We start from the raw sequence: 288,358 nt of genomic DNA on the forward strand, positions 1-288,358 counted from the left end.
TCTGGTTCCTCTACCTTTTCTAAAACCAGCTTGAACATCTGAATGTTTACAGTTCGCATTTTGCTGAAGCCTGGCTTGGAGAATTTTGAGCATTACTTTGCTAGCATGTGAGATGAGTGCAATTGTGCGGTAGTTTAAGCATTCTTTGGCATTGCCTTTCTTTGGGATTGGAATGAAAACTGATGTTTTCCAGTCCTGTGGCCACTGCTGAGTTTTCCAAATTTGCTGGCATATTGAGTGCGGCACTTTCACAGCATCATCTTTCATGATTTGAAATAGCTCCACTGGAATTCCATCACCTCTACTAGCTTTGTTCATAGTGATGCTTCCTAAGACCCACTTGACTTCACATTCCAGGATGTCTGGCTCTAGGTGAGTGATCACACCATCGTGATTATCTTGGTTGTGAAGACCTTTTTTGTACAGTTCTTCTGTGTATTCTTGGCACCTCTTCTTAATATCTTCTGCTTCTGTTAGGTCCATACCATTTCTATCCTATATTGAGCCCATTTTTGCATGAAATATTCCCTTGGTATCTCTAATTTTCTTGAAGAGATCTCTAATCTTTCCCATTCTGTTGTTTTCCTCTATTTCTTTGCATTGATCACTGAGGTAGGGTTTCTTATCTCTCCTTGCTAGTCTTTGGAACTCTGCATTCAGATGCTTATATCTTTCCTTTTCTCCTTTGCTCTTTGCCTCTCTTCTTTTCACAGCTATTTGTAAGGCCTCTTCAGGCAGCCTTTTTGCTTTTTTGCATTTGTTTTCCATGGGGATGGTCTTCATCCGTGTCTCCTGTAAAGTGTCATGAACCTCTGTCCATAGTTGATCAGGTACTCTATCAGATCTAGTCCCTTAAATATATTTCTCACTTCCACTCCATAATCGTTAGGGATTTGATTTAGGTCATACCTGAATGGTCTAGTGGTTTCCCCTACTTTCTTCAAGTTTGAATTTGGCAATAAGGAGTTCATCATCTGAGACATAGTCAGCTCCTGGTCTTGTTTTTACTGATTGTATAGAGCTTCTCCATTTTTGGCTGCAAAGGATATAATCAATCTGATTTCTGTATTGACCATCTGGTGTTGTGCACGTGTAGAGTCCTCTCTTGTGTTGTTGGAAGAGGGTGTTTGCTATGACCAGTGTTTTCTTTTGGCAGAACTCTATTAGCCTTTTCCCTGTACTCTAAGGCCAAATTTGCCTGTTACTCCAGGTGTTTCTTGACTTCCTACTTTTGCAATCCAGTCCCCCATAATGAAAAGGACATCTTTTTTGGACATCTGACAAAATGTGGTCCACTGGAGAAGAAAATGGCAAACCACTTCAGTATTCCTGCCTTTAGAACCCCATGAGCAGTATGAAAAGGCAAAAAGATAGGACACTGAAAGATGAACTCCCCAGGTTGGTAGGTGCCCTATATGCTACTGGAGATCAGTGGAGAAATAACTCCAGAAAGATAGAAGAGATGGAGCCAAAGCAAAAACAATACCCAGTTGTAGATGTGACTGGTGGTGAAAGCAAGGTCTTTGCTGTAAAAAGCAATATTGCATAGGTACCTGGAATGTTAGGTCCATGAATCAAGGCCAATTGGAAATGATCAAACAGGAGATGGCAAAAGTGAACATCGCATTTTAGGAATCAGTGAACTAAAATGGACTGAATGGGTGAATTTAACTGAGATGACCATTATATCTAGTACTGTGGGCAAGAATCCCTTAGAAGAAATGTAGTAGCCATCATAGTCAACAAAAGAGTCCGAAATGCAGTACTTGGATACAGTCTCAAAAAGGACACAATGATCTCCATTTGTTACCAAGGCAAACCGTTCAATATCATGGTAATCCAAGTCTATGCCCTGACCAGTAACACTGAAGAAGCTGTAGTTGAACGATTCTATGAATACCTACAAGACCTTCCAGAATTAACACCCCAAATAGATGTTCTTTTCATTATAGGGTACTGGACTGCAGAGGCATGGAAATCCCAGCTAAGGGCAAATTCCAAGTATGGAGTGTTGGTATGTCACTATGGAGGAGCATTTGCTGGGGTGGGTCTGTTTTGAACCTTGGGTGGGGAAAGCAGTGCTAGTAAGGTAGATGGGGAGAGTCAGAATAGCACCTTCCAGCACCAGGCCAACTCAGTAGAAGGTAAGAAAAACCTGGGACCTGACAGCCTCCATATACCCAGTGTTCCAACAGATTCCTGTCCTTTGGGTACATGCACTAAAGTCAGTTAATGAATCTCCTTCATGTATGACCCAGGCACTTTTCAAACTGTTGCCTCTGTGGTGGGACTTCGAGTATGTGAGTTAGTGCATGCTCTTTAACAGCCTCAGTGTCCTGTAGCCCTCCAGCTTTCTGATATTTAAGCTCTATTCTTCTTCAAGGCCAGACATTATAGGGGATTGTCTTCCTGGTGCAGGTCCCCTGGGTTGGGAGCCCAAGTCATGGTTTGGAGCCCTCATTTTTCAGGGAGGATCTCTGTAACTGTGATGTTCTTCCTGCCTGTGGGTTGCCATGCTGGGAGTATGGGTGCTGTCCAGATCATGTCTCCAGTTTTCTAACCCACCTCCACGTGGCTTTTTCTTTTTATCCTTAGTTGAGCAAAATCTTTTCTGCTCGTTTTCTCGTACTTCTCAGAGATGTTGCTTTATATGTGGTTTTGATGTGTCTGTGGGAAGAAGCAAGTCCGGCATCTTCCTACTCACCATCTAGTGCCCCTCCATGATTCTTAAATCATGTCACACACACAAAATTAATTCTTGATTTTTTAATTAAATATGAAAGGTAAACCAATAAAGCTTTTAGGAAAAAATAATATCTTCTTGACTTGAGGTAGGCAAATAGGACATACAGAATACTAACATACACACACATACACACACAAAACATAAAATCAGGTCAGTTCAGTTTAGTCGCTCAGTCATGTCTGACTTTTTGCGACCCCATGAATTGCAGCATGCTAGGCTTCCCTGTCCATCATCAACTCCCGGAGTTCACCCAAACTCATGTCCATCAAGTCGAGTCGGTGATGCCATCCAGCCATCTCATCCTCTGTCATCCCCTTCTCCTCCTGCCCCTAATCCCTCCCAGCATCAGAGTCTTTTCCAATGAGTCAACTCTTCACATGAGATGGCCAAAGTACTGGAGTTTCAACTTCAACATCAGTCCCACCAATGAACACCTAGGACTGATCTCCCTTAGGATGGACTGGTTGGATCTCCTTGTAGTCCAAGGGACTCTCAAGAGTCTTCTTCAACACTACAGTTCAAAAGCATCAATTCTTCAGCGCTCAGCCTTCTTCACAGTCCAACTCTCACATCCATACATGACCACAGGAAAAACTATAGCCTTGACTAGACGAACCTTTGTTGGCAAAGTAATGTCTCTGCTTTTGAATGTGCTATCTAGGTTGGTCATAACTTTCCTTCCAAGGAGTAAGCGTCTTTTAATTTCATGGCTGCAGTCACCATCTGCAGTAATTTTGGAGCCCAGAAAAATAAAGTCTGACACTGTTTCCACTGTCTCCCCATCTATAGGTTTGGTAAATCAGACTATTAATACATTAAAATTAAGCACCTCAGTTTATCAAAATATCCAAATTAGAGATTAAAAAGGCAAGCTTTGGGAAACAAAATGAGAGAAAAAATTTTCTTATATTTGTGTGTGTGTAGAAAAATGTGCTTCAGAAAAGAGACAATCCAAATGGCCAGTAAACATAATAAAAGATATTTTAATGCAGGGATTGATCTATTTCTGCTGTAAAGGATCAACCAAGTAGTACATATTGTGGGCTATGATAAGCTGAAAAATGCCCCCCTAGAAGATATCCATGTAAAATTTATGGAACCTGTGAATATTAGCTTATATGGAAAATGGTCTTAAAGATGTAACTAAGTTAAGGATCTTAAGATGAGATCACTCTGGATTATTCAGGTGGGCCAAAACATAATAAATATCCTTATAAGAGACACACTGAAGAAAACACATGCACACATAGACGAGAAGTTCATGTGAAGTTGAGACAGAGATTGAAGTGTTGTAGACACAAGCCAAGGAAGGTAAGGAATGCTAACAAGGGAGAAGGAAAGATCCCCACCTTCGCCTTAGAGCCTCCAGAGGAATTGCTGTTCTGTCAGCACTTTGATTTTAGGCCCTGGCTTCCAGAACTACGGGAGAATACATTTTCTTGTTCTAAGCCAACCAGTTTGTGATGGTTTGTCATGGCAGCTCAAGGAAACGAATACATGGGCCATGTGATTTCTGTCATAACTATTCATCTCTGTGATGGTAGCATTAAATAAGCCACGGATAATATTAAACTAAAGTGTATGCTTGTGTTCCAGTAAAATTTTAATTATAAAAATTTGGAGAGACTGTGGAGCAAGGGAATTCTCATACACTACTGGTGGGAATATGAATTGGAAGAAGAATTTTGAAAAATTGTTTGCCACTCTCTGTAAAACAAAAGTTCTGCTCCTAGATGTAAATAGAAATGTACACACGTGTGAACCAAAACATACAAAAATGCTCATAGTAGCACTTATTTTACAGTTCTAAACTGAAACAAAAGTGTACTACTTTTTACTATTTTGGGACTGTTGTCTCTCAGTATTTTTTACAAAAATCATCCATGGCGTCAGAGGCAGCAGTCAAGTAAGTAAGCTGACATGTGTATCAACATACAGTCACACATACATACACATTATTAACTGATGCATTATTAATGTACATAATTAATACTAACATTATTAAGGTAATGCTAAAAAGTTGGCTTAAAGCTCAACATTCAGAAAACGATGATCATGGCATCTGGTCCCATCACTTCATGGGAAATAGATGGGGAAACAAGGGAAACAGTGTCAGACTTTATTATTTTGGGCTCCAAAATCACTGCAGATGGTGACTGCAGCCATGAAATTAAAAGGTGCTTACTCCTTGGAAGGAAAGTTATGACCAACCTAGATAGCATATTCAAAAGCACAGACATTACTTTGCCAACAAAGGTCCGTCTAGTCAAGGCTATGGTTTTTCCTGTGGTCATGTATGGATGTGAGAGTTGGACTGTGAAGAAGGCTGAGTTCCGAAGAATTGATGCTTTTGAAGTGTGGTGTTGGAGAAGACTCTTGAGAGTCCCTTGGACTGCAAGGAGCTCCAACCAGTCCATTCTGAAGGAGATCAGCGCTGGGATTTCTTTGGAAGGAATGATGCTAAAGCTGAAACTCCAGTACTTTGGCCACCTCATGTGAAGAGTTGACTCATTGGAAAAGACAGTGATGCTGGGAGGGGTTGGGGACAGGAGGAGAAGGGGACGACAGAGGATGAGATGGCTGGATGGCATCACTGACTCGAAGGACGTGAGTCTGAGTGAACTCCGGGAGTTGGTGATGGACAGGGAGGCCTGGCGTGCTGCGATTCATGGGGTCGCAAAAAGTTGGACACGACTGAGTGACTGAACTGAACTATACAGCAATGAAAATGAGTAAATACTGCTGTCTCTGATGCCATGGATGATTTTTGTAAAAAAATACTGAGAGACAACAGTCCCAAAATAGTAAAAAGTAGTACATAGTACATAATTACCTTTTTGTAAATTTCAAAGACAGGCAAAGTGTTAGTGGAGATTACCTCGGAGAGATTACCTTTAGAAAGCAGCGACCAGAACAAGGAGCATGAAGGTTGTCTGAGTTCTATTCCTTGATCTCTCGGTGGTTACCCAGTCGTGCTTTGTAAAACATGTTAACCTGTATGATTTGCTGTCCTTTCTGTATCTATATTATACTTCCACCAAATATTTGTATACTTTTGGAGTCTATGGAGTACGAATTTCAGGGTCAGGTCAATGGTACTGTATCATAGGTCAAATAAAGGTCTTCCGTAAAATTTAAACAGTGACACTTCCTGAATAGCATTTCTTTAACAATCTGAAGAGCTGTTATAGATAGTATTTTGGGGAATTAATATTTGAAAAACAATTATTCTGACTGGAAATAAACTTCTTAGTTAATATCCTTCCTTTAACATAATTTTTTGAGCATTTCCAGTAGTTGATGTTTTTTCTCAAACATGATTAATGATATAAAATGGAAAATTCCTGAACAATTTTCTTTTTAAATTCACAGGGAGTTTTTAATTATTAAAAAATTAGACTTTAAAAATGGAAAATACTAGGCAAAATCAATTATATAATAGCTCTTTGGGAATAGCAAAGGTTAGAAAGGAAGCATGGGTTGTTGGCAGTGGCCATTTATTCTTCTAAGTGCCATCGTTGAAAAGTGGCTGGGATTGTAATATGATATTAACTTGCAGTGCTTTCTTTATTTCATAAACACAATCAATTCTCTGCTCTAGTCACTGCGTTGAAACTTTCCTGAGGTATTAATATTTAGACTGTCTAAAGTCTTTCACTTCCATAAGCCACTTTATTTAATTCCTTCATCTCAGAAATGGGAATTCTACCACCTTTCTGACATCACAGTGACATGATGATTAATTAGTTAATGTTTGTAAAGTGCTTTGAGGATGTAAAGTGCTAAATAAGTGTTAAGCACTGTTAAGTATCACAATCAATCAATATAATGTTTTATTGCATAGAATCTCATGTGTTACTTCAAATGCAGTACACTAATTTAGTTAATGTGAGAGTTCTTATGAAATTAGGACTGTATCACAAAATCAACAGAAATTTTATAAATTATAAAGATGCAGCAGAGATCAGAGAATTATGCTGACTTATTTATTTAGTGTTTTAATTTATACCTATTATTAATTTTCATTTTTAATCAAAAAGAAGTAAAATTTCTCATCTCAACTTTCCATCTTAAATTTTTGTATTAAAATACTTACGAAGTAATCTATGCTGGAGTCTTCTTAGCCATCTTCAATTCTGAATATGTATCTTTTTTTCTTCATAAAAATCTAATAAATGGCTTTCTGTTATTAAAAATGGCAAGAATTTTGTAATATGGCTTTTAGGTAATACAAGCCAAATTTTCTACCTAATGGGGGTAGTCTAATGGTGACTGAAAAAGCTTGACATAGACCAGATATATTGACTCTAAGACCAGATGTACAGAATAATAAAAGTAGGAAACATAAATTCTTTTTCATTTCTTTCAATTCCAGAGGACATTCATATTCTTCATGTAAGAATGAAGAGTTAAATTAAGTTTATCTGTCCTTATTTAAATAGAAATGAGCAAATAGCATGAAAATAATTTCTTACTATTAAAAATAGTAAATAAAATATTCTTAATACCTAAAAAAGACTGTGTAAGTACATGAAAATATATTGCACTCTCATTGTAGCATATAATCTCATTCTTTTGAGGGGAAGGTTTAACACATATAACAAAATGAAAGAGCAAACACAAAGATTATGTAGTCTAGGCAGCTTTCCCTTGCTTTTGTGGACCTAAGGAAATTCCTTTCCTTTGTTGACGTCAGTACTTACGTGAGACTAATCTGAGCACAGTAAAGGGTTTAAGTAGATAACCAACTTTGCAAAAACAAACCACACTTTGAAAAACACGCACATCCCAGAATCTTCACTCATGCTGGGAAATTATTCTGAGTTCCTAATTATTCTGAGTTCCTAAAGAGCATCTGGGCTTCCCTGGTGGCTCAGAGGGTAAAGCGTCTGCCTGCAACGCAGGAGACCTGGGTTCGATCCCTGGGTCAGGAAGATCCTCTGGAGAAGGAAATGGCACCCCACTCCAGTACTCTTGCCTGGAAAATCTCATGGACAGAGAAGCCTGGTAGGCTAAGTCCGTGGGATCCCAAAGAGTCAGACACGACTGAGTGACTTCACTTTCACAAAGAGCATCTAGTGTAATCTGTAATCTTATGGGTGAAAACACTCAGCTTAAACATATTCTCTGGACTTGCCTGGGGCACAGGACTGCTCAGTCAAGGGCTTTCACCCTGACCACCTGGACACTGTCTTTGTGGGTGAGGGACTGGGCACACAGATTTTAGAATCAGGCAGACTTGGCCTGAAGTCAACATCTGGCTTTGCCACTTTCTGTGTGCGATTTTGAGAACGTCACTTCTCAGTATCAGTTTCAGTACCTTATAAAATAGAGAAGTGATGCTGCTTTAGGGTTGCTGTGAAGATTATGAATAATGTACCATAAGTACCCAATGAGGAGCCTGACCATGTAGTCAGGAGCTCAATAATTGAGGACCAGATAATACAACTAGCTTACTTTACAGGCTTCCCAGGTGATGCAATAGTAAAGAATCTTCTTTACTATTATAGGAGTACATAGCGTTGCTAATATAGGAGACATAGGTTTGATCCCTGAGTTGAGAACATCCCCTGGAGGAGGAAATGGCAACCAACTCCAGTATTCTTGCCTGAAGAATCCCATGGACAGAGGAGCCTGGCATGCTACAAAGGGTTGCAAAGAGTCAAACACAGCTGAGTGAGCACAAACAAACAGTCCCTTTACACATACGATCTCCTTTAGACACTCTTGATTATTATAATAAATATATTAAAATAAATTAACAAAGAGTCTCTTGATAAAAGTGAAAGAGGAGAGTGGAAAAGTTGGCTTAAAACTCAACATTCAGAAAACTAAGATCATGGCATCCAGTCCCATCACTTCATGGCAAATAGATGGGGAAATAGTGGAAATAGTGACAGACTTTATTTTGGGGGGCTCCAAAATCACTGCAGATAGTGACTGCATGAAATTAAAAGACACTTACTCCTTGGAAAAAAAGTTATGACCAATCTAGACAGCTTATTAAAAAGCAGAGACATTACTTTGCCAACAAAGGTCTATCTAGTCAAAGCTGTGGTTTCTCCACTAGTCACGTACGGACGTGAGAGTTGGACTGTGAAGAAAGCTGAGTGCCAAAGAATTGATGCTTTTGAACTGTAGTGTTGTAGAAGACTCTTGAGAGTCTCTTGGACTGCAAGGAGATCCAACCAGTCCATCCTAAAGGAAATCAGTCCTGAATATTCATTGGAAGGACTGATGCTGAAGCTAAACTCCAATACTCTGGCCACCTGATGCGAAGAGCTGACTCATTTGAAAAGACCCTGATGCTGGGAAAGATTGAGGGCAGGGGAAGAAGGGGATGACAGAGGATGAGATGATTGGGTGGCATCACCAACTCAGTGGACATGAGTTTGAGTAAACTCTGGGAGTTGTTGATGGATAGGGAGGCCTGGTGTGCTGCAGTCCACGGGGTTGCAAAGAGTCAGACACGACTGAGCGACTGAATTGAACTGAACTAATATTAAAATAATATCTTACATAATGTAGTATCTTATACTTGACAACTCTCTACATTTACTCACTTAATTTCAAAACAGCTTTTAGGTTGTGTTTTATTTTATGCCTCATATTTTACAAATGAGAAAGTTGAGACATAGAGTAATGAATATGTGTAACATAAAACTCATGGAAATCAAGTAACCAGCCCAAGGAAGGCCACACAGCTTGTGCCCAGAGAGCTGGACCTTTGTCAAGTCAGCCCATCTTCCCTTCCAAACCTTATGCTATAGGTGCCTACCTAGATAAGTTATTACTTTTACCCTGTAGCCCTGATTCTAAATATAAGCAGGAGGAATCCCCCTAAGAGAGGGTATGAGAAAATGAAGGCATAAAAAAGAAAGAAATGGGTAAGAGTAGAAAAAAACTCAAAATGTAATGTTCTGGAGTAAGTGATGCCATTGATACATTATTTTACTTTAATTACAGGATTTAGAAAACCCCACTATTTTGTTACTCTGGTGTAAATTTCATGAGAAACTCTTTTCTTGATACTATTGTATTGTCAGTTAGATGATATCAGTCTACATAATATCTGCTCTTTGCCACCAATTTTACTGACTAAAATAAACTCTGTGTAGGATCTGTTATGACACAGCACTCATTTGTCACTGATGAATGCACATTATGTCTTCCTCCATGGCAGTGACTTTATCCACGGTTCCTTGGGGAACTAGAGTATATCACTTTCAGTGTTTGGTGAGCTCATAGAGCTATTTATAATGTGTAACTCAGCCATTTATAGTTTAAATATTTATAACCATCTTTAATAGCTATATATCACTGATGCAACAACAAAAAACATGTATGGAAATAAAATGGTTTCTTTCTCAAAGGTAAAATTGATATTTTTGCCTTTAATGTTCCTGGGAGAAAGACTAGATTAGCCTGTGCACAGAACTGGAGACAAACCCTCAGGATAACCGTGTTCCTGGATTTCTGTAGCATTTCCTTTTAGCATAGTTACTTACCTCAACACTGCATTTGCTTGTTTGTTTGCTCGCTTTTCTTACCTTCCTGGGTCCAGTGAGTTCTGACTGACTCAACCTATCTAACAGGCATTTCAAAGTTAATCCACACAAAACTAAACACTTGATCTACACCTCCCAGCTCCACTTGAAAGTCTCAGAATCACCTGAAATCCTACTTTCCCAGTCAATGGAATATTCCACTCTGTCTGTTGCTTGGACCACAAACTCTCAAGTCATTGTTCCATCTTGTCTTTTCTGTCTGAATCCTCTAGTTAGGAACATGTTCATCAACATAAAGTATCTTACAATTTCAGAAGCCTTCAATGCCCCGAAGCCCAGAACTTTGTAGACTTTAAGAACCTCTGTCCAATCAATGTCCCTTTCCAGTTTGTAATCATATTATGCTTTCAAATGCAAGTTTTTATTAGAAAATGTTACAAAATGAAATATGATTCATTTTCCAAATAAATGCATGATACTTTAATAATCCGTTGTTTTAATCAATAGAAAATAATATCCTAATTGGTACTTCCCATTTCTCTTCAAGTATTGGAAGTAAGAAAGTCTTATGCAGGAAATACATCATGAAGGGGCTTAAGGATCAAATAAAAGACTTCAAATTTGCCTGAATAGATTCTGGAGAACTTAGATATTCACAGTATGACCAAAGAATAGGGTTCTTCTGGCTCAGATGGCTTTAAACATTAATTAGAAATTGCAATAGGAAAAGACTGCCACCTACCATGTGTGCAAGCAAGAGAGTTGAATTTCTTCTGAAAATTCACTGGGAACCTTATTGTTTTGTACATCAATCAGTAGCAATCAAGGAATTTTTCATTCTATAATTAGAAATTGCAGGGGTATCATACAGACTTTGTTTAGAGTGAAATACTCCTCCCTGAAATTCTAAGACTCTCTTGACCTTAAAATTATGACAAAGTCTCTCTCTTGTCCTAGAATTTTGCTTATCATTTTAAGTTCTAAACAATAATAAAGGGCATGGTTTTTAATTGATTATATCCTTTTTCTGTTCTTTTCATAATATTCTTATTTTTAACAAAATTGATTTTATTTTAAGCCTTTAATCATTAATCATTTATAAGTGAGAAATTCAACATTTAAATGAATGCTCCTAAACTTATAGCAATAATTGAAATATTTCATTTGAAATATTGGCTATTAACCCTCCAAGATGGTAGGAGTAAAATTTCCTTCTATGAACAGAAATTTAGACTCTGTAGGTGTACTCATGTGTTCTTATAGCAAAGTTGCAAAGTTCCAAAGAAATTTTAGTAATAATTAGCACTTTGGACTATGACTAACATTCTTGGGATTCTAATTTTTAGAAGAGTTTATGACTAAGAAACTAATAGATTCTTTAAGAGTTCTAGTGAGTTAGGGATTTTTAAGAAGCTAAAAATCATGTTTGTAAAACCATTTTGAAATATGAACAGCAGAGTCAGAATTTGAGAACATATAAAATTTTACACAAAATGCAATATAATATTATTGTTAAAAATGAAAGAAATATTTTTACTTACTCAAAATAACATTAGTATAAATTGCTATCATAGAATCATAAGCTTTTGGTGATAGAGGGCCTTTAGAATTTATTTCATTTTAATTATAATAATAAACTTTTAGGAGTACTCAGTATTGAGATAAAAAAATTCAAAAATGCTTTTCATCATTAAATGTGCTAGCTGCTCTGAAGTGTGAAAGAAACACATGACAGATACCATTTTATTGTTATCCTTATCTCACAACAAGCAGCACAATGAGTATTTTTACATTATTCTCATCTACCCCACCACTAGCAGCCAGTACTAGCTGAAAACTGTGTATCCTTGCTAAGATCTGGGAGTGGCCTCAAAACGCTTTACAACACATTCCTTGAAATAGTTGCTTCCTGTTTATCTGAGCTGGCTAATAGATAAACTTGTTTACTATTCTCTCCTCAAAGTATGGGGCTTCCCAGTTGACTAAATATTAAAGAATCCACCTGCCAAACAGGAGGTGCAGGTTTGAACCCTAGGTTGGGAAGATCCTCTGGAAAAGAAAATGACAACCCACTCCAGTATTCTTGCCTGGGAAATCCTGTGGACAGAGGAGTCTGGCAGGCCACAGTCCATGAGGTCACAAAATAGTTGGACATGACTTAGCGACTAAACAACCACCACCACCTCATAGTACAACAGCCTTCAAGTATCTTATGATCTTGTCTGGGTAAGAATTATGTCTCTGTTGTTGTTGTTGTTGGAAAGGCTTGATAGGATATCACATAGCATTTTCTCCAGGATTGTTCAAGTCTGCCGTTGAATATTCCAACCTTTTCCTTACACTGGCCTATGTCTTCTTTTGAACAATTCCAAGAATACACCTTTCACATTTGTAAGGAATAGATGGTATAACACATCTAATAATTTTCAAGAATCCTAATAAATTATCATCAGTCCTAAAATTCTTGGTCAATTTGTTTAGGAATCTACACTGAATAACAGTATTTAAAAATATTAAAAGAATAGGACACATACAGGTATATCTTTGATACCTGATGTAGTAGCCCATCCATGCTTAATAAAGACATATTTTTTCCTTATTTTAACTGATATAGTTTAAAAGTCTCTGAAAGATCAATATGTAGCTAAAAAAAAAACCCAGGATAAACAGCATGCATATCTTCATTGTAATATTCTTTGCTTTTCTTCTTTTGAATCATAAAAGCCTTTCAGTAAACCGATGTTAAATTCTTAAAATAGACTACATTATCTTCAACCATATTATCTATTCCCATATGTCATAAAATGATGAAGTTTCCACCAGAATACCAGGAAATATACAAAAGTTGTCAGTAAGTGGTATTATTTCCCTAATGTCTTCTGGGAGAGATGCTAAATTTGATTCTGCTGCTTTAATGTAACCTAGTAAAATAGGAGAGGAAAAAAATATATTTTTGTTGTTCAGATGATCATGTTAGAATACAGTGTGTTAAATTTGCTCTGATTTCAAACACCATATTAACATGTGAAAAGACAGAGTTTGCATTTGTCCTAATATTCATTCATTCATTGAACAAATAATCTGAGTGCCTTCTAGACGCTAGTTGTTCTAGGGTACATCAATGACAGCCCAACTCGGTAGTCAGTCTTTAAAACGGCTCACAGTGATCTCAGTCTCCTGATACGTAGTCTTTAACCCCCTTCCCTCAGTGTTTGCTGGACATAATGATTGAATTCCAATGGATAGATTATGAAAAGACAATGACTTCTGTCTTGCTTGGACTCTCTTCTGCTCTCCTTCTGTCTCTCCCTCCAAGAGCTCCCACTCTGGGAAAAACATTCTGCCATGTTGTAAGCCACTCTGTGGAGAGGCCCACAAGGCAAGGAACTGGTATCTCTGGCCAACAGCTAGCGAGGACCTGAGGCATGCCAACCTGTGTACACTTGGAAGTACGCTTGGATGTGTACAACCTGTGTACACTTCTGAGACTTCCCAGTTAGGCTGAACTTGAAAGTGGATCCTTTCCCACTTGAGCCTTCAATTGACTATATAGCTCTTGCCAATACTTTGATTGCAGCTTGTAAGACACCTTGATTCAAGGGCTAATCTGTGCCCAGATTCCTAACTCACAGAAACTGTGAGATAAAAATGTTGCTTTGAACTGCTCAGTTTTGGGGGCAATCATAATATTAATAGAAACAGCAGTAGATAACTAATATACCTGATCTCACTGTTTATACTCAAATGCATTAATATATAGCTGACCTAAGGGGAAAACATTTTAAGGCATGGTAGGTATAGCAACTAATGTGAACAGTATGGTGGTTCCTCAAAAAGCTAAACAGAATTACCATATGACCCAACAATTTCCTTTTGAATATAGGCCCCAAAGAAGAAAACAGGGACTCAGATATTTGTATGCTGATCTTTGTGGAAGCATTATTGACAATAGCCAAAGGTAGAAACAACCCAAACACCCATTGACAGAGGAATGAATAAATAAAATGTGGCATATACATACAATGGACTATTTAATTCAGCCTTAAAAAGGAAGAAAATCCTGACATATACTGCAATATAGATGAAGCTTGAAGACACTGCGCTAAAGGAAATAACCATACATGTATGCTGCTAAGTCGCTTCAGTCATGTCCGACTCTGTGAGACCCCAGAGACGGCAGCCCACCAGGCTCCCCCATCCCTGGGATTCTCCAGGCAAGAACACTGGAGTGGATTGCCAGTGCCTTCGCCACAAATACTGTATAAGTTTACTTAAATGAGATTTCTAAAGTAGTCAAGTTCATAGAGGCAGAAAGTAGAATGATGAATGATGACTGTCAGGAACTAGGGATAAAGAGGAATGGGAGTAATTGTTTAATAGATACAGCATTTCAGTTTGAGAAGATGAAGAGAATTCTGAAAATAGATAACAGGGGTGATTGCACAGCAATGTTAATGTACTTAATGCCACTTAACTGTACATTTAAAAATGATTAAAATGGTAATTTTATGTTATATATAGATAGATAGATAACTAATATATCTTTACACTTTATTCAGATGTTGAAGAAACAAAAAAACTTGGAATCAAAGAAAGTGACAGTGGGAGTTGGAGACTGATCCCTAGACTCAGAGAGGTACATCCCGTCCCTGAGCTTGCCTAGTGTGCCATCTGACCAGGCAGACTCATCCTCTGGTTCTCCAGGCAGGAAAAGGATGGGGCGAAGGGTCTCCATCTGACAGCCTAATACTCTGCTGTTTTCCTTTGTAACAGGCGCTGTTACCTGTTATATATATATATAAAACAGTACAAAGAAAGCACTAATAAAGGAAATAAACAAAAAGAAATGGGAAAAGAAAAGGCTAATGTAACGCCCACACTTTCACTAAGCTCAGACAATTGTGGATAACTGTTTGAGTCGATTTCAACGAGGGTATGTTACAAGGGTTGTCCACCTGTGATGTGAATACTCTTGGTGGTTTGCGGAGAGACATTGGCCATACTTTTCAACCATCAAGAAGGGTGAGTGTTGCTTGAATGCACAAGAAAATGATGAAATCACATTCACTAGAACAAGACAGTAAATAGATAGAAAGCACAGGTAACAGAGCTTCTAAGCCAGTGCAGAAATTGTGGAGATCAGATGGGACGTGTTAATAGAGAGCTACTGTCTATTAATAGGAGTATGTTGTTTGGGAAATGTGGCCAAGCCTTGGTGGTCACTGATGTGTTGGGGGTGTGGAAGCTCAGAGGTTATTCACACTTTTCAAATTCCTCTGGACCACATTCTCAGAGTAGCTTACATGGGTGGAACCTGCCATGGCACTTCACATAAAGCTGAATCTGTACAGAGTGGGTGGTGAGGATTTGGGGCCAAAGCAAAAGAATATATGCAGTCAGAACACATGTGGATACCTATATGTCTGAGTACAGTAGGGGCTTTGCCTTTACCTGTGAGTAAGATTTGGAGGACAAAGGTAACAGCAGAGTATCAGGCTGTCAGATGGAGACCCTTCGCCCCATCCTTTTCCTGCCTGGAGAACTAGAGGATGAATCTGCCTGGTCAGATGGCACACTAGGTAAGCTCAGGGATGGGATGTACCTCTCTGAGTCTAGGGATCAAAGTCTCCAACTCCTGGTGTCACTTTCTTCAGTTCTAAAGTTTTTTTTGTTGTTGTTTCTTCAACATCTGAATAAAGGGTAACGAGGCCTTAATACAATTGAAAGGTTTTATCATGACTAACTTTTCTGGGTCTTCTGGGCTGAGCCTTGTCTCAGTGGTGCATTCAGAGCTGTGTGGTGACAGAATGTAGAATGAACCTTCTAACAGAGGGCTCACTGACAGAGCAGGGCAAAGTAGTACACTGTTCTGAAGGGTAGCAGAGAAGAAAAAAGCTAAATAGGGGATCACAGTGGATATTGGGACTAAAGGGTGAGGGAAGCATTTTGCTTTCCCTGCCAATGACCTGACTGTTTTATCATTTGTACTTCACACTTGGGTGTTATTTATATCATCAAATACTGACATTTCAATTATTAATAGATGTTTGATTTAGACCATATCAGTATAATTGTGAAGTGAGATGGTTCATAAATTTGCTGTCTTCATTCATTTATTTTATTAGGTGTGTATAGGACACTTCAGGTGATCACAAGGACATGCAGATGAATAAAATAAACTATGTTTCCTTCCACAGCCTGAAAAAAATGGAAGGAAATAAACACTTGCCTTGTAGCGTGATCAGAAGGGTAGAGAGTAGCAGAGAAGGAGTGCTTGTGACATGAGAGAAACCTTGTTGGGAAAGATAAATGTATGTTAAGAAAATTCAACTAAGTTTTAAAGACATTATTAGTTTTTTTCATCAATTTATGAATTGAACAGCATCCCATCTAGCAAATAGAATGGAGATCTGAAGAACTATACATGGCAGAAGGTTTTTACAGAACAAAGTGAGCAGGAACAAGGAAGTTACACTGGACATTTGCTGATTGATTAAAGCAGGATTACTTTTCTTATTTGAAGCAAAGGGTAGTGTTGGAGCCTAGTTATATAAGCAGGCAAATGTTGATTGGTTGACTTAGGGATTCCTTTTCTGGGATTTCTCAGTTCAGAAACTTAGTTAAATTTTTTCTTACTGATGGAGACTATAGTGGGATTTAGCAGGAGTAACTCCATCTTGGTCCTGATCTGGTTATTTTAACAAATTAAACAATCTTGAATAGGTTCCAGCTCATGGAGAAGCAAGGGACTGTGAGAGAGCATGAAGCAAACAGGCATATATTTTGGTACTCCTTGAGTCCTGGATATGGATGGAAGAAGAGCTTGAGATATGTCACAAGAGGCAAGTAGAAGGCAAGACCCACCTGGGCCCAGTGTGCCTAACTGTATCCTTGTAGACAGTGGAGGCACTAGTGATAGAAGTGAGATGATCAAATTTCTGTTTTTTTGTAGTTGTCTACCATAAAAAATATTGTTCAACCATGTGTTAGTTGCTCAGTCGTGCTGGATTCTTTGTGACCCCATGGACTGTAACCAACTAGTCTCCTCTGTCCATGGGATTCTCCAGGCAAGAGTACTGGAGTTGGTAGCCATTCCCTTCTCCAGGGGATCTTCCTGACCCAGGGATTGAACCTGGGTCTCCTGCATTGCAGACAGATTATTTACTGTCTGTTTAACTATAAATGGTAATAATTCCATGACTTATCTTCTCCCTCTACTCTTTTCTGTCTCTCTTTCCTCATTTTTTTAAGGTCAGCTGTGATTACTCAGATGGAGGTAATTCCTACTCCACCTCACTCCCTGTCCACCCTTCCACCCACCTGGAGAGATAGAGAGAATTATGGTCGAATTGGAGGTAAAAAATAAACTAGTTGATTTATATGTAAAAAGTTAGGACTACTGTGATTTTAAAAAAAAAATCACTTTTGGAGAGCATTTTATCTGGGAGACAAAACTGATCTTTAGGGTGTCTATATTTTCAAACCAGAGTAAGTAAAAAATGCATTAAAATTTTTTTTTCTTCAATTTGCAATTCTCCCTCTTTTTATTCTCTTATCTATCTTCCCTCCTCCTTCTGCATGATTTTTATTTTCAGTTGTTTTTGAAATGCTATCAAATTAACAGCAATATAATGAAAGTTTTATTTATGGAAAGGATAACCATAAAAGGAATATAAGAATAGTATTTCATAGATACAGGAAAAAATTTATCTCCTTTGATTACTTAAATGTATCTTTAGACAAGCTAGTTTGGTTCCATTAACTGCTGCTACTGCTGCTGCTAAGTCACTTCAGTTGTGTCCGACTCTGTGTGACCCCATAGACGTCAGCCCACGAGGCTCCCCCATCCCTGGGATTCTCCAGGCAAGAACACTGGAGTGGGTTGCCATTTCCTTCTCCAATGCAGGAAAGTGAAAAGTGAGAGTGAAGTTGCTCAGTCGTGTCCGACTCTTCGCGACCCCATGGACTGCAGCCCACCAGGCTCCTTCGTCCATGGGATTTTCCAGGCAAGAGTACTGGAGTGGGTTGCCATTGCCTTCTCCAGTTCCATTAACTGCATGCTATTTATTGAATTATTGCAAAATAAGATATTTATATTATAAGATGGAACATAAGAGATAACAGTTCCCCTACCATGACAATTCTCTACTATAAAAGTAATATAATCACCAAGGTAAAAATAGCTTGAAATTTTATAATATGAGGATTTGTTTCAGGACAAGTCTGAGAAAGATTAGTTTCAGCTAAATATTTTGAATTATTTAGTAGGGTTTCTGTTTTCCCTAGTTTGGAATTGATTCCCAAGAATAGTGTGGGTAGAAAATCAGTTTGAAGAGAATATTCAAAAATCCTCTGTAAGATCCAGTGAAGAAATACACTGCAAAATCAAGTGGCAATAGCAAAGCAACAAAGAAAACAAAAATAAAACTAAAATCCCAGGCATATCTGAATTAGTTTCAGGTTGAAGACTGACTCTTTATGCTTTGAAATAATGTATTTTTCTTGCTGAAAATTGTGAGTTAGGTAGAACTATTGCTTTCTGTGCTTTTCTACTTTTCATTCATTAGACAGTGGGTTTTGGATGACTTCTATGGTCACTATACATAGGTGGCCTTATAGAGTTAACAGTTGAATGAAGGACACAGGCTAGAAACAGTAAACTAGAAATGAGTTAAGAACTGAGAAGTTCCACTGGATAGCAGTGAGCAGGTAGCCTTGATCAGAGCTGCTTTAATCATGGTGTGGTTTGAAGAAAGATGCATGGAGAAGTTGGAGACTGACTGTAGACACTTTCATCAAGTTTGGTTCTAAAGGTTGAAGAAGGAGGGGTGATAGTTAAATGAGGCTTTACAAGCAGAGGAAAAACTTTTGTGTTTCAATATTGAAGAGAATTAAGTGTATTCAGATGCTATACTAGAGGGAATCAGAGGAGAGGGAGAGTTGAAGATACTGGAAAGGCAGTCAATATACAATTACTTACTTATGTGTGTGAATACAATGTAAGTCATGGGCTATTAAGTCTGTATTATTTCTGAAGTAGAGACTAGTTTGAGCATCCTTTGGGATTCTACTTTTAAGTAAGACTAGTTTGAGTCAGAAGGTAGGCCTTTGCCACTGCTCTCCTTAGTTCTCTACCCAGATTTCCATAATGTGAAATGGGGAGAGGTAAAAATCACTGGAAAAAGAACCATTTTTCCTTTTTTTTGGTCATAGACTCTACCATCTTTTGTGTCCCCTGTAAAATCTATCATAACTGGACTAAAAGTAGTTTTTTTTTTTTTTTTTAAAGAAAAGCAATGTATCTGAATTAGATAAAAGGGGTTTTCTGAAGAGCCTTCATGTATTTCAAATGACTTCAGTGAAAAAAAGTAAAGTGATACCCTTGTGGACTGATAACATTTAAGAATGTGAGTCTATAGTTTTCCTCCTGTATTCTATTTTCCTGTTCCTTTTGTCTGTTTAAGGAGGTATTTATCAATCATGGACATCAAACCAGGCATGAGTAGATTGGAAAGGAGACCACAAATCTGTCTGGATTTTGTTTTTTGAAAGCCTAATTCTTTAGAGGAATTTGGAAGGGTGATGGAGGAGTCAAAAGGAAGAGGATTCACGGATACAGACAAAATGATAAGCGTGTCTTATTAGAGTCTGGTTTCCGCTCCAGACTGGGAAGATTTCTCTGTGCTTTACAAGTTCAGGACAAATGCTGAGCTCTGTATCCCACAGTCCTGGTGAGGCTGCAGGTCTGAGGGGAAGACAGCTTGTTGGTGCCTCGGCAGGGATCTTTGGCAGCTCCAACATTGTGCCCTGTGGCCCCTAAGTCTGACTTAGAAGCAGCAGAGCCTTGAGGGAGCAGAGGGTAGCTGAGCAGAAATCTGTGATGGCTGAAGCCGGAAGAGGCCCAAACTGCTTCAGGGGCCTTGGTATTGATCTATTTCAAAATCACTAGACGAATTCAGCATGGCATGATCTTCACGTTCCAGAAAGGACATATTTAGTGAATTTTTGAAGGACAAGAAGGGCAAGCCCCACAGAGAGACACAAAGAAGTAAAGAATCAAATCCTTATAGGTGCTGCTCTCCCCCACATTTTAACCAACGTATTCATACTGAAGTTTTCACTTAGGACTCACCTTAATATAGATTTATATTTCACTAGCAGAGAAATTAACCTCACATTCTAGGTTTATGCCCAAGTTTCTAGGTTCCTGCTGTTGGACAAACAAGTCATGTAGCTTCTTTATAAACTGTTTATAATAGCCAGGACATGGAAGCAACCTAGATGTCCATCAGCAGATGAATGGATAAGAAAGCTGTGGTACATATACACAATGGAGTATTACTCAGCCATTAAAAAGAATACATTTGAATCAGTTCTAATGAGATGGATGAAACTGGAACCTATTATACAGAGTGAAGTAAGCCAGAAAGAAAAACACCAATACAGTATACTAACACATATATACGGAATTTAGAAAGATGGTAACAATAACCTTGTGTACGAGACTGCAAAAGAGACACCGATGTATAGATCAGTCTTATGGACTCTGTGGGAGAGGGAGAGGGTGGGAAGATTTGGGAGAATAGCATTGAAACATGTATAATATCATGTATGAAATGAGTCGCCAGTCCAGGTTCGATGCACGGTACTGGATGCTTGGGGCTGGTGCACTGGGACGACCCAGAGGGAGGGTAAGGGAGGGAGGAGGGAGGAGGGTTCAGGATGGGGAATGCGGGTATGCCTGTGGCGGATTCATTTCGATATTTGGCAAAACTAATACAATATTGTAAAGTTTAAAAATAAAATAAAATAAATAATAATAATAATAAAAAAAAGAATTTTAAAACTAGAAATCCATGTATATGTGCTCAGTCTCTCAGTCGTGGCCCAACTCTTTGTGACTCTATGGACTGTAGCCTGCCAGGTTTCTCTGTCCGTGGAATTTTCCAAGCAAGAATACTGGAGGCCAGTTGCCATTTCCTATCCCAGGGGATCTTCCCAACCTGGGGATTGAACCCATGTCTCTTGGCGTGTCCTGCATTGGCAGGCAGATTCTTTACTACTGAGCTACCTGGGAAGCCCCCATGTATATATTAACTGTCAATTTAAAAAAAAAAGGTGTCAGTATTAAGTTACTTCTTATTTCAGTTGTAAGGTGAAAGCACCCTGTGTACAACAAATGTTTTATGTATACTTTTGTGTCATCTCACAGCAATCATGTGAGAAAAATGATGCTCAAAAGTTAAGTAATTTTCTGAGGTTAAGTAAGTAGTAGACTTCAGAGTGGTTTTGATTACACTTTCTCTCCCCTTCTCTCTCCTCTTTTCTTCTGTCCTTCTTTCCACTAGTGTTTCTATTTTCTTTCCACAGTTGTGATATTTATTTTTGTAAATGTACATAGTTTATAGAGTCAGGTTAGTATCTTTTGTCTCGAAACTAGGAACTTTGTATAAATATTCCAATAGTATTGCTTTTTATAAAACAAATTTAGAAAGCCTTTCTGAATTTGCCTTCAAAGTCAATTTATGAGCCATGTGAGAAAAACAGTTGTATTTTACGTCTCGTCACATCATGTATGTTTAAAATTGACACTGGATTGGTCACTGACAATTTTTGTGAGGCTTGGTACTGGACAACTAGTGGATAACTTTAAAAAATCTTATTGGATGAAAGATATGACATCTACATTGACTTTAGAAAAAAATGTGTCATGAGGTCTTGAGGCAATTAAAAAAAGGCTTATTGTGTGAGATCATAGCATTTTAGAACTGAAATAGACCTTTGCTCAACTTTCTTACTCAGCTCTAAGTTACTTTTAAGTGATTTAATTTTGGTTTAAAGATAACATTCAGATTATCATGTTAGAAACACTAGTTATACAAGAAAATATTCATCAGAAAGATTCATTTTTCATCTTTACACATTCTTAAGACATTCAATTTCAAGAAGGAGATTTAATATCTACCACTAGAGTTGATGGTACAGTGAGGACAAATTTCTACTTAATCTTCCTGAACCAAAGAAAGCTAATTTTTAAGGCTTCATTATAACAATGAAGATGAAGAATTTCATGAAATCCAGGTGTCTTTTAAAATATATACGTTTTCTTAAATGTGTTTTAATTTCATTATGTAATAGTCTGAATTTTAATCATTATTCATTATTATTATGATGATGATACAGAAATATTGCATGTGTTTCCCTATACTTGAGTTAAGCATGTGCTTATACTGTTTAATAGCTTTACAATGTACAGTCACTTCTAAATTCTGAGAGTTCGTAGTGAAATTTCAAGTTTCTTACAACTGAGGATTTTGTGCTTAATTTACATTAGGAAAAAAAAGTCTTAATACTTACATTTGTTGTATTTTATTAATGTAAAAACAAGCTCTATGTACTTTTATTTAGAGAATCCAACTAAGTAATAACTTTTAAACATTGCTACAATATTTTTGTATCTGTAAGTTTCCATGTAACATTAATATCTGCTCAAGAGATTAGATATGGTCTAAGATTAGAATTTTTGAAAAGATGCTTAAGAAGGGCTTTTAAACATGTTCAATTTCCTTTCGTGGAGTATGTGATCATTAAAACTCAAGAGTTTTTTTTTTTTTTATTTGCCACATGTGTGTGTGTTGTTGTGGCAATAGCACTATTGATTTGCTGGATAGAACATATTATAACCCAAAACTGTTCGTGTTGTCTGAAACAGCCAAAAATTTTAAAAATGTAAATATACTTCTCTCATAAAAATACAGATTAAGTCAAATGTCTAGACCATAAGAATTCCTATTAAAATTTGAAATCAGATAAAATATTTTAAAATATTTTTATAATATTGCCTGGAATTCAATATATATTTTTAAAGTTAATTTAAAAAATATTCTGTTAAATGGTTTATCTAATTTATCTAATGAAGGGAATATTCTTCAGTAAGCCCTTTATATGCTCCAGACACAACATGTGTATTTTTAGCTTTTAATGCTTTTTTCACCAAAATGTGCCAAGTTTCTGAGGCAATGTTATTTTAAAATATGTTGATTATAATGTTATTCTAGTAGACTGCAGATTTCTGAAGTCAGAAATGTGTCTTATTCACCCTAGTGTTCTTATTTAGCATGTAGCAGAATTCTTAGGATTTGGCTTATTTATTCAATCTATTGAATGAGTGGATAAATAAGTTTTTCATTTTGCATTTTTAGGATGTCTACATCTTCTTTAGTATATTGTATTTTTATTCAATGAAAGCATATCTTTTGAGTTTCTTGATGTAACTCCAATTATTTAAAATATATTAACAAATAAGAGATAAATCAATAAATGATTCCCTGAGCACCCATGTGAAAATGAAATACAAGTTATAGTATCTAAAATTTTTGTTTAGTAGAAGAGATAATCAATTAGTGAAGATATATTACATAGTAAAGATACACTGGCCTGAATTACAGACTAAAACTGAGGTGTGAAACCTAGGCTTAGTAAGGTAGGCAATAAAATCCATTTTAGGTCTTAATCAAGGGTTTAAGTATGATAAACTCAAGATTTAGAATAAATAAGCTCATTACAAGAAACCTTAAAAGAATGATAAAAGTTGAAGACAAGCAGATCAGCTGAGAGACTATGGCTGTGATTCAAGTGTGTGTTGTGTGGTGAAAATGTGACTAGAGAGGGGTGTGATGGAAGATATTTGGCAGGAAATATTGATAAGAAGGGATATAGGCCAAAGAGAAGTTGAAATAAAAATGTTAAATACTTTGAATAACTAAGGCATGAGGGAGATGGGACTGTAAAATTTGATGACTGATTTTAGACTCATTAAATTTGAAATGACAATAGGGAGTTGAAACCATCCAAATGGATATATATTAATATACATATATATACATTTTTTTTTTTTTTTTGAGCACAATCAGCAATGAAGGAGAAGCTGAAGTTAAGCTAAGAGTGTGTGCTATGGGCTTAAGTAGAGACAGAAGAACAAAGTCACATTGAATGCTATAAAGTTAAAATGAGAATAGGAGGAGCTACCTGAGAACAAAGAATGGAAAGTCAAAGAAAGAGGAGAATCCAATTAAAATAGGAGATGCAGAGGGTAGAGAGAGTTTCAAGGAAGCAGGTATAGCTGTGGTGTGCAAATGTTCAGGAATTTTATGAGTCAGTTTTTGAACACAGCCTTTAAAAATTAAATTATGTAAGCTCTAAATAAAGTATGTTAAAACAAAGTTAATAAACCAACTCATCACTTTCTAATAATTTGAATTGCTTTTGCTATTATCCATATTCTTTATATATATATATATATATACACTAGAAATACTATATATTGATTTCTGTTCTATTGTTCATCTTTTCCTAACTCAGCCTGTGGTGATGTCACATTGATAGCTTGAAATCAGCAATGTGAAAGTATTTACACCACAAAAATGTCATGTGCTAAAATTCAGGTTTGGTTCATAGTTCTGTTAGGATTGGCAGACTGCATCTTTTGGGCCAAATTCAGCCCATTGCTTGCTTTTGTGCACAGTTGTACTATTTGTACATAGTTGTACTGTTGTACACAGTACAACTGTTGAAACACCAACACATCCTTCTTTAAATAAAATGTCTATGGCTCCTTTTGCATTATGATGTCAAGGAAGAATAATTATAATATAGGCTATATGGCCCTCATAGTCTGAAATATTTACCAATCAACCCTTTACAGAGAAAGTTTTTCTACTCCTGGTCTACTCATAAGAAAGGGATGGGGAACATATGAGTGATGCAAATTAAACTTAAAACGTGTTGTGCATACAGGTGTGACATGGTGAGGACCACAGAAATTCAAAAAAATTTTTTTTCTAATGTTTGAAAACTATTGTCTGACTCAGAAAGAAAGTTGCTCACACTGTTGACAAATGTGTGAAGTTCTGACACATGTCTCTTTTTTGTCATTTTTATTGTATTCAAACAGACAAAAATGTCAACCAATATCCATACTGGAATTGCACTCATTTGTGCATTTCAAGTATAGATTGGCTATGGACACAAGAGTTTGGCCAAATGCGTTCTATGAGAATTAATTTGCTATATGGGGTTTTCAATAAAAATGTGGTATATTTTATTCCTATTTGTAAATTATATATCAGTAAAATTCAGAATAAACTTTTGGACATGTATACATGCATTGCTTTTTATTAAGAGAGCAGGTTGTCCATCATTTGTCGGCCAAGCACTCCACAGCAGTTTTAGAAGCAATGGAGTCTTGAAAGAAGATTAAAAAAAGAAAAGATTATTACTTTTAATATGTATTAATATATTTGTGACTCAGAAAATTTGAATCAGTTAAGAAAATTCTCAGAGCAATTAACTATGTATTTTATTTCTCTTGTCTTTTACTCATTTAGCAGAGGTTAAATTGATTGCCTGCTCTGTACCGAGCATTATGCTAAATGACAGATATATTTGAAAGAATTAAGACATAGCTTGTTTTGCGGAGTTTGTAATCTGATGTAGACTGCAGGTGACAAAGGAGTAAATACATAAACAAGCATATAATTTACAAAATTATATACACTACTTTAGAGTTAGTGAGTAATAGAAATGAGTTTGAATTGACCTTCTCAGCAGGTCATCCTGGAAGGTCTCTCTGCTATTTCAGCTGAGGCAGAACCAGGGCTGGGGAGATTGTGCATGGTAAAAGGAAAAGCCTATATAAATATCCTGAGGATTTAACTTTTTAAAAAACTTACTCACTTGCAATAAAAAGGTAATCACTTTCAATTGCTTCATTAATTATACAAGAAACTAAATTTTAAATAATATTACTCAGGATATAGGCAGTTACTTTCCTCTAAAAACCTCAAAGTTAATCATGTGTGGAAATTAATTTCCCAAGTTTCCTTTTAAAGCTAGTGTGGAATTCTCTGTATGTTTACATATGACCTTCATTAAGGCAAAGAATTTCTTCATTTAGATTCTGGCTTTATTTGATGCTAATATGTTAAGTCAGGTTGTTTCTCAATACTTTGTGTCAAAGGAGGATAATTCCTCTTCTTCACTTTGTGTGCCTGAATCTCTAAATCATACTTAGGCTCAGACAGGAAGACATTCACGCTTTTATCCAATCTGATTTTTTCTTAATTCATCAGACCTCAGAGCTAGTGAATGTTCTTTAGTTTCATGAAAATACTGGGTAAGTTCAACAGTACTATGGAAATCTGTCTTGTGAGAAAAGATTAATTGCATTTTCTCATCTTTATTCTTTTTACTACATTCTTTTTTTAAGCAAAAGGCTAACTCAGGTATAATAAGTTCTTCAAGTGATAAAGATTAGAGCTAATATTTGTGATTATTTTGAAGTGTTGACTGAAATACCCTCCTTGCCATCACTTCCTCCCTGTTCTGCCTGACCTTACTCCCCATACTTAAACTTCTTTGATTTGCTTTTCTTGGACTTTGAGACCTTTTATTCCTGTGTAGGCATCCAGAAATTAGTCATTGGATGTTTTCATTGGAGGACTGGGAGGATAAAAAAGATAGCAAACCCTTGGCTTTTAAACTCAAAAGCTTTATTTCCTATGCAAGAAGGAAGTATTTAGGAAGACTATTTGTTATCCAATTCAAAATTCCCCAGACTCTTGCCTCAGAACTGTAGTTGGGAGTAGCAAGGGGGAGGAAGCAAGATAATTAAACCTGCTTAGGGTTGGGCCACGCTGTGTTCCTATTTCCTACCTGCAGTCATTTCAAAACAGGATGAGGGATACTGATAGACCCGTAAGATAAGTTTAGAAATCCAAAAGATAGAGGGCACTGATTCTGGCATGTTAGCAGTCTCTCCTCTTAAAAATATTTCTCATGTTGATAAGATGTGAGTTCTTCTGGCTTTTTGTGGTATCTAAGACAATTAAGTCTTGATAAAGATTTAGGGTTCTGGTGACTCCAAAGAAGCGTGTGAAAATAGTTAAGTTTTTCCAGCTGCCTTCAAAGAAGGTGAAAAAATAACTGAAAGAACTAACCGTCAAAAGTCACTTCTCAGTGTTGGTTGTCTGATGTTAGTGTAGACCATGGAGTAACAATTGATTCTCAGAAAACAGCAGTGGAGATGGATGCAGGAGCAAAGGACAGGAGAGGCAGAAGCTATTATGACAGATCATGGTGTAGTACGGAGGGCAGCCACAGGCCAGACATGATCTCCTGGCCTCTCTCTCCTCCGTATAAGTGCCCTGAAAATTAGGTACCAGGTTGAAGAGAAAGAAGAGGAAAGGAAGTTTTGAATGACTTACACTTAAACCTGAAATGACCAAGGATAGCAGGAAATGACTAAGATTTTGTTTTCTGCCATTAGTCAAGATTGGGCTTAACATTTATATACATTCAACATATGTTTACTGAACAATGACTATGTACCAGCCAGTGTTATAGATACTTGAGATATCACTGGCGCAGAGATCTGTGCCCTCAATAAGCATCATCCTTGGAGGCCAACACAGAGGAAAATGATTGGAAGAGTGGGGTGGGTGAGATACTTGCAGTATTAAATAGAATGGTCAAAGATAGCCTCATTTTGAAGGTCAGATTTACACAGACACTTGATAGAGGCCAGGAGGTTAGGTAACCTGATATTTTGGGATAGAGTCTTCCAGGGAAAGGCAACAACATGAGCAAAAGTCCTAGAAAAAGCAAAAGCATAGGACAGTAGTAGGAGAAGAAGGTAGAGATGTAGTGGAGGGCAGATTTTGGGGACTTACAGCTCATTTGACAGAATTTGGCTTTTGCTTTGAGTAAAATTACATTTATGTTACCATTATAGTGTTCAAGTGAAGAGTAACATGACCTGATTTGCCTTTTTAAAGGTTCATTCTGCCAACTGTGGTTAATATAGACCAAAGGGACCAGGAGAGTTAAAACAAGAGCAGTTAGGAGGTTATTGCTACAATCCAGGCAAGGGATGACAGTGGCCACTGTGAAGGTGAACACAAGTGATTCAATTATGAACATATTTTAAAAGTGGCACTAAATATGATTGGGGCTTCCTAGGTGGCTCAGTGGATAAGAAACTTCCTGCCAATGCAGGAGACACAGGATATGTGAGTTTGATCCCTGGGTTAGGAAGATCCCCTGGAGAAGGAAATAGCAATCCACCTCAGTATTCTTGCCTGGAAAATTCCGTGGACAGAGGAGGCTGGAGGGTTACAGTCCATGGGGTCACAAAAGAGTCAGACATGACTTAGCGACAGAGCACAGCACTAATAGGATTTCCTACTGTATCAGATGCAGGATATGAAAGAAAGGAAGCAGTCAAGAGAACTACAAAGTTTTCTGTCCTGAGTTACTGGAAGGATGCAGTTGAGATGGGGAAGGCTGCCTGAGAAACAAGTTTGGGGTTGGAGGAAATATAAAGAGATTGATCTTGAGTATATTAAGTTTAGGATATCTATCTCACAGCCACTTGGAATGTTGAGTTTGCTGTTAGATTTATAAGCCTGGAAGATCTTAATTAGAGATATTTACTAAGAAATTTTAGGCATACAGATAATATTTAAAATTAAGAGGCTTAATTGAGGGCTAGTTCTGTTAGGGGAAACACACTGACTGAAACCACCCACCCTGGCCAGGCACCATAGTAACTATTTGCATGAGTCCTGGTAAGGAACACAGAACTAACAAGCCACCACCAACTGGAAGAGTTCGGAAAAGGTCAAAAGGAGACACCACATGTCCAACCACCTCCCAGAATCCTTCTCTGGCATCCATCTTGGCCGAATAAGGCGTGCACCACCTGAGTCAGAATGATTGGCTAAAGACAACCCAGAAATAATCCCATCACTATAAAACCTGAGACTGCCAGAGACTGGCAGAGCTGTTCTCCTGGGTTCCCTTACCCTACTGCTCTCCACCTGGGTGCCCTTTCCCAATAAAATCTCTTGCTTTGTCAGCACATGTGTCTTCTCAGACAATTCACTTCTGAGTGTTAGACATGAGCCCAGTTTTGGGCCCTGGGAGGGGTCCCCCTTCCTGCAACAGTTCTCCATTTGAATGCTTTAGTAATCTAGCAGGCCTTCATCTTGCAAATAAGGACAATATAGTCTAAGCAAAATATTGAAAACAACTACTCAAAGGCACTGGGAAGTTACCAAAACAGGCAGATTATGGAAGAAAATGGAAACTTGTAAGAAATAATCGGCATTGAGTGAGATCCTCATTTTCTACAACTTTTAGCTTGAGTTCCATCTTCAGTAGTTCCTGCAAGGAATATTTTAAACTACAATAGAAAGCTTAAGTTTCTCTGGCCTGAAGAATCAGTAGATAAAGAGTTTGGGGCAACCACAGAGAGTACAAAGTAATGGGGAAACAGAGCCAGAGCGGGGAGCCCTACTCTCTATGTATAAACTCTATCAAAGCTCTTGCTTGATACGTGAACATGCAAGACTGAGAAAGATTTCTTTTAAGAACAAAGTAAGGAACTGATATTTAAGCTATCTCTGGTAAGATAGTTTGAGTTCAATTAAATTAAGTATCCAATTAAACAAATATTCCATTCTTTGGAAGAGTAAGATAGAATATTTTGTATATAAAGTAGAGATTCTTCTCTGCAACATGTCACTTACAATGTTCTTATTATAATCTGAAATTGCTTAACATATGAAGAATCAGGAAAATGTGATCACTCTAAAGAAGAATAATGAGGCCAATCTGAAATAATGCAGATGTTGAAATTAGCAGACAAGGATTTTAAACTTGCTATTTTAACTATGCTTCATAAGGTAAAGATGGTTATAATAAATGAAAATATATTTCTCATCAGAAAAATAGAAAACATAAAAAAAGAATCCAGTGAAAATTCTAGAACTAAAAAAACACAGTATCTGTATTAAAGAATTCCCTGGGTGGGTTAACAGCAGAATGGAGATGGCAAAGGAAAGAGTCAGTGAATTTGAAGAAAGATCTGTAGAAATTATTCAATCTGAAAAAGCAAAAAATAAAAATTCAGAAATTTGAATAGATATTTAGAATCTGTGGGCAATACAAAAATGTCTAACACAACTGTTTTTGGAGTCCAGGTGCGAAGAAAGAGAATAACCCAGAAAAAGTATTTGAAGAAAAAGAAATGATTGAAAATTTCTCCAATCTAATGAAAGATATACTACTGCTTCAGGAAGCTAAGCAAACTCAGACGAAGGTAAATATAATTGATACTGTGTCTGGTCACATCATTGTCAAACTTTTGAAAATCAAAGGTAAAGAGAATATCTTGAAAGTAGCAAGAAAGAAAAGAGTTCTTATCTACAGGGAACTGAGATTCATAAAACCATGAACTTCTAATTAGAAATCATAGACACCACGAGACGGTGGTGGAACAAAGTCTTCAAAGTATTAACATTAAGTCCTGGAACTATAGCATATAAGGTCTCTAAGGAAGTAGATTGGGAAGAGTAGCCAAGAAACTAGATGAAGTTAGAGAGAGAAAACAAAAACTGGAAAATGAATCAGTAAGGAGGGAATGATCACCTGTGTCAAATGTTGCTATCCTATCAAGCACGGGCAGGAAACTAACCATTGGATTGAACAAGGACATCAGTAGTAGTCTTGACAGGAAAAGGTTTGGTAGGAAGGTGAGCTTTAGGTTTGATTGGAGTGAGTTTAAGAGAGAATGAAAAGAAAGGAATTAGAAATTATAAGTAAAGGCAACCCTTTCACATAGTTTTGCTGTATAGGGAAGAAAGAAATGAATAGGGGTTAATGTGAAGAGCGGGGTCAAGAGAAAGTTTGTTTTGTTGTGGAAATATGCTAATTAGCATAATCTAGTAAAACCCAAAATAAACATGATAATTTTGGATAAAAAGGAAGATATTTGTCCAGTATTACCAGGTCTGTAGAAAATAAAAACAAGGAAAACAAAATCCAGCCACTTGAATTAGAATAAAAAAAAATGACCACATGAATATATGACTTGAATTCTCAAGTCTCCTTTACCCTGGGCAAAGTTCTCTACTCCCTAAGCTTAACTATTCTTAATTTGTTCATTTGTTAACACAAAGTATTGGAAAAGTATGTCCTCCAAAAATTATGTAAAAATCTATGATTTTACAGAGTGCTAACCTTGATTTACTCCTTTGTGCTCTTAATTTATTGACATTATCCTTATTATGGACAGTATATATTTCAAAAAATTGATTTTTCAGTTATTCTAAAGCTCCAAATGTCTTTTTCTAATAATATTGATGTTATATGAGGTAGTTTATCCTGGCCAGACCACAAAATCATATTAAGTAGCTGAATTATAATACTAGTTATCTGGGAAGATTTAGATATTCAGACTTTTATTTCTATGGGAAAACTTAATTCTAATTTCCAACCCAAGATTCTGGAACACATCTCCCATTATGAAGTGGGCCTGAAGGTGGGAGTGGAAACACAGCCCCCTAGTCACACTCCCCACCCTCACCTTCCAGCAGTGAGGGCAGGACGTTTTCATGACACCAAGGATTCAAGCAATGGGGTAATGGAGATCTTGGACATTTATTTCCTCACTGGTGAAAATTAAATGAAGACTCAGGAGTCACCCCAACTATAGTGATGAGAAGCAAGTTTCAGCAGGCAGAGTGTGTTGGTGAGTTCTTGCTACATAGCCGCTTATATCTTTGAAGACATGTTAAAGTCTTTCTGTGCTGCTCAAGATTTTATGTGTGTGTCCGTGTGCACACACAGGTTATTATTTCTGTCTATACTGAAGGTTTGTTGATCTGCGAACCCAACATCTAAAAAAGTGTCAATGGACACATTTCGTTTCAGATTTCTTATTTCATGATTGAGAGATAAATGTCCATTAAGTAAACTAAAAGCAAATTTATTCCTACGTAGGAAAACTCTGTTTCCTATGTACTATGCACCTACACCCTGCAGTAGGAAATGACCACCCACTCCAGTATTCTTGCCTGGAGAATCCCATGGACAGAGGAGCCTGGAGGGCTACAGTCCATGAGGTCACAAAGGGTTGGACACTACCGAGAAACTAAGCACACACACGCTCTGCACCTATAAGACTGCATAGTAATAATGATGTATGTATTTAATGGTGATGCTTGGGACAGGGAAAAACTGCTGAAGGAAGTTCTGAACATCCATAGTTAAATTATTTTCAGCCTAAATTCAGTACTCTTTATAAATCTTTGAACATTGGTGAACCATATAATTTGGGGGAAAAAGGAATGTTAACCAGAACAGCTCCCAATTATGGGGGTGAGAACTTATGCTTGTTTCCTTAAGTGGAGAGACACTTTATTTAGATCTACTGCAGTAAATTTTTTTTTGAACTTTTCTTCTTGATCTTCTGGGTCATCATTATAACTGTCTCCATTCTGCCTATTGTGAGATGTATAGCTTGTATATTTAGATATACGCTGGACTTTGAGAATTAGAGGTTGCATTCACCTGTTTGTGAGGACATTGAATGATTTAAAATTCACAAGATGGAATTTTCTTTTTTATCTCAAATGCACTAGAGAAGCACTTGAGTTCAAAAGGTTTAGAGTCTTTGTAATTACAATTCATCGAGAGTAAGAATTACAGCTAAGTAATTTTCTTTTCTTGTCTCAAAAGAAATGGGTCCACAGATGTATATTCTGAATACTTAGAGTCTTAATTGCCTGCCATGCAGTAGTATTTAGGAGCTTGATTAAATGGGTTAAGACATCTATAGAAAGGAAACCTCTAAGTAAGAAGGGAATGTACTTGTTAACATTGCTTTTGAGACTGAATTTAAGATTTATAACATCCACCAATTTTTTTGGAAAGTTTAATGTACATGTTTCTGGAAACTAACTAGTTCCCATATATTTTATGCTGATTAATGGGCATTGTTTCTCAATTAATAGTTGCCATTTCAAATCTTTTTACTTTTTAAAAATTGCAGCATCTTAAATACCAAGATCTCTTCTCTATATTCTTCTAAGATATCACTGGTTCTGGTGATCAGGAGCTATTTGTTCAGTCATGACCTGTGGGGCTTTCAAAGTGTCAAGCACCAAGCTGGGTATAATTACATTTTGGTAATTTCTTTCAGCTTTCTGAATCAGGCTAATGAATAGACTCAAGTATTTAAATAACTAGTTGAACTTTCTTAATTGATACAAACTCTCTAATGATTCCACTTTGTCTAGTATGCTACCTGACAGCTTTATCTTAGTATTATGTACTTGATTCATAGTATTCAAAGGTACATGATATTTATATGAACCTTTGTCTTATTGAACTGTATATAGAACATATTCTAAGTTATATTTGAAAGATAAAATATGCTATTTCATAAACTGCAAAAACTAAAACATTGGAATCAATGTTTGTAAATTTAATATTTTATATCAAATTTTTTAGTCTTTTGTAAACTAAAATTTATAAACAAATGATTTTCTCTATGTTTTCACATTGTAAATTTATATGGACACATATTTACTTTTCAATTAAATTAAAATATTCATGTTAATTTATGAAAATTATACCAAATGATTTAATATTTAATTATAAATAATTAAAACAAATATTTGCAGGGTTTTACTGAAGAGTTTTATTGATTTTCTACATTAAAAATAATACGTATTTGGAGGAATAATTGGGTTCATAGTTCATTTTCCTTTAAAAAATCACATCATAAAATGTATATTAGATATTGATCTGGATCATGTTACAAGTGGTTATTAACAAGTTGTGGAAGTTATAATAATTATAAATAAAACCCCAATTTTTAGAATTTCTCATTGAGAATTAACCTTAGCATCACAGATTTGCTCTAGTTAGATTAGAGTCTGAATCCTTGTTCTGGAACAAGGAACATATCTGCCATGTTACATTAAGCAAGTTATGAACTTCTACGAACAGTTGTTTCCTCATCTGTGAGATGGGGCAATAATTACAAAGACTAGAATAATTATGTTAAATACTCAACACCTCTTGATATTTCATGGATATCCAGTAAATGCTACTTCTTTATTATTATTACTCCCACAGTACTATTTTATAGTTCCACCTTGATTATAATCAGAAATTACAACCCAAATTTGGCTTTAGATGACATTAAATTATTTTAAAAAGCAAAACAGTTATTCAGTATATTATGATAGACACCACTAATGTTATCAATAAGAATATTTCAGAGACTGTAAAGGTCAATTCATTTTTCTGAAAAGTAACTCCTTGAGTAACATTTATCTGAATGTGTACATTTTAGTATGTTTGAAAACAATGCTGACACTCTATAATTACTCACATGTTATCATTTGGATTTATTTTATTCTCTTTCTTAATAGAGTATTATATAAAGTCATGTCATTAAGTGTTGTTAAATCTAAGTCACTAGACTTTTAGATCATTCTAAGATTGCTTGCCTATATACTAGTATGAATATACTAATTTTAGAGTTAGTTTTTATTTGATTGTCTTTATTTGAAAAGAGATTTGTGGTGTATTTGTGTTTGACTGTTTCTTTTTGTAGTATCAGAACTAATACACCATAGTAAACAATCTTTGAAGTAAATCTTTGGTACAATATTATACAGGTATATGTTTTGTGAGGTTTGCATGACCACTAAGATACGCTTTAGTATTGTTTAGTTCAGTTCAATCGCTCAATAGTGTCTGACTCTTTACAACCCCATGGACTGCAGCACGCCAGGCCTTCCTGTCCATCACCAACTCCCAGAGATTACTCAAACTCATGTCCATTGAGTTGGTGATGCCATCCAACCATCTCATCCTCTGTCGTCCCCTTCTCCTCCCACCTTCAATCTTTCCCAACATCAGGGGCTTTTCAAATGAGTCAATTCTTCACATCAGGTGGCCCAAGTATTGAAGTTTAGCTTCAGCAGCAGTCTTTCCAATGAGTATTCAGGACTGATTTCCTTTAGGATGGACTGGTTGGATCTTCTTGCAGTCCAAAGGACTCTCAAGAGTCTTCTCCAACACCACAGTTCAAAAGCATCAATTCTTCGGCGCTCAGCTTTCTTTATAGTCCAACTCTCACATCCATACATGACAGCTGGAAAAACCATAGCCTTGACAAGATGGAGCTTTGTTGGCAAAGTAATGTCTCTGCTTTTAAATATGCTGTCTAGGTTGGTCCATGGCACCCCACTCCAGTACTCTTGCCTGGAAAATCCTATGGACGGAAGACCCTGGTGGGCCGCAGTCCATGGGGTCGCTAAGAGTCGGACACGACTGAGCGACTTCACTTTCACTTTTCACTTTTATGCAGTGGAGAAGGAAATGGCAACCCACTCCAGTATTCTTGCCTGGAGAATCCCAGGGAAGGGGGAGCCTGGTGGGCTGCCGTCTATGGGGTCGCACAGAGTCGGACATGACTGAAGCGACTTAGCAGCAGCAGCAGGTTGGTCATAAATTTCCTTCCAAGGAGTAAGCATCTTTAATTTCATGGCTGAAGTCACCATCTACAGTGATTTTTGAGCCCCCCAAAATAAAGTCTGTCACTGTTTCCATTGTTTTCCCATCTATTTGCTGTGAAGTGATGGGACCGGATGCCATGATCTTAATTTTCTGAATATTGAGCTTTAAGCCAACTTTTTCCCTCTCCTCTTTCACTTTCATCAAGAGGCTTTTTAGTTCTTCTTCACTTTCTGCCATAAGGGTGGTGTCATCTGCATATTTGAGGTTACTGATATTTCTCCTGGCAATCTTGATTCCAGTTTGTACTTCATCCAGCCCAGCGTTTCTCATAATGTACTCTGAATATAGTTAAATAAGCAGGGTGACAATATACAGCCTTGACGTACTCCTTTTCCTATTTGCAACCAGTCTGTTGTTCCATGTCCAATTCTAACTGTTGCTTCCTGACCTGCATACAGGTTTCTCAAGAGGCAGGTCAGGTGGTCTGGTATGCCCATCTTTTTCAGAATTTTCCACAGTTTGTTGTGATCCACACAGTCAAAGGCTTTGGCATAGTAAATAAAGCAGAAATAGATGTTTTTCTGGAACTCTCTTGCTTTTTTGATGATCCAGTGGATGTTGTCAATTTGATCTCTGGTTCCACTGCCTTTTCTAAAGCCAGCTTGAACATCTGGAAGTTCACAGTTCACATATATACTCAGGACTTCTTATTAAAAAGGAAACAAAGTCCTTTGCATGTCTTACTCCATTGTCAGGGAAAACAAAAGTGTTAGAACCACAGAAAGAACCACAATTTTGTAAATGACTCTGCTACTCCATTGCTTGTTGAAAACAGGGTGATAATTTTGTACACTGATCATTTTGATGTGTATTTTCCCAAGTTACAAAAACTAATCATTTATGAAACATAATCATTTATGAAGAAATTTCTTTCTTATGAGAAGCCACTAGGTATGTGGGGCTATGAACACTTGAAATTTGGCTTTAATGAATGAGAAATGAAAATTTAAATTTTATTTCCTGTTGATTTCCTTATATTTTAATAGCTATATTTGGTTCAGATTAGATCAGATCAGTTGCTCAGTCATGTCCGACACTTTGCGACCCCATGAATCGCAGCATGCCAGGCCTCCCTGTCCATCACCAACTCCCAGAGTTCACTCAGACTCACGTCCATCGAGTCAATGATGCCATCCAGCCATCTCATCCTCTGTCATCCCCTTCTCCTCTTGCCCCCAGTCCCTCCCAGCATCAGAGTCTTTTCCAATGAGTCAGCTCTTCGCATGAGGTGGCCAAAGTACTGGAATTTCAGCGTTAGCATCATTCCTTCCAAAGAAATCCCAGGGCTGATCTCCTTCAGAATGGACTGCTTGGATCTCCTTGCAGTCCAAGGGACTCTCAAGAGTCTTCTTCAACACCACACTTCAAAAGCATCAATTCTTCGGTGCTCAGGGGATGTCTTATCAGACATTACAGTTACAGATTTATGCATGACTTTCACACATAGTTGGTTATATTAATATCTTGACTTGCTGCAGACAATGCCCAGGGTACAAGTGCCTTGGGGTGACATGTCCTTATACCAGTCTCCTCATTTTGCAGATGATTACAATGCAACATAATGGCAGAGATGAGACTTGGGTTTCCAGATATTGGGTCCCAGCCTCAGCATCCCCAACAGAAATTAATTTCTGATTTCCTTATGCCAAGTGATAAACTTGGATGATGGTGATAATGATATTCAACAACCACAATAATTAAACTCTGTGTCCGTCTCTGTGGTGTACAGATAAGAATGGAGAAAAAGGAGACAGAATAAAGGGAACATTCTTGTGACTACTCTCTGCTTATCTCTCCAGTGAATGTGTTGACAGAAATGACCATATTCTTAATAAACATTATTATTGGGCTTGGTTACAAATCTTTAGTTGAGTTTGCTATGTGAAATCATTAATTTGAGTAACACAACCTTATTTGATAAAGATTAGCATTGATGTGTAAATCCGACAGGGTAACTTTTCAGAATTGTTTTCTGAAAGTAAAATATGGACTATTTTAATAAGAGTAAACTCACCGCACAGGGTCAGTGATTTGACAATTAAAGGGCCATTGCACATAAATTATGAAACAAATGCCAAAAGCCATCTAGAGACTGAGTCAAGAATCTTTATATCTTCTTTTCAGTTATATGCTAGCTGTTTGATATTTTGTTCTTTTGTTAGAACAGAATATCAAGCAAGTAGTATATAAGAGGAAAATAAGTACAATGGATATGCCCTTCAAAGTTACCATAACAGTGACAGAACAGAGAACAAACTGCCACATCGCTGCTTTCGCTTTCCCAGTCTAGATTTCACAATAGATCTCTCAGATATAAGAGTCTTTTTATCATTAACATTTATTTTTAGGAGGGCATATATAAGAAATTCTGATCCAGGGCACTTTAGTAACAGTTTCAGCAGTGTTTTTGCAAGATCAAATATTTTAAGATTTCATAACTTCTAATTCAGAGTGCTAGAGAATGTGTAGTAAAATTTTAGTAGAAACTTATAAAATTTCTACCAGAAATTATAATCAGGCTCAAGTTCTGTTTCAAATGTGTTCTTGCAATTAACAGTGCTAAGCTGTTAACTGTCTATAGGAGCTAATCTTATGTTTAAAAACTGCTTATAATATTCTGGTGTTGTATATGAATATGTGAAGTGACTCCTGTCATCAATAAAATTTTGTTTGTGGAAAGAGCAAGTGCTCTGAGCTTTAAATATTAGTATATTTTGAATTTGCCATGAATGCATGTGCTTTTTATTTCCTTGCGACATTGTTTTGAAATCCTCTGTTTAAATTGTTCTTCTCTGAGCTTTAGTAATAATTATAGGTTCATATTGTGTAGTTCATCAAATCTTGGGCAGAAAACAACAGAAATAATACAAAAGAGACCCTGAATTTAGAAAAACAGAGCCAAAAGCTGAGTTTAAAGTTAATAACACTTCTTTTGGGTCTATATGATTCATGTTGGATATCTGCATAGATTGATATACTTCTTTCTTGATGTGCAACTCCTTTTTCATCTTTGTAGGTAACCTGTGAATATAAAATTGACACTCATGTAAACTGCTTTCTCCTGTTCCATTGGAAAGGTGTCTGTGTCGAACTACAGGAAATAAGGGCATGCATACACATTTCTCATGATAAATTAATAATGAAGAGAGAAAAGTATCATTGCTACATTGTAAATTATACAGTTAGGCGATTTATTTAGTATCTTAAACACCTAGGAAATTTCATAGTTGGCAACAGTCGGAAACACGTATTAATTGCATGTAGCAATCCCACATCTGAAATAAAAGAACATCAGGAATAGACCAATTCTTGTTTCCTTTTGAATATCATATTTTAATTTCTTTTATGTTTCTTTAATCTTTTCAGCAGAGCTTAAGGATTTGGAAGATGTTGATTAAAGCATTTCCTTCGATTAATTATATTTTGGCTTTCAACTGTTTTATTTTATTTTAAAATGAAGTGCACACACATTGTCTGGATTATAGGAGCATCTGCTCTTCCCAGTCTCTGCAAATATTTATATAAATCTTACTGCCACCCTGTTCCCTCCAACTTCTCACTGCTTAGCTAATCCTGATTGCATCTCCTCATTAAGCCATCTTCAGGATATGGAAACATAAATAAAACAGACTAACAGCCTACATTTCAGGGATATTTGTGTGCATGGTTTGCCATTTAACTCATGTTATTAAATACTCAGAATTTATTCTGAAATCATAGGTTTCCCTTACTTCTGCTTTCTTTATTTATACATCTGATTACTGTTAACCTAAAAACTATTTTGGATAAAATACCTTGGTCCTTATCAAGAGGATACACTATTTTGAAGCAAGGTCTATGAAATTATTATGATTGAAAATTTAGAATGTAGTAGGAAGTTTAAAGGTAACACATAAATATTGAATATCTTCTGTTTGTTTTCCTTTCAACTATTTTAGTATTTGTTCCCTCCTTTTTTGTGTGTCTATGGGCTAAGAGAACATATAAAGATAGTACCTCTCCACGGGGATGGAATGCTAATACTTTCCATAATAATTGGCCTTCACCTGGGTTTCCTTAACTAATTATGGTTTTCATATGGGGACAGTACTTTAATCTGGGATCTTAGCTGTATTTCATGCTTTGATACAGAAGGAGAGACATTGATTTGACTTCGTTTTGCAATTTGTCCTTTGCCCATGCAGTTTCTATAGAGAGAATGATTTTTTTTTTTGATAGTAAATTTCTAAGACAGAATTTCTGTTCTTGCAGCTTTATGTAATTATGTTCAAAGGGTTTGAATTAAAATGGAACAGATGTGTCCATCTTTAATTATGGTGTAACAAATTGTGTTACTCTAAGTCTTTATTAAGTGAAACGCTCATCTTTATGTAATAACGGGTCAGACAGTTTCAAAATGATATCGGTGAACACAGTGCATTGCCTATTCCAATTAGACTTCAAAAGGACTGTTAAAACTCAGAGGCTATGTACGTAGAGCCAGAAGAAACTATGGAAAATACATACACATACACATATTTGGTTTTTTTATTCGAATTTAAGTGAAAACAATCGTTAGAAATATATGATGAATTTTAATGTCATCTAAATAAGACTAAAATGTAATATTTGTTTTTACAGATCTGTCTGCTGAGTAGTGGAAATATACAACTCGGTACTGGAAAATACCATTTTAGGATTTCCTGAAAACCCTTTTGTATTTCTTTATGTAAACATTGCCTTTTAAATGAGTAGCCAGGAAAGGTTTTTTATTTTCATTACTTCTAAGTTAGTACAACAAAATCCTTTTATCTACTTGGTGGTTGAGTTGTTCAGTTGTGTCTGACTCTTCCAACCCCATGGACTGTAGCCCACAAGGCTCCTCTGTCCTTGGGATTTTCCAGGCAAGAATTTTGGGGTAGGTTGCTTTTTCCTTCTCTAGGGGATCTTCCTGACCCAGGGATCAAACCTGTGTCTCCTTCATTGATGGCAGTCTTGCAGGTGTATTATTTTCCAGCTAAGCCAGCACGGAAGCTACTTAAAGAACCAAAAATGATATTAGCAAGAATGATATGAATTGGCACAGATCCTGTGATGTGAGTCCCACCCCACTGTTTTCATTTCTGTAGTTTGTACCAAAATTCCTTTATGCTTTGAAATGTCTTCAACTCCTCATATTTTTGCCTTCCCATAACCCTATCTGTTACCCCATTATTATTTTTATTTCCTGAGTTTTTCTTCTTGACATACTCCCTGCTCCATTTTTCAGCACTACCCTGATTCAGGATCCATTACCCTATAGCCAGGTTCTTGCAACATCTTTCTAATGAGCTTTCTTGAACCTTATTTCCCCTTTTCATTCTTTAATTCATTACCAATTCAGTGTAAAAATAATAATTCTGTATGACGCATTATTTCTTAAACTATTGTGATGGATGCAGACAAACCTCAAAAATATTGTGGGTTCCGTTTCAGATCATCACAAGAAAGTGAATATTGCAATAAAGGGAGTCATACAAATTTTTTGTTCTCTCAGTGTGTATAAAAGTTATATTTGAAATATACTGTAGACTACTAAATGTGTAATGACATTATGTCTAAAAAAACCTATATAACTTTAATTAAAAAAATACTTTGTTAAAAAGTCCTAACCATCAGCAAGCCTTCAGTAAGTCAAAATCTTTTTGCATTAGTAGCATTAAATATCCCTGGTCACCATAACAAATATAATATTGAAAAAGTTTGCAATTATTATGAGAATTATCAAAATATGACACAGGCATGAGGTGAACAAATGCTGTTGGAAAAAATGGTGCTGATAGACTAGCTCAACTCAGGATTGCCACAAACCTTCAATTTGCAAAAAATTCAGTATCTGTGAAACAGATAAAGCGAAGCACAAGAAAACAAGGTATGCTTATATAAGTTGTCTATTATGTGAAGCCATGCTTTTAAGTCTGATCTTCACGATCATCTGTAATCCATAACACTCTCTTCTCTCTGCTCCTCAATAAAATTCCCTGGTGGCTGAGTCAGTAAAGAATGCACCTGCAATGCAGGAGACCTCCTGCAGCACAGGAGACCTAGGTTTGATCCCTGGGTCTGGAAGATCCCCTGGAGAAGGGAAAGGCTGCCCACTTCAGTGTTCTGGCCTGGAAAATCCCATGGACAGAGGAACCTGGTGGGCTATAGTCCATGGGATCCCAAGAGTCACTAGTGATGCAATCTTCTTCCATAAAGTGCCTTCACTTTCAGTAATAAAACCAATTTCCTCCAAGCAGGGTTATTCATTGTATCCCAACATGTATACCTTTATCCTCACCTCCATGTACTTTCTCCAACATAGGATGCCCTGGAAAGTTTCTCATTAAACTCATCCCTTTTCTTGAAAGGCCAGATTCTTCATTCTGTTTTTGTTCCCTTTTCCCTGTTTCTGAGATATCAATTCAGTTTTGATTCATACATGGTTTTTTGAACTCATTTTGAGTCCTCATAAAGATTTTCATCTCCTAGGGTCTTATTCAGAGTGAATAAATAGAGTCTTAATCAGAATGACTAAAGCAGAAGTATAAATTGGTTGATCAATTGACATTCCTTCTTTGAAGGATTAATTGCTGAGACTGTCTTCATGTTTATTGGGATGGGCAAGGGGAAGAAACATGAGATGGGTAAAAGAGAAAATTTTGGAAGCAAATATTTTATTTTATTGCAATATGCAAAAAATTGTTGGTTTCAAGGAAGCAAGTACACTAAATTCAAAGTTGAGGAAAAAAAAGAGTAAACGTCACAGAGCTATAGGAAACACCAGATGTTGAAAGAGAATCTTACCAGAATAGTCTTCTTCAGCTTCATCTCTTGGGAATGAATTACAACAGTGAACCAAAATAAGCATTAAGAAACTATAGAGGACATTAAGTGACAGTGCAGAGCTAATAGATTTTGAAACAGAAGACACACCCAGGAAGCCATTATGAGTGAGTGTGTCCCTTTAATATTCAGAGAGGCTGCTCTGGGTCCTTCTGCTTTCACAGAAATCTCTCTTTTGCTTCCCACTCTCTTCCCTCAGTAGACAAACACAGCCACAGTTTCAGGATCCAAGGAAGGGAACAAGGATTGATTTTCTCATTCCATCAGGGCAACAGGGTAGCTGATGTATTGGGTTGGCCCAAAAGTTCATATGGATTTTTTCATAAAATATTATGGAAAAACTCAAATGAAGTTTGGTGCCAACTCAATAGTTTGATACTATCTCCTGCTAATCCTCAACACAGAACTCTGAATTCTTATCTATGGACTAAGAACACCTTTGGTGGTAGTTTAGTCGCTAAGGTGTGTCTGACTCTTTGCAACGCTATAAACTGTAGCCCACCAGGTTCTTCTGTCCATGAGATTTCCCAGGCAAGAATACTGGAGTGGGTTGCCATTTCCCGCTCAAGGGGTTCTTCCTTAATCAGGGGTCTAACTGCGTCTACTACATTGCATGTGGGTTCTTTACTGACTGAGCCACCAGGGAAGCCCCTAGAATACCTTTAGCTCTGATGAATTAGGAATAAGATAAGATAAGTTCAGTTCAGTTCAGTCACTCAGTCGTGTCCGACTCTTTGCAACCCCATGGACTGCAGCATTCCAGGCCTCCCTGTCCATCACCAACTCCCAGAGTTTACTCAAACTAATGTCCATTGAGTCAGTGATGCCATCCAACCATCTCATTCTCTGTTGTCCTCTTCTCCCCCTACCTTCAATCTTTGCCAGCTTCAGGGTCTTTTCAAATGAGTCAGTTTTTCGCATCAGGTGGCCAAAGTAGTGGAGTTTTAGCTTCAGCATCAGCCTTTCAATGAATATTCAGGACTGATTTCCTTTAGGATTGACTGGTTGGATCTCCTTGCAGTCCGAGGGACTCTCAAGAGTCTTCTCCAACACCACAGTTCAAAAGCATCAATTCTGTGGCACTAAGCTTTCTTTACACTCCAACTCTCACATCCATACATGACTACTGGAAAAAACATAGCCTTGATGGGATGGACCTTTGAGGGCAAAGTAATATCTCTGCTTTTTAATAAGCTGTCTAGGTTGGTCATAACTTGTCTTCCAAGGAGCAAGCGTCTTTTCTTCCAAGAAGCAAGTGTCTTTTAATTTCATGGCTGCAGTCATCATCTGCAGTGATTTTGGAGACCCCCAAAATAAGTCTGTCACTGTTTTCCCTTCCATTTGCCATGAAGTGATGGGACTGGATGCCATGATCTTAGTTTTCTGAATGTTGAGTTTTAAGCCAACTTTTTCATTCTCCTCTTTCATCTAGAGGATTTTTAGTTCTTCACTTTCTGCTACAAGGGTGGTATCATCTCCATATCTGAGGTTATTGATATTTCTCCCAGCAATCTTGATTCCAGCTTGTGCTTCATCCAGCCCAGCGTTTCTCATGATGTCCTCTGCATATAAGTTAAATAAGCAGGGTGACAATATACAGCCTTGACCTACTCCTTTCCTGATTTGAAACAAGTCTGTTGTTCCATGTGCAGTTTTAACTGTTGCTTCCTGACCTGCATACAGATTTCTCAAGAGGCAGGTCAGGTGGTCTGGTATTCCCATCTCTTTAAGAATATTCCACAGTTCGTGGTGATGCACACAGTCAAAGGCTTTGGCATAGTCAGTAAAGCAGAAGTCGATGTTTTTCTGGGACACTCTTGCTTTATCAATGATCCAACAAATGTTGGAAGTTTGATCTCTGGTTCCTCTGCATTTTCTAAATCCAGCTTGAATATCTGGAAGTTCACGATTCACATACTGTTAAAGCCTGGCTTGGAGAATCTTTAGCATTACTTGGCTAGCGTGTGAGATGAGTGCAATTGTGCAGTAGTTTGAGCATTCTTTGGCATTGCCTTTCTTTGGGATTGGAATGAAAACTGACCTTTTCCAGTCCTGTGGCCACTGCTGAGTTTTCCAAATTTGCTGACATATTGAGTGCAACATTTTCACAGCGTCATCTTTTACAATTTGAAATAGCTCAACTGGAACTCCATCGTCTACACTAGCTTTGTTTGTAGTTATGCTTTCTAAGGCCCGTTTGACTTTGCATTCCAGGATGTCTGGCTCTAGGTGAGTGATAATACCATCGTGATTATCTGGGTCATGAAGATCTTCTTGTACAGTTCTGTGCATTCTTTCCACTTATTTTTAATATCTTCTGCTTTTGTTAAGTTCATATCCTTTCTGTCCTTTATTGTGCCATCTTTGAATGAAATGTTCCCTTGGTATCTCTAATTTTCTTGATCTCTAATCTTTCCCATTCTATTGTTTTCCTCTATTTCTTTGCACTGATCACTGAGGAAGGCTTTCTTATTTCTTTTGCTATTCTTTAGAACTCTGCATTCAAATGTGTGTATCTTTCCTTTTCTCCTTTGCCTTTTGCTTCTCTTCTTTCACAGCTATTTGTAAGGCCTCTTCAGACAACCATTTTGCCTTTTTGCATTTCTTTTACTTGGGGATGGTTTGATCCCTGCCTCTGTACAATGTCACGAACCTCATTCTGTAGTCCTTCAGGAACTCTATCAGATCTAGTCCCTTAAATCTATTTCTTACTTCCACTGTATAATCATAAGGGATTTGATATTGGTCATATCTGAATGGTCTAGTGGTTTTCCCTACTTTCTTCACTTTAAGTCTGAGTTTGGTATTAAGGTGTTCATGATCTGAGCCACAGTCAGCTCCTGGTCTTGTTTTTGTGACTGTATAGAGCTTCTCCATCTTTGGCTGCAAAGAACATAATCAATCTGATTTCGGTGTTGATCATCTGGTGATGTCCATGTGTAGAGTCTTCTCTTGTGTTGTTTGAAGAGTCTGTTTGCTATGACCAGTGCGCTATTTTGGGAAAACTCTATTAGCCTTTGCCCTGCTTCATTCTGTACTCCAAGCCCAAATTTGCTGTTACTCCAGATATCTCTTGACTTCTACTTTTGTATTCCAGTCTCCTGTAATGAAAAGGACATCTTATTTGGGTGTTAGTTCTAGAAGGTCTTGTAGGTCTTCATAGAACCGTTCAACTTCAGCTTCTTCAGTGTTACTGGTTGGGGCATAGACTTGGATTACTGTGATATTGAATGGTTTGCCTTGGAAACGAACAGAGATCATTCTGTCATTTTTGAGATTGCATCCAAGTACTGCATTTCAGACTCTCTTGTTGACTCTGATGGCTATTCCATTTCTTCTACGGGATTCTTGCCTGCACTAGTTGATATAATAGTCATCTGAGTTAAATTCACCCATTCTAGTCCATTTTTGCTTTCTGATTCCTAAAATGTTGATGTTCACTCTTGCCATCTCCTGTTTGATCATTTCCAATTTGCCTTGATTCATGGACCTAACATTCCAGGTTCCTATGCAATATTGCTCTTTACAGCATTGGACTTTACTTCCATCACCAGTCATATCTACAATTGGCTGTTGTTTTTGCTTTGGCTCCATCCCTTCATTCTTTCTGGAGTTATTTCTCCACTGATCTCCCGTAGCATATTGGGCACCTGCTGACATGGGGCATTCATCTTTCAGTGTCCTATCTTTTTGCCTTTTTATACTGCTCATGGGGTTCTCAAGGCAAGAATACTGAAGTGGTCTGGCATTCCCTTCTCCAGTGGACCACGTTTTGTCAGAAGTATAAATTAAGAACTCTAATTAAATTACTTATCTACTTTAAAAAAAAATGAAGAAAAGATTGATTGTTGGGTTCTCTTGATATACTAAGTGTATTTTTATGACCTGAACATATACAACAAATAGGATTTTTCTTATTCTTTAGTAACCAATCTAAAGTAACAAAAATCTCATTGAAATTAAAAAGTGTAGAGATGGAAATTAAAAGTAGTATAACTAGAGTGAAATGCTACAAATTAGTGACATCTTATTAGATAAACAGATCTGTTATTGTAAATCAAATAACTAGGTGTAAAGTGGACATGGCTTCAGTGAAGATGTTCATTTCTTGTCTTTCATTTTTATAATACCAAAATTATGTTTATTGTAGAAAATTTGGACAGAGGGAATAATTGAAACAAAAATGTTACCTTTAATCTCATTCTACCATTTAGTAATAATCTCAGTCAATATATTGGTCACCATCTTTCCAAGAGGTAGTTTTGCAGAAATAGACATTCTCCTTTTACAAAAATATCACATTATATGCTACTTGATAAAAACTTTTTACTTAACATCATGTAGTCATTTCCCACATCAATAACGTATTATGCTAAAAGTTTTATGCCCAATATTAAGAAACACTAAATGCAGAATTGCTCCCATTTTACTTATTAGTAGACCAATTTAGTTACAAAAACTTATTTAAAATCACATATTTAGCAAATACTAAATTTGCTTTTAAATGCTAATTTAAAAAGTCACATTTCATAAGATATCATTAGTTTTTCATCACTCGAAACATTATTTTGAGTCACCACTTTTTTAGAGTCTATCATCTATTCTTGTGTATCTCTTTATGGTGCTGTTACTGGAAATCTTATCCCAAGATATACGTATTCATTTACATCTCATTAAGAATTAAGACTTTTAGTATTATTTTAATTGCCACAATATAACAATATATCATCAAGATTTTAAAAGTGATTTTATTTACAACAAACTCATCAGTAGAAATTGTGTGGTCAGACTTTAGGAATAGCTATTATACATGTGTTAATTTTCTCTAATACCATTTTTTTTTAGCAGTCTCAGTCATATTTATATCTGTCTATAAGAGACTGGGATTGAGAATTAAATTCTACTTACTAAAATTTGGTTTATAATTTTTACATTTATGTTCATGTTTTGCTTTGGGGGAGGTTTATTTGCTTTTCTTTTTCTAATTGCTTCTCTTAAGGTGAAAACTGAGGTTGACCTCCTTTAATATAGATACTTAGCACTATAATTTCCCCCTTAATATTGCTTTCTGATATTTAGTGTTTACTCAGTTTAAAATATTTTCTAATTTTCCTTATTTCTCCTTTGATTCATCAGTTATTTGGAAATGTGTTATTATTTTTTAAATATTTGATGATTTCCAGAGATTGTTCTGTTGTTGATTTCTATTTTAATTCTGTTGTAGTCAGAGAACATTTTTATGACCTGAATAATTTTGAACTTATTGAGACTTATTTTATGGCCTAAATTGTGGTCTATCTTGGCAAATTGTTTGTTCTTGAAAAGAATGTGTATTTTGATGTTGGGTGTAGTGTTTCATGAATATTCTTTAAGCTTGTATAGTTTTTAAATTGGACTGTGGTTGATTCACAATGTTGTGTTTATTTCTACTATATAGCAAATTGAACCAGTTATACATTTATATATATCCAGTCTTTTTTAAGTTCTTTTCCCATATTGTCGATTACAGAGTATTGAATAGAGTTTCCCATGCTACACAGTAGATTTTTATTCATTATCTATTTTATATATAACAGGGTGCATGTGAATCCCAATATCCCAATTTATTCCTCCTCTCCCCTTCAGTAAACATAAGTTTGTTTTCTATCTCTGTGACTCTATTTCGGTTTTGTAACTAAGTTCATTTGTACCGTTTTTTAGATTCCACACATATGCAATATCATATTTTTTTTAGTTTACATATAAGCAATATTTGTCTTTTTCTGTTTGACTTACTTCACTTAGTATGACAACCTCTAGGTCTGTCCATGTTGCTACAAGTGACATTATTTTGTTCCTTTTCATGGTTAAGCAATATTCCATTGTATATATGTACCACTCTTTTTTATCTGTTCTTCTGTTGATGGATTTAGGTTGCTTCCAGATCCTGGATATTGTAAATAGTGCTTCAGGGAACACTGGATTGCATGTATATTTTTGAATTATGCTTTTCTCTGGATATGTGACCAAGAGTGAGATTGCTGGATTGTACAGTAGCTCTGTTTTTAGTTTTTAAAGAAACCTTCTTACTGTTCTCCATAGTGACTATATAAGTGTATGTTCCACCAACAATGTAGGTGGATTTCCTTTTCTCTACACCCTCTACAGTATTTATTATTTGTAGACTTATTGATGATGGCCATTCTGACTGGTGCAAGCTTATATCGCATTGTAGTTTTGATTTATTTAATAAATAGAGGTGTTGAACATCTTTTCATGTGCTTTTTTGTTTGCATATTAAGTTGCTTGAAGTTATTCCACAGCTAATTGATGGCCCTTAAAGGTACATGGGTTTCAGTAGTTGCGGAGTGTGGGCTCAGTAGTTGTGGTGCACAAGCTCAGTTGCTCTACCGCATGTGGAATCCTCCCTGACCAGGGATCAAATCTGTGTCCCCTGATTTGGCTGGCAGATTCTTAACCATTGGACCACCAGGGAAGTCCTTTAATTTTTCAAATATTTCTTTCTCTATGTATTTCATTTTTATTAATTTCTGTTACATTTTCAATTTTACCAATCTTTTGCGAGGCCTAATCTACCTCTAGGACTTCTCCGGTGGCTCAGTGTTAAAGACTCCACTGCCAGTTCAGGAGATGTGGGCTGGATCTTGGGGTTGGGAAGATCCCCTGGAGAAAGAAACAGCAACCCACTCTGGTATTCCTGCCTGGGCAATCCCATGTACAGAGGAGTCTGGAAGGCTTTAGTCCATGGGATCGCAAAAGACTCAGACATGACTTAGTGACTAAACAATAACAATGGTCTACGTGGGTCATGGTGGAGAGGTCTGACAGAACGTGGTCCACTGGAGAAGGGAATGGCAAACCACTTCAGTATTCTTGCCTTGAGAACACCATTAACAGTATGAAAAGGCAGAACGATAGGATACTGAAAGAGAAACTCCTCAGGTCAGTAGGTGCCCAATATGCTACTGGAGATCAGTGGAGAAATAACTCCAGAAAAAATGAAGGGATGGAGCCAAAGCAAAAACAATACCCAGCTCTGGATGTGACTGGTGATAGAAGCAAGGTCCAATGCTGTAAAGAGCAATATTGCATAGGAACCTGGAATGTCAGGTCCATGAATCAAGGCAAATTGGAAGTGGTCAAACAGGAGATGGTAAGACAGAACGTTGACATTCTAGGAATCAGTGAACTAAAATGGACTGGAATGAGTGAATTTAACTCAGACGACCATTATATCTACTACTGTGGGCAGGAATCCTTTAGAAGAAATGGAGTAGCCATCATGGTCAACAAAGAGTCTTAAATGCAGTACTTGGATGCAGCCTCAAACACGACAAAATGATCTCTGTTTCCAAGGCAAACCATTCAGTATCACAGTAACCCAAGTCTATTCCCCAAACAGTAACGCTGAAGAAGCCGAAGTTGAACGGTTCTATGAAGACCTACAAGACCTTTTAGAACTAACACCCAAAAAAGATGTCCTTTTATTTATAGGGGACTGGAATGCAAAAGTAGGAAGTCAAGAAACACCTGGAGTAACAGGCAAATTTGGCCTTGGAGTACAGAATGAAGCAGGGCAAAGGCTAATAGAGTTTTGCCAAGAGAACACACTGGTCATAGCAAACACACTCTTCCAACAACACAAGAGAAGACTCTACACATGGACATCACCAGATGGCCAACACCGAAATCAGATTGATTATATTCTTTGCAGCCAAAGATGGAGAAGCTCTATACAGTCAGCAAAAACAAGACCGGGAGCTGACTGTGGCTCAGATCGTGAACTCCTTATTGCCAAATTCAGACTTAAATTGAAGAAAGTAGGGAAAACCACTAGTCCATTCCGGTATGACCTAAATCAAATCCCTTATGATAATACAGTAGAAGTGAGAAATAAATTTAAGGGACTAGATCTGAAAGATAGAGTGCCTGATGAACTATGGATGGAGGTTCATGACATTGTACAGGAGACAGGGATCAAGACCATCCCCATGGAAAAGAAATGTGGAAGAGCAAAATGGCTGTCTGGGGAGGACTTACAAATAGCTGAAAAGCAAAGGAGAAAAGGAAAGATATAAACATCTGAATGCAGAATTCCAAAGAATAGCAAGGAGAGAAGAGAAAGCCTTCCTCAGCGATCAATGCAAAGAAATAGAGGAAAACAACAGAATGGAAAAGACTAGAGATCTCTTCAACAAAATTAGAGATACCAAGGGAACATTTCATTCAAAGATGGGCTCAATAAAGGACAAAAATGATATGGACCTAACAGAAGCAGAAGATATTAAGAAGAACTGGCAAGAATACACAGAAGAACGGTACAAAAAAGATCTTCACGACCCAAATAATCATGATGGTGTGATCACTCACCTAGAGCCAGACATCCTGGAATGTGAAGTCAAGTGGGCCTTAGGAAGCATCACTATGAACAAAGCTAGTGGAGGTGATGGAATTCCAGTTGAGCTATTTCAAATCCTATAAAGATGATACTGTGAAAGTGCTGTACTCAATATGCCAGCAAATTTGGAAAACTCAGCAGTGGCCACAGGACTGGAAAAGGTCAGTTTTCATTCCAATCCCAAAGAAAGGCATTGCCAATGAATGCTCAAACTTCTGCACAATTGCACTCATCTCACACGCTAGTAAATTAATGCTCAAAATTCTCCAAGCCAGGCTTCAGCAGTATGTGAACTGTGAACTTCCTGATGTTCAAGCTGGTTTTAGAAAAGGCAGAGGAACCAGAGATCAAATTGCCAACATCTGCTGGATAATGGAAAAAGCAAGAGAGTTCCAGAAAAACATCTATTTCTGCTTTATTTACTATGCCAAAGCCTTTGACTGTGTGGATCACAATAAACTGGAAAATTCTGAAAGAGATGGGAATACCAGACCACCTGACCTGCCTCTTGAGAAACCTGTATGCAAGTCAGGAAGCAACAGTTAGAACTGGACATGGAACAACAGACTGCTTCCAAATAGGAAAAGGAGTACGTCAAGGCTGTGTATTGTCACCCTGCTTAATTTACTTACATGCAGAGTACATCATGAGAACCACTTTTCTGGAAGAAGCACAAGCTGGAATCAAGATTGTTGGGAGAAATATCAATAACCTCAGGTATTCAGATGACACCACCCTTATGGCAGAAAGTAAAGAGGAACTAAAAAGCCTCTTGATGAAAGTGAAAGAAGAGACTGAAAAAGTTGGCTTAAAGCTCAACATTCAGAAAATGAAGATCATGGCATCTGGTTGCATCACTTCATGGGAAATAGATGGGGAAACAGTGGAAACAGTGTCAGACTTTCTTTTTTGGGCTCCAAAATCACTTCAGATGGTGATTGCAGCCATGAAATTAAAAGATGCTTACTCCTTGGAAGGAAAGTTATGAACAACCTAGATAGCATATTCAAAAGCAGAGACATTACTTTGCCAACAAAGGTCCGTCTAGTCAAGGTTATGGTTTTTCCAGTGATCATGTATGGATGTGAGCGTTGGACTGTGAAGAAAGCTGAGCATGAAGAATTGATGCTTTTGAACTGTGGTGTTGGAGAAGACTCTTGAGAGTCCCTTGGACTGCAAGGAGATCCAACCAGTCCATTCTAAAGATCAGTCCTGGGTGTTCTTTGGAAGGAATTATGCTAAAGATGAAACTACAATACTTTGGCCACTGCATGCAAAGAGTTGACTCATTGGAAAAGACTCTGATGCTGGGAGAGATTGGGGGCAGGAGGAGAAGGGGACGACAGAGAATGAGATGACTGAATGGCATCACTGACTCGATGGACGTGAATTTGAGTGAACTCCGGGAGTTGGTGATGGACAGGGAGGCCCCGGCGTGCTGCAATTCATGCGGTTGCAAAGAGTCAGACACAACTGAGGGACTGAACTGAACTGAACTGAACATCTAATTCTATTCAGCATATTTTTTATCTTAGTCACTGTAGTTTTTTATCTCTAGAAGTAATATCTGTGTCTTTTTTATATTTCATGTCTCTTTAATTTTGTAACACAATATTGTTATTATACGCATTTTGTTGGCCTTCTTCACTAATACCAGCATGTGTTACGGGAGAAGGCAATGGCACCCTCCTCCAGTACTCTTGCCTGGAAAATCCTATGTACAGAGGAGCCTGGTAGGCTGCAGCCCATGTGGTCACCAAGAGTCAGACACGACTGAACAACTTCACTTTCACTTTTTAGTTCATGCATTGGAGAAGGAAATGGCAACCCACTCTAGTGTTCTTGCCTGGAGAATCCCAGGGACGGGGAAGCCTGGAGGGCTGGCGTCTGTGGGGTCGCACAGAGTCGGACACGACTGAAGCGAATTAGCAGCAGCAGCATGTGTTAGTTCTGAATCAGTTTCGTTTTATTGATTATTCTCCTCATCATGGTTCATATTTTCCTGTTTACAAGTTTGTTCATCTTTGACTGTGTGCTGTACATTGTGAAAATTACCGTTTGAGTACTGCATCTTTTGTATTCCTATAAATATGCTTGAACTTTATTCCAAGATAGTTATTTGGAAACTGATTTCCAAAAGGAAAAGTTTTGATTTCCAAAAAAGGAAAGTTTGATCCTTTTTTGTTTTTCAATTATGACTTTTTCACCGGGTCTAGTTTTGTGCTCATCCTGGGGTTAATTTTTTCCTCCCCCTACAGCAAGACCTTTGTGAGTGGTCATTACCTGTGAATGAGTTTTCTCAGTCTCGATGATCGGAAGAGGCACTCTTCCTAACTCTGTGTTAATGTCAAGCATTGTTTCTGTCGATTTTCCCCTGGCTTAGGGTAGTGTCCACATGTGCATGCACTATAATTTTTCTGCCAAATATTTAAGCTGAGCCTCTGCAGACATCCCGAGCTGTGTTTCCGTGTGAATCTCTCCTGTCTGGTTCTCCCTGAAGTGACTGCTAGCAACCTTATTTTCCCTGGATGCTCAGCTCTGTCTTCTCAATTCAGAGTTTCTGGGGTCCTCCAAGATTCTTCCTCCCATGCTGTGGCCTGAAGACTCTCTCAAAGAGTAAATTAGAGAAGTTATTGGACTCATCTCATTTGTTCACCATTTCTCCGGGATCACTGTCATCTGTTAACTGTTGTCCAAAGTCTGAAAAAAAACAAAAACAAAAAAAACCCAACTTTTTTTACATATTTTCTCTGTGTTTTTGAAGGCATGAGTTTGTTTCAAGTGGGGCAGTAAATTGGTTGCTGTTACTCCATCTTGGATAGAATCGGAATGTTCTGTTAGTTTGATATATAACTTTTAAATATTTAAAACATTGTATGCATGCCTCCATTTATACTGTTGCTCTGGACTCAGCAAACAAACCTAGGAAAAAGTCAGAAGTATGAAAATACATGGGAAAAAAAAAGTCTCAACACAGTCTTAAAGGGAAAGAGTCATTATTCTGAAACTTTTTACAGAAAGGAGATAATAAAGAATATTTGAAGAATATGGCTTGTATTACATGCTGTCCAGTATTTAGAGATGTTGTTGTTTGTTGACATGTAGAAGGCTTACTGAACCATGGAAATAGCACAAATGCTTTGGAAGGCCTTACATTTTTGATAGTTACTGCCCAGTGATGTATTTTCCCATTGGTTTTCACCAGTGTTGATGAGAAAACAGAGCAGCTAATAGGATAGATTTGTTTCTGTCTCATGTAAGGAAATGAAAATTAAGGGAATCCAGGTTTTAGGCTGGATATGGAAGAAATTAGGAGAAAATGAACAAATTTAAGAATAAATAGGGCCTTCTCTGGTGGTCCAGTGGCTAAGGAAGCCTGGGCTTGATCCTGGTGAGGGAACCGATCCCACATACTGCTACTAAGAGTTCTCATGCCTCACTGAAGATTGAAGACCCTGCGTGCCACAACTAGGACCAGTTACAGCCAAATAAATAGATACTTCAGGAAGGAATAAATAGCTGTGCGTAAATAAATAGCTATTTAATAATAAATAAACAGCTAACATTTATTTAGGTGTAATATGTTCCATACCTTTTACTACGCTGAATATTCCACATTGCCCTGTTTTATCTTCATAACAACTATGTGAGATGGGCACGTGTATCTGCTAGATTATAATACTTCCATTTTCTTTAGATGAGGAAATGGAGGCCTGTCTAAGGGTACACAGCTAGGAGGCAACTGATCCAGGATGTGTATCCAAGCAGACTGATTTAAGAGCCCACACATTTAACCACGGACTCTATTGCCAATGAGGTTAAAATGGAAATGGATTAAAATACACAAGGAAGCTGGAAGAGTTGAGGGTTGTGGTCAGAAAGCAGGATATTGATGTTAAAGATGTCAGAGAGAGCTGCTTTGAATAACGTCCGATCTCAGGTGGGTGGCTGAAATAGAGCCGAAGTTAATATAATTAAGACAATTTAAGAATCCTTAGACTGGGCTTTATGTAATTCTTGTTCATGGATATTAAAATCCATGATTTAATATCGTGATTCTGGCTGAATTTGAGGGGGAGAGTAGGACTAATGAAGTTTAAGTTTTCTATTTTCTCCTATTGGCTGACTTTCTCTGAAGCCTTTAGAAAAGTTCAAGAAGTTAAGGAACCTTAACATTGTCTATCATATTTAATTAGTCAGGGAAAGCCCCCAGGTCCTCCACCTGCCAGCAGACAATCTAATAAATGGATATACTTGCTATTCCAGTGTCCACTACTTATCATCACTCCTGAAGTAATGAGGGTCTCAGTCATGTATCCCTTCCCCATGGAGAGCACTTGATGTCATTGTTTGAAACATACTATCTATGCAGAGTCCTTTGGGCCCCTTTGGTCAGGCATTTCATCAGTGTCAGAGAGGAACCCCAACACCCAGAAGAAGGGTCATCTGAAGTTTCCTACTGTAGTAAGGGAATTCACCAGAATAAGTGTATGTTACAAGGGTCGAATTTACGAAACCCTTGAGTTTCTTGGTTGTTGATTTAATGTTTGTCATGTAATCTCACAGATTATCAACTCTCCAATGTCATCTTAACTCATAGTATTATATTATATTAATATCACATAATATTGTTATCCTAACAACAGACTCCTTTAAAAGTCTTGTATTTTATATAAATACTACCATGGAGCTTCCCTGGTAGCTCAGACAGTAAAGCGTCTGCCTACAATGCGGGAGACCCGGGTTCGATCCCTGGTTCAGAAAGATCTCCTGGAGAGGCAATGGCAACCCACTCCAGTACTCTTGCCTGGAAAATCCCATGGACCAAGGAGCCTGGTAGGCTACAGTCCATGGGGTCGCAAAGAGTCGGACATGACTGAGCAACTTCACTTCACTTCACTTCACCATGGAGATTAAAGAAAAAGGTGGTGCCTATTTCAGCCTATGAAAGGAGATTATCATGGATTCTATACTGTGTCTGATGGGATTATAAAATGAAAATCAGTCCTAAGGTAACTGCATGTTGGCAATATTCTCTTTCCTCTGATTTTATTTAGTGTGGTTTTCCTGCCCTGTAGCATTTGGTTCTCAAGCAGAGGATTTTAAACTCTAGCACTTTGAAGTCCCACAGACCCACAGGCCTACGCCAGGTCCTGGGTTTCCATCTGTGGCCAGTTCTATGATTAAAAAGCTTCGGAGCATGTCCGTGACAAAGCCGAGTCGGCATTCCAAGGCAGTCAGTTTGTGTAATGGTTAAGCCACAGCTGTATGTGGGTATCATGTTGTCATCATGTTCTAGAGTGAGTTGACCAGAAACCATATGAGGCAGGGAAGGCATAAAATCAACCTATAAGGCAGATTGGGAAAGACAAATTTGTCTTTCTACTAGAGATTTGAAGTTTTTGTGTCAGCAAGTCTTAAAGTTTAGTTTGTAAATGAGTCTTAAAGTTGATAACAAAATACTTCATTTCCTCAAGCAGTAATTCTGTGGCCCCCACCACATTTATTTTTAATAGAGAATGGGTACATACAGGGTAATTTTAAGTGGTGTATTAGAGTGATCACTATTTTCTAGAGTTTTTTATTTTTTTTTAACAAGTGGTGGTTTTATTGAAGGAGGAGAATAAGGGGCAAAGTAAGCATAAAATATGTAATTGGAGCCAATGCAAGAAGCAAGGAAATGTTTTAGAAATAGGACCATAATTAATACTGTGAGTTAAAGTGCTTTTTTTTTTTTTAAAAAAAAAAATAAAGTTATCTTGTGCCTCAGCCTGTCTCTATTATTCTCAAGAGATGCTTTCTAATTCACAAGAGGGTGTAGAAAAGGAAATTAAGGTGAAAAAGTCATGTAGTTGCTGTATAGTTGCATATAGTTGAGGCTTTGTTTGTGCAAGTCATGCTCAGAGTGAGTATTAATTGTGGATGGGAAACTAGATGTTTAAGGCTGAGTTGGAGAAAGTGTCATATAGGGTCAGCAGCAGGGAATGGAGAAAGGCTGTACTGAAGGCACTCCTTGAACATAGTCGTTAAGCACGAGCTGAGTTTTATTTTTCTTGCATCATCACCACTCTGTATTATTTGTAACTAAGACTAAAAAAGAGTTCCAAAACTCTTAGTTGTTGTTCAGTCACTAAGTAGTGTCTGACTCTTTGCCACCCCATGGACTGCAACACACCAGGTTTCCCTGTCCTTCACAATCTCCTGGAGCTTGCTCAAACTCATGTCCATTCAGTCACTGATGCCACCCAACCATCTCATCCTCTGTTGCCCCTTCTCTTCCTGCCCTCAGTCTTTCCCAGCATCAGGGTCTTTTCCAGTGAGTCAGCTCTTCGCATCAAGTGGCCAAAGTATTGGAGCTTCAGTTTCAGCATCAGTCCTTCCAATGATTACTCAGGGTTGATTTCCTTTAGGATTGACTGGTTTGATAAAAACAAGAAGTTTTAAGAGAACTCCATATTTTATACTTACATTTCTTTAGGATTTAGAAATCTGTATTTTCAAAACTGGCTTTTCACTTCGTTTCTGGTAGTGCTCTGAGAAACAGATCCCTGAGTCTGTAAAGGTCAATGAAAGCCCTTCACACCAACAAAAAATGCGTATTATTTTTCATCACTCAGGAATAGTTTTTCTGATGCTTGTTGAATATTAAAATAATGAAGAGTTTCTGTGTTATCTAAATTATTTGTTTTGTTCTCTGGGCATATGAGCTAGTGCTAATTTGCAAAGTCTGGTTGAAAAAAAAAAAACCTCATTTGGATAGCATTTAATAAAAATGCAAGTCTTTTGACTAATGGTAAGATGATACTATTTGGTTTTTCTCCCAAGTAAACAGATTTGTTTCCAGGAATTTGAGTGATGGAAAAATGACCTTTAAACCTATTTTTCAAATTGAAGAGACTGTTCTGTTGTGAAAATTCATATACAAATATTTTGGAGAGTAAAAATCTCCAAGGAATTAGCAGGGAACAAACAGCTCTGAACTAAACAATATGGATTTCAATTGATATTCTTGACATTTTCCTCCTATAAGTAAGCTCATTTTGCAACATAAATTTGAAAGATTTTTATTCTAATGAAGACTAAGGTTTATCATTAAAGCTGTTTCTATCCACGTTGATACAGTTATGCAACTTCTAAAGTTAATAACCATTTATTAAGGATCTGTTAGCTGCCAGATCTCTTCTAGGCAGTGAGGATACAAGAGTGAATGACAGTGCTTACCTTCAAAGGGTTGAAATTCTCACTGAGAAAGATAGAGAAATAACAAAAAGAAAAATAAGACTTTTTATTGAATAAAACTTTAAATAGTAATAAGTAGAAAAAAGAAAATAAATTATTTCAACTAGGCTGTTTGGGAAAGACTCTGAAGAGATTGCACTTGGAACTGTGATTTGAATGTTGAAAAGAAGGCAAGCAAATTAAAATCTGGAGGAAGAAGCCTTAAAAATAGGTAATAATAATTGAAAAGGCCTGAAGGCAGGAATAAGCTTAGTATTTTTATGATATAATAGAAAGAAAGATGGGTATGCTTTCTTTCACAAGAAAGAGGAAAAAAAATCCCATTGTTTAAAGTGATTAGGACACATTTCTGCTTACATAACTAAAAGTACAAAGGTCTGATAGTTTTCAGGGTTGTTCGACCCTGTTGAGCCAGTGGCATCTGTTGCCTGTTTTATCAGGAGTAGAAGTTCAAAGACACTTTTTCCCACTGCATCTTAATTGGAGTCATCAAGGAGAGCACTGGATTGGATGTAGGGAAGGGATACAGCAAGATCAGTTCTGTAGTGGGCAGGGGTTCTCCAGGGCCAGCGAGTCCCTCTGACAGCCAATGCGGAGCAACTGACTTGCATGCACTCGTCTTGTGCTGTAGCAGAAGGAGCCTATTCTATCTCTGCAGGAGCAGCTATTGAAGTGGGATTGGCCAGGTACCATATACTGTACCCGCTTAAGCAGAACAGTGGAGAACACATGGAATCTGCAACAGGGAAAGATATTCCATCGAAGTGATAAAACCAACACAGGCCATGGGGACTCTTGATCTCTTGGTGAGGATGTGTTTCAGGCCCAAGGCCTGTTATTTTTTTTTTTTAATTTTATTTTATTTTTAACCAAGGGCTATTCTTAAGCAGTCAATATTGGCTGGAGAGACTGCCAGCATAAAACTGCCTTTCCCAACAGATTCCAACTCAAGAACTCAGATTTTTTTTCCTTCTTTCTATTTTCTTCCCCCGTATATTCACATTAACATTTGATTTGTACCCCTTGAAGTTCAGTTCACTTTGTGGCTATGGGGTGGTTGCTGGTATCTTATCAGAGTTTCCTTATCCAATTTCAGGGGGCAAGGAAATTAATCCCTAAATGTCTCTTAGAAGAATGAGAAGGAACTTTCTCAGAATCTCTGTCAACCTCTTCTCATAGGCTACCCAGATCTTTCAAATAACCAATCCTGAACTCATCACAGGCGAAGGGAATGTAATTATTCTTAGGTATGTCAGGTGAAAGTGAAAAAGTGAAAGTGACATCGTTCAATCATGTCTGACTCTTTGCGACTCCATGGACTGTAGCCTACCAGGCTCCTCTGTCCATAGGATTTTCCAGGCAAGAATACTGGAATGGGCTGCCATTTCCTTCTCCAGGGGATCTTCCCGACCCAGGGATTGAACCCAGGTCTCCTGCATTGCAGACAGACGCTTTACCATCTGAGCCACCAGGAAAACCCATATACCTGTAAATATATCTGGGGAGACAGGAAACCTATAATTCCTACATTATTGAGATACTTAGCTGTATAAAATAACAAGAACATGAAAAAAAGTATAATTGTTTTTAGAAGAATAGGATGGGGCAAACTGTTGATTAGGCAGCCTATTGATTACCTGATATAGCTGTTATAGCTATAGTACAGTCAATAAGGAGGAAAATCAAAAGAAATGAGGCTAGATATTTAGACAGTGGATGGATTATACAAAGTCTTATAGCATATTGAGGTTGTATTGTACCTTACACTAGTTGAAGAGAAAATAAAGTTTTGAATTTTTTAAGCCAGTATGTGTGTGTGTGTGTGTGTGTTTTATGCAATTTGATCTGATTTGTGTGTAAAATTGATCACTGATGATAGGTGGTGTGACAAGTTCAAGCAATTCCTCCTGCAGAAAAGAATTAGAGAAACTGGAAAAAAAGCAAAAGCAGAAATTTGAAGATACTGGAAAATGACCAAAGGCAGGCAGAGACTTGAGAAGAGTTTACTACTGAATGATTGCTACTGTGTTTACTAGGTACTTTTCTACTAGGTAGAAAGTACAGTTTTGTGGCTTAAAAAAAATAAAAAACCTCAGCCTAAATGCCTCAATTTTGAAGCAGGAAAAATTACTGGATATTTAGGAGAAACTTTTAGAAGCAGGACTACAACAAAAGGGGTGAAATCCAAAAATCTAATTTTTAAAATATACTTTGTCCAAATGCTTTGGATGACCAGTAGAGTAAGCATGTATTCTGATGACCCCAGGGATATTGATGCAAAAACAGGAAGAAAGTAGAGATGAGTCTCTTGAAAGATAGACTTAATTCCGTTGAAAGACTGGAATTTGTTATGCCTTTGATTGAGTGTATCTCTAGTCCACAGAGAGCTTGGGTGGCAGAAAACAGTAGTCCTATTAGATTGATTTGTTAGAAAAAAGAAAAGAAAAGCAACTGGAAATTTACTAGCTGGGCCCTGGAGGCAAGAAACCATCAAAAGGATGAGCCTAAAAATCTGAGCATCAACTCAGCAAAATTCCTTGGCAGACATCCAAACTAAACAGGTACAGAAGAGACCAACATGGGATCTAGGCTAAAAAAGCAGCAACTAGAGGCCAAGAAAACTTGGCATAGTTGTCATTTTTTCCACACTGTGCGGCAAACAAATTTTAGTTTGAGTCCAGGCAAGTCCATTTGTGGCTTATGAAAACCTAAAATCAATAATCCTAAGAAGAAGAAAGGAGATTTCAGAGTCACTATAACATATTGTCTTATTATGGCCTGAATTTCTCCCCCCAAACTCATATGTTGAAGCTCTGTCTCCCAATGTAGCTGTATTTGGCAATGGTGCCTTTGAGAAGTAATTAAGGTCAAATGAAGATGTAATGGTGGGGCCATTGTCCAACAGAATTAGTGTCCTTATAAAAAGAAATGCCAGAGAACCACTATTTCCCTCTACACATATTCTGAGGAAAACTCATGTGAGGACACAGTGACAAGACTGGTCTGCAAGCCAGAAAGAGAATTCTCATCAGAAACCAAAGTGTTGCTTAGTGATAAAAGAGAAAATAAACTTTATAATAAAAATTATTTAACAAAGAAGAAGTTGAGAAAGGAACAGAGGACTAGAAAGCAAGTGAGGCAAACAAAAGATGAATAGCAAAATGTCAGAGCTAGGTCCAACCATACTGATAATTATATTAAATTTAAACAGACTTAAATCAATAGATATTGTCACACTAGATTAAACAAAGCAAGACTCTCACATATTTTGACTATAAAATATGGAATTCAAATATAACTATCTTAAAAGTAGAATAATAGTAAAAGTATAATGTACAAACAGCATATGAAAACCAAATTGGCTATATTAAGATTAAATAAGACCTGACACAGGCATTACTACTGTGTCAGTCATTACTGGACACTAAGGTAGAGGCTTCATAATGATAAAAGTATCAGCATAATATAAAGATATAACAGTTATAAATGTGAATGCATCTGATAGCAGAACTTCAAAATACTTGAAGAAAAACTTCATAAAATTGAAAGAAATAATAGATAAATGGACAATTATAGTTATTACCACTCAGTAATTCGTAGAACAAGTTAGCAGAAATTCAGTAAAGAAATAGAAGAATTAATACTCTAGCTGATTTGACCTAATTGTTATTTATAAAATACTTTACCCAACCACAGGAGAATACATTTATTTTCAATAGTATATGAAACATTTAGCAATGTATACCATATTCTGGGAAATAAGGCACAGTATCATTCAAAAGATAGTCTCTTCAATAAGTGGGGCTTGCAAACTGGACAACCATGTGCAAAAGAATGAAATTACAGCACTTCCTAACATCATACACAAAGATAAACTCAAGATGGATTAAAGACCTAAATGTAAGACCAGAAACTATAAAACTCTTGGAATAAAACATGGGCAGAACACTGTATGACTTAAATCATGGCATGATCCTTTATGATCCACCTCCTAGAATAATGGTAATAAAAATAAAAATAAATGGGACCTAATTAAACCTAAAAGCTTTTGCACAGCAAAGGAAACTATAAATAAGGTGAAAAGACAACCTTCAGAATGGGAGATAATAATACAGTTGAAACAACTGACAAAGGATTAATTTCCAAAATATACAAGCAACTCATACAACTCAATAACAGAAAAACAAACAACTGTATCAAAAAGTGGGCAAAAAGCCTAAACAGATATTTCTCCAAAGGAGACATACGGAGGGCTAATAAAAACATAAAGAGATGCTTAGTATCACTCATTATTAGAGAAAATGCAAATCAAACTACAATGAGGTGTCATCTCACACTGGACATAAGAATGGCCATAATAAAAAAATCCACAAACAACAAGTGTTGGAGAGGGTGTGGAAAAAAGGGAACCCTCCTGCACTGTTGGGAATGTCAGTTGATACAGCCGCTATGGAAGACAGTATGGAGATTTCTGTAAAAAACTAGGAATCAGTTCAGTTGCTCAGTCGTGTCCGACTCTTTGCGACCCCATGAATTGCAGCACGCCAGGCTTCCCTGTCCATCACCAGCTCCCAGAGTTCACTCAAACTCACATCCATTGAGTCGGTGATGCCATCCAGCCATCTCATCCTCTGTTGTCCTCTTTTCCTCCTGCCCCCAATCCCTCCCAGCATCAGAGTCTTTTCCAATGAGTCAACTCTTCAAGTGAGGTGGCCAAAGTACTGGAGTTTCAGCTTTAGCATCAGTCCTTCCAAAGAACACCCAGGACTGATCTCCTTTAGAATGGACTGGTTGGATCTCCTTGCAGTCCAAGGGACTCTCAAGAATCTTCTCAAACACCACAGTTCAAAAGAATCAATTCTTCGGTGCTCAGCTTTCTTCACAGTCCAACTCTTACATCCATACATGACCACTGGAAAAACCATAGCCTTGACTAGATGGACCTTTGTTGGCAAAGTAATGTCTCTGCTTTTGAATATGCCATCTAGGTTGGTCATAACTTTCCTTCCAAGGAGTAAGCGTCCTTAGTAAAACCACCATATGACCCAGCAATCCCACTCCTGGGCATATACCCTGAAGAAACCAAAACTGAAAAAGACACATGTATCCAATGTTCATTGCAGCACTGTTTACAATAACTAACACATACATGCAACCTACATGTCCATGAACAGATGAATGGGTAAAGCAGCTGCAGTATATATATACAATGGAATACTATTCAGCCACAAAAAAGAACACATTTGAGTCAGTTCTAATGAGGTGGATGAACCTAGAGCCTGTTATATACAGAGTGGACTAAGTCTGAAAAACAAATACCTATATTAACACATATATATGGAATCTAGAAGGATGGTGCTGATGAACCTGTTTGCAGTGCAAAAAGACATTTAAAAGAACACTTAAAAGTCATTGAAAGTCTGTCCTCTGATAGTAATGCACTCAATTAGAAACCAGCATCAAAGATATCTGGGAAATCCCATATATTTGAAAATTAAATAATACTCTTTTAACTAATTCATGAGTTATATAAGAAATAAAAGGAAATGAAAAATTATTTTGAACTGAGTAAAATTTATAACACAAAGTATCAAAATTTGTGGGATGTACCTAAGTGGTATTCAGAGGAAAATGTTATAGTAAATTCCTACGATAAAGAAAGGATGAGAGTCAATTACCTTAAAGTCTTTCAATTTAAGAAGCTCAATAAAGAGCAAATTAAATTAATGTAAGTAAAGTAATGAATATGAGTGGGAATTACTGAAATTAAAATAGAAAAAAAAATTAGCAAAACAGAGAAACTCAATGAAACCAAAAGTTAATTATTTGAAAAGATAAAAAATTGATAAAGATCTAGCTCAACTAAAAAAGCAAAAATTAGAAAACACAGATTGCGATATCAAGAATGAAAAATTAAGACTTCAGTACACACACACACACACAGAGGCACTGTATTTAAAGAAGGAGACAATTATAAACAACTTTGTGTTAATAAACTTCAGAAATTTAATGAATACATTTCTTGAAGACAAAAATTACAATATGATTCAAGATAAAACAAAAAGCCTGAATAGCCCTCTGTCAATAAACATATATGATTGAAATTTGTAATTTAAAATATTTCCACAAAGGAAGTCTAGACCCATATGGCTTCTCTGGCAAATCTATCAAATATTTAAGAAGTGTTTTAGTCGCTCAGTTGTCTGACTCTTTGTGACCCTGTGGACTGCAGCCCACCAGGCTCCTCTGTGCATGGAAATTCTCCAGGCAATAATACTGGAGTGGATTGCCATTCCCTTGTCCGGGAGATCTCCCAACCCAGGGATAGAACCTGGGTCACCTGCATTGCAGGCAGATTTTTAACCATATGAGCCATGAGGGAAGTACTTAATACTAGTTTTATGTATATATTTTTAGGAAAGGATTATTTTGGCTGCTTTAAGAAGAATGGATTGTAGAACAACAAGAGTTGAAGCAGGCGGACTGGTTAGAAGTTTGTTGCTGCTGTGTCGCTTCAGTCGTGTCCAACTCTGTGTGACCCCATAGACGGCAGCCCATCAGGCTACCCCGTCCCTGGGATTCTCCAGGCAAGAACACTGGAGTGGGTTGCCATTTCCTTCTCCAGTGCATGAAAGTGAAAAGTGAAAGTGAAGTCGCTCAGTTGTGTCTGACTTCGAGACCCCATGGACTGCAGCCCACCAGGCTCCTCCATCCATGGGATTCTCCAGGCAAGATTACTGGAGTGGGGTGCCAGTGCCTTAGAACAGCGCAAATTAAATTGAAGAAATAAATGAGAGTTGTAACGATTTGGTGAAAGTGGTTTAATTGAGATGTATTTCGTACATAAAAAAGACATTTGACAGATGTGGGACATGAAAGTAGAATAGTCAGTATGCCTGCTTAGTCTTTGTCCTAAGCAGTTAAGTGGATGAGAGCTGTTAACTACAAAAGGGAGTTTGAGAGCAGTGTATTTGAGGGTGAGAGAGTAAAGAAGAATTCTGGTTTGTATGTGCTGACTTAGATAAGCTTCTGAGATATCCAAATGGAGCTGCCATCTGCCAAGTGGGTAACTGATGGAATGGTATTGTGTTCAGCAGAGAGGTCCTGGATGAAGACATGGATTTGGGAGTCATTGGCATATAGAACTGAGGTGTTGGAGAGGACTTCTGAAAGTCCCTTGGACAGCAAGGAGATCAAATCAATTTCAATTTTAAGGGAGATCAACCCTGAATATTCACTGGAAGGACTTATGGTGAAGCTGAAACTCCGGTATTTTGGTCATCTGATGTAAACAGATGACTCATTGGAAAAGTCCCTGATGCTGGGAAAGATTGAGGGCAGAAGGCAAAGAGGGCATCAGTGGATGAGATGGCTGGACAGGGAGATGGTGAGGGACAGGGAGGGCTGGCGTGTTGCAGTCTATGGGATCGCAATGAATTGGACACAACTGGGCTACTGAACAGCAACAACAACAAGCATATAGAAAACTGTTACTAAGGAACTAGATGAAATCATGCTAGGCTGTGAGTGTAGATGATGGAGTAAAGATGTTATGGACAGATTGCTGAGGTCCACTGGTTTTTGAGAAGTGTACATGAGCAAGAGAAAACAGAAAATGATGTGACTCTATAGCTATTGAATACTTTTCATTTCTCTATATCTCTTCCAAAGTTGTTCTATTTCACAAACAATTAAAACTCACTTCTGACACCCGTATTCACTCAAGACATCTACTTTATTCTTCATTTGACTATGTATACAATGGCCATTCTTTCCTTTCCCCAATCCCTCCAGGCTAAAATCAGTCCTGTTTTGGATTTTTACACTTGTTCTTAAAAATCTTCCCTATGGTCTCCTCATAGTAGACCTGACCAGATTCAGATCTAAGCTCATATTTTCCAAACTCTGAGAGGCCTCCTTGCCTTCCCTTGCTGACCAAAAGCTACCTATTCAGTTACTCTATTGCATCATCTGAGTTAATTTTCTCCAAAACCATGTCCATAATTTCTAATTATTTTGATTATTATTTGCCATTTCCTTGTTTCTCTTTTCCCTTGTTTCTGAATATTGGTGTTCTCCACCATGTACTGCAACCTTCCTTTATCTGCACATGTATTTCTCCCTTCTCAGGAATATATTGACTGGGTAAGTTCAGGTTCCTGCCTGTCTTGTTCATTTCTGTATCACCAGTTTCTCAAACAGAAAATCTCTTGCACATTGTGGGTACTCAGCAAATATTTTTTGAATAATGAATGTTGAGGACTTTTGATCTTAGTTATTTAAAATTATTAATTTCAGCCTACTTTTCTATACATCTTCACCTACTTCCTTCATCTTTTCTTCCCAAAGAAATTTCTCCTCCCTCTCCAAGACTGAGTTCTCAATGTTTTCTTAATTCATTCCTGTTTCACTAGCTTCAGGATCTAGCTCTTTGAGTTATATTCTCTGTTTCAGTTTTCAGATACCTTTCATGTTCACTAGTTTTTCAGTCTACAGATATACTCAAAAACAAGCAAGAACTTTCCCTTACTCCTGTCATTTCCTCAAGCAGACACTTTCCTCTTTCCATTTGTGGCTAAATTTATGGAAAGAGTACCAACATCTGACCTTCAAGTCAAGCTTTAACATTGGCTTTGACCTATCTCAAACTTTCTATTCTAAAGTTACCAGTAATCTCTAGTTATTAAACCAGTGATTTCTTTCAATTCCCATCATCCTCAACCACTCTGTAGCACTTAAGACCACTGTTTTTCTCTTCCTTTCCGTAACTCTTCTGTACTTTGGTTTTCATCCACATCTCTGAATTTTCCATCTCAGTCTCAGTTGTTGTCTCAGGTTACTTAAAGGAGAAGATGTTCTTTAGGAATTCTTTTCTTCACTCTCTTCCAATGGCAGCCACATTTGGTATCATGCTTTTAATAATTAACAGTAGTTAGCTCAACTTGTAAAGAATCTGCCTGCAATGCAGGAGACCCTCGTTCGATTACTAGGTCAGAATGATCCTCTGGAGAAGGGAATGGCTACCCATTCCAGTTTTCTTGAGCTTCCTTGGTGGCTCAGACAATAAAAAATCCACCTGCAATGTGGGGGACCTGGGTTTGATCCCCGGGTTGGGAAGATCCCCTGTAGGAGTGTATGGCAACCCTCTCCAGTATTCTTGCCTGGAGAATCCCCGTGGACAGAGGAACATGGCAGGCTATAGTCCATGGGGTCGCAAAGAGTCAGACACGACTGAGCAACTAAGCACACACACACATGCTGATGACAATCCTATAGTTCGACTTTTTTTTTTTTTTTTTGCAGAGCTCCAGATCCTTATTTCCACTATTGAGGGGAGGGGGGAAATACCTCAACCTAAAGTTCCTGTCAAAACCTCAAAATCAGTATTTCTAACTGAAATCCATCATCATTCTTCCTAAACATCTGCTTTACACTGTGTCTTGGTTCCTCTTTACCTAGAATTAGGAACTTTGGTATTTCTTTCGACTTCTCTCTTTCATCTTTCTATTAAAGTATTTATCAAGTCCTATTTATTCTAGCTGTATTATATCTATATATTTGTCCCCTTCTCAACTTTCCTATTGCTGCTACTCTGTTCAGACATGGGTACTATCTTTGACTTTTTAAAGTGCTTTACCATTAGCCTTTAAACAAATACAGTAAGATAGTTACTCTAGTCTTAATTGTTCTCCAGAAGAGGAACAAAAGTGCATAAAAAAGTAGTATTTCCATGGTCAAACAGTGGGAAAGTGTTAAAGCTGGTAGTTAATGATTTTAGACAACACATTATGTACTGCCTTAGCTGTAAAACCTGTGGGGTCCCCACTGTCTACACAGTGATCATCTGTGAATCTGATTCGATTGACTCTATTTTAATGGAAAAAGTAATCTGCTTTACTCAGTGATATAACAGATTTTGTGTGCTTATATTTTTTTACATACCCATAAAATACATAAGAAGCTGTTAAAATTAAAAAAAAAAATCCCATCAATGTACCACTTAAAATCATACTGCATACCATACTTCAGGACATGTCTCCAAAACAAACTTAAAATTATTATGGAATAATGGAGATTTTTGCCATTCATATTTATTAGTGATACAAGTCCAAATTAAATATATAACTGTATTCCCCACTTCTACTCTTAATTATCCTATCAGTAAAAATGAATAAATCAATGCTGCCTGACCTCCCTGTATATACCCCATGTGCTGGTTTCTTTTTGGTTTCTTGACTTTTGTTCATGATATTTCCTAATATTTACTATTCTGTTTAGTGAACTTTTGAATATGTCAAAATTTTATCTGTTTTTTTCCACTCGTGAAGACTCAACTAAGTGAGTTTATTAAATTCCTACAGACTGATGGGATGTTTCTATATTCAAAGCCAGTGCTTTTCAGTGAGCCTCTTCAGAGTGATGGAAATGCACAGGAAGCATTAATCACACGTGGATAGTGAGTACCTGAGATATGGGTAGTGAGACTGAGGAATTAGATTTTTAGTTTTATTTACTTTTTATTAATATAGATTTAATTAGCTGCATAGGCTAATGGTTTCTGTGGTGGACAGTACATCTCTAAACTGTTGATTCACTATGTTAATATTGCTGATTGACCAATATATTTAAAAAATTTATATTATAGTAGCATACAATGATGTTTTCTTATTGTTTATAGTCCCCTGAAAGGAAGGACTTGCATTTTGTAATCGTTGTATATATTCTGACGGATCTAGCACATTTCTTTGTGTGCCAAAGTACACAATAAATATTTGTTATGTGACTAAATGAATGGATGACCATCTGTTAACTTTGACTAACTGTGTCAGTATTAGTGATATAAAAAGCTACTCTATAATTTAATTTTTTCAAGATAACAAAGGTAGAAGAAACGTTTATAATGAACAACTTACTTCCATTTTTGCAATTGCCTATGTGATTCTTTAAGGTAGAGTGCTTTCATTTCATCAATCCATCTTTATTTTGCATGGCATTGCTAAAAGCGAAAGCATTTATTTTGTTAACAATTTCAGTTCCCAGGTCAACCAAACTGCAAAGTCGCAGATTTGTAGTAGCTAAGTCAACAAACTTGGAACATGCTCGCCCAAATTCACCGTGGTTCTAATCAGCATTTTGCACGTGGGAAGCTCCTCGTTGGCTCAGACCCCAGTGACACTCATCTCTTTCTAATGCAACTGCCTGCTTCTTCCCTTTGCTGGTTTCAGAATAAACGCCTTGTCAAAAAAAGAATTAGATTTTGACAGCTTTTTTCCTATGGTTAATTGAGGTGATAGATATACTTGACATTTATCTAAGTGCAGAATAGAAGATTAAGACATATTTTTTCCAAGCATTCTCTGTTTTAGAGGAGGTCACTTGCTGGGGTCCTTTTAATATGTCTGTGCAATTAATAGTAGTGATAACTCTGCTTCGTATCATTATGTCTTTAAAGTTCTTCCTTCTAATTGACAGATAAACTTTTATTTTTATAGCATTTGAGCTATTCCATCTTCTTCAAATTCTAGGTCTTCCCCCTTTCAGTCCTGTAATTTTTTTTGAATATAACTGCTTTACAATGTTGTATTAGTTTCTGCTATATAACAATGTGAATCAGCTATAGGTATACATATATCCCCTCCCTCTTGAGCCTCCCACCCCCCTCCTCAATCCTATACATTAATAATAGTTGAAAAATACAAAAGCTAGTGTGCAAACCCACTTACTTCAAAGAAAATATGGAAAGAGGCTTGTAGTTGAGAAAACCTTCATTATTGTCCCTCAGTTTGTGAGGGTAGTCCCTGGCGCTGGTCAGCTGACAGAAATACCATTTGAAAGTTTTTTTGGTGCATATTAAAATTCCCTTAGAATTTTGTTGTATTTGTTGTTGTTTGACAGAAGTACAAACTTTCATTTTTAAACATTTTATACACTTGTTTATTAAAAAAAATTTTTTTTATCATGCCATGGTTATCTCATGTAGATATTTAACAATGTCTTCAGTCTTGAGTTTCATCATCAATTTAATGTTAAGTATTTATTTATTATAGCTATTCTATTAAACATTATATTACATTTATAGTATTTCATTTCAACCTGTAAAACATTTTTTAAAAACTTCAAAATATATTAGTATATTTTTGTGTATCAAATTGTGAAAGGGATTATGAAATCATATATACTTTTTAAACAGCTAGTGACATACTTCACTGTTATAAACATGATCGGTTATGTTGATATTTATTGAGTTACTAATACAAATAAGTGGAAGATTAGAAAATGTATTTAGAAAGGAAACAAAAACAATTTTCAACTTAGAAAAATAAACTATTCTATTTGGGCTAAACTTTGAGCACAGAAAGTAGGCAAAGGAAACTAAAGTAGTAAAGTTAAAAAAAATGTTTGCAATGTATAAGACAAAAGAATTAGCCAAAAAGAATGTTAGATTTTGTCAAAAAATAGTAGAGGCTTACAAAAAGGATCTGGTAATAAGGACTTCAAACTGAAGTGATACTTTCTTAAGTGTTACATTTAACTCTTATATCACTTATTAGGTTCATTAAAGACAATATCACCACTTAGAAAATGATTTACTAAGACTATTAAAAACTATAAAACTATTTTAGAAAACTATTAATTATTTCTAAAAAGCACTACTTAAGAAATAAGGCTATCAAGTTATATTTTTGTTGACTGGCAATGCCCATATAAAAGAGAGTAGAGTGGATTAATACTTCTAAAATATTTTCAGAATTAAGGTATGAAAGCAACATAATAACTATAAGAAATAGAAAAAAAATAAGTAAGAGTTTTATGCCAGAAAATGAATGGTATAGGTTCACTATTTAAGCTTATGGGAGGCAAAGGATTCAGAGATTTATTTTTATTCCTTTCACATGTTGAGCTATTAAGAATTAATGACTTCTTGCCAGTGTTTAATTTATTCCTGCCAAGGAGCTTAGATAGTAGAAAGTTTGGGCTTAAGCTATCTTCTTTTTATAAATGTGAAAACAGACAATCAGTCAAAGTAGAGATTAAATGGGTTTCCCATGGAAGAAGTTACTTAAAATGCCAGTCTCTTGCTGGTTTTTGGAGATACCCCACCCCCCACCCCAACACACACACACACACACACACACACACACACACACACACACACACATCACTCAAAAGACAACTCAGTGGCCTTGCACATGTGCCAAGATAAGGTTAAGATCCAGCCACTATCCTGAGATGAGAGTGTGACAGAAGCTTTGTTCATTCAGGTTTGCACTCTCAAATGTCACTGGTCAGGTAATATGTTCCTTGAAAGAAAGTGTATCTGTAAATGAAAGTCTGGGGCTTTCTCAAAGGGAAGAGGTCAATAAATAGCCTAAATACGTCTCCTTAGAAGTCTTAGTACAGGAGACCAAGTAGAATAGCTAACCTGGATGGCCTATGCCAGGGTCTGGTGGCAGACAGAGGCAATGAGATCCCTGAAATAAAATTTCGTATATGAAAGTAATAGTATGGTGGTTCTTTAGATAGTATACAGAGGACCAACATGGCATGGGGCTGGGACGGGAAAGCCCGCACACACACAGCTTTGTAGATGTTATGTGGGGGACAGTCAACAGGTGAACAGTTTTTAGGAAAGTTGTGTCTTCAGACCCTATCATGGAGACCCTCTGGGGCTATCTTGGCAGATAAAATAAATACATACAAGACTGGGCAAACATAAACATCCCTCAGCAACACAATTTTTAAAAGTGAGAAAAAAGGCAGTAGTGTAAGGAATAAATATGAGGTCCTTGTAAACCTAAGTTCAGAAGAGGGTTAACTTTCATTCCTAGAGTTAAGCCCTTAGTGTCTTTCCCAAGAAATTGAGGAAAACATGGGTTGTAGTTGGAAAAAACAGACTTCCTTCTGATAAGTTATACAGGGCCTCAATTAATGAGTTAGAAAAGTAAAAAGAGAAATAATTATGCATGACACTTCATAGAAGTTCAGACATATTGATAGAAGCAACTGTTATTCAATTAATTATACTTAAAGATAGCCTGTACTGGTCAATGATCTGCTGTGAATGCTGGCTTCATCTGTTCTGAGGAAAGTGGGCACAGGCAGTTCTTCTACTTTGGTCCTCCTCTTTCTCTCCTCACCTGCTTCTTTACCCATTAAAAAAAAATTTTTTTTTAACCAAAAGAGAACTTTCTCTGGATACCTCTCATTCATGAGAGAGACTCTACCTTGGCAAGTCAGTCACTATGTAGTGTAGTATGTAGTATAGAACTTTTCTATAGAAAATGGTTCTTGGACTAAGCTATCTCAGAGCTAGCTTCTTACATGAAAGATGGCTGCCTTGGGGATAGGAACTGATCCTTGCTACAGTTCTCTGTAGTCAGGATATCAGTACTGAGAAATTAAAGGGTAACTTGGTCCTCATGAAATTGAGATTGAGAGATTCAGAAAGATGACTTTATAGCCTTACTAGCCAGGGCAGAAGCTGCTAATAGATGGGGCTTAACTTCTACAAACCCTGATTATTGAAAATATTATGGTACTTCTGACTGCATAATCAAAATATATTCATCTGTGAAATTATATATATATATATATATATATATATATATATATATATATATGTCCAATGGAGAAGGCAATGGCAACCCACTTTAGTAATCTTGCTTGGAAAATCCCATGGACGGGGGAGCCTGGTAGGCTGCAGTCCATGGGGTCGCTAAGAGTCCGATAGGACTGAGCGTTTTCACTTTCACTTTTCACTTTCATACATTGGAGAAGGAAATGGCAACCCACTCCAGTGATCTTGCCTGGAGAATCCCAGGGATAGGGGAGCCTCATGGGCTGCCGTCTATGGCGTAGCACAGAGTCAGGCACAACTGAAGCGACTTAGCAGCAGCAGCAGCAGCAGCATAGAGGTCCAAAACAGTTGCAATTTCGCCACCATGTTTTTTCCCTTAATTTTTTGCTCCTGTCGTTTCTGCTGCTGTGACTTCAACTTGCAGGAACCCTTAGCAGCTTCTTTGTTCACTGACAAAATACTTCTGAGCAAATCTGAGCCTGTAGTTGGGTAGGAGAGGGGCACTGGGTTCAGCTGTGGAGACCTGAAGATGGAGAATTCAGAAGTAAATCATGGACTCATCAATGCTGTAAGCAACTTTGTCCTTGTTATTAAAGTAGCTCTGGTCTTTGAAAGTTCGTATCCCAGAGTCATGATACAAGTCTTCAGTTTAGTCACTCAGTCATGTCTGACTCTTTGAGACCTCATGGACTGCAGCACGCCAGGCTTCTATGTCCATCACCAGCTCCTGGAGCTTGCTCAAACTCACGTCAATTGAGTCGGTGATGCCATCCAACCATCTCATCCTCTGTTGTCTCCTTCTCCTCCTGCTTTCAATTTTTCCCAGCATCAGGGTCTTTTCCAGTGAGTCAGTTCTTTGCATCAGGTGCCCAAAGTATTGGAGTTTCAATTTAGCATCAGTCCTTCCAATGAATATTCAGGACTGATTTCCTTTACGATTGACTGGTTTTATCTCCTTGTGGTCTTATTTTTTTTTTTTTTTTTAAATAATGGATTCTGTTAGTGAACGGTTCACTAATGGCTCACTAATAGTTTGCCCATGCAAACCTAACCTTTCATTTTTGCATTTTTATTTAGCTATATGATTCTGGTGTATTTTAGGGAGTCATTTGGATGAGAGAAGTAGTTTGCGTCTAGAAGCCAGTTTCTCCTCTCACACTTATTATATTAACCCAGTGATGTCCAATGATTACCTTTGCAGTGCACCCCAATTAGTCTTAAGTGTTTCTCCGTTCTCCCTCCTTCTCCTTCTTTTTGGGAGGTCCCTTAGGAGATGAAAATTAGAAATCTTATAGATCTCTCCTGGGCCTACACTTTAATTCTCAGATTCAAAGGGTACCAACTTAAATTTACTGAAATAGGAAGCAAAAGATGAGAGGATATGTAATATTGTAGAAAGAATATATACTTTGGAGTGGGGCAGATTAATCTTTAATGGAATATTCATTGTTCACTATTTATGAAATCTTAGGCAAGTTCTTATCTTCCTGAGGTCAGAATTTTTATGGGTGAAATGATGATGGCAAAGCATACTTCAGAGTGTTGTTTGATACTAGAGATAATTTAGATAAAATATCCAGCACAATGTTTGGTGCACAGTCAGTTCTTCATTATTTTCAGGTCTTTTTCCAGATGGACACTCAGGGAACCATTTTATCGTTTACTCATCAGCACGTGGCTTAAGTGGTATTTCTTGTGCCTGGTTAGTCATAAGCTAGATTCTGGGAGTTATTTATCATTTTAAACAGCCCATGGAAGCCTGTTTCTTTTCATACTATAGCTTTGCTTTTGACATTAAAGATATTTGTGCAGAAATAGAAAATAATAGCTTTCCCAAATTAGCTTTTATGCAGTAGTTCATATTTGATTATTATTTTATTCTGCTCAAAAATATTTACCAGAGTGATTACTTTGTGTCACACTACCAAAGTGACTAAAATAAAGTCCCTGCCCTAATGAAAATTGCATTCTAGTAGCCTGCGATGGACAATAAACCAGGAAGCAAATACATAAAACAAGTGATTACAGACTGTGAAAAATGATAAGGAAATAGCATATTCAGTTAAAGGAACTAGAAGCAGAAAGCATCCATTTTTGATTGGGTGGTGGGAAACTTTCTTCCCTTCTTTTTTTTCTCTTTCTTTCTGTTTCTTTCTTTCCTTCTTTTCTTCCTCTGAGACTTCCAGTTGTTTTCTTTGTTTGTTTGTTTTGTTTTTTAAACCTAGCCATGTTAAGGGGATGAGATCTGCTAGCCATGGGAATAGCAAGTGAAAAGCTCTAAGGACAGAAAGACCTTGGCAGGAATGAGGAGAGTAAAGGAAACCAGTGCGGCTGTGGCATGGCGAGATGTGATCAAGAGATAGAATGATATATTATGAGATAAAAATAATTTGACAGGAGCCATTTTTTTCCGCCAAAGAGCAGTAGGAAATCTTGGAACAATTTCATACAAAAATGACATGATTCAACGTATGTTTTAAAAGCGAATCATTTTTGTAGCTGTGGAAAATGGCCAGTAGTGAGATAAAAATGGAAGCAGGGAGATGAGAGTGAGACTTGCAGTTGTGTAGGTTGGAAATGCTGATGATGCTTTAACTAGGATGGAGGACAGTTGAAAAGAACAGGTTGAGATATAATTGGGAGGTAAATTTGAAATAATAGGGTGATAAATTGGATAAAAGGAGTGAGGACACTGGAAGAATAAATTAAAAGATGGTATGTCACCTACGGAGATGCTAAAGAATAGAGAAGAATATTGGGGGAAGAGGGAGCAAAATTTCCCTTTTTTTGGGAGAAAGTATAAGACAAAGAGAAAAGGTGATTCCAGATAGTTTCCTGAGGCCGTTCATAATTGCGCATGATCACAGGAGCAATGGCTAGCCCAAGACCAAAAAGGGACTGGTGAGGCAGGAGGAAACTTTAAAGTGTATAGTGATGTAGACGCCAAGAGAAGAGAGGTGTTCAAGAAGGAGGGGTGAAAAACTATCTTGAATGTCACTGAGCCATCAGGTAAGAATATAATGGAGAGATTCAGCTGGATTTGGGGAATGTATAGCTCCAGGGTGACCTTGAAGGCAAAAATCTCAGTCGTTTTGGTTAGCTAGAAAGCACAGTTTGGTTAGCTAGAAGGCACAGTTTGGTTAGCTAGAAAGCTTCCCAGGGGGCTCAATGGTAAAGAATCCGCCTGCAATGCAGGAGACGTGACAGTAGCCCGGGGTTTGATCCCTGGGTCAGGAAGATCCCCTGGGGAAGGAAATGACAACCCACTCCAGTGTTCTTGCCTGGGAAATCCCATGGACAGAGGACCCTGGCAGTCAAGAGAGAAAGGGAAAGATACACCAACTGAATTCAGAGTTCCAGAGAATAGCAATTGTAGATAACAATGCAAATAAATAGAGGAAAACCATAGAATGGGAAAAATTAGAGATCTTGTTGCCAGCTTATGGTGAAAAGGTGTTGGATTCATGATCTCTGAAGATTTAGCTTCAGGACCAGAGACGAGGCTTGACCACTCAGGGCTCTTGTGTGGCAGAAGTTTTATTACAGTGAAAAGGAACAGAGAACGCTTTTGACATAGACATCAGAAGGGGGCGGAGAGTGCCCCACCCACTAGTCTTTAGCAAGGGAATTATATGCTTTTTAATTTATTGTTACAATGAATCAAAAGAATGTCTCAAGCTTGTGGAAATTTTACCAGACCCACTCCCACAATTCACATTTTAGGATAACAGGATTAGAATTTAACAATAGAAAGATCCTACCAGACACACGCTCATAATTTATGTTTTAAGATATTAGAATTAGTCAGAAGGTTTTCAGGAAGGAGAAACTTTCCTCAAGCAGGATACATTGTTGTTATATAATGCCTAGTACAGAGTTTAAACTGAGTTGTTTGTTGTGTGGACTAAGGAATGTAGAGGAAAAGAAAAAAAAAAAGATTGTCCTTTCCTCCTCCTTGAGAATTCCAGACCCCATCTTCTCTTCAAGAACCTCCGACCCATCACTCCTCAGGGACCCCCGGACTTCTTATCAACCTGCCTGGGAATTGACTCTCCCATCATCAAGAAAATTGGAAATATCAAGGGGGAAAGTTCATGCACGAATGGGCATGATAAAGGACAAAAACATAACTGAAGCAGAAGATATTAAGAAGAGGTGGCAAGAATACACAGAACTATACAAAAAAGGTCTTAATGACCTGGATAATCATGATGCTATTAAAGTGCTTTACTCAATATGTCAGCAAATTTGGAAAACTCTGCAGTGGCCACAGGACTGGAAAATTTTCATTTTAATCCCAAAGAAGGGCAATGCCAAAGGATGTTCAAACTATCGTACAATTGTGCTCATTTCCCATACTCAAAATCCTTAAACCTAGGCTTCAGCAGCAAAACTGGTAGCGAAAAGGAAGAAAAGTGTAAGGTGGTCAGCAAATAGAATGCTAAAGTGGAGATTTTTAATGTAGAGTAGTTACTGACATTGAAAAGTCCAGGGTGTGACCATATGAGTAGGTGGCTGAGGTGGAGGAAAGAAAATGATAGTTAAAGATGAGGAAGTCAAGGAACTGAGACTTGAATTGTGAGGCAGATCATCTATGTAGATAATGATGTCACCCAGAATAAAGCCAGGCATCATGATGGAAATAAGATGTGGGATAAAAATGCAGTGAAACAAGTGAAAATCTTCAGCCAGTGAAGGTTAGCAGACATCTGGAAGTGAAAGTGAGCAAGAAAACTGTAAACTGTATTCTCTATCTAGTCTTTTGATAATTTTGTTTTTTATTTCATCATTACAATAGCCACCTTAAATATAACAGGCTGCAGACACAGGCTTTTACTAAACTGTCCCCATTACACTTATGTGCTTATATATTTCTATCCCACTGTAGCGACTAGATGTAGCCACCATAATTCCAATTATATTTTAAGTTAATTTTTTCCTGGGAGTGCATTGCAATTTGAGCAGGCCATCATTGCTACCCAAATCTATAGGATGATATTGGTATGTGAATTTTCTTTCTTTTTATTTTCTCTTACCAGTAGCACTGCCTTGAGATAAGCTTTATCATAATTTTCATTTCCCATAGTGTTTTTCCAAGTTTGTCTTAATTAACTCCTATTTATTTTAGCATCGTATTTGTTCTTTTTTTTTTTTTTCTGAAGGCCACTAAATTATTAGACTTCTTCTTTCATCAATCCTATTTTAGGCTCCAATAACTCCCATTACTTCTTTACTGATTACTTTTTCCCATATAAATTCTTGATTGAATCACATATACAGAAACACATATAAACTATTAGTGACTTAGATGAAGAGTGGTCTTTTTAATATCTGTGTGTTTTAAAATGTAACTCTTCCCTTCATTTTTGGTGCTAGGCCAATTATGTTAATTAGAGTATACTGAGCAAAGTACATATTTCCAGTCTCTGCACATATATTATTCAGTTTGATGAAGCTTCAATATATAAAAGCTTTTTGCAAAATGTGGTGTCAAAATGTTACAAGCTTTGGTCAGAATCTTGGCAGATTAAGTCAATTAAAAAGGTCAAGATAATGGTCTCTTATTTTACAGGAACTGTAAATGTACAGAATTTATTATCTAATTAAATGCAAGTCCGTAATTCAGTATTAGGACAGAGAATATAAATGCATCCAAATCAGGAAGTGGAAAACGTTGAGTTTTATACAATCAAATATAAGATTGGCTGTCTAGTTCATTGCCATTTTCTTTATTTTCCTTGGTTGTTCTTAAAAACCTTTTTGTTCTTATATAGACATAAACATTTCCTAGTTAGCCAAGTTATCTCCATCACTAATTTTTGGTTGGTTAAATATCTGCTGAATTAAGACTATCTTGTTTATTTCTTCCCTATGCCCAGTTAAAAAAAATCATAGTATTGGTTAATTCACCTGTTTAACAAATATGGATGAATTACCTAGTCTCCTTTACAGTTTTCTAGGAAATAGGCAAATACCAGTGAACCAAATAAACAAAGAGCAAACTAAAATATTTTGCTCTCATCAGCTTACATGCTAGTTGGGGGAGATAGATAATAAAATTGTTTAAGTTATATGAGTATATTAGTGTCAATCAGTGTTCCAAAGCGGGGAAAAAAGGAAAACATTAAATTGGAATTGGGAATACTCAGTTCAGTTCAGTCGCTCAGTCGTGTCCAACACTTTGCGACCCCATGGACTGCAGCACGCCAGGCCTCCCTGTCCATCACCAACTCCCGGAGTTCACTCAAACTCATGTCTGTTGAGTCGGTGATGCCATCCAGCCATCTCATCCTCTGTCGTCCCCTTCTCCTCCCACCTTCAATCTTTCCCAGAATTAGAGTCTTTTCAAATGAGTCAGTTCTTCACATCAGGTGGCCAAAGTACTGGCGTTTCAGCTTCAGTATCAGTCCTTCCAGGGACTATTCAGTACTGATTTCCTTTAGGATGGACTGGTTGGATCTCCTTGCTGTCCAAGGGACTCTCAAGAGTCTTCTCCAACACCACAGTTCAAAAGCATCAATTCTTCAGCGCTCAGCTTTCTTTATAGTCCAACTCTCACGTGCATGCATGACTACTGGAAAAACCATATCTTTGACTAGACAGACCTTTGTTGGCAAAATAATGTCTCTGCTTTTTAGTATGCTGTCTAGGTTGGTCATAACTTTTCTTCCAAGGAGTGTCTTTTAATTTCATGGCTGCAGTCACCATCTACAGTGATTCTGGAGCCCCCAAAAATAAAGTCTGTCACTGTTTCCACTGTTTCCTCATCTATTTGCCATGAAGTGATGGAAGCAGATGCCATGATCTTAGTTTTCTGAATGTTGAGCTTTAAGCCAACTTTTCCCTCTCCTTTTTCACTTTCATCAAGAGGCTTTTGCTATCTGCCATAAGGGTGGCGTCATCTGCATATCTGAGGTTATTGATTTTTCTCCTGGCAATCTTGATTCCAGCTTGTGCTTCATCCAACCCAGCGTTTCTCATGATGTCTTCTGCATATAAGTGAAATAAGCAGGGTGACAATATACAGCCTTGACGTACTCCTTTTCCTATTTGGAACCAGTCTGTTGTTCCATGTCCCATTCTAACTGTTGCTTCCTGACCTGCATACAGATTTCTCAAGAGGCAGTTCAGGTGGTCTGGTATTCCCATCTCTTTAAGAATGTTTCACAGTTTGTTGTGATCCACACCGTCAAAGGCTTTGGCATAGTCAATAAAGCAGAAATAGATGTTTTTCTGGAACTCTCTTGCTTTTTCAATGATCCAACAGATGTTGGCAATTTGATCTCTGGTTCCTCTGCCTTTTCTAAAACCAGCTTGAACATCTGGAAGTTCATGGTTCACATACTCTTGAAGCCCGGCTTGGAGAATTTTGAGCATTTCTTTACTAGCGTGTGAGATGAGTGCAATTGTGTGGTAGTTTGAGCATTCTTTGCCATTGCCTTTCTTAGAGATTGGAATGAAAAACTGACCTTTTCCAGTCCTGTGGCCACTGCTGAGTTTTCCAAATTTGCTGGCATATTGAGTGCAGCACTTGCACAGCATCATCTTTCATGATTTGAAATAGCTCAGCTGGAATTCCATCACCTCCACTATCCTCATTTGTAGTGATACTTCTTAAGAGCCACTTGACTTCACATTCCAGGATATCTGGCTCTAGGTGAGTGATCATACCATCATGATTATCTGGGTCATGAAGACCTTTTTTGTATAGTTTTCTGTGTAGTTTTGTCACCTCTTCTTGATATCTTCTGCTTTTGTTATGTCTGTACAATTTCTTTTCTTTATTGTGCCTGTCTTTGCATGAAATGTTTCCTTGGTATCTCTAATTTTCTTGAAGAGATCTCTAGTTTTCCCCATTCTATTGTTTTCCTCTATTTCTTTGCACTGATCACTAAGGAAGGCTTTTTTTGTCTCTCATTGCTATTCTTTGAAACTCTGTATTCAAATGGGTATATCTTTCCTTTTCTCCTTTGCTTTTCACTTCTCTTCTTTTCACAGCTATTTGTTGGGCCTCCTCAGTAAAATTTAAAATCAGGTACTCAGGAAGACCTCACTGAGAAGGAAAAACCTTTGATTAAAAACTACATGGACATGAGTCAATGAGGGCTATGTCTATCAGGAATAGGAAGTGTAAAGGCCTTGGGTTGGCACCTGTGTGGTTGTGGAACAGCATGAAAGCCAGCTGGCTGGAGGGTGTAGGAGAGGATGAGAGTGGAAGGAATTGCCAGATCATGGAGAACTTTGACTTTATCATGCCAGTGTGCAAACTTTGACTTTTCCTTCCATTGGTTCTGGAAATTAGTGAATAGAGAAATGAATCATCTGACATGAGTTTTAAGACAGTCAATCTGTGTTGGTCATAAACTGTACAAAGAACATGGGTAAAATCAGGGAGAAAAGCATATGTTGAAATCACAGTGGTTTATAACAGGTTGTTGGGAGCAAAGATGTTGAGGAGCAGCTGCATTCTGGGTGCATTTTAGAGACAAGACCAACTGTAGAAATCTATGACAAAAGTATGCATTGGAATGTATGACAAAAAAGGAGACTGAAAAACCTGTGTTCTTTTTTTTTCTTTTATTAAACTGAGAACATATTTTTCTAAGCTGTTCTATAGCAGTACTAACTTGTTTCTGTTCATTTGAAAGAAACCATGCTTGTGTAGTAATTCCTTTCTTTTGAGAAAATCACCAGTATAGCTTGTGTCAATACATAGATATTCAATATAAAACAAGTATCCATAAGTTTGTTTTCTTTATATGTAATCTATATATGGCTACCAAGAGGGATAAACTTGGAGACTGGGATCAACACAGGTAAACTGCTACATATAACATAAATAACTAATAAGGACCTACTGTATAGCACAGGAAACTCTACTCAATACTCTGTCAAGTCCTATATGGGAATAGAGTCTTAAAAAGAGTGGATATATGCATATACATAACTGATTCACTTTGCTACACAGCAGAAACTAACGCAACATTATAAATCAACTGTACTCCAATAGAAATTAATTAAAAAGTAAAGCAAGTAATCCCTCAATGTTCTGGGAAAGAGTGTAAAAAAATCTGTCTGAATCAGAGAACAGGCTCATCTTTGAGGGTGGATAGGATTTTAAAGTCTCTCCCTTCCCTCATAGACATAAGAAGCAGAAAGAGCTTAAACCTGGGGGAGGAAATCTGTGTGGATGTAAAGAATGGGCTACCTATTTGGGTCAGGAAACGTTCAGATCTTTACAAGAGATCCGATGTACTTGATGGTGCCAGATTAGGCTGGCAAACAGGAATGAAGGAAAAAACGTTCCTACACAGCACCCCTATGTTACATGTAGGATATTTGGACCACTCATGAGGAAGTAAGTATCAGGACATGAGATTCTGAAGGGAAAGATTTTATTCAAGCCTGAGAAGTGACCAGTGCTAGAACATTCCTTGGTTCAGTGGCATTAAAGTGGTAGCATGGCGTGTGCTGTCATGAACAAGGATTAAAAGAGTTAGACATACAGCACTGTAACACTTCACTAAGCTGTTGACCAGATGTCACATCCAATGAGTGATCTTCTCAGAGGGACATACCAGCTACAAATATTTTATGAAATAAAAATATAACAAAGAATTAATAACTAAAATAAGCAGACATTTTATAATGTCAGTTTACTCCTCTGGTTAAACTTTGCATATTTTAAAGCTATATTCTATTAGGATGTGGTGTTAGTCACGCAGTTCAGTTTAGTCACTCAGTCATGTCTGACTCTTTGTGACCCCACGGACTGCAGCATGCCAGGCTTCCCTGTCCACCACCAACTCCTGGAGCCTGCTCATACTCATGTCCATTGAGTTAGTCGCTCAGTCATGTCCAATTCTTTTGCAGTCCCATGGACTGTAGTCCACCAGGTTTCTCTGTCCATGGAATTTTCCAGGCAAGAATACTAGAGCGAGTTGCCATTCCCTTCTCCAAGGGCTCTTCCCAACCCAGGAATTAAACCTGGGTCACCTGCATTGCAGGCAGATTCTTTACCATCTGAGGCACTAGGGAAGCCCTATTAGGATGTGGAGGTGTTACTTATTTTATGAAGCTTTAACAAATTTTTATTGGAGTATAGTTGAATGTAACACTTGCACTTATAGATCTTACAGTTGACAGGGAGCAAAATAGGCCACCCCAAGATGTGTCCACAAGGTCTAAAAACCCCACTTTCACATGTGGATTCCTTTGTTCATAAGGTTCAAAAATCCCAGGTAGAACTTTTTACTTCTCAAGCTGCCTTAAAGAATTTAGATAGAAAGCCCAGTTCAGGAAGAGAACTATCACCAGGAATAACTACAGACAGTGTGGGCTAGGTGTGGAAGCTGTGGGGAGCACAGCACTGTCTGTTTATTTAAATTCCTCTCTGTGTCCCATTGTCTCTGCATGGCATGACAAACTTTAGCTTAGCAAACATTTGCTCTTCCATCTTGTGAAATGTCTTCCTTCCCTTTGAAGCCACCAACCCCTGACCCCTTCTTCTCAGCTTAGTGTGGCGTTAAAGCCTCAGTGTTGTGACTCGCTTGAAGTCTTTTATGATTAAGTAGGCTCCCATATGTACAAATTTAATTTTTCTACTGATTATCTGTCAATTAAATTATTATGCAAGCTGAAAGAACCTCGAAGGGTAGAGGAAAAAAAAATTCCTCCCTTACACAATATAGGCTTATAAAAGCCAGGCTTCAACAATACATGAACTGTGAACTTCCAGATGTTCAAGCTGGTTTTAGAAAAGGCAGAGGAACCAGAGATCAAATTGCCAACATGTGTTGGATAATCGAAAAAGCAAGAGAGTTCCAGAAAAAACATCTATTTCTGCTTTATTGACTATGCCAAAGCCTTTGATGATGGGATCACAACAAACTGTGCAACATTCTTAAAGAAATGGGATACCAGACCACCTGATCTGCCTCTTGAGAAATCTGTATGCAGGTCAGGAAGCAACAGTTAGAACTGGACATGGAACAACAGACTGGTTCCAAACAGGACAAGGAATATGTCAAGGCTGTATATTGTCACCCTGCTTATTTAACTTACATGCAGAGGACATCATGAGAAATGTTAGGTTGGATGAAGCACAAGCTGGAATCAAGATTGCCAGGAGAAATATCAATAACCTCAGATATGCAGATAACAGCACCCTTATGGCAGATAGCAAAGAAGAACTAAAGAGTCCCTTGATGAAAGTGAAAGAGGAGAGCAAAAAGTTAGCTTAAAGTTCAACATTCAGAAAACTAAAATTATGGCATCTGGTCCCATCACTTCATGGCAAATAGATGGGGAAACAATGGAAACAGTGGCAGACTTTTATTTTTGGGGGGGCTCCAAAATCACTGTAGATGGTGTCTGCAGCCATGAAATTAAAAGATGCTTACTTCTTGGAAGAAAAGTTATGACCAACCTAGACAGCATACTAAAAAGCAGAGACATTACTTTGCCAACAAAGGTCCATCTAGTCAAGGCTATGTTTTTTCCAGTGGTCATGTATGGATGTGAGAGTTGGACTATAAAGAAAGCTGAGCGCCAAAGAATTGATGCTTTTGAACTGTGGTGTTGGAGAAGACTCTTGAGAGTCCCTTGGACTGCAAGGAGATCCAACCAGTCCATCCTAAAGGAAATCAGTCCTGAATATTCCCTGCAAGGACTGATACTGAAGCAAAAACTCCAATACTTTGGCCACCTGATGTGAAGAACTGACTCATTTGAAAAGACTGTGATGCTGGGAAAGATTGAAGGCAGGAGGAGAAGGTGATGACAGAGGATGAGTTGATTGGATGACATCACCAACTCAGTGGACATGAGTTTGAGTAGACCCTGGAGTTGGTGATGGACAGGGAGGCCTGGCATGCTGTAGTTCATGGGGTCTCAAAGAGTCAGACACGACTGAGCAACTGAACTGAACTGAAGTGATAACAATATAGGACATGATATATTCAAAATATTGAAAACCAAATGCAAACCTGAAAAATGAAATTAACAGGTTTTAAAGGTTTATGTGTTCATGATCAGTCGCTTCAGTTGTGTCTTACTCCTGCAACCATATGGACTGTAGCCTGCCAGCCTCCTCTGCACATGGGATTCTCCAGGCAAGAATACTGGAGTGGGTTTCCAGGTCTAACCTAAGCTCTAATAATTTTTTGCTGTTGTTCTTAAAATTGTATTTAAGTTAAAAAAGATAAGGCAATATACAGATTCAGTGTAATTCTCATCAAAATACCAATGATTTTTTTTTCATAAGACTAGAATAAGTTATTCTAAAATTTACATGGAAACACAGTGGTAAATAATCTTCTTGCCAATGTAAGAGCCAGCTGCAAGAGACATGGGATTGATCCTTGGGTCAGGAGGATCGCCTGGAGAAGGAAATGGCAACCCCCTTCAGTATTCTTGCCTGTAAAATTCCATGGACAGAGGAGTCTGGCAGGCTACAGTCCATGGGGTTACAGAGAGTCAGACAGGACTTAGCGACTGAGCACACATATATGGAAACACAAAATACCCTAAATAGCCAAAACAACCTTGAGAAAGAAGGACAAAGCTGGAGATGTTATACTCCCTGATTTCAAACTATACTGCAAAGCTCCTCTAATAAAAAGTTTGATCCTGGCACAAAAACAGACATATAGATCAGTGGAACAGAATAGAGAGCCCAGAAATGAACCCACAATAATATAAGCAATTAATCTATAATAAACAAGGTAAGAATATACAATGGGGAAAAGAAAGCCTCTTCAGTAAGTGATGTTGGAAAAATTGGACCGCTACATGTAAAAGAGTAAAACTTATCTACTTTCTCACACCATACACAACAATAAATTCAAAACAAATTAAAGGTTTAAATGAAAGACCTGAAACTTCTGGAAGAAAATAAAAACAGTACAGTTTTTGATATTAGTCTTGGTAATATTTGGAGGGAAGAGATATGTCTCTTCAGGCAAGGGAAACAAAAGAAAAAATAAACAAATGGGACCACATCACACTGAAAAGCTTTTGCACAGTGAAGGAAATCATCAACAAAACAAAAAGGCTGTCTACTGAATGCTAGAAAATGTTTGCAAACAATCTATCTAATAAGAGGTTAATATACCAAATATAGGAAGAACTCTTACAACTCAGCACCAAAAAACCAAACAGCCTGATTAACAAATGGGCAGAGGACATGAATAGACATTTTCCAAAGAAGACATAAGATGATCAGTAGACACGTGACAAAATGCTCAACATCACTAATCATCAGGAAAATGAAATCAAAACCATAATGCGATATCACCTCACACCTGTCAGAATGGCTGATGGCTGTCATGGAAAAACAAAGAGAACAAAACCAACAAGTGTTGGCAAGGTTGTGGAGAAAAGGGAACACTTGTGCACTGTTTGTGGGAATGTAAATTGGTGTAGCCACTATGGAAAACAGAAGGGAAATTCCTCAAAACATTAAAACTATCATAAAATCCAGCAATTCTACTCCTAGATATTTATCTGAAGAAAACACTAATTCAAGGACTTCCCAGGTGGCCTCAGTGGGTAAAGAATCTGCTTGCACTGCAGGAGATGCACAAGATATGGGTTTGATCCCTGGGTTGGCAAGATCCCCTGGAGGAGAACATGGCAACCCACTCCAGTATTCTTGCCTGGAGAATCCCATGGACAGAGGAGCCTGGCGGGCTACAGTCTGTAGAGTCACAAAGAGTTAGACACAGCTGAAGCAACTGAGCACATACACACACACACACACACACAAAACATTAATTCAAAGAGATATATGCACCCTATATTTATTGCAGCATTATTTATGATAGTCAAGGTATGGAAGTAATCTAAGTGACCATCAATAGATGAATGGATATATTTATGTGCGTATGTATGTGTGTGTGTGTCTGTGTGTATGTGTGACACATATATATCACACAATGGAATATTTCTCAACCATAAAAAAGAATGACATTTTGTCATTTTATGACAACATGGATATCACTTCAGTTCAGTCGTTCAGTCGTGTCCTACTTTTTATGACCCGTGGACTGCAGCACACCAGGCTTCCCTGTCCATCACCAACTCGGGAGCTTACTCAAACTCATGTCCATCGAGTTGGTGACGCCATTCAACCATCTCATCCTCTGTCGTCCACTTCTCCTCCTGCCTTCAATCTTTCCCAGCATCAGGGTCTTTTCCAATGAGTCAGTTTTTCGCGTCAGGTGGCCAAAGTATTAGGGTTTCAGCTTCAGCTTCACCAGTCCTTTCAATGAATATTCAGGTTTGATTTCCTTTAAGATTGACTGGTTAGATTTCCTTGCAGTCCAAGGGACTCTCAAGAGTCTTCTCCAGCACCACAGTATGAAAACATCAATTCTTTGGCACTCAGCCTTCTTTATAGTCTAACTCTCACATCCATACATGACTACTGAAAAAACCATAGTTGTGACTCTACAGACCTTGGTCGGCAAAGTGATGTCTCTGCTTTTTAATGCACTGCTTAGGGGGTGCAATTTTTGTTATTTCCCAAAGGAAATAAGGACATAAAATGATTACAGAAAATTCTCCCAGTTCTTTGAGGAAGGTGTGACTATTACTGCCTCACTTTGAAATAAGAAGCGGTATCAGTTGTATTGGCTAAGGCTTTTTATTTTCTTGTAATTTTTTACTTATTTTTCAACCCATAGTATTTAAATATTGAATTGTTTTTTACATTTACTTAATTTTATTGAAATATAATTTACATGCAATAAAATTCACTCACTTTTATGTACAATTTGATGAGTTTGACAGTGTATCCACCATTGTAACCCACCACTACAATCAAGTTATTGAACATGTCCATCACCCAGAAAAACTCCCTGTGCCCATGCCATCAGTATACTGACTCCCTTCCGAGTCCTAATCAACAACTAATCAAGTTGTGTTTTTTTTTTTTTTTTTTACTATAGATAACGTTTGCCTTTTCTAGAATTCCATATGAATAGAATCCTAGAATGTGTACTCTGTTTTTATCTGGATTCTTTTGCCCAGTATAACATTTTTGAGATTTACCTATGTACTTTCATGTCTTATTCCTTTTTTATGGATGAGTAGGATGGACATACCTAAATTTGTTTACCTATTTACCCATTGATGCAAATTTGGATTGTGTTTCATTTAAAATCATTGTGAATAAAGGTGTTTTCTAATTGAGTTGTAATTCTTATTATCTTTATACATTTAAGATACAAATCCTTTGTTATATATACACATGTGTTCATACACACACTTACACATACACACACATAAAATATTCTCCTAGTTGTCTTTTAATTTTCTTAATGTTTTCTGAAGTATAGAAGTTTTACATTTTTTGAATTCCACTTTATCAGTCATTTATGGTTTATCCTCTTTGTTTCTTTTCTACCCTGTCTCAGAAATTTTTTCAAGTTTTTAGTATAGAAGTCCTATACTTATTATTTTGCTAAATATATCCTTAAATGTTTTATATTTTTATGTTATTTAAATAATATTATTTAAAAATTTTATTTTATAATTAAAAAAAAACTTTTACTGGAGTATAGTTGATTTATAATGTTGTGTTAATTTCAGGTGTATAGCACAGTGAAATAGTTATACATCAGTTCATTTCAGTGGCTCAGTCATGTCTGACTCTTTGCGACCACATGGACTGCAGGAAGCCAGGCTTCCCTGTCTATCACCAGGGCACCTACTGACCTGGGGAGTTCATCTTTTAGTGTCATATCTTTTTGTCTTTTCATACTGTTCACAGGGTTCTCAAGGCAAGAATACTAAATTGGTTTGTCATTCCCTTCTCCAGTGGACCATGTTTTGTCATAACTCTCCACCATGACCCGTCTGTCTTGGGTGGCCCTACATGAAATGGCTCATAGTTTTGTTGAGTTAGTCAAGGCTGTGATCCAAGTGATCAGTTTGGTTAGTTTTCTGTGACTGTGGTTGCCATTCTATCTGCCCCTGATGAATAAGGATAAGAGGCTAATGGAAGCTTCCTGATAGGAGGAACTGATTGTGAGGAGTTACATATATTATATCCACTCTTTTTTAGATTCTTTTCCCATATAGGCCATTACAAAGTATTTAGTAGAGTTCCCTGTGCTAAGCAGTAGGTCCTTATTATCTATTTTATGTAAAGTTGTGTATATATGTCAATACCAATCTCCCAATCTATCTCTCCTCCATTATTTATAATGGTTTATTGTAATCAACTACCTATAATTGGTGTTCATATTAAACTTTTTTTTTTTTCAGTCATCTAGTATCTGCATTCACTTGCTTAATCTTCAAGTTATCATGATAAGTAAAGTTGTAAGCCCTCTCTACTGTTTTATAGTTTACAGTCTAGAGGAGAGAACAGAGTTGATAAAAATGTTTACATAGTAAGTGCAATAAAAGAGGAGGGCCTTATTATTTAGGGTATAGAATCAGGTAATTTGACCTTGCCAAGAGAATCTTTCCCAGTGGAAGTGCAAAGGAGTTTAACTCTAAAGGATGAGTAAGAACTGACTAGGTGAAGAAGGGAGGAGAGAACATACTAAGCAAAAGAAGGAATGTGAACAAAAACCTGTAGTGGGAGGAAGCACAGTGCAGATGTGGTACTGAAAGATGGTGGCAGTTAGGAGAGAGCAAGGAGAAGTGTGATGTTAGATTTGGATCAAGAGATATCTTAAATGACTCGATCAAGGTCTTGAAGCCATGTTTGTCTTTGTCCCAAATGATTATAGGCATGACTATAACATTATGGCGGAGAACGCAATGGCACCCCACTCCAGTACTCTTGCCTGGAAAATTCCATGGACGAAGGAGCCTGGTGGGCTGTAGTCCAGGGGGTCGCTAAGAGTCAGACATGACTGAGCGACTTCACTTTCACTTTTCACTTTCATGCATTGGAGAAGGAAATGGCAACCCACTCCAGTGTTCTTGCCTGGAGAATCCCAAGGACGGAGGAGCCTGGTGGGCTTCCATCTATGGGGTCACACAGAGTCGGACATGACTGAAGTAACTTCGCAGCAGCAGCATAACATTATGGTTGTACTTTTGTTTTGTTTTGTTTTCCTTCTCAAGTTTTCTTTATTTTTTTTTTAATTTTATTTTCTTTTTAAACTTTACAATATTGTAGTAGTTTTGCCAAATATCGAAATGAATCCACCACAGGTATACATGTGTTCCCCATCCTGAACCCTCCTCCCTCCTCCCTCCTCATACCATCCCTCTGGGTCGTCCCAGTGCACCAGCCCCAAGCATCCAGTATCGTGCATCAAACCTGGACTGGCGACTTGTTTCATACATGATATTATACATGTTTCAATGCCATTCTCCCAAATCTTCCCATCCTTTCCCTCTCCCACAGAGTCCGTAAGACTGATCTATACATCAGTGTCTCTTTTGCTGTCTTGTACACAGGGTTATTGTTACCATCTTTCTAAATTCCATATATATGCGTTAGTATACTGTATTGGTGTTTTTCTTTCTGGCTTACTTCACTCTGTATAATAAAGGTCATTGTGGCTACCATGTGGATGACAGTTTGGAGGGAAGTGATAGAACAGTTAAGTGAATATTACAACAGTCCAGGATGGTGGCTTGGAATAGAGTGGTGAATTAGAAATTGAGAGAAACAAATATATGTTCAGGAGATAATTCAGAGGAAACAGCTATCGTAAATTAGTGATGGATTAGATTAGATAGGTACTCCAGTAACTTTGCCTGGAAAATCCCATGGATGGAGGAGCCTGGTAGACTACAGTCCATGGAGTCACAAAGAGTTGGACATGACTGAGTGACTTCACTTTCACTTTGGATTAGATATGACTGATAATGAGGGGGGGTGGTGAAGGATGGTATCAATGTACCAAAGATATGGCAATAGCAAGCACACACACCTGTACACCACACACACACACACACACACACACACAGCATATTTAAGACAAGCAAGAGAAGATATAAAACAGATTTTTGATAAGTGTATTCAGAGCTCTGGAAAGAGGTCTAGGTAGTAGAGAAACATATATTGCCCAAAGAATTATAGCTGTCAATTGTAGTTTTAAGAAAGAAAGAAAGTGAAGTTGCTCAGTCATGTCCGACTCTCTGCGACCCCACGGATTGTAGCCTACTAGCTCTTCCATCCATGGGATTTTCCAGGCAAGAATACTGGAGTGGGTTGCCTTTTCCTTCTCCAGGTGATCTTCCCAGCCCAGGGATTGAACCTGGGTCTCCCGCATTGCAGGCAGACACCTTACCATCTGAGCTACCAGGGAAGAACTATTGTAGTCTTAGGTTAAGATAATTTATCTAGGTAAAGATTATAGAATGAAAAAAAGAGAGAATCATGTTCAATCTCCCTCTTTCTAATTCAAATACATTTTAGCTTTAAGTATGTTAGGGTTATCCTGTTATCTTGTTCTTTTTTCCCTTGAAATTTCCAGGTTGTCAGTTTTTCTCCTTTTGTTTCTTATGTTTTGTCTTGTATTTGTAATGGTTTACTTATGATGTTATGCTTAAACTGTTTTTCATCTTTTGTTAGTTTTATCAAATTCTGTAGAATAATAAGAAGATTGATAAAGGGTGACTTGTCAAAATGTGAATTCTTCATGTGATACATAAAATTGACAAATAATGAGCATTTTCTGAACAAACCTTTGGGTGGACATATTTATTTTGCAGGTGCTCACTGAAAAGACAAAATGTGAATAGGCTAGGGAAGGAAAATTGAGAATGAAGTAGAAGAGATATGTCAAAGTGTCTAAATTCATAAAATATTAAAATTATCAATGAATGTGTATTGTGGAAAATCAGCTTTTATTATTTTTATTATATCTAGTTATTTTTTGCCTATTCCTTTTTTTGCAAAATACTAGCGCAATCTGAGACATCTCAATTCCAAATAGTAACTATTTCACTACTAAATGTGAAATATAAGAAGTAAGCTGAAAATATATAAATTATCTCTTCCGCTTTTAGATGCCATCTATTATTTTATTTATTCATAAAGCAATTCTTAATCTGGGAGCTGAGCCAGTAAATTGATTTCATTTTCATGACTTATAACAGCTTTTGGATAAGAACCATTGTTATAACTTAGTAAAATTGGATAACTGTTTCCTGACAACCTAGAGAAAAAAAATACGATTTCCTATAATAAAACACTGAACTACATCCAATTCAGAGAAATATGCTGAATTCATAAACAGAAAATTAAATCCTCTAATGTAAAATGAATATAGATATTATGGCCACTGGAATTGTTCTTAAATGTGAGCTGCTATTACTTATGCAAAGTGTCCGAGGAAGATAAATAGCCTATTGTTGAACCCATTGAACAAAAAGCTTTGATTTCCAGCAGTGATTTTAATCAGGACTCATTATATGACTTAGAATAAGATACTTAAAAATTTTATGCTCCTATTTCATCATCAGTGAACTAGGAAGAAAAATATACTTTCTCTTTGTCCTTGAACTCTTGAAGTTGTAAAGAGTAATAATGCTAGAGTATCCTACTAATATAAATGCAAAAACTTCATTATTTAAAAATTATTTAAATCCAAGCAGCTGTTGGATAAATTAATCCTAAAATAAATTAGGAGTAGATAGGACTTAAATATTTTTAAATGCTGTACCTGTACCAAAATATATGTTTCATCTTTCCCAATGCAACATTTTACACCCAGGTCATCTTTTAGAGGAGGACAGCATTTCAAATGTGAAGACAGACCATAGACATCAGATCCAGACATCAGGAGGCTTTATTTAATGCTTACAAGTTGAAAGCTAATCTGACTGTGAAGTTGAGACACTGGAGAGGACATCTTGATTTATCTATGAGAAGGGACCTTGTATATGGAGACAGATAATTTCTTTATTTGGAATTGCTTTCCATTCTTATTCCATGATGGCAAGGGAACAAGTGTAGCTCTCACAGCCCCTTGCACATCTTAATCCTCAATAAACACCTCAGGAAGGCATTATACCAAATGAGATACGCACTTATTTGTTTAGTAGTTTTAAAAAGAAATAGAAATTGTCCTAGGTTCTATGGTATATAAAGACGTACTAGCCACACCAAGGAGTTCAAGATCTGTTAAAGAAGAAGGAGATACAAAAAAGTATAATAATATACTAACTAGATGGGACATTAATGTTGATACATGTGGTATTTTTGAATAAAGTCATTTTAGAGGGATCTAAAAGTACTATAAGACTAAAAATTATTTTGAAATACTTTTAGAATAATTTTGTTACTATGTATTCTCTTACAGAAGATTTTACTACATCATTCTTGGGCCAAAATGGTTGTTGTGCTTTTTCATTAATGTTTTTAGAAGACAGTTTACTGACTTTTACACTTGAAAACAATCACATTTACATCTGAAAAAAAATATTATCACCAATGCAAAGGATTTTCAAAATGAGTATCCAAAGTGGGTTGAGAAAAGTGGAATAGACTTATCCACTCTGCTCCTGCATCCAAAATTCGGACACACTAACATAGACCAGGAGTCAAATTTTATCTATTTCACTCATCTTTTTGTTCATCTGATAAATGTTTATTTTTTAAAGTTTACTTATTTATTTATTTTGTCTGTTCTGGGTCTCTGTGCATGGGCTTTCTCTAGTTACCCAGAGTGGTCACCACTCTTCGTTGCCATATGTGGGCTTCTCATTGTGGTGGTTCTCTTGTTGCAGGGCACAGCCTCTAGGTGCGTGGGCTTCAGCAGTAGCAGTTTGCAACTACCCTGGAGCGTGCTGGCTCAGTAGCTGTGGTGAACGGGCTTAGTTACCCCATGGCATGTGGGATCTTCCTGGATCAGACACATCACCCCTGCATTGGCAAGTGGATTTTTAGCCACTAGACCACCAGGGATCCCCTGGTAAATGTTTGTTGTTGCTGAGTCACTCAATCATGTCTGATTCTTTGCATTTCCATGGACTGCAGCACACCAGGTTTCCCTGTTCTTCACCATCTCTGAGAGTTTGCTCAAGATCTCATCTTCATTGAGCTGGTGATGCCATCCAACCGTCTCGTCCTCTGTTGCCCCCTTCTCCTCCTGCCTTAAATCTTTCCCAGTATCAGGGTCTTTTCCAATGAGTCGGCCCTTATATCACGTGGCCAAAGTATTTGAGTTTCATCTTCAGCCCCAGCCCCAGTCCTTCCACTGAATATTCAGAGTTGATTTCCTTTAGGATTGACTGGTTTGATCTCCTTGCAGTCCAAGGGACTCTCAAGGGTTTATTGAACACCACAGTTCAAAAGCATCAGTTCTTTGGTGCTCAGTCTTTATGGTCCAACTCTCACATCCATACATGACTACTGGAAAAACCATAGTTTTGACTCTACAGAGTTTTGGTGGCAAAGTGATATCTCTGCTTTTTGATACTCTATCTAGATTTATCATAGCTTTTCTTCCAAGGAGCAAGCATTTTTAATGTCATGGCTGCAGTCACTGTCTGCAGTGATTTTGGAGCCCAAGAAAATCAAGTCTGTCACTGTTTCCACTGTTTCCCCATCTATTTGCCATGAATTGATAGGACTGGGTGCCATGATATATATATTTTTTTGAATGTTGAGTTTTAAACCAGCTTCTTCACTCTCCTCTTTAACCTTCATCAAGAGGCTTTCTAGTTCCTCTTCATTTTCTGCCATTAAGGTGGTGTCATCTGCATGTCTGAGGTTATTGATATTTCTCCTGGCAGTCTTGATTCCAGCTTGTGCTTCATCCAGCCCTACGTTTCACATGATGTACTCTGCATAGAAGTTAAATAAGCAGGGTGACAATATACAGCCTTGATGTACTCTTTCTCAATTTTGAACAAGTCCCTTGTTCCATGTCTGGTTCTAACTGTTGCTTCTTGACCTGCACACAGGTTTCTCAGGAGGCAGGAAAGGTGGCCTTGTATTCCCATGTCTTTAAGAATTTTCCAGTTTGTTGTGATCCACACAGTCAAAGGCTTTAGCATAGTCAATTAAGCAGAAGTATATGTATTTCTAGAATTCTCTTGCTTTTCCTATGATCCAACATTTTTTAAGTGCCTAAGATATGAAAGTAAGGGCTTTCCCAATAGCTCAGCAGCTAAAGAATCTACCTGCAATGCAGGAAACATAGATTCAATCCCTGGATCATGAGGATCCCCTCCCTGGTGGAGGGTTTGGCAATCGCCTCCAGTATTCTTGCTGGGGAAATCCCATGGACAGAGAGGCCTGGCAGTTCATGGGGTCCCAAAGTGTTGGACACAACTGAAAAGGTTGAGCACATACATATGAAGGTAATGCACTGAACATAAACTTGGCTGTGCTAAATAAAATTGATTCTTCTGTTACAAAAAATAATATGACAGGAACAGAGTCCTGAGACAGAAATGGGACTTCCTACTTCTTAAAGACAGCAGGGCCCAGGGTACTAATCCAATCTGAGTTGTCACCTCAATTGCAGAAATGTTGGAAAAGAAGGCAGGGAGTGGGAAAATCTTTTCTCTGCAAGGACCCCTGCTCCAGTATAGTTTCTGGTGAGGGGAATTAATAAAGGTGAGCTCAGAAAGGGAAATGAACTGGGGGCATCTGGTCTTGCCTTTAGGCTTAGAACTGACCCGGACTAGTAAAATATAGTACATAAAAATATGGAAAATGCACAGTGAAATGAATGATTGAAAAGGGAAATAAATGGAAAAAGTATAAACTATTACCATGTAATAAACACACCATAAAATAAAATGTATAATGAATATAATATCTGAGAGTAGAAAAGTAATATTTGTCCTCATATAAAATAATAGTTTATAATTTAGTGGTCAGATAAAAAATGTTAAAGAAATGTGGGTTGAGAAATCTACTTAAATTGGAAAAATTGAGGCATCAAAGCAATATTTTTATCTGAGCTGGGCCTAGAAAAGCTAGTTGTTTCATTCAGAATTTAACAAATATTTTCTAAAAATTTAGTATCTGGCAGCAGTAATACTCTTGGACTCACTTGTAAATGGGAAGTTGAATTGAATGACATTTCTTTTTTCATCTGAATCACTCACCACATGCTCTATTTCTGTGGGTAAAGAGGTAAGCTTTGTTAGGTAGCAGGAATAGAAGAAAGTTCTGGGAGGCAGAATAATAGATCCCCCAATATACCCATGAGCTAATCCATGGATTTTGCAGATGTGATTAAGATTTTGAGATGTGGAAATGAGCTGAATTATGCAGGTGAACTCAATCTGATGAACTCAATCTGATTATGAGTGTATGTGGTAAGTCACTTCACCCGTGTCTAATTCTTGATCCCATGGACTATAGCCTGCCAGGTTTCTCTGACCATGGGATTCTTCAGGCAAGAATCCTGGAGTGGTTTGCCATTTCCTTCTCCAATAGATCTTCCTGACCCAGGGATTGAACCTATGCCTCTTTATGTCTCCTGCATTGACAGGTGGGTTCTTGACCACTAGTGCTACCTGGGAAGCCCCAGTCTGATTACTGGGTCCTTCACATTGAAGAAGCCACCTTAGTGTTGCGAGAATGAGTTAAGACTACAGAAGGATAGTTAGAAAGTTGTAACATGTGGGATTTGGAGACAATAGAATGCCACAAGCCAAGGAACATGGGTGGCCTCCAGAAAACTCAAGGACACAACCCTGATTATACCTTGATTTTAAACCCTGTGAGACTTATATTGCATTTCTAACCTACATTTCTAACCTAAGATGAGAGATCTCTGTTTTCTAAGCCACTAAATTTGTGGTAATTTGTTGTATTAGCAATAAGAAAACAATGTAAAAGTGTTCATGTAAAGGTCACAATAGGTCTGTGATGCAGACAGAGAAAAATAGGGAATGTTGTTAATGAACAGAGGCAAGAAATTGTAATTTGGCTGAGGTGTAGAGTATCTATAGAGAAATAATAGAAGATGACTCAGTACTCATGGGTTAGTTTGGGTTATTGAGGGCCTTGAAATTTAGGCAAAAAAGTTTTGTTTTATTATTTTTTATATGATATAAAATAATAAGTTATCAAAAGTGGTTGAGCTATATATAAGTTGACTTAGGAGAAAAAGGCAAAGTAATTATTAATGTTGCTGCTCTTCACTTGTCAAGTAATCAATAACATATAAATCATAAAAATCAAATACAGTCATAAAACTTATAGTATGCTTATTTCAAGAGCTATATTCTGATTATCTCACAAGAGCTTAAATCCTCTTTATAATTTTTAAAATACAATCGACACTAGTAAAGTGTCATTATTTAAATAAAATTATGACTGTATGTATACATAACCTACATGACTCCTTGAATATCAACAATACAGTGAAACAGAAATCTGTTAATTAATAGTCCTTAGTTTGCTGGTGTCAGAGAAGGCAATGGCAACCCACTCCAGTACTCTTGCCTGGAAAATCCCATGGACAGAGGAGCCTGGTAGGTTACAGTCCATGGGGTCGCTAAGAGTTGGACACGACTGAGCGACTTCACTTTCACTTTTCACTTTCATGCATTGAAGGAAATGGCAACCCACTCCAGTGGTTCTTGCCTGGAGAATCCCAGGGACGGGGGAGCCTGGTGGGCTGCCGTCTATGGGGTTGCACAGGGTTGAACACTACTGAAGCGACTTAACAGCAGTAGCAGCAGCAGTTTGCTGGTGTATGGCAACTTATAGATATTTTCATTTAATTTTTAAAAATCTGCTTTTTAGGGACTAACTTTAGAAACAAAGATACATTTTGTGGAAAATTTTATCCAGAATAAGTAATGGGAATAAATGATTGGATACAGTCTTTTTGGGAGAAAGATAGGTTTATTAGGATTGTCAAAGTCCAAATGAAGAGTTAATGAAATGCTCAAATCCTGCTGCTGTATTAATGAAAATACTCAAATGCAAAGTCTGTGTGGAAAGTTGTAGCCTCTGTCACTTTTAAGAAGGAGCTAACCAGTCGAGCGTCACAATAGAACAGTATATTTAAATGGATTTTTGTTATGAAAAAAAGTCAACAGGGAGAAAAGGAAGAAGAGGAGCTGGGGGACAGGGAAGAGAGGGATGGGGGTGAAAACAGAGTTTCTAAGGATGCTATTTTTTTTTTTTAAGTATAAAATCAGCCTAAGAAGTTCTAATTTATAGGTAAGCAAGTGTTCTTGCCTGGAGAATCCCAGGGACGGGGGAGCCTGGTGGGCTGCCTGCTATGGGGTCACACAGAGTTGGACACGACTGAAGTGACTTAGCAGCAAGCTCTTGTTAAGGGTTGAGGTAATTTTGGGCTTGAGAAAAATGCTTGAGAGCAACTGTCTTCCTCTGCTTTGGAAAGAAAGGGAATCTGCTGTGTTTCACCAATCATTCTTTGGAAAGTTCCTAATATCATACACAATCCCATTACAAATTGATACAAAATGGGTTAAATGGAAATTTAGTAAGCTGCTTCAAACCCATAATCCAGTGATTTACTGCTTAAAAGACATGCATTTGAAAATTTGTTTTAATTTGACTTAAAAAAAAAACTAAACAGTGTTATTCAATCTCACATTCACCAGACCAATAAACATTGAAAACATTCTGATAAGATCATTTGCTGGTAAGGATAAGGAATAAAGGGAACCCTTTTATGTTGGTGGGCTTCCCTAGTAGCTCAGAGGTTAAAGCATCTGCCTGCAATGTGGGAGAGCTGGGTTTGATCCCTGGGTCGGGAAGATCCCCTGGAGAAGGAAATGGCAACCCACTCCAGTATTCTTGCCTGGAAAATCCCATGGACAGAGGAGCCTGGTGGGCTGCAGTCCTCGGGGTCGCAAAGAGTCGGACACGACTGAGCGACTTCACTTTTTATGTAGGTAGTGGTTGCATAAATTGATACACCAAGTTTTGAGAGCATTTTGGCAGTATCGTTAGGTTGATCAGGATCCAACATTCCACTGCTAAATGCTGTATTTACTTCAGAAAAACTCTTGCATATGTGCACAAGAAAATATGCACAAGGATATTCAATGCAACATTGTTGTTTATAGAAAAAAGCTAAAAACAACCTAAATAGCCATTATTATAAGTGGGTAAAATTATATACAGCAGTCACAATGAATAACAAAAATGAATAGAAAAATGTTGAAAGAAAAAGAAAACTCTTAAGAATTCTGTTGTAACTGTTATTTAAAAATTTGAAACATAAAAATAATATATGTTGTGTGTAGACATATTCATGTATGTTATGTATTTGTATGCAAAAGATACAGAAACATGGATAGAAAGGATATATCTCAATTTGAATGGTGATTACATCCAGGATGCAAGGGGGATGGATGGCATAGGGAATCAATCAGGCTGCCCCAGAAGGACTTTGATCAAGATTTTGCTGTTTTGTTTCTTTTCGCAATTGCAAAGAAAATGTGATAATATGTTTATTGAATCTGGGAGGTGGGTACAAAGTGTTTGTGAGATGACTCTTCTGTACTTTTCTGTATTTTCTAATATAAACCCATTTTTTAAAAGACCACATTTAATTATTTTACTATATATACTAATTATCTCATGTATAATCTGGTATGGTTCTAATTTGAGTTGTTTTCTGTGGTTCTGTTAATCCTACTTCAGCCTCAGACCATACAGTTTTCACTTCAGTCAGCTGGCCTGTATTCCTCCCTAGATTGTGTGTTTATAGCACAGAGGTTTTTCAGGCATTTGATGATCCACTTACAAAGTTATTTCTTGAAAATGTTCAAAATATCTACAGAGTTGTACTCTGCATTATTTCTATTAATTGTTTTAAGATTAAGTTGAATGCCCCAAATATGATTCATTAAGCACAAACTCTGAGAAAATAAGGTCACTGTTAAAAAATATAACTTTATTCTGAACTGGCTAATATAATTGATGGAGATAAATATGTGTCATTTCTGAGAAAAAGACTAGCTTATCATTAGCAACATTTTGCTTATTGATACCAAGAGATTATAATGGAGGTCATATTGTTCCCTCATCTTCACCCTTTGAACAGCCTTGACCCTTAGCTTATTTAATTACCGTCTTTCACAATAAATCATCAGTCCACCATGGACAGCCATTTAGAAAGCAATAATAATAATAGTTAACATTTAAAGAGCTTTTATTATTTGCAGCACTGTAATCAGCACTTTACATGGATTATCTCACATCATTTTAAATCTGTGAGGAAGAAGCTATTATTACTTACCTTTTATAGATGCAGGAACTGTCGCTTGGGCCAATGAAATTGCAAAGAAAATAAAAACTAGGCAAATGACACCATAGTCCTAAATTGTAAGCAAAATATATTTCTTTCTGAGTTTGGTAAATGTCTCAGCAGAGAAAGTCTATATTTTGATTGGCAAACAAAAATCTGGAAAGAAAGTGAGAATGATGCTTTGCTGGTAGAAGAAAAAGGATATGTGGGAGAAGCAGAGAAACACGTGCAGACATCCAGAGAAAAGAAAAAAGCAGGTTCTATTCTTCCCGTAATATTGGGAGACAAGCCCCACAAACTTGATTTATTTCTTTTCTTTGTTTTCTATATAGCTGTGAGTTCCTGTGGAAGAAATCAAATCCTAAACAGCCAGAAGCAAGACAGAGCAATTACAGAAGGAAAATGGTGAACCAGGGAGAGGTTTAGGATGTGCATGGCCTCTGTAAGAGGTCATCTTGAGAAAGATCTGAATGGATGCTGTTCAGGAAGCAGATAGGATTGGTAGTGGGTGGAGGCAGAACAGGCACACAGTGGAATCCTAGGAAAGTTAGATAACTAAACACCAAGAAAAATGCTGCAAGAGTCTTCTGTGCCAGGCAAGGCATGGGAAAGGATTTTGGATGAAGAGAGCGTATTTCAAAGACTGAGGTAACTTGGAAAGTCTCAATATTCACACGAAGCTTAAATGTTTAATTTGCATAAATATTAGAGCAGTATCAGATCAGATCAGATCAGTCGCTCAGTCATGTCCAACTCTTTGCGACCCCATGAATCGCAGCACACCAGGCCTCCCTGTCCATCACCAACTCCCGGAGTTCACTCAGACTCACGTCCATTGAGTCAGTGATGCCATCCAGCCATCTCATCCTCTGTCATCCCCTTCTCCTCTTGTCCCCAATCCCTCCCAGCATCAGAGGCTTTTCCAATGAGTCAACTCTTCGCATGAGGTGGCCAAAGTATTGGAGTTTCAGCTTTAGCATCATTCCTTCCAAAGAAATCCCAGGGCTGATCTCCTTCAGAATGGACTGGTTGGATCTCCTTGCAGTCCAAGGGACTCTCAAGAGTCTTCTCCAACACCACAGTTCAAAAGCATCAACTTCACCTCTTGCTTAGGCCCAGTTGGAACAGGTTTACATGAAACAGTAACTTTTTGTGTTAAGCTCTGATTCATTTATACCCATCTTCCTTCAACCTTCTCTTTCTTTGTCTCAGATTTCCCTCCTCTTTCAATTCACTCTTCTTTTTCTCTCTTTCCAGAAATTTGACTTTGTTTACAATCTGTTATCCAACACAACTTTGTCATTCTGTCTGGTCTGCTCCTTGTACTGAGTTAGTATTTTTTGCTCGTAACTTTAAAATCGATGTCTTTTCCACATTTAGCTCATTCCCTGTTTGCTTTCTTTGTTCACGCTTCACCTGCATGCTTTCATCTCCTCTTTTTGACTTGCATGTTGTCCTTCCCACTCAGCTTGCTGTCCCACAAGACAGATCTATTTGGGCAGAATATCAACAGGTGGTCTTACCCTCTAACCATCACCTCCTGTTGACTCTGCCTCTCAACCACAGGTCAGAGCTACTGTTGAAGCAGCTCATCCTGCAGGATCTTCTCTTTGGTTTTCAAGAGCCACACAGTCTTTCTCAGGTTAAGCTTAGAAATAGTAATAGCTCAAGTTTTTTCTAGCCCAGTCTCTGATGATATCTCTTATGATTTCTTTATTCCCTGCCCACACCTTGACAAGCAATTCATTTATTAGATAGAGCCTCTTCCAAGTATCCAAATTTAAGTGTGTCATCTACTTCTTGTTGAAGCTTTGTATTTTATACTATCTTGATTTAATTGGTCCTAGGCACTCATTTATCTATCTTATATATTTTAATCTATGTTCCATTAGGACAATGGTGGTGGTTTAGTCACTAAATTGTGTCCGATTCTTGTGACCTCCATAGACTGTAGTCTGCTCCTCTGTCCATGGGATTCTCCAAGCAAGAGTACTGAAGTGTGTTGCCATTTCCTTCTCCAGGAGATCTTCCTGACCCAGGAATCGAATATGGATCTGCCGCATTGCAGGCATATTCTTTACCGACTGAGCTATGAGGGAAGCCCTATATTCCATTAGGAAGCTTGTAAAATAAGAAGATCCCCTGCAGAAGGAAATTGCAACCCACTCCAGTATTCTTGCCTGGAGAATCCCATGGACAGAGGAGCCTGGCAGGCTACAGTCCATAGGGTTGCAAAGAGTTGGACATGATGTGACTTTGCATGCACGCACAGAGTAAGAAATATTTCAAGACTTAAAGTCTAAAGTCTGGTGTCAGCTTTGTCATCTACTAGCCATGTGATGGTAAGCAGATCACTTATTTTCCCCTGAACCTCATGTTTTTCTTTTTCATTTGTAAAATGAGGAGGGTTATATTAGTTGATTTCTAAGATTATCTTCTGGATTTAAGATTCTGCAATTTCATGAAAAAGCAATGTATAATATTTTAATCCCAGTAATTGCTCAACATTAGTCTATGCTTTATTCTGACTTTGTATGTATTCTGACTTTTTAAGAAAAAATCAGTACCTTTTATATGTAAAAACTTAAAATATAAGAAAAACCTGAATGACTTTAAGATACAAAAATGCTAATATACATATAAAAACACAAAATAAATGGCTATCATTATTATGTAGCTTTGAATTTGAAATGTAAACAGTAAAATTCTATTCAAAACTAGAAGCAGAAGAAGAAAGTTAAGTGCCGATAGTTATTTAACGCACATTGATTATATATACTTCGGAGGTTTAGATTCAGTGAATACAATTTACTTATATTTTCAGGCATGGGATATGGAAAGAGCAGTTGCTTTCAATGTTATCTATAAAAGGTTTCACTGTCAATTGAACTTTTCCATTTCATTTTCCTCTTATCTCTTTAGAAGTGAAGAGGTAATTTTTTGAAACATGTAACATTCTAAATGGGGGAAAGAGGCACTCTACATTGAATGTTCAAATCTTGGAATATTTTGTCTGTATTTTAGCTGAAGGATATAACATTGAGCAATTTTTTTTTTAATTTTAGGTTGTGTTTATTTTATTTATTTATTTATTTTTTTCCAAATTGACATGGCTTCTTTTTATTCAGCCCCCATTCTGTTTCCTCCCCCATTCTGGAGTAATATCTTTTTTTTTTTTTAATTTAATTTAATTTTATTTTTAAACTTTACATAATTGTATTAGTTTTGCCAAATATCAAAATGAATCTGCCACAGGTACACATGTGTTCCCCATCCTGAACCCTCCTCCCTCCTCCCTCCCCATACCATCCCTCTGGGTCGTCCCAGTGCACTAGCCCCAAGCATCCAGTATGGTGCATCGAACCTGGACTGGCATCTCGTTTCTTACATGATATTTTACATGTTTCAATGTCATTCTCCCAAATCTTCCCACCCTCTCCCTCTCCCACAGAGTCCATAAGACTGTTCTATACATCAGTGTCTCTTTTGCTGTCTTGTACACCGGGTTATTGTTACCATCTTTCTAAATTCCATATATATGCATTAGTATACTGTATTTATGTTTTTCCTTCTGGCTTACTTCACTGTGTATAATAGGCTCCAGTTTCATCCACCTCATTAGAACTGATTCAAATGTATTCTTTTTAATGGCTGAGTAATACTCCATTGTGTGTATGTACCATAGCTTTCTTATCCATTCATCTGCTGATGGACATCTAGGTTGCTTCCATGCCCTGGCTATTATAAACAGTGCTGCGATGAACACTGGGGTACACGTGTTCATGGATTGGAAGAATCAATATAGTGAAAATGTATACTACCCAAAGCAATTTATAGATTCAACGCAATCCCTATCAAGCTACCAACAGTATTCTTCACAGAGCTAGAACAAATAATTTCACAATCTGTATGGAAATACAAAAAACCTCAAATAGCCAAAGCGATCTTGAGAAAGAAGAATGGAACTGGAGGAATCAACCTACCTGACTTCAGGCTCTACTACAAAGCCACAGTTATCAAGACAGTATGGTACTGGCACAAAGACAGAAATATAGATCAATGGAATAAAATAGAAAGCCCGGAGATAAATCCACGCACATATGGACACCTAATCTTTGACAAAGGAGGCAAGAATATACAATGGATTAAAGACAATCTTTTTAACAAGTGGTGCTGGGAAATCTGGTCAGCCACTTGTAAAAGAATGAAACTAGACCACTTTCTAACACCATACACAAAAATAAACTCAAAATGGATTAAAGATCTCAACGTAAGACCAGAAACTATAAAACTCCTAGAGGAGAACATAGGCAAAACACTCTCTGACATACATCACAGCAGGATCCTCTATGACCCACCTCCCAGAATATTGGAAATAAAAGCAAAAATAAACAAATGGGACCTAATTAACCTTAAAAGCTTCTGCACATCAAAGGAAACTATTAGCAAGGTGAAAAGACAGCCTTCAGAATGGGAGAAAATAATAGCAAATGAGGCAACTGACAAACAACTAATCTCAAAAATATGCAAGCAACTCCTACAGCTCAACTCCAGAAAAATAAACGACCCAATCAAAAAATGGGCCAAAGAACTAAATAGACATTTCTCCAAAGAAGACATACAGATGGCTAACAAACACATGAAAAGATGCTCAACATCACTCATCATCAGAGAAATGCAAATCAAAACCACTATGAGGTACCATTTCACACCAGTCAGAATGGCTGCGATCCAAAAGTCTACAAATAATAAATGCTGGAGAGGGTGTGGAGAAAAGGGAACCCTCTTACACTGTTGGTGGGAATGCAAACTAGTACAGCCACTATGGAGCACAGTGTGGAGATTCCTTAAAAAACTGGAAATAGAACTGCCTTATGATCCAGCAATCCCACTGCTGGGCATACACACTGAGGAAACCAGAAGGGAAAGAGACACGTGTACCCCAACACTGAGTAATTTTAAGATGAGTTTTTTTGACCATTGTTTCATTGGACTTGAAATTAAAATACTAAACTATAATGTGATACTAATATTTCCAAATAACGCTGTGCATTTTTCTTTAGCTAGAAGGTGTTTTCTTTCAAAGAAGTCAAACAAATACACCTGTGCTATTAAAATTCTTTATTTTTAAGAGCCCCTGAAAAAAAATTTATGTAGTGTTTAATATTTAAATTCTATACTGGAGGCAGACCCATGCCACCATGCAATTGGCTATAGAATTCAGTTTCTGTCACGGAATTCGCCCTGTGGAGATCACTGAGCAGCTCCACTCTCATGTGGCTGACAGCGAGGCGAGGGGGAGTATTGCATTTGCTTTGCTTTGGCTCTGGCTTAGGAAAATTGCTCAGGCAATTGCTCTTTGTAGCATGTAATGCTGTTAGTTCCTATCCCACTGCTAACAGCCTTCCACCCCCAAGTAGACCACAGAGCAGATGGAAGAAAGGAAAACTACTACTTCTACTAACCACATTGGCCCAGGTATCAGTAGAGAGCAGTAGTCTTCCAATCTTGCCTCTTCAGACTCCGTATGGATTTGAGGCGCCAGCATGGAATCATTTACTCAGTGTTGAGCCAGGTATTCCCCAGCACTGTGCCAGCATTCTTTTCCTAGTTCAAATAGATTGTAAGTTTCAGAAAGAAATAAAGTGAAAACTTCAGAAAAGGTAGGAAAAGGAAGGGAGAGATTCTGAACACATATTTATGTATTTCTTGAAACATTTAGTATACTGAATGTGTGAACATGCATATTTTACATTTTAAGGATTAATACCAAACAAGATTGTGCTCCTAGATTCAAGCCAACAAAACAAGGAACTGATGTTGATATTTGATCAGCTGCTTGGTGGCATATATAGTGTTGATAATAGTGTCTTCCCATTTTTGGCCTCTCAGTCACTGCCTTTGATGGCAGTCAGTATGTCATGTCCATCCATAGTGCAGGTGGCCATGCAAGTGGCCATGCCGGCTGAGAACTTGTACTTTAGGTTTATGGCTTAGGGCTTCTTTCATAAGCAAAGCTTTATTTACTGTAAAGGTGATATCCTTTGGAAGAGATTCAGGGAAATACCATGGAATGGATTTATTTTTATATGTAATGGATTAATTTTCACATATACATTAAAACAGTACATTTAGTAGGACAGAACGAGAAAGCAATTCATTCCCAATACTAAGTTCACTTCTTAATGGGCAAATTGCTCACAGATAAGAAATAGAAAAAAGGGAACAGTCAGTCTTCACATGTCATGTGTACTTCTTTAGCTTTCCATAGACAATAGGGTGAGAGAGATGTGAATTTTTCCTTAATGAATTGTAGACAATAAATGGAGGTTTGCTTATTTTTATCTGACAATGCTCATTTAGCTTCTAATGGTTTGTTTCCTTGAACTCAGTAATGAAGTTCAGTTTCCTTGTCTATCAGGCCAGCTTGTTTTTTTCCCCTCAGACTTGACCTTGTGGAAATATAAATCTCTCAAGACTTTGTGAAGATAGAGAAAAAAAGAAAAGGTAAAGACTTCTCTACTAAATCAGTTGAATAATCTTAGGTGAATAGTATAATCAAATAAAATTTAAATTTGCCTTGGTAATTCAGAACTGAGCCAATGCCTGAACATGCCCTCAAAACTGTTATTCACATAAAGAAAAGCACCTATTACTTTATTTTAAATGAAATAATGTGAAAGTATTAGTTATACAGTCGTGTCCAATTCTTTGCAACCACATTGACTGTAGCCCACTAGGCTCCTCTGTCCATAGAATTCTCTAGGCAAGAATACTGGAGTGGGTAACCATTCCCTTCTCTAAGAGATCTTCCCAACCTGTGGACTGAAGCCAGGTCTTCTGCATTGCTGGCAGATTCTTTACCATCTGAGCCACAAAGCACTCTATTAAACTGTCACATTCAGGGGAGACAGTTAAAATTCTCATCTTCCAAAATATATATGTTCAAGTTTGACCATTGTAAGAGGGGCTACTGTGACCTGAGAACTGCTCCAATCCCATACTAGCCACCTCTATTCTGTTTTGAAATCAGGCCAAACTATTTATCTCAAAGATCAGAGCACATAACAAGTTAACTGGAGGGACTCCCTTTTGTTTTAATGTTTTGGTGGATTCATTATCAGAACCAGTTTTCTTTAGCAAACATATAAATTTATCATAACTTCAGACCCCGAAAAGTGATTCAGAGTAAATAAGCCATGACCATTACTGCCAACTGAGACCATTGGAAAGGGGCCCTGAAATAGTGTAATTAGTTGCCATTACGTGGCTGCAAGCCTGCAATTTTCCTACTGACTCTGACCCACTGCCTTGCTTAAGTAAGTATTTGCACGCAAACTCATGATAATTGATCCCCTTCTGTGTCAAGTGTCTTCATAACTTTAAAAATTAAAGATGCAGAGTGTCTCAAGTGGTTTGGGTAGGCAATTTTATTCCAATTTTATTATCACAATGGGTCCATAATATGCACGGAGTGTCCTTTCTGATTAACCATGCCTCAGCAGTTATCCACTTTATTTCCATATTTGCCTGTCTTTCCCTCCTCTATTCCTCCTTTGCTTCCACTCTAGGCTTCCCCTCATTTTCTGAGAAAATGGAAGAGGCTGCTTGCAGAAATTAACTAGCTCTTCCAGTTAACTGTCCAGACTCAAGATTGGCTAAGGCAAGGTGGTGTTCCCTGCCAAATAGCTGCCTCTAATATACATGAAAATGATTTATTTCTATCACTTCTGAGACTAGGGTGGCGGTGGGGTGGCCTCAGTGGCCAGGTACAAATGAAAACTTTTCTCTAATTATTGGAATGTATTTTAAAATTCTCTCTGAATCAAATTTACGGAAAGTGAGTGTTTTGTATTCATCTCAGCCTATCAGTGGTGGTGCTATCAGCTAGGAATGCCTGGGGTGCTCACCTGAGCTGGCACTATTTGTGGTGAGCCCCCCACAGACAGTTCTCTGTCTGAAGTCAGTGCTGTGGCTGGTCTGGGCCTTGTACTAGACACACCTCGGCAACAAACATCAAGAAACTTGGAAAGGTTTTCTTAATTCACACACGTGTCCTGGAGGGGACATGGCACGCCTAGGGTCCACACAGATACAGAGCTTGCGGGTCTGGAGCTCTGCCTTTTCTGGGACCAAGGGTAGGGATCCTCAGATTTCTTCACTTTACTCTTTGATAAATTTAAGACGTAAGAGCTGGAATTAAAGTGCTGAAAGAAAAAACAAGATCACTCAAATGGTCAATTTTCTGGGTCACCTGAGGGGAGCTTCCTGGGTGGGACAGCCTGACTACTTATCTCCTTGTGTAGCTGGCAGTATGTTTATTTAAGATGGATGTCTTTGAAGTAGATGCCCTGGCAATCAAAAGCTTACTGTCAGACACTTACATCACAATCAAAAAAGCTAATTTTCAGACACTTTCACTACAGTGAAGCAAGTAGAAAAAAAAATTAGCTTATTTAACAGACTATGAAGTGACAAAAATTATTTTAAAACAAATTGTAGCACACATAATCAATATTATACACAAGTTGAATACAAATAAGGAGTAGTTGATTAGAGGATCATTTTGTTTTATTTTTTCTTTCAGGTTCTTTTTTCATATTTCTATTTTTGTTTCATTTCCTAGTAAAGACTGCTATCATGTATTTAACTGTATATAAGGATGTATATTGTTCATTTTATTGGTCACTAATAAAATGAAACAGTAAAAACTCAAATCATCCTTTACTACAGGAAGAGTTTTAAAATCAATGATAATATCTAACTTCCCTAACAATGCATCAGGGTGAAGTAATTTTAGCTGCCCTCGGGTCATTATCTGAACTTGAATTGGGACCATTCTGTGTCAGAAGAGGCCTTTTTACTGAACAGTAGTTGAGAAACCCTATCTGGACTAAGTCAATAAATCAAACTCCAAAGTCTTCAATAGAAAAAATCCAAATTTTATCACAAAATGAATAAAAACATTTGGGCATTCATTTTATTTCACAGGCAAATGTGGCTCACTGATATAAAAAAGAAGGCTTTGTGAATAAAATCATGAAAACTGCACTGGGCAATAACTTTAATCAAATTCCAAAGTTTAGAATATCCTGAAGATGACTTACACAGCATATTAAGAATTAGAGACATTATTTTGCCAACAAAGGTCTGTCTAGTCAAGGCTATGGTTTTGCCAATAGTCATGTGTGGATATGAGAGCTTGACCATAAGGAAAGCTGAGCACCAAAGAATTGATGCTTTTGAACTCTGGTGTTGGAGAAGACTCTTAAGAGTCCCTTGGACTGAAAGGAGATCCAACCAGTCAATCCTAAAGGAAATCAATCCTGAATATTCATTGGAAGGACTGAAGCTGAAACTCCAATGCTTTGGCCACCTGATGTGAAGAACTGACTCAATGGAAAAGACCCTGATGCTGGGCAAGATTGAAGGCAGGAGGAAAAGGGGACGACAGAGGATGAGATGGTTGGATGGCATCACTGACTCAATGGACATGAGTTTGAGCAGGCTCCAGGAGTTGGTGATGGACAGGGAAGCCTGCCGTGCTGCAGTCCATGGGGTCGCAAAGAGTCAGACACAACTGAGTGACTGAACTGAACTGAACTGAAGATGACCCACTCCCATGTATTTGCAGAATTGGGAGGGTGTTCTTTTATGTAAAAATTTATTCATATAACTGTGAATGGAAAGGATCTGTCCCTTGATAGCACATGAGGAAATCAGTGGCAGCATGTGAAAATCAGATCCATACTTGAGATCACTGGGAGGCTGTCATTTACAAAAATCTTTACCTGTAAAATCTCATGCTTTCCTTGCGTGATTTGTTGCAGTGTGGACCGCCAGTCCATTCAGGAAGCTTTCTTACCATTAAAGTCCTTAAAAGGAACTTCCCTTTTGTGACTATCAGATAGACAACTGTTCAGTAAATTTTCAAAATGCTTTGTTCATGAGATTACAGACATTGGTTAGTACCTCTGAAACTTGTTCAAGTCAAATATAAATTGTTTAATACAAGTTTAGTTATTATCTTATTTCTAGTCTCCAATCCCCGTTATTGTAAGATGTTAAATCTAAATATGAATTTAATTAATGAAAAATGCTGCCATTTCATTACTTCCTGGCTCTAATGATGAGAAGTCAAGTTCACAGAGTATTCAGGACAGTGGTGGCTTATTGTATGAATTTTGGTGATAAACACTTGACTTCAGTGCCTATGATTACTCATCTGTAAAGTACTTTTGTTATGCTCACAGAAATGGCAATAGAATAAAATGCTTCTGCTGTTTTTAAAAATAAAGCTATTTTGCATCCCAACTTCTGATTCGGCAATACATGTTTAATGTTTAAAACTGCAGATATTTGTGGTATAGTATTACAAAATAGGTTTTATTGCCTTAAATTATTTGCTGTAAATTTTCTTATACAGACAATTGAATTTATTTATTATTAATTTTAAAATAAATAATAAGATAACTTTTTATCATAACTAGAATGAGTTTTCTTTTATTAAGACTAATGAGGAGAGCATCAAAGGCTGAGGTAAGATTAAAAATGCATTTTAAAGGTATAGATTTTTGTGGGGCTCAGAACAAATCTGTTCTCTCCTAGTTTTGAAGCAAATGTAAGCCATGTTGCTTTTTTTGATTTCAGATATCCTATAAGGTCTACATACAAGGGACATGAAATTTACCACACATTTTAGTTTATATCTATCTAAAATGATACACTTTGTACCTATGACAGATGATATCATCTATCATCATTATTTCTGCCTTGTCTCCTCTCCTAATAAGACTGGACTATGAGTTTCTATAACTACATACTAAAGTGCTAAAAAATAACAAGATTCCAAATTGAATCTCTGATTATCCACTAAGCAGATATGGACTCTCTAGACTGTCCTGTCTAATGTTATAGCAATGAATCTCATGTAATGTTGAGAACTTGAAATATGGATTGTGTGACTGAAAAACTGAATTTTAAATTTTATTTAATTTTTATTAATTTAATTTTAAAACTGATACTTTATTGGAAACTTTTTAAGTTTGGAAAATGACTATGTGAATCTTTTTTTTTTAATTATAGATTTATTAAATCTCAATACATAGAAATATTGCTGATAAATATTTAGTGTCTGAAATGAGAAGTTTTGTAAATGTAACATACACTCCAGATTTCAAAGATTTAGTATTATTGGAAGGAAGTTTCAGGCCTAGTTGGGTTTTGTTTAGTGATTTATGAATTAGAAATTATCCAGTCAAGAAAATAGACAGGTGCTTCAAAGAATTGTACAAAGTAAGAGGGTTTTATAGACTGAAGTGAACAGGAACCAGAAAGTTACACTAGGGGTATGATGATTGATTAAGGCAAAATTACTTTATTTGTGTGGCCCAAAAGGAAGTCTTGAAGCCAGTCCTGTATAACTTGAAGCTGTTCAAGCAGTGGTTGGTTGACCTAGATCTTCCATTTCTCGGAGAGCTGAGCACAGAAACAGTTAAGTTTTGGTTTGCTGATGTGGGGCTAAGCATGAAGACTCCATGTTGATCCTAGTCTGAACACTTTAACAGTATGAAGAAAGAATGTATAATATTTCATTAAGTGAAACTGAAATAGCTCAGTCGTGTCTGACTCTTTGCAACCCCATGGACTGAAGCCTACCAAGCTCCTCCATCCATGGGATTTTCCAGGCAAGAATACTAGAATAGGTTGCCATTTCCTTCTCCAGGAGATCTTCCCAACCCAGGGACTGAACCCGGATCTCCTGCATTGTAGGCAGACGCTTCACCATCTGAGCCACCAGGGAATCTTATTAATCTTATTAATATTTCATTAATAATTTATCAAATAATGGGTTAATGTTGTAATGACAATATTTGGAAAGGTTGGGTTAATTAAAATATAATATGTTATTAAAATCACTTTCACACTTGTTTAATTTTTTTAATATGGTGACTAGAGGGTTTGAACTTAGGTACTTGGTTTGCATATATTTCTGTTAGATAGCACTGCTAGGAGATTACCCCAAGAGAAAAGCTAATATTAAATGCCCTGTATATAAAAATGAATTTCAAATGAATTAAAAAGTGGTATGAAGAAATAAGTAATAAACAACTAGATGATAAATATTCATCTTATTTTTGGATGGGTGGTACAGTTTTATGGCTTCCCAGGTGGTACAGTGATAAAGAATCCACCTGCCAATGCAGAAGATGCGAGGGACACGGATTTGATCCCTGGGTTGGGGAGGTCCCCTGGAAAAGAAAATGGCAACCCACTCCAGTATTCTTGCCTGAAAAATTCCTTGGATAGAGGAGCCTGGTGGGCTACAGTCCAGGGTGTCACAAAGAGTCAGACATGACTGAGTGACTGAGTACACAGTGGTTTTATCACAATTAAGGAAAAAGAAGAAATTATACATAATATATTGATAGCTTTGACCATATGAAATTAATGACTTGTCTGTTTCTGTGTGTGGTATTTTAAGAATAGATCATGAATAAATTAAAAACTAGCAGTTTGCTATGTTAGGGAAAGGTCTCCTGCTCATTTGGCAGAAGTGAATAACACTGGATCATCCTTTGGAACCCTTCTCCTAGAGAAGGAATGACTCACTTCATTCTAATTGCATCAAAGATCATCTCTCCTCTTACGAATTGCTTCTTTTTCTTTGCTTGGAATAACATTGTCTTTCTTCACTTCTGTTTTGTGAAAAGTTACAGTTATTAGAAAATATTTAAGTATGCTTGAACAACTTGCATATACAGATCTACTTTTTCAATTGTAAATTTATGTAATCTGTATGAATATGAGTGAGGAGAGGGTTACATGGTTTGTCAAGTGTTCAGCCACTGATGGATGAAATTTGTACATTTCAATGGGCAGAAATAGATATCCTTGTTTTGGCTTTTGGGCCAAGTTATATTCTTTTTTAAAAATTTAATTAAGATATAATTAACATAACATTGTATAAGTTTAAGGTGAACAATGTGTTGATTTGATGTACTTATATATTGCAATATGATTACAACCATAGTGTTAGCTAACACTGCCATCACATCATATAATTTATAATTTTTTTAAATGAGAACTTAAGATCTAGTCTCTTAGTAACTTTTAAGTATATATTCTTTAATCTAGTTTTTGAGGTTGATAGTATTTTAACCCCAATTTGCCTTGTGTGGCTCTGCTTTAATTTAATAAACACTGTGTGTGTTAGTTGCTTAGTCGTGTCTGACTCTTTGCAACCCCATGGATTGTAGCCCACCAGGCCCTCCATCCACAGGATTCTCCAGGCAAGAACACTGGAGTGAGTTGCCATTTCCTTTTCCAAAAGGAACTACAGAAAGAAAGAAAGTGAAGTTGCTCAGTCATATCTGACTCTTGTGACCCCGTGGACTGTAGCCTACCAGGCTCCTCCGTCCATGGGATTTTCCAGGCAAGGGTACTGGAGTGGGTTGCCATTACCTTCTCCACTAACTCATGATATAATACATTGGGAAGTATGTCTAATCTTCTATGTAGACTCTTGTCAGATATGTTTGACTTAAATCTAATGAGGAGAAAACAGATATATCTGAAAGATACATCTAGAAAATGGGATGTGCTACAGGTTCACTGACCTGGACCTTTTGAATAGTCAACATTAGGAAGGACCAAAGAAGGGAAGTATAGCTTGTCTAGACTGAGGGAACTAAAGACATATAATGATCAAATGCTATGAACTACTGGATCCTGAAGAGAGATTTTGAGGATAGTTGAGAAAATTTGTTTATGGATGTTGGATAATACTGTTGTTGATTTTCTTAGTTGTGGTAATGATGTTGTGGTTTCATAGGAAATAATGTTCCACTTCTTGGGAGATGCATGCTGAAGTACTGAGGGGTGAAATGTAATGATATCTGCAACCTACTTTGGAAGGATTGAAAAAAGGTGTGTGTGTGTGTGTGTGTGTGTATAGCAGGTATAAAAGGATGTTAACAGTTGGTGAATCATGATGGTTTCTCTGTGATGCTTTTTAAGCTTTCTGCGGATTTAACAATTTCAAAATAAAAAATATACATAGATGACTTTTTGTTTGTGGTATAGAGAATAACAAATGTGATTAATAATTCTATGACTACAACATAAGTGACAAATATATGCATATATATAACAGATGGTTAATAAAACCAATATGGAAGAAAACTTTAAGATCAATAAGAAAAATAAAATCAGTCAAATAACATGAATAGGTCATCAACGGAGAAATAAAGACAAATGGCCAACAGACTTACCAAACTATTCATCATTAATAATCAAAGGAGGAACTTAGGTACAATACTGAGTTGGAAAAACTCAGTTTTCTACCTTCTTTTCTCTCTTACTCTCACATGGAACACTTCACTTCGGTCATTAAATGTGTGGAGACTTTTCCCCACAACCAAGCAGTTCTCTGCAACACTAGCTGGCTGGCCTATAAATTAACTCAGTTCTGACACTGAAGACAGTGTCAGAAACCACAAGTAAATGCTCTGTCCACAAGACTGCTCCCACCTGATTTCAGGTGCTAATCAGTTCAGTTCAGTCGCTCAGTCGTGTCCAACTCTTTGCAACCCCATGAATCTCAGCACGTCAGGCCTCCCTGTCCATCGCCAACTCCCAGAGTTCACCCAGATTCACGTCCATCGAGTCAGTGATACCATCCAGCCATCTCATCCTCTGTCGTCCCCTTCTCCTCCTGCCCCCAATCCCTGCCAGCATCAGAGTCTTTTCCAATGAGTCAACTCTTCGCATGAGGTGGCCAAAGTACTAGAGTTTCAGCTGTAGCATCATTCCTTCCAAAGAAATCCCAGGGCTGATCTCCTTCAGAATGGACTGGTTGGATCCCCTTGCAGTCCAAGGGACTCTCAAGAGTCTTCTCCAACACCACAGTTCAAAAGCATCAATTCTTCAGTGCTCAGCCTTCTTCACAGTCCAACTCTCACATCCATACATGACCACAGGAAAAACCATAGCCTTGACTAGATGAACCTTTGTTGGCAAAGTAATGTCTCTGCTTTTGAATATGCTATCTATGACCAACCTAGATAACCTAGATAGCAGGTGCTAATCACAAAGTGCTAATCCGGGAACTAGTAGGTTCCCAGATTTGCTAGAGTGGTTCACAGAACTCAGAGAAAATACTAACGTTTACCAGTTTATTAAAAGGTATGATAAAGGATACAGATGAACAACCAGATGAAGAGATCCATAGAGTGAAGTTTGAGAGGATCAGAGTGCACATGGATGTGTTCCCAACATGGAAATTCTCTGAATCCTCTACTCTTCAGATTTTCCTGAGGTTTCATCATGTAGGCATGATCAATTATTAACTCCATTTCTAACCACTCTTTCCTGTATGAAGGATGAAGGGTAGGGCTGAAAATTCTAAGCTTCTAATCATTGTTTGGTCTTTCTGGTCACCAGCCCCCATCCAGGGGCCATCAAGGAGTCCACCCAGGGTAAGAGTCACCTACCTCAGTCTGATGCTCCTAGTGTTCTCATCATTTATGAAATTACAAAGGTTTTAGGAGCTCTGTTTCAGGGACCAGGGGCAGAGATCTGTGAATATATGTTCTATTATCTCCCAAATACCAAGGTAGTAATTTTGCCTCTCCTTTAGTAAAACATTTTGAAATTTTATAGACTATGACAGTCAAAGGAAAAAGATCCTCTCAAACTGTTGGCCAAAGTGTAACATCTTGAGGAAACTATTTGTAAATTTATGTTGAGTAACATATCCTAAGAGAATTAGAAAGATCAGTAAAAATATACCTATGAAGATTTTTTTAAAGGAGATTTTTAAAAGGCCAAGTATTACAGATTTTATTTCCTCATATTTGGAATAGAAAACATTTAAAATGCCTGCCTCTGCTAGAGTTGCAAGATTCACCTGCTTTTGAGAGTCACATCAGTATACAGAGCCTGCTTTATAAGATTTAAAGCCTGACCCTGGAGGTATATTTCCTTTGTCCCTACAACATGAAGTGAACCACTTTAGGAGGTGTGACCAGCTGAGAGTGTAACATTTTCCCTTTAGACTTTAAGTTCCACTGAAGTGTCTTCCCATGTATGCTAGCATTCAGAAACATGGAAACCAAGGTGAACCTCATTGCCCTCTAGAAGGCTTGGATGAAATCGGGTGATAGAGGCTTCAGTGAGCCTCTATCAGAGGAATGGAAATCAGAGGGATAAAGACAATGGCATTTGTGTTTGCACCTTGTTTGTAACTTTTACATCTTCCTAGTGAACCAAATTGTTCCCTAAAGACACACAGGCCTGAGTTCAGCACATAGCTGAGATAAGAAGACCCTGGTAGCATTTTCAAACTTCGGATAAGCTGATCAAGATAGCATTAAAATTAAGAGACAGAGAAATCAGTAATAAATTGTTATAGCTTTGAGTTTGGGTGGAAATTATTATACTTCTGCAGCGTCTTTGCTCCTGAGACACTTGCTATTCCGTATCACTGAATCATAGACATTTATCACCCTTAATACATTTACTCCTTGTCAGCAGCTTCTGGGCATGGGGAAAATGATGCTCAGTTTAAGACAACATAACTGTAAATCCTAATCCATTAATTTACATTTTATCATCATCAGTTCTTGCAATTCAAATTGCTTGATTAAAAAGCTGTTGTCTTATCATTCAAAATAAAAGTAGCTTTTCTTGTTTGCTTAATTTCCAAATCGTATTTCTCATTTTTAATTGCCTGTGCTAACAATTTCAAGTGTATGGGCACATATGGAATAATATAGCATGAAAATAATTTAGATCACTATGAGTGTCATTCTGAATTCTCCCCAGTTTAATGCATTATTAAACATTACATAAATTATTCAGTGTCCTTTATACCAAACATATATTTTTCCTTGCAAAAAGGATCAAAACTAAGTGGCATTACTTAGGATTACTAGGCATCAATAATATAATATCTTTTTTTTCAAATAAAAAAGGCTTGCCTTTAATTTATATACTTCACTGATTGAAGCACAGGGGAAAATGAGATGACAGAAAAATAGGGAGGCAATTTAGTTTATTTACACAATAAATAGCCACATTTGTTGGTATTTAATGTTTGGTTTTTCAACTGCCTCTGTGCCCTGAGATAAAGATTTGAGCATGTACTTTCTTCTTAGTTATCTGGTCCCAACAGAAGGTTGCCTGGGAGCTGGAAGGGTAGGCATTTAAAAACCCAAATATTTAATTATGTCTCTGGCCTGGTTAAGAAGGCAGAGAATGTCCTTTAGAGAAACAATAGTGCTTCAGCTTGGGCTGGTGCTTGGTTGTGTCTGAGAATGAATGTTTGATACGCCTTCTGAAATGGAGCAGGACCCTATGGCCCTTGCTCCCTCATGTCTTCAGCCTGCCCTTTGTCTGAGAATACGTTTAATCACAGAAGTGAGAATATGCAGAAACAAAGGAAAACAGTCAGAGGAGACCAAATAATAATAATTTACCCATTAAGATTCCCTGGTGGGTCAGTGGTAAAGAATCTGCCTGCAATGCAGGAGTCCCAAGGTTTAATCCCTGGGTCGGGAACATCCCCTGGAAAAGGGAATGGCTATACATTCCAGTATTCCTGCCTAGAGAATCTCATGGACAGAGGAGCCTGGCGGGCTACAGTCCATGGGGTCACAAAGAGTCAGACACAACTCAGTGAGTAACACTTCCACTTTCACTTTTTACCCATTAAGCAAAGTCAAGGACATTTAGTTCCTTCTCAAGGGCTATAGATAATTTTCTGAGCCGTATCGTGTGAGCTCTGCCTGCCCACCCCACCAGTTGCCAGCATGTGAAATAAAGCAAACTTTCCTTTTCACCAACCTGGGCTGTTCATTGACTTTTGTTTGGCAAGCAGCTGGACCCCCACCTATTGGTAACAAATCCATGGGGTGAGGGAAGGCTGAGAGCATATCAGCTTTATTCTACTTCCTATTTGTAGCTCTGATATTTTCAGAGATGGTGAATTCTCAAATTGGACATACAATCAACTACAAGTAATAGGTATGCTAAACAAGGCACCCAATTTCTGTCAGATCTCGTTATTCATCCTATTCATATTGATCTCAAATTTGCTTCCATGTAACTGCCAGCCACCCTTATGGCAGAAAGTGAAGAAGAACTAAAGAGCCTCTTCTTGAAAGTGAAAGAGGAGAGGGGAAAAGTTGGCTTAAAGCTCAACGTTCAGAAGACTAAGATCATGGCATCTGGTCCCATCACTTCATGGCAGATAGATGAGGAAACAGTGGAAACAGTGGCAGAATTTATTTTTTGGGGCTCCAAAATCAAGGCAGATGTAATTGCAGCCATGAAATTAAAAGACGCTTACTCCTTGGAAGGGAAGTTATGACCAACCTAGACAGCATATTAAAAAGCAGAGATATTACTTTGTCAACAAAGGTCCATGTAGTCAAGGCTATGGTTTTTCCTGTGGTCATGTATGGATGTGAGAGTTGGACTATCAAGAAAGCTGAGCGCCGAACAGTTGATGCTTTTTTTAAAAAATATAAATTTATTTATTTTAATTGGAGGCTAATAACTTTACAATATTGTAGTGGTTTTGCCATACATTGACATGAATCCACCACGGGTGTACAGGTACTCCCCATCCTGAACCCCCCTCCCACTTCCCTCCCCTTCCCATCCCTCTGGGTCATCCCAGTGCACCATCCCTGAGCATCCTGCCTCATGCATCGAACCTGGACTGGTGATTCGTTTCACATATGATAATATAGATGTTTCAATGCCATTCTCCCAAATCATCCCACCCTCGTCCTCTCCCACAGAGTCCAAAAGACTGTTCTATACATCAGTGTCTCTTTTGCTGTCTCGTATACAGGGTTATTGTTACCATCTTTCTAAATTCCATATATATGCGTTAGTATACTGTATTGGTGTTTTTCTTTCTGGCTTACTTCACTCTGTATAATGGGCTCCAGTTCCATCCACCTCATTAGAACTGATTCAAATGTATTCTTTTTAATGGCTGAATAATACTCCATTGTGTATATGTACCACAGCTTTCTTATCCATTTGTCTGGTGGTGGACATCTAGGTTGCTTCCATGTCCTGGCTATTATAAACAGTGCTGCGATGAACATTGGGGTACACGTGTCTCTTTCATTTCTGGTTTCCTCAGTATGTATGCCCAGCAGTGGGATTGCTGGGTCATATGGCAGTTCTATTTCCAGTTTTTTAAGGAATCTCCACTGTTCTCCATAGTGGCTGTACTAGTTTGCATTCCCACCAACAGTGTAAGAGGGTTCCCTTTTCTCCACACCCTCTCCAGCATTTATTGTTTGTAGACTTTTGGATAGCAGCCATGCTGACTGGTGTGAAATGGTATCTCACTGGGGTCTGATTTGCATTTCTCTAATAATGAGTGATATTGAGCATCTTTTCATGTGTTTGTTGGCCATCTGTATGTCTTCTTTGGAGAAATGTCTGTTTAGTTCTTTGGCCCATTTTTTGATTCGGTCGTTTATTTTTCTGGAATTGAGCTGCAAGAGTTGCTTGTATATTTTTGAGATTAATTCTTTGTCAGTTGCTTGGTTTGCTATCATTTTCTCCCATTCTGAAGGCTGTCTTTTCACTTTGCTTATAGTTTCCTTTGTTGTGCAAAATCTTTTAAGTTTAATTAGGTCCCATTTGTTTATTTTTGCTTTTGTTTCCAATATTCTGAGACGTGGACCATAGAGGATCCTGCTGTGATTTATGTTGGAGAGTGTTTTGCCTATGTTTTCCTCTAGGAGGTTTATAGTTTCTGTTCTTACATTTAGATCTTTAATCCATTTTGAGTTTATTTTTGTGTATGGTGTTAGAAAGTGTTATAGTTTCATTCTTTTACAAGTGGTTGACCAGTTTTCCCAGCAGCACTTGTTAAAGAGATTGTCTTTTTTCCATTGTATATTCTTGCCTACTTTGTCAAAGATAAGGTGTCCATAGGTGCATGGATTTATCTCTTGGCTTTCTATTTTGTCCCATTGATCTATATTTCTGTCTTTGTGCCAGTACCCTACTGTCTTGACGACTGTGGCTTTGTAGTAAAGCCTGAAGTCAGGCAGGTTGATTCCTCCAGTTCCATTCTTTCTCAAGATTGCTTTGGCTATTCGAGGTTTTTTGTATTTCCACACAAATTGTGAAATTATTTGTTCTAGTTCTGTGAAAAATACTGTTGGTAGCTTGATAGGGATTGCATTGACTCTATGGTAGCTTGATAGGGATTGCATTGACTCTATAGATTGCTTTGGGTAGTATACTCATTTTCACTATATTGATTCTTCCAATCCATGAACGTGGTATATTTCTCCATCTATTTGTGTCCTCTTTGATTTCTTTCACCAGTGTTTTATAGTTTTCTATATATAGGTCTTCTGTTTCTTTAGGTAGACATATTCCTAAGTATTTTATTCTTTTTGTTGCAATGGTGAATGGAATTGTCTCCTTAATTTCTCTTTCTGTTTTTTCATTGTTAGTGTATAGGAATGCAAGGGATTTCTGTGTGTTAATTTTATATCCTGCAACTTTTCTATATTCATTGATTAGCTCTAGTAATTTTCTGGTGGAGTCTTTAGGGTTTTCTATGTAGAGGATCATGTCATCTGCAGTGAGAATTTTACTTCTTTTCTAATCTGGATTCCTTTTATTTGTTTTTCTTCTCTGATTTCTGTGACCAAAACTTGCAAAATTATGTTGAATAGTAGTGGTGAGAGTGGGCACCCTTGTCTTGTTTCTGACTTTAGGGGAAATGCTTTCAATTTTTCACCATTGAGGATAAAGTTTTCTGTGGGTTTGTCATATATAGCTTTTATTATGTTGAGGTATGTTCCTTCTATTCCTGCTTTCTGGAGGTTTTTTTTTTTTTTATCATAAATAGATGTTGAATTTTGTCAAAGGCTTTCTCTGAATCTATTGAGATAATCATATGGTTTTTATCTTTCAATTTGTTAATGTCATGTATTACATTGATTGATGTGGTCATGATGTATGATCTTTTTAATATGTTGTTGGAGTCTGTTAGAATTTTGTTAAGGATTTTTGCATCTATGTTCATCAGTGATATTGGCCTGAAGTTTTCTTTTTTTGTGGCATCTTTGTCTGGTTTTGGTATTAGGGTGATGGTGGCCTCATAGAATGAGTTTGGGTTTACCTTCCTCTGCAATTTTCTGGAAGAGTTTGAGTAGGATAGGTGTTAGCTCTTCTCTAAATTTTAGATAGAATTCAGCTTGAAGCTGTCTGGTCCTGGGCTTTTGTTTGCTGGAAGATTTCTGATTACAGTTTCAATTTCTGTGTTTGTGATGGGTCTGTTAAGATTTTCTATTTCTTCCTGGTTCAGTTTTGGAAAGTTATACTTTTCTAAGAATTTGTCCATTTCTTCCAAGTTGTCCATTTTATTGACATACAGTTACTAATAGTAGTCTCTTATGATCCTTTGTATTTCTGTGTTATCTGTTGTGATCTCCCTATTTTCATTTCTAATTTTGTTGATTTGATTCTTCTCCCTTTGTTTCTTGATGAGTCTGACTAGTGGTTTGTCAATTTTATTTATCTTCTCAAAGAACCAGCTTTTGGCTTTGTTGATTTTTGCTGTGGTCTCTTTTGTTTCTTTTGCATTTATTTCTGCCCTAATTTTTAAGATTTCTTTCCTTCTACTAACCCTGGGGTTCTTCATTTCTTCCTTTTCTAGTTGCTTTAGGTGTATAATTAGGTTATTTATTTGACTTTTTTTGTTTGTTTCTTGAGGTAAGCCTGTATTGCTATGAACCTTCCCCTTAGCACTGCTTTTACAGTTTCCCATAGATTTTGGGTTGTTGTGTTTTCATTTTCATTCATTTCTATGCATATTTTGATTTCTTCTGTGATTTGTTGGTTATTCAGCAGTGTGTTGTTCAACCTCCATATGTTGGAATTTTTAATAGTTTTTCTCCTGTAATTGACATCTAATCTTAACTGCATTGTGGTCAGAAAAGATGCTTGGAATGATTTCAATTTTTTTGAATTTACCAAAGCTAGATTTATGGCCCAGGATGTGATCTATCCTGGAGAAGGTTCCATGTGCAAAGGTGAAATTCACTGTTTTGGGGTGAAATGTCCTATAGATATCAATTAGGTCTAACTGGTTTATTGTATCATTTAAAGTTTGTGTTTCCTTGTTAATTTTCTGTTTAGTTGATCTATCCATAGGTGTGATTGGGGTATTAAAGTCTCCCTCTATTATTGTGTTGTTGTTAATTTCCCCTTTCATACTTGTTAGCATTTGTCTTACATATTTGGCTGCTCCTATGTTGGGTGCATAGATATTTATAATTTTTATATCTTCTTCTTGGATTGATCCATATTCTTCTTGGATTGATCCTTTGATCATTATGTAGTGTCCTTCTTTGTCTCTTTTCACAGCCTTTGTTTTAAAGTCTATTTTATCTGATATGAGTATTGCTACTCCTGCTTTCTTTTGGTCTCTATTTATGTGGAATTTCTTTTTCCAGCCCTTCACTTTCAGTCTGTATGTGTCCCTTGTTTCGAGGTGGGTCTTTTGTAGACAACATATATAGGGATCTTGTTTTTGTATCCATTCAGCCTTTCTTTGTCTTTTGGTTGGGGCATTCAACCCATTTACATTTAAGGTAATTACTGATAAGTATGAACCCGTTGCCATTTACTTTGTTGTTTTGAGTTTGAGTTTATACACCTTTTCTGTGTTTCCTGTCTAGAGAAGAGCCTTTAGCATTTGTTGGAGAGCTGGTTTGGTGGTGCTGATTTCTCTCAGCTTTTGCTTGTCTGTAAAGCTTTTGATTTCTCTTTCATATTTGAATGAGATCCTTGCTGGGTAAAGTAATCTGGGATGAAGGTTTTTTTCTTTCAGCACTTTAAGTATGTCCTGCCATTCCCTCCTGGCCTGAAGAGTTTCTATTGAAAGATCAGCTGTTATCCTTATGGGAATCCCCTTGTGTGTTATTTGTTGTTTTTCCCTTGCTGCTTTTAATATTTGTTCTTTGTATTTGATCTTTGTTAATTTGATTAATATGTGTCTTGGGGTGTTTCACCTTGAGTTTATCCTGTTTAGAACTGTCTGGGTTTCTTGAACTTGGGTTACAATTTCCTTCCCCATTTTAAGGAAGTTTTCAACTATTATCTCCTCAAGTATTTTCTTGTGCTCTTTCTTTTTGTCTTCTTCTTCTGGGACTCCTATGATTCAAATGTTGGGGCATTTAACATTGTCCCAGAGGTCTCTGAGGCTGTCCTTATTTATTTTAATTCTTTTTTCCTCTCTGTTTCATTTATTCTACCATTCTATCTTCTACCTCACTTAACCTATCTTCTGCCTCCATTATTCCAGAGTGTTTTTGATCTCATTTATTGCATTATTCATTATATATTTTTTATCTTTTTTATTTCTTCTAGGTCTTTGTTAAACATTTCTTGGATCTTCTCAATCCTTGTCTCCAGGCTATTTATCGGTAACTCCATTTTGTTTTCAAGATTTTGGATCATTTTCACTATCATTATTTGGAATTCTTTATCAGATAGATTCCCTATCTCTTCTTTTGTTTGGTTTGGTGGGCATTCATCCTCTTCCTTTGCCTGCTGAGTATTTCTCTGCCTATTCACCTTGTTCATATTGCTGTGTTTGGGGTGGCCTTTCCTTATTCTGGCAGTTTGTGGTTCCTCTTTATTGTGGAGGTTCTTCACTGTGGGTGGGGTTGGACGGGTGACTTGTCAAGGTTTCCTGGTTAGGGAAGCTTGTGTCATTGTTCTGGTGGGTGGAGCTGGATTTCTTCTCTCTGGAGTGCAATTAAGTGTCCAGTAGTGAGTGAGATATCAGTGGGTTTGATGTGACTTTGGGCAGCCTGTATATTGAAGCTCAGGACTATGTTCCTGTGTTGCTGGAGAATTTGTGTGGTATGTCTTGCTCTGGAACTTGTTGGCCCTTGGGTGGTGCTTGGTTTCAGTGTAGGTATGGAGGCGTTTGGTGAGCTTCTATTGATTAATGTTCTCTGGAGTCAGGAGTTCTCTGGTGTCCTCAGGATTTGGACTTAAGCCTCCTGCCTCTGGTTTTCAGTCTTATTCTTATAGTAGCCTCAAGACTTTTCCATCTATACAGCACTGATGATAAAACATCTAGGTTAATGATGAAAAGTTTCTCCACAGTGAGGGACACCTGGAGAGGCACACAGAGTTACATGGAGAAGAGAAGAGGGAAGGGGGAGATAGAGGTGACCAGGAGGAAAAGAGGGGGAATCAAAAGGGGCGAGAGCATGCTAGCCAGTAATCACTTCCTTATGTGCTCTCCACAGTCTGGATCCCTCAGAGATGTTCACAGACTTACACAGAGAAGAGAAGAGGGAGGAAGAAGACAGAGATGGCCAGGAGTTTAAAAGGGGGAATCACAAAGGAGAGAGACAGATCCAGTCAGTTATCAGTTCCCTAAGTGTTCTCCACAGCCCAGAACACACAAAGAGATTTACAGAGTTGGGTAGAGAACAGAAGGGGGAGGGAGGAGATAGAGGCGACTTGGTGGAGAAAAAGGAGAGTCAAAAGGGGGAGAGAGCAATCAAGCCAGTAATCTCGCTCCCAAGTAAAAATGGGTACTGAAAATTGGGTTCTTAAAGGTACAAAATTGATTACAAATACAAAAAAAACACACAAAGATTAAAAATCTAGAGTAGAGGTTAGATTCTCAAAAATACAATATTAAAAAAACAAAACAAAGTCACAAAAATTATAAAATACATATATATATGAAGTTTGCTTTAAAAATAGGCTCTTTTTTCTTTGCAAGGTAATAGTAGGTTATAAAAATGAAAGGAGTAATACAAGACTTAAAAATAAAAAAAATTTTAAATTTAAAAAATGATAATAGTAAAAATATATCTAGGACTTTCTCTGGAGCTGTTGCGGACAGTGTGGGGTCAGTTCATTTTCAGATAGTTCCTTGATCTGGCTTATACGTCTCAAGATCTACAGGCCCCTTCCTATGTAGTCAGTGCTAACTACAGGGTTTTAATCTATTGCACCTGTCACTTCCAAAGCGGTTCCTTCTTTATTTTAGCTTCTTCTGTTTGCTGGTCTATTCAGTGTCTAATTTCCACCCTGACACAAGGGGGCGGTGGTGGTCACTTTTTTTTTAGGCCACTTGTTCAGTCGTGCTGTGGGGAGGGAGGAACACTGCACACAAATAACACTAGTGTGTGTGGGGAGTGCTCACAGTGTCTTGGCCACACCGGGTTTGCCCCCGCTCACAGCGTGTGTGCTTTCCCATTCTATACTGCTCAGGCTCTAGGTTGCTCTGCCAGGAACTATTTGAGGCAGGCCCTGGGTTGCATGCACTTCCCAGGTCTAAGCCACTCAGATTCAGGTTCTTGGGTACTCCACAAAGGCACAGACATGGTTGGGCCTGCGTTTTGTGCCCTTCCCAGGTCCGAGCAGCTCAGGTGACCAGATGCTTGGTGAGTGCAATCACCCCCTCGTTGTGGGCTGAATCTTATTGCCTCCCCTGTCCCAGCTGCTCAGTTTTCTGGGTATACAATGGGTGTGCCTTCTCAAGTGTGCCGTGTATCTCTTCTGGGGAGCTGATCTCTGGCTGTGACCCTCCTGGCAGATGTCGACCATCCAAAATCCCAAGAAGTCTTGGTTAGCAACAGAGCCTGCTTTCAGTTTGGTAAAGGATGCCTCTCTGGGGCCATGATTGCCCCTTCCAGCTCTGGCTGCCCTCGCCTGCCTGTCTCTGGCGGGGGATGGGCTGGTCCAAAGCCGGCTGGCTCTGCTGAGTCCTTTGTACTGTGAGTGGGCCTGGATGTGTCTTAGATTAGGGCTTTTCTAGGGATGGCCATCCCACAGTCTGGGTTGCTATCTCAAGTTAGTTCCCTCAGAATGCCCTTGGGGCATTCAGGCCCAGTCCTTACCCTGAGCAACGCAGCAGCCTATACCTCCCTGTCCAGTCCCCACTTGCTAGTGGCAGATGTGAGCATCTGGGCTGCTTCTCTGCTGGGAGTTGCCGTTAAGCATGTAATCTCTGGGTTTTATTTATTTATTTATTTTTCCTCCCGGTTATGTAGCCTCTGAGATTCCAAGGCTCACCACAGACCTGCCAGAGAGAGCATTTCCTGGTGTTTGGTAACTTCTCTCTTTTTTAAGACTCCCTTCCCAGAATGGATCTCTGTCCCTACCTGTTTTGTCTCTCTTTTTATCTTTTATATTTTGTCCTACCTCCTTTCGAAGACAATGGGCTGCCTTTCTGGGTGCCTGATGTCCTCTACCAGCATTCAGAAGTTGTTTTGTGGAATTTGCTCAACATTCAAATGTTCTTTTGATGAATTTGTGGGGAGAAAGTGGTTTCCCCGTCCTATTCCTCCACCATCTTAGGACTGCCCTGAATTGATGCTTTTGAACTGTGGTGTTGGAGAAGACTCTTGAGAGTCCCTTGAACTGCAAGGAGATCCAGCCAGTCCATCCTAAAGGAGATCAGTCCTGGGTGTTCATTGGAAGGACTGATGTTGAAGCTGAAACTCCAATACTTTGGCCACCTCATGCAAAGACCTGACAGAGGATGAGATGGCTGGATGGCGACTGAACTGAACTGAACTGCTAGCCATTGGTTCTGATTTCTTCCTGAAGCAACATAAAATAACCATTTTTCTTTTCTATACCATTGCTGTTTGTTGTTCAGTCTCTCGGTCATGTTCGACTCTTTCCAAGCCCATGGACTGCAGCATGCCAGGCTTCCCTGTCCTTAACCATCTCCCAAAGTTTGCTTCAACTCATGTCCATTAAGTCAGTGATGCTATCTGACCATATCATCCTCTGTTGTCCCCTTCTCCTCCTGCCCCCAATCCCTCCCAGCATCAAGGTCTTTTCCACTGAGTCAGTTCTTCACATCAGGTGGTATTGGAGCTTCAGCCTCAGCATCAGTCCCTCCAATGAACACCCAGGACTGATTTCCTTTAGAATGGACTGGCTGGATCTCCTTGAAGTCCAAGGGACTCTCAAGAATCTTCTCCAACACCACATCTCTATTTTGACATTTCTATGATCCATGAAAGTTTATGGCAGGCTATGCAATATTTTGATGTGTTTTTTCTAAAATCATTGTGTGTTTACACATTTATATTATAGTGTTAGTATTAGTCGCTCAGTCATCTCTGATGTTTTGCAACCGCATGGACTAAGCCTGCTGGTCTCCTCTGGCCGTGGGATTTCCCAGTCAAGAATAGTGGAGTGGGTTGCCATTCATTTCTTCAGGGGATCTTCCCAACCCAGGGATCAAACTCCAGTCTCCTGCACTGCCTGCAGGTTCTTTACTGTCTGAGCCACGAAGGAAGCCCCTATATTATAGTAGAGGGCATAAAATTATTTTTTAAAGATCAAAGCTAATTCTTCTTGAGATCTAAAATCAAACATGTAAAATATTTTCAGATTAGCAATATTTAAATCACAGCATCTTTGTGTCATTGTAAAATATTTGGGAATTAGTGAATAGTGATTACATATTAAAGAAATATGAGAAATTGAGACTGTAATAGATTCTGTAGTTGTGGTTATAAAGAAATATCTTGACCTAACCGAATATAAAGTATATCTTTAGGGCATTAGAATTCTTATGGAATCAGAATTTATCAGTAATTCCTTTGGAATGTGTGAGAGAGAGGGAACATGTCACTGGGGTGATGAGAGATGTTTTGATGGAAGCCAGTGGAATATTTCCTAAAGAATTTCATTTTAAAAGAAAAGAAAAAGATCATAATACAGTTAACATATTGCATGCCTGTCGGCATTTTAATCTTAAAGCACTTTCCACACAAGAGTAATTTTAATAATTAGGACTGTCATTATGCTACTGCTGACAACTTCCAAATGTCTATAGGGAACCCAAGGTCAATGTGTGTGTGTATGTGTGTGTGTGTCTGTGTGTATGTCCACTTGGGTACCTTTATCCTCTGCTGTCCAGCAGCATTTGGTCTGGCATAAAATCAGAATTTACGAGTTATGATTAGCCTTAATCCATAAAGGCAAGTGATGGGAAAAGGAAGTAAAATTCTAAGATTTATGTTATTTGAAATTACTCTTTTAGTTCATTTTTATTGTTTCTTTATGCTTAAATTTTTTTTTCTCTTGAATATGGAGCAAACAATGGCAAAGATAATTTTATAAATCACTATAATAAAATAAATACCAACAAAAAATATTTTGCTTTAAGTGTCAGTTCAGACCCTTTACAGTATCCATCCCAAACCTTTTTGGCACCAGAGACTGGTTTTGTGGAAGAAGTTTTTCTATGGATGTGGGCGAGGAATGGGGGATGGTTTGGGGATGATTCAAGCCCATTTCATTTACTGTGCACTTTGTTTCTGTTATTACATCAGCTCCATCAGATCATCAGATACTAGATCCCAGAGGCTGGGGAGCCCTGCTTATGGTCTTGTTTAAGATTCCTTTTCAGTTCAGTTCAGTCACTCAGTCATGTCTGACTCTTTGCAACACCATGAATCGCAGCACGCCAGGCCTCCCTGTCCATCACCAACTCCCGGAGTTCACTCAAACTCATGTGCATCAAGTTGGTGATACCACTCAGCCATCTCATCCTCTGTCCTCCCTTCCTCCTCCTGCCCCCAATCCTTCCCAGCATCAGAGTCTTTTCCAATGAGTCAACTCTTCGCATGAGGTGGCCAAAATATTGGTTTCAGCTTCAGCATCAGTCCTTCCAATGAACACCCAGGACTGATCTCCTTTAGGATGGACTGGTTTGATCTCCTTGCAGTCTAAGGGACTCTCAAGAGTCTTTTCCAACACCACAGTTCAAAATCATCAATTCTTCGGCGCTAAGCTTTCTTCACAGTCCAACTCTCACATCCATACATGACCACTGGAAAAACCATAGCCTTGACTAGATGGACCTTTGTTGGCAAAGTAATGTCTCTGCTTTTTAATATGCTATCTAGGTTGGTCATAACTTTCCTTCCAAGGAGTAAGCGTCTTTTAATTTCATGGCTGCAATCACCATCTGCAGTGATTTTGGAGCCCCAAAAAAGAAAGTCTGACACTGTTTCCACTGTTTCCCCATCTACTTTCCATGAAGTGATGGGACCAGATGCCATGAGAGGTTGAAAGGACATTCTAAGATCCCAAAGGCTCTACAGTGGTTATGAAGGATCAAGGCAGAGGGAAAAACCAAGACCCTCTCACTCCCACCCCCACTACAGTAGAATCACCTGGAAGATATTTTAAAAATACTGATCATGCCCAGAGAAGTTCTGATATTATTAATCTTGAGATGGAGCACGGGCACTTGTATTTTTTAATACCTCCTTAGGCGATGCTAACCTTGTAGTCAGGGATTGGAACAACTAGTCTACTTTAGAACATCATAGATGTAAAACTGTTACTTGGCAGATTCCAAGCTCAAATTAGGCACTTTCATCATGGAGATTCATCTCCCTGTCTCTAACTGGATGTGATGCTTAATTCAGTAACAAAAATATGGTTGTTGGTTAATAAATGGTTTGCTTAATACTATGGCCATTTATCTTATGCTTGGCTACCACTTATCAGTAAGACAAAGTGTCTAGTCTGTCTTGCTGAAACTGCTACTCTACCCTTCCCACACTCAAGGCAGGCATTCTTAATAGTCTTCTATTGTCAATTAGCCTAAATAAAGCATTGTGATCTCTCTAAATAAAGCATTCAAAGTAGCCATGACTAAAGGGTTACAGTTGCCATGTGATATTAATTTTTATAATCTGCCCAGAAGTGAAAGCTCTAGGCATTTCCTCAGACATTTGAAATGAGATTTATGTATTCACCGATTACAGTATATATAATAATAAACTAGGGTTTTTCATTATTTTAATAAAATGAATGAGAATAAACATTCATAAAATTATACAGCAAAAAAGTTCAATGGAAAATAGATATTTTTTCATGTGGGTGACATCAGATAATTTAGAGTGAGAGTGAAATACAGAATTCTGGAAAAGCAGGAACAGTATTTTAGTTATATTCAGTTCAGACTAAGGACTATGTTCTTGGGAATGTATGTTATGTAAATTATGATACATAGATATGACAGATGGAAAAGGATGAATTAAGAATATTACATGACTTTGTAGGAATGAGTGAAACAATTGTTTGGTCCAATCTGAAGTGATCTCTTGTTGATTTATATAGTATCCAACTTAGGTAATAGGAGTTGGGCACAAAAGTTATATGCAAAACATCTGACATAAAGATTAAGATACTTTAAATAAAATTATTATTACAACTCCTATATTTAAATACTGGGAAATATATTTAAAGACAACACATGCAGAATAAATTTGTGCAGCATACATTTATAACTTATTTATCGTGCTCTTTTTTGTTCCTCTTGTCTCAGAAGAAAGGTGTCTTAGCTTTTATTTTTTTAATTTATTTTCTTTCTTCCTTAGTGTACATCAAATTCACTTTGTTTGCACTCTGTTCTTTATATCTCCAAAATTTATATCTTTAATCAATGAGAAAAAGCTCTTCTTACAATTATACCCGAGGTCATTGTGTCCATGTCCTGGTTCCTTCTTCCAATATAGAATCACTGTGAATATAGTGAAAGTGTTAGCGCTCAGTTGTGTCTGACTCTTTGCAACCCCATGGACTTGTAGCCCACCAGGCTCCTCTGTCCCTGGAATTCTCCAGGCAAGAATAATGGAGAGTGTAGCTGTTCCCTTCTCCAGGGGATCTTCCAGATCCAGGAACTGAATCCGCGTCTCCCACGGGCAGTTTCTTTGTGTATGTAGGGAACCTTTCTGTTATCAAAAAGCATGGTAATTTCACCAGGCAGCACTGGCTCCCAATACACCAATAGTTTTCTTGCTACAATCAGTTTATGTTTAGTTTGTCTGACTTTATTTCATATTTTCAGTACTTTAACATTATTTTTATTTTACAGAAAGATAGCACTTCCCTCCTTCTACCAAGAAATTGAACTCCACCAACATATCAGGACTCCCCAAAACCGTCTGGATTTGTCCGTGGTGGTGCTGTAAAACTAATAAGGACAACTTTAAACATACATCATCCTAGAAACAATTTCATTCAAAGGGTCTGTATATTTTTCTTGGAACATGTAATTGCTATTTCAACAATATTTAAAACATACATTTAATAGTGCAGCAGTGCTAAGAATCCATCTGCTATTTAATTTATCAGTAAAATGTTATCTGATGGCATATGTATCTCTGTATTAGGTTTTAGAGTTTTTCTTTCTATTTCTTTCTATACTTGAGCTTTGTATGTATGTTTCTTTTCTCTGCATGGCTCTCTATGGGTTAACTTTTGAAATATTTATAAGGATCTTTGTGTCCATCTATTTGTATCTGTATCTTTGACCTGCTGGGTCCTGCAGTGGACAGAGCGCTCGTTTCTCTCTAACTTGCTATATATTCATCTGTTGGACATTGCTTTGGTACCCCTTTTTCATGTCATTATCATTTTTCTTTCTTCCTGTGTATCTTTTTTTGTCTAATTGAAAAATGTTTTGATTTCTATTCTTAAATCAGAGCAAGGATATTTTGGTTAATTATTTTCTCTTAGACAAAGTAATAAACATCCAACCAATTCTTTATTCCTCTCCTGAAAGACAATGTAAATTTAGTGACCCTTTTCTTTTGTGGCTCTGTTTTTGCTGTTTTAGTTGCTAAGTTGTGTCTGACTCTTTTGTGACCCTTATGGACTGTAGCCCACCAGGCTTCCCAGGCAAGAATACTAGAGTGGGTTGCCATTTCCTTCCCCAGGGATCTTCCTGACTCAGGGATTGAACCCACTTCTCCTGCACTGGCAGGAGAATTCTTTATGGAATCTCACTGAACCATCAGTTCAGTTCAGTTCAGATGCTCAGTCGTGTCTGACTCTTTGCGACCCCATGAACCACAGCACGCCAGGCTTCCCTGTCCATCACCAACTCCCGGAGTTCACCCAAACCCATGTCCATTGAGTCGGTGATGCCATCCAACCATCTCATCCTCTGTTATCCCCTCCTCCTCCTGCCCTCAATCTTTCCCAGCGTCAGGGCCTTTTCAAATGAGTCAGCTCTTTGCATCAGGTGGCCAAAGTACTGGAGTTTCAGCTTCAACAACCATCAGTAGGATATTCTTTCACAGAGAGAGAAAATAAAGATTTTCTCACATCCATGACCTAAAAACTGTCTTATAAAAAGAGCAAGCCAAAACAAAAGCACAAATAAAGCCTTGGAATTAAACATTTAAAATATTAGCTTAACTGATATGTTAGAAAAAACAAAGTAAATATATTTCCAGAAAAAACAGTTGTTAATCTGATATAGGTGAATTTCAGATTGTTTTAATTTACATACCTAAGAAGCAACAAATATTTGGCCGATTGTTCCTCCCTTATTTTATTCTTCTGTTACTGAATGAATGGAGGCAAGAAAGTTATCCTACAGGCTAACAACAGCCCCTGGGGCATCTTTTAGGTTACAGGTCTGAAAAGTTAGCATTTCTGACCTATGTTCCTTTCAAAGTACAGGCTGCAACAAACAAAGTTTATTAGGCATTTATTTTTCACAAATAATATTTATAAGACTTGTATCCATTTGAAAGTAAATTTAAAACAAATAATAAAACAGTAGGAAAAAAAATACAACTAAAGTTTCATTTATCTTTGAACCTGTAGTACAGAAATATAAATTTTTGGATTTAGTTTTAAATAGAAGTGGATGATTAGTTTAGGCAGTAAACACCTTGAGAGCAGGGGATTCTGTCTGCCTGCTGCTGCCGCTAAGTCTCTTCAGTCGTGTCCGACTCTGTGCGACCCCATACACGTCAGCCCACCAGGCTCCCCCGTCCCTGGGATTCTCCAGGCAAGAACACTGGAGTGGGTTGCCATTTCCTTTTCCAGTGCATGAAAGTGAAAAGTGAAAGTGAAGTCACTCAGTCGTGTCCAACTGTTCGCGACCCCATGGACTATATAACCTACCAGGCTCCTCAGTCCATGGGATTTTCCAGGCAAGAGTACTGGAGTGGGGTGCCATTGCCTTCTCCGTGTGTCTGCCTGGTTACTGCTTATTTTTTGATATGTAACACTTATTATCTTCAACTCAGTTGAGTAGGTGCTCAATAATTATTTGTTGAAGAAATTCAAACGTTTGAAAAACAATTTTCTCATTAATCTTCAAGATATCACCCATAGAAGAATCTTGAAATGGAGTAACAGGTCTAATACTTGTGGTCCATAATAATTGTGGGCAGTATTTATTTTTTTATTTGGGGACTTTATATATTTTACTACAAAAATTAGAATGGATAAGAAGAGGCACATGTAAATATCCATAGCATCACCTTTTCTCACAGAATAGTCTCATCATTAATTTGAAAAATTCTGAAATATATTTATTTTCATTCTCCTAATAGGAAAACAAAGTGCTTTATAAAGTATAAGATATCCCGGTGAGCAGTCATTCTTTGGCTCACCTACTTAGATTTCTTCTACAAAAAGAAACTGATGCTTTTAAAAATATTTACCTTTTTCGTATAATATTTTCATCTTATGATCATATTTTCTTTCTTGATTTCTTTTGTGCTAGAAATAAGAATGAGATTTCACACTAATGATTATTGTTTTGCTTTTCTGAAGAAAATAAATATTAAACAAGACAATAGGTATTTTGAGACAGTCCACTTAACTCCTCATCCTTCCAGCTCGTGAAGAGCTTTGATGCATATCTGTGATATTCTCTAGTGTTTGATACATACAGGTGTACAACTCAATCCACTTTTTAGAGTTTTCTTGTTGTGTGCTATGCCTAGAGTTTTGAATCCCAGCCCCAAATTGAGCAATCCTTAGAAAACTTTTATAGTGATAGATAGATGAACACCTTTATTCATGTATCTTTTTCATTCTTTGTTCCTATGTAGTAGGTATTGTAATATTCACAGAAAATATAAACACAATTTATGTTTATCCAGAAGAATGTAGAAAGGATTTCTCTATGTTAAGGAGCAGGAGGAACAGAGACTGATGAGTAGGTACCCTTTTGTCTACTCCCTGTTGCTTTCGCCTCTTTCTTACAAGTTGCAATCATAAGTACAAGACATTAGAGGTTCCCTTTGCCTCACTGCACAGATTTGAGGGGCCATGTAGCAGATCAGGAGACTATGTTTGGCAGCACGGAATAGATGAAAAGAACCCCAGCAGCAGAACAGATTCTTTCAGCACAGGAGAACCCCATTTTATAGATAAGAATCTGAGGCACTTATGAGACAAAAAATCTGACAAGGTCTCCATGTACTTTTGTACCTTACACTCTTTGTTTTCTCTCCCCTAAATATGGTATGTTTTTCATGTCACTCTTTGAAAGAGGAAAATGTTTAAATTTTTTTTTTTCCCTCAACATCTAGAAGGATCATGTCACAATTAACTTCCCACTGGGATATTTCTTTCAAGTGAGTTTTAACTGTACCAGGATTTTGGTGAAGCTGCAATTGAAATTATTTTTAAATTTTTGCTCTATTTTTTCTCCCTCCTTAGTCCTGCCCTTTGCTCTTTCTCCTGGAAAACTTTAAACTGCTCTTACTATTATCTGACTGGTCAGGGTGTTGTACTTGTGGATTTTAATGGATAACTAGGGCTGGAAATCCTGTCTTGCCTTGGGAAATCATAGTGTGTAAGGGATGCATGAGCTGGTATAAATTGTATTATTATTCTCAAGTACTTATGTTGTTTTAGTTTTGTATTCTTGAAGCTAGGGCTAAAATAGTTTTACCTGTCCATCTGACCCCTTATACTCTGTACATGTCAAATGAGAAAAATTTTCCTTAGAATAATGCATCCTTGAGATGATGATTCAGTATATCACCTGTAGCTGCTAAAAGAGGAGCCAAGACTTCACCAGGCAGTGAGAGAGGCCCTCTCAGCAGAACTGAGAATAAAACACATGGGGGAGAAAACTCTTTAACAAATTTTGACTTCAGTGTTTCAATAGGAAATAAGGAAGAGGTAATAGGAATTGCATTGGACTTGTAGATCAATTGAAGTGGACGGCCATCTTGAAAATGAATATGGAGCCTTTCAATCCATGAACATGAAATATATCTCTATTCATTTTGATCTTTAACTTTCCTATTAATGTTTTGTACTTCTCAGTGTACAGTTCTTACCCATTTCCTGTCTAATTGATTCCTACATATTTTATTCCTTTTGATGCTATTGCTGATGAAATTGTTTCTTAATTTCATTTCCTGATTATTCATCACTGGAATACAAAAATAAAATTGATTTTTTATTGATTCTCCATCCTTTGTCCTTTTTAAACTTGTTTATTAGCTTCAAGTAGTCTATTGTGGATTGCTTGAGATTTTCTGTATAAAGAATTATGTGTTTGGCAAATAGAGACAGTTTTCCTTCTCTTGGATTTCTGAATTCTTTGTTTATTTACAGCACTGTCCTGAGCCTCCAGACAATGTTAAAGAAGATTTATTTTTGTTGATTCTTGTTACTCAGTCACAATAAAGAGTTTAATTAATTCTGGAAGGTATTTCATATTCTCAAAATTTGATGTTGGGTTTGGACTCAAAATTCAGTTGAGTAATCACATTATTTATGTTCCATATAAACTTACCATAAACTCTCATTTCCCTATGAAACATCCCAGGAACTTTTAAAGGGTTTTTTGTCATAGTCACTTCTGATTTTTATTTCCTTTCTCCTCCAAATTCTTGTGTTTTTTTCTAGCGTCTTGTAAATTTTACTTTGTGGCTTATTTTCTACCTGTCCACTCTTCCTTTGACCTAATCACTATAAAAATGAATCTTGTTAGTCACTCAGTCATATCCGACTGTTTGCAATCCCATGGATGGGGGCCCACCAGGCTCCTCTGTTCCTGGAATTCTCCAGGCAAGAATACTGGAGTGGGTAGCCATTCCCTTCTCCAGGGAATATTAATGTTGTAACTCATTTCACCTTGCAACAACTCTGAAACAATTGCTCTTATTATCACTAGTACATATGAGGAAACCAAGGCACAAAGAACCGAGGTAACTGGCTAGGCAGCAATAATGCTGGGAGAATTTTTGTCCCCGTGGACTGTAGCCTCCCAGGCTCCTCTGTTCTTGGGATTTTCCAGGCAAGAATACTGGAGTGCGTAAAAATGAATCTTCATGTCTATTATATAGAACTTGTATTTCTTCTCAGGGAAAATGATAATATACGTAATTCTACAGCAAGAAACAAGCAAAAAACTTAAAATCACATGCTAGAATCTTCATTGTTAACATCCTTTTGCTCCTTATTATAGGGGACTTCTCATTGACTTTATTAATATATACAGCCTGGCTACTGTTATCATCTTGACGGCCCTTTTCTCCCCATTTCAACTCTAGTATATTCATCTAACTCATCCTTTAAATTCATACTCATCCATTATACAGATAATTTCAGCCCTACCTGTCCCTTCTTCCAAACTTAGTTCCAGACCTAAATTTTCCTGTAAGTGAACTTCACATGGTTTAATTGAGTGAATGTCTGTTTGCTGAGTTTATAAGCCTTGAAAAAGACTGTGCTCTGAAATATTGGTTTCTGTTAAATTGGCATAGCATTAGTTGTACTACATGTTCACATGGTGGAATTCCATAGAAATAACTCTGATGAGCTTTGTGTACAGTGTTGATGAGTTTGAGTCAGATCAGTTGTAAAATGGAGGTGACTTCACTGTCGAGTTTAATAAGACCTTGTACTAACTTAATGTTTTACTTCTCCTCAAAATATCTGAGGGCAACTCAAAAGGAAGTTATATTTGATGGAGACAGTTTTTAAAATTTACTAAAACTTCAATATTAGTGGTACATGTTTTAGAGAATAAAAATATAATGTGTGACAACATCACTAGGAGAACTTCCATCACTTCCTTAATGTCATTTTCTGAAAATATGCAAAGTTCTATCATTGGCTTGTTTGTGGACAGATCACTACATATAAAATAAGTGTTGACTAAGTTTTTATATTTATATTTTAAGTCTTATCAATGAAAGAAGGTGAATTCAGGAACATATATTTATTAAAACATGGCTTCCCTGACTTAATGTATGAAAAAGTAATATTTAGTGTTTATTGGTTATGCCTTTATGAATTATTTACTTCCAACCACAACCTTTGACAAAACTTTTTGCTGCATGTGAAAATCTTGTCACATAAACTTAGGGAAGTAGAGTGATATAACATTTTAAAGAGAAGATTACATAAGAAACTGAAATGAGCTCAGAGAGGTAAACAATGAAGATTTGGGAAGGTCAATTGCATGTTATATTTTAAATTTTCTCATTAGAATTAATCTAAAGATAAAATCTTCTTGTGAAAATTTGTATACACAGAGGCTGATCACTATTCATTTCAGAGAGGCTACTCTAGTTAGTTCCAAAATGATTCTCCTAAATACTTTTACATATTGTATAATTAATTAAGAAAATTATATACCATACAATCATAAATTCACATTTTCTGGAGATTAAAACATACATGATAGAGTTGACTTATATTTAAGAATACTTATAAGTGCTATTTAAATCAGATGTAATTCGGTGTCCATGACATTTAATATTCTCAATAATCATCTTTTTTCTCTTTTTTGCATCAAGATGGATTAAAAGAAAAGTAAGCTGTGATCTTTTCTTTCTAAATGTTAAGTCTGCCAAACTGAAATAAGTAATAAAAATAGTTGTAGTTAATTAAAATGTTATACTTCGGTCCTTTAAAGTTTTTTAGATATTTATGTTGCCCATATTATATCCAGTTATATAAATTGAGATTAATTTTATTAAATAAACTATTTTTATGATCATTCTATAATAATATGCAAACGACAATAGAAAATATGTTTTCTCCACAATATTGTACCTATGTTAAATGGTCTAGGTGACCAAACATAACTAAACTTGTTTTTTGTGTGTATGTGTGTTAGTTGCTCAGTCATATCCAACCCTTTGTGACCCCATGGACTGTAGCCTGCCAGGCTCCTGTCTATGGAATTCTCCAGGCAAGAATACTGGAGTCAGTTGCCATTTTCTTCTCCAGGGGATCTTCCTGACCCAGGAATCAAACCTGGGTCTTCCACATTGCAGGCAGATTCTTTACCATCTGAGCCACCAGGGAAGCCCCTAAAGTTGTTTAATTGCTACAAAATGTCACTAAAACTAGTACCAGTAGTAACTGCTAGTGGGAGTAGTAGTAGTAATGTAACAAGCATTTGTATAACACTTTCAGTTTTTCAACATATTGACATATTGCTTATCTAATTGAATGTTAAGAACATTCTTATCTGTATTTCACAGATGTCTGGAGAGAGTTTGCTTTTCCACCAAGATTACTTGGTAGAACTCCAAGTTTCTGACCTCTAGACTTGGATTCTTTTTGTTATGCTACATGTTGGTATAAGGTGATAGGCAAGATTTAACTATCTTGATTTTACTCATTGCAGAAGCTGCAATCTTGAGAAGTTAAGTAATTATCATTCATTTATTCTACATACATGCTTGTGGGAAATTTGCTAGTTGTTGCAAAAGAACAAAGAATACATGTACTAAAGTTTTGTAATAAACACTCAAAATATTTTCACATAACAGACACCTTCTTTTAAATGAAAATAGTCTTTTTCTCAAAAAAAAAAAACTGCAAAAGAATTTCTGAGATGTTGTTTCTTAATATTTATGAAAAATTCTGAAAACCATGAATGTTTAAAATCTCACTTATGCTTTTTAAAATTAAGATCACTGTATATTTGTTAGGGGCTTCTCTGGTAGCTCAGATAGTAAAGAATCCACCTGCAATGGAGGATATGTGAATGATACCACTCTAATGGCAGAAATCGAAGAGGAACTAAAGAGCCTCTTAATGAGGATGAAGGACGAGAGTGAAAAAGCTGGCTTAAAATGAAATATTAAAAAAAACTAAGATCATGGCATCCAGCCCCATCACTTCATGGCAAATAGAAGGAGACAGGGTGGAAGCAGTGACAGATTTCCTCTTCTTGGGCTCTAAAATCACTGCGGATGGTGATTACAGCCATGAAATTAGAAGACAGTTGCTTCTTGACAGGAAGGCCATGACAAGTCTAGACAGTGTGTTAGAAGGCAAAGCCATCACTTTGCCAACAAAGGTCTGTGTAGTCAAGGTTGTGGTCTTTCTGGTATTCATGTTTGGATGTGAGAACTGGACAGTAAAGAAGGCAGAACACAGAACTGACAGTTTCTAACTGTGGTGCTGGGGAAGACTCTTGAGAGTCCCTTGGAAAGTAAGGAGATCCAACCAGTCAATCTTAAAGGAAATCAACTCTCAATACTCTTTGGAAGGACTCTTGCTGAAGCTGAAGCTCCAATGCTTTGGCCACCTGGTGTGAACAGTTGACTCATTGGGAAAGACCCTAATGCTGGGAAAGGTTGAGGGCAGAAGGAGAAGAGGGCATCTGAGGATGAGATGGCTGGATGGCATCACCGATGAAATGGACATGAACTTGGGCAAACTTTAGGAGATGCTGAGGGACAGGGAAGCCTGGCGTGCTGCAGTCCCTGGGGTTGCAGAGTTGGACATGACTGGGTAACTGAACAACAACCAGAAAATTAGTAAAAGTTAGCCTAGTAGCCAGAGTTAAAAAAAAAAAAAACTTTTTAAGTGTCTAAGTGTCTGTGTAAGTACTAGGAAGATTGACTACACTGTAGCTTTGCTACTTAACATGTGATCCGGGGACCAACAGCGTCAAGAACAGCTAAGAGCTAGATTAAAAGGCAGATGTTCTGGCCCTGCTTCAGACTTACTGAATCAGAATCAGTGTTGGAATGTGATCGTGAAGTCGTTCTTATGCTTCACTTTTCAAGGAAGGACAGAGGGACTCAGCTGCTCAGCACTGCATGTTCTAGCTAGTATTAACTATTCCCATGAGAAGTTTGAAAAGATATTGTATCTACAAAAAAAGAAGTGCCATATATGTGTGTGTATATATATATATGTGTGTGTGTGTGTATATGTGTGTGTGTGTGTATATATATATATATATGTATTTGTCCCTTTTGTCAAGACAATGCTCCTAAAAATTATAATGGCAGTTCCCAGAATTATTGGAAGACTAAAAACCTGCTAAAGTTTTCTGTGTTTCCAAAGAAATCTCAAATCTGACTGATAATAGCCTCAGAAGCTCAATGCTTAAGGCAAATTCTATGTCATCAACTCTACCTATAAGGAAAAGTGCTCTTAGGATTCTTGTGTTCCATCTCAGATGTGATCTTACAGATCAGATCCTGGAGGTTAATGAGTGAGAAGATTCACCTTAAAAAATCAGAATTTCAAGTGGGTCCTACTTTTTGCCTAAAATATTCATTCCATCCTATTTTGCCCTTCCTAAATGACTATTGTTGAATATTGTCAAATATTCCCAATATCATTGAAATATTCATCCCTTGTGTGTCCAACCAAGTAACACAACTGATTTTATCCTCCACATTAGGGGCTAGAAGTTGATTAGATAATCCTCTTTTGGTAATCCTAGCTTTCTGGACAAAAATTTATATGTAGGAGTGGGCAAGTAATCTGATTCTGGCCAGTAGGATGTGAGATGAAGTTCATTGATGAGCTTCTGGGAAGAATTTAATGATTTTTATGGAAAGAGACATCAAAGGAAAACAGTCTTTTAACTGTCTCTGAATGTTTCCAAGTGTATTTGGGTGAGATGCTAAAAATTATAGTATGAAATCATCTGACTACTAGCCTGAGGGTAAACCAATACTGGGAGGAAGGCAAAGTCATATCAGAGAATTTCAGAGAAGGTTCAGTGGTTACCTTCACTTGGAATCCAGTACCCTACCCACTACCCATATGAAATATTTTCTCATTGCTAACCAGGCAAGTTGGGTTTTCAGTTACTTACAATCCTGAAAATCATTGTAACTGAACATTCTCAAGGCACATATGGTACTGTATAGATAGCCTAAACTTTATTATCACATGTTAGGATTTGTAGTAACTTAATCTGAATATTCTTTTCACCAAATGGCTGAATTAGAAAATCTGGTTTATATAAATTGTAGGTCCAAATCCACAGGACATCTTGAAACTTATAATTAGTGAATGTCTTAGTCAAGTTTTAGTGTGCAATTATGTATATATCAGGGAAAGTGTGAAAGAGAAAAAAAAATGGAAAAAATAGAAGAGAAAGGAAGGAAATGCAAAATAAGGCAGTCATATTTACTGTAAAATATTCCCTAAAATCTGAATTACTTCATCCAAATTAGCAAGGTGGAATATATTATATTTAAACCTTGTAAACACTTTATGTAATATGCATTACCAGATGCCAGATATTTGTGAATTTTTAAGTGGTAACATTTGAAAAGATGAAAGGTTAATCAGTGCACTGAAACACTGGATTAAATAAAATTTAAAAAATCAAGACCATTAAGGGAGATTCCAAAATAGGTTTAGTGACATACTACCAAGATAACTAGGATTCAGAGAAGCTGATACAAATTTAAAAGAGATATGAATGAGCTTTTTTTTTTTCCCTTAAAAAACATCTTTGATCCTAAAAAGCACTTCAGGCCACAATTCATTGTCAAACTGATGGTTGAATTATATCATGCTAACAGGATGGCTTTCTCATTAAACACAGTCCTTTCACGAAATTTAAACAAACTCTAAATTTAATTATAAAATACAAAGTGTACAAACTTTTAAAAGTAAAGAAATACTGCCTAAGTTCATAATTAAAATAATTAAAACAACATTGGGTATTTGAAGCTGATGAGCTATCCTGCAAATGCTATCTGATTATTCAGGAGGAAGGAAAATCCTCACATGTACTGATGGCACATGGAATTTTGGTGGGTCAGTTAGTTTTCTGGATAGGTACCTGTTGCATTGCAACAACAACAAAAAAGAAAAATCACTAGACTTCATGGTATACTATTGTTATACTGGAAAGATTAACTTCATAAAATGGTCAGTACTTCAAATTTGGGAACAAATCTGTTTGTAACTGTGTGTGTGTGTGTGTTTACAGCATTTTTAACAGAAAAGTGTGAGTAACACTGTCTTCCAGTCAAAATTCTTAGTGTTCATGATCAGGAAAAATTTACTCTCTGTTGGAATGAAGTCCTGTATACTTGAAAGTAAAATTTGAACTAGTCTTTATTTACTTGAAATCTACTGCTTAATTCAGTAAATGTACTATTCATTAGAGCAAAGAGCAAAAAAATGATCAATGCCTTTTCATTTTCAGGCCCTAACTATCCCTTTTCAAAATTTCAAGTAAATGCCATGTTTAGTTATTTTCATACACATTTCATTTTCCATTTTTCCATTTGGTATCCAAGTAATTTAATGCTAATGGTACTGGCGTCTCCCCCTGCTATCTATCTATCTCTTCCAAGATCACGGCCTGCTTTGAGGAAACTTAGGAATTTGTCTTATTGGAGGGCCATTAACAGAGAACAAATTCAAATCCCATTAATGGCCTTGCTCAATTAGTGGCATATGTTTCAGAATTCATGGCATACTGCTCTCAGTTAAATGGAAGAAACTATATTTCAAGTTCGACTGGAGTTTAGCAGGAACTAGAAAATTGTGCATTGCCTTCATGATTATGGGCCAAAAAGAGACACTTTAATCATAAAATCATAATATTATTACAAAGCTATTTTTAAACACTTTCAATCCGATATCATAATATATACATGCTATATATTATATTAGATAAAATGTGTGAATTAGCAATTTTTATAACTCAAAATAATTTCCTAATATCAGAAATATGAAAATATTTCAAGACTTTTGGCATAAAAACACCATCAAGTCCAATCACTGTTATCAAGGACTGCTTTGTTATTCATCTATCTCAGATTAGTCTTAAAAATGGGCTATCACTATTACTTCTTTAATAATACCAATCTCAGTAATGTTTAACACTTATGAATCCTTTCTATTTTCTATGTCCTGAGATAAATATGTTGTTCCATTTCACTTCTCCTGCAAACAACATTGAGTTTCCTATTAATCCTTCCTAGATTACAAAGGTGGAATCTGGAAAAAAAAATTATAAAGGCCTAGAAAATTGTTCAAAACACACAGTAAATAGTAGGAACTCAAACCCAGATGTGACTAATTTCCTAATCCATGTTCTTATTAATTCTGACCTACTATTTTTCTCTACTTCACAGCTAGATGTGTGCAACAATGTTCTAAAATGAGTTCTACTGAAAAATCTACAAACTGCTATCAGATTATCCCAAAAGTGTGTTTGCTGTCAACTTCTTTGGAAATTTTACTAGCTTCCCACTGGCTAATGGGTAACATAAACTGATCATCTGTACATTCACATTCCTCTCTCTATTGTGTTGGGCTCCCTAGGTGGCTCAGGGGTAAAGAATCTGGCTGCCAGTGCAGGAAACATTGGAGACTTGGGTTAGATCCCTGGGTAAGGAAGATCCCCTGGAGTAGGAAATGGCAACCCACCCCAGTATTTTGCTGGGAAAATCCCACAGACAGAGGAGCCTGGTGGGCTATAGTTCTTGGGATCATCAAGAGTTGGACACAACTCAGCAGCTAAGCATGCGTGCGTGCACACACACACACACACACACACACACACACACACACTGTTGCTCCAGATTCCTGTCTCACCACTCCCACAGTATCATCTCTTCTTCAACCTGCTTCAGGTACTTCAAATTCCCTGACTATGGTCATAATTTTCTCTCTTTTCTGCTTCACTCTCCAGCATTCTGGCTTTTGAAATTGGGTCTTGTTAAAGATCTTTCAAAAGCAGAGACAGTACTTTGCTAACAAAGGTTCGCCTAGTCAAGGCTATGGTTTTTCCTGTGGTCATGTATGGATGTGAGAGTTGGACTGTGAAGAAGGCTGAGCGCTGAAGAATTGATGCTTCTAAAGTATGGTGTTGGAGAAGACTCTTGAGAGTCCCTTGGACTGCAAAGAGATCCAACCAGTCCATTCTGAAGGAGATCAGCCCTGGGATTTCTTTGGAAGAAATGATGCTAAAGCTGAAACTCCAGTACTTTGGCCACCTCACACGAAGAGTTGACTCATTGGAAAAGACTCTGATGCTGGGAGGGATTGGGGGCAGGAGGAAAAGGGGACGACAGAGGATGAGATGGCTGGATGGCATCACTGACTCGATGGACGTGAGTCTGGGTGAACTCCGGGAGTTGGCAATGGACAGGGAGGCCTGGCGTGCTGTGATTCATGGGGTCGCAAAGAGTCGGACACGACTGAGCGACTGAACTGAACTGCAAGATCTTTCCCCAAGTGGCATCTTTCTCATGAAATCTCTTCTAATGTCTTTCTACCTTCTATCTTTTGACCTCCTCCAACTTCTATAACTCATATTTCCCACACCTCTTTGCCATTTACTGCTTTGTTGATTCCCCAAGATGGCATCTTTCTCATGAAATCTCTTCTAATGTCTTTCTACCTTCTATCTTTTGACCTCCTCCAACTTCTATAACTCACATGTCCCACACCTCTTTGCCATTTACTGCCTTTTTGATACCAGCTTACTGCATATGAGTTGTTTGAATAATGTAATGTCTTATTGATATGTTGAATATACAATGTGCTGCATATTTTGTTGACTGAAAAAAAAATTGCACAGTGTGAGAGTTATGAGTTAAGTTTTATTTGGGGCGAAATGTGGAACATAGTTTGGGAAATAGCATTTCAGATAGGTCTGAGGAAATGCTCTGAAAAGCTGGGGGCGGGGGGCACGGTCAGGATACATGTGATTTTGGTGCGGGAGGATACGCACAGTCAAAGACGCAGTTTGGCAGAGACTTGCTTCTAGTCCTGAGAAGGTTGCTGCTAATCATGAGGAGCAGTTGTCTCCACTAATGATTTTAGAGTTTTTCTAGATACAAGAAGATGCAAGAATTTGGGCTCATAAAATCTTCTGAAAATATTTATGTGAAGGCATGTTCTTCCAGGTTTTCCCAGAACACACAGTGCCTCATTCTTGATCTCCACTGTGAACTCCTTTCAGGCTGTGCTGTAGGTCAGCATCAACAGGAGCACATGATTTAATCTTTGTAGAAGTAGATGGCAAGTGGCAAATTTTCTTTGGCAGTTTCTATGCTGCTTTCTTTCTTTTTTTTTTGCTTTCTTTTTTTATAGAATTTATGTTGAGGTCTGTATAAAGAAATGCTGAGTCTAATAGAAGGAAAAAAATAACTTGATAAGAGATAGTCTTATATAAGGTTGCTTTGATTTTAGTTTAGTTGCTTTTAAAAATCAGGGAAAGGTTTGCACTATCAATATACATAGAGACTAGGATTCAGTGCTTTAAAAATTTTGTTTTGAGAGGGATACCCAGCCTCCAGTTTAGACCTGAGTAGTTTATTAACTAGGGTGATCTTATGATTTATTTTTTGTTTTTGTTTTAAATGTATTCTTAATTGATTTTTTTTAAAGTATTCTTAATTGATTTACAATATTGTGTTGGTTTCTGCCATACATTGACATGAATCAGCCATTGGTATACATATGTGCTCTTCCTCTTGAACCTCCCTCCCACCTCCCACACCACCTCCCCCTCCACTGCCCCCCCAGGTTGTCACAGAGCCCTGGTTTGAGTTCCCTGAGTCATACAGCCAATTCCCCATTGGCTGTCTATTTTACATATGGTGGTATATATGTTTCCATGTTACTCTCTCCCTTCATCTCACTGTCTCCTCCTCCACTCCTCTTGTTCATAAGTCTGTTCTCTATGTCTGTATCTCGGCTGCTGCCCTGCATATAGGTTCATCTATACCCATCTGTCTAGATTCCATATATATGCGTTAATATATATTTGTTTTTCTCTTTCTGACTTGTTTCATTCTGTATAATAGGTTCTAGGTTCATCCTCCTCATTAGAACTGACTCAAATGCATTCCTTTTCGTGGCTAAATAATATTCTATTATATATATGTACATATACAACAGCTTCTTTAGACCTTATGATTTAGTTTTTAAACTGGGACAGTTTTGAGAGATAATAGGAAATAATTCCACCATGACAGTCTTGGGAAATGCTGATTTCATTAAGCAAATCAGATAGCTCTGAGGAACTGCTTTGAAGAGCCTAGGGTGAGGTGAGTCAGGATACATGTGATTTTGGTGAAGGGGCATATGTGCAGTCAAGCACACATTTTGGCAGAGGCTTGCTGCTAGTCATGAGATGGATGATCATAGACAAGTTTTTTAATCTCTGTGGGACTTAGTTTCCTCATCCATAGATGGTAAGATTAAGCTAAATATTTGAGATTTCTTGCAACTCTAAAGTTTATGAAATTACAAGGGTATTGCAAATTCATTTTAGTTCTTTGTGAATACTATTTCACATTTTGAATTTTGAATTCAAGAATATGTAAATGTAGGAAATGATAGTGGCAAAGAACTCTTTCAAAAAATGATGAAATTTAGAAAAGTCTTAGTTGGAGTTAAGGATTTTAATATCCTTTTTAGATTAACTGAGAAAGAGTTCAATAGTAGTAAAAATTGAGTAGTTAGTAACACACAATACCCTGTTAGAGATGAATACAGATAATGAAAGTAATACAGATACTGAATATAGTCTTCAGGTTTCAAAGAACAGTTGTGTGGGAGAGGCTTTGGAAATGTCTACATGAGCTTTGGTAGGTAAGAAATGAAAACTACTCCAGAGAATATACTTATGAAAGTGGGTATGAGAAAAGGGTATAATGACTGTTTGGGGAAGGGTCAGTTCAGTTCAGTTCAGTTCAGTCGCTCAGTCGTGTCCGACTCTGCGACCCCATGAATAGCAGCACACCAGGCCTCCCTGTCCATCGCCAACTCCCGGAGTTCACCCAGACTCACGTCCATCGAGTCAGTGATGCCATCCAGCCATCTCATCCTCTGGCGTCCCCTTCTCCTCCTGCCCCCAATCCCTCCCAGCATCAGAGTCTTTTCCAATGAGTCAACTCTTCGTGTGAGGTGGCCAAAGTACTGGAGTTTCAGCTTTAGCATCATTCCTTCCAAAGAAATCCCAGGGCTGATCTCCTTTAGAATGAACTGGTTGGATCTCTTTGCAGTCCAAGGGACTCTCAAGAGTCTTCTCCAACACCACAGTTCAAAAGCATCAATTCTTCGGCAATCAGCTTTTTTCATAGTCCATTGTGTTAAATATTTTAAGTCTTTTTGGATAATGATCTCTAAGATTGCTAGAAATCTATTTTCCTTAATATTTTTCATCCAAATTAAATATTAATGTTGATTTAGTTTGAAATTTTCTTGTTTCCATGTAGAAACAAAAAAGTATATCATTTTCTTTTCTCCCTCCCTCCATGTCCTGCCCCTTAAAGTGGCTTTAGAGATGTGTGGTCTGTTTTGATACTGTATACTCTTAATGTCCAGAAGTTGTCTGCATTTCTGAAGTCACCTAGAGATTATCTCAGCATTTTTATGCAGCATTTTTATGCAGTCATCCTGTTACCTCATCCCAAATGCCAGGAAATAGCCTGACCAGATGCAGATAAAAATATTACACTCTGTTTTAATGCCATTATTTGAATTTCAAAAGAGACGAAATGTTCCTTAATTGTAGAGTCAATTGTTATTTGCAGGTGCAAAAGGGAACTCTGGCTGCCTCATTTAATAATCTGTTCCAAGAGTTCAAAGGTGAATTAAAAGGATAGTGAAATTTAATAAATGCCCGATTTAACTAGGTGTTGCCTAGAGAAGTTTATGAGTCCTTCAGGGAAAGAACAGTGCATTATATAGCAAAAGGAACTTCTATTAGCTAATCACACGACATCAGAAAAGTGTAAACCTGTTTTGTTTTTTTTTAAAGATATATACACCAGCTTAGTTTTATGTCTCTTGCCAAGAAAATGATTAAAGTTTGTTGTTATTCATGATCTGGGTTTGGAAGATATAAGGATGTCTGAAACTTGCCTATTTCACATTTCTATTCAAATAATTTAGCTTCTGCAGAAAGGGATATTTTATTACTGTGGGAAGAAAAATAAAGAAACACAAGGATTAAATGGAATGTTTCTTGGTTTCCTATATTAACTGATTTTGAGGCTATTTCTTCCTTCAGCTGTTGTATGAAGAAAAAAAAAGCAATAGAAAAGTGCATTTTCATAATTGATTATATATGCCTGGATATAAAGGGTAGAGTTTTTTTTTTCAGTCAGATTCTTCAGTTTCAATATCCTGATATTTTGCTGAACATTCCTCTACATTTAAAAAATCTGAGTGTATTGGAATATAATCTTTTAGATGGAGAACACCATTTTTCTCTTTAGTTAAATAGAACTGCCTTAAACTTATGGTGAAATTATCTTGCTACATTTAGATAAATAGTTCTGATTTGAATGTAAGTTCTTCCTTTTTCATTCATTGTGAACCAATTCTCTACACCTGGACTTTATTTCTATCCAAATCCATGCTTCAAGTACAACAATTAGAATGAAATATCAGTGCGTGGCTCTGTTTTTTACAGGAGTTTTCTGCATCCAAAGTTTAGCACTTTGTTATCATCTTAATACAATGTAGTAGAAATATCAGTTAAAAAAACCCATCTTGCTTAAAACAGAAACAAGGCTAAGTAAGGCAAGTTAAAAAATGTATAGTAATTTGTGAGATTTTAATAATTATCAGTTTTTGGGAAAATCTAAAAATGAAATAGCTATGCAGTAGTCAACAACACATTTGGAAGGCAAAGATCCACATATTTTACGTACACATACCATGCTAGATTAAGATATGTTGTTGATGTTTGGGGTTCCCTGGAGGCTCAGTGGTAAAAAAAAAAAAAAAAAGTCCACCTGCCAATGCAGGAGATGCAGGAGAGGCAGGTTTGATTACTCGGTTGGGAAGATCCTCCAGAGAAGGATATGGCAACCCACTCCAGTATTATTGTCTGGGAAATCATATGGACAGAGGAGCCTGGTGGGCTATAGTCCACGGATTTGCAAAGGGTCAGACATGACTGAGCATGCACACACATGCACACACACATTCTTACATATAGGATACATACATGCACACACATACCCCTTAATTAGGTCCTGTTAATTTTTGTTTGATCTCTGAAATACTTATTGAGTATTCACACATATATCTCAATATACCATTCCTTATACACTTAAATAATTAAAGGAAGCCATCAGAGGTTCCCATAGACAAACACATCCAAATACAAACCAACTGTAAAGTGTTCTGAGAGAGGTATTTACATAATTTGAGTTTCAACTATATAATGGGGCAGTGGTAATTATTTTATAATAATGATATTTTATTGATTATATATGCTTTAATTAGACATTATGCCAAGTACTTTTAATTGCATTTTACATTTATTCTTCATAGAAAAGATATGAGATATGCACTACTGTTGTCTTTATTTTACATATGAAGAAACTGTACAGAATTTAAATAATTAGCCTAAGATCATAGAGCTAGAAAACAGAAAAGTTGAGGCTGTAATATTGGTTTATCTAACCTAGATTTTTTTTAACATACCACATGAAAAGTATAAAAAATTTTTATTCCTGATGCATAATTTTCTTCCTGATCATAATGAGTTCTTTTCAAGTCCTGTTATGTTTCTTAGTATAAAGAAACCTGTGTGCAATCAATGATCATGTATTAATTAATTAGAAAATTGAGATTTTTTTCACAATATAAATAAGCTATGTTCTAGTTTAATTGCTTTCATAACCAATCCTTCTGTTGGTTTAAAAAATAGAAGTAATATTAAGTCTGCTTTTTAATAATAAAACTAAAATACAATTCTACACTCAGGTAAATCCAGCTGAAGTTGTGGAAACAATATAGAAACATTTTTCAAACTTAACAATTTAAATGCTTTTTATTTCGTACACAGGTTCAGTATTCTGTCTAGCTATATGAGTTAAAAAATATTTCACCCAGTACGTAAAGATTTGTAAACATATTGTTTATATTAAGTGTCTGTTTCCCCTCCCCTTTCTATACTTTAGTGTCTGGTGTTTGGCACTGCTGTTCAATACAAACATCTGGATTCTACCTCAAATACTTAAAATTGTTGACATAGCAATTTTTGATAGTATTATAAGTGAGGAACATATAAAAACAATGAGCTTGATATAAACTATAAGAAGGGTGTAGGAGGTAGGAAAAATGAGTGCAAATTGAGAAAAGAGGTGCAGAGATTTGGGTCAGAGAGAGAAGGTCAGAAAGATGAAGAGAAAAGTCTTGGAAGGTATGTAGCGGATGACTGAAAACAGATGCTGGCAGCAGTCAGCCGAGAGGAGATGATGATTCAGAAGGTTATTTATCCTTTAAAGAAAGAGAAACAGAAATGGCCTTCTATATCCAAGGGAAAGACTGAAAAGGATATTTCTTATCCACCTTTGAAGAGAAAAATCATGAAGGCAAACCCAGTGTGTGTGTCCCACAGGGCAGGATCATTGTTCTTGAAAAAATGCAGTTATTATTAATATCTACTGAAAAGATTGTAGAGCTTTAAAAAGTTACTGTAAAAAGGAAAGACGAAGAATGTAAATGCTTTCAGTTATTATTATTATTAGTTATTATTATTTCAATATTACTTCATTTGCCATTCCCCCTTTTTCTGTGAGTAGAAATATTTGAAAAGTAGAGGATTAGGAAATAGTTAAGGGTTAATGGAATCATCCTGATTTGAGATATTTGTGATACAAAGCTTTAAATAGATTTTTCACTTTTGTTTGTACTTTCAATGTAATGTTTTAGTAAAAACGGATAGCAAAATTCCTTTTGTAGTATCAGATAATGTCTTCAAGGGAAATATTGAAGAATTGTCTCTTATAGAAGGATTTTTAAATTTATACATTTAAAATGACAATATTAATTAAATAAGATAATCAAAAATTGATTTATCTTTGTTTATAATTTGTTTTTCTGAAGATTATTTGAAGGGATATCAGAAAAAATAATAGAACTCAGATAAATATCTTTTAATTATAAAATCAAGGGCATAGAAGATTTAAATTTATCTTTTATAGAAGACCTTTTAAGAAATAATCTAAACTAGTAAAAAAAATAATGCTAAAGGCATTAATAGTAGTTTATTTCAAGAAGTTCTATAAGCTCATTTTCCGATAAGCAAAAGGTTAGGCATTACTCAAATGTGGTAAGTTACAGAATACTAAAATGTTACCTGTCATCATGGCAATATTTCAGTATGTTGTCATGATGAGAAAACTATTCTCTTGGATTTGGAAAAGAAGATTAATATTGCTAGCTACTTGCCAAGTACTATATTTTAAAATATCCTATTTCATTCTTAAAATGGTAAACATTATCCTATTTTTCAAATACACAAAGATACAGGAATGTTATGTGTATGTGTCAACTAGTTTAATGCATTTGGTACAAAATCTGCATTACTGAAATCTAATCATTTTAGATACAGACTGCAAAGGGTGTTCTGTCAAGTGAAAAACATGAATCAAGCAATATGAAGGCAGTGTGTAACCTACTAAATTATCCATTTGAGGTTATGTTCTTGATTTTCTTTAAGCAAAATTTCTTGAATTAGACATGAAATGTAATCAACGGGTCTCTTAATGTGTCATGGTTTTCCATAAAGTTCTTCCCTTTGTTTGCACAGCTGCTTTCTAGAGACCTGTATATCACATTTCCCTTACATTATTGTCATTGCTGTTTTAAACCTAGTGACCATTTCCAGGAAGAAAGTTGCTTGCACAAATGTTTGATCTATGAAAACTTGATCCACTGTTTCATTATCATCGATAGCTTCAATTTTTGTAAAGTCAAGATGTTTAGGTTGTTCCATATACTTTTAAACTGTGACTTCATTAAAAAGGGAGAAATGTTTATGCAAATTTTAGCCATATAATATAGTATATGCATATATATATATATATAAAACATATTGCAACTGTGTTTCATTCAGTCACTAGAAATATTATGTTATTGGGCAATTAATACATAAATAAATTTATTGACTTTGAAGAAGTAGCTCCTATCTCAACTCAAACTAATGTTTGCCTCCAAAATAAAACTGATAAGCCAATAGTGATGTGATCTTAATGTTGAATTACATGGTTGATTTTTGAGTACACAGACTCCAAACTCCTAATTAATCTCCCCTCTATCCTCAAGCCCCACAATTCTCTTTGGTAACCATAAATTTGTTTTCTATGTCTGTGAGTCTGTTTCTGTTTTGTAAATAATTCATTTATATCATTTTTTTTTTGGATTTGACACATAAGTGATGTCATATCTTGTCTGACTTATTATCTTTGTCTGACTTATTTCACTTAAATATGGTAATCACTAAGTCCATTCATGTTGCTGCAAATGAAATTATTTTATTCATTTTTATGGAAAAGTAATAAATAATCCATTATGTATATATCAATAACCTCAGGTATGCCGATGACACCATCCTTATGGCAGAAAATGAACTAAAGAGCCTCTTGATGAAAAAGGAGAGTGAAAAAGCTAGTGTGAAGTTCAACATTCAGAAAGCTAAGATCATGGCATCCAGTCCCATCACTTCATGACTAATAGATGGGGAAACAGTGGAAACAGTGGCTGACTTTATTTTGGGGGACTTCAAAATCACTGCAGATGGTGATTGCAGCCATGAAATTAAAAGATGCTTACTCCTTGGAAGGAAAGTTATGACCAACCTAGATAGCATATTGAAAAGCAGAGACATTACTTTGTCAACAAAGGTCCATCTAGTCAAGGCTATGGTTTTCCAGTAGTCACATATGGATGTGAGAGTTGGACTATAAGGAGGACTGAGTGCCGAAGAATTGATGCTTTTGAACTGTGGTGTTGGAGAAGACTGTTGAGAGTCCCTTGGACTGCAAGGAGATCCAACCAGTCCATCCCGGAGGAAATCAGTCCTGGGTGTTCATGGAGGGACTGATGTTGAAGTTGAAACTCCAATATTTTGGCCACCTGATGGAAAGAGCTGACTCATTTGAAAAGACCCTGATGTTGGGAAAGATTGAAGGCAGGAGGAGAAGGGGACATCAGAGGATGAGATGGTTGGATGGCATCACTGACTCAATGGACATGAGTTTGGGTAAACTCCAGGAGGTGGTGATGGACAGGGAGGCCTGGTGTGCTGCTATTCATGGCATCACAAAGAGTCGGACACGACTGAGCAACTGAACTGAACTGTGTAAATATACTGCATCTCCTTTATCCATTCATCTGATGATGGACACTTAGGTTGCTGACATGTCTTGGTTATTGTAAATAGTGTTGCTATGGACATTGGAGTGCACCTATCTTTTCAAAGTACAGTTTTCTCCAGATATGTGCCCAGGAGTGGGATTGCAGGATCATATGGTTCCTCTATTTTAGTTTTTAAGGAACCTCTGTACTATTTCCCATAGTGGCTGCACCAACTTACATTCCCACCAAAAGTATAGGAGAGTTCTGTTTTCTCCATGCCATCTCCAACATCTGTTAACTGTAGTCTTTTTAATGATGGCCATTCTGACAGGTATGAGGTGATATCTCATTGTAGTTTTGATTGGCACTTCTTTAGTAATTAAAAGTATTGAGCATCTTTTCATGTGCTTGTTGGCCATTTGTATGTCTTCTTTGAAATGTCTATTTAGGTCTTCTGCCTATTTTTTGATTGGGTTTTTTGGTGTTTTTTTTAATATTAAACTGTATGACTTGTTTTTGTGTTTTGGAAATTAAGCCCTTGTCAGTAGCATCATTTACAAATATTTTCTTCCATTCTGAGGGTTGTCTTTTCCTTTAGCTTACAGTTTACTTTGCTGTGCAAAATCTTAATAAATTTAATAAGGTCCCATTTATTCATTTAAAATTTTTATTTCCATTACTCTAGGAGATGGATCAAGAAATACTGTCGCGAGTTACGTCAAAGACTGTTTCATCTGTGTTTTCCTCTAAGAGTTTTTAGTATTCAATCTTACATTTAGGTTTTTAATTCATATTGGGTTTTTTGTATGGTGTTACAGAATATTCTAATTTCATTCTTTAACATGTAGCTGTCTGTTTTCCTAGCACCATTTACTGGAGAGACTGTCTTTTCTCCATTCTATATTTTTTGCTCTTTTTTTCATAGATTAACTGACCAGACTAAGTAGATGATCCCAAATAGTGCATAATCCAGCTGCTTTCTAAAATTAAATTTAATTTCAAATGTACAGAAGAAGAATTATGTTTAAAGTAATCTCTGAAACTGAAATATCATCTGGTCAATTTACACATTTTCTGCATTTTCAGTATTTTCTAGTGTCTCTGGAAGATGTAGTCTCTGTGCTTTCCTCTTATCTCAGTCGGTGAAGAATCTGCCTGCAATGCAGGAGACCCAGGTTCGATTCCTGGGTTAGGAAGATCCCCTGGAGAAGGAAATGGCAACCCACTCCAGTATTCTTGCCTGGAGAGTCCCATGGACAAAGGAGCCTGGCAGGAAACAGTCCACGGGGGCCTCAAGAGTCAGACACTACTTAGCAACTAAACCACCACCAGTGGAAAATGCATGGTGAAGGGGATTGGAAGATTGTTGGGATTTATTAGGAAGGATATGAGTTGGATAGGATATAACTGTTGTCTTAAGTATCCCAGAATTTGGACATTCTTTCACATTTGTGATCTTGAGATCCTGGTTAATACATATACCTCAAGAAACCCTGGATTCCTACACAAAACGGAACAAAGAGGTTTTGTTTGAAGATACTCTTGCAACAGATTGTATGAGCATGTCGACTCTTTGCAACCCTATGGACTGTAACCCACCAGGCTCCTCTGTCGATGGGATTCTCCAGGAAAGAATGCTGGAATGGGTTGCCATGCCCTCCTCCAGGGGATCTTCCCAGTCCAAGGATCAAACCCACATCTCTTATGTCTCCTGCATTGGCAGACAGGTTCTTTACCACTAGGACCACTTGAGACGCCCCTTGCAATAGATTTTTTAGTCACTCATTTGTGTCCAACTCTTTTGCAACCCCTGCCAGGCTCCTCTGACCATGGGGTTTCCCAGGCAAGAATACTGGAGTAGGTTTCTATTTCTCTAGAGAATCTTCCTGACCCAGGGATCAAACCCGCATCTCCAGCTGGGCAGGAGGTTTCTTTACCACTGAGCCACCTGGGGTTGTCTATATCTATATCTTTACATCTTTATTTATATCTAAGCCAATTATTGCTTACTGAAGACAGTCCCTAGATCCTAGTTGACTTTGTGCTGTCCAATTAAGAAACAAACTGAAAGATTTAAATCTCCTAGTTTCTTTCCAAGTATATGGAGGATCCCTTCTGTTTATGACATTAGGTTTTGATATGTACAGAATTGCAGGATGGAACTGAAAAGTGATGCTCTTTGGATTTACTGTTTTTGTATAACAATACTAAGGTTCTCTCATCTACAGACTCCCTTCATACAAAGACACATTGAACTCCAGCTTTTGTGAATATGAGGTATTCTTCTATGCACAGGGAACCTGCCATCTTATACATAAACTTGGAAGCTTTCAGCAGGCTTGGGATTTGCCTGGCAAACTGAATGACGTGAAATAGTTTCTGATGTATAAACTGATACTCACTACTTTGTAGGTCTACTATACAATTGTACAGGAGGTGGCGAACAAAACCATCCCAAAGAAAAAGAAAAGCAAGACAGTGATTATTTGAGGAAGCTTTACAAACAGCAGAAGAATGAAGAGAGCCAAAAAGCAAGGGAGAGGGAAAGATGCATCCAATTAAACACAGAGTTCCAAGAATAGCTAGGAGAGACAAGAAGGCCTTCTTAATGAACAGTGCTTAATAGTAGAAGAAAACAACAAATGGGGAAAGACTAGAGATCTCTTCAGGCAAATCAGAAACATCAAGGGAGCATTCCATCCAAAGGTGGGCACAATAAAGGATATAAATGGTAGAGACCCAGTAGTTGCCAAAGAGATCAGAAGAAATGGAAAGAACACAAAGAACTGTATAAAAAATAGACCTTAATGAACCCAATTACTTCAAGGTGTGGTTAGTCACCCAGAGCCAGACATTCTGGAGTTCGAAGTGGGCCTTAAGAAGTACTGGTGTTAATAAAGCTAGTGGATGCAATGAAATTCCAGCAGAACTATTCAGAGCCCTAAAGGAGGATGCCATCATGGTTTTTCATTCACTGTGTCAGCAAATCTGGAAGACCCAGCAGTGGCCACAGAACTGGAAAAGGTCAGTCCTCATCCCAATTCCCAAGAAGCGTAGTACCAAAGAATGTGCTAACTATGAGACAATCGCACTCATTGCTCATGCTAAAAATCATGCTTAAAATCTTGCATGTTAGGCTTCAGCATTATGCGAACTAAGAACTTCCAGATATCCAAGCTGGATTTAGAAAAGGAAGAGGAGCTAGAGATCAAATTGTCAACATTTGCTGGATTATAGAGAAAGCAAGGGAAATTCAGAAAAACATCTAACTCTGTTTCATCCACCACACTAAAGCCTTTGTGTGGATAATGACAAACTGTGGAAAGTTCTTAGAGAAATGGGAATACCAGACCATCTTACCTGTCTTCTGAGAAATCTGTATGCAGGTCAAGATATAACCCTGTATAGAACAACTGATTGGCTCAAGATTGATAAAAGAATAGTACAGGGCTGTCTGCTGTCACCTGGTTTGTTTAACCTATACGCTGAGCACATCATGAGAAATGCCAAGCTGGAATCAAGATAGGTGGGAGAAACATCAACAACCTCAGATATGCAGGTGATACCACTCTAATGGCAGAAAACGAGAAACTAAAGAGCCTCATGATGAGGGTGAAGAAGGGGAGTGAAAGAGCCAGCTTAGGACTAAATTTTAAAAAACCTAAGGTCATGGCATCTGTCCCCATTACTTCATTGCAAATAAAAGAGGAAAAAGTGAAAGTAGTGACAGATTTCCTCTTCTTGGACTCTAAAATCACGGCAGATGGCAACTTAAGCCATGAAATCAGAAGACGATTGCTTCTTGGCAGGAAAGCAATGACAAACCTAGACAGTGTGTTGAAAAGCGGGGACATTATTCTGCTGACAAAGGTCTATATAGTCAAGGCTCTGCTCTTCCCAGTGGTCACTTATGGTTGTGAGAGCTGTACTGTAAAGAAGGCAGAACGCCAAAGAATTGATACCTTTGAACTGTGGTGCTGGAGAAGACTCCTGAAAGTGCCTTGGACAGCAAGGAGTCAAGTCAGTCAATTTTAAGGGAGATCAACCCTGAATATTCTCTGGAAGGATTGATGCTGAAACTGAAGCTCCAGTATTTTGGTCATCTGATGAGCACAGATGACTCATTGGAAAAGTCCTTGATACTGGGAAAGATTGAGGGCCGAAGAAGAAGAGAGCATCATGGGATTAGATGGCTGGACGACATCATGAATGTAATGAACATGAACCTGGACAAACTCTGGGAGATGGTGAGGGACAGGGAGGCCTGGAGTCCATGGGGTCTTAAAGAATAGAACACGACTGGGCAACTGAACAACAACAACACTTTGTAAGTCAGGGGGAATTGAGCTGGATGTATGACTATAAATGATTTTGTTTATGATTTTGAGAAATGTATATGTAATTTTGCTTATGCATATTTCTAGTACAGTGCCCTCTCTTCTCCTTTGACTGGTGGGTGGTATTCAGACATTGACAAATTATATATTTCCCAAAAGTACCCCACAAAGAGAATTTTATTTTGGACTTACACTCTGCCTTCCTTCATCCTTTTTAGTATATGTGATAGATCAGAAAAAAGGAAAACTTTTCATTTTTATTTGGAGAGTGTCTTTTTTTTAAAATTCCTGAATTTGTTCTATGTAGTTTAGTCACTAAGTGGTGTCCGACTCTGCAACCCCATGGATTGCAGCACACCAGGCTTCCTTGTCCTTCACTATCTCCCGGAGTTTGCTCCAACTCATGTCCATTGAGTTGGTGTTACCATCCAACCATCTCATCCTCTGTCACCCCTTTCTCCTCCTGCCTTCATTCTTTCCCAGCCTCAGAGTCTCTTCCAATGAGTCAGCTCTTTGAACCATGTGGGCAAAGTATTGCAGCTTCAGCTTCAGTATCAGTCCTTCCCTTGACGGACGTTGAAAGTTTTCCATTATCCAAATAATCCTCCTGTCTCTGGACTATGTGACATGTCATGACTTTACCTCTGTGATTCTTTTTCTTCTATATACCAGCATAGTTGAGCTTTTTCTCTATTTTAACACCAACCAGACTTCCTGTAAAGATGACCTTTTTCAACTGTGCTTAACTCTTCACAGTCAAGTTCCTTAAAGTCAGGCTGATGGTAATGGTTCCTTTTCACGCACATTACTTGGCTGGGTTCTCAAACAAGTCTTCAGTGAACTCAAGAATTTGTTCTCAGTCAAAACTTGAAATCCTTTTATAATTTAATTCTATTCAGTGCCACTCAATATTATTTTTTGGACTTATAAATAAGTTTCCTTTCACATTTGCTTTTCTTTTCATTCCTGTTTTCATCTCCTCCTCTTCTCTTCCTCAGCCTTCTCCTTCTTCCTTCCAAATGTAAGTCACTCAGAGGTTCTTATATATTAAGCTCTGCAATCTTTCCTTCTTTACCACTTTAATTCCTAACATTATCTTTATTCTTCATTTTCCAGAATACTTTCTTCATTTTGCTGTGTGTTGTCAGTTTTGTTTTATATCTGCACCTGATTACTTCCTCTTCTTTTAGGCTCCACATGTGCATGCATGCTAAGAAGCTTTAGTTGTGTCCAACTCTGTGTGATCCCATGGACTATAGCCCGCCAGGCTCCTCTGTCCATGGGATTCCCTAGGCAAGAATACTGGAGTGGGTTGCAAGCCCTCCTCCAAGGGATCTTCCCAACCCAGTGATCAAACTCAAGTCTCTTATGTCTCCTGCATTAGAAGGAGGGTTCTTTTTTTAAATTTATTTTTTTTACTGAAGGATAATTGCTTTATAGAATTTTGCTGTTTTCTGTCAAACCTCAAGGTGAATCAGCCATAGGTAAACATATATCCCCTCCCTTTTGAAACTCCCTCCAATCTCCCTCCCCATCCCACCCTTCTAGGTTGATACAGAACCCCTGTTTGAGTTTCCTGAAGAAGGCCGGTTCTTTACCACTAGCGCCGCCTTGGAAGCCCCTTTACTAAAGCCTTAGTAATCTTTATGCTTTTATACTTATCATACTTTGGAGAAGGCAATAGCAAGCCACTCCAGTACTCTTGCCTAGAAAATCCCATGGATGGAGGAGCCTGGTGGGCTACAGTCCATGGGGTCGCCACGAGTCAGTAGCGACTGAATGACTTCACTTTCACTGGCTTTAAAGTAGTTCATTGAATTAAATTCCCTCTTCTTTCTTCTATGTCATTAAACATTTCAGGAAAGCTATTCATTTGTGTGTCCCCATGGTGCTTTTCTGAATGGACTGCACAGAGATATTTTCTAGAATGTGATGACAATTTGAATACTGTGGGTGGGAATGGATGAATCCTAGCAAATTGTCTTGATTCACGCCGTGCCCAGTAACCCACTCTGCGCCTCTACTCTTCAGTCTCTCCCGTTTTCATACCAGGTTTAGATTTGTTGCACACTATGCTCTTGTCATGGGGGGAGAGGGTAGATAGGACAGTTTTATTCTGTTAAAATATGTAAGGTTGATGTTTTAACATTGTTCCTGAGGAAATTTTTCTGAAATTATAATAACAACAACAAAAAGACATATAGAAGCATGAAAATTAATGTATTTTTACAGAGCTTATTATTCTGTAGCCTCTTGAACATATCTAATGTATCTCACGCGGCCAATCTAGGCTGACTTAGTCACACACTGACACACCAGACCGGTGGTTCCTGAACTTGTCTGAGAGATGGAGACAGAGGATAGATAGTGTTGCATGCAGGTGTGGCAGTGATATTTGGCTTCTGGATGTATTCCTGTAGAGCTCATGGGTAGACTCCACTAACAGGTCCCTAAGTCTGAGTGACAACTTGATTGAAGGTTAAAAATGGCAGAATTTGGTCACAGTTTTTATGGAATAGAAAACTGCAGAAATAGTAGCAATTATACTTAATTATATTTATTTTTAATAAATAAATATATTTATTTATTAATTCTAGTGCACTATGTTCTGTGTACTAGAACATAGTCTCCTCTTGATTACTTTTCTTCATAGGGAATGAAGGTGGCATATATCCTACAAAATTGCCTGGCGAGAGAGTTGCTCTAAGAATCATTGAAATAGCCAGATTTTTAGTGTTGATGAAACTTTTCTTGGTAAGAGGCACTTTCAAAAATAAAAATATGGAGATTGGTGACCATGAATGATAAAAAGAGTTCAGAGAAGGTAGCCTTGAAGTATAAATCTGAGAGATTTTCTCGTGGGTTTACATATGGGAGAAGATGAAAGCTGAATGTCTGAGCTCAACAAGGTGGAAATGTCATGTACTCAGGGCAGGCTAGTGATAAGCCTCGGATTACAGAGGTTTCTTCTGAAGTCTTCGGTACATCTGAGCCTTCTGTACATGTAACTGTTTCTCAGAAGAGGATTATCCTTTTTGACTGATCGATCCTCACTCAGAATTTGGTGCATTAATACTTGACTTCCACAAAATTCTCTAAATTCAAATCTCTTGGATTGTCAAAATTTTAACACAGGCTTTGAGAGTTTGGCAGGCAGGAGTCAATTTGGTTTAAACAGACCAAACAATTGAACAGATTAAAAAACAATGCTAGGTTACTTCAGGCCAAAAACAAAAATAAAGATTAGATATTACATATTCTAAGTATTAACTCAAGTAGAAATTTTTAGAAAATTAATCTATACACACAGCAAGAATACTATATATTTTTAATGCTAAACACATCTTCACCAATTTTTAAGGCATCTATACAATGTTTTTATTATATGAGTTTTCTGGAGAGAGAATTTATTTCTCTTGTGATGGTTTACTGAGAATACAAAGCATTTGTCTCATTGTATTCTTTGTTTTGGAGGGTCTTACATTTGAGAGGTTGGCTCATGGAGCTATTTTTGTTTTATATCAATTCTTTTGTCTATCAGTTTGTGAACATCTTGTTCCTAAACACTCATCTGCATATAAACTTGCCGAGATTGGTGGTGGTAGTATATTGATAAAAGGATTTACCACAGTTTGTTAATCCATTCACCTGCTAACGACCATTAGGTTATTTCCAGTTTGGACTATTAAACTAAAGCTTCAGTAAGCATATTTCTATAAGTCTTTTCATGGAGTATGCTTGCTTTTTGGGTAAATCCTAGAGGTAGACTGGTTGGATTATATGATACATGGATATTTTGCTTAAAAAAAAAAAAGTCAGTCTTTTCCCAAACTTCTTGATTTATTATATATTTTAGCCAGCAGTGTATGAGTTCCATTTTCTCTATCTCCTTAGTAAAGTTAGCTTAGTATGGCCATCTTTTAAAATAGTAACTGTTTTAATAGGTATTTAATTGTCTCTCCTATAGTTTCAGTTTGCATTTCCTAATGAATAATAATGTTGAATATCTTTTCATGTGCTTATTTCTCATTCACATATCATCTTTGGAAAGCTGTCCAAATATTTTATTCAGTTTTTATTGGATTGTTTGCTTTCTTAAGCTCTCTCTATAAACTCTTAATAACAATAAATGCAAATATTTCCCCAAGTTTATGATTTGTCTTTTTATTTTAACAGTGTCTTATAAATAGCAGAAGCTTTTAATTTGGTGAAATTTGATTTATACACTTGTTCTTTTATTAATTTTACTTTTGGTGACACATTTAAAAATCTATGCCAAAATCACAAAGATTTTCTACTGTGACTTTTTTTTCTGGAGCTTTTGTAGTTTTAGGTTTTATGTTAGATCTATGATCCCTTTATGAATCGATTTTTGTGTATAATGTAAGGTAAGAACTAAAGTTTATTTTTTGCAGTTGTATATAGCTAGTTATCACAATGTCACTTGAAAGTGTTATTCACCACTGGATTAACTTTATACGTTTTTCAAAAATCAGCTATCTATATGTGTGTGGGTCTATTTCTGAACTTTCTATTCTCTTCCCTTGATCCATTTGTCTGCCTTTATGCCAATACCAGACAGTTTTGACTATTGTTGCTTTTTTAATGTCTTGAAATCAGTTAATGTCCTTCCGACTTTCTTCTTTTTCAAAGTTATTTTATGTATTCTAGCTCCTTTGCATTTCAACCCTTTACCTAGGTTTTGGTAGTGTTAACATCTTACATAATCATGGCATATTTATCAAAACAAAGAAATTAACATTGGTACAATACTATTCACTGAACTAAAGGTTGCAATATAATAGAACTCTCCAGTTTTTTCTTTAACATCTTCTTGCTGACCCAGGATCAAGGTCAGGATACCAAGTTGCCTTTAATCATTATATTCAGATTTCTCCAGTATGTGATAATTTCTCTGTCTTTCCTTGTTTTTCTTGACTTTGACACATTTGAAGACTGTTGGTGAAATATTTTGTAGAATTTTCCTCAATTTGGGCTTGTCAAATATCTTTTCATGATAAGGTTGAGTTCATGGATTTTGAAAAGTGTATTCTCTTTTTGACATATTTTTAGATTTGACCTGGTAAAATTTTGTTTGAAAATCTTACATCTATATGAAGAATAGTGGTCTGTAATTTTTAAAAATCTAATAATGTTTTTGTTTGAATTTGGTATCAGGTAATAGCTAGCTTGCAGAATGAGTTAGGAAAAAATTGTTTCCTTTTAATTTTCTGGAAGAGTGTTTGCAGAATTGGTATTCTTTTTCTTAAATGTTTTGTGGAATGCACCAATGAAGCCACCAGGGTCTTGTGTTTTCTTTGTGGGAAAGTTTTAAGATCCAATTCAATTTATTTAGTAGATATTGGGATCTTCAGGTTTTCCATTTATTCCTGAGTGAGCTTTGGCAATTTTCATCTTTCAAGAAATATGCCCCTTTCCTCTGAGTTATCTAGTATATTGGCGTAATATTATTCACAGAAATATCTTCTTATATTTTTAGATATCTGCAGAGTCCATAATGGGCTTCCCTGGTGGCTCAGAGGGTAAAGAATCCACCTGCAGTGCAGGAGACCTGGGTTCAATCCCTTGGTTGGGAAGATACCCTGAAGGGGAGCATGGCAACCCACTGCAGTATTCTTGCCTGGAGAATCCCCATGGACTGAGGAGCCTGGCAGCCTACAGTCCATGGGGTCACAATGAGTCGGACTCAACTAAGCATAGCACAGCACAGAGTCCATAGTAATGCCAGCTCTCTCATTCCTGATATTTGTAATTAATGTCATTTTTTTCGCCTGCTATATCTGGTTAAATATTTTCTATTTCATTGATCTCACAGAACCAGCTTTTTATATTCTTGCTTTTCTTGTTTCTATCTTATTTAGTTTCCAATCTCTATAATTTTCTGTCTTCTACTTAATTAAGTAGGAAGATTCCCTGAAAAAGGAAATGGCTACCCACTCCAGTATTTTTGCCTGGAGAATTCCATGTAGAGAGGAGCCTGGCAGGTTACAATCCATGGAGTCACAAAGAGCAGGACACAACCGAGCAACTAACACTTTCACTTTCAGTGAGAGTGGATATCCACTTTTAGTGAGAGTGGATATGCTTGTCTGGTATCAGTCTATAATGGGAATAGCTCATATTTCAGTGCAAACTGAATGATTTGATTTTTATTTCAGTTTGAAGTTTTTTTCCATTAATTAGTTTTTTCTTAGTAGTTTACTGAGTTTTATGAGAAATGGACTTGAATTTTATAAAATTACTTTTGAACACATATTGAGTATTTTTGTGAATTATGAGCATGACAAATTAAATGTTTCCTAATAATAAATCATTACATTGTTTGAATGAGATCAAGTTGGTGCTAGCAGATTATTATGTTATTGAAATGTTAAATGTTTTATTTTGGAATGTTGCATATGGTATGTGTTATTACTTTATTTTAGTTTTGAACTATTTTTTATGTTTTAATATCAGATTTACATACAGCAGTTTCACGGAACAAATTTATTATATTTCTATGTTCATTATACTCTGACAAAGTTTGTATAACATTATAAATATATCTTCATTGAAAGTTGGAAAGAACTCAACTGAAAGAAGAATTTGAGCAAGAATTATTTGAGAATTAATTTTTTCATAAGTCATAATTATTTTTTCCCATCTTTATAGGTTCATTTAAACCTCTACAATGTCTTGCATTGTATTTAATGTTTATATGCTTTAGTTAAAGCATGTTCTTTGAAACAGGAATTTTATTTGCTGAGTAGGTTTGAAAGTGGAAAAAATTCAGAAATGTAATTTTTCTCTGTCTTAAATTCTTGTTAGTTCCATTTGTTTTGAATTTCTTTATTCTTTTCCATGTGATAGCAGGATTTCCACACTGCATTCTTCTCCTCCCCACTTTTTTTAAAAGTTTCATTGCATCTGGGTACCAGAACTTGGTTCATCCTTTAATGTTTCACTTTTCAGTGAAATTTTGTGTCAGATGTGTCTTTTCAAATTAGCGTCAGGTTATGTATTCTTAGACCTTGTATTGAAGTTAGGAAACATGGAAAATACACATAGTGTAAATGTTAGAGCTTAATTACCACAAAGTGAATTCACCTACACTGCCAGCATCTGGGCCAACAAACAGAACATTATCACCACCCCAGAAGATTTGTGTTCCCTTGTAATCTCCACTTCCCCCAGATGTATTATTATCCTGACTAGTAACACCATAGTTAGTATGAACTGATTTTGTACTTTTATACATAAAATTACAAATGAGTTTTTGTGCATATACTTTTCAATCAGTATTTTTTATGTGATATTCATTCATGTAGTTCTATGATGCTAGATTTTCTGTTAATTTTCATTGTTGCTTGGTATTTTGTTGAATGAATATATCACAATTTACTTATATATTCTATTATTGATTGACACTTAATTCTAGTTTGAAGCTATTAGGAATAATACTCCATGAATATCCTAGTATATGTATTTTGGTGCCAATATTCATGCATTGCATGCCTCTTGAGATGTATCTAAGAATGGAATATAATATATACATATGTATGTGTGCATATATATATATAATATACTAATTAAGCTATATAATCACGAGTTATTAGCTTTGTAAGTTTTCATATTAGTTTAGTCACATTCTGATAATGTGTCGTAGTATCTCTCTGTAGTTTAAATATGTGTTTGACTGGTTTCTAACAATCCTGAACACCTTTTCATATTGCATTAGTATTTGGATATCCTCTTTTGTGATGTGCTCATTCCATGTTTTGCCTGTCATTCTAACTGCACTGCTTATTTTATCTGAGTAACTTGCAGAAGTTGTAATGAATATGAGTCTCTTTTTCGGATATATGCATTGCAAATATTTATTTTTCCCATTCTTTGATGGCATTTCTTGATGACTGAGAATTTTTCATTTTAGTTTATCAATTTTTAATGGTTATAGCTTTCTATGTTTTAAGAAATCTTTCCATACATCAAGATCATGGTGTTACTCTATATTACTATATAGATGTATGTTAGAATGTGATATACATGCAGTAGGGTGTGCTGTTCCCTCCCCTCTTTAAAGTATTGATGTTAAGACACAACACACAAAATCCAGCAATCACAAGTAACTTTAGTTGTTACTATTCATGCATGTTGCATGCTCAATGGTGTCCAACTTTTTGGGACCCTATGGACTGTAGTCCACCAGACTCCTCTGTCCGTGGGATTTTCCAGGCAAAAATACTGGAATGGGTTGCCATGTCCTTCTTCAGGAGATCTTCTACACTCAGGCATCAAACTCATATATCCTGTGTTGGCAGGCGGATTCTTGACTGCTGAGCCACCAGGAAGCCCTATTATTCATGCAGGCAGAAGCAAAATGAAGAAGTTCTTTGGGTTAGGAGTGACTGTCTCTCACCAGCAAGAGTTTGCTTTTGGATTTGTGGCAGAGGAGAGGGAAAAGAGTGACAGAGGTTATGGCAGAAAGATATATAAACATAAATATACTAGTTTAGATGAGATATGCTTAGAGTATAAGTAGAATTGAATAGAAAAAAGAGCATAAGAAATAGTGGAATTGAAAAGAAAAAAATTCTATTAATTAGTGAATTAATATATGAAAGAGATAAAATCAACAGATACTGGCATCTAGATGGTTTTGGAAGGTGAATCTGTCCAGGATGATTTCAAAGATATTGAATTAGATGAGTAGATTTTAAGGACCAAGATAGAAGATGCAGAAAAGATGATTTCCTTACAAGGAGAAAAAACTTTATTGATTCTTATGTTTTGTACTTGAATTGTTTTGAGATTTTGGGGTAGAGTGGGACATGACTGAGTGATTAAGCATGCATGCTCGCATATAAGACGAACTTCCATTTCACTTTAAGAGTCTATTATTTCATGCAATAAATTTATCTCAATTTTTTTTTAAACTAAAGCAATCATTGAAAGAATACCCAAAATAGCTATTACCTATTACTGAACATTGGAGAAGGCAGTGGCACCCCACTCCAGTACTCTTGCCTGGAAAATCCCATGGATGGAGGAGCCTGGTAGGCTGCAGTCCATGGGGTCGCTAAGAGTCAGGCACGACTGAGCGACTTCACTTTCACTTTTCACTTTCATGCTTTGGAGGAGGAAATGGCAACCCACTCCAGTGTTCTTTCCTGGAGAATCCCAGGGACGGCGGGGCCTGGTGGGCTGCCGTCTATGGGGTCGCAGAGTCGGACACGACTGAAGCGACTTAGCAGCAGCATTACTGAGCATCTCCTATATCTTGGGCACTGTTTTACATTTTAGATATATTATTTAGTCTTTAGTCCAATAAATTAAACATTATATTTACCTATTTTACATATGAGCAGCTGAATGTTTAGAAAACTTTACTCAAAATTTACACACAAAATTTGTCACTACAAAATTGTTTGAGAAAATTAACATCCCTATCAGACCCTCTTCTGAAACCTCTTCACTGTTTTGTTAACAGGTGTCATTTCCTCAAGAGGAAAAAACTCTAAGAAGCTAAAGAGAAGAATCTCAATTGGTGACACTTTTTTTCAACCTCATTTACACCTCAATTTTGAGACACCTATAATATTTAGGAATTAACAGAAAGGTTATAAGACAGATGTTTGCCACTTCTTAAGTTATTTGTTTAGAAGTATTTGTTGTCCATGGAATCCAGCTAAAAGACTGTATCAGTTACTGAAACATCCCTACAAGCCAACTGCTTTCAGAAAGACCTCTATGACTAGCACAAGATGGTGCCACTAGCATATTATGATCAACGCTTCATGCCATTAGAACACTCTTACCAACTGGCCGCAACCAGCTCATTAACACGTCAATACACAGACAAAAAATTAAATCAGCCCAATAACCAATCTGTGGTCAGAGTACAATCCCATAGTAATAACCCTGTAGTGCCTCCACCGAACTCTAGCCAGAAGGTACAGAGATGCTCAGAATTGCCCTCTGTCAAGTCTCAGGACACAATTTCAGGGGACTGCTATAACAGGGTTCTAAAATCACCATTATCTCACTCCAAACATCAGGCCACACCTTCACTACACCTCCAGCGGAGAACTCCCTTGTGGCCTAATAAGAAAGCCCTGAGCTCGCCTTTGTTCCACCCTAAACCTCAGAACACATCTTCATTTGACCTCATTAAGACATTGCCACCAGAGCCGACTCAAACAGACTGTAGCTCACAGTTATCCTTTCCTAAACCTCAGAATACATCTTCCCTAGATCTTTTCTGGACATCACCTTCACTGAAATCTATTCGAAGAGTGTCAAGTTCATCACTATATGCTGTCAAACATCAAGAAACTCCTTCCCCAGACTACCTATGGACATCATCATCTTTGGAATCTAATCAAAGAGACTTTAACTCAGCATTACCCCAGTCCAAGCCTCAGAAAGCCTCTTCATTGGACAGCCTATGGTCATCTTTGTTAGAGCGCAATCAAAGATGTTTGAGCTCACCATCACTCAACTCTACATCTCAAATAAATGACTTGTTTCAGACATCACCTGAAGCCCATCATTTGGAGCCTAGTCAAATGACTCTGAGCTCATCATTACCTGACTCCAGACTTCAGACACCACCTGTATTAAGGTCCAATTCCAGTGTTCTGAGATTACCACTGTCGAATTCAAAACCAAGAAAGTCACCTTTACCATACTCTGTCCACCAGTCAAAGAGTTTGCCATTGTTCCAGCCCCAAACACTTGATCATGACTTCAGGACCCCAAGCCCAGCAATGTGTCACTCCAGATTGCAGAACACCACTTCACCAAGTGACAAACACAAAGCCACAGATCTTTCCTCACCTCATCCCAAACCAAATGTCTCAGGTCAATCAATATTAAGCTCCAGGCACTCCATGAAGAACATAGCTGCTTTACCACTGGGCTCCAGACTCCAGCGTAAAAGCAGTTTTGGTCATTATGAAGAGACAGGACCCAGTAAAGACATTCCATGGACTTTAGATTACACTCAACCCTGCATTGTTAAAGGTGGAACTGTCCCCGATGATGTTGTAAATAAAATTGTCAATTCTCTGTCCAAGACCAGAATCCAGAGGGATCTCTGTAGGCAGATTCTCTTTCGAAGGATGAGGGGAAGACCAAATCCTCGTCCTGGTCCCCGCCTTTCATCAAGTTATATGGTTTGTTTAGCCTGTGCCTCTTGCATAAAATCTCACTGTAGCCATCTTACAGGAAGGAAAGACCCCCATGCTGCCACACTATTTGTCATCCCAACACCTGAGCTCACTCCTGAGAAAGAGATAATGGTGAAACTAGTTTTTATCCTTTCCATACCAGAGACTACTTTTTTACTCCCTGTGAAAGAAAATCAGCCTGATGAAGCTCCTGAAGACAATCTTGAAGGAATGGAGAAGATATCAAACATTTCCCCTACATCGGAATCTGATATCACTCAGGGATCTAATGAAAAGAAGACCTGGCTGACAGTAGCCCCCGAAAACCAAGCTGTAAGCCAACAGCCCCAGGCTGTAGACTGGCTGCTTTATGTGAAGAAAAACAGTAACCCTCAGTTCCAGTCCGTACTTCCATCCTCTTCCTCCTCCACCTCTTTGTCCTCCTCATCCTCTTCATCTTCCTCTTCCTCTTCCTTTTCCACTGTAGCCCCCTTACCCCCTCCTCCTCCTCCTCCAAAAGAGTCTAAGGTCTCAGACTGTGTGTTCACTAAGTTACTTAGTTACCACCGGTTGCCTCCAGGGGTCTCCTGGCTTGAGTTTATACGTAGTAAAAATCACCAGCCACTTCCTGGAAAACCATGTCCAAGTCAATCACCATCTCCCAAAGCAAGGCCTATGAGGAATAACACCACAGTTAAAAGGAGAAAGGGGCCCAAGACAGTGTTCAAAATTTTCCAGACAAAGTTTCAAAATGAGAGAAATCTTGACTAAATTAACTTTTTGTTTCTTTGAAGGCAGTTGACCTCTTAGTTCTTTGACATTAGTTTGATTTCCTAACATGCTTATTAAAATTCTTAGTATTAACTAAGTGTGCCTCTATATTTCAGCTGATGAAGCAATTAGTTAAGGGGAACTATTACTCTTAAGTCTATTTTAAGAGTTTTAAATAATAAACTTAATAGTCTTAAATAATAGACTATGAGCTTCTAAAAGCCCAAAATGGAATCCTATGTTTTTAACCATGTGCCTGGCTTACAGTAGCCACTAGAAAATAATTGTTAAATGAATTAATAATAACTGGCCACAGACCATAAATATCTCATTTGTCTTGCCTTGAACAGTATCCAACTCACTGCTATCCTCCTTCCTCATAAGACATAATAATGGCAATATCCTTAAAACAAGTTATGCTAATCTGGTTCCCTATCTCTAAAGGAAATTCAGATCATGTTTAACAGTTAATAGATATAGGAAGGAATCTTTTCAGTCATGTGCTCCTAGAGACAATTCTTCTATGGTAAGATCCTGCACTCTTAAATGCAATGATTTATTCAACCTTAGCAAATCTCAGAAAAGAATAACCAACTGGTACAGATAACCCTACCTCATGCTAACTGTGCCAATATTTAAGTGATAGGCTGTAAAGTCACCTGTTCATCACTTCTACTTATACAACATAAATGAGTTAATAAAAATGTTAAAAAAATGTTTCTGTTCCACTGGGTCTACTAGTAGTGGGAAGAGAAGGGAATTGTCTTACCTACTACCTTAAATAATTATACCTATCCAAAAGAGCTAGAATTAGTTTTTCTTGCATATACTGATGACTCACTATTCTGCCTCTTCACTCTACTTCTTTCTAATCACTAAATTGCATATCATACATTCCAGTTGAAACATTGTACAGGCATCTTTACAGTTTGCACCTTCACATCCTTTGCATCCTTGTCCTCTGTGTTCCCTGTTTTAGTGGCTGTACCACCATCTGTCATGGAGTCTGTTTTCTCATTGCCTGTCCCCCTCCAAGTCCGTGAGTCCCATGACCTTATCTATCAGTTCAGTTCAGTTGCTCAGTCGTGTCCAACTCTTTGCGACCCTATGAATCGCAGCACACCAGGCCTCCCTGTCTATCACCAACTCCCAGAGTTCACTCAGACTTATGTCCATCGAGTCAGTGATGCCATCCAGCCATCTCATCCTCTGGCATCCCCTTCTCCTCCTGCCCTCAATCCCTCCAAGCATCAGAGTCTTTTCCAATGAGTAAACTCTTTGCATGAGGTGGCCAAAGTATTGGAGTTTCAGCTTTAGCATCATTCCTTCCAAAGAAATCCCAGGGCTGATCTCCTTCAGAATGGACAGGTTGGACCTCCTTGCAGTCCAAGGGACTCTCAAGAGTCTTCTCCACCACCACAGTTCAAAAGCATCAATTCTTCGGCGCTCAGCCTTCTTCACAGTCCAACTCTCACATTCATACATGACCACAGGAAAAACCATAGCCTTGACTAAACGACCTTATCTATAGAATCCAGCTTTTTTCTCCAACCCTATTGCCACTGTTCTAGTTGTGGTCACAGATTTGTCAGCTGTATTACTGAAATAACTCCTAAACATGCATTTTAACTTTTGAACGTATTTCTAAGATCAAAGTTGATGATGCCATTTCACTGTTTATAACCTTTATCATTCCTTCTATGATTGAGTCATGATAATTTTCAAGACTGATTTCTTTCTCTTTTCCAGTCTCAGCCACGTTAATTTCTTTACAGTGGGAAGCAAGCCTCCTACATTTCTAAATCAACAATTCTGGTGTCTAGAATAATCTTTCCATTTATATATTTTTGCTCTACAGGGCTCTAACATCTTCTGGGAAGCCTTTCCCTGATCCATGTACAACTGAAGGGTTTAGTTGGCTTTCATATTACCATGAAACTTTATTTTTACTCTTTATACTGGTCTTCACCATAATATAAACCAATTGTTTCTTGTCTGTCTTCACTCACTAGAATGAAAACTTATTATTCACCATTTTATGTCTATTTTTTATGTAGTCCTTGAAATACAGTATATTCCCGAAAATATGTATTAAGATTGAGTTAATGCTAGTGAAGCTCTTCATCTTTTTAAAATTCTTTGAAATAAGAAATGCTTCATCTATTTGCTTTTTCCCATACTAGTATTGAATTGTTTTTTGTACCTTTTGTCTCTGTGAGAACATATATACAAATATTGCAGTAGTCATCCCTGTCTTGTTTCATATATTAAAAGTGTTCCTTTCTAGTATTTCAGTATTAAATATGATGTTGCATAGCGACCAGTGATGATGAGGAAGAACTTAGGTGTGTAATAATGTGTTCAAGGATTTCTCCAAGCTCTTTAGAAAATCCTTGATATGTGCTTAATTCACCCTGAGCATCTGTTTTGATGACACATATCACTTGTATAATTACTTGTTTAATATGTTTTCTACTAAACTGAATTTCATGTGTGGAGGTCCTGTGTCTATCATGTTTACTACTAACCTCTTTGGACCTAATGAAACCTAGCATATACTAAGATTTCAATAAATATTTATGGAATTAAATCAAGGAGTTCAACTGATTTTTATTTGTTGCTGTAATTACAGGTTTGTTTCCATTGTTTAGCTTATTCTCTAAGCTTTATGCCTCATTGTAATTTTTTATTTTTCTTTATTTTTGAACTATGATTTATTTAATTGTTTTTAACTTCTTTACTGTATTGGTGGGCTTCCCTTGTGGCTCAGCTAGTAAAGAATCCACTTGCAATGCAGGAGACCTGGGTTTGATTCCTGGGTTGGGAAGATCCCCTGGAGAAGGGAATGGCTACCCACTCCAGTATTTTGGCCTAGAGAATTCCGTGGACTTGACAGTCCATGAGATCACGAAGAGTCAGACACGATTGAGTGACTTCCACTTCACTTCACTTACTGTATTGGCCATTATTTATTTTGTTTTTAATCAGAACAGTGTCTACTTTGAATATTTTTTAAAAGAATTCTTTAAACATATATTTCCTAGTTTTTAAATTTGGAAATAAAATCACATGAAACTGAACAGGAAAATGAATGACAATAGCAAGTATCCAACTCTCTCTCCCAGCTGACATACCAAGAGATTTCAAAATACGGAACAACATGTGTTGTGTCAGAAGGTCAAGAAATTTTTGTCAGGTCTTGTACAGATGAGTTCAGATTTTAGGAGGGTAAGAGGGACTCAGAATTTACTAGATTTAAATAAAGAGATCATCTGAAAGTAATTTTTAAAAGATATTAATTGCATCTCATTAGTGCCTTTTTCTCTAAATGGAAAGGCCTGGACATGCGAACAGGCTCCATAGCTGTTGGGAAATTGAAGGTGAGTTCTCTGAGTTGTCACATATCTGGATGATAATTTAACACTCTTTTTGTTTTGTTTTTTAATTGGAGGACAATTATGACCTGATTGGAAGCTGTTGGCATGGGGAAGCTGTAAGCAAGCTAACTAGAAGAAGGGCGTCCACTGTGATAGGTTAGGAGCACATGTTTGTGTCTCTCTGATTGGTTCTAAGTTGGAAATGGAGACAACAATTAGGGAAGCTATCAGTTATTAATCATGTCCTAGCTATTTTGGGTTATTATTTGGTGTCCTAGATTATTACTAGAAAGAGTGGTAATAGCAGACTCACTTCCTGGGCCAGTTACTACAGATAAAGGGTTGGTTTCCCGGGCTGGTTGTTCCAGGTAATAAGCCAGAGTTTATACGTATTCTGGATCTTGTCTGTTTTTCTATTTAAAAAGCAAATTTTTATATTCAAAGCAGATTTGCTTTGTTCCTATTGAATCAGCTACTACTTTTCTTATAGGCAAAATCTCCAACTGATGTTAACAAAGTGCACAGTGCACCTCCTTTCAAGATTCAAATAAATCCCTCAAAATCACTCCCCAGGATTAATCAACACCCTGAAAATAAAAAAAACACAAGGTATAATAGAAGATTATGTCATGGGTCATAAGTTTTCCAAAACCCGTAATAGAAGATTATAAGTTCAAGGACTCATTATCCTTTGTACTGGTCTCTGTAATACACCTATTTTGCTGGTGGGAAAAAAACCGAACGGCTGAGGGTGAAGGTTTGCCCAGGACCTTCAAGCTGTAAACATGGTTATCCCTTGACATCCTCTTTGCGCTTAGCCTCATATGTCACTAATATCCATTCTAATTGGAAGTAAATGCTTTACTATAGTTATTTCTGCAATACATTGTTTAGTATTCTAATTAGTGGGTGAAGCTAGCCAATAACTTTTGCCTTCACTTAGGAAGAATAGTTCACCTGGACAGTAATATGTCAGTGCTTTACTGAGAGTCCTCTTATTTTTCACAAATCCTGAAGGCTGATTTGAATGATACAAAGTTCTCTAGGGGTTCTACTTGGTTACACTATATGGATGATTTGCTTCTTCACTTGCCTTCTCAAGCTTCCTCACAGGAAGATACCATCCACTTTGATATTGAGAGCATCTGCTACTAGAACGAGGACTACACCTAGATAGAATTCACAGCATCATAAGTTTTCCAAAACCCCAAATTTTCACCTGCAAGGTTTTCTTGCTAGCTGATTATCACTGAAATTGGATTCCAAATTTCTCTTTTTATGGCAAACTTTGGTATGACACCACCCTTATGGAAGAAAGTGAAGAGGAACTAAAAAGCCTCTTAATGAAAATGAAAGAGGAGAGTGAAAAAGTTGGCTTAAAGCTCAACATTCAGAAAACTAAGATCATGGCATCTGGTCCCATCACTTCATGGGAAATAGATGGGGAAACAGTGAAAACAGTGTCAGACTTTATTTTTTTGGGTTCCAAAATCACTGCAGGTGGTGACTGCAGCCATGAAATTAAAAGACGCTTACTCCTTGGAAGGAGAGTTATGACCAACCTAGATAGCATATTGAAAAGCAGAGACATTACTTTGCCAACAAAGGTCTGTCTGGTCAAGGCTGTGGTTTTTCCTGTGGTCATGTATGGATGTGAGAGTTGGACTGTGAAGAAAGCTGAACACCGAAGAATTGATGCTTTTGAACTGTGGTGTTGGAGAAGACTCTTGAGAGCCCCTTGGGCTGCAAGGAGATCCAAGCAGTCCATCCTAAAGGAGATCAGTCCTGGGTGTTCATTGGAAGGACTGATGCTGAAGCTGAAACTCCAATACTTTGGCCACCTCATGCGAAGAGTTGACTCATTGGAAAAGACTCTGATGCTGGGAGGGATTGGGGGCAGGAGGAGAAGGGGACGCCAGAGGATGAGATGGCTGGATGGCATCACCAACTCGATGCACATGAGTTTGAGTGAACTCCAGGAGTTGGTGATGGACAGGCAGGCCTGGCGTGCTGTGATTCATGGGGTTGCAAAGAGTCGGACACGACTGAGGGACCGAATTGAACTGAACTAAACAATAACAACCCTGATCCATTTTTTATAGGAAGACCTGGATGACATAGCATTCAAAGCCTTTCAACTCTCTTTCAAGGAGTGTTTGATGAACCTACCTGCTCTTGGTCCTTTCAATGATTAGATTCCCATTTTCCATTCTGTATATGAAAATGAAAGGAATGCCCTTTGGAGACTCACCCAAAAATGTAGGACCACCACTAACCCTGGCGGTATTATAGCTGGCAACTGGACCCAGTGGCATGAGAGTATTCACCTTGCCTTAAGCCATTATGGTCACTGCCTAAATTGTTTTGGGATCCCCTTTAGCCATTTTGGTAACTCGTGCAGTTGAAACTCTCCTGAACTCTCATCACACTCAACATTTCTCAGTCAGCCCCCTTCTCCTGTAAAGTTCTTTTGTTAACTGCTCCTCGAATAACTCTTTTACACTAACCTCGACTCGGCTACTCTTCTCCCCTTGGTCACCAATGAAGTCCTTCACAACTGCTTAACGCCGATGGATAACTTCCTGACTCCTCACAATGACCTGCAGGAAATTTCATACTCTGACTTCTCATGGTTCACTGATGGCTTTTATTTACAAAGTGATAATGGCAAATACTGTGCTGTATCTGCTATTGCAGCTCCTTTTGATGTCAGCATCAAAAAGCAGCATCTTTACCTGAGGCTACTTCTGCCCAACACACTGAGTTACATACTCTTATACAGGTTTGTGCTTTAGCCAAGTGCAAAGCTGCCAGTATTTATGCTGATAGTAGACATGCTTTCAGATTAGCTAATGACTCCAGAATATTGTATAAGCAATGTAACTCCCTTACTTCCAGTGGAAATAGAATTAAAAATGTTCCTATGTTCAGGAGTTACTGGATGCAATATTTGCTGTGTTAGCTATTAATAAGATTCTGAGGCATTACAACTCGGCTCTCTGGAAGCTAAGGGAACTCACCTTCTGACATTTCCACAAGGAATATTGTCCCTAGGGGAACCAACAACAGCCAAAACTCTGTCATAGTCTAAAGGGATATTTCCCAAAATGATAACTTACAAAACCTTGTTAGAGAAGCCCAATGATTAGCCTCCGAAAAGGAAAAACAAGATTGGAAATTCAACAATTATTGGTTTGATAAAAAGAAAAAGCTCTGGTTTGGACCAAATAACAACCCAATCTTACTGGAGACTCTAAAATTCCCACTTCTCTTCACTGTACACATATTAAACCATTGGTTTACTGACAAAATTATAGCCTTCATAAATCAATATTGGCAGGGAACATTAATAAGGCCACAAAAAGTGCCTACCTCACTGTCCCACTTGTCTGAAATACAACCCAGGAAAGTCTGTTTGTATTGCTTCCAGACATTTTAAACTGCCTAATGGACCATTCAAGCTCTGGCAAATAGATTTCATACAACTTCCTCCGTCTCATGGAGGATATAAATATGTTTCAGTCGTGGTATGCATGTTTTCAACATTGGACTGAAGCCTTCCCTTGCAGCCAGTCTACTCCCTCTTCTGTGGTTAAAGTCCTTTTGGAAAAGATTATCTCTGCTTGAGGAACTCTCCTCAAACTTCATAATCATCAAGGAACCTATTTTATTTGTCAGATACTTTAACAAGGTTGTGCCATTGACTGGTTTTATAGCATTTTTCCTGTGCATACCACCCTGAATTCACATTATTAAGACTCTATTTGTCTCTGAAGTAAGGACAGAATGTGTCATAAAATCACTGATAGATTTCCCCCTCCATTTACAACAGGAGCAATAGTAATAGTTGTTCAACCTTAGTTTTGAGTGTTGCCTTGTAGCTTTAAAGTAAATTTGAAGGATGAACTAGTGGAGATTAAACAGATATGTATTTTTTTTTTCTTAATTGTGTTTTTCATTAAGCTTATAAGTGGTTTTAAAATGAATTTCATTAACTTGTAACATAATATTTTGCCTATTTTAAGCTCACTATAGATAAAGTGTAGATTTTAAGCTTACGGATAGATGAGCTTCCCTGGTGGGTCTGTCAATAAAGAATCTACCTGCAATGCAGGAGACCAGGGTTCAAACCCTGGAGCAGCAAGATCCCCTGGAGAAGGGAATGGCAACCTACTCCAGTATTCTTGCCTGGAGAATTACATGGACAAGAAGAGCCTGACAGGCTACAGTCCATGGTGTCACAAAGAGTCAGACACAACTGGGCAACTAACACACACAGATGAAGAAAATGAATCAATAAGGGAAAAGATGGAAAGTTGGGTGCCTGGAGGTTCAGGAAAGAAACCTGGGGGAGCATTTCATGAGAGTGGAAATTGAGATGGGCTAGTAGACGAGATTCTCTATTTCTCCTTCTTTAGCATTCTCGATTAAATTTTGCATCTGTACCAGTGAGATTGTATATTTTTCTTCAAAACCAATTTTCATGTTACTGAATTTTATTGCAATAAAGTGATATTTTCCCTCTTTTTCTCTTTTTTCTTTTTCCTCTTGTATTTTCTTCCTCCTCTTCCTCTTTTTATTCTCTGAAACAATTTATATAAATTGTCAAATAGAAACTTTCAGTTCAGTTCAGTCACTCAGTCGTGTCTGACTCTTTGCGGCCCCATGAACTGCAGCATGCCAGGCCACCCTGTCCATCACCAACTGCTGGAGTCTACCCAAACTCAGATTCATTGAGTCAGTGATGCCATCCAACCATCTCATCCTCTGTTATCCCCTCCTCCTCCTGCCCTCAATCTTTCCCAGCGTCAGGGCCTTTTCAAATGAGTCAGCTCTTTGCATCAGGTGGCCAAAGTACTGGAGTTTCAGCTTCAACATCAGTCCTTCCAATGAATACCCAGGACTGATCTGCTTTAGGATGAACTGGTTGGATCTCCTTGCAGTCCAAGGGATCCTCAAGAGTCTTCTCCAACACCACAGTTCAAAAGCATCAATTCTTTGGTGCTCGGTTTTCTTTGTAGTCCAATTCTAATATCCATACATGACCACTGGAAAAACCATAGCCTTGACTAAATGGACCTTTCTTGACAAAGTAATGTCTCTGTTTTTTAATATGCTATCTAGGTTGCTCATAACTTTCTTTCCAAGAAATAAGTGTCTTCTAATTTCATGACTGCAATCACCATCTGCAGTGATGTTGGGGCCCCCAAAATAAAGTCAGCCACTCTTTCCACTGTTTCCCCATCTGAAGTGATGGGACTGGATGCCATGATCTTTGTTTTCTGAATGTTGAGCTTTAAGCCAACATTTTCACTCTCCTCTTTCACTTTCATCAAGAGGCTCTTTAGTTCTTCTTAATTTTTTGCCATAAGGGTGGTGTCACCTGCATATCTGAGGTTATCGATATTTCTCCTGGCAATCTTGATTCCAGCTTGTACTTTATCCAGCCCAGCATTTCTCGTGGTGTACTCTGCATATAAGTTAAATAAGCAGGGTGACAATATACAGCCTTGAAGTACTCCTTTTCCTCTTTGGAACCCGTCTGTTGTTCCATGTTCAGTTCTAACTGTTGCTTCCTGACCGGCATACAGGTTTCTCAAGAGGCAGGTCAGGTGGTCTGGTATTCCCATCTTTTTGAGAATTTTCAAGTTTATTGTGATCCACACAGTCAAAGGCTTTGGTATAGTTAATAAAGCATAAATACATGTTTTTCTGGAACTCTATTGCTTTTTCAGTGATCCAGCAGATATTGGAAATTCGATCTCTGTTTCCTCTGCCTTTTCTAAAACTAGCTTGAGCATCTGGAAGTTCATGGTTCATGTATTGCTGAAGGCTGGCTTGGAGAATTTTGAACATTACTTTACTAGCATGTGAGATGAGTGCAATTGTGCGGTAGTTTGAGCATTCTTTGGCATTGCCTTTCTTTGGGATTGGAATGAAAACTGACCTTTTCCATTCTTGTGGCCACTGCTGAGTTTTCCAAATTTGCTGGCATATTGAGTGCAGCACTTTCACAGCATCATCTTTCAGGATTTGGAATAGCTCAACTGGAATTCCATCACCTCCACTAGTTTTGTTCGTAGTGATGCTTCTTAAGGCCCACTTGACTTCACATTCCAGGATGTTTGGCCTGGAATGTAGGTGAGTGATCACACCATAGTGATTATCTGGGTCATGAAGATCTTTTTTATACAGTTTTTCTGTGTATGCTTGCCACCTCTTCTTAATATCTTCTGTTTTTGTTAGGTGCATACCATTTCTGTCCTTTATTGTGCCCATCTGCATGAAATGTTCCCTTGGTATCTCTAATAATCTAATGTTCCCTTGGTATTATCTTGAAGAGATCTCTAGTCTTTCCCATTCTATTGTGTTCCTCTGTTTCTTTGCTGAGGAATAGAAACTTTAGGAAAACCGAACCAAACAAAACAAACCCTCAGGTACAAAACTCATTCATTGGCTTCTTCCTTTTTCTAGGAAAACTTGTCCATTTGTCTTCTAATTCAATGGCAAGTAGCGTTTACTTTTTCAGTCCTTCCACCACAACCAAGGCCTCTTTCCAACACACACAGAATCAGTGAATTGGTCAACTTCCTAAAAAAGACACTGGATACGGCTTTACACTAACAAACTTGACAAGAAGGTGGTGCTAGAGGTAAAGAATCAGACTGCCAATGCAGGGGACCTGGGTTTTATCCCTGGGCCAGGAAGATCCCATGGAGAAGGAAATTGCAACGCATTCCAGTATTCTTGGCCGGAGAATTCCATGGACAGAAGAGCCTGGTGGGCTATAGTCCCTGGGGTCACGAAGACTCAGACACAACTGAGCAGACATCATATAAACTCAGTTTATGTATCTTTAAGGGTCTCCCCCGGAGAAGGCAATGGCACCCCAGTCCAGTATTCTTGCCTGGAAAACCCCATGGATGGAGGAACCTGGTGGGCTGCAGTCCATGGGGTCACTAAGAGTTGGACACGACTGAGAGACTTAACTTTCACTTTTCACTTTGATGCATTGGAGAAGGAAATGGCAACCCACTCCAGTGTTCTTGCCTGGAGAACCCTAGGGACGGGGGAGCCTGGTGGGCTGCCGTCTATGGGGTGGCACAGAGTCGGACACGACTGAAGCGACTTAGCAGCAGCAGCAAGGGTCTCCCCAGTGTCTCAAAGGTAAAGAACCCACCCGCCAATGCAGGAGATGCAGGATCACAGGTTGTATCCATGGGTCAGTAAGATCCCCCAGAGAAGGAAATAGCAACCCACTCCAGTATTTTTACCTGGTAAGTCCCATGGACAGAAGGAGCCTGGTGGGCTACAGTCCACGGGGTTGCAGAAGAGTTGAACACAACTTAGCAACTAAACAGCAACCAACCATACATCTCTACAGAAAAAGAGTTAAAGTGTACGTTTCCTAGATTTTTTGTATATTTTTGGAGATTATGTCATTAAATCATAAATTGGAGCTAAATCTGGCTATCTGCTTCATCACTTGGGCTGTGACTTCTTTTCTTCATGCCTTTGTTCCAATGTATTTTAAACACTGTAATAATCACACAGTTACTAACATCTTATTAATTGATCTGTGTACATTTAAAGAGGGCCACATAAGCCACCATTTATTTTTTTGTATCACATAAAGTTATGAAAAATGTGAGGTGCTCCAAAAAAAAAAGTGAAGACGGAACCAGAGTCATTTCTTTTTTTTTTTTAATTGGAGTATAATTGCTTTACAATGTTGTCTTAGTTCCCACTGAACAACAAAAGAAGTCATCTGTATGCATACATATATCTCCTTCTTGAACCTTCCTCCCACTGCCCCCATGGAGTCACGTCTTGATTCATTCATTTATACATCAAGTATACACTTTATCCAAGTCACTTCCCAAGAAAATTTCAATTTCTGGAACATCATCTAAACTTCCCATTCTTAAAACTCTCTCCAGGTGAAAAGGAAGTGGATTATATATCTCTTAGGACTAAATATTTGTTTTTCTTCCAGGTGGACAAATAAAAAGTCATTAAAGTTTAAGGATAGTGATCAAGTGTTCTGCACTCTTGGGCTCAGAAACTCTCAGACTCAGGCCCTGTCACTAACTGCAGTTTTCCAAATCATTTATTCAATGTGAAAATCTGTTCCCTTGACTAAGAAGGATGATACAATATAAGGTGAGCATCCAGCACACAAGAATCCTGAAAAATAGCATCATAGCTACACTCATGATTACTTTGTGGAAATTCTTTTTTTCTTTTACATTACAGATCCACTTTATGCTTTAACAGTTATGGTTTAGCAACATAAACATTTTTTGATGTTTTTTTTGGATAATAATGACCTGAGATTCGTATTCAAGCCTCAGTGACAATACTCGTTAGTAGTCTCTCTTCTGTGTGTTGAATCTGTATTATATTTTGACCATGGCCACATGGGTCAAGGCTGCTTATTGCTCATTGAACAAAGTCCAGACTCTTCCGCCAGCTGTTAAGGTCCTTCATAATTTTGTCCATATCAAAGCTCTTTCACTCTTTACAATTTTCACAACATTGTATGTCTATAATGTACTTTGACTCTGTGTAATCTTCATCTCTAGCAATTTCTCAAGTATGCCCAGTATTTTTCTGTTTTCAGACCTTGTTCATGCTGCTGGGCCCCATTTAGAACACACAGCATCCAACACCCCAAAGCATCAGTATCTTATCCATTACAGAGTTTAGCTCTGTTAATAACCTATCCACACCCTCGCTTGCACCTTAGACCTGGGTTCAAGGCCAGACCTGGCATCTGACCTGGGTTTCTTTGATTATATTTACATAATCATGGCAAATAGGTGGGGAAACAGTGGAAACAGTGTCAGACTTTATTTTTCAGGGCTCCAAAATCTCTGCGGATGGTGATTGCAGCCATGAAATAAAAAGATGCTTGCTCCTTGGAAGGAAAGTTATGAGCAACCTAGACAGCATATTGAAAAGCAGAGACATTCCTTTGCCAACAAAGGTCTGTCTAGTCAAGGCTGTGGTTTTTCCAGTAGTCATGTATGGATGTGAGTTGGACTATAAAGAAAGCTGAGCGCAGAAGAATTGATGATTTTGAACTGTGGTGTTGGATAAGACTCTTGAGGGTCCCTTGGGCTGCAAGGAGATTCAAGCAGTCCATCCTAAAGGAAATCAGTCCTGGGTGTTCATTGGAAGGACTGATGTTGAAGCTGAAACTCCAATACTTTGGCTACCTGATGCGGAGAGCTGATTCATTTGAAAAGGTCCTGATTCCAGGAAAGATTGAGGGCAGAAGGAGAAGCGGAAGACAGAGGATGAGTTGGTTGGATGGCATCACTGACACAATGGACATGGGTTTGGGTGGACTCCGGGAGTTGGTGATGGACAGGGAGGCCTGGCGTGCTGCGGTTCATGGGGTCACAAAGAGTTGGACACGACTGAGCGACTCAACTGAACTAAATCATAAATATCATAAAATATACATAAATTATGTTTACATAATAAATTCCTTCAATTTATTTATTTATTTTTCCATTTCACTGATAAAAACTATAAATGCCCTAAAGTCCAAACCTTTCAGCATATTTTACTCTTCACACTGTACTGTGTAGTGTCTAACCATCAGAAAATGACTTACTAATAAATGCTAATTGAATATATGGTTCTAGATAGAAAGCCTGGGGGATGTGCTGAGAGTGATTTTTGTTGCTTATAGAAAATGACTTCTAAAGCATGTATTAATTCCTACAGTGAGGAGAATGGTGTGTCAGAATCACATTCTGGGTTTTGTGCCAGGCTTACGCTATAAAGTGAGAAGTGTTCGAAAGAAAATACTGAAATGTTAGAACCTTTCACTAAAGAAGTGTTAATTGCAGTGCTTTAGACTATGAAAATGAGCTGAAATATAACCACATGCTGCTCAGTCAACCAAAAAGTATAAGATGTAATATATATATAATAAATTGGAAATGATTATTTTAAAGGTTGAGACCACACCATATTATTCATATTAGTTACTGAGATTCAGGAGGTATATTGTATTTGATCTCTAAATTATCCTTCATCTCTGTGAACATGCTGTAATTATCTTGTTCATCCATTAGAGGAAAACAAATTTATTTATCCTTCATTTTCAATAATAATAAGTACAAAATCTCTTTTATGAAAAAAAAAATTCACTGGGAATTACATTTTGTGCATTCAAAATTGATCCCATTTCAAACACTTGAATATATTTACCATAAACCTGTAATTCTGAGTGACTTATAGCACTATCTCGAGTACAGAAATTTATCCAAAGCATTTCTAAAAGATTTTTTTAGAGATTTTAAAATATAAACAACATTATTACTGAGTAACACCTACAATGTTCCGTCTCCTCTAGAGCTGCATAGTAATCTTACAAATACATTGAAGAAGAAATGGAGACCCAGAGCAGGCTTATTAGTCTAATACCATGGTTTACATGGTCAAGGAACTGTTTTTGGTTGTTTTTATTTTTAAGATCTATTTATTTCTTGGCTGTGCTGGATCTTTATTGCTGGCAGGTTTTTCCCTCGTTGCAATGAGCAGGGGCCGCTCTTCATTATGGTACACTGGCTTCTCACTGCGGTGACCTCTCGTTGCCAGGCACCAGCTCTAGCCATGTGGGCTTCCGTGGTTGTGACGCATGGACTTTGTCGCTCTGCAACATGTGGATCTTCCCAGACCAGCAATGGGACCAGTGTTCCTTGCATTGCAAGGTAGATTCTTAACCCCTGGACCACCAGGGAAGCCCTCAGGGAACTGCTTTTAAGTGTCTAGAACTGAATGTTCCAATGCAGTGGCCGTTAGCTACATGTAGCTATGGGACATCTGGAATGTGGTTAGTGATACAGTTTAAAATTTAAAAACTAAAGGAATGTAAAGTGTTTTTCCAGTAAATAAAATGTTAGAGTTTTGGTAAGACTATACTTTCTTTGCCTATTCCATCATTTTAAGATATTATTGTTTTATTTTAGTGTGCACGTTGAGACACATGCCTCATTTCCAATATTGGACATAAACATGTGCACCACAGATCTAGATGATAGTGTATTGATTGAACGCAAATGACTTTTTTTTTACACAGTGGTATAATATTGCAATGTGTTTGAGTATTCTATGTGAATGGCACACCTTACAGTAACATTTATATAACTTGTAATTGTTAATTAAATGAAAATAATATGAGAATTTTAATTATAATACAATTTTTTAAATTTAGTTTACAAATAAATACGGACACACCATAAATGTAGAATGAAAATATACAACTGTGCAGAATTATGTGGTGATAGAAGAACTGGTACTATGACTAAAGGAATAGGAAAAAAGGGTGGAAGAAAGTTCGTCAAAAATTTATGATGAATGCCAATTTCAATATGCTGCATAAGAACAATACAAAACTACTTTATTCATTATGCTAAAAATTAAGATAATATAATGGACAATATTAGCAAACATTTCTAGCAAATGAGTTTTCTATTAACAGTGTGTCAACAGTATTACTTGACTGAAATCAGAATTATATGTCTAACAAAACATTTTACAGTTAATTTTAACAAAATTTTTTCTAAAAAGTATTGACCTTAATAAAAAAAAAAAAAAGACAGTCTAGTGATTACTTCGGAGAAGGCAATGGCACCCCACTCCAGTACTCTTGCCTGGAAAATCCCATGGATGGAGGAGCCTGGTAGGCTGCAGTCCATGGGGTCACTAAGAGTCGGACACGACTGAGCGACTTCACTTTCACTTTTCACTTTCATGCATTGGAGAAGGAAATGGCAACCCACTCCAGTGTTCTTGCCTGGAGAATCCCAGGGACAGGGGAGCCTGGTGGGCTGCTGTCTATGGGGTTGCACAAAGTCAGACACGACTGAAGCGACCTAGCAGCAGCAGTAGCAGCAGCAGCAGTGATTACTTTGGGAGGTATAAATATAATGTGGTTTTAAGACATTGGCCATTAAAAACATCCAAACCAAAAATTGGAATTAATAAATTTTAAAGCATTTTAATATTCTCATAATTTAAAAAGAGCAAAGCAAAGATATTGTGCTGTATCCTCTGATATATAATGTGTGACGTTAAAGTTTTATGGAAAACTATTTTAAGGATAGAATTGAGGTTATTTATTTCCAAATAATTGAAAAGGAAAAATTAGAGTAACAAAAATTTGTCCAATTAAAAGCAGTATGAATGAGTAGGATTATTTAAAGTAGTTTTCAAAAAACAGATTAGTGAGAAAATATAAAATAGGATGGTAGATCTAAATTAAACAAATCAGTCATTGAAAAGCAAGGTACATTGAATAAACAAATTTTTCAGTTATATGTATATTCAAATTAAAATTTAACAATCTAGCTAAATGGTTTTTCCCAGTAATCTGCTAAGTAAAGGCAACAAAACTAATGTGACAGAACCAATATTTTAGAATTTGTATTTATTAGTTTAGTTTTTAAATATGATTTGAATTTGTAATTTTGGCCTGCTCTAAAATAGCTTTGATTTTTCCACAATCCATAAAACAATTTTTATACAAAAGAATGGAAAAGTTATTTCAGTTATGGAAACTTTGTTACAAAATTAGGAGTAAAGACTAAAATGATATATTACTAACGTAAAGTATTTTCAATTAGGCCAATACTCAATGACTTTCTGAATACAAGCCCTTTCTATAAATAAAAAAATCAAATTAATTTAAAATTGGAAAGCTTGCAAACCTTTTTCTTTAGTTGTAGAGAAGTCATGCATCATATAAGACACGGTCCAATCAGTATTCTGGGAGCATTTTTCCTCAGAGGATATTCAAGTTAACAAAGACATGTCATTTAGAAGCATAAAAATAGAGCTTGTTGCTTAGATATTTCTGAATTTTTTCCATCTGCTAAAGATGAATTTCAGTTAAATTATGGAAAAATTAATTTCTATCCTTATGTATGATCCTTCAGCTAGTTATTATGCTAGGTCAAAATTCTAGGTTCACTGGAATTAAAACTGTTGTTTCTTTTATTGTTTCATTCCACTGTATAAAATATACTAAGAATATCTGTGCTCAGTTTTCTGAAGCAATTATATATAAAGTAAAATGTATACAGTTGTCAAAATTTTTCAGTATATGTATGCAAGAGCTATGAATCACACCAGTTTATGGAAACTGCTGAAATAGAAAATGAATTTAATGATCTTGTGTTCTTTGCCAATTTTTGTTGGTTGTGTTATGGACAAATGCTATAAAGATTTACTGTATTGTTAATTGAAAATTTTCTTGAACAAAAAACATGCTTACCAAATGTTCAATAATCTAAGACAGAAAAAAATGGCTGTGTAATTTACATAATTTATCAATGTGACACTGCATTTGAAGAAGCGGAAATTTGTAGCACTAAAGAAAGAAAAAGCTTATTTGTGATCTAGCAAGACATGTACAAGAATTTATGTTGAAGTGGCAATTCTTCATAATACAAATCAATGATAATACCTACACATTTTTCAAATGAATCAATATGCAGAATTTAATTGTAATTGACAGGATTATGTAAATCATCCTCTAAATGTAAAAGAAAAGTTTGAAGAACACTAGTACTGAGTTGCCACAATAATGTACTTATATTGGACAGACAAGTTTTGAAACCAAAATGCTTTTGTTAAAAAATGAAAAAAAAATTCTTCTATAAAAGTAGTTTTCTTACTTTGAGTACAAATATTAAATAAAAATGATTTTGGTAATGGATTTAGTTATTTGAAACCTTGAACTATGTTTAGGCCAACTAAACATAAGTTGCACATAAGTGTACTTTTTTTTTCTCTTGAAAGTTTTATTATCAATGTTTTAATCATCCAGTTGAACATAGACAATATCTGATGAATACTCACTCACCCAGAATCTAGGTTTTCTAAATCTTAACATTTTGCTATATTTATTTAATATTTTTTAAAAAAGTAATGACACTCTTGAAGTATTTGCGTACCTATTTTGGGGACATTTGTATACCTGTGGCTGATTCATGTTGATGTATGGCAGAAACCAGCACAATATTTAAAGAAAATATCCTCCAAGAGCACTTTTAAAAACTGTACAGTCATCAACTCTAAATGCAAATTGAATACATTTGATGAAAATTTAGTGTCCAAACTGAGATGTGTTATAAGCCTAACATGCACACTAGATTTTAAACAAGAAGGCACAAAAAGTATAAAATATCTCATTAATAATATTTAAGTTGATTACATGTTAGCACAATAATATTTTTGAGATATGAGTTTAAGTAAAACATATTGCTAGTGTTAATTTTACCAGTTTCATTTTGCTATGGCTACTAGAAAATTTGGAATATAAATAAGGCAAGGTTGCTGAATATCTTGAAAACTACCGTTTTCCCAGGCCTAGAGAAATATACTTGGCATATGGTTGGTAGTTAACAAATACATCTGGGTGGGGAAAAAGTCTATAGTGTGTTTATCTCTGATAGATTTTTTACAGGATGAGTAAGCACAACTGTTTTTTTCCTCTTTCTCTCTGACTCGGTCACTACTTTTTTCTTATTAAATGTAATTTTGTGAAAATCTCAAAAGGTGGAAGATTTAATATCTGTATTGTGATGACATTCTGGAGAAATTATTTGGTATGTCATTTTGAGTGGGTCGCACCTATCATTCTGTTCCTCCACATTTAAAAAACATAACTGACATCATTATATGCACACTTTGATTTAGCTGCTCATATTATGGGGTTGAGAGTTGGACATTTAGAAACTAAACCACCACCATTACAGCTTTACAAATTTTTATTGAATAAGTAGTGTATTCTTATAAAAATTCAGACAATAGCCAAGTATATTCTATAGAAATCCAACACTGTATTTCCCTTTTAAAAAGTAATTTTTAGAAGATTTAATACATTGTCCTATATTTTGTTTATTCAAAAACAAATGTGTTGTATTTGTTTTTTAATAACAGGTGGAATCATACTACACACATACAATGGGTGTATCTCTTTGGTGTTACCTGCCTTTATACTCGGAGAAGGCAATGGCAACCCACTCCAGTACTCTTGCCTGGAAAATCCCATGGATGGAGGGGCCTGGTAGGCTGCAGTCCATGGGGTTGCTAGGAGTCAGACACGACTGAGCAACTTCACTTTCACTTTTCACTTTCCTGCATTGGAGAAGGAAATGGCAACCCACTCCAGGGTTCTTGCCTGGAGAATCCCAGGGACGGGGAGCCTGGTGGGCTGCCGTCTATGGGGTCGCACAGAGTTGGATACGACTGAAGTGACTTAGCAGCAGCAGCAGCCTTTATACTGGAAGGATTAATCTCATTTGTCCTTTCAGTCAGTCATTGAGGACAATCCATTGCTCTAGTCACCAGCGCTTTTGGCCAGCACTCTCATCCCATTATGGCATACCTGATTTTTGCCCTCCTTCTTACCCCTGCCCAAATACCAAAATCCCTTCCACTACACCTTGTGGTATAACAAGTCTTCAGCAGAATTTCCTGTGTCACAGGCTCAACTCTTTCCTGATCATTCCCTCACACTGAGCTAGTTGACTGACATCTGAGTCTTTTCTGAGGATGCTGTGTGTCTTAGTTTTTTTCTAAATGACTTATACCACTCTTTTTGAAATGGTGGGGGTAGGGGTTCACTCATTAATTCTCATCAGTGTTTCCAAACCATTTTCTCTCTCTAACCCCTAACTCCTTCCCTGAGGTTTCAAGGTCATGTCATTAGGTGTTTCCTTGACTATTTCACTTTTTTATCCTCCTGTCATTACCCTCTGAACCTAGTGTCTGAAAGTAATGTGTCAGTCTTATTCAGATCCTGCCTTACTTTCCTTCTCTTCAATATTACTCCTGTTAAAACTCATATAAACTACCTACTCTGAGTTCTCAGTTCCTGAATTTGTTCATCCTACTGAACCTCTCACTCTCATATCCATGGTTAAAATCTTCATCTTTTCATTATCAAATACTCTAAAATTTCAAGTATTCCATTCATTCTTCTAGTGCTCTTACTCCCACAGTATTTTGATCCTACCAGGCCCTAAGCTAGCTTAAAATTCAAGTTCCCTAAATTGAAAACTGTTACATATACCCTCAAATGGACTTTCATATACCATTTTGCAATTTTCTGACAAGCACCACAAACCTAGTTAAATTCTATTATCTTCCACTTCAATCTTCATCCCTGTAGGCAGATATGGCTAGAGAAAAACTTCCTGCTGACAGTCTCACCTTAAACCTCAAATGAGACTTTAATTCTGTCCTAAATCTGAGCATCATCTTGAGCATCATCATTACTCTCCTAGGTAACTACTTCACATCATTTCCTTTCCTCACAATTTCAAGACCTCCTTGAATATTTTCACTTTCAACAACTGCATGGCTAGGCAGTACACCCTTTAGGCACAAATCATCTGATTTACCTGGAAATATATTTTCATCCTAAATATTTAGTAAACTTGATGAGTTAGGGAGTACATTTAAAGACATTAGATGGAGAAAAGAGCATGAATATTTAATTTTTTTCTTGGGGATTATGTATCAGACAAGGATTTTATGATGTATTAAGGGCTTTCGGTTCATTATCGCATTTAACTCTCAAAAGTCTATGAGGTAGGTACTGTCATTTACCCTTCTTGACAGTTCAGGAGACTGAAGCAAAAAGGTTATATAACTTGCCCAAAGTCATAAACCAGTGAATAGCAGACCAAAGTCCAAGCTTAATGATACATCACTACACATGTATTCTTATTGCTAAAACTAAAAACAATTGCAAAACAGAAGCTGGCAATACCAATTTCAGGTTAGGAAGTGAAGTACCTAAGCCTTCCACACAATACTAGAAGGTAAGCTAATGGTACAGTTATTTTGAAAAAACATGTTTGTCAGTTTCAGTTTCTTACATCTTTAAACCTACCTTTATCATACATCTAGTAATCCTACTCTTTGGTATCTGCATAAGAGAGATGAAAAGTAAGGTTTACACAGAAGTCCAAAGATGAATATTTATAGTATCTTTACTTACATCCTCCAACTGGGAAGAGCCCAGACACCATACTGAAATATTATTCAGAATATAGAGGAATAAACCTTTGATTCATGCAATGATATGAATAAATTTTAAATGTGTTTTTCCAACCCAAAGGGCTACTATTTTATGATTTCATTTAGCTAACACTCTGGAAAAGGCAAAACTATAGAAATGGAAAATAAACCACAGGTTGCCAGAGGATAGAAACTGGAGCGATGGTTTCCTACAAAGGGAAAGAATTGTAGAGGTACTGGAACTGTTCTATATGAAACTGTTGCTTTGGACACTTAATTCTATGCTTTTGTCAAGACTCTATAGCATGTCACATCATAAAGAGTGAATTGTACTGAATAAATTTCAAAAGAAACAAATAAACCACCGTGATATGGGGTTGTTGGTGGAATACTGATTATGACAAATGGATCTAACTATTACAAGTGAATCATGTAATCACACTGAAGGGCATGGGGAATAAGGGAGCTGACTTAAGTAAATTATGCAATTTTTTGTGTGATAAAGGTATGCTTATAACATAAGAAACTGGAAAGCTGTTTTTGCAAAATAGCTATATTATTAGCTTTCCCTCTAGAATTGTATGGAAGGCTTGGGTACTTCACTTCCTAAATTGCAATTAATATCGCCAGCTTTTGTTTTGCTGTGCTGTAAGTACCTGTGGATTTTGAATGAATATACCAAGCATGCTGGACACTGCACAAAAATGTATTCTGATAAATTTACTTCTTACAGTTATATGTGTGGGCAATTCTGAAATGACTAGGATTAAACCAACAAGTAAGTGATGATAGCCAGGTTTTTCATGGTGTGTGGAGGAGGTTACAGACAGGAAAGGAAGAAGGCTAGAGTAAACTTCATGGTGCTGGATGGGTATAAGACCTATTAATACTGACTCTGTTAAAAAGTTATATATCCAGTAGATTTGGACATAACTATCAATGTGTGCTTGTGTGTGTGTGTGTGTGTGTGTGTGTGCACCTGGGTACAGACATATATTTTCCTAGCTTTAACCACTAAGAGAAAACAAAAGCAGTAATACCTACCAAGTGACAATCACAATACTGAGCACCCAGAACCTGGTTTTTAATCTTTCTTCAGTGAAAGTACACAAGGGTTTTTGGAAACTTAAAGAACTCCCTAACTGAGGCAAGGTGAGTACAAAATCAAAACTGGAGCATTTTGTAATTCCAGAAAGTAAGAAAGTACTAAAAAAAAAAAAGAAAAGAAAAAGAAGATATAGCCACAGGATCTCATATGCAGCTACAATTGAAACAACTTGCCCGACAGAAGAAATAACTATGGTCTTAGGTTATACTTCAAATTAAAAAGAGTCAATACAGGTATAAGTAACTGAATAAACAACTAAGGAGTAGGGACAGCTCTTCCTGACAGAAGACATCTAGTTAACAAATACAGGTCAGTTCAGTTCAATTCAGTCGCTCAGTCATGTACGACTCTTTGTGACCCTATGGACGGCAGCATGCCAGGCCTCCCTGTCCATCACCAACTCCCGGAGTTTACCCAAACTCATGTCCACTGAGTTGGTGATGCCATCCAACCATCTCCTCCTCTGTCGTCCCCTTCTCCTCCTGCCCTCAATCTTTCCCAGCATCAGGGTCTTTTCAAATGAGTTAGCTCTTCTCATGAGGTGGCCAAAGTATTGGAGTTTCAGCTTCAGCATCAGTCCTTCCAAAGAACACCCAGGACTGATCTCCTTTAGGATGGACTGGTTGGATCTCCTTGCAGTCCAAGGAACTCTCAAGAGTCTTCAGGTAGTATAAGGAAAATAGGAAATCACTGCAACCATAGTAATCATTGTTGCAGGCAAGATCTACTGATAAATGTTAAATAAGGGAACAAGAGTTAAAGAGAAACAGGATATTTGCATAATTTCAAAGTGTTTCTCCCCAAATAATCAGTAATTGCTAACAGGAGGGTAGTTACTTTACAGTGTAGAATCCTGGCATACACCACTTTAACCATGGGATTCAGATTAGCATGACCAGTAGTAATACTCATGGGCACTGTGTGTCTTGAAATGATGCACAAAGAGGAGAACATTGCTTCTGCAGTCTTCTTCCCAATAGCATATGAATTCAATATAGAAGTGAGAGAACACCAGACAAGCCCAATTTAAGAGCCATTTTACAAAATAAGTGACAAGTATCCTTGTCAAAAGCAAGAAAAGACAGAAGCACCGTTAAAGTATGGAGGAGAATAAGGACATGACCATGCAATGTGGGATCCTGAAGTGTGTTCCGGAGCAGAGAAAAAGACATTCATGGAAAGAAGATGAACTCCAAGCAAACTGTAGTCTAATCATTACTTCAAGTCTAATTCCTTATTTATGATAATTGTTCTATGGTTATGTATGATAGCATAAGAGAAAGCTGGATAAAGAGTATACTGTTTTTGAAAGTGTCATGTAGGTGAAATTATCTCAAAGTAAAAGTGATGTGTGCTTCTAATCAGGATAGTACTATAGGACATGTTTCAACAATCCTTCTCATCACTCTAAATCCATTAAAATAATACGCAAAATGTAAATGATAAATGGTAGTGCCAAGTCCTCCCAATATAAAAAATGAAAGTGAAAGTGTTAGTCACTCAGTCATATCCAACTCTTTGCGACCCCGTGGACTGTAGTCCACCAAGCTCCTCAGTCCATGGAATTCTCCAGGCAATAATACTAGAGTAGGTAGTCATGCTCCTCTCCAGGGAATCTGCCAAGCCCAGGTATCGAACCCAGGTCTCCTTCATTGCAGGAAGATTCTTTACAGTCTGAGCTACCAGGAAAGCCCCCTAATATAAAAGTCTCCTCACAAATCAAAAACAGAAAAGATCAGTGGTGAAGAGAGATGAAGTCACAGGCCTACTGAGTTCTGGGTCTAGAAACAGGTATCGATGGCTGAAATAGAGCAATGAGAAAGAACCGTGCTTCAGGTGCAGTAAGGTGATGATCCAGACTTAGTGAAATGAGGAATCAGAAAGGAGAGATAATGAGAAGAGATTACAAACTGGATTCTTAAACAGCCCTATTAAACTTTCCTCCTTAGTTTTCTTTACTACAAGTTATGTATAAAAACATATTTGAATTATCAAACTTCCTTAAAGTTAGATTAGGACACCTTCTAGTCATTGAAATGAAAATGTTAGTTTTGGGTGAGGGCTTCTTGGTCCAAATATAATCTTATTAGAAGAAAATCCTTGAGTCGTTCCTATTATTTCTGCCTGAAAAAGTAACATGCTATCTGGGGTTTCAGTTGTTGTATTGAAACCATAGGAATGAAAGCACACATTATGGATGACAGACCATGAAGACAGACAGAACCAGCTTCCTTGATGTCATCTTGGGCTTCGTAGTGGCCTTGGCTTCTTGATTCTGTACATCTTGTTATGTGAGAAAGACAACTCATCATTTGAGTGACTGTTTTCTTTTTTACTCAGCAAAATGCATGCCAACATAATTCTAAAACATGAGTAAATCTTGTAGAAGAACAAATAAAAACCACTAATAAAAGCATGCATTCATTCTAGAAGGGGTGAAGAAATTGAGCGTCTGAAAATATCTTCAGTATAATATGTTCAGGATTAAAAGTGGTAACTGAAGAAATAACATCTATAAAATAATAGAACAAAAATTCATGAAATAAAAACACATAATAACTAAAACAAAAACAAGTAGATAAAAAAAAACACTTGATATCATGGAGAAACTTGATTGTGTTAATATAAATCCTTAGCAAAGTGGGAATAGAGGGAATTTTCTTAATTTCATAACAAATATCTAAGAAAATCCTACAGAAACATCACATTAAATAGAACAAAAATCCATGAAATAAAAACATGTAACTAAAACAAAAACCAGTAGATAAAAAAAAAAAAAAAAAAAAAACACTTGATATCATGGAGAAACTTGATTGTGTTAATATAAATCCTTAGCAAAGTGGGAATAGAGGGAATTTTCTTAATTTCATAACAAATATCTAAGAAAATCCTACAGAAACATCACATCACATTTACAGAAACATCTGTAAAATTAAATCCTACAGAAGCATTTCATTATAGATGTGTCAATTATAAAACCATAAATGTGTCAATATCATGGGTCTTACTGATTGATCAGAAGAAAAAAATGTCTAACTTTGGTAAAAATTATTGACAGAAGTCTACATTTAATTGCTACAAATCAAATCCCAGCAGAAATAATAAGATTATGGTCACAAAAATGAGTATGCTGCTGCTGCTAAGTCGCTTCAGTCGTGTCCGACTCTGTGCGACCCCAGAGACGGCAGCCCACCAGGCTCCCCCATCCCTGGGATTCTCCAGGCAAGAACACTGGAGTGGGTTGCTATTTCCTTCTCCAATACATGGAAGTGAAAAGTGAAAGTGAAGTCGCTCAGTCATGTCCGACTCTTAGTGACCCCATGGACTGCAGCCTACCAGGCTCCTCCATCCTTGGGATTTTCCAAGCAGGGATACTGGAGTGGGGTGCCATTGCCTTCTCCGAAAATGAGTATACGTTCGGTTAATAAATTCAAATAGTTAAACAGTTCTTATTTAGGTTATCAGAAAGGACTGTCGATCTAGATACCAGACTACGGTACCACCACGGAAGGCACAGATAAGTCTGGTACCTCACCATGTACCATCCATGACTTTTTATGTGCTAACTCAGCTTCTATGCAAAGGCAACATCAATTCTTTAGGTTAGGTAAGTAGAACGGTAAGAAAAAATAAGAATAATAAAAACAGAGAAAATGAAATTAATTTAATTCATGGTATTAGCAATTTTGTAACCATTTGTTTATAATCATTGTTATAATGTATGATGATTTTATCTGCTTTTAAAAGCATTTAAGTAAGGTATATACATATATTAGACTTATTTGTTGTTTAGTCTCTTAAGCTGTGTTCAATCCTTTGCAATCCCATGGACTGTAGGCCACCAAGTTCCTCTGTCCATGGAATTTTCCAGGCAAGAATACTGGAGTGGGTTGCCTTTCAGTCTCCATGGGATCTTCCCAAGCTAAGGATTGAATCTGTGTCTCCTGCATTGGTAACCAGATTCTTTACCACTGAGCCACCAGGGAAGCCCATATTAGGCTTATAAGGAATGAAATTAAGTTTGTGAGCAATGTTCAAATGTTTGGAGTTAAATAATACCTTAATTTATTAATTTGTGATCTGTTGAGTCATCCTGTGTAATATTTTGAGAAATGTTTTTGGTAAAATAATAGTCATTAATAGTAAATGGACATGAAAAGAACTGTCAAAAAGATATTTATATAGTTGACTATTCTACAATTAAAATGTCTGTATGTATACCATAAAGGTTGTTATTTTTCTTCAGTTGCTGTGTCATATCTGACTCTTTGTGACCCCATGGACTGCAGTCTATGAGGCTTCCCTGTCCTTCACTATCTTCCGGAGTTTGCTCAGACTCATGTTCGTTGAGTTAGTAATACCATCCAACTATCTCATCCTTTGTCACCCCCTTCTCCTCCTGTCTTCAGTCTTGCCCAGAATCATAGTCTTTTCCAACGAATTGGCTCTTTTCATCAGGTGGCCAAAGCATCAGAGCTTCAGCTTCAGTATCAGTCCTTCCAATGAATATTCAAGGTTGATTTCCTTTAGGATTGAGTGCTTTGATCTCATTGCAGGCCAAGGGGCTCTCAAGAGTTTACTCCAGCACCACAATTTGAAGGCATCACTTCTTCAACACTCAGTCTTCTTTTTGGTCCAACTCTTACATCTGTACATAACTACTGGAAAAACCATAGCTTTGACCATACAGATCTTTGTTGGCAAAGTGATGTCTATGCTTCTTAATTGGCTGTCTATATTTGTCATAGCTTTTCTTCCAAGGGGCCAGTGTCTAATTTCATGCCTCCAGTCACTGTCCGTGTGATTTTGGTAATGAAATTCAACTCATGTCCTAAAATATATTTTAAAAGTCTCTCTTTAAAATATTTGAAAAGAAGGTAAAAGGAAACTAAATGAATCAACTGAAAAACTGATATTATCATGTTTTTGAATACAAAATTAATTTATACAAATCAATAATATTATATACACATGAGAAGTGCTTAATATATAATAGACTAAATGGTCTCATTACAGCAAAAAAAGTAATAAAAAGCAAAAATAAACTCAAGAAAAGTGAAAAAAAAAGTTAAAATAATATAGACAGGTGGAAATTTTATGGATATTTTTATTTTTGTATAATATGTTTTAAAGTTATAATGATATTAATTATACTTAATTTTAATCAGGGCTTCCCTGGTGGCTCAGTGGTAAAGAATCCACCATCAATGGAGGAGACACAGGAGATACAGGTTTGATCCCTGGGTCAGGAAGATCCCCTGCAGGAGGGAATGGCAACCCACTCCAGTATTCTTGCTGGGAAAATACCATGGACAGAGGAGGCTGGCAGGCAACAGTCCATGGCATCACAAAGAGTTGGACATGACTGAAGTGATTGGCATGCGATTTTAATTAACACATTTAATATATCCAAATGAAATAATGAGATATTTTTGGACATAGTTATTTAAATTCAAAATTGCAAATATAGTTGGAAAAGCTGTAAAAATAAGTATAATGGGAGGGGACCAACTCCATGAAAAATTAAAAAAATTGTATATAACTATGGTAATCAGTTCAGTTCAGTTCAGTCCCTCAGTCGTGTCCCACTCTTCGCGACCCCATGAATCGAAGCCTGCCAGGCTTCCCTGTCCATCACCAATTCCCGTAATCATGGTATATGTAAAATCAAATAGAGAGTCCAGATATTGAAACTACTTGTTTATTTCATAATTGCACATTGGTTAGAAGTATTATTTAGTACATATAGCAGGGATTACTGGCTAGCCATACGGGGGGAGGGGGAAACCCTTGTATTCTAAGGTCATTTCCTAAGGGACATAAGTTTCAGATGACTCATAATTATTATACAAAAAATGAAACTGTAAAAGAAATAATAAATCATATTATGCTTTTTTGTGGTCTTGAAATGGAATAGCCTCTCTAGACACAAAAGTAAATTGAAGAGTCATAAATGAAAAAAGTCATCATTCTGGGTGTGCAAAAATTAAAATTGTACAGAAAAAGACTAGAATCTAGTCAAAAGAAAACACATGGTCTATTTTATTCACTTTCATAATAATGAGTGTACATAAATCAACAAGGTCCCAGAAAACTTATGTGTCAAGGACAATTCAGCAGCAGAAAATACACTGACTCTTAAATGTTTAAAAATATGTTCACAGTCTTGATAAGAAAATTAAACATTAAAACAACACTATTTTACCCATACCATATTGATGAGACTTTTTGAAAATGCTCATCTCATACAATGCTGTAGATAGTTTAAATTGGAGCAATCTCTTAGATAATTTGGCAGAATATATTAATATAACAATATATATACCTTTGATTCATCAATTTTACTCTAGGAATTTATCCAATAGTTATATTCTAAAAAGAATATATATGTGTGTGTATATATATATATATATATATATATATACAGTATATTCTGCAGCATTGTTTGTCTCATCAAAACAATATAAACAGCCTAGATGTCCATTATTAAGTAGCTAGGAAAATAAACTATGCTACATTCATACAATGAATGACATGCAGTCAGGTAAAAATATTTTATTATTAGACTGAATGATACTTGAGTTATTTTCTGGCAGGCAGTGCTCTAGGTACTGGGATTTAAATGATGAAAAGAATAGTCTCTTCTGTCAAGTAGCTTTTATTCTAATAGTGTAAGACAGGCAATAAGAATATAAACAAATCATTACTTTTAAAAGAGGATCATCTCAAACCTGAGAATTTCTGTGGAAAAGATGAAACAGTAATGAGATAAGTGACCAGAAACAGTGTGTATAGCTGCTGTTTTGGCAGGGGTGGGATGGGATGTCAAGGAGATATATTTTATCTAAGACTTTAGAGTAACATTTTGATCACCTTAAGGACAACACAATGCCTATTAGACATATATTTATACAAATTTGCATAAAAATATGCTGCTGTTTGCATTTATTAAAAAGTAGATTCTATATTCATATTGATTCATATGTTTTCACAACTTATCTCTGGAAGGATAATAAACTGGCAACAGTGGTTGTTTTGGGGAAATAAATGCTATATGACAAATTTTTCCTCATATTTCCATTTGTATTTTTTTTGGAAATCACATGGAAATATTATCTATTGAAATAAATATATAAATATATATTTATCTAAAATCCTATGTGACCTCAGTTCTTACATTTTGGTGATAGTCAAATATAATTTTAAGATATTGTTAGTTTTAACAAGGTGAAAGAAAGAAATATCTCTACTTTCATGTAATATTTTTAGTGTATAGGTGAAAATGCCTTTCTAAAAGTTCGATAGATGCAGTAGTTCACAAAAAATATTTAACTAAAACCTTATTTTGAGAGCAATCTTATTTTGGGGAGCTTCCTAGGTGACATAGTGGTAAAGAATCCATCTGCCAATACTGGAGATGCTAGAGAAGCTGGTTCGATCCCTGGTTGGGGAACATCCCCTAGAGAAGGAAATGGCAAATCACTCCAGTAATCTTGTTTGGAAAATCCCATGGATAGAGGACCCTGGCAGGCTACAGTCCAGGGAGTTGGAGAGTTGGGCACAACTGAACACGTAACAGTCTTATTTGGACACGGAATGTATGTGGACAGAAGAAAAATTGAATTTATATCTAAATTGGAAATCACTGGATACATATTCTTTTGTTCATTTTTGATTTATTCTGTGAGGTTTGTTTTTTATCGTTTGTTTAATTGTCGTCCTAGGTCTGTGGGCTTTCTCTAGTTGCGGAGAGCAGGGGCTACTCCTTGTTGTGGTGCAGGGGATTCTTACTTCAGCGGCTTCTCTTGTTGCAGACCACAGGCTCTAGGCACAAGCGGTTCAGTAGTTGCAGCACATTGGTTTGGTAGCTGTGGCTTGCAGGCTCTAGAGCACAGGCTCAGTCGTCGTGGCACTTTGGCTTAGTTGTGGCATCTGGAATCTTCCCAGACCTAGATCAAATCTGTGTCCCCTGCATTGGCAGGCGAATTCTTATCCACTGTGCCACCAAGGAAGTCCTATTTAATGATATTAATGAGGGTAGATAAAGGAGCACTAACAAGGCCATAACAGAGAGTGGGCTGATGCTTCACATATATCCCTTTATGTGTACGAGTGATATTACATCATTACAGAAGCCTCTAGGAATTCTGTTGAAGCAGCTGTTGATGGAAGGTTAATAGAACCAGTGATAAAGAACAGTGATTTTCTTTCCTCCCAAACTGTGTCATACTTTAAAGCATTTCAGTCATAATCTTTAAGCATAGAAAATCATGTTGCTTATCACATTTAGAATGCACCAATTAGGCCTGCAGTATATAATACTTATTTTATTTTCCGCATAATTTAAAAATACAAATGTATAAGCTTAGTTCTGCAAATTACTTAATGTGTAGATTGTTTATTTCTTCTAAGTAAATTTTTAAACTTTTCTAGGGTCTGAGATATAAAGAAAAGCACATGGTATAAATTTAGGTTTTTAAAAATATAATTACGGTTTCAAGAGGAACAGAAAATGAGCTAAATTCATTCCTTTTATTATTTTTCTTGGATGAAACTTTAGCAGACTGGTGAAAATGTCTACTAGAGAATTTATTGGCACATAAACAATTTGCCATAGAAATCTTCCTAGGATCTTCCTTCTCAAATTCACCATGAAGTTCCCAGTTTCAGTTTCAGATATTTCACTACAAAAATATTCTCTTAGGATAACTTATTTAGAAGTTGAAAGTGCAAGTGAAACTTTAAAATAAATCTATATTTAACTGGGTTTTTCCCCCTACTCTTTTCTTGTCTATTGTAAACATGCAATATAGTAAAATAAATAACAAAGATTGAAAACAAAAAAAATAAAAAATAAAATGAATCTAGTAATAAGACAAAACTTACTTTATAAGTAAAAAAATATTCTGATATAATTAGCAATCAGACTTCCCTTGTAGCTCAGTTGGTAAAGAGTCTGCTTGCAATGCAGGAGACCTGGGTTTGATCCCTGGGTTGGGAAGATCACCTGAAGAAGGAAATAGCAACTCACTCAAATATTCTTGCCTGGAGAATCCCAAGGACAGAGGAGCCTGGCAGGCTACTACCCATGGAGTCGCAAGAGTTGGACACGACTTAGCCTCTAAGCCACTACCAGGAAGAGTTTATAAATTAAAGTTATTCAGATGCAAACATTTTATATTCTGTTTTGTAAGGTGTGGCACTTGTCTTTCTTTGTTATATTATGCTAAATTGTTTCATTTAGAAATTTCACTTACAGCATCACACATAAATAAAAAAAATTCACGCCATTTAATAAATGCCTCTTCTCCTCTCACTCTCTCCATTTTCCCCTTGCCAAAAAGAAAATACACAGGATTTGACTGTGGAACAGGTTCAGACATGTTATAACTTACTTCTGCAATAATACAAAGCAAAACCAATGAACACTGACCTTTTCAGACCCTCTGCTCTCTCCAACTGCCACCTTATCTCTATGTTTCCTTTTAGGGAGAAGCTTCTAATATATGATATGGTAGTCTTCCCCTCTCCTGCCATCCCCATCCACAGGTTCCCTTTCCTCAGTTTCAGTTCAGTTCAGTCGCTCAGTCGTGTCCGACTTTTTGCGACCCCATGAATCACAGCATGCCAGACCTTCCTGTCCATCACCAACTCCCAGAGTTCACTCAGACTCATGTCCATCGAGTCAGTGTTGCCATCCAGCCACCTCATCCTCTGTCGTCCCCTTCTCCTCCTGCCCCCAATCCCTCCCAGCATCAGAGTCTTTTCCAATGAGTCAACTCTTCGCATGAGGTGGCCAAAGTACTGGAGTTTCAGCTTTAGCATCATTCCTTCCAAAGAACACCCAGGGCTGATCTCCTTCAGAATGGACTGGCTGGATCTCCTTGCAGTCCAACAAACTCTCAAGAGTCTTCTCCAACACCACAGTTCAAAAGCATCAATTCTTCGGTGCTCAGCTTTCTTCACAGTCCAACTCTCACATTCATACATGACCACAGGAAAAACCATAGCCTTGACTAGACGGACCTTTGTTGGCAAAGTAATGTCTCTGCTTGTCAATACGCTATCTAGGTTGGTCACAACTTTCCTTCCAAGGAGTAAGCGTCTTTTAATTTCATGGCTGCAGTCACCATCTGCAGTAATTTTGGAGCCCAAAAAGATAAAGTCTGACACTGTTTCCCCATCTATTTCCCATGAAGTGATGGGACCGGATGCCATGATCTTCGTTTTCTGAATGTTGAGCTTTAAGCCAAAATTTTCCCTCTCCTCTTTCACTTTCATCAAGAGGCTTTTGAGTTCCTCTTCACTTTCTGCCATAAGGGTGGTGTCATCTGCATATCTGAGGTTATTGATATTTCTCCTGGCAATCTTGATTCCAGCTTGTGCTTCTTCCAGCCCAGCATTTCTCATGATGTACTCTGCATAGAAGTTAAATAAGCAGGGTGACAGAATACAGGCTTGACGTACTCCTTTTCCTATTTGGAACCAGTCTGTTGTTCCATGTCCAGTTCTAACTGTTGCTTCCTGATCTGCATACAGATTTCTCAAGAGGCAGGTCAGGTGGTCTGGTATTCCCATCTCTTTCAGAATTTTCCACATAGCTACAGTCAACTTTGGTCTGAACATATTGAATGAAAAATTCCAGAAATAAATGATTCATACTGTTCAAATTATGTGCTTTTCTGAGTATCATGATGAAATCTCCCTTCTCTGACCCCATCCCACCTGGAACTTGAATCATCCTTTCCCCAACATATCCAGTGCCTTCACCACTTAGTAGCCTCCAGGTTATCAGATCAACTGTTGTGATATAGCAGTGCTTGCCTTCAGTTAACCCTTAGAAAGGAAAAACAAAATTTGCTGAGGTTGCTGAGATCCATGGTAAAAATAAATCTGTCTGTGAAACTGTGAGGAAGGAAAAAGAAATTCCACATTCACGTAACTTTCATTACAATATATTGTTATAATTGTTCTTTTTTATTATCAGTTGCAATTGATTTCTTACTATTGTTAATCTCTATTTATAAGTTAATTTTATTATAGATCTGTACATATAGGAAAAAATATAGTATAGTTAGGGTTCAGTGCTATCCATGGTTTCAGGCATCCCCTGGGGGTTTTGAGAGGGTTAAATAAGTTATTATTTATGGCATGTTTAGAACATTGCCATGGCACATAGTACATGCTCTATTATCGATACTGATGCTGCTGATAGTGTTTGAAATTGAAAGTGTTAGTTTCCCAGTCATGTCCAACTCTTTGTGACCCCATGGACTGTAGCCAGACAGGCCCCTCTGTCCATAGAATTTTCCAGGTAGGAATACTAGAATGGGTTGCCATTCCCTTCTCCGGGGGATCTTCCTGACCGAGGGATCAAACCCGGGTCTCTCACATTGCAGGCAGATTCTTTACAATTTGTGCTAGGGCTGCTAAGTTGCTTCAGTCATGTCTGACTCTGTGCGACCTCATAGACATCAGCCCACCAAGCTCCCCTGTCCCTGGGATTCTCCAGGCAAGAACACTGGAGTGGGTTGCCATTTCCTTTTCCAATGCATGAAAGTGAAAGTGAAGTCACTCAGTCTTGTCTGACTCTTAGCAACCCCATGGACTGCAGCCTACCAGGCTCCTCCATCCATGGGATTTTCCAGGCAAGAGTACTGGAATGGGTTGCCATTGCCTTCTCCGTGAGCCACTGTAGACACCCCCCAAACAATGCAAGTCAGAATGTGAATCCTCTGAATGTGAATCTGAATTCCAGGTCTGATAGTGAACATATTAGCAGGAGGAAAACATGGCACCCGTGTTCAACATCACTTCAGCTGGAAGAGACATACTCACCGATTTCTAGGCTTAGTGTCCGATCTCCTTTAAGCAAATTTTTAGATGAAACATGTATTTTCCCCATCTTTGTTTTCACCAGTCAGCAAAAATATGTTAGCATCTCATCATGGATTTTCTAAAATAACATTGCCTAAATTCTTTATTGTACCCAACCTAGCTCCCACCCCAACCTATTGCCCCACTAATGAATCCTTTCACTGTTCCCATTAGAAATCACAGCTTCATAACTAGCAAAGTCCTCTTAATTTTCACACCCTTCTATGTTTTCCTATTGTCCTTAACTGTTAAGTGAAACTCTCTCATTGAAAAAATTTATCTTACAAAGTATTTTCAAGAAGTCACTTTTATCAAGCCTCAAGGACATGAGGTGATATTGGTGTTATTCCTGCTTCTTATTGCTCCATCCATCCAGATCATTATCATTCAGTCTTTTGTAAAACTAAGAACAAAAACCTAGGGCTTCCCTGGTGGCTCAGATGGTAAAGAATCTACCTGCAATGCAGGACGCCCGGGTTTGATCCCTGGGGTGGGAGATCCCTTGGAGAAGGAAATGTCTACCCACTCTAGTGTTTCTGCCTGGAGAATTCCATGGACAGGAACCTACCAGGCTATAGTCCATGGGGTCACAAAGAGTCAGACATGACTGAGTGACTTTCATCACATATATTACTTAATCCTTTTTTGTTGCTCTCTTGTGATATCTTCCAGAAAGTTTTCTCTACTCTTGTAAGATATTGACATATATTTTACAGATGTTCTTAAGAACAGAAATGCTGCCATCTCTCTGGGTCACCTCAACACTTAAATGGCTTTTCTATCTTCATATGTTGTTCTTTGGTGGAGGACAAGGCAATTCACTCTGGTATTCTTGCCTGGAGAATCCTTGTGGACAGAGGAGCCTGGAGACCTACAGTCCACAGGGTATCAAAGAGTCAGACATGACTGGGTGACTAAACACATGTAGTTCTTGACCTTCTTCTATCTAGAGTAATCCATATTTATCCCCTTTCAACTTCTTATTCTTTCTAGTACCTTCAACATCTCAATCAGCCACTAACTTCTCTTATATTCTATTTAAATACTCCTACTAGGGGTGGCAGCCGAGAGGAGCAACCCCACGTCCAAGGAGCGGTGGCTGCGCAGGCAGGAGGGCTGAGAGGAGCCACTCCACGTTCAGGGTTAGGAAGGGTGGCAGTGAGGAGATACCCCTCATCCAAGGTAAAGAGCAGCAGCTGCACTTTGCTGGAGCAGCTGTGAAGAGATACCTCAGGTCCAAGATAAGAGAAACCCAAGTAAGACGGTGTTGCAAGAGGGCATCAGAGGGCACACACACTGAACCATAATCACAGAAAACTAGTCAATCTAATCACATGGACCACAGGCTTGTCTAACTCAGTGAAACTAAGCCATGCATTGTGGGGCCACCCAAGATGGGTGGGTCATGGTGGAGAGGTCTGACAGACTGCGGTCCACTGGAGAAGGGAATGGCAAACCACTTCAGTATTCTTGCCTTGAGAACCCCATGAACAGTATGAAAGGGCAAAATGATAGGATACTGAAAGAGGAACTCCCCAGGTCAGTAGGTTCCCAATATGTTACTGGAGATCAGTGGAGAAATAACTCCAGAAAAAATGAAGGGATGGAGCCAAAGCAAAAATAATACACAGTTGTGGATGTGACTGGTAATAGAAGCAAGGTCTGATGCTGTAAAGGATAGGAACCTGGAATATTGCATAGGAACCTGGAATGTCAGGTCCATGAATCAAGGCAAATTGGAAGTGGTTAAACAGGAGATGGCAAGAATGAACGTCGACATTCTAGGAACTAGCGAACTCAAATGGACTGGAATGGGTGAATTTAACTCAGATGACCATTATATATATTACTGCAGGCAGGAATCCCTTAGAAGAAATGGAGTAGCCATCATGGTCAATAAAAGAGTCCAAAATGCAGTACTTGGATGCAATCTCAAAAATGGCAGAATGATCTCTGTTTATTTTCAAGGCAAACCATTCAATATTACAGTAATCCAAGTCTATGCCCCAACCAGTAATTCTGAAGAAGCTGAAGTTGAACAGTTCTATGAAGACCTACAAGACCTTTTAGAAGTAACACCCCCAAAAGATGTCCTTTTCATTATAGGGGACTGGAATGCAAAAGTAGGAAGTCAAGAAACACCTGGAGTAACAGGTAAATTTGGCCTTGGAATATGGAATGAAGCAGGGCAAAGACTAATAGAGTTTTGCCAAGATAATGCACTGGTCATAACAAACACCCTCTTCCAACAACACAAGAGAAGACTCTACACATGGACATCACCAGATGGTCAACACCGAAATCAGATTGATTATTCTTTGCAGCCAAAGATGGAGAAGCTCTATATAGTCAGCAAAAACAAGACTGGGAGCTGACTATGGCTCAGATCATGAACTTCTTATTGCAAAATTCAGACTTAAATTGAAGAAAGTAGGGAAAACCACTAGACCATTCAGGTATGACCTAAATCAAATCCCTTATGATTATACAGTGGAAGTGAGAAATAGATTTAAAGGACTAGATCTGACAGATAGAGTGCCTGATGAACTATGGACGGAGGTTCATGACATTGTATAGGAGACAGGGATCAAGACCATCCCCTTAGAAAAGAAATGCAAAAAAGCAAAATGGCTGTCTGGGGAGGCCTTACAAATAGCTGAGAAGAGAAGAGAAATGAAAAGCAAAGGAGAAAAGGAAAGATATAAACATCTGAATGCAGAGTTCCAAAGAATAGCAAGAAGAGATAAGAAAGCCTTCCTCAGTGATCAATGCAAAGAAATAGAGGAAAACAGTAGAATGGAAAAGACTAGAGATCTCTTCAAGAAAATTAGAGATACCAAGGGAACATTTCATGCAAAGATGGGCTCGATAAAGGACAGAAATGGTACGGACCTAACACAAACAGAAGATATTAAGAAGAGGTGGCAAAAAAACACAGAAGACCTGTACAAAAAAGATCTTCATGACCAAGATAATCACAATGGTGTGATCACTCACCTAGAGCCAGACATCCTGGCATGTGAAGTCAAGTGGGCCTTAGAAAGCATCACTACGAACAAAGCTAGTGGAGGTGATGGAATTCCAGTTGATCTATTCCAAATCCTGAAAGATGATTCTGTGAAAGTGCTGTACTCAATATACCAGCAAATTTGGAAAACTGAGCAGTGGCCACAGGACTGGAAAAGGTCAGTTTTCATTCCAATCCCAAAGAAAGGCAATGCCAAAGAATGCTCAAACTACTGCACAATTGCACTCATCTCACACACTAGTAAAGTAATGCTCAAAATTCTCCAAGCCAAGCTTCAGCAATATGTGAACTGTGAACTTCCAGATGTTCAAGATCGTTTTAGAAAAGGTAGAGGAACCAGAGATCAAATTGCCAACATCCACTGGATCATCAAAAAAGCAAGAGCATTCCAGAAAAAACATCTATTTCTGCTCTATTGACTATGCCAAAGCCTTTGACTGTGTGGATCACAATAAACTGTGGAAAATTCTTCAAGAGATGGGAATACCAGACCACCTGACCTGCCTCTTGAGAAACCTGTATGCAGGTCAGGAAGCAACAGTTAGAACTGGACATGGAACAACAGACTGGTTCCAAATAGGAAAAGGAGTACGTCAAGGCTGTATATTGTCACCCTGCTTGTTTAACTTAAATGCAGAGTACATCATAAGAAAAGCTGGACTGGAAGAAACAAAAGCTGGAATCAAGATTGCCGGGAGAAATATCAATAACCTCAGATATGCAGATGACACCACCCTTATGGCAGAAAGTGAAGAGGAACTCAAAAGCCTCTTGATGAAAGTGAAAGAGGAGAGTGAAAAATTTGGCTTAAAGCTCAACATTCAGAAAACGAAGATCATGGCATCTGGTCCCATCACTTCATGGAAAATAGATGGGGAAACAGTGTCAGACTTTACTTTTTTTGGGCTCCAAAATTACTGCAGATGGTGACTGCAGCCATGAAATTAAAAGACGCTTACTCCTTGGAAGGAAAGTTATGACCAACCTAGGTAGCATATTGAAAAGCAGAGACATTACTTTGCCAACAAAGGTCTGTCTCGTCAGGGCTATGGTTTTTCCAGTAGTCATGTATGGATGTGAGAGTTGGACTGTGAAGAAAGCTGAGCACCGAAGAATTGATGCTTTTGAACTGTGGTGTTGGAGAAGACTCTTGAGAGTTTGTTGGACTGCAAGGAGATCCAGCCAGTCCATTCTGAAGGAGATCAGCCCTGGGTGTTCTTTGGAAGGAATGATGCTAAAGCTGAAACTCCAGTACTTTGGCCACCTCATGCGAAGAGTTGACTCATTGGAAAAGACTCTGATGCTGGGAGGGATTGGGGGCAGGAGGAGAAGGGGATGACAGAGGATGAGGTGGCTGGATGGCATCACCGACTCGATGGACGCGAGTTTGAGTGAACTCCAGGAGTTGGTGATGGACAGAGAGGCCTGGCGTGCTGCAATTCATGTTGTTGCAGAGTCAGACACGACTGAGCGACTGAACCTATGATCATCTTGTATTGCTATCTAACTCTAGTCAATTGATCTTTCATCTTAACACCAGAATCTTCTCCTTTTTTTCATTTCCTTGTTATTCAGCTTAGATTAATTAATTACTATTCTCTTCCCAACACTATGAACGTCCTTGACTTTCTCTCTTTTAGTCACATTCATTTGGCAAAATTTCAGTCCCTGGAAGAAAGCACTCACTTTCCTTGCACCTGAACCCAAGTAGTCAGGCAATACAGCAAGAAATTACCCAGTTGGGTTTCTTATTTTTTATTTTAGATTACTGGCCACTGACCTTAAATGGGCTCCTAGCTTAGAAGTCTTGCTTATGTCTTTAAAGACTATCCATTCTTCTATTTTAACAATGCCCTTTTCAAACCTTTTCCACTCTGTCAAAATTTCCCATCTTGCCATCTTCCCTTCATAGTTTCAGTAATGATTCCCTTTACGATGTACTGAAAAAGAAAATCCATCATAGGGGACCTCCTTCAGCCTCATATTATAAAACTGACTTAAGTCTGTCCACAACTTAAGCTTCTTCCTGCAACTGCTGCTGCTGCTAAGTCGATTCAGTCGTGTCCAACTCTGTGGGACCCCATAGACGGCAACCCACAAGGCTCCCCTGTCCCTGGGATTCTCCAGGCAAGAATACTGGAGTGGGTTGCCGTTTCCTTCTCCAATGCATGAAAGTGAAAAGTGAAAGTGAAGTCACTCAGTCGTGTCTGACTCTTAGTGACCTCATGGACTGCAGCCTACCAGGCCCCTCCGTCCATGGGATTTTCCAGGCAAGAGTACTGGATTGGGGTGTACGATGAGACAATATTCTCTTTTTACCTAAGAGTGATGCTTCTACTGTTGTTTAGCATCTTAACTTCATTGCCAGAAATTCTAACAAAAAATTACACTTTCTTTCCTTTATATGTTAAACTCTCATTCTAATGAATCTTTCCCTGCTTTTCGTTTAGGACTCTCCCATAAAAAATAAGCAAGCAAACACACCAACAAGTTAACAGATACTCTCACTGAACTTTTCTCTTCTGCCTTTTCTCACTAACTTCCTAAATATTTTAACTTCTAAAAAGATTTGTCTCTGGATCCATTCCTTCACTTCCAAACCATTCCTTGATCTATTCTAACCTCGTGCCTTGCTTCTGCTCTCCTTCACTATATTCGTTCATAATTATATCACATGTGGGTCTTCCTGGTGGCTCAGCTGTAAAGAATTCACCCACAATGAAGGAGACACTTGTTTGATCTCTGGGTCAGGAACATCTCCTGGAGAAGGAAATGGCAACCCACTCCAGTAATCTTGCCTGGAGAATTCCATGGACAGAGGAGCCTGGTGGACTGCAGTCTATGGGATTGTAAAGAGTTGGAAAGGACTGAGCGTGCACATGCAGATCACACGTGTCTTCTCTTTTTTAATCCCCCAAACACTTTTCAGTCTATGTAACTTTATGGTAGTTTCTTATTCTTTTCTAGTCTTCACTTCTATCCAATTTTAAATGTTAATATTTTTTGAGGCTTGTTTCTTAAGACATTTCTCAATTTATAGTCTTTCCCTAGTAATCTTTAAATCTATTTCTTTAATTACCACATTGTCAAAGCAAACTCACAAATGTATGTAGTTTTAAATAGATTTCTAGATGTTGATGTCTTTGAGTTTTAGAGTTTTGCCTCCAACTTCCTAGCAGACTTCTCTTAAATAGTTTAAAGCAATCTGAAAAACTTAAATATGTTAAACCAAACTCATGATCACTTCCTGTGTTAGTAAGCTTGGGCTGCTATAATACCATAGACCTTACATTTTTGGAGGCTGGGAAGTCCAAGATCAAGATGTCAGCATGGTAGGTTTCATTCTGAGCCTGGTTTCTTTTGGCTTGTATGCAGCTACTATCTTTCTGTGTACTCACATGTCCTTTCCACAGTGTATGCTTATGAAGAACATATATATGTGTGTGTGTGTAGAGAGAGATTGATTTAGTTGTCTTCTTATTTTTATAATGACACCAATTCTGTCAGATTAGGGATCTACTCTTGACTTCATTTAACCTTAGTCACCTCCTTATATAAGGTATTATATTTTTAATATCAATGTGTAAAAAGATTATTATTTTTAATCAAAACAATTCTAAGAATGTTAATTTGATAGTTAAACTGAATTCTAATATAGATTAAGAACTTTCAAAAATTACATATGACTCCATTTTATTAGTTTACCATTGGACTTATATTTTGAAATTACCTCTCCTTACATAAAAAAAAATTGTTTGAATTAATTGACTTTCTCCTATATCAATTAAAACATGAAAACCAGGTTTTTAAAATGTTCAGCATTTCTGTTCAGCCAGGAATTTGATGTTGAAGTTAGTCTATAAAGCAATATTATTGGAAAATAGAACAGGTTTTGTAAAATATATGATTGAAAAAAGCTGGTAGACTTCCATGAGTAAAGGCATGGACCTTAAAACTGGCATCCCATTTGGGGAAACAGTTATTTTACCATTTAGATAATTTTGTGTTTTTTTGAGTCAACACTGGCTAATCACAGTACTTTGTCTTTTTACATTAACCTCATTTAATGTACAAAAATAATGGAAAAAAATAGAAACAATTTTTTACATATTAAATTCATAGCTAATCAGACTTCAGAATTAAAGCATGAACTCTCTCCTGGCAGGCCAGAAATCTCACTAAAGTTAGACATATAGAAAAAATTAACAACTCCTTTGCAAGGATGACACATTATTGATAAACTATTCCTTATTCTTCATTTTCTATGACCCCCCCTAACTCTCAATGAGAAGCTCTTTGTATATGGTCTCCTAGAAATTGTACTTTCTCTACTGTAGCAGTTATCAAACTGTATTACAATGTTAATTTATTTTAATTTTTAAAATTATATTTTAATTTCCCATACTGGGACAGACTGTATTCATTTTGCTCAAAATTATATTTACAGCAAATCATGGCAAATGAGCACAGGTTTTGGCACATACTAGATTTTCATTTACACATAAATAGCTGAATGAATAAAGAAATGAATAGAGAAGTATCCTAAGAGAATAATAAAAAATATTAAATAAAAAATAAATGTACTTTTTAGGGAATATTTTTTAAAAATTTACTTTTATACTCAAATCCTTGTCCTTAATATAAACATGAGTAAATATAGAAATTAATTGGGAAACTAAGTTAGGATGAATGCAAATGACAGAAGGAAGAGTTTGTAACATAGTAATTTAAATAAAACCAGCAATAGATTTTGGCATGATTATAATCTTGAGAACAGATGTACGTATTTGAACTCTGGGTTTCTCATATTTTTCTTATTTAATTACTGTAGTTAAATCATCATGCTTGTTTTAGTGAATATTCAATTAAATACTCTAAGTATTGTTAACATTTTGAAATAAAATAGTGAGGCTGAAAGTTACCTTGTTCATTACTTTGATATCCCAACATTTCAAAAGCCAACATTGTATTAAATTATAGATATTCTAAAGTTGATATAACTTGAACTTTAAAAGTCAAATGTTAAAAGCAAATAGGAAATTAATGATCAAGATGATAAGACTATTATAATTCAAAATGCAGGGTTTATTAATATGTAATAATTTCTGATAAAGCAAGATGTTAGATACTCCTAAAGTAAAAATAATAAAATTAAATAATAGGCTTGATTTTAAATGTGTAGGAGTAACCATTTTAATTCAATTTTTGTCTTTGAAAGCTCATAAGAACCAACAGAAAACAAACAAAAGTAATGGAAAAATATGGTCTCCAATGAAACAAAGAAATACACATAACAGCAGATTCTAAATTATGAAGAATATGTGCCAAACACATAAAAATGGGGCCAAAGAGAAAACATACCCTGAATGAACAGATTTCTCTTTGGATCTTTGGCTGAGTCTTTTTTTGCAAGTGTGATAGTCCTGAAGTATTTCCACATTCTATTTCTCCACTCTTCTTCATGAATACACCCTGAAATGAGCCTGTGATGGGTTAGAAGAATTCTCTGTTAACTCAATCTTACTACCCTTCTGCCTTCCATAGTATGAGCATCTTGGTCCGCTTCATGCAATTATGATTCTAGTATGCAAATGTACTTCTTTTTCATACAACTTGGCCTCTAAATGTAAGCCAGTACTTCATCTGGTACCCAAAGACACAGAAATCTCTTCCAATGCTTGAGGGAAAATTGGCTGTCTTGGATTAACTGAGCAATGGTGTATTGGGCTTCAAATGAATTATTCCCAAAGGATTTTTCCAGGATAAATTTTCCTATTCTGTATTTTTAACTCATAAGATCACAAATCATGAGATTCTCTTATAGATAAACTGCTTCCTAATCTAATAAAAAATGGGAGAAAGCCAAAATGTACCAAATTATAGTTTGGAATGGGTAAATTGATCAAGACAGTGGGATTTGAAGAATTTTACTCAATCTGGTAAACACTGTGAATAAACTTTTTAATATTTATACATTTTAAAAAATAAGCAAATTAATCCAGCACAAATTTTAAAAAATTAATAGAGAAATAATTACAAAATCAAGATAAATTTTTCAGATAGTTAAATATGTGAAAAATACTAGGCAGGCCCAGATGGGTTCACAGATGATCTCTTTCACAATTCCAAAGAATAATCAGAATAAAATTTAAATCCTTTCAGATCAGAGGGAAAGAAGGGAGCTCTTCCAAAATACTTTGCACACAGCCATAATCAGAGTGCTACCAAAACTTGAGAAAGATCACACACACTTACCACACAACTAAAGTGACCTCATGTTTAATTACTGATGTGGAAATCTTAAATGAACAATCAAAAAGACACATAATACACCAAAAATGTCATTCCTGAATCATAAGAATTTTACTCCAGAAATGCAAGGATGGTTCAGTAAAACACTATCCATTTATAAATTTACCATATTAATACATCTAAGGAGAATACATATAATCTTAATAGAAATGGAAGATCACTTGAATACTATTGATACTGTTTTCTAATAACTCTTAACATAATGAGAATAATAAGAGTTTTCCATAGCATGATTAAGGGAAAACATTTCTTTAACCCTGAGCAAACAAAAAACCCAAACTGCTTAATGCTAAAATATGCAAATTTTTACTGAAGTGAAAATTGCTGAGAAATAAAACAAGGATATGCTCTTTATTGGGTTAAAGATAACCACAGATTGTTTCATTCCATCGTTAAGAGGTAAAAATTCTTTCTTTTTCCTGGGCTGGCCTGTGACTGTTTACTCAATAGAAGACAGTGGAGTCACACTGTGTTAGCTCCAGTATAAGTCTTAAAAAGACCTGGCACCTTCTGCCTTGTACTTCCTGGGATGCAGAGTGCAGTCACATGAGAAATAAGACTGCCTTGCTGGAGAAACCACATAAGGAAATCAAAGGGAGAAACTTGGAGGAGAGGCTTTTGAGACTGTGTGAAACAGACGTCCAACATCCCAGTCCAATCCAGCCTCCACATGATTCCGGGCCCACTCTTGGCATTCGACTATCATTGCTGGAGAGACCCTAAGTAAGACCAGCAAATGAACTGCTCAGTTTGATCCAAGGCAATCCACAGACCTGTAAGATACAGAAAATGATCCTTGTTTGAAGCCTCTAAGATTTAAGATAGATTGTTAAAATCCACTCGTGCTATTTTAGTGAAAAATGACTGAAAAGAATTGCTGCTTAGAAGTTACTCCTGTAATAAAAACTAATACATGTCATAATGATTTTGGGACTTGGTTGTGGCCAGAAGTCAAAAGAGTCTCAAGATGGTCATTAAAGGCTGGAGAGACAGAGAAACCGTTGTCATTGGTGATTGGAAAAAGGGACTCTGTGCTGACTTCTGAAAAGTTTGGCATTGGGATCACTCAGGATAATGTGGAAAACTAGACATATATTTTTATATAACATATAAGCTGCATGGCATTTTTGTAGTCACATAAACTTGCCCAGAGCAGTGAGAAATTTCAGTCACCCAATAAGTATGGTCCCCGTTGAGATTAAACAAGGAAACATTTTACCTTCTTGATTCAGCTGTCCTACCATAAACAAATATCCTTTTCATTCTATTTAGTACCACAATGTTAGTAATTTCACTGTTTAAAATTGTCCCAAGTACTGACATATTGTCTAGTGTCAGCAGGTCTGCAATATGTATAGTTTGGGCATAAGTTATAGGACTGTATTCACTGTGTATTCAATGTTAATGCAGCAACAATATATATTAAAGTGTTTTTAAACAGAAACATACATAAGACAAAGTTATGTACTGAGTGGCTAATGAAAATATTGTGACCAGAGAATCAGAGGAACCTGACCCTGATTTCCCCTGTGGGCAATGATTCAGTATTTGCTAATTCATGTTTATGTGGATTTTATTGAATGTAGCTATCACACGTAATGAGAATTGAGTCATATATACATAAATATTTGTGGACATGGATAAGGAAATTTCCATACATAATATCAGTAATGACAATTTATTTTGTTTATCTGGGTATGATAAAGTAAAAACAGAACCCAGGGGAAATACCCAGAATATAATGTTTACTCTTTGGAATATACAGCTGTTTCTTATCCCCAGATTCTCTAATTTCCCAGGCATCAAAAGACTCTCAATGTTAGAAATAATCTCAAGATAAAGATCAAATCCATGGCACTGAAAAAAAAAATCTATCACCTAAATCTATCGATTGTCTCTTCAGTGTCTGATGTGTAGCTTGTAGCTCCAAGACTGTCTTGAAACATCAGAGTAGTATAAGATATTTGACTCTTTCACTAGATTGTAAGGTTCTAAGATTCTTAGAGATGTTGTTCCATAGTCCTTAGATTCTCAGTTCAAGACAGAGAAGGGACGATCTTAATAGGGAAAACTTTTAAGGGAATTATAATGACATATTCTGAAACACTCTGAAGTCAGGTGGGCCTTAGGAAGCATTACTGTGAACAAAGCTAGTGGAAGTGATAGAATTCCAGCTAAGCTATTTAAAATCATAAAAGACGATGCTGTTAAAGAGCGGCACTCAATATGCCAGAAAATTTGGAAAACTCATCAGTGACCACAAGGCTAGAAAAGCTTAAGTTTTTATTCCAATCCCAAAGAAAGGCAATGCAAAAGAACATTCAAACTATCATACAATTGTTCTCACTCCACATGCTAGCAAGGTAATGTTCAAAATCCTTCAAAATAGGCTTCAGCATGTGTGAACCAAGGACCAAGGTCTCAGATGTACAGCTGGATTTAGAAAAGGTAGAGGAAACAGAGATCAAATTGCCAGTGTCTGTTGGATTATTTAAAAAGCAAGGGAATTCCAGAAAAAATATATACTTCTGCTTGACAGACTATGCTAAAGACTTTGACTGTGAGGATCACAACAAACTGTGGAAAATTTTTAGAGATGGGAATGCCAGACCAGCTTACCTGCCTCCTGAGAAATCTGTATGCAGGTTCAAGAAGTGACAGTTAAACTGGACATGGAACAACGGACTGGCTCAAAATTGGGAAAGGGGTATGTCAAGTGTATATATTGTCATTCTGTTTATTTAACTTATATGCAGAGTATATCATGTGAAATACTGGACTGGCTGAAGCTCAAGATGGAATCAAGATTGCAGGGAGAAATATCAATAACCTCAGATATGCAGTTCAGTTCAGTTCAGTAACTCAGTCATGTCTGACTCTTTGCAACCCCATGAACCACAGCATGCCAGGCCTCCCTGTCCACCGCCAACTCCTGAAGTTTACCCAAACTCATGTCCATTGAGTCAGTGATGCCATCTAACCATCTCATCCTCTGTTGTCCCCTTTTCCTCCTGCCTTCAATCTTTCCCAACATTAGGGTCTTTTCAAATGAGTCAGCTTTTTGCATCAGGTGGCCAAAATATTGGAGTTTCAACTTCAATATCAGTCCTTCCAATGAACACCCAGGACTGATTTCCTTTAGGATGGACTGGTTGGATTTCCTTGCAGTCCAAGGGACTCTCAAGAGTCTTCTCCAACACCACAGTTCAAAAGCATCAATTCTTCGGCGCTCAGCTTTCTTGATAGTCCAACTCTCACATCCATACATTACCACTGGAAAAACCATAGCCTTGACTAGATGAACTTTTCTTGACAAAGTAATGTCTCTGCTTTTTAACATGCTGTCTAAGTTGGTCATAACTTTCCTCCCAAGGAGTAAGCGTCTTTTAATTTCATGGCTGCAATCACCATCTGCAGTGATTTTGGAGCCCCCCAAAATAAAGTCAGCTACTGTGTCCACTGTTTCCCCATCTATCAGATATGCAGATGATACCCTAATTGCAGAAAGTGAAAAGGAACTAAAAACCTCTCAATGGAAGTGAAAGAGGACAGTGAAAAAGCTGGCTTAAAGCTCAGCATTCCCAAAACTAAAGTTATGGGATCTGGTTCCATCACTTCATGGCAAATAGATGAGGAAACAATGGAAACAGTGACAGACTTTATTTTCTTGGGCTCCAAAATAACTGTGGACAGTGACTGCAGCCATGAAATTAAAAGACACTTGCCTCTTGGAAGTAAAGGTATGACAAATCTAGACAGTATATTAAAAATCAGAGACATCACTTTGCTGACAAAGGTCCATATAATCAAAGCTATGGTTTTTCCGGTAGTCATGTATGGATGTGGGAGTTGGACCATAAAGAAGACTGATTGTGGAAGAATTGATGCTTTTGAACTGTGGTGTTGGAGAAGACTCTTGAGAGTCCCTTGGACAGCAAGGACATCAAACCAGTCAATCCAAAAGGAAATCAATCTTGAATATTCTTTGGAAAGACTATTGCTGAAGCTCCAATACTTTGACCACCTGATGCAGAGAGCCAACTCATTGGACAAGACGTTGATGATGGGAAAGATTGAGGGCAGGAGGAGAAGGTGGTGATAGAGTAGAAGATGGGGTTGAATGGCATCACTGACTCGATGGTAATGAGTTTGAGCAAACTCAGGGAGATTGTGAAGGACAGGGAAGCCTGCTGTGCTGCAGTCTATGGGCTCACAAAGAGTTGGACACCACTGGGTGACTGAACAAGTGACTGCTATGTGCCTTTTGTTTTGTCCCACATTTTTTAATGGAAGTTTAGGTTGTCTTATCTCATCATTATATAGTGGGTATGTGGGATGTGCATGATTAGTCCCTCAGTCATGTCCAACTCTTTGTGACCTCATGGACTATAGCCCACCTGGCTCCTCTGTCCATTGGGATTCTCCAAGCAAGAATACTGGAGTGGGTTGCCATGCCTACCCAGAGATCGAACCCAGGGAATGTAGGGATAAAAACTTGTCCCTTAATTCTAAAACTTTTAGTTTGAAGATGCGTATGCCTAAGGAGGCTGAACCTGATTCAAATGATGATTTCTTGAGCTTAGAACTTGGAGTCTTAGAAGGGAATAAGTATACTTTATTCTATAGTGTGTGGGGAGTATAAATAATTTGTGGACAAAAGGCAGACTGTAAGAAAATATTTAATAAGCTCTATTTGATGAGATTAATTTTAATATTACATTGAAAGATTTAGTTGGTTAGTTATATTAATCAGGTGTGCAACACAGTGAATCACAATTTTTAGAGGTTATACTCCATTTTTATTATTATAAATATTGGTTATATTTTATGTGATGTACAATATACCCTTGTAACTTATTTATTTCATACATCAGATCAGATCAGTCGCTCAGTCGTGTCCGACTCTTTGCGACCCCATGAATCGCAGCACGCCATAGTAGTTTGTATTTCTTAATATCTTAACCCTATCTTGCCCTTTCCTGTTTTCCTCTCTCCACCTGAAACCACTGGTTTGTTCCCTGTATATGTGAGGCTGTTTTTTTTGTAATTTTTGTGTTTGTTTATATGAAAAAATACTTTCATTTATTTAAACATTTTTATGAAACTTTGTTATCAAGCCTATACTAGTTTCTCATGACTAAGCTCTGTTTTATGCAAAAAATTATTTTGTATATATATATATATATATAAAGGATTATTTTTTTCTAAAAGTTTATTATTGGTAAAGCTTTCTTCTAAAATTGTCTTGTTCTTATTTTGTTTGTCAAGGAGTGAATATGATCTAGGCATATATTATTTTGCACTTCAGTACCTTTAAATGTTTCTTACAGTTCAGTTCAGTCTGTCAGTTGTCTCTGACTCTTTGCAACCCCATGGACTGCAACACGCCACACTTCCCTGCCTGTCACTAATTCTCGGAGCTTACTCAGACTCATCTCCACCGAGTCAGTGGTGGCATCCAACCATCTCACCCTCTGTCATCCCTTTTTCCTCCTGCCTTCAATCTTTCCCAGTATCAGGGTCTGTTCCAAGGAGTCAGTCTTCACATCATGTGGACAAAGATTTAGAGCTTCAGCATCAGCATCAGTCCTTCCAAAGAATATTCAAGACTGATTTCCTTTAAGACTGACTGGTTTGATCTCCTTTCAGTCCGAGGTACTCTCAACAGTCTTCTCCAACACTATAGTTCATAAGCATCAATTCTTCAGTGCTCAGCTTTCCTTACAGTCCAACTCTCACATCTATACATGATTACTGGAAAAACCATCTAGTCTAGCCTTGACTAGATGGACCTTTGTTGGCAAAGTAATGTCTCTGCTTTTGAATATGCTATCTAGGTTGATCATGACTTTCCTTCCAAGGAGTAAGTGTCTTTTAATTTTATGGCTGCAGTCACCATCTGCAGTGATTTTGGAGCCCAAGAAAATAAAGTCTCTCACTGTTTCCATTGTTACCCCATTTATTTGCCATGAAGTGATGGGACTGGATGCCATTATCTTAATTTTTTGAATCTTGAGTTTTAAGCCAACTTTTCCCCTCTCCTCTTTCACTTTCAGCAAGAGGCTCTTCAGTTCCTCTTCACTTTCTGCCATAAGGGTGGTGTTATCATTGTATCTGGGGTTATTGATATTTCTCCCAGCAATCTTGATTCCATCTTGTGCTTCATTCAGCCCAGCGTTTCACATGATATATTCTGCATATAAGTTAAATAAGAAGGGTGACAACATACAGCCTTGACGTACTCCTTTCCTTATTTGGAACCAGTCTGTTCTTCCATGTCCAGTTCTAACTGTTGCTTCTTGATCTGCATACAGATTTCTCAGGAGGCAGGTCAGGTGGTCTGGTATTCCCATCTCTTTAAGAATTTTCCACAGTTTATTGTGATCTACTCAGTCAAAGGCTTTGGCATAATCAATAAAACAAAAGTAGATGTTACTCTGGAATTCTCTTGCTTTTTTATGATCCAATGGATGTTGGCAGTTCAATCTCTTGTTCCTCTGCCTTTTCTAAATCTAGTTTGAACATCTGGAATTTCATTGTTCATGTACCGTTGGAGCCTGGCTTGGAGAATTTTGAGCATTACTTTGCCAGATAAGTGCAATTGTGCAGCAGTTTGAACATTCTTTGGCCTTGCCTTTCTCTGGCATTGGAATGAAAAACTGACTTTCTCTAGTCCTGCGGCCACTGCTGAATTTTTAAAACTTGCTGGCATATTGAGTGCAGCACTTTCACAGCATTATCTTTTAGGATTTGAAATAGCTCAACTGGAATTCCATCACTTTACCTCCACTAGCTTTGTTTGTAGTGATGCTTCCTAAGGCCCACTTGAATACTTACCTAAAAAGGAATATATAATAGTAGGAAACAAGTATGCAAATACACATATTTGAAAATAAGTTTAAAATACTCACTGGATTGAGCAATAAATATGAAATTGTCTTTTCCTTCATTGGAAGATCATTTTGGTTAGTATTATTGTTATTTTTGCAAGAAACAATTTTAATATTTCCTTCACAGAAAGCAATGAGTTTTCTTTGGCTTTGAAAAGAGTTAAGATGTTTTCACCTATCCAGACTCTTCTCTTAGTTTTGCATATTCAGCTTTTGAAAACTGATTAAGTGAATTATGATTATTGTTTGACAAAAAGTAAATAAATAAAAAAAAGAAACACTAGTCAGATACTAGGAGATGAAATAAGGTTTTTCAAGTGAAGTATAATTTTTATTTCTTTTGGATATAGTTGAGCCAGGTAAGTTGAATAAGTAGGTATTTAACTTATCCCCTCAGACCACAAAATTTTGATAGAATGGCAAAGATCTGAACTGATAATTTGGCTCATACATTTCCATAAATATTCTAACATGGGAGACTAAAACACCCATCAGGAGATTTGGTTATAATTTAAATTTAATTTTTAAAGTAAAAAACTCAAGGCAAAATTTATTATATTAAAAAAGTGAATTATTTTTTTTCTTTAGATTCTTTTCCCAATAGTCTATTACAGAGTATTGAGTAGAGTTCCCTGTTATGTACAGCAGTTCTTCTTAGTTATTTATTTTATATATAGTATTATACATATGTCAATTCCAATCTTCTAATTTATCCATCTCCCCACGTTATCTCCTCAAACCTTGTTTGTTTTCTACATTTGTGACTCTACTGTGTTTTGTAAAGAATTTCATTTTTACTGTATTTTTTTTTTAGATTCCATGTATAAGTGATATCATATAATGGATTCTCTTTGCTATATACCTGAAACTAACACAACATTGTAAATCAACTATGTTCCAATAAAAATTAAAAAAAATTAAAATTAAAGAGATTAAAGAGACAATTCTTCTTTAAAAGATTGTACTTTGGAGACTCAAATCTTACATTAGCATGCTCACAAGGATTTTATGTGCTACTTATCAATCTGTAATATTCCTTAAAAATGCTCACAACAAGGAAACCTTAGAAGGCAAACATATGGGAAAATATATAAGAAAGTAGTTGAGTGATTTACTTTCTTAAAATCCTCTTAGGTGAATACAGCCATACAAAAGTAGCAACTGGCACCAGCAGTTCTAGTATTAAAAAGTTTGTGGTCTACTGCTAACAGTTGTACCTTACATCTGATGGGCAAGTTAAGTAACCCATTTAAAAAGTACTTTTGGAGATCCCCTTTGTACTAGCCTGCTATAAAATTTCCTTATGTAATAACCTTTCTTTACTAATGGTTTAAAAAAAAACACATATGGTTTTTCTATCCACAAAGCTAACTATATCTGCCATAAGATCTCATACATGATAACCTTTAAGAAATCCTGACCATCTTTAAAAATAAAAAGAATGACAGCATCACTTTTCAAAAATATTGCTGTTCTGAAAAATATTGGTGTTTTGACACATTTCATACTCTATCCAAAAATAACTGATACAAACTCACTCTTACCAGCACACCTCTAGTCCTTGAAAATTAGAAGCAAGCGGTCCACTAGATGGGCTTCCCAGGTGGCTAGGTGGGTGAAGAGTCTGTCTGCAGTGCAGGAGATACAGGGAAGATCCCCTGGAGAAGGGCATGGCAACCCACTCCAGTATTTTTGCCTGGAGAATCCCATGGACAGAGGAGCCTGGCAGGCTACAGTCCATAGGGTCGCAAAGAGTCGGACACGACCGAAGAAACTGAGCATACATGGTCCACTAGTTCCCAGGTTTCTGAAGAGAAAAGTAACAGTTTTACTCAAGTGACATGGTCTAAAATTAGCACAACTGATGTTTATCACATGGCATAACTTTATAAGAGATATAATTAGCTTTAAGGCACAACACTTAATAGTGTTAGAAGTGCTAACATCTCTAACACACATGTTCAAATTCATTTGGTTTTTACAAATGTTCATTTTATACCACCTTAAAAATCTTTTGTGTTAGGAAAACACGTTGTAACTATTGATATAATTAGATATGTAGGTATTATTCGGAGAAGGCAATGGCACCCCACTCCAGTACTCTTGCCTGGAAAATCCCATGGATGGAGGAGCCTGGTGGGCTACAGTCCATGGGGTCGTGAAGAGTCAGACACAACTGAGCGACTTCACTTTCATTTTTCACTTTCATGCATTGAAGAAAGAAATGGCAACCCACTCCAGTGTTCTTGCCTGGAGAATCCCAGGGACGGGGGAGGTTGGTGGGCTGCCGTCTGTGGGGTTGCACAGAGTTGGACACGACTGAAGCGACTTAGCAGCAGTAGCAGCAGCAGCAGGTATTATTCAGAATTAATCACTTTGACATTCTCACAAAGGTATATATTAATGGCAATAATAAATTCACAAATTGATGTCATTTTGAATTACAGCTCACTTAAAGCTGTAAATTGAAATCAGCTAAATAAATGAATAAATGCCTATATTTATTCAAGCTTTCTAGAGAAGGTCCAGATTAACTCTTTCTAGATGCTTGGCAGTTTTCTATGCTAAATGTTTTTCTTCATATTGTCCTGTAACAAGAGAAAATGAAAGAAAGAAATTCTACATGAAGGAGAATGTGTGAAATTTTATTGGAGTTTAACTGTTGGCTGATAGAGAACTATTGGCTGAGATGAGCTGCGTGATGATTAAATTTTTGTGTCTGCTTGGCTGGGTCACAGTGGCCAGGTATGTAGTCAAGCATTCTGGATGTTTCTGTGAGGATGTTTTCAGGTTAGATCAGCATTCAAGTTTGTGGACTTTGAATAAAACAGATTCTTCTCCATAATTTGAATAGATCGTGTCCAAACAATTGAAGGCTTAAATATATCTAAGATTGACTTACTCTGAGCAAAAGGGAATTCTCCTAGTAGACAGCCTTCAGATTTGCCCTGCAACATCAGCTCATCCAGGGTCTCCTACCTGCTGGTCCACCTTGGAGATTTGCTAGGTTCCATAATCCTATGAGCAAATTCCTTAAAATAAATCTCTATCTAAAAATATGCATCCTACAGTGTCTGTTTCTCTGCAGAACTGTGACAAATACAAGCTGCAAACTGGCCACTTGAAGTCTTCATCCCCAGGAGGTCATTTTGAGGGTGTTCCAAATGCATTAGATGTTCTAAGAGGGAGCGTTCAGGGCATCCTTCTTGTGGAGCCATCCTTGAAGGCTCTGTGTAATCTTAGGTCACAGGTGATTTGTTGTGCTTATTTTGGCTAAGATGATGGTTTAAAAGCTAGAGATATGCATTTCCTTCTTGCCTTCTTGACACCTTGCTCCCTCATCCGCTGATATCCAGCCACATGATATTCTTTTACCTTATCCTCTCACTTGCCTGAAAAATTTTGTGGACAAATTCAAATACCTGTGGGAATCAGGTAGGCGATGTCAATGAGTGAAGCTGCTCAGTACATGCATATTAAACTGCAAAATATGCTTATTCCATTTTCCTATAAATATGTGACCCTTTACTTCCATTTTGCATTTTCTGTCTTTTGTTAGAGACCTAGCTATAGAGAAGATTTCCCTCTTTTAGGAGAACCAATAATGTAAGCATTAGGATAAAAGTTGACCTTGACCTCCAAGTGAGACAATAGGGCTGGTGGATAGTACAGTATGGGAAACTGGAAATATCATTGATTCGAAAGCTTGAGCCTGTTTTTAAGTGGTAGCTTAAATTTATAGAAGAGTAAGTTATGTAAAATATTCTTTCATCAATCATCCACAAGCTTTTACACTTCATATTTTAACAAATTACTTACATCATACCTTGAAAGTAACAGTAATGCATTGTATTGTCACAACATTTTGAGTAATGACACTGTTATCAGGTGGAACTTGGGAACCTCAGCGACGCACCAAAGTTTTCAGCAAACTGAAGCACACCCAGATTATTTTATCCAGTCATCTTCCAGCAGGGGTGGCACGGACTTTGATACTTTTATGATTTCTTGCCTATCTCTAGCATTTAATTTTCACCTAGCACTGGTGCCCTTTAAATACGACAAATCTGTCCTTAATCTGCAGATAAATAATTTCAGGCACTTTCTAAAGATTTGGTATGCCAAAACTTTATAAAAGTGTGATTTTAATAAATATTTTCTGTTGAATGTCTAAAATATTTCCAGTCCATAGTCTTATTTAAGAAAAATAAATAAATATGTCATCTTATTTTGACATATTTGATATATTATTTTTCCTCTTTACATAATTTAATTAAAAATGTATTTTAATCTATCTACATTGAAAGATATCTTAAGAACCAAGCTCATCCAAATATTTTATTGCATCAATGGTGGGGATGATATTGGTGATATTTATTAATATAAAGGCTCAATGGAGAATTATCTAAATACTCAGTTTAGGAAAAAAAAATTTGTTTTGCTTTTCCTCCTTTCCTTTTTTGAGCACTTCCAATAATGTATTTCTTTCCTGCACTGGTTGCTGAAAATCTCAAAGTCAGATTTGTATTCTGTCATGGGGAATGTATTTTCAGAATGAAACTACATAAAGGTTTCCTAATCTTTTCTTCCAGTTTTCCTTAATTTTATCATTTCCAGTGCAGAATATATTATTATATATAATACATTAGATATAATATCTGTGAGCAAGTCATATATACAATCTTTTTTGGATGTCCCAATCCTTAGAGAAAGGCAGAACATTTCATTGATTGTAGGTGCTCAGTAGCATTTTTTGGACTTAATTGACAGGTAAACGTGTTAAGATTTGCTTCAGACATGACAATCTCCTATTGGATGATTGACTTTAAGTTTCTTCTATATATTTCAATAAGTGAAGAGTACACAGGGAGTAAAGATAACAACAAAATATGTGGATTAATGGGGAAGACAGTTTATTTCAATTCTGATAATAGAAATACACTGAATAAACTCAGGCTTATTTTTTATTATCTGAATTTAAAGAAAGCAAAATCAAGGATGACTTTATTCCATTTTATTCTGACCAATAGCAGCAATGGAGAGATTATGGATGTGGGCACAGGAAGACCTGGCTTTATTTCTGATCAAGTTAAGTTACCAAATAGTAACAATATTTGTAAATGTGTGTTGAGTTCCAATAACTAAGCTCTTTACCATTTTTATCTGTATCTTTTACAATAACAATATGAGGTAGGCGATATTATTAAATTCATTTTGCAGATGTAGAAACTGAGTAATTAAGCTACTTACCTTTCGTGAACACTAAAACTGTATCTCTATTTCCTTCTTATTTCATAAAAACTAAGACAAATTCTCATAATTCATTATATAGCTATTATATAAAGCTAAATTGCTGCCATTTTTCTTCCTGTGACACATGGTATTTTGCAAGACTGATTGAATATCAGCCTTATTTGATAGTATATATGCCCAACAGTTGTCTAGTTTTCATTTGGTAAATCTAAAGAGAAATTCAGTTGTTGGGCTAAACCAACCTTCATTTACATTACTTCAACAGGTAGAATAAATTGTGTGTTTTAAATTTCCTGTTTTATAAAAAGGAAAAATGATCTGGCAGGTGATGTGGATATACATTTTTTTTTGAGTATGTGTGTGTTCACTGGGAAGATAATTATATTTTCATCTGATTCTTTTCAATATAACTGTCCTTACCCTATAATATGCTATGCTTGTCTATTATTTACTTTGTGGTAATTTAATATAAGTTGTTACTAGGCTGTAGTCTGGGAAGATTCCCAAAATCAGGTTCCCTATCTAGCAAAGGCACAGGCTTAATATGCAACTCATTCATTCTTTATGCTCTTCAGTTTTTCTATTCAAAAGATACTTTATTGACAAAACAGGATTTGTAAGAGCTGAACACTTCCACTTTTAGAAATATTTATAGAGCTTTTTGGAGAAGGCAATGGCACCCCACTCCAGTACTCTTGCCTGGAAAATCCCATGGATGGAGGAGCCTGGAAGGCTACAGTCTATGGGATCACTGAGGGTCAGTTACAACTGAACAACTTCACTTTCACTTTTCACTTTCATGCATTGGAGAAGGAAATGGAAACCCACTCCAGTGTTCTTGCCTGGAGAATCCCAGGGACGGGGGAGACAGGTGGGCTGCCGTCTGTGGGGTCACACAGAGTCAGACACAACTGAAGTGACTTAGCAGTAGCAGCATAGAGCTTTTTATTTTGAAACATATGTCCTTTCATGATAATTTGCTATGTGTATTAGTTACATGGGAATTCATTGGTAGTTCACTCAGTAAAGAATCTGCCTGCCTGCAGGAGACTTGAGTTCAATCCCTGGGTCAAGAAGATCCCCTGGAGAAGGCAATGGCAACCCACTCCAGTGTTTTTGCCTGGAAAATCCCATGGACAGAGGAGCCTGACGGGCTACAGTTCATGGGATTGCAAGAGTCAGACGTGACTCAGCAACTAAACCACCACCACATAGGTTATATAAAAGAAAATATATTAATTTTTTGTTCTATGGACAATCTTTTCATATCAGTAGTTTATAGACATAAAATATAAAAATAAGAATTTTGAAGTAGTTGACAAAATCTGCCTGACTACTTCAAATAATAGAAATCAAAGTTTTACTGGATTTCTGGAATCTCTATATAACTGGAATACACAGAGAAAAATACATTAAAAATAAGAGTGTTTTAAAATACTAAGTTTCATGAAATTTCCTCTCAGTCTTTTAAGATTTTTCTATCTGCCTGTATTTGGGAGAAATGGATATAATCCACACTTTTAAAAGAATGGGAGGATTGCCTTCTATTTGTATGATATTGTAACTGTAATTAAAGCCATTTCTGAAAGATATAGGTTCCAGAATAAATTACACTCTTTCCCTTGATCTTTATTATTATTATACTAATAAATACCTTTTTAAAATACAAAGCCATCTTCAAGGAAAAAGAGTTTTCATCAAGCCAGGTTGCCATCTGAAGGGACTGTAAGAAAGATGGTGGAAATCAGGACTCCTGTGTTTGCTGAACCCTGAAATGCGGAGGACTCCTCCTCCAAAGGTGACTCTTTTTACTTGCTATCCCCTAAGAGTAGTTCCAATTGTCTTGGCACTTCCAGCTTACCGTCCTGTTATCTGCTGTAAATTATAGCCTTTGATATTTTGGTAAGCCTATGAGAGAATTTTATGAATATTTATTAGACAATGGGACAAAACATTCTATAAAATTATATGTCAGGTTTAAAAATCATTTTGTGAAATTATTCAAGTGCCTGAGATTCTGTAAGACTTTCAGATTCTGTAGGAATTTAAAATGGCAAGATTGATTTTCCATAAACTCATTTGTGGTAAATTAATTCTGCTTTTATGGATGTAGCTAATGTCATTCTTCAACAGAAGTCAAAACATCCTCTTGTTCTAATCAAATGTGCTTCCATGAATACTGATAGTGTTAGCATTCTGGATCTTTGGGGAAACCCTCTATTTCTTCATAGAAAAGGAAGAATCTTTGTATAAATTCAGGATATCTGGTTATTCTATACATATTGATTTTTTTTTTTTTTTGCTTTAACTTAGGAACACTCTTAGTGCATTGTAAGAAATGCATTGTAAGCAAAACTATTTTACTGTCTCCAAAGGGATACTACAAGCTTCTCAAATGTACATTAAAATAATCTGCTAAATATAACTGCATTGAGGAATTCTGACTGAATCTCATTCTTTCTTTCTTTTGCCCTTTCTTACTTTGTTTTTGTTTTAAATAAAAATGTACTTTCAGGTCAGATTCAGTTTTGTGAGGCCTAACTGACACAGTTTTGTGGGGTGGGCATTATTACTGGGTAGTAATATGAAATATATCTTTTGCAGATTTCCAGACCCAGGTGTGTGAATACCTTGCTAGGACATGTGAGGCTGTGAAGTTTCACCATCTTTGTTGTTGTTATTTAGTCAGTAAGTCATGTCCAACTCTTGCAACCCCCTGGGCAACCCCAGGGACTATAGCCCACCAGGCTCCTCTGTCCATGGGATTTCTCAGGCAAGAATACTGAAGTGGGTTACCATTGCCTTCTCTAGTGGGTCTTCTTGACCTAGAGATTGAACCTGTGTCCCCTGCTTGGCAGGCAGATTCATTTCCACTGAGCCAAGAGGGAAGCCTTCAGAGTCTTTAGCTTCTCAGGAAACTTGTGCCTGTGTGTTGTTAGAGATTCTCAGATCAGTAGTAAAGGAAACTTTACTTTTCTGATATCCTTTTTCAGAGGATATCAGAAACCTTAGATTTGCCAATCTGCTTATACTCACAACTTTAAATATTTAATAATTTGGTAACTGAAAGAAATATCTCATTGCCTAACTGGTCCCATATTAGGCTTAGTTGGTTACTGCTGATAGAAATTAGGCACTGATCTTAGTGCCAGCCAGTTTAATTTTTGGAAGGGTAGTCCCTGTTTTGAGCCATAGCCCCATAGCCACTTTTCTTCATGTGTTAATTGAGCAAATGCTGGGATGGCTGGAGACAGAGGCTTGCAGTCATTGATGATGATACAAAAAGCTTGTCGTTCCTCTATATGACTATCAAGACCCCCCCTCTGAGGTAGATGCCATTTACAAGAATTTGATAGAATTTATATGTCAGCGTTTATTGTCAAATAGCTTCGCTCTCCTCTACTGTCTTTCACATTCTTAAAAATAATATTAAATAGTGGGTTCAGATATTAAGGTGATGTAAAAAAACAAAAGGATTGAGAAGCCCCAGAGCTGGTGAAATCTAAAAGGTGGGAATGGGGAGCCCACAAGGCTGTGTGCTGAAGGACAAAGAGAAGCAGGGGCCTGTTGTTTGGAGGCTGAAAACAGAGATGAATGGTTTTTTAAAAAAAGGAAAGTTGTGTGTTTTGTTAGTAAATTCCCTCTTCTAGCTCCCTTATAGCGTGTGAGGTAACTATCAATTGTGATGGTTCTTACAAAATAAAGTTTTGTTTGAGAGGAGCCAGAACTTAAGGACACAGCCTATGTATGCTGCTGCTGCTAAGCTGCTTCAATCGTGTCCAACTCTGTGCGACCCCATAGACGGCAGCCCACCAGGCTCCCCAGTCCCTGGGATTCTCCAGGCAAGAACACTGGAGTGGGTTGCCATTTCCTTCTCCAATGCATGAAAGTGAAAAGTGAAACTGAAGTCGCTCAGTCGTGTCCGACTCTTAGCGACCCCATGGACTGCAGCCTACTATGCTCCTCCATCCATGGGATTTTCCAGGCAAGAGTACTGGAGTGGGGTGCCATTGCCTTCTCCACAGCCTATGTATAGGTTACACCAAATAAGAGACTTTTAATTTTAATAAACAGAAAACCAATTGCTCCCAAGTCCCACCTTGAAATGTTGGGTAAATATGTACAGTTCCTCTGCTTGCAGATGTTCTAAAATTTTAAGTTTGCTTGGGTGTTCCTTTGGCTTGGTCTACTCTTGCTACTTCTACTCTTGCTACTGATCCTGGGGCCCTGGGGGAAGGTAAGAGAAGAAAAGAAAAAGAGAAAGAAGCAAGGACAGGGAGAAGAAAGAAAGAAAGAAAGTGTATGAATGAAATCAAAAGTCCAACATACATGTTGAGAAAATGTATAAAAAAAAGGAAAAGTAAGAGCCAAAGTAATTCATTGTTTATGTCAGTAGGAGACATTTATTTTAAAATGTGGATTAACCTTTTAAGTCAGGTGTCACTCTCAATACATATCCATGGGCATGCATGCCTGTTATTGGAAGGATATAGTCCTGATAATTTGCAAAAGGTGAGTGCGAAGGTTATGCCTTTGAGTGACAGCTGCAGATTGGTTTGTCTACAGTAATACCATCTCTGAGTAAAAGGCAGCTAGCAGCTGTCCCTCCCTCACTCTGGCTGTTCCATTAGTGTCATTGGCCTCCCCAGGGTTTTATAACCTCTTACCTTGTATATTTATGGATACAATTTTATTTCCTCTACTACATTTTTAAAACCAACTGGTCATGTTCCTTTAGTTGCTTTTTCCTAGTGTCTCTTCCTCCTGAAAATTCACAGAAAGCTTGCTAATTAAATTCATGGTAAGGAATACAGCTGTGTAATTACTAGATTTGATTAATTAAATATCAAAAGCATTCAGATAGTGACCTAAAAGAGAAAACATTCATTTAACTCTTCATGGCCTAGTTTTCACTAAATTTGTAACTAATTTAGGTATTTACAAATCACTCTATTAGTAACTTTAAATAATGTCTTTATCTTCAAATTATTTTTTAAAACTTTTACAAGTAACAGCAAATCTTTTTTGACTTTGAAAAAAGGAATAAATTAATTATTGAGCTATGTACTATTTAGTATAAAAACTTATTTAAATTGTGTTGAGATATAAATGCTAACTCAGATGTTACACATATTTAAAGAAATATCTAGTTTTCATAGGTGAACTCTATTACTTTTTACATAATTTGGGGGTGATTTTTATTTGGGAGTCCACATAACACATTAAAAAAGAATCCTTGAATTCTGTAGATATGAGCGTGGTGCTGCCAATGATTTCCAACTGAAGTCAAGTCACTTTACTCATTTTGGTCTTTTCAGCTTTACCTGCAAACTGTTGATAAAGGTATATGTCTCAAGGTGTTATTAAGAAAGTGAAGTAAGAGGTGAAAATTCTCTAGCATAGCTCTAGGCACATATTAGGTACTAAATTTTTTAAGAAGTTGAATATGACTTTTAAAATTATTATTTAGCAAAGGAAGTGAAAAAATTTTAGCTAAGTGGAATCTTCACTCCTATAAGAAAATCTAGAAACATTTTAGCCACTGAGATGCTAGAGTTAATAGACCATGACATTACATAAGTCATATAACCACTCTATATCTTAATTTTCTCACTATAATATACAGTGAGGGGAAAAAAACCAGTGCCTACCTCATAGATTATAGGGAAAAAAGGAGGTTTCTAACCATAAAATATATGGAGCAGGGCCTAACATATGCATTGTATAATTATATAAGGTTTATAGAGGTATTATATATAAGCATTGTATAGTTACATAGAGTTATGTAAGGATTTGTTAAATAAATGAATGAATTAAATAACGTAGAGGTTATGGCACTCTTCTAATAAATCTATAATGAAATTGAAATAAATCTATAATTATAATGAAACTGTTCATCAATGAGAGGTTTTGTGTTTCTCCATTAAGAACTACTCCATTAAACACATGTCTCAATACATACATTTATGATCTGATGGATACTGTTTATCTGGAGAAGGTGCAATTTCTACATTAGAACCTCATTATGTAAAGTATGATCCTTGGATCAACAGAACTGATATTATGCAAATGATCAGACCCCCACCTCAGCAAAACTGAATAGGATTTTACATTTCAACAGGTTGCCAGGTGTTTTGAATATACTGCTTTAAATTATACCACATCACCAATAGTCCACACCTGTAAAAAAAAAAAAAAAAGAATACAAGATTAGAACTCATTGGAGAGTGGCATATATTTTCACTTGGAAGAACATTTCTGTTTAAACAGGTAAAGCATATGTGAATTAAAATCTTATAAGTAATTTCTTTTGACAAAAACATGATTTTTTAAAGTTTTTTTTCTTTTTTTGTTTTTTCCTCTTGTTAGTGTAACAAAAATCAGTATATTTATTATGACTAGTAAACATTTTAAAGTCTTTTTTTCTTGGGATTGTTTTGTGTTCTATTTTCCTTTAATGAAGACGCTTAGGGAAAACATCTTTGCAATGCATAAACTAACTTTCATGTTTATGAGGTTATGTATAATTGTAGGAACTGTAAGACTGAAGACCACTGGGAAAAAGAGCTGTCCAAAGCTGAGTGAGTATTCTTTACAACAGAGCTTCTGGAAAGGAAAAAATGATGGCGATATGTTAACAGGGTTGACAGCACCCTTGACAATATTAACCCAGAGGTCACTAGTCCTCAGAATGATGGAGTCTCTTGTTTGAGATTTGAAACGAAGAAGAGTTTATGTTATTAGTCCATGGGAATCACATCATCCACGGAAATTCTTGGATTCTGAGCCTGTCAAAGCCTAGATTTGAGGAGTCAGTCTAGCACTTGAGATTCAAAACCCTGTGGCCTAATATTATGACAAATACCACCCGCGTGCACACATGTAACCTATACTGCCCAGCAGGCGTTGTAATGCAGGTCCTTTGCGATTCTGTGTTGTGCTGCTGCAGAGGGTTTCATGAAGACATTTGTCACAAGTCTTGCTGATAACCTGCCAGCAATTTAAAGAGATCTCTGATACTTTGTGTTTTCACTTGTTCTTTTAAGAATTTGATTTTAGGGGAAATTCATACTTCAGGACAAATTTTGTTCTAGTACACTTTGTACATTTAAAAGTGGGCCAGGCACCTTCAAAATAATCAATTGTTACTGCTAGATGGTTGCAGCATGGTAATGTGCTTTCAGGTTAAAGCTTTCAGAAAAGAAGCTTTCAGGTATCAACTTGAACAGTTGCGTAATGTAAACACTTGCATAATATAGATAGGTTGTGGGGGAAGGCTCAGAGGTACTGAGGAAAAGACTAGCCAGGAGCTACTCTGTGTCACTCTGTGTACTTGCTCCACTTCCCTGAAGAGTTTATACCTATTCCTAGTCAGCCTTTCCCATCTCTTCTTGCTGCAAATGAGCACAAGCAGCCGAGAAGATATACTGACTCATACACACACACAACATGCTCAGGAAAATCAGGGGAGAGGAAGCAGAGAGTCTCTGTGCTCCTAAATTATCTAGTAATAATAATAATGAGATATGTCTAATGTTATATGTATGTGTGTATGTTACATGTATGTGTACTGTGGTCAGGAAGCAACAGTTAGAACTGGACATGGAACAACAGACTGGTTCCAAATAGGAAAAGGAGTTTGTCAAGGCTGTATATTGTCACCCTGCTTATTTAACTTATATGCAGAGTACATCATGAGAAACGCTGGGCTGGAGGAAGCACAAGCTGGAATCAAGATTGCTGGGAGAAATAGCAATAACCTCAGATATGCAGATGCCATCACCCTTATGGCAGAAAGTGAAGAGGAACTAAAAAGCCTCTTGATGAAAGTGAAAGAGGAGAGTAAAAAAGTTGGCTTAAAGCTCAACATTCAGAAAACAATCATGGCATCTGGTCCCATCACTTCATGGCAAATAGATGGGGAAACAGTGGAAACAGTGTCAGACTTTATCTTTTTGGGCTCCAAAATGACTGCAGATGGTGACTGCAGCCATGAAATTAAAAAACGCTTACTCCTTGGAAGAAAAGTTATGACCACCTAGGCAGCATATTGAAAAGCAAAGACATTACTTTGCCAACAAAGGTCTGTCTAGTCAAGGCTATGGTTTTTCCAGTGGTCATGTATGGATGTGAGAGTTGGACTGTGAAGACAGCTGAGCACCGAAGAATTGATGCTTTTGAACTGTGGTGTTGGAGAAGACTCTTGAGAGTCCCTTGGACTGCAAGGAGATCCAACCAGTCCATTCTGAAGGAGATCAGCCCTGGGTGTTCTTTGGAAGGAATGATGCTAAAGATGAAACTCCAGTACTTTGGCCACCTCATGCCAAGAGTTGACTCATTGGAAAAGACTCTGATGCTGGGAGGGATTGGGGGCAAGAGGGGAAGGGGACCACAGAGGATGAGATGGCTGGATGGCATCACCGACTCGATGGACGTGAGTGAGTGAACTCCGGGAGTTGGTGCTGGACAGGGAGGACTGGTATGCTGTGATTCATGGGGTCGCAAAGAGTTGGACATGACTGAATGACTGAACTGAACTGAACTGAATGTAATAAAAATAAGAAAAGGCATTGAACTCACATCAGCCTGAGTTTGAATTTTAGCCCTTATAGGATGTAACTATAAACACACGATTTAGTTTTCTAAGTTTCAATTTTATTATCTCTAAAATAGTAATTGTACTAGATCTATTAATACTTCGAGTCTAAGTCATAATAAAATTGGATAATGCACACTTAAATGAGATATGAGACACAAATGCATTTGCTTCAGTGATCCTCTTTTTTTCTAAAGCCCAAACCTTTTTTGCACAGACCAAGACATCCTTTTTTCCTCATGATTTATATGGTGGCTCAGAATACCTTCACGCTTGTCAGGGAACAAAAATGGTGTTCTCATCTAGCATTGATTAAGATATACATACACGTTTGGTGAACTGTTGCAGGGCTAAGAAGTTGGCAAAGAAGTAAGTTTTCATATGACACAAAACACTCCAAACCTTCACAATCACAAGAAATAATTCTCTCATAATGAGCTAGACTCAGCCAGAAGGCCAGAAGATCAGAAGAATGTAAAGGTTCCAGTTGCACTTTAAAAGGCTCACATTTGGATCTGGTCTGACCCATCCTGGTGTCACTATATGTCATCTGATGTGACAGGGACTGTGTAAACCAGAAATTTCCCAGGCCCAAGATTTCTTGCAACAAGGATCAAGGGTATTAATTGTCAGGGAGGGCTAAGGACAGGGATTTCCAGCCCATTGGCACTGGCAAACATGTAGCTTGAATTACAGTCATGGTTGTGGATTTCCAGGTGTGCAGAACTTCTGCTCAGCAAAATTTTAGCTCTGTAGAGATGGTGATGACTTTCCCATGTTAGAATCGGGGCTAATTTATAAACACAGCACCCCTTGGATATTGCCAAAATATCTGTTGGAAGCTTCAAGGGCCACTTTTCATGGGGCTTTAGTTCTGTGTGACCAGAAACTTGTGGGATTACATTTAATAAGTATTAAATATAATGGCATTAATTATATGGTCAAAAGTCAGAAAGAAATGAAGTTATTTGTATTTCTTGTATAATGTACCACCCATAATGCCTAGTATAGAAGTATTTAGTAAACTTGTTTATTCTTAATGTTGATTGTTTATCCTTCTAATATAATTGAGTAAAAACCTTCAATTAAAAATAATTATACTAAATAATGTTTAATAATGGTAAGTTAGAGTATTAGAATTTAATAACTGCTGGACTTCCCATGTGGCTCAGTGGTAAGAATCATGAGATGGTTAGATAGCATCACTGACTTAATGGACACGAATTTGAGCAAACTCCAGGAGATGTGGAAGACAGAGGAGACTGGCATGCTGCAGTCCATGGGGTTGCAAAGAGCCACGCACACTGAGTGACTAAACAGCAAAGATACTAGATGCATGTGATAATCATAAGGATGTCAAATAATTTTTTTCTTTTTGCTTTGTAGTTGATAAAATGCTTTTATATAAATTATAGTTCAATATTTTAAACAACATTGAGTTAAGTATAACTTTCTAAATTTTATACATGAGACTCAGAATCATATGTAAGAAAATAGAAAAAGATATTTAAAAATAGTTAAAGAAAAATAGTTTGTTTAATACATTAATCACATAGCTGAAAATATGTGTATCCTTGTACTTTTAAAATAAGCAAAGGTAAAAAGCATTACATCTAAAATTTAAAAAATGTAAATTCATCTGATTTTTATTTTATTGTGGTCAAATTTTGTTTCTAAAAAACTGTCAAGTATAAAATATAATTTAACACTGTATTACACTGTTTCACTGTTGTTTCAAATTAATTGCACAGAAGCTGCTAACTGGATGAAGAATTGGCTGAATTGTAATAACAGGTGGATGTATATTATTAATTATCTAGCAGATTTTCATTGGGACTAAGGTTAAGTCTGACCTTCTTCAATACCTTCATAATTAAGAAAACTAACATAATCAGTATTTCTCAACCAAAGATGGTGCTAAATATAGTCAAGTCCTAAAGAAATATAGATAGATAGGAATTTAAGGAAACAGTAAAATGAAATTCTACATATAACCAAATATACATTAGTATATTTGAAAAATAAAATGAAATAAAGGCCAAACAAATATTTAGTGGAATAGTCTGTAGAAGTTTTCAAATGTAAAGCAACATAAATATGTGTTTGTAAAGTATGGTAGAAACAAAACAGATTTGGTATAACAATTTTACTACAAATAAGACTATTTTCAGTACATCTGCATGCTTAATGTGTGTAAATAGACACCTGTTAATTGTGGTGGATTTATTGTGTTTTAATTATTGCGAGACTAAACCTGAAAACATATTTTGTTATAATACTGAGGGATAAAAGGATATAGTTCAAAAAAGAGATAACTAAAACAATCCATTTATGCAGTGAACTGACTTTAGCCATTTGTTCACTTCTTAAAGTCAATATACATTAAGCTAACCACACACTTATTTAATTAGAGTTCACTTCACAGAAAATAGAAGCACTTGCTTTTGAAAATAACCATATCAACAGAGAATGATAATCATGATATTAATACTAAATAATAACCCAAGTGATGGATTTTAATTCTCATTGAGACTTGATTTTGATTGATGTCACACTGTTTAATTCTTACTTCTTAGATATATTATTTAAGTATTTTAAAAATGTTATTCCAGCAAAATCTATTAATAGTCAATAACCCAATGATTTCTTAAACTACAGTACAATTTACTATCGAACTACTTAATGACTTTTCCTAAAGAAAACTTTCCACTCATTATTCACTTAGCTCTCTTCATTTGTTAAATCCAAGTCTACTGTAAAGTTTCTTTTATATTTATGTTTATTTTTCACCTAAGCCAGGGATCAGCAAACATTTTCTATAAAGGCCAGATGGTAGATATTTTGAAGAATTCGCCCCAAGTCCTAGTGTCTCTGTCCCAGCTATTCAACTTTATCAGCCTAGGGCAAAAACAGCCTTAGTTCAGTCGCTCAGTACTGTTGGACTCTTTGCGATCTCATGGACTGCAGCACGCCAGGCTTCCCTGTCCATCACCAACTCCCGGAGCTTACTCAGACTCAAGACCATCTAGTAGGTGATGCCTTCCAACCATCTCATCCTCTGTTGTCCACTTCTCCTCCCGCCTTCAACCTTTCCCAGCATCAGGGTCTTTCCCAATGAGTCAGTTCTTCACATCAGGTGGCCAAAGTACTGGAGTTTCAGCTTCAACCTCAGTCCTTCCAATGAATATTCAGGACTCGTTTCTTTTTGGATTTACTGGCTAGGTCTCCTTGCAGTCCAAGGGACCCTCAAGAGTTTTCTCCAACACCACAGTCCAAAGCATCAATTTTTCAGCACTCAGCTTTGTTTATGCTCCAACTCTCACATCCATACATGACTACTGGAAAAACTTTGACTATATAGCTTTGACTAGATGGACCTTTGTTGCAAAGTAATGTCTCTGCTTTTTAATATGCTGTCTAGATTTGTCATAGCTTTTCTTCCAAGAAGTAAGCATCTTTTAATTTCATAGCTGCAGTCACCATCTGCAGTGATTTTGGACCCCCCAAAATAGTCTCTCACTGTTTCCATTGTTTCCCCATCTATTTGCCATGAAATGATGGGACTGGATGCCATGATCTTAGTTTTCTGATTGTTGAGTTTTAAGCCGATAGCCTTAGACAACATGTAAATGAACAAGGATGGCTGAATTTCAATAAAAGTTTATTTATGCCTGGGCTTGACATGCAGATCATAGTTTGCTGACATATGACTTAGAGTATTGCCAGTTCTTAAATAACAATGACAATAAAAATCAGATGGTAAAGAATCTCCCGGGTTCCATCCCTGGGTCGGAAAGATTCCCTGGAAAAGGGAATGGCAACCCACTCCAGTATTCTCGCCTGGAAAATTCCATGGACAAAAACCTGGTGGGCTACAGTCCATGGAGTCACAGTCAGTCACGACTGAGCAACTAACACTTTCACATTTTAAAAAGACTTAGATCCCAAATAGTATCTGAGAATAGATATAGTATGTGCTAAAATCCACAATGTAACAATAAAATGATCAGAACTGTGTCTATGTAAGATAGCTCTTTTGTGCTGGTTTATTGGAGAATAACGTGGAAGAGCTAAGTCAAACATTAAAGAAATACTGATTAAGCATGTATTTAATTCTTTTTCTTATTATGCAATTGTGTAATATCAGTAGTAAAAGGAAACATGAAACATTTTCCTTGGCCACAAGTCTATTTCAGTCTGGTTTGAAGCCAAATTGAGTTAGTATGGAAAGTGCCATAAAAATTCATAATTCCCACTCTCAAGAACCTTTCGTTTGTTTATTTGTTTAATATACATTTTAAGTTATGTGCTAGAAAAACTCTGAGTCATTTTTCTCATTATTTGGCTTACTTTTATCCTTCTAACAAACAATCCATTATGGTGAAGAAAGGTGTAGACATTTTGATATTTGACTTTTCAAGCATGCAGTTTAAGTTTGATCCTTTTATACATTGTCAAATAAACATATATACCAAATTCATTTAGGAATATAGCAAAAGGTTTTGATAGCAGAAATAAAATGAAGGAAAATCCTGACAATGATCATCCAATATATCTAAATCCGGTCATCTTTCAAAGGAGTATCGACTTCAAGCAAGTATCTATTAACTATCCCAGACTTCATGGATTAAGTTAGAACATAACTGAATTAAGGAATAATCTAATCCATCTATCCATGAGCATAAAACTATTAGAACAACTTAATTGATTAATATGTGATAACTAGATTAGAATGTGGTAGAAACATCTGGGTTCTGTTAATTTTTCTTTAATAATTATTGACTATACCACTTCCTCATCTTTCACTTTAATTTCAGTATTATCTCTGTAATTATTAGGGAAATAATAGTCGTAAAATCATACAAAGGGTATTGGGCATCTTTTCATGTGTTTGTTAGCCATCTGTATGTCTTCTTTGGAGAAATGTCCATTTAGTTCTTTGGCCCATTTTTTGATGTCCATCAGCAGATGAATGGATAAGAAAGCTGTGGTACATATACACAATGGAGTATTACTCAGCCATTAAAAAGAATACATTTGAATCAGTTCTAATGAGGTGGATGAAACTGGAGCCTATTATACAGAGTGAAGTAAGCCAGAAGGAAAAACACCAATACAGTATACTAACGCATATATATGGAATTTAGAAAGATGGTAACAATAACCCTGTATACGAGACAGCGAAAGAGACACTGATGTATAGAACAGTCTTATGGACTCTGTGGGAGAGGGAGAGGGTGGGAAGATCTGGGAGAATGGCATTGAAACATGTAAAATATCATGTATGAAATGAGATGCCAGTCCAGGTTCGATGCACGATGCTGGATGCTTGGGGCTAGTGCACTGGGACGACCCAGAGGGATGGTATGGGGAGGGAGGAAGGAGGAGGGTTCAGGATGAGGAATACATGTATACCTGTGGCGGATTCATTTTGATATTTGGCAAAACTAATACAATTATGTAAAGTTTAAAAATAAAATAAAATTAAAAAAAAACTATCAAAAAAACCAACAACAACAACAAAAAACAAAGGGTATTGGGAGGAAAAAAATGACCAACATAATGTTTAATTATTCAATTAGTTGGATGGTATATTAAACAATGACCTATTATTGACCATTTTGATGTCTGATTCTTCAGCTAGAGAAGCAATTCTGCTATAAATAAACCTTGTTTTTACAATATCTGTAATATACTTTAAAACACTTTCTTATTGTGTTCATTTTCTCTTGTTGATGTAACAAATTATCACTTCAATGACTTAAAACAAATTTATTAACTTACAGTTCTGTAGGTTATAAGTTCAACAAGAGACTCAATGGGCAGGGATATGCCTCCCTTTTGGGGGCTCTAGGGGAAAATATTTCCTTGATTTTTATGGCTTCTAGAGGCCACCAACATGCCCTGGCTTGTGGCATCCTTCCTTACTCTTTAAAGCCAAGAACATTGCATCTCTCTACCTCTCTCTGATCATTCTTCTATAGTCATATTTCCCTCTCTCTGACCACATGAAAGACAGGTTTTCCAATTTTAAGGACCCATGGTATTAGATTGGGTCCATCTGGATAATCCAGGCTACTCTTTCGCACTTCAAATTTCCTAACCTGCCTCATCGCAACAAAATTGCTTTGGCCGTGAATGGTAATATAGTCACCCATAGGTTCTAAGTTAAGACTTGAACATCTTTGGGGAGGCATTGTTCTTCCACCACACTTATATACAGTAAGAAGATTATACATACAACATCCAGGTTATAAACAAGAAAGCTCTGAGTCAGTTAGCATCCATTGGGAAATTCACAACCAGGGCTGATGTTTCATTAATCATCTTACCAGATAGCTAAAATGGATTTTTATTGCCAGAACTAGTGGTTCTTAATTACAATGGTAAATGTTAGTGTTAAACTCTCACTTCTGAATATCTAATATTTAACTAGTAAGGGCCAGAATTGGTGGTGGTAGTTTAGACTCTAAGTTGTGTCCGACTCTTGTGACCCCATGGACTGCCAGACTCCACTGTCCAGGGGATTCTCCAGGCAAGAATACTGGAATTGGTTGCCATTTCCTGCTCCAGGGGAATCTTCCCAACCCAGGAATCAAACCTGGGTCTCCCGCTTTGCAGGCAGGTTCTTTACCAACTGAGCTACAAGGGAAGCCCAAGGGCCAGGATTACCACAAAGTAAAGATTTCACTTCTTCTTATATTCTTAATAAAGTTTAACACATATCACTCACACATTTAAAAGTATGTATATGCATTTGTATGCTAATGTGACTAAGATGAATGGACTGAGAATTGCAATTGATTCCTTGTGTTACAAAACAGGGAAAATGAAAGTAATCTACAAGCCTAGTGAAAACAGTGGAAATAAAGGTGGCTAGAAAATATAGCCTTAAAGACATTTCTAGAAATTTTGGATAAATATATACACATGGGGGTATAAAATAGGAATTTGATTTAATTTCATCTAGATCTTAGTGTTCATGGAGAACTCAGCAGATTTGGTTTAAACATCTTAGGTGCTTACCATGCTTGAAAATGATCAGAGCTTTCATATTATGTAATTCAGATCAAAGCTATGGAGCATGGACCACAAATCTCATAATACTGCCACAGATCAAATGATGAACATCTCTAAGGATGATACCCACGTAACTTAGACCTGAGATGTCCATATCCATTTGTTTTAGTCAGCTTGGGCTTCCACAACCACACACCATGGACTTGGTGTTTTAAACAGAAATTTGTTTTCTCACAGTTCTGGGGGATAAAAGGCCATAACCAGGGTGCCATGCTAGAGTTCTGGTGAGAACTCTTCCTGGCTTGCTGATTGCCATCATCTTGCTGTGTGCTCACATGACCACTTCTTTGTGGGCTTCATCAAATGTGGTATTATCTATATAATGAAATATTATTCAGAAATAAAAAGGAACAAACTATTAATACATACTACAAAATGAATACTCCTTGACAACATTATGCTAATTGAAAAAAGATTCAGAAGAACAATATCAGTAATTCCATATATTTGAAATGTTCAGCATAAGTAAATCCATAGAGACAGAAAGTAGATTAGTGACTGCCTTAGACTGGAAGTAGGGAGGATGGGTGGTGGTTTAGTCACTAAGTTGTGTCTGACTCTTGCGACCCCATGGACTGTAGTCTGCCAGGCTCCTCTGTCCATGGGATTTTCCAGGCAAGAATACTGGAGTGGATTGCTATTTCCTTCTCCAGGGGTTCTTCCCAACCCAGGAATCGAAGCCAGGTCTCCTGCATTGCAGGCAGATTCTCTACCGACTGAGCTATGAGGGAAGCCCCTCATAGGAGGATGGGAGTGAGTGCTAAATGGTATGGGGTTTTTTTGTGGGGTGATGGAATATAACTCAGCATGCTGAATATACAGACATGAAATGTACACTTTAAACAGGCGTGCTGTGTGGTATGAGAATTGTATTTCAATAAAGCTGTTTCTAAAATACAAAACAACTTCTGGCAAGTCCTCTGCCACCATAATAAACCCAACTCCTTAGCCTGATCTTTTGGTTTCCTAATCCAGAGTCCCGGGCAACCAAATAGCCTACCACTTCATCAACATTCCCAGCTCAGATGCAGAAGCTGAAAGTGGTCTGTTAAAAATTCTTCCAATCATTAAACAATTTCAGGAAGAATTTGGTACTTGTGGCTACTGGACAGAGATTAACTTTCTGTGAGGAATCCTTTTGATAAGTCAGTATAAATAATTAGCAATACACCAGACATTTGCTTTCCTTTTGGATAGGAATTATTCAAGGCCCCTGTGTTTAGGGAATAACCCTTGAGCAGTTTGACCAGCTGAGTGAAATTTTTATTGTAACTAAACGTTCACAATTATATACTTTGTATTATAGTTAGAGGAATATGTTTGGTTTCAAATCTAATCTTTCTTGATTTTGCTTGTTATATATGTCTCCTTGTCTTCTTTTCTCCATGCTGCTGCTGCTAAGTCGCTTCAGTCGTGTCTGACTCTGTGCCACCCCATAGATGGCAGCCCATCAGGCTCCCCCATCCCTGGGATTCTCCAGGCAAGAACACTGGAGTGGGTTGCCATTTCCTTCTCCAATGCATGAAAGTGAAAAGTGAAAGTGAAGTCTCTCAGTCGTGTCCAACTCTGTGCGACCCCATGGACTGCAGCCCACCAGGCTCCTCTGTCCATGGGATTTTCCAGGCAAGAGTACTGGAGTGGGGTGCCATTGCCTTCTCCAAGTTACTTCACTTTTAACAAGAACATTTAAAAATCTTTCTCTCTTTCCTTAAGTTGTAATAGTGACAGCTTTGACTTAAAATGAACTCATTGTTTAAATCAAATGTCTCCATCAGCTGTTATTTTTTAAACTTTTTTTTTAATTGGAGGATAATTGCTTTACAATATTGTATTGGCCTCTATCATATATCAGCATGAATCAGCCACAGGTATACACATGTCCTCACCCTTCTGAACCCCCCACCATCTTCCACCCATTCCACTCCTCTAGGTTGTGACAGAGCACTGGATTGTTCTCCGTGTGTCACGCAGCAAATTCCTACTTGCTATCTACTTCATGTATGGTAATATATATGTTTCCATGTTATTCTCTCAATTCGTCCCACCCTCTCCCCCTGCATTGTGTCCACAAATCTGTTCTATATATCTGCATCTCCATTTCTGCCCTGCAAATAGGTTCATCAGTAACCATCTTTCTAGATTCCATACACATGTGTTACATATAAAAGTGAAAGTAGCTCAGTCGTGTCCAACCTTTTGTGACCTCATGGACTATACAGTCTATGGAATTCTCTCGGCCAGAATACCGGAGTGGGTAGCTGTTCCCTTCTCCAGGGGATCTTCCCAACCCAGGAATTGAACCTAGGTCTCACTCATTGCAGGCAGATTCTTTACCAGCTGAGCCACAAGGGGAGCCCAAGAATACTAGAGTGGGTAGCCTATCCCTTCTCCAGGGGATCGTCCTACCCAAGAATCAAATTAGGGCCTCCTGCATTGCAAGCAGGTTCTTTACCAACTGAGCTATCAGGGAAGCCTGTTACATGTAATATTCCCATGCATTTTCCAATTGCATTCATGGTTTGTTACTGTTTCCTGAGCTTCCCTGGAGCTCAGCTGGTAAAGAATCTGCTTGCAATGTAGGAGACCCCGATTTTATTCCTGGATTGGGAAGATCCCCTAGAGAAGGGATAGGTTACTCACTCCAATATTCTTGGACTTTCCAGGCGGCTCAGACAGTAAAGAATTCGCCTGCAGTGTGAGAGTCCTGGGTTCAATCTCTGGGTTGGGAAGATCCCCTGGAAAAGGGAATGGCTACCCACTCTGGTATTCTGGCCTGAAGAATTCCATGGACAGAGAAGCCTGGCAGGCTACAGTCCATGGGGTCGCACATAAAGAGTTGGACACAACTGAGTGACTTTCACTTCACTTTTCACCGTTTCCTACTAGTAGTAACTTTTGATGTTTTATAACCTTTGGCATCTTCCATGAATTTTTCTGTGACCTTTCTGCAGACAGGTAAAGATTTTGGCTACTAATCCAGACACAATTTTGGCTCCTAATTCAGACACAAAACAATCTTGTACTATCACTACGGAATAGGAAATCAAATTGTGAAAGCCTGACATTGTACATTGTCACTTGTTCCTAATGGTAAATTATAACCAATACCATAACAGAGTTACATACATTTAATCTACTGACCTTACAATCAGTTCATCCACCTCATCCAATACAACACAATAACATCAGGCATAGTATAATCTTCCCATAGATCACAGATGTCAAAAGGAACAGATTTAAAGAAAAACAGACACACAAAAGTAAAAAACTTACACAGCAATTGATTTGGGGAAGTTGTATTTGAAGTGCAAGCAAAGTTCTTCTCTATCCAGCTATGGCTTGTGTGTGTAGGAAAAAAAAAAAAAAGAGTCAAGACAAGGAAAGACAAATTTTTCTGATTTCCTTTTCCTTAATCTGTCACAGGCCAATGATCAGGTTAATAGCCTGGAGAGAAAAAGCTATCTTGTCAAAGTAAACTGAACTTTCATCACAACTAGATTCCACCATCAATGTACTGTCAAAAAACTGCAAGAAAAAGAAAAAGATTCTCTAACGATCTTTCTTTTTATCTGTGGAGCACCTTCTGCCCCAAATGATGCCAAACTGACTGACAGCAGGTAGTTTCTAAGGAAAACCAGCTGCTTTTCTCTCCGAGGCTCCTCATGCCTTTGCGGAGCCGGTGGCACGGGATTGTTCTGCGGGAAAAGTCAATAGCACCTGCTGTCAACACAATGTGCCTATGTGCATTTTTAAAGGCTCTGCCCTCTTGAAGTTTGGTTGTCAGGAACCTTGCTTTCAAATAGATTTCAGTGTCAATATGTGCTGCTTCCCACTAATGTTAAGAAATGACCACAAAGAGTAGGATCTGATGCCATGTCAGGATGTAGTCAGAACAGATTCTTATTGGCTTCCCACGCAACAGGAAATGTCTTTAGAAAGTGAGAAGCCTGGGATGAAAAGGATACCATTTCATCTTCTTTCTTGAAGTTTTCTCATTATCACCAGGTTTTATATATATATATATATATATATATATACACACACACACACACACACACAAGGGAGAGAGACTAGACGTGTATTCAAAATGTGTTCATTGGCCTAGATCTTGAGTGTCTATACTATTGAGTGATTGCATTGACAGTCTAAGGGCTGCATATGAGAGTTTCCACATTTTATAACCTATGAATTATTATAGAGACAGAAACATCAGGCTTTCAGTTTCTGCAATCTATATGGATTTTCCTTTTTAAAAGAAGCACCACTCAGTCTGTGGATGTGTTTCCCTCCAATTCATGTATGGACAGAAGTTTTTGGACAAAATAGAAATTTTTTGTGTGTTTATTTCTTATTCTACACAAGTTGGTCAACTTAGTTGGTCTCATGCTTTTAAAAGGTATGTCAAATTAATGAAATACAAGTTGAGATGATTTTAGTGTCAACCTGTCTGTGCCTCAATGTTATTATGAATGTTTACTGAAAACATGAACTTATATTCATTTATTCTTTCTTTTCTATCACAAAATATTTTAAATATCTTAAAAACACTGGGTACCTCACAGTATTGAAAGATAAACTAACTAAGAGTTAAAATTCTAGTATCTAGCTGGGGACAGAGGAACACAAAAACTAAAGTAGAAATTAAAACAGGACTGATTGACCAACATATAACGGTAGCAGTGGAGAGCAATGAAAAAGTGAAACTGTCAGTCGCTCAGTTGTGTCCAACTCGTTGTGACCCATGAACTGTAGCCTTCCAGGATCCTTTGTCCATGGAATTCTCCAGAAAAGAATATTGGAGTGGGTTGCTGTTCTCTTCTCCAGGGGATCTTCCCCACCCAGGGATCAAACCCAGGTCTCCTGCTTTGCAGGAAGATTTTTTACTGTCTGGGCCATCAGGGAAACTCAGTGGTGAGCAAACAATTGATTAATTATGCTTGGAAAAATAGAGAGCTTTGTGAAGGAAATTTCTTTTAATTTGAGCTTCAAAAGATGGTCAGTGTTCTTGCCTGGAGAATCCCAGGGATGGGGGGAGCCTGGTGGGCTGCCCTCTATGGGGTCGCACAGAGTCGGACACGACTGAAGTGACTTAGCAGCAGCAGCAGCAGCAGCAGGACTGTAACTTGAATTGGGCTGGGGGTTGGTAAGAAAAATATTTCATATTGAGAAACTGGTATGAAGTTAAACATACCTGGTAAGTTAGAAAACTATAAAAACTATATGTGTGTGTGCTTAGTTGTTCAGTCATATGTGACTCTTTGGGACCCCATGGACTGTAGCCCATCAAGCTCCTTTGTCCATGGAGATTCTTCAGGCTGGAAGACTGGAGTGGATTGCCATGACCTCCTCCAGGGGATCTTCCTGACCCAGGAATTGAACCCAGGTCTCCCGTATTGCCGGCAGAGTCTTTACTGTGTGAGCCACCAGAGAAGCCCAACAGATAGCCTATGCCTTCTCCAGGGGAACTTCCCAATCCAGGAATTGAACTGGGGTCTCCTACATTGCAGGTAGATTCTTTACCAGCTGAACTAATTAGAGGTAATTCATGGCTCTGTGTGTGTGTGTGTGTGTGTGTGTGTGTGTGAAGTAGGGAGGGAAGTGACCATGCAGTAGAGTTAGTAAATAAAATAGAACCAATAATATATTCTCTGAGAGCCTTTATTAAACATGGTATATATAATTATAACTTTCAAATGTGTTTATTTATTTTTTCAGTTTTTTTTTAAACAAATATCCGTTGAGGTCCTACCCTTGGGTAGGTTGTGTTTTAGGCACTGTTGATGCAGCAGTGAAAAATATGTTGTTTTTTGTCAACGTGTTACTAGATGGAGACAGAAGATAAATGAATAAAAACGTATACACATATCAAATGAGATTACCTGTGAAGAAAATTGAAAAGTAAGGTAACAAAATAGAGACTGAGCGGATGGATAAGGAATGGTAATGTTAAGTACTGTGGTCAGGGAAGACCTTGTTAATGATGACATTGAAATCATTATCTAAACATGGTAAAGTTTATTCAGAAATAAGGGAAGCACATTTCAGGCAGAGAGAACAGTAAGTGCCAAAGCTCTGGGACAGGAGTAACCAGCCACTTTTGTCAGTTTTCTTGTCAAATGAAAATATACTGTTACATAATGTCTAGGATCTGTGGAGTAATGGTTAGTTTGCATAGGTTTCTGCAAGAAGCAGCATGATGCAGTAAGAACAATTGAAATATGTGGCTTTTAAGAAAAAGGAAGCTTCTGTTTTTCAATAAAATAGTTTTTTAACAGTTGTGAAAATGAGGTAGAACGTTGTGTTACATGGGGAAAATTTTTAATTTAATTTTTGCGATACTTGAACATAAATTATTTAGTGTTATGTAACCTATAGTCATATAATTTCGTACTCTCAGCACTTCAGTTCTATTTCAATTAACCCTGTGCATGATGGTCTTGTAAAAGTTTATAAGGAAAGAAATATAATGGTAGAAATGCTTTCAAGTAGGAAAATATAATGAATAAATTTGAATAAGGGCAAAATATTATAATTTTGCTTAATTTTTACTTCTTTTAAAGAATAAGAAAAATGTATAAACCTGTCATTATTTTGAATCTTTGTCAGCTCATGCTGACTCTAAAGCAAGGGTACTGTGGAACAATGCACCTGAAAAGTTCAATAGCTTTCCTGTGTCCAAAAAAATGAGAAAACAAGAGGTCACTATGCAATTAAGATTCTGAACACAGCTAGATTTAAGAGAATGCATGCTTTAGCAAGGAGGAATTTCAACATCCACAAACTGAGTCAGATTAATAGATATTTTCTGGTGGTATTTGTTACATATTCCCCAGAATATTTTGCAGATTAGTAGCAAAAGTTTGGAGAAGGCAATGGCAACCCACTCCAGTGTTCTTGCCTGGAGAATCCCAGGGACTAGGGGAGCCTGGTGGGCTGCCATATATGGGGTCCACAGAATCGGACACGACTGAAGCGACTTAGCAGCAGCAGCAAAAGTTTAAAATGTTAGAGTTTGATTTGTCTTTGAACTTCTGTTTTCCCAAAATCTAAAGGCTCATATTTATGTGTTATCAAAAATATTTCATTTTTAAGGTGTTTTTAGTTTGGGTAAAGTCCAGTACCTTTCAATGAAGGTCACTACCATTTATTGATGAATTGTTCCTGTAAACTTCTTTGTTGTTGTTTAGTCACTAAATTATGTCTGACTCTTTGCTACCTCATGGACTGTATCCTGCCAGGCTCCTCTCTTCATGGGATTTCCCAGGCAAGAATATGGGAGTGGGTTGCCATTTCCTTTTCCAGGGGATCTTCCTGACCCAGGGATTGGACCTGCATTGGCAGCCGAATTATTTACCATTGAGCCACTGGGGAAAACTTTGTAAACTTCTTCGTAGTAGGCTAATACTCTTAGTAGATTATTAACAACTGACCAAGCTGAATAGCAGAGCAAATCCTTGACCCTCATGAGGTCTGAAAAGATCCAGTCAAGGATATTTTATGTGATGTAAAAAAAAAAAAAATACATCTGTTAAACACTGTTAAATAGAGTGTTCCTAGGATAGCCAACACAAGACTAAGTATTACATCATATGTACTCCATACCTCTTCATTAGAAGGGAAGAAGTGTACATATGATGTAATACTTAGTCTTGTGTTGATGAAGTGTTGATGAAGACCCACATTACTAACCAATAAATGGAAGTTCATTTGCTGTTTTAATCAAATTAGAGAGTGACATTTCACCCAAGGAAATACATTGGAGGGACTGATGCTGAAGCTGAAGCTCCAATACTTTGGCCACCTGATGCAAAGAGCCAACTCATTAGAAAAAACCCTAATGCTTGGAAAGATTGAGGGCAGGAGGAGAAGGGGACGACAGAGGATGAGATGGTTGGATGGCATCACCAACTTGATGGACATGCATTTGAGCAAGCTCCAGGAGATGGTGAAGGACAAGGGAAGCCTGGCATGCTGTAGTCCAAGGGGTCTCAAAGAGTTGGACATGACTGAAAAACTGAACAACAACAGAACAGGACAGGATGCAAACACAGCAGGGCAGGAAAACACACAGATTTTATGAGAAGTATCCAGATTAGAGAGACGGGTGCATCCTGGGGTTGTTAGCAGCAGGCATTTTGCAATTTATCAACAGAGGCAAACTCCTCCAAAAACATTGCTAAAAGCTTGATGCTTGAAGCAAAACTCGGCCAACTAGATTAGCCAAATCTGAGACAAAGCCAAATCTCCAAGGACTAAGAAGACCTCTGATTTTAAAAATTGATTAATTGATTGATTTTAGCAGATGTAACAGAGGAGGCAATGGCAACCCACTCCAGTACTCTTGCCTGGAAAATCTCATGGACGGAGGAGCCTGGTAGGCTACAGTCCATGGGGTCACGAAGAGTTGGACATGACTGCACGACTTCACTTTCACTTTTCACTTTCATGCATTGGAGAAGGAAATGGCAACCCACTCCAGTGTTCTTGCCTGGAGAATCCCAGGGATGGGGAAGCTTGGTGGGCTGCCATCTATGGGGTCGCACAGAGTCGGACACGACTGAAGCGACTTAGCAGCAGCAGCAGCACATGTAAAGAGGAACAGCATAGGATGGAAGGGAAAACCTGCCCAAACTGGAGGGAAAAAGCCAGAGTGAACCTTAAAATATCAAATATAGTTACAATATCTCTAGAAGGAACCAGAAGTTGATGTCAGACATCTAGTATTTACAGTGGTGTATTTTCTCATTTAAGTAGGAGTATATATGTTCCTTACTCAGGAAATTTGATAGCATCTGAAGTAAAGTCCTTCAGATACTGTCATACACAGGAATTTAGGCTACATGAATCCACAATCATTTCTCTGGGTCCTAAAGAAGGTTAATGTAAATAGATTACTCTTTAAATATTTATATCTCAGCGAAGGCTTAATCATGTATGTAGTTTCTATTTAAATCAGGCTATAAAGAACTTTTCCCTATCAGTCATAATTATTTGGACAATAAATAAGTATAAGGAACAAAACTGTAAAATTTTATTTCTACCTCTTACCTCATAACGAATTTATAGAATATTTTCATTCATTCAATGTTCATTTATGTATTAATTCTGTAAATATATGAGTCACTTTATTAAATTCTTCATAACACATGGAAATATATGAAACAGAATGTGCCAGGATATTATGATTTATTAATATCATAAATATAAAAAATTCTTATGAAGAAATTTTTGTTAGCTGATATTTCTAAATATAAAACTATACTTAAAGAGAAAATAAAGAATAGGTACAGGGAATTCCCTGGTGGTTCAGTGGTTAGGATTCTGCACTTCTACAGGGGGTGTGGGTTAGATCCCTGGCTGGGGAACTAAGATCTCATATGCTGCACAATTCGACAAACAGAAAAAAAAAAAAAAAAGGAAGAGAAATACATGTAACTACAGTATGGTGAAATAGGAGGAAGTATGAACATTAAATCAGGAACTCATGATTGTAAATTTATGATTTACCATTTGATAAGCATCTATCTAGTTATCATAAATAATTTGGTTATTTCTACTAAGAATTATTGATAATTATTACAAATTAGTCTGGAGCTCAGTACTTAAATCTATACAGTGAGCCTAATATCTCCTCGTAATACTCTCAAAGGGTTAAATGAACTAAGCTCCTGGTAATTATCAAAGATTGTGTGTGTGCCTGTGTCTTCAGTCATGTCTGGCTGCAACCCCATGGACTGTAGTTCACCAGGTTCCTCTGTCCATGGAAGTCTCCAGGCTAGAATATTGGATTGGGTAGCCATTTCCTACTCCAGGGGATCTTTCCAACCCAGGGATAAAACTCATGTCTCTTGCATCTCCTACACAGGCAGGCAGATTCTTTACCACTGCACCACCTTGAAATATCTAAATATTAAGGTTTAGTACTCATATTAATAGAAAGAACATAGAAAAAAGTCTCAATGATTTAAAGTTTGTTGCAACTACACCTTTTCATTGGTTCTTAGACTTTGATGAAAAATATTCCTATAATACTTGCCTCAACGTGAGGTTTAAAATGAAAATGCCATTGATAATTATGAAATAAAAATAGCAGTTGTATTGACAGAACATTGACTTTTCCAGCCTCTACACTGTGTTATGTCAAGTAACACAGTTTGTGCCTGTTTGTGCATCACAACACTGAAAAAAAGATGCTGTCTTTAGAGTTTTACAGACAAGGAAACAGATGTCCAGATAGACCCATGCACTTGCCCCAAATTTCAAATCTGATAAGTGACACAGTCAGGAAACATAAAAATTAAAGAAATACTTGCATATAATATACTATTTAGCATTGTAAATAAACATTGTGTAAATGTGACCTTCTTAATTTGGTCATAACACATATTCTTGTTAATAAGAAAATGGTTTGTAATAAAAATAAAATGTGAAACATTGGAAACTAAATTATATACATACAAATGCATGACTATATATATTTGTACTTATACAATAAGATTTTCTGTCAAATGAATATCTTATGGGCAACTATTTAGGTCATTATAAATAAATGATTTCATATAATAAAGTTACCCTTTTTGTTATTTCTATTTGTGGGGTGTAGAATTTTTATAGATCAAACATATGGGAAAATGGTTTAACATTGTTCATCTCATTACCCGCTCTACTGCGTGTGTGTCAGTCGCTCAGTCGTGTCTGACTCTGTGACCCCGTGGACCGTAGCCCACCAGGATCCTCTGTCCAAGGGATTCTCCAGGCAAGAGTACTGGAGTGGGTTGCCATTTCCCGCTCTCCTACCCCATGGCTAATAACGTAACTTACCTTTTAGAAAGTAATTTTAAAGACAAGAATATGAAATACTCAGTGGTTTGAACTCTACATTTGCAGTGCATTTCAGAACTACAACTTATTTTTAAATATTTAATAAAAAAGGTCAATATAAAATATAAAAATAAAAACAAAATGGGGTACAACTTTTCCTGGAAGCATAACCTAAATTTAAGTACTGCTTTTTTAAATTAGCTGTTACTAGTTAATGTTATAAATATGGAAACAGAATGATAGTATAGTTCCCCCACTCTGCCACAAGTGTACTATGAAGATGATGCATTAATAAATCAAAATAATAATAGGCAAGTTCTACTGCCTCAGTAATAGAAATCTGCTGAAAGGATTCAGAGAATAATGAGGCTATCAGAAATTCTAAAACATGAAATTGTGAAGGGCAGGCATAAATCAACAAAGAGGAAATCATTTTCTAGTAAGAGAATCTGAACAAAGATACGACAATTGCCTTGGTTATTATCAACATCACTCCAGAAAAATTATGAAAATTATAATACTGTCTAAAAACACTTGGTGAGGTCTGATAGGAAAAGCATTGTTTTAGGAAATCAGTGGTTCAGAAATCAGAAGAAATGGAATATAGATATAAATATATTTACATGGAACTAATGATAAAGAGACTTTGACCACAGAATCTACATTCTTCAGAACAACTGAATGGATTCCAAATTGTATTCATCCTTTCAGGGAAGTATAGCTACAGATGAGTCTAGCAACTACTAAACAACAAAAAATGTATATTGAGATGTTTTAAAGTAGATATGGTTATAATTAAGAACAAAAAATGTGTGTCTGAGCTGCTTTAAAAAACTGAGACCATTTTGAAAGTAAACTAGATTGCATTTAAAGCAATTGTTTGATCTGATGAATGTGTGTGTGTTATGAGCCAGGTGTTATTTTCAGTCCTTTGTATCTGTTTCTTTAATCCTCATGGCAACTCTGCAGGTAGGTAGTATATAATGATCCTCCTGTTAAACAGGAATAATATGAGATACAGCTAATTATGTATCTTGTTCAAAATCCTAAAACTCATGAGTGGGGCCCTGTGACATGAATATTACACAGTGCACTCTATAAGCAATTGCCTAGTAAGGTTATTACTCTATCCTTATTGTCATTACTATCATGTGCTGTGCAGTGCTTAGTCTCTCAGTCTTGTCTGATTCTTTGTGACCCCATGGACCACAGCACTCCAGGCTTCCAGTCCCTCACAATCTCCCAGAGTTTGCTCAGACTCATGTCCATTGAATCAGTGATATCATCCAACCATCTCATCCTCTGTCATCCCCTTCTCCACCTGCCATCAATCTTCCCAGCATCGGGTCTTTTCCAATTACTTGGCTCTTCACATTGGGTGATCGAAGTACTGGAGCTTCAGCTTCAGCATCAGTCTTTCCAGTGAATATTCAGGGTTGATTCCCTTTAGGATTGAGGTTCAATCTCCTTGCAATTCGAGGGACTCTTAAGAGTCTTCTCAAACATCACAATTCAAAATCATCAGTTATTCGGTGCTCAGCCTTCTCTGGGTTCCAACTCTCACATCTGTGCATGACTACTAGAAAAACTGTAGCTTTGATTATACAAACCTTTGTTGACAAAGTTGTCCCTGCTTTTTAATATGCTGTCTAGGTTGGTCATACATTTTCTTTCAAGGGGCAAGCATCTTTTAATTTCATGGTTGCACTCACTATCCATAATGATTTTGGAGCCCAAGAAAATAAAGTCTGTCACTGTTTCCATTGATTCCCTTGTTTTTGCCATGAAATGCTGGGACCAGATGCCAAAACAAAGACCAGATCTTTGTTTCTTTTTAAATTTTGGGTTTTAAGCCAGCTTTTTGACTCTCCTCTTTCAATTTCATCAAAAGGCTCTACAGTTGCTCTTTGCTTTCTGCCATAAGGGTGGTGTCAATTGCATATCTGCGGTTATTGATATTTCTCCATGCAATCTTGATTCCAGCTTGTGTTTCATCCACTCTGGCTTTTCACATGATGTACTCTTAATATAAGTTAAATAAGCAGGGTGGCAATATACAGGCTTGATGTAATCATTTCCCAATTTTGAACAAGTCCGTTTTTCCATGTCTGGTTCTAACTGGTGCTTCATGACCTGCATACAGATTTCTCAGGAGACAGATAAGGTGGTCTGGTATTCCCATCTCTTGGAGAATTTCCCACAGTTTGTTCTGATCCATACAGTCAAACACATTAGATAATCAAATAAGTAGTTCTATGAAGACTTACGGAGAAGGCAATGGCACCCCACTCCAGTACTCTTGCTTGGAAAATCCCAAGGATGGAGGAGCCTGGTAGGCTGCAATCCATGGGGTCGCTAAGAGTCGGACACGACTGAGCGACTTCACTTTCACTTTTCACGCACTGGAGAAGGAAATGGCAGCCCACTGCAGTGTTCTTGCCTGGAGAATCCCAGGGATGGGGGAGCCTGGTAGGTTGCCGTCTATGGGGTTGCACAGAGTCGGACAGGACTAAAGTGACTTAGCATAGCATAGCATGAAGACTTACAAGACCTTCTAGAATTAACACCCCCAAAAGATGTCCTTTTCATTATAGGGGACTGGAAAGCAAAAGTAGGAAGTAAAGAAACAACTGGAGTAACAGGCAAATTTGGCCTTGGAGTACAGAATGAAGCAGGGCAAAGGTTAATAGAGTTCTGCCAAGAGAACCCACTGGTCATAGCAAACACCTTCTTCCAACAACACAAGAGAAGACTCTACACATGGACATCACCAGATGGTCAACACTGAAATCAAATTGATTATATTCTTTGCCGCCAAAGATGGAGAAGCTCTATACAGTCAGCAAAAACAAGACCGGGAGCTGACTGTGGCTCAGATCATGAGCTCCTTATTGCAAAATTCAGACTTAAATTGAAGAAAGTAGGGAAAACCATCATTCAGGCATGACCTATATCAAATCCCTTATGACTATACAGTGGAAGTGAGAAATAGATTTAAGGGACTAGATCTGATAGAGAGTGCAAGATAAACTGTGGACGGAGGTTTGTGACATTGTACAGGAGACAGGAATAAAGACTAAATCCAAGAAAAAGAAATGCAAAAAAGCAAAATGGCTCTCTGAGGAGACCTTACAAGTAGCTGTGAAAAGAAGGGAAGTGAAAAGCAAAGGAGAAAAGGAAAGATATACCCATTTGTATGCAGAGTTCCAAAGAATAGCAAGGAGAGATAAGAAAGCCTTCTTCAGCAATCAATGCAAAGAAATAGAGGAAAACAATAGAATGAGAAAGACTAGAGATCTCTTCAAGAAAATTAGAGACACCAAGGGAATATTTCATGCAAAGATGGGCTCAATAAAGGACAGCAATTGTATGGACCTAACAGAAGCAGAAGATATTAAGAAGAGGTGGCAAGAATTCACAAGAGAACTATACAAAAAAGATCTTCATGACCAGATAATCATGATGCTGTGATCACTCACTCACCTAGAGCCAGATATCTTGGAATGTGAAGTCAAGTGGGCCTTAGGAAGCATCACTATGAACAAAGCTAGTGGAGGTGATGGAATTCCATTTGACTTATTTCAAATCCTAAAAGATGATGTTGTGAAAGTGCTGCACTCAATATGTCAGCAAATTTGGAAAACTGAGCAGTGGCCACAGAACTGAAAAAGGTCAGTTTTCATTCCAATCCCAGAAAACGGCAATGCCAAAGAATGCTTGAACTACTGCACAATTGCACTCATCTCATACGCTAGTAAAGTAATGCTCAAAATTCTCTAAGCCAGGCTTCAACAACATGTGAATTGTGAACTTCCAGATGTTCAAGCTGGTTTTAGGAAAGGCAGAGGAACCAGAGATCAAATTGCCAACTACCCCTGGATCATCGAAAAAACAAGAGAGTTCCAGAAAAATATCTATTTCTGCTTTATTGACTATGCTAAAGCTTTTGACTGTGTGGATCACAATAAACTATGGAAATTTCTGAAAGAGATGGGAATACCAGACCACCTGACCTGCCTCTTGAGAAACCTGTATGCAGGTCAGGAAGTAACAGTTAGAACGGACATGGAACAACAGACTGGTTCCAAATAGGAAAAGGAGTATGTAAAGGCTGTATATTGTCACCCTGCTTATTTAACTTCTATGCAGAGTACATCATGAGAAACGCTGGGCTGGATGAAGCACAAGCTGGAATCAAGATTGCCGGGAGAAATATCAATAACTTCAGATATGCAGATGCCACCACCCTTATGGCAGAAAGTGAAGAAGAACTGAATAGCCTGTTGATGAAAGTGAAAGAGGAGAGTGAAAAAGTTTGCTTAAAGCTCAACATTCAGTAAACAAAGGTAATTGCATCGAGTCCCATCACTTCATGGCAAATAGATGGAAAAACAGTGTCAGACTTTATTTTTTTGGGCTCCAAAATCAGTGCAGATGATGACTGCAGCCATGAAATAAAAAGACGCTTACTCCTTGGAAGGAAAGTTATGACCAACCTAGACAGCATATTCAAAAGCAGAGACATTACTTTGTCAACAAAGGTCTGTTTAGTAAAGGTTATGGTGTTTCCAGTGGTCTTGTATGGATGTGAGAGTTGGACTATAAAGAAAGCTGAGTGCTAACGAATTGATGCTTTTGAACTGTAATTTTGGAGAAGACTCTTAAGAGTCCCTTAGACTGTAAGGAGATCCAACCAGTCCATCCTAAAGGAGATCAGTCCTGGGTGTTCCTTGGAAGGACTGATGTTGAAGCTGAAACCCCAGTACTTTGGCCACCTGATGCGGAGAGCTGACTCATTTGAAAAGATGCTGATGCTGGGAAAGATTGAGGGCAGAAGGAGAAGGGGACGATGAAGGATGAGATGGTTGGATGGTATCACCTACTCAATGGACATGAGTTTGGGTGGACTCTGGGAATTGGTGATGCACAGGGAGGCCTGTCGTGCTGTGGTTCATGGGATCACAAACAGTCGGACATGACTGAGCAACTGAACTGAACTGAATGAAGTGGAAGTAGTTGTTTTTCTGAAATTCTCTCTCTCTCTCTCTTTTTTTTTTTCTGCTTTGTCTATGATCCAGTGGATGTTGGTAATTTGGTATCTGGTTCCTCTGCCTTTTCTAAATCCATCTTCTATATCTGGAAGTTCTTGGTTTACCTACTACTGAAGCCTAGCTTGAGGGATTTTGAGCATTATCTGGCTAGCATATGACATTCTTTGGCATACCTGTCTTTATAATTGGAAGGAAATTTATGTTTTCCAATACCGGAGCCACTGCTGAGTTTTCCAAATTTGCTGACATATTGAGTACAACACTTTAACAGCATCAGTTTTTCTAATTAGAAATGGCTTATCTGGGATTCCATCACCTCCACAGCTTAGTTTGTAGTAATGCTTCCTAAGATCCGCTTGACTTCACACTCCAGGATGTCTGGCTCTAGGTGAGTGACCACATGATTGTGGTTATCCAGGTCATTAAGTGGAGATGGCAATGGCACCTCACTCCAGTACTTTTGCCTGGAAAATCCCATGGATGGAGGAGCCTGGTGGGCTGCGTCTATGGGATCGCTCAGAGTCGGACATGACTGAGCGACTTCACTTTCACTTTTCACTTTCATGCATTGAAGAAGGAAATGGCAACCCACTCCAGTGTTCTTCCCTGAAGAATCCCAGGGATGGGGGAGCCTGGTGGGCTGCTGTCTCTGGGGTCACACAGAGTTGGACACCACTGAAGCGACTTAGTAGCAGCAGCGACAGCAGCAGGTCATTAAGACTTTTTTTCTTGTACGATTCTTCTGTGTATTCTTACAAGCTCTTCTTAACATCTTCTGCTTCTTTTAGGTCCTCGCCATTTCTGTTCTTTATTGTGCCCATCTTTGTATGAAATATTCCCTTGGTATCTCTAATTTTCGTGAAGAGATCTCTAGTCTTTCCCATTGTATTGTTTTCCTCTATTTCTTTACATTGTTCACTTAGGAAGGCTTTCTTATCTCTCCTTGCTATTCTTTGGAACTCTGCAGTTGAGTATATCTTTCCCTTTCCCCTTTGCCTTTTGCTTCTCTTCTTTTCTCAGCTATTTGTAAGGCCTCCTCAGACAACCATGTTGCCTTCTGACATTTCTTTTTCTATGGGATGATTTTGGTCACTGCCTCCTGTACAGTGTTACGAAATTCCATCCGTATTTCTTCAGGCACTCTGTCTATCAGATTTAATCCCTTGAATCTATCTTTCACTTCCATTGTGGAATCATAGCGGATTTGATTCAGATTATACCTGAATGGCCTAGTGATTTTCCCTACTTTCTTCAAACTTAAATTTGCAATAAGGAGCTCATGATTTGAGCCACAGTCAGCTCCTGGCTTTATTTTTGTGGACTGTAAAGATCCCCATCTTTAGCTGCAAAGAATATAATCTACTGAGTGCTATATAGTTACTACTTTTCCATCCAGATATGTGTTTGGTTTTTTTATAGAAACATTTCAACTGAATGGGTTAATTAATATTATTCTTATTTTACTGATTGCGGACAGGTAAATAATGTGTCTCAAGTAGGAAACAGCAGAGTCAGAGCAGGAAACATGATTCCCCAGTCTGAGGCGATTAACACAACTCAGATACTTGTGTCATTTCAGTAAAACCACTTACTAAAAGGAGCCCATTAAATTGCTCTCTCTCTCTCACACAGAGAGACACACATGCACCTTGAGAAATTGCAAATGAAAATAAGTTAAAATGACTGTTTGGCATATGATATGTAATGAGTTACAGATTATGTTACATATCATGCATAATTCTGTGGACATAAAAGCTATGGCTAAAATTTACTGTATTGTCTCCTTAGCAGAATGAGTCAGAGAAAGCTTTGGTGTTTTAAAATAATGTTAAAATGAAACAAACAAAGCTAATAAACATGCTGTCTAGATCTTTCATTTCATTATGACCCACTGGATTCACATGAGCTAGGTCAGTTCAGTTTAGTTGCTCAGTCGTGTCTGAATCTATGCAAATACATGGACTGCAGCATACCAGGACTCCCTGTCCATCACCAACTGCCAGAGTTCACTCAAACTCATGTCCATTGAGTCGGTGACGCCATCCAACCATCTCATCCTCTGTCATCCCTTTCCTCCTGCCTTCAATCTTTCCCAGCATCAGTGTCTTTTTAAGGAGTCAGTTCTTCACATCAGGTGGCCAAAGTATTGGAGATTCAGCTTCAACATCAGTCCTTCCAATGAATATGCAGGACTGATCTCTTTAGGATGGACTGGTTGGATTCCTTTGCAGTCCAAGGGACTCTCAAGAGTCTTCTCCAACACCACAGTTCAAAAGCATCAATTCTTTGGCGCTCAGGTTTCTTTATAGTCCAACTTTCACATCCATACATGACTACCGGGAAAACCATAGCCTTGACTAGACATACCTTTGTTGGTGAAAATGTCTCTGCTTTTTAATATGCTGTCTAGGTTGGTCATAGCTTTTCTCCCAAGGTGTAAGCATATTTTAATTTCATGGCTGCGGTCACCATCTGCAGTGATTTTGGAGCCCCAAAAATAAAGTCAGCCACTGTTTCCATTGATTCTCCATCTATTTGTTATGAAGTGATGGGACTACATGCCATGATCTTAGTTTTCTGAATGTTGAGCTTTAAGCCAACTTTTTAACTCTCCTCTTTCACTTTCATCAAGAGGCTCTTTAGTTCTTCTTCACTTTTTGCCATAAAGGTGGTGTCATCTGCATATCTGACATTAATATTTCTCCCAGCAATCTTGATTCCAACTTGTGCTTCTTCCAGCCCAGCATTTCTCATGATGTACTCTGCATATAAATTAAATAAGCAGGGTGACAATATACAGCCTCAATGTACTCCTTTTGCTATTTGGAACCAGTCTGTTGTTCCTGACCTGCATGCAGGTTTCTCAAGAGGCAGGTCAGGTGGTCTGGTATTCCCATCTCTTTCAGAATTTTCCACAGTTTATTGTGATCCACACAGTCAAAGGTATTGTCCTAGTCAACAAAGCAGAAATAGATGCTTTTCTGGAACTCTTTTGTTTTTTTGATGATCCAGCGGATGTTGCCAATTTGATCTCTGGTTCCTCTCCCTTTTCTAAATCCGGCTTGAACATCTGGAAGTTCATGGTTCACATATTGTTGAAGCCTGGCTTAGAGAATTTTGAGCATTACTTTACTAGAGTGTGAGATGAGTGCAATTGTGCAATAGAGCATTCTTTGGCATTGCCGTTTTTGGGGATTGGAATGAAAACTGACCTTTTTCAGTTCTGTGGCCACAGCTCAGTTTTCCAAATTTGCTGGCATATTGGGTGCAGCACTTTCACAGCATCATGTTTTAGGATTTGAAATAAGTCTACTGGAATTCCATCACTTCCACTGGCTTTGTTTGTTGTGATGCTTCCTAAAGCTCATTTGACTTCACATTCCAGGATGTCTGGCTCTAGATGAGTGATCACACCATCATAATTTTCTGGGTCATGAAGATCTTTTTTGTATAGTTGTTTGGAAATGTTTGCTTTATCAGAGCATTTATTAAATAAGAGATCATAATAAATATTGTTTGACTGTGTTTTTTACCTTCCGAGGGCACTGATATGTGGTTTATATGGCAGAAAGAGATAGTTGCCCACCTAGCATGTGCCTGTCCCATCTTAGAGGAGAGTGGGCATCATTAGGTAGCTGCGAGTTCAGGTACTGGGTTGTCGGCCTCTGAGGCTGACTTGCTGTGACACTAAAGATGTTTATACTTTAATTTCCTCACTTTCAAAGGTCTCTTCAAAGCTTTATATCTTATTTTGTATCATTAATTTCTTTAATGTTTAAAAGGAACTCTAACATTGTTTTTTAAAAAACCCTGATGCTGGGATAAATTTTAGGGCAGGAGGAGAAGGGGGTGATAGAAGATGAGATGGTTGGATGGCATCACTGATTCAATGTACATGAATCTGAGCAACTCTGGGAGTTGGTGATGGACAGGGAAGCCTGGTGTGCTGCAGTCCATGGGGTTGCAGCGTCGGACATAACTGAGTGACTGAACAACAACAGCGCTGTATAAGGTTCAGAACCCACGGTATTTGGAGATTGCAGCCTCCTCTAGTATCTGGATATGGCAGCGTGATACATGGCACATGACTATTTCTCATCAGAAGATGAAGGATGAAGGCAGGTTTGCAATTCTGAGCTGGGCTTTGAAGAAGGGAGTTGTGTTTCTCCACGCTTTGCTTCTCCCTTTTGCCTGATGGATACTGATGCCCAGGGCATTCATCACTCTGAGTGATTCTGTGGTGTAGAGATTCACCACTTCCCCTGACAGCAGGAACACCCATGTTGAAGTACTCCCTGAGCAAGAAATGAACTCCTGTACTTTTAAGTCTTTGAAATAGAGAGTTATTTCTTATAGTAGCTAGTGTATAACGAACTAAAAAACGCCATGACTGCTTTAGTTGGTGCCAAAATTGCCATTCAAAATTAAGGTGTATTAAATTTTATAAGCTAGGCTTATCCTATATTGTAATTGAAACTCAAGTATTCAGAAATTTCATAAGAAATAAAGTTGTTTCTTATTCGTAAGATGATCAGTTTTATGATACAACTGCGGAACCCAGAAGGATCACCTTCTTTCTCTTCATAATATGGACAACACGGAAGAATTATTGTCTATAGTAAGGAGATTGGATAGTTTTAATATAAAATAAGACACAGTAAGAAATCAGATACACATAAGGACCACAAAGACATGGTCAAATACAGCACTCAAAAATAGAAAAAAAAGAAAAAAATCTTTCAGTATGTTGTATGCTGCAAGGAAAGGGAAAAGTCCTTAGGAACCAATAGATGCGAACTTGCAAATCGGTTTTAGCTCTCACAAGCCATGCAATCTTGGATGAGATTCTTAATCGCTGCACCTTATCTGTAGAATAATGCACTCTTTTCCTTTGTTTTGTTATTTCTGGTGGTGGCGGTGGTGGTGGTGCTGGTTTGTGTGTGTGTGTGAGAGAAAGACCAGGAGATGGGGATTGGGAGATATCATGGTCATGTGTTTACACAGTGCCAGGAATGTAGTTGCCTTCAATACAAGTCAGGTAGTTTCCCCCTTAACCTCATAAAGAGTTTAAATGGTGCTTAAATATATATTCAGATATTATGCCACAATACAAATAAAATAAATGAAAAAATACAAATCATTGAATTGACTTTTCTTCAGAGAGAATGAAGATGTGGCTATTAGTGTTTTCTGAGCCAGGCAACAAATAATAGGACAAACTGATATACAGTGGAGATTCTTAAAGGATATATTCCCATGGGCTCCAAAAATAGCAATAGTTATGATAAAAGGACAGACAATTCATGTAAGGTCACAGAGGAGGAAGTGATGAAATGTGCTTTGTAAAAGTCCAAGGAAGGAAGGAACTGCACTGAATTAACCTGATGAAAAATGATGGCAAAGGCATGCCATTCAGATGGCATAACATGTATGCCGTTGAGGTGTGAAGGTGTCCAATGGGCCAAGGGAAGACTGAAAAGATTCATGAAAGATGATCTCATGATCCATGAGCAGGAAGTAACTGGGCTTTTGATGAAAGGCTCTCTGGTAGTAAAGTGGTGACTGCGGCAGAAGCAGGAGACTGTTGAAGAAGGTCAGGTAAGAGACAGGTCCTGAGCAGGACCAAAGGCACCAGATACGGAGAAGATTTGGGTCCACAATGCTCACCATTCCCTCCATCTGGAAAGCCCTTCCTCTTTCCCCCACTGACCAAGCTCATACTCTTCCTACATTTATTACTCAAAGACCACCTCCTTCAGGAAGCCTTCCTTGACCACATGGGCTGAGTAAGGGAGCCCTCATCTGGTCAGCGGTTGCCTCTAGGCTGCCCATGGCACAGTACTTCTTCCACTACATGGTAAATGTTAGATAATTTGAGCTCATTTTCTCACAGGAACATCTGCTACAGTGTCTGACAGAGCAGAGTTAGAGATTGACTCAGATAGGAGACTTAGGAATAGGTGAAGCTGAATTTAAGAAGGAGAAAGAAAAAGAATGTGGGTTGAAAGCAATGGGAGAAGGGACTCTCCAAGTGGAAACAGTATAAGGAAAGCATGGATATGTTAAAGCACAAGCTCAGTGAAGCAGGATTTTGAGTTTAGTTTAATCATGAGGTGAGTGGGAGTGAGGAACTGAAAGCCATTTGAAGAAACATATTGAGGTCTTATTGTTTGGAACTTTTAATTCTTGATTAGGAATCCAGATATTTATTCTCAAACAAATAGGCAGCCTAAGATTTTTTTTAGAATATTAATGACACAGAGCTGGGCTTCTAAAATTTCTCTGGTGGTGATGGCTAGGATGGACTGCAGAGATGACTCCCTGTACTAGGGAATCAGGTTGGGAAAATGGAGAAGACTCTTGAAAGTCCCTTGGACTGCAAGGAGATCCATCCAGTCCATTCTAAAGGAGATCAGCCCTGGGTGTTCTTTGGAAGGACTGATGCTGAAGCTGAAACTCCAGTACGTTGGCCACCTCATGCGAAGAGTTGACTCATTGGAAAAGACCCTGATGGTGGGAGGGATGGGGGGCAGGAGGAGAAGGGGACGACAAAGGATGAGATGGCTGGATGGCATCACCGACTCGATGGACATGAGTTTGAGTGAACTCCGGGAGTTGGTGATGGACAGGGAGGCCTGGTGTGCTGAGATTCATGGGGTCGCAAAGAGTCAGACATGACTGAGCGACCGAACTGTACTGAACTGAACTGAATACTATTAAGGCGAGCTTCCCAGGTGGCTCAGTTGGAAAAGGATCTGCCTGCTAGTGCAGGAGATACAGGTTTGATTCCTGGGTCGGAAAGACCCCCTGGAGAAGGAAATGGGAACCCACTCCAGTATTCTTGCCTGGAGAATTCCATGGACAAGGGAATCTAGTGGGCTACAGTCTGTAGGGTCACAAAGAGTTGGACATGACTGAGCGCACACACACACACACACACAAAGCATTAAGAGATGTTTTACTCATTTGAGGTGTTGGCAGGGAAAACTTAAACTTACTATAAGGTGTATCAAACTCACTTAGTACAAATAAATGGTATGCATAGAGGACTGAGGAGGATAAAGTAAATTTCAGAGATTTAAGCTATAGAGTTGACTAGAGAGTCTTGTAATCTGCCAGTGAAAGGCAAATAAAGTCTGCTTTTCCCAAATATAGCGTCAACAGTATGCATTCATGGCTTCGTGGTGATGTAGTGGAAAGTGTGCTCTCTGAAATGCAGGTAAAATGATGAAACTGGACTGTGTTAAACACAAAAAGTTCAGAAATAGTCAACTCCTTGATTCTCTGCTTCTCTCCTCAGGCATTCTCTGCTCACAATATAATTATAGGAAGGAGTAAAGGAATCTCTACCTCCAAGGTCAATAAAACTTGAACATATTTTTTAAATGCTCACTTAGGTTAAGTCGGAAAGCCTACAATGGGTAATGGCAAATTGGGATAGCAATTGTTCTCATCTGACACTTTTGTGATTATAATTAAGCAATAAGGCACAAGCCAAGGGTGTGTTACTTCAAGATAACACACTTCTTGGAAAGTGCTGTGAGGCATAAGGGGCGAATTCGAGCCTCCAATGACCTGGGAAACGTGTTATCTCTCTGTAGCACAGCTCTTGGGGTCCTTTAGTGCCATGTACATAGAGTTAGGGGCATCACTAGTGCGTGGATTGATTGTACCATGTAAAACATATGTTTAAAACATGTCTGCTCTTGTGAGCTGGCAATGGCTACTGATTCTGAAGCATCAGCCTTGCCGTTATCAACTGATAGGGCGATGGGCTGTGACTTCACCCCCAGGAGCCTTTATCTGAGATGTGTGCCCAGGGAGCTGGGTACCATCCTCTTATAGCAGTCCTGATCCTGTTCATTTCAGTTGAGCTGTTTTCATGGTTTCTTCCATTTGGCACTTCGTATTTATGTAAATGAATGAAGCAAGGTAATTCAAAACTGAATTTTTAAAGTGGAACTTTTTTTCTTTTTTCCCCCTTCTGTATTATTTGGTCTGGTTTTCATAAGGTGGCTACCAGGTACTGGGTTTGCATTTGATTGACAGAAAGTGATTTCTAGTTCAGCTCCCATCAAACACCTCAGCACTTCATCCTGGAAGATGTTTTGGTAGTTCAAGAGACCGTGTTGGACAAAGAATCCTTTAAAGCTGGCTCTTTCTTTCTCCTACTGAGTAACCACAGTGAGACACACCAGGGGAAAAGAAAAACCCATCTTTAATCTATGCTGCCGAGGGAAATGAAAGAGAGTGAATTAAAACCGAGAGTAGCCTCTTATGCTCATTGGAGAGCCTTTTTTCTGCTCCATTTGATATAACAAATAAGCTCATCAAAGGAAGTCAAGCACAGGTCCAGACCCGCAGCTCCTTGACCTCGGCTTCCTCTCTGCATGGGCGGCCTCCCCTGGAATTTCTTGTGATGTCACATCACAAAGCCACATGAAGTGCTCACACCCTCGGATCAGCGAGGACATTTTATTTTTAGGTTTCTTTTCTGTGACTCTAGTAAAATAACACAAAGTTCTTTTATAGCTCTATCTAAGGGTTTTGGGAAATCTGCCGCATTTCAAAGCATGAAAGGGGTGATAACAAAAAATTTCTGTCCTGACTGCTTCTAGCAATGGGGTCTTCTTAAGAATGTCTGCAGGCTCCCAGTGGCAAGATGTCAGCTTGTGTTCACTGCTGGAAGCTATAGGGAATTTCACCTCACCCAGTCGACATCTACCTCCAGAGGTAGTATATAAAACATTTTACACAATAGGCCAATTTCCATATAAAATTATATATCTTATAATTTAGGATTCTTATAGCACCTAAGAAGATGTTAAGAAAATCACCCTTCTTTACATGCTCCTTAAGATTAACATTCTTTACTGAATGCTGCAAAATAGTTTAAATATCTAGAAATGGTAATCACATAACTGTGGCCAGTGGTGAAGAATCTGCCTGCCAATGCAGGAGACTTAAGAGAAGCAAGTTCCATCCCTGGGTCAGGAAGATCCCCTGGAGCAGGGCATAGCAACCAACTCTGGTTTTCTTGCCTGGAGAATCCCATGGACAGCAGAGCCTCATGGGCTATAATCCATAGAGTCACAAAGAGTCGGACACAGCTGAAGCAACTTAGCATGCATGCAGTCACATAACTATCAAAATCATTATCAATTTTATCACTAACAAATGGTCCTTATAATAATGAAAACATGCTTTCATCTAAACTTTATCATCCCTTGCTTTTTTTATACTATCTACATTTTACTTATCTGGAAAAAATATGCTTTGATTTTCAGTCAGACTGGCCAAAATTATATATTTAGAAATCAGAGGTACAAATTGTAAGATAAAAAAGTGATATTGGGAGCTAAGTGTATTTAACATATATTCATTCATTTAATCCATTGTAATTGTGTGTCTACTATTAGTTAGGCACTCTTTTAGGCTCTAAGAGTGCAGTGATAATTTTCCAAATGAGTCACTTAGATTTTTACTTAAAACATTCTAATAAACGACTTTTAAATATTTAAACTTATTCAAAAATTTTAAAGTACATTTGAAAGACATGACATACCATTTCAGACTTATGAAGGTATGATTGATAGATAAAATTATAGTATGTGTAAAGTGTACAATGTGAGAATTTCATTTGTGTTTACATTTATCTATGTTTACTCCCACAAGCAAGTTTTTTTTTTTTAACACAACTTGCAATATATCTTTATTGAGTGGTTACTATATCCTAGGTTTTGAACTAGAAATTTCAGAAAGTGATGATACTTAGTATATCCCAGAATCAGAAAATCCAACAGGAAGAATAAAGCAGTTAACCAATACTCATAATACAAGGGAAAATATGTTTTGCAATGAAAATAACAATTGGTGCTAGGAGATTTGGGGGAGTCACATGAGCCTCAAAGTCATAACATGGAAGGCTTCGGACAGTGAAGACAGAAGGGAGAGCCTGGTAAAGGCTTGGAGTGAGGCAAACCATGAGGGAAATTATTTTTATAGGAGTAATCTGCTTTGTCTGAAGCACAGGATGTGTAGAGAGGGTCCCATGAAGAGACAACAGAACAGCCAGGTTAATTAGTAGATTAATGTTGTTAGCAAATGGCCAGTAACAGAAGCTTCCTGAGAAATGCAGTTGGATTGTAGGAGGAGTGAAGTCCTTGTGGGCAGTACCCCTCATCAGCTCCTGGTAATAAGTAGCCACATCCTCTCTGACTCTATTTGGAAGGCTCAGCTGGGAAAGAATCCTCCTGCAATGCAGCAGACCCCAGTTTGATTTCTGGGCTGGGAACATCCCCTGGAGAAGGGATAAGCTCCCCACTCCAGTATTCTTGGGCTTCCCGGGTGGCTCAGACAGTAAAGAATCTGCCTGCAATGCAGGAGACCTGGGTTTGACCTTGGGGTTGGGAAGATCCCCTGGAGGAGGGCATAGCAACCCCCTCCAGTATCCCTGCCTGGAGAATCTCATGGACAGAGATGCCTGGCAGGCTACAGTCCATGGGGTTTCAAACAGTTGGACACAACTGAGCAACAAAGCACAGCACATGCATCACTTCTTTAAGGAGAAAAAGCAACATGAGAGAAGGGATGAGGAGCTCCATGCAGAGACAAAAAAATGTCTACCTGTTGGGTGCATGATGGATGAGTGTAAAAGGGAGATGAGAAATCAGTGAAAATGATGAGTGAGAAAAAGCTCCTGAATTTAGCAAAATCTCAGCGGTCAACAGAAGATGATACATCAATAAGGTCAATTAAAGTCAATAAGGTTATTGAGTCAATTGACTCAATAAGGTCAATGATAAGACGCCCTTCCTGAAATACCCCCTTTTCATATTTTAATATTTTATGTTGGGATAACTTTAGTGAAGTTACACATGTAAGTTATGTCACTTTGTCCCTCAACCTTAAATACTTGGCACTGAACTTCAATTTTCAGACACACCATTCTTCAAACTACTGAATTATCTTCTGTTTGTTATCAAACAAGAGAGTGAAGGGAACTGGCATCTTAATTTTTTTTTGCAGTAACCTTTTTTGTTTGTCTCTTGGATAATTGTGTGGAGTACTAACCTTTTACCTTAGTGTTACATTTCATTGACTCTTTTGCAGTATCTCTAATGATTGTCATCTGTGCCAAAGAGGAAAACAAAAGCTCTTCTCTATCACGATGCAACTCTACAAAAATAGGCCCACAGATGTCAGCTAAAATAATGACACTCGAAGTGAGTCTTTAGTATGTTCATACACATGTGGCTTTTCCCTTTCAAGGAGAAGCATTGCAATTCTCTTAAACATTATGTTCCGCTTTATACATTAAACCCAGGTTGAGCTGTTTTACTGACAAAATTGTACAAATCAGGCAAAACAGATTTTCAAAGTGGCATTTCGAGAAAGCTGAACTCACCATGTTTAATAGATCAGGGCACTGGGGCCATAATTCTTATGTTTAAGGATAAAGGCTACTCTGCAGTACAATTGTTCCTTAATTCGTGCCTGAAATGCTTTGTAAAACACAAGGTCATTTAAAATTAAGGATAAGGCATTTTTTCCATCATTTCCATGTCATCATATGCAATTCTTGATCACAAGGTAGTTTGCCTTGAAGCTGCAAATCCTCCAAATTATGGGGTTGGTTTCCAGCCTGCTGAGAAGGAAATTAGATATAGAACTTCTGTCTCCTGTTAATGTTAATGGAAGTTGCATGCCTAATTCCCTTAGAAGCCCAGAACAAATGTATGCTTATGAGTCAGCATTACTAGGTTTTCTGGGTCTTTACCCTTTAAAAGTGTCATTAGTCTGAATAATAGCCAATCCCTTAGCTGACTCCAAACCAAGCCCCAGCTACTGGAGTTGGAAACTCTGGGATTTCAGCTCTTACAAATAGCCTGAACTATCCTCAGATCTGAATGCTCCCATATGTTACTCTCTTTTGTACACTGGGCCAAAATTAAAATTCCCAAGCTGTTTAATATTTGTTTCTACCTTATATTTTTATATTAAAGGTGTAGTGCTCATTAGGCATTGAACTAACTTTTAGGAATTCATTTAAAAATATTAATCTTTATTTAAATCCTAAAAAATATTAACTTTTCAATGTGTTTTCTCTAATTGCATTATTCTAATAAAAGTATTATTCCAGCCAGGCAAAATTATCTGAAACAATTCTATGTTCTCATCCCTGCAGTATTTGCTCCTGGTGTTATTATATGATATTCATTGCTGAGTACTTAATTATATTACTGTAGGGCTTTATCTCGGAGAAGGCAATGGCACCCCACTCCAGTCCTCTTGCCTGGAAAATCCCATGGATGGAGGAGCCTGGTGACAAGACTCAGCGACTTCACTTTCACTTTTCACTTTCCTGCTTTGGAGAAGGCAAAGGCAACCCACTCCAGTGTTCTTGCCTGGAGGGAGCCTCGTGGGCTGCCGTCTATGGGGTTGCACAGAGTCGGACACGACTTAAGCGACTTAGCAGCAGCAGCAGCAGGGCTTTACCTAACAAATAGAGAAAGGACATATTTTTGTAGAAGTAAGATAATGTTGTATACAAGATTTTCAAAATCAACAATAACTTCAAAAACACTTACATTTTTTCCTTTAATTAAAGATCTATTTTTTATCTTTATTTATTTAAAAATATGTTTTAAAAGAAAGGCAAATAACATTAGAAAAGATTATTTTTATTGGGCTTCTCTGCTAGCTCAGATGATAAAGAACCTGCCTGCAAAGTATGAGACATAGGTTCTGTCCCTGGGTTGGGAAGATCCCCTGGAGGAAGCAGGGCAATTCACTCCAGTATTCTTGCCTGGAGAATCCCCATGGACAGAGGAGCCTGGTGGGCTACAGTCCATGGGGTCTTAAACAGTTGGACACGACTGAGTGACTGAGCATGCACACATTATTTTTGTCCCCATGAGCCAGCTCTTCTCTGTAACTTTGTTACTCAGTGTGGCCTCACCTGGAAGTTGTGAGAAGTGCAGAACCTCATTCCTGTCTGTCTCCTTCTAAACGTCCAGATTATCAAATTCCACATCTGATTTTTATGTACATAGAGTTTGATAGTGTGCTTGTGTGTTCAGTCGTGTCGGATTCTTTGCCAACCTATGGACTATAGCCCGCCAGGCTCCTCTGTCCATGGGATTCTCCAGGCAAGGATACTGGAGTGGGCTTGCCTTCCTCCAGTGGATCTTCCCAACCCAGGGATCGAATCTTGTCTCCCGTGTCTCCTGCCTTAGCAGGTGGATTCTTTTACCACTGAATCACCTGGGAAGCCCAGAGTCTGATAAACACTTCTCTATAACACTGAATGGAGAAGGCAATGGCACCCCACTCCAGTCCTCTTGCCTGGAAAATCCCATGGATGGAGGAGCCTGGTAGTCTGAAGTCCATGGGGTCGCTAAGAGTCGGACATGACTGAATGACTTCACTTTCACTTTTCACTTTCCTGCATTGGAGAAGGAAATGGCAGCCCACTCCAGTGTTCTTGCCTGGAGAATCCCAAGGGTGGGGGAGCCTGGTGGGCTGCTATCTATGGGGTCGCACAGAGTCGGACACGACTGAAGCTACTTAGCAGCAGCAGCAGCATAACACTGAGACTAAGCAGTCAGAATTAAGCCACTTTTGATGCCAGGGTTTTCCTATATATTCCATTTTATGTGGAAATTTGTCATTATTTCTTAAGACGCAGAAGTGTACTTTTACCGATAAGTGTATGCATTTTCTCCTTACAACATAGAAAGGCCTCCTATGAAGCATTTGAGGCTTTAAACAGAGCATATTCTGAAAACATTGTAAACAGGCACAGTTGTCCCACTAGACAATAATTTATTTACTATTGTTCTTGTTGCTGTTCAGTCACCCAGTCGTGTCTGACTCTTTGTGACCCTATGGACTACAGTATGCCAGGACTGCCTGTCCCTCACCATCTCCCAGAGTTTGCCCAAGTTCATGTCCATTGCACTGGTGATGCCTTCCAGCCATCTCATCCTCTGGCATTCTGCCTTCTTTATGTCCAGTTCTCACAACCATATGTGACCACTGGGAAGACCAGAGCCTTAACTATACGGACCTTTGTTGGCAGAGTAATGCCTCTGCTTTTCAACATACTGTCTAGATTTGTCATAGCTTTCCTGCCAATCATCTTCTGATTTCATGGCTGCAGTCACCATCCACAGTGATTTTAGAGACCAAGAAGAGGAAATCTGTCACTATGTCCACATTTTCCCCTTCTATTTGCCATGAAGTAATGGGGCTGGATGCCATGATCTTAGTTTTTTTAATATTTAATTTTAAGCTGGCTCTTTCACTCTACTCCTTCACCCTCATCAAGAGGCTCTTTAGTTCCTCTTTGTTTTCTACCTTTAGAGTGCTATCATCCACATATCTTAGTCTGTTGATATTTCTCCCACCTATCCAGCTTGTAACTCATCCAGCCCGGCATTCTTCATGATGTGCTCAGCGGATAGGTTAAACAAACAGGGTGATGGCAGACAGCCCTGTCATGCTCCTTTCTCAATCTTGAACCAATCAGTTGTTCCATATAGGGTTCTAACTGTTGCTTCTTGACCCATGTACAGGTTTCTCAGGAGACAGTTAAGATGGTCTGGTATTCCCATCTCTTCGAGAGCTTTCCACAGTTTGTTATGCTCCACACAGTCAAAGGTTTTAGCATAGTTGATGAAACAGAGGTAGATGTTCTTTTGGAATTATCTAGCTTTCTCTGTGATCCAGTGAATGTTGGCGTTTTATTCTCTGGTTCTTCTTCCTTTTCTAAACCCAGCTTGAACATCTGGAAGTTCCTGGTTCACGTAATGCTGAAGCCTAGCATGCAAGAGTTTAAGCATGACCTGACTAGCATGGGTTGTTATTGTTGTTCAGTTGCTCAGTCTTGTCCAGCTCTTTGTGACCCCACGGACTGCAGTATGCCAGGCTTCCCTGTCCTTCACCATCTCCCGGAACTTGCTCAAACTCATATCCATTGAGTGCAATTGTCCAATGGTTAGCACATTCTTCAGTACTACCTTTCTTGGGAATTGGGATGAGATTGAGCTTTTCCAGTCTTGTGACCAGTGCTAGGTCTTCCAGATTTGCAGACATATTGAATGTAACACCCTGATGGCATCATCCTTCAGGATTTTGAATAGTTCTACTGAAATTCCATTATTTACTATAGTGGCTCTCAAAGTGCAGATGCATAAGAAAAACTGTGGAGTAAAAAATATATACAGTCTTGGTCCCCATGCTCAGATATTTCTGTTATATTAGTCCAGATTGACATCCAGGAATCTGTATTTTTTAAATTACCCCAGGTGATGTAAGATTTTCTGAGAACATTTTGAGAAAAATGATCTAATGCCTAACTTATATGCCCGTTGTGTTCTTTTCACTCCAGAGTTGTGTGGCATAGCCCAAAGGTACCACAAGTTTGCATTTTGTATTTCAGGTGAAAAAAATCGTGGGAAAATAGGAAACATACCACTGGGTCTTGAAAATTTTCACTTGCCTGTTCATAAAAATATCAAAGTCAGCACTTATGTGACTAGGAGTAATTGTAAAATACTATTTCAAAAAATTATAGCCAGTTATCAATATTTAGAAATAGCTGATTGCTAAATATAGACATTAACTTAGCCGTTTTATTTTGAATATTAAAGAAAATTATTAGGCTGTTTTTTAAAAAAAGTGTGACATCAAAGAAAGGATTAAAGTTAATGTTAAATTTCAATATTTGAACTGGAATAAATAATAGCTCAACTAAAACATTATTTGGTCAACCTGTCTATACCTGAAGTTTTTTCTGACTTCTCAAAGTTGCATATTTCAAAAGCCTATTCATTTGAAAATATTTATGGGAACTATAGAAATGAGTATATTGCTCAGGGCAAGTCTATGGATAGATGAAAGTAGAGAGATGAAGTAGCTACAAATGAATTTGAAAAGAAGCAAATAGAGAAATGGAACGAAAACAAAGGAACAAACCTATTTGAAATTAAATTAGATTTCGGCCAAAAAACCAAAAATAGTTACCCTTCCCATATGTTTGGGAAACTTAAAATGTATCCTCTTAGCTAAACTTTGAGGTAAAGAGAAAATAAGATGGAAGATAATGTATATTTGCTACAAAATGTCAGTGAATATATTAGTTGTCATAGCCTGTGCTTTAAAGTGCAAAAAAGATGACTGAAAATACATATTCTAAGACTTAAATGCAAGAGCCTAGAAATAAGTATAGCAAATTAAACTTAACAGAAAAAGAAATAAAGTTAAGAATGAAATAGATATTAAAAGTAACTTATTTATAGATATTCCCACTAAATATTGATATATTAAGAAATGATATGTAGATATTAGGGCTTCCTAGTTGGCACTAGTGGTAAAGAACCCACATGCCAATGCAGGAGACTTAAGAGATATGGGTGCAATCCATGGGTGGAGAAAATCCCCTGGAGGAGGGCATGGTAACACATTCTAGTATTCTTGCCTAGAGAATCCCATGGACAGAGGAGCCTGGCAGGCAACAGTCCTGAAGTGACTGAAGTGACTGAGCATGTACACACATGTAGATATTAATTTGATTTACAAGACATAATAAGTGAGGAAAAAAACTGCCAGGTTATTCAGGTACTTAAAAAGAAGAAAATAAAACTACCCAGGTATACAAATATCCCCTCCCTTTTGAACCTCCCTCCCATGGCTGATTCAAGTTGAGGTCTGACAGAAAACAACAAAATTCTGTAAAGCAAGTGGTACATATACACAATGGAGTATTACTCAACCATTAAAAAGAATACATTTGAATCAGTTCTAATGAGGTGGATGAAACTGGAGCCTATTATACAGAGTGAAGTAAGCCAGAAGGAAAAACACCAATACAGTATACTAACGCATATATATGGAATTTAGAAAGATGATAACAATAACCCTGTGTATGAGACAGCAAAAGAGACAGTGTTGTATAGAACAGTCTTATGGACTCTGTGGGAGAGGGAGAGGGTGGGAAGATTTGAGAGAATGGCATTGAAACATGTAAAATATCATGTATGAAACGAGATGCCAGTCCAGGTTCGATGCACGATACTGGATGCTTGGGGCTAGTGCACTGGGACGACCCAGAGGGATGGTATGGGGAGGGAGGAGGGAGGAGGGTTCAGGATGGGGAGCACATGTATATCTGTGGCGGATTCATTTTGATATTTGGCAAAACTAATACAATTATGTAAAGTTTAAAAATTAAATAAAATTAAATAAATAAATAAGTAAATAAATAAAAATAAAAGTACCCAGGACAATATCATATCCTAGAAGTCAAGGAAAATGACTGTGTCAGTTGGTAAAGAATCCACCTGCAATGCAGGAGACCCGGTTAGATTTCTGGGTCAGGAAGATCCATTGTAGAAGGGATAGACTACCCACTCCAGTATTCTTGGGCTTCCCTTGTGACTCAGCTGGTAATGAATCCGCCTGCATTGTGGAGACCTGGGTTCGATCCTTGGGTTGGGAAGATCCCCTGGAGAAGGGAAAGGCTACCCACTTCCAGTATTCTGGCCTGGAGAATTCCAAGGACTGTATAGTCCAGGGGGTTGCAAAGTGCCAGACACAACTGAGTGACTTTCACTTTCACTTTAAGAAAAAATAGTTGAGTGCTTCCCAGATAGAAGTAAATTAAGGCTTAAAGAGTTTCCACTTGATTGTGAGACAAGAAAATCAGGTGGATTTTGAGACAACGATTTTAGGGAATTTTCTTTCTTTCTTTTGTCAGCACCACATGGCATGAGGAAGCTTAATAACACCACCAGGGATCAAACCCATGCCCCCTGCAATGGAAGCAGTCTTAACCACTGGACCACCAGGGAACTTCCTTAGGGAATTTGGAGTGTTGCAGGTAAGAATAAGGATGCTTTGACTTGAGAATAAATAACATGTCAAGAATTAAATACTTTTTGCTGAAAAGGGGAAGGGAGAGTGACAGGGGCCCTAGTGGAAACCTGAAGAAAAGCAAGCATTTTCATGTTTTGCAGTGAGGTTTGAAGATGTGGGAGAAAGAATAGTTGATGGGACAAGATCATGGAGCACCTAAAAGAAAGGAGAATGAGCTGTAGAGACGTCATTGCAGCTGGAACAAAACACAAAATCACAAGCACAGATGTAAGTAAGGTTTTAAGTTTGAGAGTTCTTTTCTGATGTCTTTATCTTTGTTTTGAAGCAGAAAACAAAGTTATATGTGGAAAGAGAGATGCTGATGAAGTTGGAGTTTCAAGAGAACAGGGGAAGTTGGATTGTTCACACTGGAAAATGAGATTGTATGCACCTCAGAGAAAGATAATAGAACAGCCAGGCAGTGTTGAGTTTGGATACTATGAAGCTTATTATGACCTTAATTATGAACAACTATAAAAAAATTCTTCCTCATCTCTATCCAGCAAGCTAGGTGAGGTTGTATTTATCAAGGGTTGAGATTTTCTAGGCAGGTTGACAGAAAGACGATGGATGAAGGACGTCATGGGCATTGAAGAAAGAATAGCTGAAGTTGTGAAACATGGGGATTCAAGCTGAATGAAGAAAGAAGGGGCTCACAAAGGGGATGAATACATGGAGGGAGGTGGTAAAAGCCAGGAGAGCAAATTAGAGGCTGGGAAGTCAAATGGATCAACCTTCTTGACAGTAAATACTTCATGATGACCGTAGGATTTGGGGTGAAGAAATCTGGGAGCAAAGTGTAGAGAAGTTGATGCCTAAGGAGGCCTGAGGAGAGTCTGCTAAAAGGAAGTAAAGGGCTTACGTACAAGATGTGGAGGATACAGAGCTCTCCATCTTAGTACAGAGACAGGCATGTGCCGATGTCACTTTCACCAAGGGATAAGGCACCTAGAGAACAAGCCGTCTGTATTTGAGAACGGGAAGTTGTGTCCGCAGTGGAGAGCCAGGCTTTGTTTGGGGCCAGATGGTAGATGGAATGTTCTGAGAAGAGGGTGAGGAAATGGGTAGTGTGTTAACCAGAGGATGGAAAGATTTAGAAGAGATGGGGTGAGATCAGATGGGGTGTTCAGTTCAAAGGAAGGAGCAGAAGGTGAGGACGAGTTGAGAACAGATGACTGGGGAGAGTTTCAGTGAAGAGTGAACAAAGGGTCTACAGATAGGAGGGCTGGAGGGTCAAGTAGTCTATAATGCCTGCCAACGAACTAGTCTGGTGGAAGTCAGGGATTTGGGAAAGAGGAGAGTTTTGAGGCATGAACTTATATTACATAGGACCTAGCTGCTTATGTTTTTCAGTGACATCCTAATGCCTCAATGTGGGAAATTTTCTGGATTGATTCTGGCCTCTGACAATCAATTATTTCTGATAAATGCTTTATCTTTCCTGTTATGAATTGCATTTTTCTGTAGATAAGGAGTGAGGCCATCTAGAATTAAAAAAAGAAAAAAAAAAAACTTATGTAGGATGAAATATTGAGAGAACAGTAAGGTAACAGAAGGACTAGGGAGAGGGGTAAAACCTCAGAGGACTTCTGTGCTCTCCTCTGGGTCTGGCCTGAATTTTGTGGAGGATTTTGCTCTTTGGGGGATAAGCGGCACTCAGGGTCAGAGGGGAGGCCATGAGAATAATAACTTCAATAAATAATAGTAGCTGTGTTGGTAAGATGAGCTTCAGTGTGTGTGTGTGTGTGTGTGTGCATGTGTACTGGTTGGTGATTTCTTAGGGGCTGAGATATCAGGAGACACTAAAAATACAACTATGGAAAATGATCTTGGGAGAAAAAACATTTAGAAGGTATAATCTTACTATATCTCATACTTCCTATTACTTCATACATGTCAATAACATGGCCCTTCTTTCAGGTTGTCACTCAAGTCATGTTTCTTCTTGCCCAGGTCCTTTGCACACACCATTCTCTTCAGCAAAAACACTGTTGCGTCTCATTATCTTGGACAACATCATCACCTCAGCTAAAACGGCACTTTCAAGTTAGTTTCCCTTTTACTTTCTCTCATAGTTCTGTGTGTGTACTTTTTCTCTACAGAACACTTGGTCATTATTTGCCTTAGTCATACACTCAACATCCTTTTCATTCATTTTTTTCTAAGCCCTAAAAGAGCAGGAAACAGGAAGTTGGTTTTTTTTTCACTACAAAATTACTAGAACTTGGGAGCATCCCTTGCACAAAGCAGGTGCTTTGAATGGCTGATTTAATGGATCAGCACAAAAATGCAAAGTGTCTTACAATATGTAATTATGAAAACTTACCACTATGAAAACCTCCTATAAATCCATTTTGAATTGCTTATTACTATATAAAAATTTTATTAAATAAAAAAAAGATTGAAAAATGAAAAATTATTTCAGATTAAACACTGTTCCCTCACTCAAATTAAGCTAATTTACTGTTTGATAGGACACTAGAATTCCCATTCTCACTGTATAGAATAATATATTAAACTTCTCTGCAAAAATACAGCTTGTGTTTGCATATCATATAATGGAAGGCATGTGTGTCAGTATAATGTCATCAACAGGGTTTTCTCAAACTCTGTAGAAACAGTGGTTCTTTCCAAGACATAGCGGGTTGAAGGGCATTTTATAGTCCATTTCAAAGACCTCTGGTTCTCAACAGAAGAGAGAAAACTATTGTTTAAAATGAAGTTAAATACGTGACTTAAATAGCTTCTCCTTGATAAATTCGACAAGGGAAGCAGTTCTTGTAAGGTATCTAAATATGAGAAGAAAGTCACATAAAGAAAAAAATCTGTAAAATGTTATGCTTGTATATATCAGAGCTATTTTAATAAAGCCCAATAACTGACAGAGTGTATGGTTGTATTTCTTTCAACTAAAAAATACATTAGAAAAAATGAAAATAAATTTGGAAAGGGCTTGTTTACCTTACCAAAGGGGCAAACACTACAGGAGGCATGTGTTTTAGAAAATTAGTTTCAACACAGGGGAGATTTCCCCGGCCCCACCCCAAATCAGCAATACACACAACATATAAAAGATACGGTTTCACAGCAAAAATAAGGAAACATAAGAATAATGGAAACTAAAATCTGGGTGGGACCTTAAGTGGTTGAATTCATCAATTCCCAACATCAATTCCCAACAGATAAAAATGAAAAGAACGCTCAGAAAATTTTCCTTCCTCAGTACGTAAGCAGATACAAAAGGGTAGGAAAAAGTTGGGGATTTTGTTTTTACTTATTTTTTTAAGAAGGAGGTCTTATAAAATAGGTCAATTTTATAACCACTTATCCTAGACTTAGTGGAAGAGGCTATCTCCAAAGTAAGAAGACTGTATTATTGAATGATTAAAAATATTTTAGGAAAGACTTAAATTTTTTTCTAAAATAAAATTTATTATTTTCTGGTTACAGCTTCATATACAGTTACTGTAAAAGCTATAAAGTCAAGTGAATAAAGAAGGAAATAAAAACCACAGTGATAATTTAATTGCATGTTCAGTTCAGTCCAGTAGCTCAGTCATGTCTGACTCTTTGTGACCCCATGGATTGAACCATGCCAGGCTTCTCTGTCCATCACAACTCCCGGAGCTTGCTCAAACTCATGTCCATTGAGTTGGTGATGCCATCCAACCATCTCATCCTCTGTTATCCCCTTCTCCTCCTGCCTTTGATCTTTCCTAGCATCAGGGTCTTTTCTAATGAGTCAGTTCTTCGCATCAGGTGGCCAAAGTATTGGAGCTTCAGCTTCAGCATCAGTCCTTCCAATGAATATTCAGGACTGATTTCCTTTAGGATGGACTGGTTGGATCTTCTTGCAGTCCAAGGGACTCTCAAGAGTTTTCTCCAACACCACAGTTCAAAATCATCAATTCTTCAGCACTCAGTTTTCTTTATACTCCAACTCTCACATCCATACATGACTACTGGAAAAACCGTAGCTGTGAATAGACGGACTTTGTCAGCAAAGTAATGTCTCTGCTTTTTAATATGCTGTCTATGTTGATCATAGCTTTTCTTCCAAGGAGCAAGCATCTTTTAATTTCATGGCTGCATTCACCATCTGCAGTGATTTTGCAGCCCCGAAAAATAAAGTCTGTCACTGTTTCTATTGTTTCTCCATCTATTTGCCATGAAGTGATGGGACCAGATGCCATGATCTTCTGTTTTTGAAGGTTGAATTTTAAGCCAGCTTTTTCACTCTCCTTTTTCACTTTCATCAAGAGGCTCTTCAGTTCCTCTTCACTTTCTGCCATAAGGGTGGTGTCATCTGCATATCTGAGGTTATTGATATTTCTCCTGGCAATCTTGTTTCCAGCTTGTGCTTCATCCAGCCTGGCTTTTCACATGATGTACTCTTCATATAAGGTAAATAAGCAGGGTGACAATATACAGCCTTGACCTACTCCTTTCCCAGTTTGGAACCAGTCAATTGTTCCATGTCCAGTTCTAACTGTTGCATCTTGACCTGCATACAGATTTCTCAGGAGGCAGGTAAGGTTTTCTGGTATTCCCATCTGTTGGACAATTTCCCACAGTTTGTTGTGATCCACACAGTCAAAGGTTTTGGCATAGTTGATAAAGCAGAAGTAGATGTTTTTCTGGCACTCTCTTGCTTTTTCAGTGATCCAGTGAACATTGGCAATTTGATCTATGTTTCCTCTGCCTTTTCTAAATCCAGATTGAACATCTGGAAGTTCTTGTTTCACGTAGTGTTGAAGCTGCTCTTGGAGAATCTTGAGCATTCTTTTGGTAGCATGTGAGATGAGTGTAATTGTGTGGTAGTTTGAACATTCTTTGGCATTGCCTTTCTTTGGGATTGGAATAATTTAAAACTAAAACCAGGATTTGCAATGACAGTCTCCTGAAATTAATACTGTGAATTGTTCAGAAGAGTAAGGCAGTAAGGCAGAAGGCTACACACAACTTAAGGATGACATGGTAACCATGCAGAAAAAAAATTACATGACTCAGCACAGGGGTAAATGCTGAGAAATTGTCACCTGACTCCTAGTACAATTTCAGGCAACTATATAAGCAGCTGAAAAAAAGCAAGGAAAGGATTAACACCATAAATAGAAGTTGAATATATTAAATACAAAGGAAAGCAGAAATAAAGCCAATAGTCTTATTTCTTTCAAAAGTGAGATAAAATACTTAGAATTGAACAACTTTGGCAAGAAATAAAGGAGAAAATTTCAACTGCGTAATATTGTGATTGATAACACAATTATCCACAGAGGACATTGCAAATGATTAAATGAGGTGGAGTAGGCATCTGCTGCTTTTCTTCAGTGTCACCTTTATTTTTCCAGTTTTTCTTTGACAAAATATTCATTGTCCACATTGCATTCAGGAAAGGACAGTTTCCATCACCAGTTCCAGCTCTTGACACGTGATCTAAGGCAATAAAACATTTTAATCTACTCCAAATGCCACCCAAGCCCCCCAAATTGCTTTAAGAATTAGACACGTGAATCAGTTTAGGCCAATGTTCTGAAGTTTTTATGGACATAGAAAATAGTGCTTTTTTCCTGCTGAATTTGAACCAAGTGGACATAAATTTAGAATTTTCTACTGTACTGAAAGTGAAACCAACATACATAATAGAGCTGAGCTCCTGGATCTTAAGTTCTAGGCATCTAACCCTACTCATGGATTTTATACAACACAATACATTCTTTCTTTTAGTCTTAAGACAATTGAAACAGTGTTTCCGGTTACTTTCAAAGTAACCAAACCAGCTTTGACGATCTTTTAGCTTATATGCGAGCTTATGCCAACTCTATTTTTATAGAGTTGAAAACATAAATGATCAAAATAGATTTAAGGAAAATGAAGATTTTAAAAGATAATAAAATTTTCCACATGTACTCAGCCTTTTCCATCAAACTTATCAGACACAACTGGTTTATAATAAGTTCTTTCCATTCTTTAGGAAATGGATCATTCCTATAAATTAACTTGGACTTGAGCAATGCCATTGAATATGGCAACCCCTGGCCACATGTGGCTGTTGAACTCTTGAAATATGTCTAGCCTGAACTGAGATAGACTCTAAGTATAAAATACGTACTGAAATTTGCAGACATAGTATGACAAAAAGGAATGTAGTATATTTTTAATAATTTTCATATTGAATGCATGTTGAAATGTTAGTATTTGACATTTTGGATTGAACAAAATATATTGAATTAATTTTACTTATTTCTTTTTACTTTTCAAGTATGACTACTATGAAAATTTAAAATTGCATATGTGGTTCACACTTGTGGTTTGCATTAAATTTATACTGGAGAGTGTTTGCCTAGAGTATACAAAAAGGAAAAAAAATTAAACTTTAGTGAGATACAAAGGACATTTTTCTTTATATTAATGCTGATTATGATTTCATAAATGTACATATCACCTTAATATATAAACCCTGATAAGAATTTAAAATAAACAAAGTGATGTATACTGCCTTTGTGAATACAGACTACTATCTTCTGTATGCTGGACCTAGAAGCTTGAAAATCTTGACAAAAATTGACTTATCACTATGTAAACAAATTTATTGACACCTGTAGGTAAGACTGGTTCCAGGCACAGTTTGATTGAAAGTTCAAACGATACACCAGGCCTATAGCTTTGGCTTTTGGTTGGCCCTGTTCTTAGGTTCTAATCAGTGGCCCCCTTGACTTCAGACTCAGAGCATGGCTGCTAGTGCAATAGATATGAGTTCTCATCTGCTAGGTCCCCCATAAGTTCTGACATTGGCTTGAATTGGGTCATTTACATCTTTTGTGGAGGAAAGTAGAAGACTGATTTTGTGTTCAAGTATAAAATTTATTGTTAGGACCTTAGGCAGAGACTGCTATTGTCCTCAACTCTCAGCTTAATAATGCTATGCTATGCTAAGTCACTTCAGTTGTGTCCGACTATGTGTGATCCCATAGACGGTAGCCTACCAGGCTCCCCCATCCCTGGGATTCTCCAGGCAAGAACACTGGAGTGGGTTGCCATTTCCTTCTCCAATGCATGAAAGTGAAAAGTGAAAAGTGAAAGTGAAGTCGCCTAGTCGTGTCCAACTCTTAGCGACCCCATGGACTGCAGCCTTTCAGGCTCCTCCGTCCATGGGATTTTCCAGGCAAGAGTACTGGAGTGGGGTGCCATTGCCTTCTCCCAGCTTAATAATGGGAGCTTGATTTTTACCAGACACAATAAACACCATATTTCCCAGAGACCCTTGCAGGTAGGTGAGTACAGGTGCTTAATTCTAGCAATGGGATGTTGTGACTTCTAGAAAATATTCCTAACCAGAATGAGTGTCTTTGTTTCCTTCCTTTAAGCTGAAAAACACATGTGATGGCTGAATTTAAGCAGCCTCATTTGACTATGAAGTGTAGCCAAGTATGGAGGAGCACAGGACAATGTTATCAAAGAAATCAGAAAACCTGACAATTATGAGACTTTCCTGTGAGACTGGTTTGGATTACACCAGAGATATGAACTTCTATCTTGTTTAAGTTATTATTATTTTAGATTATCTACCATTTAATAATGAACTTAATTTTTATTGATAGAATTCCAAACTATCAATTTTGTGTATGACTTAAGTCATTAATTTTGGAGAGTTATTAACATTAGAAACAGAATAAATCAAATTTTGCTCACACATTTTTTATTTGGCAAATACTTGGCTTGATATTTCCCTTTATTTTACTTATATATATTTTAGCCATCCTATTTTTCTTTATGTTAATAATTTGATTGCAGTTAGTATTGAACATAGTTTTATAATTCTAATGCTCAGGAATTTATTAGAGTTACTTAAATAGTGTTATGCAAGTTGTAATTATTCAGGTTTTAAAAAATATAGTTTATCATTTTGTACTTTAGGAAGTATCAACCTGATTATCAAATTTCCCATACATTTAGTTCTAGTGTTTATTATAAACATCTTCATAGTTATTAAATCAAGGCAAAATTTCTGTCTGGATGTGAGATTTCACTTTTCTTATGAAGATTTATACAGATATAATCTTTCTTGTTTTATTTTCAATAAGATCACAGTTATCTATAAAAATGTGTATGAAATGATGTGTGTGCGTATAAATAAAACTTTAAAATGAAAGAATTAAATTTGAAGGACAGAGTAAATCCAATTATAAAAGTGATCAGATCAAAATGAATAACTTTTTGTCTTCTACATCAAGGGCTTCCCAAGTGGTTCAAGTGGTAAAGAATCCACCTGCCAATGCAGGAGACACAAGAGACTTGGGTTCAATCCCTGGGTTGGAAAGATCCCCTGGAGAAGGAAATGGCAACCCACCCCAGTATTTCTTGCCTGGAAAATTCCATGGACAAAGGGGCCCGGTGGGCTACAGTCCAAAGGGTCACAAAGAGTTGGATACAACTGAGCATGCACTTCCTAGACACTTCTATTTAGAAAAGAATTCAGGGAAAAGCAGTACCAAGACAGTTGCTTGAATGTTAGTGCTAAGTAGGTTAAGATAAATACAATTTAGGGAAAAAGGATAGAGAATCCTAAAAAAATCAAAGGGAACTATAGACCCGAGGGAGTCATGACTAAAGGGTAGTGCAGACAGCATTGGCTGTGATATGAAAGATCCTGGTAAGGGAAACTCGGAAGAGGAGAGAGAATCATGTTGAAGCAGACAATCAGGTCAGGAGATGGCTGCAGAAACCCAGAGATAACCATAAGTGTGGAAGTAGAAAGTAGATTGGAGAGAGGTTAGAAACTTTAGCAGAAAATTTGGTCACAGTCTAGGTCTGTCTTCACAGAAAATACAGGATTAAAAACCAGCCCCATCAATGTGATTTACTGAGGAGGAGTGGGTCACTGCAATGAGAACCAAGAAGAAAAGTAATAGAAGCAAGAGGAGCAGTTTTGTCTTTAATGAGTAAGCCCCAAGTGTTGTTTAGTTGCTAAGTCCTGTTGATTCTTTTTCCAGTCCATGGATTATATGTAGCCTGCCAGGCTCCTCTGCCTGTGGGGTTTCCCAGGTAAGAATACTGGAGAGGGTTGCCATTTTCTTTTCCAGGGGATCCTCCCAACCCAGGGATCGAACCAGCATTTCTTACATTGCAGGCTGATTCTTTACCGTTGAACCACCAGGGAAGCCCAAGTCCCGAGCGCCCTTAGTGGAATCAGTAGGGGAAGTTCAGAGGTGGTAAACATTCTGCAATGAATACATCAATTGAGAGCAATAGAATTTCATGAAATTTCAACCTCCTTAGAACTCCATTCATGACCATGACTTAGAACTCCAGCTATGACTCTTTGACTCCTGAAGATAGTACAAAACATACATTATAATGAAATGATTTTAAATCACTGGATAATTTTCATAATTTGAGTGACAGCATGGCAAATAATATTGGATGTGGGTATTGCTTTTAAACTTTTCTTTTTCTCTAGGAAATGGGTCCTCTTTTAATTTGCATTGCATTGGAGAGAAATATAGTTTCCTGATACTATTTGAAAGTTTCATACTATACATTTAGGGGGATTTAATATGGAATTATACAAAGTTGAACTGAGCCTCATTAATAACAGCATTCATATCAACTCATGACAAGGACAGAGGTTTGCAGTTTTTCAGGGTATGAGACATAAAGCAAAGCTTCTACCAAATGGCTCCCAGAATACTTTCTATGTTCCAGCTATGTCAACAAGGGAAAAGTCAATGCTTACTTACAGGAATGTTATTTTGTTTCACATATGACTTCTGTTAGGTTTCCTGGTATGTTGAGGTATTAGAGATATATGCATTTTTTTCCAGGTGGTATGGTTTTATTTCATTTCTGGCATGGCCCAGGTGTTTCTGTTGCATGCCTGTGCATACACATAAGGGCTCAATGAACCCAGCCATGTATTAGAGTGAAAATATTTCTTGAATTATTGCTTTGAATTATTTTTTCAAATGTTTTGTATTAGGAAGAATGTAAAATATGATTTTTAATACTGTTGAATTTTTAAACCCATGTGGATATTTTAGGGTAAATTTAATTAGATTTATATTAGTATAATTTATATATTATATTAAAATATATATACATAGTTAGAACTGTTTAGTAGTTGAAAAGCTTTTAGAATCTCTGTAAGAAAGTCAAGGAAATAGCAAGTAAGGAGAGTATGGCTCCTTTTTCTAAGCAATTCAGATTTATGAAGACCCAACTTTTCATTGTAGCTATGCCACCCAGACTTTGAAAAATTAAGTTCATTTTTTTCTTATCTGCTTTGAGGACTAGGAACCACAGTATGTGATTATTGATTCTAGAAGGACTGGAGAGAGAGAATGAAAAAATGGATTTACTGAAGGATTCTGTACAATTTTATTAAAAATTAAGTAGTACTTTCATAGTGCCATAAGAATGTAAAGCACTTTTATTTACATTATCATGCTTGAATTTTCATGAAAGTCAACTAAAATTTTGCCCAAACTTGTATCCTTGTTAAATATAGTATATATAGCTATTTATGTTGTTAAAATAGTATGAATAGCTATTTATGGTATGAATGTTGATTTGGCCTCCTTCCTGGCTTCCTTTATGTATTAGTTTATATAATCTTTATTCTTTCCTTCCTATAAATTGTGTTATCTTGTCTTAATGATGTATTCTTAAAAGTTTCCTTAGTATTTTCCTAAACAAGTTGAGTTCCAGTTAATAAAAAGAAAGTGAAATCAATAGTTATTTTACAATTAACCCTCCCCCACTTATCATACTAAGTGAAGTAAGTCAGAGAAAGACAAATATCATGTGGTATCTCTTATATGTGGAATCTCAAAAGTGATACAAATCGAATTATTAACAAAACAGAAATAGACTCACAGACATAGAAAATAAACTCATGATTACCAAAGGGGAAGAGCAAAGAGGGATAAATTAGAAGTTTGGAATTAACAGGTACACATTACTATATATGAAATAGATAAACAACAGTGACCTACTGCATAGCACAGGGAATTTTATTCTGTACCTTGTAATAACCCATAATGAAAAGAATTTGAAAAAGAATATATATATATAACTAAATCACTTTGCTGTATACCTGAAACTGACACCATTGTAAATCAGCTATACTTCAATTAAAAAAAAAAAAAAAAAAAACCACTGAAGTTAAAGGGGATTCAGTGTACTTATTTATATGTTAATATAACTAAGGCCTAACATGACTCAGGCCTAAATCTGGGATCTCTGAAATTATTTCACCTTTCCTTTTTTAACTGCAACCTCTAAAGTCAGTATCCTCCACATTGGTAAAACCTCAGCTCCATACACCAAAGGGGTGGTCCCCTACACTCAGTTTCAGACTAACAATCACCCCAAAAGGCTGAGGTGATTTCTGAAATACGGGGGAGCTTTAGGACATAACTAGTTTACAACAGAGGTCACTTCTTCTTAAAATGCCCATTTAGGAACTCAGAGTAATATAGCAGGAATCATATCAGGCATTTTTTTATAAGCCTTTTCTCACTTAATTATTACAAAGCTCTATGATTTAGTACTATAATGACCCCATTTTACAGAGAAGATAGCTGATTTTGAGTTATTTTCTTCAGAGAAATTTGATGTTTTATATCTATATTTATATTTATGTCTCTCTTCAAGCTGGTTTTAGAAAAGGCAGAGGAACCAGAGATCAAATTGCCAACATCCGCTGGATCATGGAGAAAGCAAGAGAGTTCCACAAAAACATCTATTTCTGCTTTATTGACTATGCCAAAGCCTTTGACTGTGTGGATCACAATAAACTGTGGAAAATTCTGAAAGAGATGGGAATACCAGACCACCTGACCTGCCTCTTGAGAAATCTGTATGCAGGTCAGGAAGCAAGAGTTAGAATTGGACATGGAACAACAGACTGGTTCCAAATAGGAAAAGGAGTATGTCAAGGCTGTATATTGTCACCCTGCTTGTTTAACTTAAATGCAGAGTACATCATGAGAAAAGCTGGACTGGAAGAAACAAAAGCTGGAATCAAGATTGCCGGGAGAAATATCAATAACCTCAGATATGCAGATGACACCACCCTTATGGCAGAAAGTGAAGAGGAACTCAAAAGCCTCTTGATGAAAGTGAAAGAGGAGAGTAAAAAAGTTGGCTTAAAGCTCAACATTCAGAAAACGAAGATCATGGCATCCCATCCCATCACTTCATGGGAAATAGATGGGGAAACAGTGGAAACAGTGTCAGACTTTATTTTTTTGGGCTCCAAAATCACTGCAGATGGTGACTGCAGCCATGAAATTAAAAGACGCTTACTCCTTGGAAGGAAAGTTATGTCCAACCTAGATAGCATATTCACAAGCACAGACATTACTTTGCCAGCAAAGGTCCATCTAGTCAAGGCTATGGTTTTTCCTGTGGTCATGTATGGATGTGAGAGTTGCACTGTGAAGAAGGCTGAGTGCCGAAGAATTGATGCTTTTGAACTGTGGTGTTGGAGAAGACTCTTGAGAGTCCCTGGGACTGCAAGGAGATCCAACCAGTCCATTCTGAAGGAGATCAGCCCTGGAATTTCTTTGGAAGGAATGATGCTAAAGCTGAAACTCCAGTACTTTGGCCACCTCATGCGAAGAGTTGACTCATTGGAAAAGACTCTGATGCTGGGAGGGATTGGGGACAGGAGGAGAAGGGGATGACAGAAGACGAGATGGCTGGATGGCATCACTGACTCGATGGACGTGAGTCTGAGTGAACTCCAGGAGTTGGTGATGGACAGGGAGGCCTGGCATGCTGCGATTCATGGGGTCGCAAAGAGTCGGACACGACTGAGCGACTGAACTGAGCTGACTGAACTGAACTGATATATATATATATATATATAAGTGTGTTTATATATATGCATGTATAAATAAGTAGATAGACTTATACACATACAATTTAAAGTAGAGAGTTTGTGTATATCCTTCCAATTTGGTTCCATCACCTACAGCAGAGCATTTTTGAGAAAAAAAATATGACTTATTGCTGTTTATATAGTTCAATTTAATTAAAAATGTAGCTCCTTTTGAAACTTCCTAAAGAAGCTGACAAACCAAGTGTTGTGAATCTTTAAATAACTGTATTGTGTTCAAATATTTATGGCATGGCAGAGGAAGCCCTAAGGCAGCAAAAAACAAGAACTCAAGCAATAATTGGGGATTTTAGTTTCTGAGGGATTTGAAGTTTCTGAAAGGCAGTGACTGGGTTCCTTGTCATTTTCAAATGTCCTGGACCACAGAGAGGATTTAAAGGACTTCAGAGTTAAGAAAGACAATAATCAAAGGGAATAAGGCAAGCAAATGTTGGAAAGGCTCAAGAATCAGCACATGACCAGGGTGTAAGATATTGAGAAAAACAGGACTACTGATAAATTCTATCCAATTAGGAATTTACAGTGTATTTAATAATTCTTCATTGACATGCTGTAAAAATATATAATGTAGCTTAATAAAGGAAGTATTGTTTATGGAAGGAAGAGCAGAAATAGAGAAATTAAGATTAATTCTGGATTTTTGAAGAATTTTACCTGTTTCACACATTAGTTCAAATCTTACCTGAGTGCTACCAAAATAACAATGGGGGGCAGAAAAATAAGAAGAAACTCTTTTATACCTCAAAGTTTGAGGAGCCAATAAAAAATACTGGTTTATATTTACCTTCCTAAAAGGGCAGTACTAAAGAATGTTCAGACAATCGGATAATTACACTCATCTCCCATGCTAGTAAAGTTATGTCCAAGAACCTTTAAGCTAGGCTTCAGCATTACGTGATCTGAGAACTTCCAGATGTTCAAGCTGGGTTTAGAAAAGGCAGAGGAACCAGAGATCAAATTGCCAAAATTTGCTGGATCAAAGAGAAAGCAAGGGAATTTCGGAAAAAACATTTACCACTGTTTCATTGACTACGCTAACGCCTTTGACTGTGTAGATCATAACAAACTGTGGAAGACTTATTAAAAAGATGGGAATAACAGACCATCTTACCTGTCTCTTGAGAAATCTGTGTATGGGTCAAAAAGCAACAGTTAGTACCTTGTATGGAACAACTGACTGGTTCAGGATTGAGAAAGGAGTGTGACAAGGCTGTTTATTGTCACCTGTTTATTTAACTTATACACAGAGCACATCATTTGAAATGCCAGGCTGGTTGAGTTACAAACTGGAATTAAGATTGCTGGGAGAAATCTCAACAACCTCAGATATGCGGATTATACCACCCTAATGGCAGAAAGCGAAAAGGCACTAAAGAGCCTTTTGATGAGGGTGAAGGAGGAGAGTGAAAAGGCCAGCTTAAAACTCAATATTAAAGAAACTGAGATCTTGGCATCCGGTCCCATTACATCATGGCAAATAGAAAGGGAAAATGTAGAAGCAGTGACAGATTTCCTCTTCTTAGGTTCTAACATCACTGTGGATGGTGACTGCAGCCGTGAAATTAGAAGACAATTGCTTCTTGGCCAGAAAGCTATATCAAACCTAGACAGTGTGTTAAAAAGCAGACGTCCCTTTGCCAACAAAAGTCCATACAGTCCAGGTTATTTCTAAATAAAATATATATTTTTTTATTTTTGT

The 288,358-nt window shown here is 37.5% G+C and overlaps 1 protein-coding gene across 2 annotated transcripts; it reads left to right on the forward strand.

Moving 5' to 3' along the window:
* The first annotated feature begins 31,648 nt into the window (after nt 1-31,648).
* Nucleotides 31,649-170,618, forward strand: CSNK2A2IP (casein kinase 2 subunit alpha' interacting protein). Of its 2 annotated transcripts, XM_070786705.1 has the most exons (3): nt 31,649-31,846; nt 130,869-131,021; nt 166,940-170,618. In XM_070786705.1, the coding sequence occupies exon 3, from the start codon at nt 167,214-167,216 to the stop codon at nt 169,389-169,391; it is 2,178 nt and encodes a 725-aa protein (XP_070642806.1). In that variant the 5' UTR covers nt 31,649-31,846; nt 130,869-131,021; nt 166,940-167,213; the 3' UTR covers nt 169,392-170,618. The 2 variants fall into 2 exon arrangements, with proteins under 2 accessions (XP_070642806.1, XP_070642810.1); XM_070786709.1 differs by lacking the exon at nt 130,869-131,021.
* Nucleotides 170,619-288,358: the final 117,740 nt, after the last annotated feature.

The sequence above is a fragment of the Bos indicus genome, chromosome 1, assembly GCF_029378745.1.
Source record: "Bos indicus isolate NIAB-ARS_2022 breed Sahiwal x Tharparkar chromosome 1, NIAB-ARS_B.indTharparkar_mat_pri_1.0, whole genome shotgun sequence".
In the NCBI taxonomy this organism is placed as follows: domain Eukaryota; kingdom Metazoa; phylum Chordata; class Mammalia; order Artiodactyla; family Bovidae; genus Bos; species Bos indicus.

Bases quoted from the DNA above. Each gene is read 5' to 3' on its own strand.
- CSNK2A2IP (XM_070786705.1), top strand. From the start codon at position 167,214: ATGGTGCCACTAGCATATTATGATCAACGCTTCATGCCATTAGAACAC.